Source organism: Galleria mellonella, unplaced genomic scaffold (genome assembly GCF_026898425.1).
Source record: "Galleria mellonella isolate WM207_F2 unplaced genomic scaffold, CSIRO_AGI_GalMel_v1 utg146, whole genome shotgun sequence".
NCBI classification, from domain to species: Eukaryota; Metazoa; Arthropoda; class Insecta; order Lepidoptera; family Pyralidae; genus Galleria; species Galleria mellonella.
Window position 1 is genome coordinate 3,741,052 of NW_026441999.1, and position 288,358 is coordinate 4,029,409.

Here is a 288,358-nt window from a genome sequence, read left to right on the forward strand (position 1 = left end):
CTATCAAGTTCTCCCTGGAAACTATCCTCGCTGATTTTTGTTAAATACATCACGGTGAACCAACTATTGGTGGGCTATTATTCCATTTTCACCGATTTATAAAAATGCTCTTGGTGTAGGCGTCGATAACTGCTTAGTCTTCAGACTTCTGTAATATTAAAGAAATAAAATTGTTATTCCACAATCGTTCATTAATATTGACTTATAACAATTTGTGTACATTAATTATAGAAGGTACTTTAAAGAAATTAATCGTGTAGAAGATAATGGGTTTTAAATTTGCCTCTAAATTTATGCTCAAAAGATTTGAAACTGTTTAGAAGAAAAAGTGATATTTATACAACGCTCCACAGTTGGAAGTTGCTTGGAAATGCTCGGGGCGGTGTTTAGTGGTTTTAATTTTGAGCTTCTCGAAGATTCCTTTGTGGGAGGATTCCAGTAATTACTCACCAATTCAATCTCTTGTCTTTTGATTTATTTTGTAACGAAGTTGTACGAAATGTTCATAAATCACACTCGGTTCCTTAAACTGATGTTGTAGACAGATATTTTACTACTGGAAGAAAATTATTGTTAATTTATTAGATTGTGCCACTTTTTAATGCTCGATATGTACGTTTATATATGTATGTATGAGTAGTTTCTTTTAGCACAGTTTCTATGTAAAGGTGATATATTACCGTTCGTATATCCCTCGAATGTTTTAATATGGAAGGCGGGAGGAGATGAGAGAATTTATAGTAATGGTAATATTCATAACTTTACCTAAATAAGTATTGCTTCGTAAAAGCATCAATCAAGCACAGACTAAACACATATATATGTAACCGCATAAGTACATGCACACACACACGCGCGCGCGCACACGCGCACACACGCATGCACGCACGCACGTACGCACGTACGCACGTACGCACGCATACACATACGCATACACAAGTAAACATACAAATACATACACAGAAATACAAATATCAATGAACGACGAGATGATTGAAAACTCTTTAATTTAGTACGCAGAATAGTGTCTATGAATAAATAGTTTGAAAAATAGGTTCAGAATACTTCTATCTTGGAAGCAGAGACATAACAGCGCTACATTAAACTACTCATGATTACAGCCAGTGTAATCTAACGAAATGTTTAGATAATTCAAATAAACTATTACAGTATATCTTAAAAATATAAAACATACAGCGTGAAAGTATAACAGCTAAAAAGGTTTACAATTGGCGAAGTGTTGAGAATCTGAAGGAGGTTCGGAAACTCCCTTACAATTACTTAGGCTTAGTAATTAATCTAAATGAATTCTGTTTTACAAAAATGAAGTTAAGCTAACGACAGACAGATGTTCTATACCTGTATGACTCATTTCATTTGCTTATATGTGAACAAATGAAAATCTATTATATTTATTATCAACAGAATTTAGTATATAACATTTGAAATAAACATTATTCCGATGATCTACACCGAGTGTTTTTTTTTTACTACTACTAGTACTATGATGGCAAACAAGCATGCGATTAATAATACTTAATCATTTAGACCGTTTTTTGTCAAACTTTATTTAGATGGACAAAACTTTTAATTATTTTTGTTTAAGAAAGAAAGGAATATTTTAATTCAAGTAAACTTAGATTTAAGTATTTTTTAATTGTCATTTTTTATTATCGCTCATTAAGATAAAGGTAAGATCAATAATTTAGGAATAACACCTTGGGACAGAGGTACCTTTTAGACAACTTTTGTACAAGGTCTCCCTCTGTACCTACATTTTAGTCTTAATATTTTATTGTACTGTGACTTTCATATTACCTGTCTGCCCTTCACATTGCGTTTATGTCTACCTCTAAAGAAATTATCTCAAAATACTGTTCTCATTTACATTAAGTAGCTATTATCATTGTGCTTTTGAAAATAAAACCGAGTCTAGTATGTAATTATAGAGTGGAATTAATTATGAAATTAATATATAAATTTTTTAATGGCGGCGACGAAATGTTTTCATATTTTCTTGTTCAAATTAATTTAGAAAGTTTAGAAGAAACGAAATATCTAAGTGGGAACTAATTTTATATGGGAGAATTTGAAAATCTTTCTCCTTGTTACTTTTATTTATCATCATCATCATCATCATTTCAGCCTTTAATTATCCACTACTGAACATGACCTATATTTTGCAGTAGATAGTTTAGAATAGGTCAGCCATTAATTATATGCTACATGGAGGGAGAGGAGAAGCAAAAAACTTGCTCAGGGACCTTAGACAGGTAAAGGCTGGCCCTTACAGCTTCATTCATATTGGATACCTATAAAACAACATTAAGTATTAAAAAGTCTAATTCCAGCTTCGTCTTGAAAGATTATATATCTCGTTTTTACGACTTTACTCCAAATAAGTGATAAAAAATTTCAATATTAAGTTACAATATTACTCACGCGACGACATATAAGTAGAGATATGGTAACGAACGCAAACATTTCAATAATTCTGTTCCTATCCACTGTTTTTTTAATAGATACGTGTTTACTGGAAGTGGCATCGATTAATATTTGAGTATTTAATATATGACATGAATAATAACTTACTTAAGTAGCAAACAGTGTAGTGCCAAATAGTTACGCTTCACTACGTAGGTTTTTTTTTATACAACTTAGAATGGCAAAAAAGCTGACGGCCCACCTGATGGAAAGTGGTAACCGTCGCCTATAGACATGAGCAGTACTATGGACATAACTGGTAAATGTTAAATCAATTAAAAAGTAAATTAGATCAAAGTTGCTACGAGATAATTTTAGATGAAAGTAAACATTACTTTTACAGAATCTGAAATAAGAACATTCGCAGAAGAATTAAAGTGATCGACAAAGCCCAAAAGATAAGCAAGCTTAAGTAATAATGGTCACGAAAACGACTGAAAAAAATATTTGAGTGGCGACCCCGTACAGGTAAACACAATGTAGACCGATCCCCCACTAGATGGAGCGCAACCTCAAATGTATACAATGGCAGATACAGGTAGATCAGAACTGTTCCTTACGACAGTCTATGGAGGGGCCTATTTTGGAAAAACGAGATTATGGTCTTTATTCTTTTGCTCTATTTAATGCATAGATATACGAGTTTCTGTGAAATATATTTAAATGTCAAGCCAATATGCCAAGCGTGGCAACTACTGGCAAAACCTGCCAATAGGATAATGTTCAAAAGTGGACAGTTGAGACAGACAGAAAGGCTGATATGATGATATTTAAGCGAGTTAAAAACACAAAATCTAGAACTAACAAAATTTTTCATCGTGCCTCCTACCAAATTGTTTATAATTACTCCTCTCCATCCAAAGGTTGCCTGCAAGAGATCGCTCTTAGCGATAAGGTCGCCCATTGTTTTCTCATTGTGATTATTTCTTGTAATTATATTTATAATAAATTTACTATTGTAATCTTTTGGAGGAAACAATAAAGAGTATCTATCTATCTATCTAAAAATCGCACTAGTGAGTTCAGGAAAGGTTAGTAACGGAGAATCGGAATATAAGCACTAGGGAAAAATTTAAATAACTTTGAAACAGCATAGTTATGTTCGTTGAAATACAGTTAAACTGTTTTAATACCATGATTTGTAAAAATGCTTTTCGAATAATATAAATCGTGTTCTATAAAAAAAAAACCGACTTCAGTTGTGTCAACACCATTTATATTGATTTAAAAATTAAATCACTGAATCGTCTTTCATACAATTTCTATGAGACCAATATATAAGTATATTATTTTAGATAAAAAGAATTCCAACCGAATTGAGAATCTCCTTCTTTTTGAAGTCAAATGAAAATGAATTCTGTTACCTGAAAATAAAATATATTTCAATTTGAATAATATACGAAAGAAACAGAAGAAAACCTTTTCAAACAATGTTTATATTGTCTTCTGAGCACTGTCTGTTTTTTTTTTTTCTTAAAAAAAATAATTAAAGGTACTTCCAGCTGGAAGAACCTCTCTATTAATTTACAATGCTATAAACTGGAAGTTTTACGCGGGACGAACCCTAGCAGGCTGTTATGGTCAGACCCGTATATCTAAACCTAATAAAACTGGCATACGAATTGGAGTCTACTTGATAAGTGAATAGAGTTGTCAAAAAGGTATACTTGTAAAATTCGATTGTATTTTTTTGTACGTATATACGATCGCTACAAATTAGGTACTGATTTTAATATTCTTTTACAATCCATAAACTTTATTACAATGTTGATCTTCTAGTAGTTTTGTATCAATTAATGTTAGATTTGTATTGATCTGTAAAACAAAATTTTGTCAGCAAGCAAAATAACGATGTTAAGTTTTTTTTTTAAATATTATTCTTTGCGAGGGCAAGGTGAACATACGAAAACAAGCAATGGATAACAGCAGTATATTATGAAAAATGTGTCATTGAAGAAAAAGAAAAAAAATTAAATCGCTAAAAAGAAATATATAAAAAATATTCATAACTTTTTAATATTAAAATTGTGATAAAATTACTTAATGCTCAGCATGAGTACACATTGAATGTATACCCATTGAATATATACATTGAATGTTGAAGTGAATTATATTCTATAGATTTCCAAAGTAATAATCAAAATCGGCGAAAAAGAATCAACAAAGATATTGCGTAACATATAGACACAAAAAATTAAGATTATGTGAGTCTCTTCTTTTCGTTAAAATGGATATAACGGAATGAAGCGGTAGTTCGACTTATTCAAGTCCCGCCTATTTTGAATTTTTTATTCTAACACAAAACTAGGCGTCAGAACTTATTTTTATATTATAATAGTATTGTCTAATCATAAATGTATTATATTAATTCTACTAATTATATAAATATAACTATTTGAATGTGTGTTAAACAATCACGCTTAAACAGTTACACTAATACGAATGAACATAACATACATATAACATATACATACATAACATAACATATATATACATAACATATAATAGATTAAGTTATAGATAGATAGATAGATAGATAGATATATCGTTCATTTGTTTGTTACTAATCACACACAACATGTACATAAGAATAGATAATACATAAAACAACATAAGATTTATAAAATTGTGTTATTATGTGTGATCTGCAGCAATACAAAAAGGTCGGAGCTCAGCGTGTAGCATTGTTCAAGGAACTAAAGACTGATTTTCAGCTTATATTATTTTTATAGGAACTTTTTATTATTAAAAACTTCGTAAGTATACATTATAATTTAATGTAATAACTGCCAGTTCAACTTACGTGCAATTAAATCGCTCATGACTAAGGATCACGAATTGATTCCGAAACTAGTCGAGCTTTTTCGATCTAATTACACGTAACTTATTTTTTATGCTACTTAGTTGTATGTTACTTACCTGATAGAAAGTGGTAACCGTCGCCTATAGTCATGAGCAGTACCATGCACATAACAGAGTATACTGCTTCGCCCATGATACCTCCCATGCGTTACCATTCCTGAGGAGTCAGGTGTTATTCCTCTGTACCCTGTAAATTCACCGCCATAACCTACCCTTCATACCAAACACAGCCATGCAAACACAACTGATTCACGGTTGAAACACAGAGATGCCCAAACAAACGACTTTTGTACAAAGTCGCCCTCTGTTAAGTAAACTAGTAGTTATTACATTAAAATAGGAAACTTTTTATTCGTAACAGCGTAAACAAAGCGGTGGGTTTTTTTAATTGGATGAAAATGGTATGGTAACCCCGCCTGCGCTAACGGGATGCGCTGGCGGAGCACCAGTGAAGGGTGATAGATGAGGATGAAAACAGGCCAGTTAGCCCATCATGAAAAATTCATCTGGAATTAATCATGATAGTTTCCAGGGGGAACCGCGAGGAGGTCGACCTGGTTGGGTATGTTGCTAGCAATAGGATTCTCAGTGTCCATTACTAACAATCCCTTTCCCCCCCAAAGCCGTGGGTTAGGTATAGTTAGTAACAATTGTTAATATAGTCATTTAATATTTATGAATAGATATGAAAGTAACGACTTCAGACACGGAATTTCAAATTATATTAACAACACTCCAGACATTTAAATTCGCTGGAGTATAAAGTTAAATATACTCTCTGAAACTTCGGCGCGCGGCAACCCTAGCAGTAGTACCTCGAGCGATATTGGCCAGTTTAACACGATCTCTGGGAATTGGTGATGTTAGGGTTGTCACGTTTGCGAGTTCGGTGTATCAAGGTCACGATATGTTGGTTTTGTTATAACAAAAATGGATTACAACACTTCAAGTGAGGTTATTAAATGGTTCTTATTATTATACAGCTTCAACAAGGATATATTAATACACAAAAAAGCGACTACAATCATAAGAGCGTATAAGCGTTAAGGGTTTTGCAAAATTTGTGTTTTTATATGTATTTATTTATATAAAATATTGCCAGTATTGCTGGCAATGGATCAGTTAGACCCATTATTTTACACCTATTTTGAAGAATTCCATGCTGTAGTCTCTTGAAAAAACCTCGACAGGGAGCTTATTCTATAACTTGAGCGATTGTAAGAGAAAATGTGATGTTAAAATCTTTCTGATAATATCCATTAGTAATTCAAATAAAAAAATCGCATAATTAATTGAATTTCTACCGTGAAGCAGTTGTGTTTGCATGGCTGTGTTTCGGTTTGAAGGGTGGGATATGGCGTGAATTTACAGGGTACAGAGGAATAACTCCTGAGTCCTCAGGAATGGCAACGCATGGGGGGTATCATGGTAGAAACAGTAATACTCTGTTATGCCATGGTACTGCTCATGTCTATAGGCGACGGTTATTACTTTCCATCAGGTGGCCGTCAGCTTGTTTGCCATTCTAAGTTATATAAAAAAAAAAGATTATAGTATAATATTACTTCACCTCCATTTCTGTATTGCTATCTTAAGCATTAGGAAAAGAAAACTTTCCAAACATAGACAAACCGTCAACTCTATAATTCTATAATTACATACTGATGATAGTGTAATTAAAATATCGTTACATACTATCTGATAAGTGTTATAACATTCAAGCATTGTTTCCAATAGTAGTTGTAATATTTAAACGCCGCTTAAACGTAGTTGACTATTGGGCCATAGCCACGATAAGTGTTTAAACATTAGTTTGTTTAAATTATAATATATTTTTTTCAAATAATTATAAATATATAAATATAGTATAAAAATGAATAAAAGTTTTAATAAAAAATATTGGATAACACTTATAGTATATCTTATAATATTCGAGAATAGATATCCGACTGATATGGGCGATATCGAAATGGGTGCCGATCTCCTTTTCATCATCGAAGCCCAGATGCACCCAATATATAGATATCGGATCGATATTCATATTACCCATGTTTAGTAGCAATACAATATATTATTTACTTTTTTATAATAATGATTCAGATAATTCACGCATTTGATTTCTACGTTATAGTCACAAAATACGTAAATGTGACATTATTAAAATGCCAGTAAGATAGACAGAACACTTTCCTGTACTAACATCATAAAGAGTTAATATTTTATGTTTGTAATAATAGAATAGAATAGAATTGATAGACATAAAAATTGCTGAATCGATTTTAAAAATGTTTTCATATATAGGAAGCTACAATATCAGCGAATACCGGAATCAGTGTGAAACCGGAACGGATTTTTAGTAATAAATAAATAAAGATTTTGTACAAAAGTCGATTGCTTGGGTACCTCTGTCCCATTCGTGTTTCTACCGTGAAGTAGTTGTGTTTGCATGGCTGTGTTTAGGTTTGAAGGGATATGGCATGAATTTACAGGGTACAGAGGAATAACACCTCAGTGCTCAGGAATGGCAACGCGTGGGAGGTATCATGGGCGAAACAGTATACTCTGTTATGTCCATGGTACTGCTCATGTCTATAGGCGACGGTTACCACTTTCTATCAGGTGGGCCGTCAGCTTCTTTGCAATTTTAAGTAGTATAAAAAAAGACACTTTTAATGTTGGTACTTTTTATATTATTAGTAGATAGCAAAATTTCCTCTGTGTCAATTAAAAATAATTCAATAATCTTGTTGAGTATTTATTTGACAAATTAAATTTGTAAAGAAATATTACAAAATTATACAGGACTTACCATTTACTTAATCTGTGAGGAAGGATTAAAACTTATAATCATTGGTTAAACCATTGGTTTCACGGCCCTAGTTAGTAATAATCCTGGTAGTGATTTGTTAATTATTGAGCAGTTTTGAGTTTGTTGCCAAACGCTATAATTAGTTTCAAATCGAAAGTACAAATTATTCATGTGTTTTAATGTTTATGTATATAGTGTACAACTGTCTCTTTTATGGACCAATAAACAAGTAAGTAGTGGTAACCAATAAATAATTGGTTACCACTTCTATAATGTTGTAAAACATTTGATGTACTTTGCACGCTTAAATAACTTGCCTTTATAATAATAAAAAAAAACTGCTTGAAATGAATGCACACTTTTATTGAAGGACGCCATGACACTTACTTAATTACATTTTCCAATGTTGCCAACCTTAGGAACAATAATTTCCAATATACTACAATACTCTCCCTTTACAAGTTCAAACGTTGAGGTGCTCGCCTCTGTCTTTCAGAACGCCTCAATATTTGACTTGAATGAGAACTTTCAAAAGAATTACTAGCACAAGCTACTTCTTCATTTTGATTAGTAACAATTTCAGAGGCTATATTACTATTATTACAAATGTTATCTGTTACCTCTGAAACTGGATCAATTACAATTGTGTCTGAATTATCATTACCATTTTTATCATAATTATTGTAAATAGATTCATGAGAATCATTAATCACATTATCATTTAATATATTTTTACCAGTTTCACTTACATGTTCCTTCTGATTCTGAGACAAAGAACGTATTATTTGGTCCAAATGACGTTTCCAAATTAAATTCTCTTCTAAAACTTTACATAAATATGTTCTTTGACCCAAAACTTCATCAATTATACACTTAACAAATTTCTTCTTATTAGGATTTCTATAATCTCTACAATAAACATAATCTCCCTCTTTAAATTTTTCCTCTCTTTTCCCTACTGTTATTTTCTGGTTTATTTCCTTTTTAGTAGATAATAAATCTAATCTGGATCTAAGTTTTCTATTAAACATAGCTTCAGCTGGTGAAACATTAGTAAAACAATGTATTGAATTTCTATAATGAAAAAGATATCTACACATTAAAGTTTCAAAAGACACATTTCTATTCTTGACATCACTTAATGACTTGTACATAGAATTCTTAAAATTCTTTACTGCATTTTCTGCAAAGCCATTAGTAGCTGGATGAAAGGGTGGTGATGTCTCATGTTGAATCCCATTTTTAAAAAGAAATTCAGAAAATTCTTTAGAACAAAATGTAGCTGCATTATCTGTTACTACTACTTTCGGTAAACCAAATCTGCTAAAACATTCACGAAATTTTTCTACAGTTGTATTACAATCTAAATTTTTCATAATAAATGCCTCTGGCCACTTAGTATAACAATCTACAATTAATAATATCATTTTACCCTTTATAGGTCCTAGGAAATCAGCATGTACTCTTTCATATGGAAAATTAGTTCTAGGCCATGAAATAATTTTAGACTTTTGAGGTTCTGGTCTTGCAGACATACAAACTTGACAAGACTTAACAAAATTTTCAATACTATTATCTAAATTTGGAAACCAAAAATAAGACCTTGCATTGTTCTTCATTTTAACAATGCCCTCATGTGAAACATGAAGCTCCTTTAATAAATTATTCTGTAATTTCTTAGGTATTACTATGCGATATCCCCACATAATAACTCCACTCTCAATATATAATTCACTTTTACGGTTAATAAATGGTTTAAAAGCTTCATTTTTCATATGTTTAGGAAATCCATACCTTATCATGTTGTAAACACTACTTAAAATTGGATCCTTTCTAGTTTCAGATCGAATTAAATTTATATCTATAATATTCTGATCTTCAATAAAATTAATATAATCACATTCTTGATTATTACTGTTTAACACTGTTGACTGCAATGGCAATCTTGACATACAATCAGCTTTAACATTTTCAATACCTTTAATATGTTTAAATGTATAATCAAAACTTGACAAATACAATGACCATCGTTGCAGACGCCCTACTGCCATTTGTGGTAAGCTTTTATGTTCACCAAACAATGCCAATAATGGTTTATGATCAGATAATAATTCAAACTTTCTACCTATTAAATACTGATATAATTTCTGAACAGCCCAATAAATTGCTAAAGCTTCTTTATGAATCATGGAGTAACCTTTCTCCGCTTTAGTATAAACTCTGGAAATAAAACTGATGGGTCTTTCTGTCCCGTCTGGCAAAATATGACTTAAAACTGCTCCTATTCCATTTTGTGAAGCATCACAAGCTAAACGCAAAGGTAAATCTCTACTATAATTAATTAACACATTATCTGAAATAATATCTTTCTTAATTGTATCAAAACTTTTTTGACATTCTTTTGTCCAATTAAATTTAATATTTTTCTGTAATAAATTATATATAGGCTTTAATTTAATAGATAAATTTTTGATGAATTTACCATAATAATTAACCATCCCTAACCATGCACGAGCTTCTGAAACATTTGTAGGTGCAGGTGCCTTAATTATAGAGTTCACTTTTGACATATCTTTAGATAATCCCTTTTCAGAAATAATATGACCTAAATATTTAATGTCCTTTTGAAAGAAAGTACATTTATCTTTATTGAGCCTAATACCTGCCTCTTTAAAGCGTTTTAAAACTTCCTTTAAATTTTGAAGGTGCTCAAGGTCATTATTTCCAGTGACTACTACATCATCAATGAAATTTACTACTCCTTTGGCTCCTAACAAAATCTTTTCAAGTTTTGCTTGAAATATAGCACTAGCTGGTTTAGTACCATAGGGCAATCTATGTAATTTATATATACCTCTTGGTGTGGACCAAGCTAACAACTTCCCTGTGGCTTCGTTTAATATCAAATGATTAAAAGCATTTCTTAAATCCAATCTACTGAACTTTTCACCTCCTTGTAAAGCTGTAAATATATCCTCAATTCTAGGTATTGGGTGATTAAACTCTTTCAAATATTTATTAACAGTAATTTTATAATTAGCACATAACCTTAATTGACCATTCTCTTTGATAACTGGAACTAAAGGTGTACCCCAATCAGAATTATCCACCTTGGAAATAACGCCTTCTTTTTCTAATTTTGTCAACTCCTGATCTACCTTTTCCTTAAATGAAAATGGAATGGGTCTAGGTTTCATAAAAATCGGCTTAGTGTTTTCTTTTAATTCTAGACAAATCTCTTCACCCTTAATAACACCTAATTCATTTTTAAAAACATCTGAATACTCTTGCAAAATGCTTTCTAAATTTGAAACGCTTACAGAATTCAAACCTATTAACTCTTTCATGTCCATATCAAAGATTCATTAAATCTCTACCAAATAAATTTCTACATCCATTTTCCACTACTAACAAAGAACAATGAACTTCTTTTCCATTTAATTTTAAATTAACTGAAATTTCACCACTTGGCTTCACCAATTGACCACTATATGTTTTTAATTCCAATGCAGTATGGTTTAATTTAACATTACAAAATTTTTCTTTATAAATCTTATAAGGAATGCAAGAAACAGTCGCTCCTGTATCCAATTCCATATCTAATGGTATTGAATTTACATAACATTTTATCATAAAAGGAGAAATATAATTAATGTGTGACTCATGTTTTACTGTAAATATATCCACTGAATTATTTTCAATATTTATATTATTTGTAGGCTTATTTTTACACACTAATGCTAAATGTCCTATTTTATTACAAATTTTACATTTATAAGACTTGTATTTACATCTAGCAAATGAATGATTAGGTTTTCCACAATGAACACATTTTAAAATATTACCTTGGGGACTCTTGTCACATTCCTGTTTATTAAATGTTTTTATTTTTACCTGTGCACTAGATTGTTTACTATTAAATTTATTTGAAATTTTATTCACTGACACTAAATCACTTTGTTGAAATGATGATTCCTTATTTAAAGCTATCTCCAATAAATCTTGAGTATCCTTTGTTACAGGCTCTTCACATAATCTATCTTGTACCGGCCCTGGTAACATTCCCGTAATAAATTTGTCCTTGACATACTCTTCTATTCCTCTTCCAAAATTGCACTCTGTTGCCGCTTCTTTGACACGAGCAAACCACTTGGATGATGACTCACCCTCCGCCTGCCGTAAATTGTAAAACTTTATTCTTTTTCTGAAATGGGCAACTCTTGGCTGAAACCTTAATTTTAAAACTTCTTCAATTTCCCTGTATGATTTTTCTTTCGGTAAAGATGGATGCACCATGCTTTTCAAAATTTTGTATACATCTTGATGTAAGGAAATTAACAGGGTTGGTAGCTGTCTTGCTTCATTTATTTGGTTTGCAGTAAAATGCTGTTCCATCCTTTCCAAAAAACAGTTAATATCATCTCCTTCTTGAAAGGGTTTAAAAGAAATATTTGACGCCATGTCGGTTGTAATTTGTAACTTTTAAACAAATTACAAAAATGAAAAATAGCACTTGCGAATTATAAATACTTTTACTTCGTCGCCATTTTATAATGTTGTAAAACATTTGATGTACTTTGCACGCTTAAATAACTTGCCTTTATAATAATAAAAAAAAACTGCTTGAAATGAATGCACACTTTTATTGAAGGACGCCATGACACTTACTTAATTACATTTTCCAATGTTGCCAACCTTAGGAACAATAATTTCCAATATACTACAACTTCCTTTCCCATGGGTGTCGTAAGAGGCGACTAAGGGAAGGCTACTAAGATTGCTGTTGCCAATCTGCCACCCAATGTAGCAACTACTGCCAAAATCCCCAAGGGGGAGGCTTATGTTCAGCAATGGACGGTTAAAGACTGATATGATCATGATGAAAGGAACTGGGAGAAGGATGAAAGGAAGAAGAGTAGGACCGTGAAGGGAAGCCAAAAGGAAAAAAATAGAGATGCTTGTCAATTATGAATTTGGTAAATAATATTATAAAAATTATAAATAATATATAAGACCTGTACTCCATAATTATTGTTTTCCAAATAACGACTGGTTACGCGAACAATCGCGGTTAAAAGTTAGTCGTTAATCGACTATTATATAACGATTTTTTTACACAACTTAGAATGGCAAACAAGCTGACGGCCCACCTGATGTAAAGTGGTAACCGTCACCTATAGACATGAGCAGTACCATGGACATAACAGAGTATACTGTTTCGCCCATGGTACCCCCTATGCGTTGCTATTCTATAGGACTCAGGTGTTATTCTTGTGTACCCTGTAAATTCACTACCATATCCCACCCTTCAAACCGAAACACAGCCATGCAAACACAACTGCTTCACGGTAGAAACACGAATGGGACAGAGGTACCCAAGCAATCGACTTTTATACAAAGTCTCCCTCTGGTCGCTTCGCTTCGCTCGCTTGCAAAATCGCTTGCTTTTGTTATATCTAAATTTAATTACAAAAGCACTGAACGACGAATGTATTAATATAAATCATTTGTTTTCTTTAATAATAGTTAATTCAGATATTGATTATTGTGCCTTTTGTGTTCTCTAGTATTGATGTCAAGTGAAATGAACCCGGCTGATGATGAAATGGTATTGTTTTCAACGATCGCGTGTTTGCTCATCGGGTTATTATGTTATTTAGATAATATACTAGTCTTTGTTTGCGACTTTGGACACGTGTACGGGTCAATAATTAAAGATTGTGTCTCACAAATAAAGACTTCATTTTGACAAAACTAGTTATTATGATTTTCCTATTTTGATAAATTATTTGTACCAAAGTGTAGGTTAGATTTACATAAAAGAAATACTGCATGGCTATTAAAGTTTACAACCATCTACCAAATTACATTAAAGAAATAACAACTCATACTGTGTTTAAACGTAAACTTAAGGATTGGCTGTTATTTAATAGTTTTTATAATATCAATGAATATTTTACTAAAAAAAAACAAATGTACTTGACAACCTATACTAAAGATGTAATTGGCACGTTTGCTCTTAAATTTTATTTTCTCTTTATTGTAATAAATTATGTATGTATTTGGTTTATATGACTAATGAAAAGAAATATAGCGTAGAATAAATAAATTTCTGACATTGTTAATAATTTGCACGCCGACATAGAGGCAGAATGTATATGGGAAATGTAAACCTCTTTCATCGAAAACTACTTACATTCTAGCAAAATAAATTCATTTCATTCATTTCATTTCATCTCATCTCATTTCATTTCATTTCATTTCATAAATTTTCTGCGAGACCAATCTGTAAGTATATAGTATCAGATAAAGGAATCATCTTACAATTCGTTATGTATATCGTTAATTGACAAACATAAAAAAAAAATCGTATTTACTGATATTGCTCACAACTCAGGTTACATGTAGATTTCTATAACTAAAAACGCAACTGTCAAAATATTTGTAGTCTAGTGTTATTTAATTCATTATAACTGTTACTTCATTTTCTCGCACTGTATAACTATGTTAAAGTAAATGCTGTGAATACCTTTATTAGGCATGTGCATTAATATTGTATTATATTTAATGTTTGTTATATATGTTATAATGCAATATGCTGTTGGTGTTCTTTTAAATAAATAAATAAAATAAAACCGAATTGAAAAGTTTTTTTTTTAAGTCAATTGAAAAGTAGTCTATGCGTACATGCATTCTAAATGCCAGCCACATAGTTGTATCAGCCATTAACTGTCCAATGCTAAACATAGCTACCCCCATAAGGGGAGTTCTGCCATTATTTGCCATGCTTGGCAGGCGGGTTGGCAGTTTGATTTTTGGTGATGTTTTAAGTGGAACGCTGCTGCTCATCACTCCACCTTACGCTCCCTAAATCGCCTCTTACGACACCCACAGGAAAAGAAGGAGTGGCTAATTCTATGCCAAGACTTACAAGTCTAATATTGGGACCTATATGGCTAAAATAGATTTTAATTAATTAGTTTTGGGATATCCTTTCATAGAAATGGCATTTCACAATTTAAAATGTGGTTCAACAAAAAAAAAAAATCAATACAACCGAATTGGGAACCTCCTTCTTTTTGATGATAAATTTTATAAAAGACTAAACTTTGTCGAGTGCAAAAATAGTTATTAAAATAATTTTAGAATTGGCAAAAGTATTATAATCATTCAAAATTGTGCTCCAAAAAAATCTACTTCAATTATGGGAGAACTAGTTTATTTTGATTTAAAAAGTAATTAATAAACCCATGTTCACAAAATTTCTATGGGACTAATCTCTGAAGTATATCCTTTTAGATAAAAAAGAAACTTCCAAAACGGAGACCAATGAAACTGACGGAGTTAAGAGGTAACAACGACAAAAAAAAAATTTAAACGAATCGGGAACCTTCTCGTTGTTTTACGAGTAAGTTGATTGAAATTACTGTAAAAAAAAATCTATTTCCTTTTGAAGTCATTAAAAACGTATTTCAGTAGCCACTATTTTGTATCGAACGATTAAAATTCAATAGTGTAGTAAAAAGGAAAATGGCATTCAGTCCACAAAGTGAAGTTAAAACTTACAAACTTTTCAGAATGAAGTATTTGTATAGATAGAAAATATTTCCATGCCCTGCGTGGAATAATATTTTTATAATACATTTTTACTATACGTTCAAAGGACGGTGACAAATCAAGCGAAAGGAGGTTGTACCTTTTTCACTCTTCTATGTTCAACAACTGTAGCGGAGCATCCCATGAAAAAAGCTTTCAAACATATAGAATGGGCATGAAAAGGGGTCAATAGGGACTTACTTATGGTTTATATCCATGAAAAGGTATTTAATTAAAAAAATCTTTTTACTAGATAAATTTTTATTAAATACTTTTGTATCGGATAAAAAAAAATACAAAACGGTTAGATGGTATTACGAACTTGGAATGTCTAAATCATTTATAATTAAAAAAAAAAAATCTCTTGCTTGTCTTTAGGATAATATAAAATGTTATATTAAGAGAATAGAGAAAGTTTGTTTTTTGTTACTTCTTGAAATAGTGATGATTTATCTAATTATTATGAAGTTTTATGAATACTTATGATGGAGATAGTCTTAAGTTACTTTTATTCTTGTTAATTTATATGTATGTATCCTGAACAGATAAACTTGCGGATTAAAACTGGTTTTTAATATATCTTTTTGAAATGCTATCGCTTGTAAAATATTTATTTTATTACTATTTATATTATAAATAGAAAATTTGTAAGGATTGAATGGATGAATATTTGTTATACTTTCATGTAAAATATTCTGAATGGATTTCAATGAAATTTACTGCCCAGATATGTTACACCTAGAATTTTATATACAGATTTCCGGAAAACAGTTAATAAAATATAACATTGTAAATGGAATACAGCTGTTCTTATAAAGGTGACTATAATCTTTACTTCACTAGGAATTTTCGTTTGCCACATCTGTTACATTAATAGCACTATACGAACTAGAGGCAAATCACGGGCGGGTCGAGTTGAATTATGATAGTTTTTGCGACGTTCGCACGACGTTTATGAGGTGCGAACTCGACCTTACACTGAAATATTCAGCTTCTGGTGGGAGGCGTCACTACTCTACTTTTTACTGGTCTCCAATATGCCCTTTGTTCTAAGGAGTTTTATCGTTATTCTTTATGTTAGTAAGTAGTTTTAGCAACTCACATATCGAGAAATATACGTATGTATATGTATTTATATATGTATTCGTATGTATGTATATATGTATGTGTGTGTATATATATAATATGAATAACTATGATATAATTGGTTATGTACAATCTTAAATTTGTCGAATTCTTTTTGTTTGAAAATTGTCACAATACTGTACACCGCTCTACCCGCTGACATCGATGCTCCTTTCCACTTTGGATGTTGCTGGAAGAGAACTCTTGTAGAGTTAAGCTCGCGTTTGTACATTTGCTTACCTCTGTCATATTTTTTATATATTATTAATTTAATACATTAAAGTTTTACATAAAATAAATTTAAAGAAATTTATGGGAGAGTTTCAGTTTTGCAACAGATTTCATGATATTTGGAATAGCGATCAAGTTAAAAGTTCACTTAATGGAAAGTGGTGATCATTGCGCTTAAATACATACTATATACTCCTCGCGTATTGTTATTTCTAAGAATTATGGTGTTTTTTTTTACAAATGATAATGGAATGGCAACTCCGCCTGCGCTAAGATATAATGATGATGAAACTAAAAATAGAACTATATTTTCAATTGTAAAAAAATATATAGAAAAAAAAATACATGATATTAAAATGAATATCATAGTGACTGTTTATAATTCAGAATAGCAGTCTATCTGGAATATTTATATTAAAAACATTTAAGTTGATTTCTTAAATTAAAATGGAAGTTGGTTCCTCACTTACACAAACGAAAGTTACTACAGAAGTATTATGGATATCTATAGTAATATTATTAAGAGGAAAGATTTGTATTTTAGTATGTTTTTAACGAATAAACTCAAAAACTATTGGATCGACTTCAAACATTTTTTCAGCAATAAATGTAGCATATCCCTGAGTGGTGATTTACCGTGTAGTCCCGGTATAGGCCATAGTATAGGCCACCCTTTCCTTTCCTGTAGGTGTCGTAAGAAGCGACTAAGGGAGGGCGAGGGATTGGCAGCAGCGACCCACTTAAAACATCTCCAAAACCAATGCGGTTGCCAATCCACCTGCCAAGCGTGTTTACTACTGGCAAAACCCCTAAGTCGGGGGCTTATGTTCAGCAGTGGACAGTTGAAGGCTGATGTGACGATGATGATAATCCCTGAGTAAAATAGGCTATATATAGATTATTTTCAATAAACAAATGCAACATATTATCTACAATGTTTCTGGAAAATAAATTTTATTTCGTTTCATTTCAAATTTCATTTTATTTCAAATTTCATTTCATTTCAAATTTCATTTCATTTTAAATTTCATTTCATTTCAAATTTCATTTCATTTCAAACTTCATTTCATTTTAAATTTCATTTCATTTCAAATTTCATTTCATTTCAAATTTCATTCATTCGAAAATGTTATCAAACCGTGTGAAGCCGGTCTGGATCGCTAGTCGTTTGTAAATTACCTAAATTTACTAAGATCAATTGTCAAAACTTAATTTAAGAACTAAAAAGAAACAAACTGAAAAATCAGTTCTAATGTTTACTTGTATAATTATTAGTAAAATCAAAAGTGGCTCTCTGAATATTTCTTTAAAGGCCCCGGGGGAAATCTAACTCTGTTTTGAAACCCTCAACAAATTCAATTATAAGAAAAAGGAGAGGGGGAAAATTTTTCAGTTTACTTTTGAACAAATTCGGATTATTAGCGATGTAAATAAAGTAAACGAAAACAAAGGAAATATTTAAATTGGCTTACAAAGAGTTTACAATAAAAACAAACAAATACTGTCTTACTACAAAAAAAATATGTTACCTGTAGTAACAGGTAACGCGAATATCAATCAAAAGTAGGAAAACCAATTTATAAGTTACATATTCAGGAATGCAACTGTGAAAATCGCATCTTATTTGGTGTAGTAGTTTTTGCGCGAGCGATACCAGAACAAACATAGTTATTACGGAGCGGTGGACTGTGATGAGGTGATGAAATGATGTAGACACGGAATTTAGTAGCGAAATATATGTATTGAACAGCGAGCAAGGAACAATAAATCAATATGTCAAAAAAATATAAAATTACAAATAATAAGAATATTCTAAAAGTAAATGTATATAAAAAAGTACAATAACGTCTAAAGAGTTTGCATCGGCCGGTCGCCAATATACCGGATCCCCAGTGGAACACTAATAACTGGTGGCGGCCGGTCGAGGCTCAGTCTCTAATAAAATTAGTTTGCGGACTGGTCTGCGCAACGTACCGCCTTTGGTGAAGACGTCCGCTACGCGGACCACTCCGTCCTGGCCTGGGTAAACTTTTACTATTCTCCCTAGGGGCCAGAGGCCACGAGGGAGAGTAGAGTCCGCGATAAGCACCACATCACCCTCACATACTTTTAACGCCTCTTTGTTCGATCCTCTTGGTTGGAGCGTGGGTAAATATTCACGCAGCCATCGTGCCCAGAAATGGTCGGCAAGACGCAGCACTCTTTTCCAGTCACATCTTCGTACCAAGTCGGCATCTGTTAACGAGCATGTCCAAGGTTCTGTTGATGAAGTACCCAGTATGAAATGGAATGGCGTTAGTGCTTCTGGTGCGTGTAGTGATGATGGGACGTACGTGAGCGGTCTGGCATTAACGATGGCTTCTGCTTCGAGTAAGAGTGTCGTTAAGGTTTCTTCCTTTAATATTTTACCGTTTAGACAGGCTCTCAGGGCGGTTTTGACAGTACGTATCAGCCTCTCCCAGGCCCCGCCCATAAACGGAGATGCTGGTGGGATGAAGTGCCACTCGATTTTGTGAGTTGTCGCAAATTCTTCTGACTACTGAGTCGTTGTATAATGCTCGTAGCTCACGGGAGGCGCCGACAAAGTTGGTACCATTGTCCGAATGTATGGTAGATGGAGATCCTCGGCGAGCTATGAAACGTCTCAGGCTCATAATGACCACATCAGATGAAAGCGAGGTGACCATTTCTAGATGTACTGCTCTCGTCACTAGGCACGTGTAAAGAGCAACGTACCGTTTCTCGTGGCGTCGATGTATAGTTATGATTATCGGGCCGAAGTAATCGAGGCCGACATGTGTAAAGGGCCTTTTATGGTGATCTAACCGGTGTGATGGTAAGTCGCCGGTTTTTGGGTTGATTGTTTTGCCTTTCCATCGTCGGCACTGCAGACAAGTATTTACTACGCTTCGGATAGTGCTTCTTGCCCTTAGAATCCAAAACTTCTGCCTTAATTCATTTAGGATGAGCTCATTGAATGAGTGTGCTGATTGAATATGCTGATGTAATATTAAGAGTCGTACGCTGTAATTGCGACCGTCCAGGATGATTGGTGATCTTGCGTTCTCGCTTACTCCTGGAGCAGACTTGGTACGGGTATCCACGCGAAGTAAGCCATCTCCGTCGAGTACTGGTGCGAGTGTTGCAATACGGCTATTACTGGGCACGGGCTGCATAGTTTGTATGGCTCTCAGCTCCTCAGGGAAGCTATCCTTTTGAGCTCCCTGAAATAACATCTTTTCGGCTTGTATGATGTCTCTTGCATGTAGCTGGGAGGGCGATGTGATGCTGCCATCTAAAAATAATTTAGAATTTAAAATTATTGGTCGAGACACTTTAAGCCGAAAAAGTCGTGCGCCTTGGAGAACACGGGCAGTGGTGCGTAGTAAACGTAGCCACGAGCTGAATCGCGTAGCGTTAGGTACGGGAACATAGAACATAGAACATAGGGTAGTGGGACATAGGAGAGCAGCCCCACAAGTTCTGATTTTAATTCGGAATCTGGTAAGGTCTCATCCTCGTCTCTGGTAATTTCACACGGCCAAGAGAATGGTGATTCTAAAAGAAATGGTGGGCCAGTAAACCACCTATGAGAAGGAGACAAAAATATTTTCTTTGGTTTAGTAGCATCATCGGCTACGTTGAGAGAGGTAGGAATCCATCTCCAATTGGACGGATTGGTGGTTTCCAGTATCTCTCCCAACCTGTGAGCAACGAAAGGTTTAAATGTGCGAGCGTCGCTTCGGATCCATTTAAGAACGGTGGTGGAGTCTGTCCAATAAATAGTTGCGGAGGGTTTAAGACGGTGAGCGCGTAAAATAGTTTGTGCGAATCGAGAAGCAATAAGCGCCGCTTGTAGCTCCAGGCGGGGAATAGAGAGCGGTTTCAATGGTGCTTTGCTACCTATAAGAGCTGTAGAGACGAAGCCATCATTGTAATTGAAACGCCAGTAAGCTACGCAGGCGTATGCTTGTTCACCACCATCAGCCACTATGTGTAGCTGAATATCCATTGGATCTGATTTAAACATATACCAACGCGGAATTTTGATGCTAGCGGCACTCTGTAATTGAGTGAACCATTCTGTACATTCAGAAACATATTTATTAGGTACTGGGGTATCCCAGTCGATGCCTTCTCGCCATAACTTCTGGAACAAAATACGGCCCGAAATTATAATAGGCGTTAGTAGGCCAAGTGGGTCATAAACTTTCATAACGCTAGATAGTAGGCTACGTTTAGTTAAAATATCAGGCATATGAAGTCCTGTACGAAAGCTGAACGAGTCGTGGAATGGATTCCATTTAACGCCTAGAATACCAACATCATTGTTTGGTGGTAAGTATACGTCTGAGGTTGCTTCACTTCTGAGTTCTTTGGGGACAAGAGAGAGAGCTTGTGAATTATTCGAAGTCCATGCTCGCATTTCGAAACCGCATGCTTTATGCACCATAATTATGTCAGATGCCACCTGCGCGGCATCAGTGACATTAGGGTGGCTACCCAGGTAATCGTCCATATAGTGATCTTCAACTATAGCTTTGCATGCTGCAGGATATCTAGCTTCCGCTATCCTTGCATTTTTATTCTTAATGTAAAGTGCAATGAATGGGCTACACACTGCGCCGAATATCATAGCTTTCATGCGGTACTCAACGAGAATACCGTTTTTGTTACGCCACAAGAAGCGTTGGGCGTCTCTGTCTTTTTTAGCGATTTTTATTTGAGGGAACATTTCTTTAATGTCGGCATTTAGGGCCACAGCGCCCTCTCTGAAACGAAATAAATTGTCTAATAGAGAACCTAATAAATCGGGTCCCTGTAGGAGTAGGCTGTTGAGGCTTACACCTTTTGTCTTTGCTGCCGCATCATGCACCACTCGTAGCTTCTTTTTTTGGGGGTGAAAATACTCCGAAGGTGGGCAGGTACCAACGAATAGTATCGTCCGGGTTAACACATGAAACGTTCGATGGCATTCGTTTATAATACGTATTTGGGTCGCATTCTTCGACGTACCCTTTAGTAACAATGCCATTTATGAAGTCATGATAAGCTGCGGCAAATGATTGGTCTTTAGACATTTGTCGTTCCAAAGCTCTGAAGCGAGATAATGCCTGTGGGTAGCTATCAGGTATGATAGTTGGTAAGTCTTTTTTCCAAGGTAAACCGACTTCGTAATGGTTGTCGTCAAGTTGACGAGCCGAGGTTTCGATGATATCTATCGCTCGTTTATCATCACTGTTGAAGCGTGAGACGCTTTTCATTATACCTAAGGAATCAATTTCGTACTGCTTTCTTATAAGAGAGTCTAGGTGGTCACAGATATGGTTGACAAATTCTATCGGCTGAGATGAAACCGACAGTGCGCCGTGGAGCACCCAGCCCAATAGTGTTTTAGAGGCAACAGGTTCATTCTTCTTTCCACATCTTACCTCGCGGCTTACAGATAGGTACCAGTCGGGCGCTCCAATAAGAACAGTTGGGTTGGTATCAGTGTAGGAAAGTTCATTAGATAGGTCTGATAAGTGCTGGTACTTCATAAAGTTGACGATGTTTTCTTTCCGGACGCGCAGACTTAATGGGCTAATTGCGCGTGCATGCTCCACTAAGTAGCGGTCAGGTAAGTTACGCCCACGTATGTAGAAGTTCACGTAACCAACATCTACATCTTTTGACATGCCGCTAACACCTTCAATACGAAGACGCTCTTGACGGGTGGGCTTGGCGCCGATACGCATCGCTACCTTGTCGTCAATTAGTGTCGCCGTACTACCTTCATCGAGTAGCGCCGTGGTTTCATATTCGCCGTCGGGGCCCTCGAGGATAACCGGTAGTACTTTCAGGAGGCCGCGTGGGCGTGAAGAAGAATCTGCTGCATTGATTAAAATGTCAGACGTATTTGTGATTTTAATCGGTTCATTTTTACATGTCTTATCAGCTATGTTGCTTGGGCCATCTGAATTATCAGTCAGTATTTGGGTGCGTTGGGTGTTGGTCGCTAAGTTAGTTCCAGACTCATTAGGCGTGGTACCGTGAAGAAGCGAATTATGGCGTCTTGTACATCTGTCAACACCACAACGTTTACTACGACAATTAGTCCATTTACGTGGATTTGATTTAAGACAGCGGTAGCATACCTTCGCGTCTCGAACCCAACGCCATCTATCATTTACTGTGAGAGATAAAAATATTTTACAGGATTTTATACTGTGACTACCTTGTTTGCAGTATGTACACTCTGATACTTTATTGCTAGGGGTCATTACGTGTACTGTCTCCTTTTTTATGTTATTATTGTACTTAGAAGGGTACGTTGAATTTTGTGGCTTAATGGTACTGTCCTGTACGAAATTGTACCGTAGTTGCTTATCGGCTTCTACTAGCAAAAACTGCGATAGCAAGTCTAATTTTGCCACGTTTTGTTGCTCACATATATAGGTTGAGGCAAAGTCTGTAAAACGAGCTCTCGTGTATTCGGTTAATTTGAGTAGAATAGTGCGAAATAGCTCTGGTGAATATAGATAATCATTTTGTTTTAATAATTTTAAAGTAACTACAAAGTTACGTAATTTATTTGCTAATGTATTTAATTGTTCAGGGGAACTTAACTTAGGGCTATTGCGTAGCTCGGCGACCTCGCGAGCAACGAGGAGTTCTGGTCGGGCGTACGTTTGCTCCAATGCGTTCATGACGTCTTGTGGGTCACAAGAAGTCCACAGGAGTGACGCCACGGCCTGGTATGCCGGTCCGCGAACCGCATTATTCAGCCGTGTGAGGTTTTCTGCTGCGGAAAAACTAGATTTAGTTCTTTCATAACTACTTTTAAAGGCCATCCATTGACTAATTTCGCCCGAGAAAATGACGAGTTCTGGTTTCTTTGGGCAGTTAGATAAACTAGTAATAGCTTGAGTGAGCTGTACTATAGGATCTGCCGATGGACGATCAGGTTGTAAGCGTTGCAGTGCCACTGTTGCACAGTCTTCGTTGCTAATGACATGTGTGGATTTCGAATGGTTTGCATGGTTGACATATGGTTCATGAGACGGTACCGCGTTGGTAAAGACAGCCGACTGTAGACTGAGTCCCTGGGTATTTTCCAAGGTGACAGTCGGTGGCTTACCAGGTATGTCGACATGTGTTGCCATGGTCATGTTTGCATTTTGTTCTGAAACCCATGTCGCAGTACGTATTTCAGTATCGCGATTAGAAAAACATGAGCTACGAGACTTATCTTTAGCATCCAGTGCAGCGAGTTTGGCTTGCAGCTCTCTCTCCTCCGCCTCAGATTCCAAGCGAGCGAGCTCCTGCTCGCGTTTCGCCTGAAGACGCGCGAGTTCACGCTCACGGGCAACTCGGCACCGTAAGACTTCTGCTTCGACGGCCAACTTCTGTGCACGGACGGTGGCGGACGAACGTGACGATCGTGAATGTTCACTAGTAGATTGTTGGCCGCAACGACTTTGCACGTTTTGGGAAGATGCCCGGGCATCGATTTTTTGAAGTTGGCTAGAGAGGTCACCAGGGCACTTGGTACAGCGAGATAATGCTTTTACCGAACGTGGGGTGCCCACAAGTTGTGTAACCGATCTAGCCGATGATGACGGAACATCCTTGATCGCTGTTGCTGAAGCCGGGCGGGCGGGCGGTAGCGATGATGACTCCGGGCTTTCGCGACCCGACCGCTCGACTTCAGTGGCTGCTAAATTCACAAATGATTTGCTCTTACTGCGTGTCTACATCATTTCATCACCTCATCACAGTCCACCGCTCCGTAATATTTGGTCCATTCGTAGCCATAAGTATAAAGAACCGATATTTTGCTTTTTCATTCTAATTTTTTTTTCCAAAATTTTCATTTTCATCTCACACGACTTCATCGTATATTTTTTTTTCCTAAATCGTGTCATTCTTCGATGATAATGACGATCGTGAATGTTCACTAGTAGATTGTTGGCCGCAACGACTTTGCACGTTTTGGGAAGATGCCCGGGCATCGATTTTTTGAAGTTGGCTAGAGAGGTCACCAGGGCACTTGGTACAGCGAGATAATGCTTTTACCGAACGTGGGGTGCCCACGAGTTGTGTAACCGATCCGGCTCGAAGGACCAAATATTACGGAGCGGTGGACTGTGATGAGGTGATGAAATGATGTAGACACGGAATTTAGTAGCGAAATATATGTATTGAACAGCGAGCAAGGAACAATAAATCAATATGTCAAAAAAATATAAAATTACAAATAATAAGAATATTCTAAAAGTAAATGTATATAAAAAAGTACAATAACGTCTAAAGAGTTTGCATCGGCCGGTCGCCAATAATAGTCGTACACACAAAATTTCTAAAATATATTATTTTTTTGGTATCAGTTAATGTTATTAAGATCTCTCATATTATTTTTTCTTAAATACAGCTTATGTATTGTATATATATATATATATATATATATATATATATATATATATATATATATATATATATGTATATATATATTTATACAATTTAAAATGGCAAACAAGCTGACGGTTCACCTGATGGAAAGTGGTATGTCTCCCGTTAAGATAGACAGAAACAATGGAACGCCAAATACTTCGATTCAAACAAACCTCTTTTTATTTTTATTGTTAAAAGTTTCGTAAGTACACATTATATTTTCATGTAATAACTACCAGTTTAACCTACATGTAATTAGATCGAAAAAGCTCGACTAGATTCGGAATCATTTCGTGATCTTTAGTCATGAGTGACTGTGACGCGAATTATTTAAGTATTTAATAAAACTCTAAGTGAAATATTGTTTACTCAATGTAATAAGATTTATTTGTCTTTTTATATGCCAAAATTTGAAGATTATTATTTAATTATAATAATCTAATTTAATACCAGAGGGAAACTTTGTACAAAACTCGATTGCTTGGGTACCTCTGTCCCATTCGTGTTTCAACCGTGAAGCAATTGTGTTTGCATGGCTGTGTTTCGGTTTGAAGGCTGGGATATGGCGTGAATTTACTGGGTACAGAGGAATAACACCTAAGTCCTCAGGAATAGCAATGCATGGGGATATCATGGACGAAATAGTATACTCTGTTATGTCCATGGTACTGCTCATGTCTATAGGCGACGGTTACCACTTTCCATCAGGTGGGCTGATGGCTTGTTTGCCATTCTAAGTTGTATAAAAAAAAAAATACACGCCGTTTCTTTTTTCTTTTTGTCTTTGCTATAAACAGGTGTTAAACATTCTTATAGTAAAATGTCTTAACAAGTATTGAACGCGGTTTTGTCGCAAGTTTAACTTTTTCGGGGCAACACGGAGTTTTTTACCACTTTTCATCAGGTGGGCCGTCAGCTTGTTTGCTATTGTAAGTTGTATAAAAAAAAAACAATATTAAATTATCCATATAAACTTTGCTCTCGAATCTCTCTATTTATTGATGAAAACTACATTAATATACGCTGCGTAATCTAAAAGATCAGAGCGTACAGACGGCGGGAAGTGACTTCGTTTTATACTATGTAGATATGCTAGTATTTCCTTTAAACATGTCTCGAGCATTCAGTTTGGTGGTAAGATCGTTAAATAATTAAATTACTTCGGGACGAGAGGTCGGAGTATTACTCAGTCGTTACCAGATGTTATGCTAAATTGAATTTGTATCTTCCTTTAGGCCGTAATAATGTTTTGATATAATGATAACGAATTATACAATATACAAATAACTTTGCTATTTTATTTTTATTTGTAGTATGAGGTAGATTTAGATTATATGGATAGAGCCTCGAGCCTCAAAAACGGGTCAACTTTTATCAGCTAATTGTCAACATAGCTGACGCGTATTGTTAGCTAATTGTCAAGTTAGCTGACTCGTTTTGTAAGCTAATTGTCACATTAGCTGACTCGTTTTTTTTTATCAGTATTCTATATACGAGGTCTGTCCGGAAAGTTCGTATAAAAGTGTTCTGGAATGCGAGAAAGAGGAGTGGGGAGGCCAGGTAAGCGCAGGACCCCTTCCTTATGTCCCTAACAATGCTTCAGTTCTGGTCTGACCGCCGTGCGGTGCGAACTGGCTTGTCACGCCATCTGTGAAGTTACCTCTTAACGAAACCCCGTCGGCATGGAGCCCGCTTCCGTTGAAGAGCAGCGCGTCGTAATCAAGTTTCTCTCGAAACTCGGCAAGAATGGCCGTGAAATTTTTGCCGATCTCAGAACAGTTTATGGGGATGATGCTGTGAAAAGATTCAGAGAGGGCCGAGAAAGAGTTCGATGTTCGGGGGATTGTCCATCAAGAATTCGTCCCTCCAGGCCAGACAGTTGATGGAAAATTCTACGTCGATGTGCTCAGACGCCTCAAAGCTCGTGTGGCACGAGTTCGTCCAGAATTGGCGCGAGAGGGGCGTTGGATTCTTCACCACGACAATGCCCCTGCCCACACCTCTCTTGTTGTCCGTGAGTTTTTGAGTAAAAATTCCATTACGGTGACCGAACACCCCCCCTATTCGCCGGATTTGGCCCCGTGTGACTTCTTCTTGTTCCCAAAAACCAAATTGGTACTTCGGGGGCGGCATTTGGGGGACATAAATGAGATAAAAAAAGCTACGACGGGGCAGCTGAGAAACCTACAACCAGAGGACTTTCAAGGAGCCTTCTCACAGTGGAAACGGCGTTGGCACAAGTGCATTATGTCACAGGGGGAGTACTTTGAAGGGGATAAAATTGATTTACCTGAATAATTGTAAAATAAAATTTTTAAAAACTTTTATACGTACTTTCCGGACAAACCTCGTATTAACGCATACAATGTATCTTGACGTATTATTTAATAAAATGAGTATTTACGCATTAAAAAAGATGCAGAATTTATAAGACAAAATAAATATAGAAATTATAAAGGAATCACTCATAACTATTTATCACGCAAAACTTTATAAAAAAGTTGACCCATTATTCTCGAAGCATTTCTTCGGAGATACTATATCTATATAATCTAAGAATGAAGCATAGTCTTAATTGTAAGAAGCGGCTAAGGGAAATTAATGGTCGAGAGATAGACAGCAGCATGTCTCTTTAAAAATCACCAAACAGTAACAGCGGTTCCCAACCCGCCTGCTAAGTGTGGCAGTTATAGGCAAAACCTCTCAAAGGGGAAGTCTACATTCAGCAGTGGACAGTTAACGGCTGATATGATGATGATGATGGCAGCGTAATTATTCTTAGAGAAGTTTAACTATTCACTCCAAAGTTACAAGTCTCTATACTAACTGTGTATTGTTAAGGGTCCAGTTAACAATGATATATTTCAACCGATTAAAAAAAAGTAGCAGGCTTACAATTCCATGGTATTTTTTATTATTGTTACGGCATAACTCCGTTAGTTATAAATCGATTAGTATTTTTTTTTTATTTGATAGGATATACTTTCATATGGGACTACTGTAGAAATTTTATCCAATTCGGTTATGTAATAAAGTATTTAAATCAAAGTATTGATTTTGTCACGATTGGAGTCGATTTTTTTTTATAACACATAGAGTGGCTAACAAGCTGACGGCACACCTGATGGAAAGTGGTAACCGTCGTTTATAGACATGAGCAGTAGTACCATAGACATAACAGAGTATACTATTTCCCAGAAACGAGAAGAGATTTGAACTAAATTTAGTCAATAAAAATGAATATACCTCATAGGTAAAATATAATTAAACAAATCTATTTTCAAACTCCATGAATATAAAGTCATGAGCAAAAACAGATACATTGTTTCGTAAATGAAAAAAAATATCAAGACTACCCGCCAAAAACTATTAAAAAATATTTATACAGATATTTTCACTCGGGATGATCTGGGGATTACATCCAAAACTGTACAGGCATTTAGTTATAGTGGAACAGAGAAACTAGCATAGATAAACCTTCAGGGTTTCTCTTCACATTATACTCCTTTTTTTACAGCAGTCTGTAAACATATTAGTCATGCAGTAGGTACGTGTACACATGTAGGCAAAACAAAGGTTGCGTGTAAAAACCCCATTCACAAGAGATGCACCCCGCTGAACTGATTGAGGTAGAGGTATCCCTTTTCAGTACAGAGGTGGGGGGGGGGGGGTATTAGTTGTGTAAACAAAGGAGCCCTACATATATCTTTGTATTATTATGTACGCGAAAGTTTGTGAGTATTTATGTATACAGATAAATATAAATTTTTGTGAATCTTTCATTTTTAAATCGAGGAACGGATCTGAATGACTTTTAATATATGGATAGGTCATAACTTAACGCAGGTTTTAACTTAGTGTTTACTTGAAACACTTTAGTCTTTACTTATAGTACCTATACTGATTCATATAGGCTAAGTCACGTGAGAACAGGCAGTATATAACACAATATTAGTGCTGATGTTAGTTAGGGATTTTGTATTATAGATATATCTAAGCTTCGCAAATATGTAACTGCAGAGGTTTTCCCAAGAGACTATAACATGGGGTTCTTCCAAAGGGGGGTAAAGAGGTTTCTTCAGGGTCGGTAACGCGCGCGTAATACCTCTGGTATTGCAGAGTTTCATAGGCTACGATAATCACTTACCATCAGGTGGGCCGTATGCTTGTTTGCCACCTCAGTGGTATAAAAAATTTTTCTGTTTACAGAGGTATACATTACGTAATTAATTATATATTTATTTGTGTTAGAAATTTCGTCCTTAAAGCAACTAATATTATGACAATATAGTGAACATTAAATGATAATCAAAATCGTTACGTACTTTTGTATTGCATAAATACATATATAAAAACAAGTGCTTTTAGCTTGACGATAAAAATCGACTTCTCAAATCTTCTCAATTAATAAATACACAAGCCCTTGCAAACACGATCTGCATACGTACACACACACGCACGCACGCACTGCACGCAAACACGCACGCACGCACGCACGCAAGCACGCACGCACACGCGCACGCATGCACGCACGCACACATGCACGCAATCAAACACGCACGCACGCACGCACGCACGCACGCATGCACTCAAGCACGCACGCACGTACGCATGCACGCACAAACACCCTGCACGCACACAGTCGCGCACAAGCACGTACATGGACGCACACATACACACACTGACACACACACGCACACACAAACGTGCACTTGCGCTGTTCATATGAAAGATGTTTTATAAACATATTACATTGAAATTTTTCTCCAAAAAGAAAGCAGCAGCTTTAAGCAGCTTTAAACATCACAAAATTAATATGATATAATATGAGAAACCTTATCGACTGAAGAAGAAGTATTATTCGTTATATTTAAAAAAAATATAGACATTTTTAAATTAATTCATTTGTTATATTATGCATGCAACATGTAATAATCATGTGTCACCCTTGCAAATGTCACTCGACACCGGTATTTTGACCTTTCAGTGTATTTTTTCCTTTAACTAAGAAAAGTGTATGTTATAATGCAAGATGAATAAAAGGGTGGTAGGTTATGGTAACTTTATACTTAGAATGGTATACAAGCTGACGGTTCATTTGATGATAATTGGTAACCGTCGCCTGTAGACATGAGTAGAATCACGGACATAACAGAATACACTGTGACGCCCACGATACCCCTCATGCGTTTTCATTCCTAAAGATTTTTTTTAATGGATGATAGTGGTATGGTAACCCCATCTGTGCTAACGGTATACGCTGGCTGGGCACCAGTGAATGATGATAGATGAGAATAAAAAGGCAGGTCAGTTAGCCAATCGTGATAGATTCACTTGGAATTGAACACAATGGTTTCCAGGGGGAACCGCGTGGAGGTCGACCTGACGGGTGTATTGCTAGTAATCCTATTACTAGTCCCCATTACTAAGAATCCCTTCCCCCCATTACTAAGGATTAAGGTACTATGTTTCTGTACATACTCGTTGTGTCCTATAACTTTGCCCACGTGCCTATGTATTAAGTTAGAATATAACTAACCTTCATACTAAATATACTTGAGGGTGCTCAATAGAGTGAGACGGTATTTTACGCCGGAACACCGCCTGACACTGTATAAAGCTCAAGTCAGGTCACATATGGAATACTGTTCTCACCTGTGGGCAGGAGCGCTATAGTATCAACTCCTTCAAAAGTCGGGCAGCTCGAATTGTTGACGATTGGCGCCTTACTGTCCGGTTCGACCCACTGAAACTGCCTAGAGATGTTGCGTCTCTGTGCATCTTCTATCGAATTTATCAAGGAATTGTTCGGATTGATATCTGCTGCTGATTTTCACCATCGTACAACCCGCCATAAACTAAAATTTCATTCCAACCATCTGGACGAGTGGCGATCCTCCACCGTGCATTTTTCAAGACACTTTCTTCCACGCACAACCACTCTTTTAAATCAACTTCCAGCAGCAGTATTCCCGAACCGATATGACAACATAACCTTCAAGAAAAGAGCATATTCCTTTTTAAAAGGCCGGCAGCACACCTGTAATGCCGTTGGTGTCGTGGGTGATCATGGGCGGCGGTAGTCACCACCAGGTGAGTCGCATGCTCTTTTGCCCTTTGTATTATAAAAAAAAAAACTTCAAATACGTTCAGTGGTTTTTGTCTACTACTGTCTACATGGTACTGCTCATGTCTATAGGCGACGATTACCACTTTCCATCAGGTGGGCTGTCAGCTTGTTTGCCATTCTAAGTTGTATAAAAAAAAAAACTTTACATCAGGTAGACCGTCAGCTTGTTTGCCAATTAGCGTGCTGGTAATATATTAAAACAATGTATTTTATAAATATAATGGACCTTTACCAGTGTCGTGTTTTGTTTTCGTGCTTACATACTTCAAGATTTAAATCAAGTTAATTGTAAAACTTTCAGTTATTTGCGGAGTGAAAAAAAAAAAAATAATTTAGACATTTTAAAGGAGTACAATTTTAAAGTTTGCCAGTAACAGCACAGCACGCAACCCTTCAGACGTCGCCCTTTATTTTACAAGTGGCGGGGGCGTTTTTTTCCCGTAATACGTACTTGATACATGAAGGGTGGGGTTAGGATACTTGAGATCCTGGATCAATCGAGGTCTGCCGGCCGACTTCAAAAAGGAGAGGTTCCTTTATTCACCCGATTTTTTTTATGTATGCGTTACGTAATATCTTTCTCAATGCTGAACTGATTTTGATAATTCTTTTGTTATCGTATCTGCATTTTCCATTCCATTCTCCATACCGTTTGGTCCCGGTATAGAATGGGCTATAGCTTCATTTCTCATGGACATCGTAAGAGGCGACTTAGGGAATCTAATGGTCGAGGAATTGGGAGCAACGTCTCTTTTAAAAATATAAGTAAAGCCTAAAATTGCAACCTGCTTGCAAAGCGTGGTAACTATTAGCAGAATACCCCATATTATAGAGGCCTATGTTCACCAGTGGACAGTTAACGGCTGAGATATGATAATCTGTTGACCTTCATTTCATGATTTAAGCAAAATTGAAATTTTTATTTTTGTTATTTTTTTTTATACAACTCTGATGGAAAGTGGTAACCGTTGCCTATATACATCTATAGTACCATGGACATAACAGAGTATATTGTTTCGCTCATGATACTCCCCATGCGTTGCCATTCCTAAGGACTCAGATGTTATTTCACTGTACCCTGTAAATTCACTGCCAATATTTATATATATATATATATATATATATATATATATATATATATATATATATACATATATATATATGCCAAAATTCAAACAATAATATAATACGTTATGAGGATCTTTGGGTCGACTACGGATTATAAAAAAATACAACTTAGAATGGCAAACAAGCTGACGGCCCACCTGATGGAAAGTGGTAACCGTCGCCGAGCAGTACCATGGACATAACAGAGTATACTGTTTCGTGTGTGTATTATTTATATTATGTTTGACGTATGTTTGACGAGTGGATGTCTATATTATGATAATAAAATTATGGGATAAGGGGGCATCCCACCATAAATAGATATATCTATCTATAATTTATTTGTATTGCTTATAGCATACAAACAACAATAGACATAAATGCACAATGAAAAAATAAAAAAAATAGTTGTTAGGAACAGCACCATGTGACTGGTATTATGGCCGTCACATTATATTCCATACATGGCACTGTTTATGGTTATAGGCGACGGTGTCATAATATACTCGGTAGTGTTCATGGGGTAATTTTTTATACCACAAAGATGGCAAACAAGCATACAGCCCGTCTGATGGTAAACGGTGATTGTAACTTATGGGCACCTGCAATACTAGGGGTGTCACGTGTGCATTGTTAATCCTGAAGAAATCTTAATATACCCTTTTTGATGTTACCGTTACTGGCGCTACTTTCTGTCAGATGGACCACTAGTTCGTTTTTTTATTTTAAATTATAAAAAAAATATCGTACCGTAAAATAGTACAAAAAAGATGCCTATAACAATGTCTACAAAATTTTCTAGCTGTGACCATTTGAAATCGCCTTGAATTACCTTGGATTACTTTGGTCACAGTATAAAAATAAAATAGTAGCGGCCTAGGATGCCCCGTCAAGTGTGTCGGCAACAAAAGGGTATCATTTGATCGACTCGCGGTGGCTCCCAGTTGAAAAACTTGATCCTGACGCAGTTAAGTAGGGTCAGTAACTGTGCAGTATATGTCTAGTTGGAAGATAAAACACGAATAAAAATAAGTTCGGATCAAGATTTGTTATACCTCTTTTATATTGTTTCTTGTGATATGGCTTACATCATAAGAAATACGGTTATAATTTCTGTAATGGATTACAATTATGTATAATTTATTACTAGCTTTTACCTGCGACTTTGTCCGTTTTATCGAGATATGTAGATGTATTGAGGTAAAAAGTAGCCTCTGTTCTTCCCAATCCCATAAAGTATGTGTATGAAAAGTTTCATAGCGATTGGTTATGTCGTTAAGAGATAATAAATTAAGTCACTTTTACATTTATAATAATAGTAAGAATTCATAATGAATTTATGGAACTATAAATAATTACTTCTACTTACTTTTTAGTGTACACTCCATAATAAAATGGTGCATCTAAGTATTAAGTTTATATGGGAGAGATTTCGAAAACAATTTTATTGTTATTTAATCCATATTTCTTTGAGAAAATGATCAGTTCCAGATCTTGATATCAATCGCTATATAAAAGGTTTTTAAATTTGTAGTACTCCTCATTTCTTCTTCTTTACATTTATGAGTTTTAAATTAAAAAAAAAAATACTGAATAAAAAACCCTGAAGCCGCTTAAAAGATAAAAAGAAAACAACGTATACTTATATTTTTTAAATTTTATATATTTATCTGTGCTGAAATGTTTATTTATTAATTTAAAATAATCTGAAACTTGAGGATATACTATATATGCACCTGTATCGAATCAAAAGTTAGATCAGCGGGTGACAAGGTAGAAAGAGATACAGGTAAATTATTTGTAGCGGCCAGAAAGAGACAACTTGATTCTTGTTATTGCAACATTGAAGAATGGATCTTCAAGAAAATAAAAGATTGTCATGGTCTGTTCTTACGTGTCGAGGTGCCGAAGGGTTTCTTACTAATAATAGCTATTTTCCAGCGTTTTTGTCTATTTGGACTATGATTATTGTGCCTTTAAAAATAGTCTGGTTGGGTACCATTGTCCCATATGTTTTCTTGCCTATAAGAGGATGTATTTGCATGGCCGTTTCGGTTTGAAGGGTTTAATATGGTAGTGAATTTTTTAAGGTATATATAAAACAATAATTCCCAGCAACCCGTAAAAAGTGCCATTTGAAAAGAAATAAATAAAATAAAAGTTGAAATGTGCGTCACAGTGTATACTGTGCTGCCCACTATGTTGTTCATAGTTGTATTTATAGGCTCCGGTTACGATTTTCCTTTTTTAATTTTGACATCTTGTTTGCTATTGAAAGTTCCATAAAATACTGTGCTCTATTTTTTTTTCGAAGTTTTTTTTTTAATGTACTTTTAAATGTAAAAAAAAATCATCTTAATTTAAATAAAATAATGTTAAACTTTTTAATATTCTTTATAACTAAATCTTGCCAAATAGAGTGTAATCAACATGGAAGTAATCTCTATATATTTCAAAAAGAAACAAATAAATCGATTAAAATTATGAAGATATCGTGTAAAGCATAAAAATACATCCAACTTTACAAACTCACGTAATGCTTTTTTTTGGATGACAATGGAATGGGAACAGCGTATCCCTTCGCTAACGGGATACGCAGGCGCGGCAATGAAAACAGGCTAGTTAGCCCATCATGATGAATTCATCAGGAATTAACCATGATAGTTTCCAGGGGGAACCGCGAGGAGGTCGACCTGGTTGGCTATATTGCTAGCAATGGGATTCTCAGTCTCCATTACTAACAATTCCTTTCCCCCCCACATAATGCTTGTTACTCGATCATAAAGGAATGAATGGCTTTAAATGTAATTTGCTATATACTGTACCGTTAAGTGTCCATTGCTAAACTTAGGCCTCCCTCTATTGGGGGTTTTACCAGTAGATGCCACGCTTGGCAGGCGGTTTGGCAACCGTAGTTAGGTCTTAAAGACATGTTAAGAAGGACGCTGTCGCTCATCCCTTGACGATTAAGTTCCTTTAGTCGCTTCTTACGACATTCACGGAAGAGGAAGAGGTGGCCTTGTCATTGCCAGGACCACACGGCAAATTTTGCTATATGGATAGACTATATTCTGGATTAAAACTTAGGATTTTTTATTTTAATACAAGCGAGCAAAACCATAGGACACGGCTAGTTTATTGATTTTTTTTATACGACTTAGAATGGCAAACAAGCTGACGGCCCACCTGATGGAAAGTGGTAACCGTCGCCTATAGACATGAGCAGTACCGTGGACATAACAGAGTGTACTGATTCGCCCATGATACCCCCATGCGTTGCCATTCCTGAGGACTCAGGTGTTATTCCTCTGTACCCTGTAAATTCACGCCATATCCCACCCTTCAAACCGAAACACAGCCATGCAAACACAACTGCTTCATGGTTGAAACACGAATGGGACAGAGGTACCCAAGCAAACGACTTTTGTACAAAGTCTCCCTCTGGTAAAATTATTGATATTAATAGGAAGTATATAAATTCATTATTAAGGTCCATTAAAATGTTCCGCGATTGAAGAACGTAAAGCATGTTTCGTATCAAGTGAAATTTTTTTTACTCCAACGTAATTAATCACGGCTAACGAGCTGCGGAGTTTTCCTTAAAATATGGTAAAGAATTTTTATATTACGTTTTAAATACTTTTTAAGAGCCTTCATACAGAAATGTCAACGTTTGCATTGGTTTAATCTGTCTTGCAATCGCGCGGAAGACACGGGATTTTTTCCGTAAGAATTAATATGCAAATGCATACATGGGACTGCATGGAGGTCGACCCGATGAGTATATTGATGATATCAGCCGTTAACTGTCCACTTTTTTGAGTTATGGAGTTTTTCCTGTAGTTGCTATACTTAGCAGGCAGGTTGGCAACCGCAGTTAGGCTTTGGTGATGTTTTAAAACCAATATTGCTGTCTATTTCTCGACTATTTTGATCCGTTAATTGCCTCTTACGCCATTTATGAGGAAGGAAAGGGTGGCCCATTCTATGCCGGACCACACGGCCAATGGAAATATTAATTATCATTATACCAGCTTTTAACTGTCCACTGCTGAATATAAGCCTCCCTTTTGGCGGGTTTTGTCAGTAGTTGCCATGCTTGGCAGGTAGATTGGTATTTGCAATTAGGCTTCGGACCATACCATACCATACCATACAGACAGTATATACAGATATATATAGACATAACATACATATTAATAATCGGAATTAACAGATAAATTCAGTATGAATGTTTATAAGGTAATTTATTTGTTATCAATTATGAAACGTAAGTATTATTAAATAGATTTCATAACCATTTGCTGTCAAATACATTATCTTCTTTGTCTGTTTGTTTGTAACACTTTACTGTGTTTCGTGTTTCAACCGTGAAGCAGTTGTGTTTGCATGGCTGTGTTTCGGTTTGAAGCGTGGGATATGGCGTGAATTTACAGTGTACAGAGGAATAACACCTGAGTCCTCAGGAATGGCAACGCATGGGGGGTATCATGGGCGAAACAGTATACTCTGTTATGTCCATGCTACTGCTCATGTCTATAGGCGACGGTTACCACTTTCCATCAGGTGGGCCGTCAGCTTGTTTGCCATTCTAAGTTGAATAAAAAAAATCTTCTTTTAAAAAGATATACTTATCCTTATTACGTCCCTGGCTATAATCGACTTTTGTACTTAGAATCATTCCCTGGGGGTCATGACAGTATGTCTATCAATGTTTTGACATTTTGTCATTTACGTTTGACAATTGACAAGTTTATCAGCAAATGGACCATTAGGCATCATTATGATTATACGAGGTCTGGTCCGGAAAGTTCGTATAAAAGTGTTCTGGAATGCGAGAAAGAGGAGTGGGGAGGCCAGGTAAGCGCAGGACCCCTTCCTTATGTCCCTAACAATGCTTCAGTTCTGGTCTGACCGCCGTGCGGTGCGAACTGGCTTGTCACGCCATCTGTGAAGTTACCTCTTAACGAAACCCCGTCGGCATGGAGCCCGCTTCCGTTGAAGAGCAGCGCGTCGTAATCAAGTTTCTCTCGAAACTCGGCAAGAATGGCCGTGAAATTTTTGCCGATCTCAGAACAGTTTATGGGGATGATGCTGTGAAGGAACCAACCGTCCACAAGTGGCTAAAAAGATTCAGAGAGGGCCGAGAAAGCGTTCAAGATGACCCACGTTCAGGACGTCCTTCCACTTCACATTCCGACGAAAACGTGGAAAGAATTCGAACTTGTGTTAATGGGGACCGTCGTTTAACGGTCAGACAGGTGGCTGAAGAGCTTAATTTGGGCAAAACCGTGGTCCACGAAATTCTAAGAAACGAACTTCAAATGAAAAAAAAATTTGCGCCAAGATCGTTCCCAAGCTTTTGTCCCCGGATCAAAAATCACGAAGAGTTCCATTACGGTGACCGAACACCCCCTATTCGCCGGATTTGGCCCCGTGTGACTTCTTCTTGTTCCCAAAAACCAAATTGGTACTTCGGGGGCGGCATTTGGGGGACATAAATGAGATAAAAAAAGCTACGACGGGGCAGCTGAGAAACCTACAATCAGAGGACTTTCAAGGAGCCTTCTCACAGTGGAAACGGCGTTGGCACAAGTGCATTATGTCACAGGGGGAGTACTTTGAAGGGGATAAAATTGATTTACCTGAATAATTGTAAAATAAAATTTTTAAAAACTTTTATACGTACTTTCCGGACAAACCTCGTAAGTTCATATCATTCGTATGATATAGCTACGTACATACTTACTGGTGATTACTACGGTACTGGTGACATATTATTTGTTAGTAAAATTTCGAAATTATATATATATATATATATATATATATAAAATCCTTTTATCCTTTATATATAAATAAATATAAATATTAGCAGTGAATTTACTTTTAATTGCTTTCAAGTCTCTCAAAAAAATTAGTAATTTAAAAGATATGAGGGAACAAAAAACATGCATAACTCTCCTTTTTGTTTCGCGATAATCAGGTAAAAATATCTTAAAATTCCTTTTGACAAGTCTGTGATTGACATAAAGGTATTAAAATGACTACTATATTTGGATATTATCGAATTCTACTTTCTACCGTTGGGCGGGAAAATGTGTTCGGCCGACAGTAACCTGCCAGGCTTCACGCCTCGCGGACGACAAACGCGCGCATTCTGATCAATACAATTCAAATATCGAATACCGGGAACGCTCTTCGTAGTTTTTAATTATTTTTTTTTAAATATGACTTTTAGTGCATCGGAATTTTATTGCAAAATAACCTTTGACAAGATTTTTTTTTAATATCGTAAACGTTTTTAGTCATTCGGAAATTGAATTTGAAATAATTTTTTATTTTTTTTTTCGTGAAATAGACATATGTAATTTTTTTTTATTATACTTTAAGCTTAGTGCTGATATTTTAGTGTAACTGAACTTTTTTATATGGATTTTTGCTTAGATTTTTAATGGTGAGTTTCATTTGAAATCAACTATTGTTATTATTTGTGTATTTATAATTACTATATGTATAAGTGTTTTATAACATTTTTTTCTGCTAATCTGAGATATAAAAATATATAAATCGATTTACTATATTCAGCAGCTTCACTAATATGAGTCAGAATCAATATATAAGGTAACCTATATGTTGAGTTTGTTTAATTAACATTTCTAAATATAGTAATCAAACCCTAAGGGTATCCACTGACCCGAAAAAATATATTTCAAGTAGTTTTCTTCTAAATAAAAGTGAAGTAAGTATAAAATATTATGGTTATCTTAAAAATATTATAAAATATTGTATATCTTGTAGTTGGTAATTCACATAAATGAAATACCAAATTCGATTTTCGGTCGAGGAAAATTTGGAGAAAATATTTTTGCAAATTTGGTACTAGTAAGTATTCTATTCTTATCAGCAAAGCCCAATAGTGGGACGTTAATGGATTGCTTATTTAAAGTATTATATATTAGCTTGTAGTATAAGAAGTATAATTTAAAATGTCAAATGACTATTTTAGTACAGACATGTGGTAATGATGTGGAGGAAAGGTAAAAAAAAAAGAATAAAACGGATATAAAACGCGAAAGGAGGGGGGGGGGATACAAGTAGCGGGGGAAGCTAAGATTAACCTATTATACTTAGACGAATTCTGTTCTATCTGAAAAAGAAAACAAGTCTTCGAAATAAATATCATACAGGTCATAAATGTGAATGTATGTAAAAAAAAAGCATAAAAGAATAGGTACACGTTTTTCTCTGCTAACCGGAGATATGAAAATATATTAGGTATATTCTGTATCTTCACCCACTTGAATCCGTATATAAAATATTCTATATGTTGAGTTTGGATATAACTTATTCGTGCACCAAATTTCATACAAATCCGTTCAGTAGTTTTTGCGTGAAAGAGTAACAAACTTCCATCTATATATTCTCCCCCATAGACTACCATATAGAACAATCCTGAGCCAGATGCATCCATTTATTTTCTGCAATAATAATATAATATAATAATAATATATTTATTTATTTATGTCTCCTCACAAACAACTTAAATTTACACATAGGTATTTAGGATAAAATAAAATTATGCAATGCATTTGAGGTCGTTATTCCATAAAGAGGGTCGTCTTACACGGTATTTGCTTATACAAGGTTGCAGTATAGATAGAAATATATAATTTTAACGTGCAATACAATCAAGTTTCGTAACAAGAACACCGTAAAAAGGAACAAAATCCGTACCATTTTTTTATCCAATCGCACCTGTGACCATCAAAAATTGGGAACAAAATAATCATTATCCATCCAACCTGCGGCCCAATTTATTTTTTTGTGGCTTTTTTTTTCTTAAACGGGTTTCGATCAGGGCATGGGAAAGGGCCGCCGGCCAACAGGTGGTAGGGCTACTGTGTTATTTTTTGTTTTTATATAATTTTTATTGATCTTAAACCCTTATTTCGTGGAAGTGTGACGAAATAGGGAATAAGTTATTTTGTAAACAGATTTTGATACCCTTGAATGTTTTACCATTATTGTGTCATGTACCTTATTTTCACATTTTGAGCGTTGCTACTTCGTTTATTTTTAGTTTTCTTTTTCAATATTAAATTTTAGAACTGACGAGTAATTTTTTTTTTTGAATACGTTTTATTTCACTTTTATTAACCCTTATTTCGTGGAAGTGAGAGAAAATAGATAATTAAATAGTCAGTAAATAAATTTTGATAAAGATGAACCTAGAAGTTTATTATTAGAATCTTACACTTTATTTTCTTATTTACAGTATTACAAAATTATTAATTTTCGATTTTTTTAATGTTAAATTGTAATAAATCTTTTACACACATTATATATATATATATATATATATATATATATATATATATATATATATATATATATATATATATATATATATATATATATATATAATATGTAATAATATATAAATATATAATATAATAAATACAGTTAATTTTAATAAGAAGTGATACAAAAAAGGCGTTATCGCTAAGCAATCTCCTCCAGACAACCTTTAAGTAGTAACATTGACAAAAAAAAAAGAAACAAATTATATTATTTTTATAAATTTCTGCTCTTATTTTATATAAGTGTGACGAAATAGGAAATAAATTATTCTATAAACAGATTTCATATCTTTAATAAATATTAAATATAACATAAAAATAATAATAAATTATAATAATAAATTTCCATCTATATTATCTTATTTTACTTTTATTTTTTCATATTTTTTTAATGTACGGTAGAACTCTGACAAGGTAAGAATAATTGATAATTCTGAGAACTACAAAGGGTGCCTGCGTCAGACATTATGGAATTTAAACGTATATACGTAATGAAACGTGAAATAATGTAGATCAGATAACATTTCAATTCTTTTACATGCTCGCTCAATTATATAATATTCCAAAAACAGTATAAAAATTGGCAAACACTTCTCGTAACATACATAAAAATATACAGACAAATTCAGTACCTCCTTCTTTTGATGTGAAGATCCAATTTAAATTACAAATTCATAAAATTACTAATTCTAAAACAGGTATAAAATGGGCGGAGTTCGTACGAATTCGTTATGGGAGCGATGTAAAAGGATGCTCCAATATATAAAAACATAATCACATTTATTTGCTTTTAATTATTCAAAGAACGCCCCTCCATTTTATTTATGTTGGCAACATTTAGTTGAGTTTGGAACATTAACGTTTTAATTATGCGCCACACCTATTCATTTTTTAACTACAATAACTGACACAACACCTAGTAGGAAATTAGCAATAAATGTTATTACGTATTTTTATTTTGTTCATTATAAAAATTATCTTTTTTATTATTCGATGTCACTAACTAAACTAAACTAAACTAAGTATTTTTAATATGTGTACAAAGAAGCAGTTTGCTTTTTTATACAAATATTACTGCTCATGTCTATAGGCGACAGTTATCACTTTCCATCAGGTGGGCCGTCAGCTTATTTGCCATTCTAAGTTACGTAAAAAAAAAGATTGATTTATATACATTTATGTCACGTCATGAACCGAGCTATTGTAATTCAATCTAATAAAGTTTACAAATTTCGTCTATTCATTTCAGTATTTTTTTTTTAAACAATTAATATGGAAAACTGTTGGAAAACGAGATGGTAATTTAGATTTAATTTTTTTTTTAATTTAGAACGTGTTCAGTAGACATGGATAATAACAATACCGCTCTAATATCTATACGAGTATATTGGGTTCGTTTGAACTTTCTGTTTTTATGCAACTTAGAATGGCAAACAAGCTGACGGCCCACCTGATGAAAAGTGGTAACCGTCGCCTATAGATATGAACAGTACCATGGACATAACAGAGTATACTGTTTCGCCCATGATACCCCCCATGCGTTGCCATTCCTGAGGACTCAGGTGTTATTCCTCTGTACCCTGTAAATTTACGTCATATCTCTCCCTTCAAACCGAAACACAGCCATGCAAACACAACTGCTTCACGGTAGAAACACGAATGGGACAGACATACCCAAGCAATTAACTTTTGTACAAAGTCGCCCTCTGGTGAAAATTAATAACATTAGTAACGGACAAATATTCATCACCTATTTCAATATCGTCCATAATAATTAGATATCCACATTTATTTCGATCTGATACTTCATTTCTATATTATATATTGGATAACCATTCTAAGCTGCATAAAAAAAGATTTAGATTTTTGTAAAGGATCATTCGACAATTTAGAAATTTTACATCAAACTATCTTTAATTTAATTACAGAATAATCAACAAAAATTACAAGACTCGTCACCAGCGCCATCTAGTATTTATTGTCTAAGTTTGATTAGTGACTACCTTAAAAATAAAAATGAACACAGGAAATGTGAAAAAATAAATCGTCTACACCGATCTATGAATAAAAGCTATTATTACCTGTGGTTATTTTTCTATCACAAAAGTCATTACTTCAGCCGACATTGGATGAGGTTTTCTCGGAAACCATCGACCAATCTTGACTATGTTGACTACTTGGGACAAGGACAATCATTTTGTCTTCTATTTAGGGTTGACTCTCACTATTTTATTTATTTATTTATTAATAAGTACATGTATTTGTATAAGACGGATTTAATGATAAAATCATTCTCTCCCAGTCAACCTTAGGGAAGTGTTAGAATAATCGAATGCGATTCTAGTAATACATTAAAAGAAAGCTTATGATTTGGGTTTCACTCCTTTCAAGTTCTATTTTCGTGAGAAAAAATATCCTATATCCTTTATTAAGATCTAATCTATATCCATATAAAAATTCATGAAAATTGGTTCAGAGGTTTAGGTGTGAAAAAATATTAGACGGATATACAGTTCTAAAGTAACTGTTTGCTAATCTATTATTTTTTAAATATTTTTGTATGTTATTATACTATATTTATATGTACGTATTAAAAACAATAGAAATTAGAAGAGGTAAAATGCTGGGTCACCTTATACGACATGACGATTTTTAAAGAGCATAGTGGAAGAAAAAATAGAGGGCAAAAGAAGAAGGGAAAACCGATGAATGACTACATGGGACAGATAAAGGAAGCACTAGGTGTCATGTCGTATAGGGAGGTCAAAGATATGGCATGGGATAGAGCTGGCTGGAAAAAATGCATGAATTAGTTGCACCGACAAGAGGAAACTCTTAAAATAAAAAAAGAAAAAAAAATCGAGCCTGTACAGCTGCGGGGAACAGTAATGTATATGTTTAGAACTGCATACAAAACACAATTGTAGGCCACACGCATTCTGTTATGTCAGCAGGTATGACAGAAGTTTGAGATAGCAAAAGTAACTCAATATATCTACAGAAAGTCGTACAGCTGCATTCGATATTTTGCAGTGTAATGCTTTCATGTTTTCGATTACAAGTTATATGCACTCTTCATGATTGCTTACGTCGGGAATAATATTGTTTTTTTTTTATGATACTTAGAATAGCAAACAAGCTGACGGCCCACCTGATGGAAAGTGATAACCGTCGCCTATAAACATGAACCGTTTGCCATGTGCCCGGTAATGAATGGGTCACCTTTTCCTTTCCCGTGAGTGTAAGAGGCGACTATGAGAACTTAAGGAAAGAGGGATGGACAGCAGCGTCCCTCTTTAAACAACACCAAAACCTAACTGCCTTGCTTCGCAATGACATTCGCAAAGGTAGTTTATAAGGAAGACCTTTATTCAGTAGTTGACAGATAACGACTAATAGATGATGATGATGATGATGATAAATATGACAAACATGATGAACATCACAGAATATACTGTGTTACCCATGATATCCCTCATGCATTGCTATTCCTGAGGACTAAGCTGTTATACCTCCATTCTCTGTAATTTCATTACCACATTAATTCTTAAAACTGAAAATATTATAATATTTTTAACTGGCTGTAAAAAATGTATTCTAAATTTTTGTCTTTTACAATGTGTTCCTAAATTAGGCAATATCTTCGCGAATCTTTGACTGATTTTAATAATTCTTTTTATAATTAATGGAATTTATTTTTGTGTCGGCCATTGTGATAATTATCAGTAAAAAATAAGAATATGCGGTTCAATGATAATTGAAACTGCCATTTTACTTTGCAAAACAAAGAACTGTTTTTTTTTTGTTTTTAATCTACATTTAATTTGGAATTTTTGTTTTTTAACATGTCAATCCCATAAAATTTAAATAAGTTATCTACTATTATAATTATAACTAAACAATACTACTTACTAATTCACTTAATCACAAAGCAATTTTGGTAGTAGGAGCATGCATTATGCTCTGAACAATCCCCACATCAAATTTATTAATATTAAATGTTTTATATATATATATATATATATATATATATATATATATATATATATATGTTAATATAGTTACTCCATTTATGATTAAAGTAAAAGGCTAGAAGGGTGTAACGGGTGATCATGGGCGGCGGTAGTCACTTAGCATCAGGCGAGCCACATGTTTGCTGCCTGTGTTATGAAAAAGTCATCTCTTTATTGCAAAGCAATATAGGTACTTATTGTTTGTGACTATATATGAGTTATATATTAGTTGTGACTAATTTAACTATATGTAGCCAATATGTAATATATACAGTTTTTCAACAGAATTTAATGAAAATCTAAGCAAATTTTATAGAAATTATCAAATAAATACTCTATATCTGTAATTGGTAATAAATCGAAACAATCAATTCATCTATTCTATCTGTTCTCCTTTAACCAAAGGTTGTCTGTAAAAGGATTGCCCTAGCAATACGACCGCCCTTTGTAGATACCTTTATGTATATACATATGTATTTTAATCTATACCTTATCTTATTATATTTCACTTAAATTGTTTAATTGTCATTGTATATTTTAACGTTTTTGGTGCAATAAAGAGTTAAATAATTAAATAAATAAATAAACTATTTTAAATCATATAGTATGAATAAAAATAGATCTAACTATATTGTTTTAGTTAAAATTTTCATTAAATAGTTTTTTAATGAGACTTTTATGTATTTTATGTATATATTTTATACTTGTATGTGTGTATATTTTTATTGTTGGCTCGTAGTAGGTACATCTTCCCTCTCCGTGATCAGGATCTAAAATTACAAATAGCTACGTTTCCAGTGAACAGTTATTGTAAACCACATTGTATGCGGTCGACACTGCATTTCTATCTAGTAAACCGTGGTCTGAATATTCAGAGAGTAATGAGGTATGAGTTGGTTTTAAGGAAATATGATTGTATGTTTACTTCAAACCGGCTTTGGAATTGAGGCGGCAATTAATTTCCCTTTTTATCTATTTTCCTTTGTATTTTTCTTTTATGTGTACGTTACGTGATATCTTCACCACTCAAAACCGATTTTAATGAAAAATTTTCTTAGTGAAAGGTTCATTCTCGTGTCAGTTTTTAAATATATTTTTTTATACGTTAATATTACCACAAAATGGTGATTTATGTTTATTTATCAAAATTATAACTGTACCTACCTATATTTGTGCGAATTAATAATTGAATAAAAAAATGAATAAAATACCTGTCATTAATATATATATATATATATATATATATATATATATATATATATATATATATATATATATATATATATATATATTTAGAATTAACAAAATTTTTCATCGTGCCTCCCACCAAATTGTTTATAATTACTACTCTCCATCCAAAGGTTGCCTAGAAGAGATCGCTCTTAGCGATAAGGTCGCCCATTGTTTTCTCATTGTGATTATTTCTTGTAATTACTTATATTTATAATAAGTTTACTATTGTAATCTTTTGGAGGAAACAATAAAGAGTATCTATCTTTTTTTTATACAACTTAGAATGGCAAACAAGCTGACGGCCCACCTGATGGAAAGCGGTAACCGTCGCCTATAGACATGAGCAATAATACCATGGGCATAACAGAGTATACTGTTTCGCCCATGATACCCTCCATGCGTTGCCATTCCTGAGGACTTAGGTGTTATTCCTATCTATCTATCTATCATCATCATCATAATCATCTCAGCCATTATTCGGTCACTACAGAACATAGGCCTCCTCCATAGACTGCCTTAAAACAAATATAAATATTAGTATATAATTTAAACTTTTACTTGCAATTTGGTTCCCGTGATCGAGATATGTATACTGACTGAGGTAAACCTATAACCTTTTCCATCCCACATAGTACGTAAATAGCAAATTTCATAGTAATTGGTTAAGCCGTTAAGGAGCTATAAGATAACAAACAAACAAGGATAGACAAAAAACTTGTTGATGCCCTTCTGAAAATTGCTTAAATGTTTAACCAGTGCAACAATTTAAGATATTCTACCATTAAATACTTGTTTTATATAGTAATATTTTATGTATTTATTTATGTATTTTTTTTTATACAACTTAGAATGGAAAACAAGCTGACGGCCCACCTGATGGAAAGTGGTAACCGTCGCCTATAGACATGAGCAGTACCATAGACATAACAGAGTCTACTATTTCACCCATGATACCCCTATGCGTTGCCATTCTTGAGGACTCAGGTGTCATTCCTCTGTACCCCGTAAATTTCACGCTATATACCTTCAAACCGAAAAACAGCCATGCAAACACAACTGTATGTATTTATTGCATATATTGTATATATTTATTTATTTAATATATTATGTGTATGTTTATATTATATGAATTTATCAAATATTGCTTTATTTTTTTCTCTATTCAAAAATGCACCGCCTACGTTTTTGTCAGTTTGCCCAATGGTTGACTGGTAGAGAATGTTAAGTCCGCCAAATGTACATACAATTTTACTGTGCATTAAAGTTTAAATAAATAAATACTGTTAGGGTTACCGTGTGGAGGAACGGTCATAAGTTTCTATTAAGAAACTTAGGTCTTGCGCAAGGATGTGCTATATGACCCAAGTTGTTTATTAGTTGCCTTCTTTACAACTAGTACTTGTTAATGCACTATAGTATTCTATTTATTTTAACAGAGGGAGACTTTGTACAAAAGTCGATTGCTTGGGTACCTCTGTCCTATTCGTGTTTCTACCTTGAAGCAGTTGTGTTTGCATGGCTGTGTTTCGGTTTGAAGGGTGGGATATGGCAGTGAATTTACAGGGTATAGAGTAATAACACCTAAGTCCTCATGACTTAGGTGTTATTACTCTATACGGTAAGTCATGAGCGACTGTTACGCAAGCACGAGCCGAAAGTGGATATGTTTTTTATTATATTATGTTTTCTTAATCATATCAGCCCTTAGCTGTCCACTGCTGAACATAAGCCTTCCTCTTGGAGGTGTGCCAGTAGTTGCCACGCTTGGCAGTCGAACTGGCAACCGCAGTTAGGATTTGGAGATGTTTTTAAGGGATGCTGTTGCCCATCCCTCGTCCCCACTCAGTCGTCCCTTACCTTTCTCCCCTCCCCTTAGTCACCCAGGGGAAACGAAGGGCCTATTCTATGCCGGGACCAGACGGCCGAGTTTTGTTTTCTGCATTATTAGTTTCAATTATAAATTACAGTTTATTTGATATTAAACGGTCACTGTAGTCTATAAGCGATTGCAACACAGCCATAACAACAAACAATAAATCTTCCCTAATAGTGAGAGGTACTGGAAAAGGACACTAGAATGACCTTTCAATGCTCGTTATCATAGTTGGGCGTGAGATGGGAGTGTCTTTAGTCTAGATCACACGGGTCAACTGGAGGACTCCTTTCTATAGAATAACAGTCAAGGTTTTAGCAAAGGTTAGGTGCTGTGAAGTAAGTTTACTAGATTCGTTCCGCTTATTGGACAAGTGCTATGAAGCATTCATAGCACTTGTCCAATAAGCGGAATAAATTCATTTGAGATACGATTGATGATGAAGGATAAACAAGCTGAACTGGAAAAAGGTTCAATGGTAACCTTTTTTTTTATACTACTGAGGTGGCAAACAAGCATACGGCCCACCTGATGGTAAGAGGTTACCGTAGCCTATGAACACTTGCAATACCAGAGGTATTACGCGCACGTTGCCGACCCTGAAAAAACCTCTTTACCCCTATTTTGAAGAACTCCATGCTGTAGTCTCTTAGGAAAACCTCAGCCTGTACGAACAAACGCAGTGTAGGACGATCCCCACAAGGTGGAGCAATGATCTCGATACATTGCGATGGGTGAGTGGATGCAGGTGACTTGGAACAGTTTATTATGGATATCTGTAAAGGAGGCCAATGTTTATCAGTGGACAGTAAATAGTTGAAATGATGACGGTTAATTGAAAACACTGGCTACAAGTCGCTTAATTATAATAATAAGGTGCTATGTTGATATATTCGCTATGCAGTATGCATTACAATTGAAAAGAAAAAAATGGCGGGAGACACGCACTTGGCGGTGTTGCCGCAAATGAATTATTGCCACATGCAATTCTTAAATTATATTATTTTAATTTTTTATGTTTCCAACACGACTTCTATGTTATTGTACTCGTTTAATTATTACACAATAAAGCAAAGGAAATATGTTTATAAAGCCGTTTATGTTTTAAAGAGAATTTAAGTTGTCTAGTAGGATTTTGCTCACCAAAAAATGAAAGTTACTTCAGTAGTGATAAAAGAGGACAATATAGGGCTAATGAGATAATAAACACTATGCATTATTCGAATATTTATTTATTTATTTTTATTTTCAAATAAATATATTTATATTAATAGGTTCACGATTGGCGCTATTTATTTATTTACTTGTTTTGAAGTAATTTTCAAATATTATCAATTTAACTATTGTGACTAGGAATCATCACAGAATTTATTGTTTTTTTTTTTTTTTTAACTAGGTGTTATTTTCATATCATTAGTTAGTTGATTAGAATTATGTTTTTGTTACAGAACTTATGGTAATAATAATAGCAGTTAATCTTCGAGTGCTGGCAATAGCACGTATAATAGTAGCAGAATTAAATAAAATAATCCCAATAAACTAACTATATTTTAAATAACTTTATATACCGAGGAGATAAAAACATCGCTACAAAAAACGTCTCAAAATCTCTATCATAGAAAGGTAACAGGACACTTCATCAGAAAAACCTGTGACAAGAGGTTTTTTTGCCTGATAAAGCCTGTCTCTCAATAATAATAAAAACTATTTATTGTTATTTTTCTAGAATAGAAGTTTAAGATTTTTTTATCATGTACAGAATGTGACTTCAAGATAAATTAAAAATGGCGGCCGTATCAGGTAACAGCCAGTCTAGAAATAATTTCCACGTTGCAACTATGTCCTGGCAATAACCAGTTGCAACCTGTACGACGTGTTACCAGTAAACGAATGTATAATGACGGTTCTTATTTTTGCAACTCCGAGTCGAATGACGGTAATGAGACAAGAAATTGGTAATAATTATTATGAATTATAGAAATGCTGGTCGCAATTTAATTTTTTTTTTGCACCAAATTGCTTTAGTAAAACATTGTTTGGGTGCAATTTTTTATTACTCATATGTAAGTATAAATATCTATATAATCTGTCTTAACTGAGCTACGGTAACCGCTTACCATCAGGTGGGCCGTATGCTTGTTTGCCTCCTCAGTGGTATAAAAAAAAAATTGTTTTGAGTAGGTAATTTTTTTATAACACGAAGATGCTATATTAGCATATAGCTTTTAAAATGGTAATCGTTACTGTAGTTTATAAGCTCCTGCGATACCAGAGGGCCTACCATTAAATATTTTCCGAAATTTCGGAGCCTAATAAAACCTAAATTTGATGTTATAATTACACAATACTTACCGTTTAAAAACATTAAAAATATTAAAATATTATTCCTTTGATCTTTTATGGTAGGATTTATGACGAACGAAACGTTAAGCTCCATTTACTGGGCCGATTTAGGCATGAACGAAAACACGAAATTGAGTCCGAAACTTCGAAATTTCATTTCATGGTAGGCCCTCTGGAATGTCACGTGCATCTTGCCAACTTTAAAGAAACTTTAATATACACTTTTTGTAAGTCTCTATAATGTAATCTCCAGGGAAAACCCCGGTAGACCACTCCACAGTCTGAGTCTTTGCGGGAGAAAACACATCTGAAACCGTACCGTACATGAGCATTTGGGATCCAGTGTATGAAAATGAGTTCCTGTCGATAGCGAGAGGTGTGATGATAAATATTTGTATGTCTGAAGGTCTAACTTAATTTTTTGTAAGTTTTATCTTTATACGTCATCTACTACTAAAAGCTACTGTCAAAATTTATATGCGTTACCATTCCTGAGGACTCAGGTGTTATTCCTCTGTACCCTGTAAATTCACGCCATATCCCACCCTTCAACCCGAAACACAGCCATGCAAACACAACCGCTTTACGGTTGAAACATGAATGGGGCAGAGATACCCAAACAAACGACTTCTGTACAAAGTCTCCTTCTGGTATATGTCTATCTATATGTACGATGTGGCAGGCAAAAGCAAAAATAAGAAATAAGTAAAATAAAAAACGATAAATTGAAATGCTCCCTGTTAGTAACTGTTTCTTTCTTGAAAAACATGTTAACATTCTTTACTAGTCAATTATTTAAAAACATATTATATATAAGTGTTTTTCCCATTTGATTATTATAATTATATTTAATACATGTACACTTAATAATTAAGGGGATAATTACTACGATTTAATATCTACAAGCATGTAATTACTGTGCCTTACACGATTCTCAACGCCAAGTGCTCTAATTAGGTATCTGCATACTGTATTACTTGTAATAATAACATTTTAAAGCTTTTAAACAAAAGAACAAGCTTATTAAGTCATCTGTATATTTAACTAGCATTATCCCACGGCTTTATCTACTTGAATCAGTACATAAAGTATCTTATTTGCTAATGTAGGGTATAATTTACTCGTGTACCAAATTTATTTATTAATTTAGGATTACTAACATTAGTTAAAGTTATTTTGATAAGGTTGTTACATTACAATACAGGTATGTCACAAACATTGCTTTAATAACTGTTAGTGGGGGAAGGGATAATTAGTAATAAATAGTAATAAATATGTATTAATAAATTTATTTGCATTAAATAGGGTAGGTATCGGTGGTCTTATATTACATAAAGTCTCGTGCCTATTTAGCCATTACAGTATAGCATGCAAATGTCACATTTTAATAGGAACTGTTTACTGATTGTTAGTAATGCGGACTACTAGTCCGATTGCTAGCAATATACCCTGTCAGGTCGACCTCCACATGACCCTCCCTGGAAACCATCGGCTGAATTTCTGGTGTATTCATCACGATGGGCTAACTGACCTGCCTTTTCATCTAACCTATTATAATTCACTGGTGCACTGTCAATGTAAACCGTTAGCGCAGGCGGGGTTACCACTCAAAACACAAAAAATAAAATAATTGTTAGAAAACTCATGGGGCGTTCTTCTTAAAACATCTCCAAAGCTTAACTACGGTTACTCATCTGTCTGCCAAGCGTGGCAACTACTGGTAAAACCCCTATAGGAAGCCACAGGAGGAGATTTATGTTCAGCAGTGGACAGTTAAAAGCTGATTGATAATAATGATTCATCCCATGTATAAAAGAAAAAAATATGCATACAAAAAAACATGAATAAAGTTTAACAACATTTAAATCATAGAATATGATGTTCTTCCATAAGCATCGTCTAGTTACAATTTTATTATATTAATAGGATTAATAAAAAAAAGTTCCACGTATCGTTATCACGTAATTAAAATAAAACCGTTTAAAAAAAAACGATATTTTTATATACCTGATATTTTTTTCTAATTTTGAATCAAATGTTATGGTTCTTTTTGTAACATACTTTTTTTCCTGTATTGGTTCCGTGCTAATTCTGTCTCGGTTGATGTTGGTTGGTGAAACAAAATCCCACATTAGGTATTAATAGAAAGGGATTGCTTCATAAATTTTTAATGGGGTTTACTTTCGTGTTAATACCGTACCTGCTGTATTTATTTGAAAATTAAAATTAAATTCATTTCCTTTTATGGAATAAAATTAATTTATTATTTTTCTCAAAATAACAGAATCAATAATTGGGATAAAAACAATGTAAAATTACAAATTTTTAACTGATTTAAGTAATCATTTGCAAATGACCGGAAATTGCATGATTATTTTTTATATTCAAATTCATTAAAATTTTCTCATTTTCCATTGTTTTTATTATAAATATATTATTTTAATATTAAAATTACATAATATTTTATAAAGTAATACTTTATGTATTTAGTAGTAATTACTACAATATGAATATAACAAACACAAAACAAATTATAATATAAAAAATAATCCTGTATTTTAACTAGTTATTCGCTGACTACCTCTGGGCACAAAATACCCGCCTTCAACATAATGTAATAAGATTGTATTCTACAAAAAAAAAAAAGAAACTGTACAAAAGTCGATTGCTTGGGTACCTCTGTCCCATTCGTGTTTCAACCGTGAAGCAGTCATGTTTGCATAGCTGTGTTTCGGTTTGAAGGGTGGGATATGGCGTGAATTTACAGGGTACAGAGGGATAGCATCTGAGTCCTCAGGAATGGCAACGCATGGGAGGTGTCATGGGCGAAAGAGTATACTTTGTTATGTCCATGCTACTGCTCATATCTATAGGCGACGGTTACAACTTTCCATCAGGTGGGCCGTCAGCTTGTTTGCCATTCTAAGTTGAATAAAAAAAGTGGTTAAAAAAGAAGAATACGAAAAATTGAAAATACTTACAAATTAACGAAAGCCACTTTCATACCATGTTTACATAGAGATTATAAACGGTTTTTATATTAATGAACTGAGAAATAGCGTTACGAACATGCGAAAAAAAAACAGATGTAACACAATGAAATTTCACAATAACCGATTTCATTCACGAAAACCGGTTATTCGTAACAGTTAATTGACCAATTTAGTGCATTATCCGTTTCTTTTAGTGCGTCCGCGGCAACCGTGAACACAATCAAATAAAATTAATTATTTGCCACGGACGATTGGGAACAATTGTCGATTTTATTAATTTAAATACGGTGATTAGTTGTTCCTATTGTTTGTATCGAGGGGAATTGTTGCCAAATATTTTGCTCGTAATTATTGTTTTCTTTTTTTTTTTGTTAATATTTTAAACTCTTCAGGTTTATCGTTTACTTTTCAATCGACATCAAAAAGGAGGTACTAAATTCGATTGTTTTTTTTTATACCATTAAGGTGGTATAGAAACATACGGCCCACCTGATGGTAACTGGCTACCGTAGCCTATGAACGCTTGCAATACCAAGGCTATTACACGCGCGTTGCTGACTCTGAAGAAATCTTTTTACCCCTCTTTTGCAGAACCTTTTGCTGTAGTCTCTTGGGAAAACATCGGCATGGAGCTCATTCTATACCCTAAGTGTTCATTACTCCTTTGGTATATGCTTACGGGGTTCCAATGTGTGATGATAAGTGAGGATGAAGGCATTTGGCATACTCGTATAGTGAGGCATTGACCGGGTATACAAATGATTTCCAGGTTGAATCGCATGACCAATCTTTAGGTCTATCCTTGAATCTAATATCGATCCAATCTTTTGAGAGAATGTTTTTAGCATTAAGTCCGCTATGTACATATATGTACTAATGAATAAATAAATAAAACTCCCCTTATGATGGAAGCCTATGTTTACCAGGAGTAAACATAGGCATCTTAGTTAACGGCTGATATGAAGATAATGATGCCATACTATGTTAATTTGGGCATATAGATCATTTAGCCAGAGGGAGACTTTGTACAAAAGTTGATAGTTTGGGTATCTCTGTCCCATTCGTGTTTCAACCGTAAAGCAGTTGTGTCTGTATGGCTGTGTGCGGTTTGAAGGGTGGGATATGGCGTGAATTTACAGGGTACAGATGAATAACACCAGAGTCCTTAGCAATGGCAACGCATGGGAGGTATTATGGGCGAAACAGTATACTCTGTTATGTCCATGGTATTGCTCGTGTCTATAGGCGACGCTTACTACTTTCCATCAGGTGGGCCATCAGCTTATTTGCCATTCTAAATAGTATAAAAAATAGTATATAAAAAAATCTTATATAGTTGACATAGATTGTATAATAAACAGCGACTCACTCCGGTTTCGCACTGGTAGATACATATTTAAACAGATGAATTAAATAAAGTACTGCTCATGGTACTCATAAGTAATATAGCTTTTTTTTTTTTTTTTTTTTTTTTTTTTTTACAACACAGGGGGCAAACGAGCATGCGGCTCACCTGATGGTAAGTGACTACCGCCGCCCATGATCACCCACAACACCAGCGGCATTGCAGGTGTGCTGCCGGCCTTTTAAAAAGGAATGTACTCTTTTCTTGAAGGTTATGTTGTCGTATCGGTTCGGAAATACTGCTGCTGGAAGTTGATTCCAAAGAATGGTTGTGCGTGGAAGAAAGTGCCTTGAAAAACGCACGGTGGAAGACCGCCACTCGTCCAGATGATTGGGATGAAACTTTAGTTTGTGGCGGGTTGTACGGTGGTGAAAATCAGCAGCAGGTATCAATCCGAACAATTCCTCAGAACACTCCCCATGATAAATTCGGTAGAAGATGCACAGAGATGCAACATCTCTGCGCAGCTTCAGTGGATCAAGTCGGACAGTAAGGCGTTGACTATCGATAATTCGAGCCGCCCGACTTTGAATGCGGTCTAACGGAAGGAGTTGGTACTGTGGCGCTCCTGCCCACAGGTGAGAACAGTATTCCATATGCGGCCTGACTTGGGCTTTATATAATTTCAGGCGGTGTTCTGGCATGAAATATCGTCTCACCCTATTGAGCACTCCTAACTTCTTGGAAGCTATCTTAGCCTTCTCCTCCAGATGACCGCAAAACTGGACGTCGCAAGATATATCAACGCCCAGAATTCCTAGACTCGACTTTTTATCAAGGGAAGTGCCCTGAAAGTGAGGAGATACGACAAACGGCGTCTTTTTTGCGGTAAACGCGCAGACTTGTGTCTTTTTGGGGTTAAATTGGACAAGATTTTGTTCACCCCAGATCGAAACTTGATGGAGTGAAGTTTCGATTTCAGACACAAGTCTATTCCGGCACTCATCGGTATGTGCCCGCGAGATCCTTGCATGACCGGTATATAATGTATCTCCTGTACTGTCGTCTGCATAGCAATGAATATTACTTATCTGTAACATATCATTGATATGCAGAAGAAACAGAGTCGGAGATAGTACACAGCCTTGCGGGACACCAGCATTCAAAGGTTTTAAATCAGAGCATGCTCCGTCGACTACGACCTTAATGCTACGTTCCTTGAGAAAACTGGCGACCCAAATGCACAGTCTCGCAGGCAACCCAAATGAAGGTAGCTTTGAAAGCAGCGCTCTATGCCACACCCGATCAAAGGCCTTCGCGATATCCAGACTAACTGCTAAGGCCTCTCCCTTACTCTCGATAGCCACTGCCCATCGGTGTGTTAAGTAAGCTAAAAGATCACCGGCCGAACGTCCCTGTCGAAAGCCGTACTGGCGATCACAGATCAGCTGGTGTTCTTCTAGGTACCGGAGCAGTTGACGGTTAATGATGGATTCCATAACCTTCGAGAATAAGGAAGTGATAGCTATGGGCCTATAGTTAGCTGGATCTGAGCGATCTCCCTTTTTAGGGATCGGATGCACCAGAGCAGTCTTCCAAAACTTTGGGACTATGCCCGATGAGTAGCTAAGCCGAAAAAGACGCGTAAGAACCGGAGCCAACTCTGGAGCGCACGTCCTAAGCACAATTGGAGGAATACCATCGGGCCCACTCGACTTATGGATTTCGAGGGAGAAAAGTGCTCTACGCACTGAGCTATGCGTGAATTTAATGTCAGGCATAGAGCTCCTACAACACGTGATGGTCGGTGGTGATTTCTCCCCGTCATCCAATGTCGAGTTTAACGCAAAGATGGATCCAAGAAGATCGGCCTTTTCCTTAGCGTTCTGGGCCAACGAGTCATCCTCCCTGCGCAATGGTGGAAAAGATGACTTACAGAAATTCCCTTGTGCAGCTTTGGCAAGAGACCAGAAAGCTCGAGTTCCAGAGGGCAAACTAGCCAATCTCTTGCCAATTCTACTAATATGCTCTGACTTCGCTGTGGCTATAACTCTTTTGAAAGACCTAGAGGCAGAGTTATACTTCTTTTTAAGAGCACTGGTGTTAGGATCTCGCGACGCCACACCTTTAGCCCAGGTTAGGAAGCACTCCTGTTTCAGACGAGATGCTGTTCTACAAGAGGCTCCATACCAGGGCTTTCCGTAGACGAAAGAAATTTTAAAACAGATTAAATATATTTCGAGTTTCTTCATTACAAAAAAAATAATAATAATAATTCCTCTTTATAATATTAGTTTAGATAATTGGTGCGAAATATAAAAAAAATAATATATTTAAAATCAATATATCATTAAAGCTATATTATATGTCATGAAAAATTATTAATTTATTTATTTATTTATACTGTATTGTATACAAAAATTACATTTATATCATTTATTTCAACTAAAGATGTACTTAAGACGAACTTAACTCTGTAAGAGTTCCCCTCCAGCAAACTAGCAAAATGTACATACTTATATATTAAAATGTTAAAAAAATGCAAGGAGCTAATTGCTTGCATTTTTTTTATTTTGTTATGTACCATGTTTACACTAATTGAATTTAAATTATCGGATATGCTTGAAATGTCTAAGTGCTAAGACATACGGCCAACCACAGAGTAAGTACGCTATTACGTTAGTAGACGCAATCTGGTGAAAAAGCGGTATACCCATCCGCTGTGAGTTCTATATATACCCCATAATTCACTACATTCTGTATACAGTTAAAGATCTTCTTATACTGGTACTGGTACTTTCGACCAGTGTAATTTGAACGATGTTGATCAGCGCAATATATGTGGGTGGAGGCCCGTTTATATTGGTATTTGTTCACCTAGGATTTTTTGTCGGGGTCAATAAACTAGAGTGCGAGAGAGACGACCTTATCAATTATCGATAGACGGCGGCGCTAGGTCGCGGTATAGGGTGTTTAAATTTCACACAACTTAGTTTTTATGAAACGTAAAAAAATATCCGGGAACTTTTTGTCTGTCATAGATTTCTATCAATGTAAATGCAGACAATGGTAAATGTAATGTAACATACACACAAAAAATGCAGATGCAAAATATATAATTGTAAGAATATGTTATTTTTCTAAATATATTCTAAACGTTGTTTTTTGTTAAGTGAGGGACTGGCTGAAAACCAGCGCTGTGTAGCTGTATACATTACACTGGGACACTCACAGCATCAGCTGAGCCAGTTTCTTTTGCCTAATATGAAACACTTCTTATATAAGTATATTTATATATTTTACACTTTAATGCACCATTTATAAAATAGTAAATACATTTAATATACAATATCACTATAATTTTCCAGTAATAAATACTTTATGTTCTAATTCTATAATAATAAAAATCTATGGCATTGTTCACGTCCATAGACAGTTATGTCTGGTCTATGTATTAGAAAAAAAAAATTGAGAAGTACTTGGAAAATTCAATGAAATTTAACAGGTATCAATTTGAACGAGTCACCTCTCTGAAGTTAGGGTTTTACGATGTCCTAGTAAGGTAGTGATAGTCCATTTAATGTTCTAATGTAACGCTTTTATGATTGAAATTAAGTAGTAATAACGATGGTTCTTAGTACTTTTTATTACTGGGAACTTTAATTAATAACGCCTACTGAAGTCTCAAGAACTAAAATGTAACTCAGTTATGACGTAATCTAACTATATAAGATGTGAATGTTCATGGAATATATTAAATTATACTTAAAAAATAATAAACAGATTAAATCTTAAATGGACGGAAATATTAAATAATAGGTAAATTTGAATTTTTACGTATCACTAACATCTTTTAATTTAATTTCATTTATTCTACATATAAAATTATCGTCGTATGGTCCCGGCATAGAATATGCCACCCCTTTCTTTCCCGTGAGTGTCTTAAGAAGCGACTAAGGGAAAGCGAGGAATGGGCAGCAGCGTCCCTTTTAAAACATTTCTAAAGCCAAATTGCGGCTACCAATCCGCTTGTCAAGACTTTGTACAAAAGTCGATTGCTTGGGTACTTCTGTCTCATTCGTGTTTCAACCGTGAAGCAGTTGTGTTTGCATGGCTGTGTTTCGGTTTGAAGGGTGGGATATGGCGTGAATTTACAGGGTACAGAGAAATAACATCTGAGTCCTCAGGAATGGCAACGCATGGGGGGTATCATGGGCGAAACAGTATACTCTGTTACGTCCATGGTACTGCTCATGTCTATAGGCGACGGTTACTACTTTACATCAGGTGGGCCGTCAGCTTATTTGCCATTCCAAGATGTTTAAAAAAAAAGAAGCAGTGGACAATTAAAGGCTGATATGATGATGACAAATAAAGAGTATCTATCTATCATGGGTATTACAGGATCTATGGTGTTCAGGATTGATCTTTATGTATTTTCAAATTTTTTTTTTGTTAGGTCTACACGATAAGGTTACTATTTTCAATCAAGTGGGCTGTCGGTTTGGTTGCCATTTAAAATTTTAATAAAAAGAAAAAATAATCAGCCTGTACACACACGCATGACTTAGGAAACTGAGCGGTCCACATCCGCGGGAGCGCGTTACACCTGCTGCTAACAGCCAATAGCCGGCTGTTATACGTTTCTATGATTTTTTTTATTTACATTAAGATCCAATCTTTGGATCGTATGGGAGGTATGTTTTTGAGCTTGTGACTTCTGTTTTTTTTAACATTACAAATAATGTTAAAACATTTTATTTTACTGAAATAGGTGTTAAATACATATCTGTTATGCTTGTCTTTCATTAGGGTTTGTTTCAAGTCACTATAGCATGGGGTTCTTTAAAAGGGTGGTAAAGAGGTTTATTCAGAGTTGGCAACGCGCGCGTAATACTCCTGTTATTGCAGGCGTTCATAGGCTATGGTAATCGCTTACTATCAGGCGGGTCATATGTTTTTTTTTATGGGTGAAAATGGAATGGTAACCCCGCCCGCGTTATCGGTATATACCGACAAGGCACCAGTAAAGGATGATAGGTGAGAATGAATGCAGGTCAGTTGAACCACCATGATGAATTCGACAAGAATTAAACATGATGGTTTTCAGGGAGAACCGCGAGGAGGTCGACCTGGTTGGGTATATTGCTAGCAACGGGATTCTTAGTCTCCATTACTAACAATCCCTTTCCCCCCTCGGCGGATCGTATGTTTGTTTGCCATCTCAGTGGTGTAAAAAAAGGTAAGCAGAAACAATGGAACGCTAAATGCTTCGATTCAAACAAGACAGCTAAGTGTGATTTTGCGGAATTCCATATCATTGGTTATTTGATTAGCAGGCAATCTAATAATTTGCAAAAGGATGTCTTGTTTAGAGGTCAAACATTTGTTGTAAAACGTGCGTGGACGAAATAGTAGTCGAAAAGTGATGGTTAATATTGAAAGTTTTAGAACTTCTGGTGGTGATATTTGTAGTCAAATTTTGAGTGTAAGCAGTCGCATACATATTAATGGCAGCGGAATTAAATAAAATAATTCTAGTCAAATAACCGGTAACATTAAAAGCTTTTATCATCGCACCGCTCGTCATCGACAGGAAATTTATATGGCATAAATGGCCGCGTATAGTGCGATTTTTTTTATACCAGTGAGGTGGCCTACAAGCTTACGGTCCTCTTGTTTGCCGCCTCAGTGGTATAAAAAAAGTCACTCGTCGACAACTTCGACCGTAGTGTTCTCAACTGTAACCTTTATCCATCTTAAGACCATCTTGTTAAGAAGAATCACTGAGGTCATTGAGCATAGTATTCAGATCAAATGATATGTCATCGGAAAATCAAAGGTGAATGATGTATTCGCCATTGATGTTTATACCATATCATTTCCAGTCCAAGAGTTTGAAAACATCTTCCAATGCAGCTGTGAAGTTTCGGGGATATGACGTCACCCTGTCTTACACCTTTCTGCACTGGGATGGGCTTCATACTCTGGTTCTGTACTCAGATAGCCTTACTGAAAATACACTTCAAAACTTCGATATACCTGTAGTCAATCTGACACCGCTGGAGAGATTGTATTAGATAGTACCGCCCATGTCTTGACCGAGTCAAAGGCTTTCTCATAGTCCACAAATGCCAGACATAGTGTTAGATTATACTATTAGGTCTTCTGTATTATCTGCCGTAGCATATATATATATATATATATATATATATATATATATAGTCAATACCTGTTACAAATTGATATTAATTTCAGTCGTTTTCTTCATTGCGATATTACATATTTTCCAATCGACTTCAAAAACAAGGAGTTACTCAATTCGGTTGTTTTTTTTTTTATGTTTGTTACCTCATAACTCTGACAGTTGTAAAACAATTTGGAAATTTCTTTTATATATGAAAGGATATACTTACAGATCGGTCTCATAGAATCTCTATTTTTTTTTATACAACTTAGAATGACAAACAAGTTGACGGCCCACCTAATGGAAAGTGGTAACCGTCGCCTATAGACATGAGCAGTACCATGGACATAACAGAGTATACTGTTTCGCACATGATACCCCCCATGCATTGCCATTCCTGAGGACTCAGGTGTTATTCCTCTGTACCCAGTAAATTCACGCCATATGCCACTCTTCAAACCGAAACACAGCCATGCAAACAACTGCTTCACGGTTGAAACACGAATGGGACAGAGGTACCCAAGCAATCGACTTTTGTACAAAGTCTCAATTGCAATCAATTCTATAGCTTACTAAATTTTAATAAATTTAAATCAAACTAGCCGGTTTTTCCATAATTGAAGTCGGTTATTTCGTAGAACACAATTTAATTGTGTATAAATAAATAGATATTATACTATTTGTTGTTTCCTTCAAACTTTTACAATAGTACATAGATAGTATATATTCGTTATTGGACTAATACATAGATTTATAACTACAATACGTAGATATTTATTTATTACCCATCTTTACTTAAAATGATATTTAATTATATCAAATTCTGTCTATATAATTAAGTACTTACAACTATATAATTATATATATAATTTACTAGTTAAAATACTACGGTTTGGACAAGGGCGGTGCCCTCTGGCTGTACTAAGTACTACTTACAGTACATAACCACTTATTATATTGAATGTCAAGAGTTTAAGGAAGCGATGGAACGAGCGAAATGTGAATTAAATAAAGCATTAATGTATTAACCATTCCTTAACTGTTTTAACCCTTACTCCCTTTAATATTTTAAACTAGCTTTTTTCCCGCTACTTCGTGTATTTCAAAAGAAGGTAAACCAATATGGTAAATCACTTGTAAATGATGTATCAGGATAAAGCAGACACCAAATTTTAAATTAGAGCTTCAGGAACATAACTGTGAAGCAATTTGGTGCTGGTTTCTGCTTGATACCGGAACAAACATACAGATAGACAGAATTTCTAAAAAATATTATTTTGAAAAGTAAAAAAAAAGTAAAATTGTATTTATTATCAAAGTATGTTTTTATAAACACAAGGTTTAACATTGATTCATACACTAGGCCGCGTCTGTAGGAACCGGGAATCGTGTTGCCAAATACATGCTTACAGAAATTAACATAGGCTTTCTAATAGTACAGGTAATTGTTTATCTAGAAGTATATACAAAGCTGTTATTTTTACAATATGATTTTATGACCATTGATTCATGACCATATTTTGGTCTCTAATGCACCCATTATATAATTTTTTTTTAATTAATATATTCCTTGTACAAACTTTGGCACATATAAACTTATTTTCCAGAGGAGACTTGACCCCTTAAATAAAGTACGTTATGTACTCTCAGACCTGTCTTTACTTAAACCTCTAAACTCCGCTCTTTATTTTAGGGTGGGTAACAGACAATTATAAGGTGGGCATGACCCACCCGGCTTCCTGCCTATACATAAATACGCTTATGTGAACATAGATCGTCAAGTTAAATTTTTTGTTCCTTCAATGATGAATGAGCATACGGCCAGAAGTGGAACTCTCTTCCTGCAAATATAATATAATTTAAGGCAAATATGAATGGGCTATTCATGGCCTCGTGAGCTGCAATTTATATCAAATCATTGTTTTTCTTCAGGTAAGATCGTGATCAATCGCGGGATCATTCAATAGTAATACATTTATTCCTAATATATTCAATAGTAACGCATTACCTTATTAAGATAAAGATATGAAAGTAACTCTGTTTGTTTGTTACCTCTTGGCACCTGAATCAATTACGAAATAAAAAAAATGAAACGTATAATATATGTCATTGACTACTTTTTATTTCGTTTACGTGGAAGAAGTCACGGACACACCTAGTATTATAAATATTTATAATCACAACTGTATTCCCTGATGGGGTAGTCACAAGTATTTTTGGCTGTTACCGTTATGATGAAAATCACACTAATTTCGCTTACCATATTTATTTAAATTAAATGTGTATGAACTACACTTACGAAATACAAAAGGCGCTCTTATCGCTATAGCAATCTCTTCCAGATAACCTTTGGGTAGAGGAACAAAGAAAAAAGATGGCGGTTGTTTAGCGAACGAAGTAATATCTAATAAAAAAAAAAGCTCATGTTTACAAAACATATGCAAATCATAATTATAATAGTAAATATTATTATATATTTTAATTTTAAATAATTTAATCGGATCTCTCTTTTTTATTCTTAATTTTTCATAACATAATAAAAAAAAAAATACAAACCACAAAACTTAAATTTCCCACACTGGTCCAGATTAGCTCGGAACATAAATTGTAAGTAGGTAGTCCATAGCACCTGGCATTGTGGAATGCGACCTCTCTCAATACGTGTGTGGTATAAGTTATAAGCGCAAAGATGTGTAGAATAGCGTGAAAGTAGAAGGCGTCAATCATACATTCATAGCAATAATAATTGGCGTAAAAAATATACGCCGGGAGTACTCAGTTGAATGGTATAAAGATTATTAAAATTTAATAAATAAATAATAAATTTAAGAAATAGTAAAATAAACGTATCATAAAAGTACAGGTTATTTGCTAGTAAAATTAGAAAGAATAACAAATCTGTAAATAGCCAAAATTGTAACAAAAATATTTTCTCAAAGTATTTCTACTAATATTTTAACAAAATTGTGACAAGATGTTTGTATGTTTATTTCTCTACTTTAATAATATTTGGGTAAATTCAGAATAAAATTATAAAGAAATTATTTTTTTTAAACTATCCTATCTATACATATCTTCAAGATATCGATTCACAATATGAAAGATTGCTATATTATTTATTTGTCAAATACAATTATACTAAATTAAATTAACCAAAACTTAACAAAAACATAGTAAATCACAGCGAAAGAGATTTATTTGAATCGAACCATTTCATTTTTTTTTAATATTATTTTAAGGGCTTTACCTTCTTCAGGTATATCAGTCCTATTGTACTCTGAACTAATTTCTCAAATGGTGACGTTCCATTGTTTCTGCCTATCCTAATGGGAGACTGGCGTGACAAATGTGTATGTATGTATGTAAATTACTATTATATTATATATTATACCCGCCACCAATATACGAGTAGTTACTTTATTTATAGCTTTTCTCTTATAACTTGGGCCAGCTACCAAACCCTTATGTAGCCGACGTTCTTCATACAATTTAAGACTCTTATTACTTACTGTTCGAAGGGCATAGTTATTTTTATCAAGTACACAGCATTACACAAGTAAGGCATAGATAGAGTCGATTACAACATGTATGCATAGACTCAAGTGTAAGCATATTTGTATTTAGTGGTACTTGTGTACGGTAAACATAACAAATGGAATATAATTAATAGATGATAAGTTATTAATCAATACTGAAATAAGACTGCTTTTTAGTACTTCATCGTTCACTCCACTATTAAACAAAGGTACTTTCTCCATTGTATATTCTCTTAAAATATTTGTAGGGGGGGGGGGGAAGGGATTGTTAGTAATCTGGACTACCTGTCCCATTGCATGCAATATACTCTGTTAGGTCGATCTCCACGTGGTCCGCCCTGGAAACCTTTTTATTTCAACTGACCTGCCTTTTCATTCGCATCTGTCATTCCTCATGGTGCCCTGCCAGCGCGTAATGTTAGCACGGCCCCGGCCGTACCATTTCATTATAATAAAATTAAAAAATATTGTCGGGGGAGAGATTGTTACTAATAGGATCTAATTGAGGTAACTTCTGGTAATAACAACAGTAGTGAATTTTCTAGTGTTGGCGCAGTCGTATATATATATTAATATTACTGAATATTCGATTTTAATCGATTATTTTGTTTAATTACGCTAATGTTAGTGGAATTAAACAAAATAATCGAATAGAATCAAATAATCAGTAATATTAATTTTGGACATAATAAACTCCTCCGGTACTGTTGGTGATCATGGGCAGTGGTGTTTACTTACCATTAAGTGATCAGCAAGCGTTTTCGTCACCCTTTTTCCTACAAAAAAATAATAATAATACAGTAACATCTAATTATTTTTAACTTTGTTACGACAAATATTGCTGTTTTTATTTTGCGGAGTATTTCTGTTTAATCAAACAATTTATTCATTACTGTAAAACACAATCTCTGCTCAATATTCGAGAGTGTTCCACGAAATCTAATAAAATTAAAGCGAATCTATGTATCTATGGATACAATTTTTTTCATAATCAAGGTCACTTAATTTTGCAAAAATATAATATCATCATCATTATTTCAGCCATCGCTTGTCTACTGCTGAATATAAGCTTCCCCTATAGATTGCCATAAGGAATGAAGCCGTTTCTAACGCCAGTTTCTTACTGAAGGGATTTTGGCAGAAATTGCCACGTTTGGCAGGCGGGTTGGCAATGGCAGTTTGCTTTTTGGTAATGTTTTAAAATGGAAGCTGCTCACCCCTGGAATACTAAGTAAAGGGGGTAAAGGATTGTCAGTATTGCTACCAATATACCTTGTCAGGTAGACTCCACGTGGTCGACCCTGGAAACCATTGTGCTGATTTCCAGGCATATTCATCACGATGGGCTAACTGAACTGCCTTTTCATTATTACTTATCATCTCTTAATGGTGTCCCGCCAGCGTATATCGAAGACGGATTCACCATTTCATTGTCATGCATTAAAAAAAAACTAAGTAAAGAAAAATAAACTTTATTATCTGAAAATCTATTATTTTCAGATTATCTACACGATGTATGTGATTTTAGATAATTACTTTATCATTACACCTATCGGCGGAGACACTGTTCATCCAATTTGAATCAAATTTGCTAAAATCGCCTTTGAATTTTGCGTCCATCTAAATTTAGGTACAGTTAATTTTCACACGAGTCACATTCGGGACAGAGCTTTGGAAAAGAACACCTACAAGTACCAACGGAAATTAATAACTTTTTTAATTAAAATTATTTTACAAAGCCATTCAGCCGGGATGGTCGTCTCGTGGATTGTGATAAAAAATTGAATTATTCATGATAATGATATAGGCAACTGTATTTATGGTGTGGCATATATATATAACGTTATATATATTTGAGTTTAGGAATATAAATGAATATAATATACATTTAAAATACATTTAAAAACTGTTCAATATTAATTAAAAAAAAAATAGGTAGTTATTGTAGGATACAGTCGGGAGAATCGAATGTTTACATACACACACATACAATATACACACGCACGTGTACCCACACACACACACACACATACGTACGCACACCCATACAAAATGCAATCGAATTGATGATCTCCTACTTTTGGAAATCGGTTGAAAATAATTAAAATTAATGGCAGGAAAAAGGATTTAAATTTACGTGGTCAATATTTGAAACTGAAAGAGACAAACAAAAAGTCCACCATCAGAATCATACAGTTCATTAGTGGCATTTAATCGATTCACGCTTCGCTAATGACATATCAGGAGCACGGCAAATTTGAGCACGTGAAATAATTCCAAAAGATAATCCCCTAATTCATCCTGCGATAGAATTATTGCATGTGAATGAATTGCTTGGATCGCATCCAAACGCAAAAAGAGAACGGAGCAAATTTGTTTTACAATTTCAAAGAATACCGAACCCTACGCATTTTACACCAGAGTTCACAATCCATTGCAACTATTGATTCAAGAAAAAAATTTTATACTGAAACTAACTTCCAAGTAGATAGAATCTATTTTTAAGAAGCCAGAAAAGGTAGTGCAATTACGCCTAAAAAGATAGACAGCTAGAAAAAAAAACATAGTTTGCTGAAATAAAGCGCTCGGTATTGCAGTGTTATTCCAATTTGTTCCCGTCGTTCTTGTGAATTTTCAAGATTTCTTCAAGTAAAGTATTAACTCTATTTTAGTAATTAAATTTGCACCCGATTTATACTTATATATAATAATATTTATTAATATTATACTCCTATTTCTTGGTTTGGTCGTATTTTCATGCATTTATTTTAAATGACGAATTCTGTAGTCAAGTATTTTAAAAGTGCTTATGTGCTTATGTGGTACTAATATCATAAGTGTGAAAGTGAGTTTGTTTGTTACCTTACAACACCTTAACTGCTTAATCAATCACTATAAAATTTGCTATACAACTACTATATGGAATAGAGAATGATGTAAACATATCCCGGTCACGCGAAGAAAGTCGTTGGAACATGTTAGTAATTTATAAAAATGAAGACGCTAATCTTGTCTTTTTAGAGAATGTGAGGTTAACTTTTATAAAAAAATAGTAACTGCAATCGTGAAATTGTAACATAATTCATATGGGACCATTATTCAGAGAATGGATTCAACTGATGCAACAAAACATCGAAATTGGTTCAAAATTGGAAAAAATATTGCATATTTTACTCACATAAATATTACCGAAATGACACCTTCCTTTAAAAATGCAAGATGTACTAAATTGAAATTATATTTTCGAATTTAAAATCATTTTTTTAAAGCGAAAAACGAATTTACTCTATGTTAATTTTTTAATGTTACAACTTTGCAATCACTTTATGACGACGCCTTTTTTAAAATAAAAGTACCTATACTGCCACATAGAATATTCTGTAATTAAAAAAAAGGCACCCTATCACTGCTATACTTGTAAAGAGTAGAGATGACTAATATCAATATCTATGTTATATATTGAGTGTTCTGGACATTATTGCGATTTCTAGACCTATTGCAATATGGCCCATACCAGTTGAATATCTATGTTTAGGCTTAGAATTTGTGACACATAACGGTTTACGAGCCTCTCGCGCGTTTGATGCTTTGGTTGTTAATTTATTAATTTTATTGTTTTTGGTCGAGTAGCCGCCATCTTGTAGTGACTTCCTTTTGTGCATTGTTATTATTATTATTAATCTTTATTTCACCAATAAATAGTTCCCAATACAACAATTTATATTCATTACGAGCGGGTTCTTCTTTTTCATGTTATATATTGGATAACCGATACTGTAACTGCGATATATAGATATTGTTATATATCACCCACGCTTAGTAAAAAGCATATGGTACTCTCTGAAATAGCTAAACCGAGTGCATTTCTACAAACAAATATAAATAAATCTAAATCGAGCGAAACCAGTAAAGGCATTTAATGTATTTTAAATATAATTTTGGACATTTCAAACTCTATTTACCAAGCATTAGGGCTAATTTACTATGTCATTTGGTATGGGGACAGTTGAAACGCAACCAATAAAAGCTTTGTTTAACAGATGCTACTCGAATAGTGACTATTTATAGATTTGGTTTTATTTTGTCGGATTTTGTCGAACACTCTCGAATATTGGACAAAGTTTAGTTTTTACAGAAATGAATTTAACTAACATGATTTTGCTATTTGTAATTTTATATAATCGTAAATTTAACAAAATGTTGCATACATTTTACATTCTTGATTTATTGTGAGTTTAGAGTAATGAACATATTATGGGTGGAAATGAAATTATTTTATCAAAGCTTACATACATGCATACATATCTGTCACGCCTGTTTCCCATTAGGGTAGGCAGAAACAATGGAACGCCAAATGCTTCGATTCAAACAAACCTCTTTCGCTTCTTCCACATTCATCAATCTTTTCATACACGCTCGCCGGTTACGGGTACTTTTAATTTGGCCCTTCTTCAGCACGTCGCCTATTTGGTCGACATACGTCCATCTAGGGCGGCTCCTACCGACATCTCCATTCATTCTTGCTCGATAAATCTCTTTATCAAAGCTTAATTTATTATTAAAGGAATTATGCAAACAGAAACGAAAAGATAGAAATAAGGGTAAGGATTATAATTACGCATATACAAGTACTAAGGATAAGATTTACCAAAGGAAGACTTTGTACAAAAGTCGATTGTTTGGGTACCTCTGTCCCATTTGTGTTTCAACCGTAAAGCAGTTGTGTTTGCATGGCTGTGTTTCGGTTTGAAGGGTGGGATATGGGGTGAATTTATTGGGCACGGAGGAATAACACCTGAGTCTTCAGGAATGGCAATGCATGGGGGGTATCATGGGCGAAACAGTATACTGTTATGCCCATGGTACTGCTCATGTCTATAAGTGACAATTACCACTTTCAATCAGATGGGCCGTCAGCTTGTTTGCCATTCTAAGTTGTATAAAAAAAGGGAGAAAAGATAAGATTTACCTGTTATGTATCTGTAAAGAAGTATTTCTAACGATTGAGCTTCTTTACTATGTAAAAAAAATATTTTATTATATATAGATTATACTATAATAAACAATACACTATAGATTAAACAGGGAGTAGTCAGAATCATACTTAGACTGCGATTAAACGAGAAACAAGTTCTAGCACAGTATATGGAGTAGTGTTCTAGTCTCCGTGAAAATTAATAAGCGAGCAGCAAGTTGGTATTATGGGAAATTGGAACAATTTCTTCGATGAACAGGTTTTTCTACGAACACACATTGTAAAGTCACAAATTATATTATTAAAGATACTGTATTATTAAGTATTTAGTTTTAAATCACCATCATATCAGCCTTTAACTGTCTACTTTTGAACATAAACCTCCCCCTTGTCAAGTTTTGTCTAGTAGTTGCCACGCTTGGCAGGCGGATTGGCAGCTGCAGTTAGGCTTTGGAGATGTTTTAAGAGGGTCGCAGCTGCCCATCCCTCATGTTCCCTTAGTCGACACTTACAGGAAAGGAAGGGCCTATTCTATGCCGGGACCATACGTTTTTGATTATATACAAAATGAACGAAATTGTTAATCATACGTAAAACTACGAAATTACCTATTATTTAATATTTCCTTCCATTTAAGGTTCCGTTTAATATTATTAAGTATAATTTAATGCATTCGATTAACTTTTACACCTTGTATAGTTAGATTATGCCATAACTGAGTTAGATTTTAATTCTTGAGACTTCAGTAGGCGTTATTAATCAAAGTTACCAGTAATAAAAAGTACTAAGAGCCATCATTATTACTACTTAATTTCAATCATAAAGGCGTTACATTAGAACATTAAATGGACTATCACTACCTTACTAGGGCATCGTAAAATCCTACTGTACTTCGAAGAGGTGACTCGTTCAAATTGACACCTTTTAAATTTAATTGAACTTTCTAAGTACTTCCCAAGATTTTTATTCTATAACATAGACCGTCAAATAAATTGATTGTCTACTTGGTGAAAAATGATAACTATTCTCTATGGATACCATAAATATACAAAATGTATATTATAGTTTACTATGTACTTTATATTTTTTTGCAATATCCGACTATTCAAGTAAAGCAGCCCCCCTTGAAAAGTGACAAGTGAATCTATCGATGGAATCGTTATCGAAATCAAGCCCATAAGTTGGAATGAAACATCCGACCGCGACGTTGCTATCTTATTCTATCTCACGGATTCGCTAGCGATGTCAATTCCATGGATGAATTCGTTTGCCACTTGTTTAGATGGTGATTCACTTGATTGTATTTAGAAACGTGAGAGAGAGACAAGATGTCTATGTAGATTATTTCTGTACAAAGTCTCTGTGTGGTTAAAACTATGTTAAAACTATTTAATAATCTTCCGACTTGATGAGATAGCTTGGGGGTTTTAGTGAACTCGAATGAAGTAAATTCCGACAACACATTGCCTTTAGGGCAGTCTGTTGAATCTTCAATTCTCTAATAATGACTTTAGTAATAGTTACCAGAGAAAGACTTTGTACAAAAGTCGTTAGCTTGCGGACCTCTGTCCCATTCGTATTTCTACCGTGAAGCAGTTGTGTTTACAAGTCTATATTTCGGTTTGAAGAGTGGCATATGGCAGTGAATTTATAGGGTACAGAGAAATAACACCTGAGTCGTCAGAAATGGCAACGCATGGGAGGTATCACGTGCAAAACAGTATATTCTTATGTCTAAGCTACTGCTCATGTCTATATGCGACGGTTACCACATTACATCAGGTGGGCCATCAGGCTAAAAAGGCATCTACATTTTTTTATACCACAAAGATAGTAAACAAGTATATCATTAGAAGTTTTAAAATTAATTCTAAGAAACATGATTTTATGATTTTGATGAGAATATGTAAGAACTAATTTTATTAGGCATTTCTATCTCAAAATTACTAGTTATTATTAGTTATTTTTTAGAAATGGTTTGATCAAATTAATGAATATTCGAAGAGAAAAGTTGTAAAATATTTTAGTTGATCATATTTTGAAAATGTACTATTCAAAACTGGTTCAAACATAGGCGGATAAGATTCTACAAATTAATTTTCTCGTTTCTCAAAACTGTTAGCAAATTTCTTTGATAATCCAAATAATGATAGGCGAGAATGAAGCCAGGTCAGTTGGTTCATAATAGCAAATTCACTAGAAATAAACCAGTGAGGGTAGCGTGGAAGTCTATCTGGCAGCGTTATTCCTTAATGGTAACCCCTAATGTGGTATCGCTATAATATGCTGGCGGGGTACCAGTGAAGGATGATAGGTGAGAATAAAGCAAGTCAATTGACCCATCGTGATGAATTCTTCAAAAATTAATCACAATGGTTTCTGTTATATCTCATTACTAACAATCTCTGTTCCTTCTACCTGGCAGGATATATTAAAAATGTTAATTAATATGGTTCCTTTTTTATTAACATATCATTTTATCAATTTTTTTTGTTAATTTTAAATTCATTTTTAATTAAAAGACAGTGAATTTATTCATTTACCATTACATATGTATATAGATGAATTACATCGTATTCTTAATGAAATATTTATTATTACTTATGTTCTTTTATTCTTTATGTTGTATAATATAAATAATATTATACTCATTCATTTATTCAACATTTGGGATCCAGAAAGACTTAGATACAGGCTACTTTTGATGCCGGTCACGGAAATTTTTTTTTTCATGTAGTAGATAATGGATTCGCAGAAAATCTCTTAAAATATAAAACTTATTAAAGCTTATTATTTTCTCTTATAAGAAAATAGCTTAGATTATATATAAATGTATGTATAGTATCTCTATACAAACGCTTCGCCAAAAACAGGCCAGACCTTTTTATCTATGTGTGTGTAAGTCAGGATTATATAGTTATTAAGTTTCTGGGTGAAATTTATGTCGTATGGTTAAGTTGAAAAACCAAAAAACGATACAAAATATTTACGAATATATTTTAAACAAAACATAATGATTAACAATGATTTTATTTAACTAGATGTTATCTTAGGGAAGTCGATATCACTGGTTAGTTGATTAGAATTATTTTGTTTAATTCCGCTATCATAAATATTGGTAGTAGTAGTAAAAGTAATAGGGTTAGCTATACGCATACTAATGGAAGCGGAATTAAACAAAATAATTCTAGTCAACTAAACAGTAATTCATAATGAAGCTTATCTTTACTGAGGCTTTTGATTTAGGTATATATGATTTAGAATAGATTTTTTGTTGCCAAAATCATTGGACTACCATTTTAATTAATATAAGTGTATTAATTTATAAAAAATATATATATTTATATAACATTAAATAAAATCGGTCTGACTTAGAAAATTTTTAATGAAATTATTTGCAACATTGAAAAAATTACGCGTACTCTTTTGGTTTATAGAATATGTGTCAAACTTCAGTCAGTAAAAATGTAGTTTATCAGACTAAATTTTGGCCCGTTTTTGACATTGGATACTCCAACCATATAATCTAAGGGAAATAGATATAACTACTGGATGGATTAGATAATTAAATAGTTTAATATTTAAGCACATTGGTTGAAACTCCGTTAACTATTGGAATCAAATATTTGATCACAACTGTGATAATATAACTTCACAAAATGAAACGTATTATATGAAATTCAATATTCGACCAGATTAATATAACCCAAGAATTTAAGCTATATGAATAATAAACTGTTCGGTTACAAAGCCCAATAGTAGAATGTTTGAACGGAAATTTTCAATTACATATATATTTTAATTCTTAGATTATATAGATAGAGCATCGAGCTTCAAAAACGGGTCAACGTTTAGACAATTAGCCAACTTGTTTTTTTTATTAATGTTCTATATACATACACGTACATTGCAACTTGATGTATCTATGGTATATTTAATTATTTAATAAATACATTGAGTTTTATGCATTAAAAAAGAGCAAAATTTATAAGATAAAATAAATAAAGAAGTTATAAAGGAATCAATCGGTTATGAGTTAAACATTGATTATATAGATAGAGTGTCTCTATACAAATACTTAGAGAAAAACGAGTCAACTTTTTCATACAATTTAGCGTGATAAATAATCTATATAATCAATGTTTAAATTATTTCGTTAAATATATTGATAGATAACACAGTAAAGGCTATAAAATTTGCTAATATTATAAACTACCTTTGCCCCACAACTTCATCCGTGTAATCGTAATATGTGCAGTAAACAGGATAAAAAGGATAATCTTCTTCATTCTATATATTACGTGTATACCAAATTTCATAATGATTAGTTATGTTAACGTAACAGAAAAACAAAAAACAAACTCGCTTTCACATTTATAATATTAGGAAGTATTATTTTTTAGTAACTTATTAGTTACTCATTTTAATTTACTCAGTTTTCAAGACATAATATAAGACAACATACTCCAAATCTTACTAAAGAAACCTCATTTCATTTATCCTAAATCCTCCAAGTAGTGATAACGTATCTCGTTTCTTTGTGACTCTTTTTAGAATGTTACAAAATAGATTTAAAGATTCTATTTCGAGAACTACAACTGTAAGCTCCAGATTGGATATGCGACACTTTTCTGTCTTTTTCACATCTAAAGTGTCTTGAAGTTAGAAATAAGAGACAGCTAGATATTTTTGTTTAGTTCATCTAACATATATTCATACAATGAGTTTCCAGTTGCCTATAGTATTACGTTGTTAATAGAAAGAAAATGGAATAGTAATTCATTTATTTTTAAGTAATATAGAATAGCAAACAAGGTAATGGTGGAAAATGGGAACGTCGCCTTTACATATGGTCAGCACCATGGATGTCACAAAATACACATATTATATTGTAAAAATACCCTTTGCATTGTTATTCCTGAGGACTATTGTATTATGCCTCACCATCATCATCGATGATGACAATGATCATCCGTTAACTGTCCATTGCTAAAGATAGGCTACCCTCATAGATTGCCATAAAGAACGGCCTTGAGCCAGCTGCATCAATTGATTATTTGCAACGCATTCAAGGTAGTCGTTCCATTTAGTGGAAAACAAACGCAGTGTTGCTTGTAAAAAGCCGCCACTCAAGAACCTTTCTTTCCTATCGGTTGTCGTTTCTTAGAGCTATGTGATACAGTCCATTGCCACTTTAGCTTGCTTGCCTTCGGGTTATTATACTTCAGTATCTTGTAATTTTACTGCCATGACCTATTTAAACGAAAACACAGCTATGCAACGTCCTTCTTTAAAATCTACGTGTTATACAATACGGTTGCCAACGCACCTACTAAACATGACAACAACTGGCAAAACTCCCCAATAGGGAGGGGCCTATATTGTGCAGTAGACAGTAACGGCTGGTATGATGAAGATGATAGATATGCAAGCAGAACTGCTTTTCAATAGAAACACGAGTGGAATAGAGTTGTCCAAGCAGGTGACTTTTGTATAAAGCTTCAAAGCACAGCTGGTTTAAAATAAAAATAAAACCTCACGAAGATCCTTATAGAGCCAAGATACGATCGTTAAGAGCTTTGTGATATGTGTTCTGTTTCCTTCCTGCAACTGTAAAATGGTGCAGTATGAGTTGCCGTCTTTTGCAATACTTCCAACTGATTTATATTCGCGTTAATAATACATTCTGCTTTAGCGGTGTTTACGTTAGCACTGCCAACGGGTTTTCAAAGCTTGCGTTTTGCAGCCTTTATGGACTTTTACAAGTCGTATGACATTCGTATTTATATAAAGTTAGTTTATTGCAGAATATTTTTATGTACTTTATTTTTCTGTAAATCATTGGATGCGATATCTAGAATCTTTTGAATTAAAGATTTTTAAAAATGTTATCAGTTTGTGTGTATGTGTAAAGTTCTCTCATATATGTGGCATTAGTAGTCTGATTTATTTTTTTATTATAATAAATAAAAGTATATGACAATTACATTTAAAGATATTATAAAATTAGGTATAAAAACACCAATGAATCGTTTAGGAGAGAAATTTTGAAATTTATGGATTTTTTCTATACTACGAAAGTGGCAAACAATCGTACAGGCCGTCTGATGGTAAATAGTTACATACGCGTTGCCGACTCTGAAGAAACCATACTATACTCTTTTTAAAGTACCCTGTACTGTAGATTGCGAAGGGAATTTTCACTTACCCAAAGAAAGCGTATCACATTACAAAAAAAATCTACAAAAATTGTACCGAATTTTGAGCTTTAATGCCAAAATAGTATAAACTATATCTCTACTATTTTTGTCAGTCCTTTTTTTTTTTCAACAAAATTTAACGTAGGAACGTTCTACTTGAAATGGAGAGTTCATTAGGCTTTATCGATATTTAGGTTAACTTAAAGCCCAAAAAAAAATTACGAAAATTTGTAAAATCCATTTAAATTATCATTAAATCCATTTATGTGTATATCTCAAACTGAAAAATAATACTTATTTTTAGCAATGAATACCAACACTTATCGTTTTTATTTTGTTTCAGATCTGAAAACATGTGCCACGGATTGGAGAAATAGTTTGTAAAAAATATTGTTTAATGCCATCGACATATGGCTTCAATGAGTTCATTTAACAATACAATATGGAAGATCATGCAAATACGAATACAACTGAACGAGAAGATGTGTATAATATATCAAATGAAATTACAGATAACAAAAATAAAGAAAATGAGATAACAAATGCGAAAGGCATAAAAAAGAAACAAATAATGGGGCCAAATAAAATATTTGGTGATTTAAAGAATAATAGAAGGAATTTAAAACATAGAACAAGAATTACTAGTAGGAATGCTAACACGCTGTTCCTTTTATTAAGGATGGTATTGGACATCAATGTTTTAGTGCAGAAGTGTGTTGTGCTGTGTCTGATGGTGAATTGTGTTAGTGGATTTAAGGAGCAAAAGTTTGCAATCGAACCGCAAGATCAGGTTAGTAGTTCTTTAGTGGTTGATCATTTAATATATTATGGAATTACGATTTGATGGTAATAATGATAAACGTGTAGTCTCAGCATAGAATGACCACCCCTTCTTTTCCCGTGGATATCCTGAGGTGACTAAAGAAATTTAGTAGTCGAGGAATGAGCAGCAGCGTTTATCTTAAATCATTACCAAAGGCTAACTGCGGTTGCTAAATCGCCTGTCAAACGTAAGTTTTTGCCAGTGCAAAACCCCCCAATGTAGGTCTATGTTAAGAAATAGACATTTAATGGATGATATAATGAAGGTGAATAATAAATATTTCTAGTTTCATCTTTATATCGATGAATTTTCAGCCACCTTGAGTCATAAATAATTTATTCTTTGAGTTAATGTTTATAATCAGACACTGCTTTATCAATTAACTACATATGTAAATTATCAATTTAGTATTAGGATTGATTCCAAAGCGTCCTTATACTTGTCCTTGAAATTGAAATTTTAAATAGATATTTTTGTGAAAGTATCGAAAAGCCCGGGTTCTAGGTCTCATTAAAGAAGTTTGTAGGTCATAAAATGTTACAGACTCACCTTGACTGCAGATTTAGCGTAGGTAGTAAATGCTCAGGATGCACCCGGTTTCAGGAAGCCACGCCACGTGAATATCACAATGGCGTCGTTCTATTTTGGTCCAGTCATAAAAACCACACTTTGTATAAGGTATGTAATCACTCGCGATACTTAGAGGCGATCAATAGGGAATGTTTACCAGAGGGAGACTTTGTACAAAAGTCGATTGCTTGGGTACCTCTGTCCCATTCGTGTTTCAACCGTGAAGTAGTTGTGTTTGCATGGCTGTGTTTCGGTTTGAAGGGTGGGATATGGCGTGAATTTACTGGGTACAGAGGAATAACACCTGAGTCCTCAGGAATGGCAACGCATGGGGGGTATCATGGGCGAAACAGTATACTCTGTCATGTCCATGGTACTACTCATGTCTATAGGCGACGGTTACCACTTTCCATCAGGTGGCCCGTTAGCTTGTTTGCCATTTTAAGTTGTATAAAAAAAAAATGTTCAGGGGTTTAGAAGTTCTCCACACAGTAGGTACGTTGCTGATCAAGGTAGGCATAAAAACAGCAACTAGTTGTACAGTGTCTCGCGGTAGACCTTAAACTGAGCCGACCATTTTGTCTGTTCGTCTTAAGTTAGGGAATTTGATAGAATATAACGTGATTGGAGAGTATTACAATATTTATAGGGATGTGACTTTCTTAAACATTTACGTAGAAAACGACCATAATTTTGATTCAAATCTATTTCACATGTAATTTATTTACTTAATTTATATATATGTACAATACATATAATTAATTTACTTTTAATACATTGTAGTTAGTAATGATTTTAGGAGATAAGAATGAGCTGCGAAATCCACCTTACTATTCCAGAATCACAAAATAATGAATGGTTAAGAAAATAATATTATTAGAGTAATTGTTTATGTAATAATTTCTATTATGGCACCACATTTACTTATGTCAGATTACAGAAATAATTCTGATAGAATTGTCGCTGATACCGCTATTTCAAGTAAACTAAATCAAAATGAGACTCGATTCTGTAAATGACGCGTTACTGGTTAGACTGTTTATGGCATTTTGATCGAAGATATTAATAATGTCAAAACAAATTTAACTTAAATTTATTGTTCTTAAATGTTGACTAGAAACTTAAATTTTAATCTCTAACGAATTTACCTGTCTAAATAGACTGTCCTATTAAATAGAAGTGTTTGATAATTGGATTAGAGTTTGAAGCCTAAGCATAGAATATCTTAATACTGCGCTAAGTTTTTTTTTATAAAATAGAACTTTTGTAGATAAAAAATAAAACCGAAATTTCTCTTTCTTATTAACAAAAATTTAACTACGTTATTTTTAGACTGTAATCTACATACATATATACATATGTAATCTATATTTATAAAGTTATACATTTATAATTATTTTATATATATTTATCTATTACATCTGTACTGTGTGATATAAAGTGAATTTTTAAGAACAGAGATAAAATTGGTTTGAAACAAAATGTATTACTATTTATAATATAAAAATATTTAAAATTTATTGACTTTATTAGTCACACAAAAGACTTAGTGCTATTAGCATTCTCTACCAGTCAACCAGTAGGAAGTGCAGAGATACTCGACGGCGAATTAAAAAAGAAAATAAAAAAAAATACTATTTTGAATACTTTTAAACTTCTATAGAAAGAAATCCTTTCAATAAAAAATAAATGTGAAATGAATTACAATTATTTTGTACATACACACAAAAAAAATACAATTGAAAAGGAAACCGTTTTTTAAAGTCGATAAAAAATAAAATAAATAAATAAGTAACTAAGACCCTAATATATCTTTCATATTATTATTTTCTGAACCATCCAAAAGAAAGTTGACACAGAGCGGCTTGTATTGAGAATATCTGACGATATTAAAAATTCCTCGCCCTGGGCAATATACGGTTTACATCAAGCCAACAATACGATACAGTTACTAAATCGTATAAAATACCAATATATAATATATTAGAATTTTATATATTGAGGATATTTGTATAAAAAATTCTGATTTACTAACTTAATACATAATTAAAGCAGTGTCTAAACCGCTCTGGTTGAAATTATGAATACTAAGTTCTTCTTTTAACTTAAACATCTAAAAAAAATTCTAGAAATTCTCACAGGAACAGACTATAACTGGTTTCAGTAGATAAATAGCTATTTATGCAGTAAATAAGTCAGAATCGAAACTACATTTTATTTATTGACTCTAATTTAAATAATTTACTTTACTTTAATAATAATAATTTAAGATAAATTATATGCCAAATAATAATAATAAAGATATAAAGATATTTTGTCTGTTTATCTAACTGTCTATCTGTATATTTGTTCCGGCATCATGTAAAAACTACAGCATCAAATTGAGTGCGGTTTCTGTAGTTACAATTCTGAAGATCTAAATTAAAAACTGGTATGATTTACTTTGATAAGTATTCTAAAAGTCGTCTATTTCAATAGTTTCCTTTCTTCTGGAATACACTGGTACAAAGTAGTGGGTAAAAGACGTTATAGATATACATAATATAATTAATCTGTATATTATGTTTTTGTAAATTAAAATAAAAAGTAATCCATACAAATAATTTTAGGAAAGAATGACATTTAATTTTTAAGTGATTTTTAAAAACAGAAAGCTCGTTTGAAGTTATTTTGTCGCAGATTACGTTGCTAATTTTGAATGGAATTTTGTAATAATTTTTTTAAGTTAATAGTATTTACTGGTTCTATTGGTCCAATTTTATGACGTTTGAAGCTTTTTTGTGGAAAAAAACTACTTTCAAGTACTCAATTTCGCTTACTAAAGAAATATTAATAAAGAAGGGTATTCATAAATAATTTTATCCTTTAGTAGAATATTTGTGTTCATAATTCAATTGGATTTTTGTGAGCAAATTGTCTGTTTTTAGAAGATTGTGGTGCCACACACTGACTTCAAAAATCCCCCAAATTACGTGTATATTTTACACACAGATGAGATAGCGTATTATTAGTAATAATTTTTTCGTCACATCATAGACTTAAAAAAAAACAAAGAACATGACTGGACTAAATACTTGAACTGGAACGTTACTTGTACAGTGTAAACAAAACCAAACAGGCACGGTTGTAGATGACAAAACGTTATTCTTAATGTGGATCCCACTTACGTAACTCTCTAGACATGTGCAATTTTCTTGTACATATGTCCTTGTGTCCTTATTTTGTTCACATGTGTTATTTGTGGATTCTTTCATGTTAAATAGAATTGGATAGACTGTCAGTTTCAAATTCTATTCTATTTTATGCTTCAGAAGTCGCGTTTCGATTTTGTGTATTAGTTTCTATTGGGTCCCACAAACCCATTTTTTCTAATATATTTCGAACTGTTTTAGATATTGGTGAAAAGTAAATAAGCTCTTTTTAGATACTTTATCTAAAAAAAAACCTTAAGTTTTAATATTATTAAACACAAAATGTTAACTTATTTATTTTGGTTAATTGAGTCTACGTGTATTTTGAAGATTTTGGATTAACAGATAAAGGGTAATTAATCCCTAATAATTGGTAATGTTTTAAGAGGGACGCTGCCCATTCCTCGACCATTACATTAAATTCTCGGGAAAAGAAGGGGTGGTTCATTCTATGCTCAGACCATACGGCTACTAGTATATAAAATATCCTACTCCTTGTCCTAAATTTCATTAAAAGCCATTTTAACGTGATTGATTAAAAAACATATAAAGACATAAATACCCAAAAATATAAAAAAAAAATCATAATTATAATATAAGTAGGATAATAGTGATTTTTTTTCCAGAGTGCCGTAGTAGGCTCCAGAGTAATCCTGCCCTGCAGAGTTGTCAGTAAGGCTGGTCAGCTACAGTGGACGAAGGACGACTTTGGCCTCGGCACGCATAGATATTTGACTGGCTATGACCGATACAAGATGATTGGTAGTGATGAAGAAGGTAAATAGAATCAGAAATCGAAATAAAAGTAAAAAAGTACACACTTTCATTGTTAAACTTTCTATCGTATTTTTGTTTTTGTAACTTAAGTCAATTAAAATAATAGAGAATAGAAGAGGCAAAATGCTGGGCCACCTATATACGACATGACGATTTTTTTAAGAGCATAGTAGAAGGTAAAATAGAGGGCAAAAGAGGAAGAGAAAGACCGAGGAATAACTACATGGGACAGATAAAGGAAACACTAGGTGTCATGTCGTAGAGGGAGATCGAGGATATGGCCTGGGATAGAGCTGGCTGGAAGAAGATGCATGAATTAGTTGCACCGACAAGCGGAAACTCCTAAAAACTCGATTATGTTTTACACAGATGGTCGCATACAAAAGCTTCATATTACTTAGCGGCCTTTGGAGAGGACTTCTTTTTTTTAATGGATGATAATGGAATGGTAACCCCACTCGCGCTATCGGTATACACCGGTGGGGCACCAGTGAAGGATGATAGGTGAGGATGAAGATAGGTGGTAGAGCCACGCTGTAATACCATATGGTATTGCAGCATGAATGGGCCGGCTCGACCGGGGAAGTACCACACCCTCACAGAATACCGACGCTAAGTGGCCGCACTTTTAGTGCGACCACATTCCGTATGGTGAGTGAGGGAGTCCGGAGGCCCATCCTATACCCATCCCCTTCCTTATCCTAAAATCCTCCCCCAACTCCGTCCCCCCATCTTTCAATACCATGGCAGTGGAATTTAAAAAAAATAACGTACCCCAGGGAGGTACCAGCAGCCATGTTGCTGGAGAATCCTCCCTCGAGCAACCACGCTCGGGCTGCCCTGCGTATTCTGGGGGGCAAAATTCCGCTCTATGGGACCAAGGGCAAACAGAGCAAGACTTCTGCGGCATCCCCTTTGCTCAATGTGAGCCTCTGTAATATTAGGGGAATTCATTCAAACCTGAACGCTGTCCACCACCACCTAGAAACGGCGCGGCCGGCATTGCTCTTCCTCACGGAGACACAGATATCCCCTCCTAACGAAACATCATACCTGACCTACCCGGGGTATAAGCTTGAACATTGTTTTGTTTCGCGTGCCGGTGTATGTGCGTATGTCAGAGAGGATATCTGCTGTCGACGCCTTGGGACTCTTGAAGGTACGGACCTGTCCATTCTATGGCTGCGCGTAGATTGCAATGACCATCCCCGCATCTATGCGTGCCTATACAGGTCCCACAGCGGTAACACTGAAACCGACCAACTAATTGAGCACGTCCAAATGGCTACAGATTCCCTGCTTGAGCAGATTCCTTCCGCTGAAGTCGTGATTGTTGGCGACTTTAATGCCCACCATGCCGAATGGCTTGGTTCGCGTACAACCGACTATGCGGGAAGATCTGTTCATGACTTTGCTTTGGCTTATGGTCTGACACAGCTTGTTTCCTCGCCTACGCGAATCCCTGATGTGTTGGACCATTCACCTTCACTGCTGGACCTTCTGCTGACCACCCACCCAGACAACTATGTGATCTCCGTCGAAGCCCCGCTTGGATCGTCGGATCACTGTTTGGTGCGGAGCGAAGTGCCTCTTACGAGTCCGACTCCACCTCGTTCTACGGGTAGACGTCGCATTTGGCACTACAGGTCGGCAGATTGGGATGAGATGCGGATTTTTTTCGCATCTTACCCATGGAGGCAGGTTTGCTTCACACTGGATGATCCCGACGCCATTGCCGATTCCATTGCTGATGTGGTGCTTCAGGGAATGGAATTATTTATTCCTAACTCTGTGGTGCCCGTCGGCGGGAAATCCCAGCCCTGGTATGGAGCCTCCTGTAGAACAGCATCTCGTCTGAAACAGGAGTGCTTCCTAACCTGGGCTAAAGGTGTGGCGTCGCGAGATCCTAACACCAGTGCTCTTAAAAAGAAGTATAACTCTGCCTCTAGGTCTTTCAAAAGAGTTATAGCCACAGCGAAGTCAGAGCATATTAGTAGAATTGGCAAGAGACTGGCTAGTTTGCCCTCTGGGACTCGAGCTTTCTGGTCTCTTGCCAAAGCTGCACAAGGGAATTTCTGTAAGTCATCTTTTCCACCTTTGCGCAGGGAGGATGACTCGTTGGCCCAGAACGCTAAAGAAAAGGCCGATCTTCTTGGATCCATCTTTGCGTCAAACTCGACATTGGATGACGGGGAGAAACTACCACCGACCATCACGTGTTGTAGGAGCTCTATGCCTGACATTAAATTCACGCATAGCTCAGTGCGTAGAGCACTTTTCTCCCTCGAAATCCATAAGTCGAGTGGGCCTGATGGTATTCCTCCAATTGTGCTTAGGACGTGCGCACCAGAGTTGGCTCCGGTTCTTACGCGTCTTTTTCGGCTTAGCTACTCATCGGGCATAGTCCCAAAGTTTTGGAAGACTGCTCTGGTGCATCCGATCCCTAAAAAGGGAGATCGCTCAGATCCAGCTAACTATAGGCCCATAGCTATCACTTCCTTATTCTCGAAGGTTATGGAATCCATCATTAACCGTCAACTGCTCCGGTACCTAGAAGAGCACCGGCTGATCTGTGATCGCCAGTATGGCTTTCGACAGGGACGTTCGGCCGGTGATCTTTTAGCTTACTTAACACACCGATGGGCAGTGGCAATCGAGAGTAAGGGAGAGGCCTTAGCAGTTAGTCTGGATATTGCGAAGGCCTTTGATCGGGTGTGGCATAGAGCGCTGCTTTCAAAGCTACCTTCATTTGGGTTGCCTGCGAGACTGTGCATTTGGGTCGCCAGTTTTCTCAAGGAACGTAGCATTAAGGTCGTAGTCGACGGTGCATGCTCTGATTTAAAACCTTTGAATGCTGGTGTCCCGCAAGGCTGTGTACTATCTCCGACTCTGTTTCTTCTGCATATCAATGATATGTTACAGATAAGTAATATTCATTGCTATGCGGACGACAGTACAGGAGATACATTATATACCGGTCATGCAAAGATCTCGCGGGCACATACCGATGAGTGCCGGAATAGACTTGTGTCTGAAATCGAAACTTCACTCCATCAAGTTTCGATCTGGGGTGAACAAAATCTTGTCCAATTTAACCCTAAAAAGACACAAGTCTGCGCGTTTACCGCAAAAAAGACGCCGTTTGTCGTATCTCCTCACTTTCAGGGCACTTCCCTTGATAAAAAGTCAAGTCTAGGAATTCTGGGCGTTGATATATCTTGCGACGTCCAGTTTTGCGGTCATCTGGAGGAGAAGGCTAAGATAGCTTCCAAAAAGTTAGGAGTGCTCAATAGGGTGAGACGATATTTCATGCCAGAACACCGCCTGAAATTATATAAAGCCCAAGTCAGGCCGCATATGGAATACTGTTCTCACCTGTGGGCAGGAGCGCCACAGTACCAACTCCTTCCGTTAGACCGCATTCAAAGTCGGGCGGCTCGAATTATCGATAGTCAACGCCTTACTGTCCGACTTGACCCATTGAAACTGCGCAGAGATGTTGCGTCTCTGTGCATCTTCTACCGAATTTATCATGGGGAGTGTTCTGAGGAATTGTTCGGATTGATACCTGCTGCTGATTTTCACCACCGTACAACCCGCCACAAACTAAAGTTTCATCCCAATCATCTGGACGAGTGGCGGTCTTCCACCGTGCGTTTTTCAAGGCACTTTCTTCCACGCACAACCATTCTTTGGAATCAACTTCCAGCAGCAGTATTTCCGAACCGATACGACAACATAACCTTCAAGAAAAGAGTATATTCCTTTTTAAAAGGCCGGCAGCACACCTGCAATGCCGCTGGTGTTGTGGGTGATCATGGGCGGCGGTAGTCACTTACCATCAGGTGAGCCGCATGCTCGTTTGCCCCCTGTGTTGTAAAAAAAAAAAAAAAAAAAAAAAAAAGTAGGTCAGTTAGCCCATCATGACGAATTTAACAAGAATTGTTCACGATGGTTTCCAGGGGAACCACGTGAAGGTCGACCTAATAAGGCATATTTTAGCAATGGGGCTGTCAAACTCCATTCCTTTCCTCCCTTTGGAGAGGACTATGTTCGGTGTTTCTTTGCATGATAGAATACGAAATGTGGATATTCACAGAAGAACTAAATTGACAGACATAGCTCGAAGGATACGCAAACTGAAGAGATAGTGGGCTGGTCACATAGCTCGAAGAACCGACAATCTATGGGACTGAAAAGTTCTTAAGTGACGACCCCATAAATGCAGTATAGGACGACTCCTCAATAGATGGAGTGACGACCTCAAATGGATTGTAGAGGATCAGTGGATGCAGGTGGCTCGGGATCGTTACGTTTTTTTTATACAACTTAAAATGGAAAACAAGCTGACGGCCCACCTGATGGAAAGTGGTAACCGTGCCATGACACATGAGCAGTACCATGGACATAACAGAGTATACTGTTTCGCCCATGATACCTCCCATGCGTTGCCATTCCTGAGGACTCAGGTGTTATTCCTCTGTACCCTGTAAATTCACGTCATATCCCACCCTTCAAACCGAACATGCCAGCCATGCAAACACAACTGCTTCACGGTAGAAACAAGAATAGGACAGATGTACTCAAGCAAAATGACTTTTGTATAAAGTCTCCCTCTGGTACTTATGGCAGTTTATAGGAGAAGCCTATGTTCGGCACTGGACAGTTCACAGCTGATATTATGATGACGATGATGATTCGATTGTGTAATATACTATGACTTCCATTATTCTTACATTGCTATCCCTGAGAATTATTACACCATCAAATCATTGCCATATCTTAAAATTATAATTTTTTTTTAAATATACAGCCTTGCAACATAGCTTCATGACTGGTACACGAATAGGTCAGAAATAACCAAGTAGACATAATTTAAAAACTAGAAATAATATTTTTGAATATCATTGCAGGGGACTATTCCTTGGACATAAGAGAAGTGGCTTTGGAAGACGACGCATTATATCAGTGTCAAGTTAGCTCAGGACCTAGAGGTGAGTTAACTTTTAAAATTTCGCGTTGCCTGGTTTATCGTTTATAAGAGACGGGAAGTAACGCAATCATTTAAGTAAACCATGGCCGTGTAGTTCCGACATAGAAATGGTCACCCCTTCCTTTCCCATGGGTGTCGTAAGAGGTATCTAAGGGAGAGCGAGATATAGGCAGCGGCCTCCCTCTTAAAATATATCTAAAGCGTAACTGCGGTTTTTTTTTAATGCATGATAATGGAATAGTAACGCCTAACTACTCGCCTGCACTGACGATATATGCTGGCGGGTCACTAGTGAAGGATAATAGGTGAGAATGAAAAGGCAGGTCAGTTAGCCCATTGTGATGAATACACTTGGAATTCATTACAATGGTTTCCAGGGGGGACCACGGGGAGGTCGGCCCGTTAGGGTATATTGTTAGCAATGGGACTGACAATCCACATTACTAACAATCCTTCCCGCCTAACTGCGGTTGTCAATCCGCCTGCCAAACATGGCAACTACTGGCAAAATCCCCCAAGATGGAAGCTTATGTTCAGCAGTAGACTGTTAAGGGCTAATATGATGACGATAATAATTTACATGGGTTATCTCGACGTATCGACTATGTTATACCGGCCGTGGTCACGAGCAGACTGATGTAGCGCTGTCATGCCTTCGTTTGTAAAGTTTTTTCTTCTACTCACTCTTTATTTCACATCACATAAATTGTTTCTTTATACTGAGTGTATCTGCAAACAATAAAAAAGGTAATTCAAATTAATTATTTTAGTTTATTTAAATGAATGCGTTAATTTTCATTTCTTGTAATCGAGAAATTTAATTATATTTAACATTGATAAATGATAAATAGAATATAGACATTATAAATCTAAATTAAATACAAAATCTTTCATACATGTACTTATATTACTTGCATACACCCACTCTCGCCTACCTCGCTCTGAAATTATAATTTTTGTTTGTATAAATAAAATCCATTATTGGCTGTATTCATAAGAGACTTAGCATGTAAGTTGTTTTTAAGAGTTGTGGATTTTTGTATAAAATAAAATATAAATAAAAAAATAAAATAAAAAATCTTACTGCGGCTAAATTTCGAATAGGTTTTACTACATAAAATTTATTTTATAAATCTTGAGAATTGAGAATTCCAAATGGTATATTCAGAAGCGTTTAGTATGAAAGGAGATTTACTATCAATAACTTTTATAACATCAAAGTGCTTTTCATATAATTTGAGGCACTTACACCATCTATCGCTATTTATATCTGTGGTTAGATCGACATATAAACGAAGAGAACAACTTAGACTTTATGATTACCAACATAAATCCTATATTTGCATTACCAATTATCGCATACATCTTGTCTCAGCATGTACCAGGACCGCATAAAAACCTCGGCAATATTACACTATCCACTAGACAACACCGTTACCGCTAACGTGTAAAGGAAGTCTATATCCTGCATTAGAAATACTTAATAATAAAATGCCAGCGATTTATTCTCATAGCGCGGAATTAAACGAAGATTAGTCAATGATTATGTACAGTCAATATCAAAATTTAATGAACAACTAGAGATTTTTAGAAATTTAGTGTTCTGAGGAACTTTTCGGATTGATACCTGCTGCTGATTTTCACCACCGTACAACCCACCACAAACTAAAGTTTCATCCCAATCATCTGGACGAGTGGCGGTCTTCCACCGTGCGTTATTCAAGGCACTTTCTTCCACGCACAACCATTCTTTGGAATCAACTTCCAGCAGCAGTATTTCCGAACCGATACGACAACATAACCTTCAAGAAAAGAGTATATTCCTTTTTAAAAGGCCGGCAGCACACCTGCAAAGGTGTTGCGATCATGGGCGGCGGTAGTCATTTACCATCAAGTGAGCCACATGCTCGTTTGCTCCCTGTGTTGTAAAAAAAATATCCCACAAGACCGTTTCGTATACCATTAGTTTTTAACAAAGTAAGGTAGTGCCAAATTGTCTTACACCCCAAAATTGTTAAAAAAAAATATGAAACTAGGATTTATTTCGAGGAAGTCCATATCATTAGTTAGTTGATGAGAATAATTGGTTATTAATTATTGCGGTAAGCGGTTACCGTAGCCTATGAACGCCTGCAATACCATGTCGCGTGCGTCGCCGACCCTGAAGAAACCTCTTTACTCCCCTTTTGAAGAACCCCATGCTGTAGTCTCTTGGGAAAACCTCGTTTTTAAATCATAGTAACTGGTCGCAATTGAAGTCAGAATTTTTAGGGCACATCTAATTATTCTCTAAACAAAATGTATCTATTTTCAAACAGAAATATCATTGAAAGCAAATAATAACAAAAAAAAAAACACAATCTCTTAGAAATCTCTCCTCCTACAGTGTAATTTATATTTATTACTAAGTTAGTGCCTTAGAAGATAATATATTTTCTTTGTTTTGCTTCTATAAATATCTTAGACAACGTTACTTGGGGAATTTTTTTATAATAATATAAGTACTTTTCGTTAATGCGTAGGAGGAGAAACTTAGGTCTTAAAATTCAGATTTTTAGTCGTAAAATAATACGTTTCTCGTCTACCATCATCATATTGGCTATTTATTGTCCAATGCTGAATATAGGTCTTTCTCTTAGATTACCACAAGGTATATAGTTTAAGGCCTATATTTAAGGCCATTTAAGGTCATCGCTCCATCTAGTAAGGAGTCACAATACACTCCATTTGCCTGTACTGCGTCACCACTTAAGAACTTTGTCCCATCGGTTATCGATTCTTTTATACAACAAATATTTATTGATTTTCATTGTCAGGTAGTTTTGGTTCAGAAAATATAAAAAAAATAAGTCCTGGGTGGATGTCCAGGGACATTTAATAGTGGTGAACGTAACACCGTACGTAATATTTATCTTATCTTACTAATATGATAAAATTATAACTAGATAATGTCTGTAGATATACATCTATATGTATACGCAATATAAATAAATAACGTAAATATAAAAATTAACATGAGCAGTTTTAATAAAACCAATAAATGACAAAATAATATAACATTTACAGAAATTTTGTTTGTTCGTCTGTCTGTCTGCCTATTTGTATGTTTATCACACAATCATGTAGAAACTATTACAACTAGGTTTTGGTGATGTTTTAAGAGGGACGCTACTGCTCAACGCTCGACTACATCTATGAGAAAGGAATCTGTGGTCCAATCTATGCTGTGTTAATTCGGCTATTATGTATAATCATGTGACTTGCATTTACATGTCATTTACAAGTAATACATTCCTTCTACAAGGCCTAACTGCGGTTGCCAATCTGCCTGCCAAGCGTGGCAACTACTGGCTAAACCCCCTTTATGGGAGAGGCTTTGTTCAGCAGTGGGCAATTAATAGCTAATACGACAACATTTCTTCTACAGAGCAGCACTTGTAATATAGACTGCAAGCTAAATTTAGTTTATTACCGTCTTGGAACTAAAACGCATCTAAAAATAAAACAACAGAAACAAAACAATCATATGGTGCTTCAAATTGTTTCCAGTCTACATCAAATGAGTGTTTTTGTTTGGTTATATTTAGAATCGATGCGGGGACGCGATCATTGCCAGGTGTACCCCAAGGATGTTACATTGGGCCCGAACAGACTATCTCACCTCTATAGCGTCCAGACAACAAGATTATCAATAGTACGTTGACTGTAAAGCTGTCATTCGATTAATACACTTTCTAATTGATTTTATAGATGAATAGGTATTCGTTAATTTCAATTCGATTCAAATTTAATTGGGCGTTCATTCGTAAAGATAATCCTATTATTGGAATTTTAACGCGTACTAGATTTTCAAAAGGTTAGTACTTATTATTATTAACTTGTATTAATGGAGAATGATTAAATACTAATGTTTTAATTAATTTAATTGGCCGTATGGTCCCTGCATAGAATAGTTTGTAATAAAGGAACTCGAGGGATGGGCACCAGTGTCTCTCTTAAAATATAACTAAACGCTAACTACGATTGTGAACTCATCTACTAAACATGGCAACTACTAGAAAACTTCTCTTATAGTGGAGGTCTATGTTCAGTGATAGACTGTTAACGGCTGATATGCTAATGATGAATGCTTTAACAAAAATAATGTTAGAATATGGCAAAATGTTTTCATTAATTTGTCAGTGTAATGATTATAATGTTTGAGGTTTCCTTCTCTTGCTTTATAAGTATTTTTTTCCCTTAGCAGCTTGTAATGAACTGAGAATGGAAAGAAAAAGTGGTATATATTTTTTTAACTTCGATAACAAATTCAATTAAAAGAATGTAAAACCATAAAAATTCTAAATTCCTTTTCTAATAACTAAAAAATCACCCATATAAGCTATGATTCACCATCAGCAAGGGGCGTGGAAGCCATGGGAATACTTACATCATTATACAATTTATTCCATTGAAACCCTAGTACTGTAACTGAAATAGCGTTACAAAGAAAAGAAATGGTCTGCAGTACAGCGAAATTGTATAAGCGACAGCGAAGCGGATTGGAACCTAGCCAAAATTGTTATTATATTTAAATTAAATGATAAATATTTAATCATTAATGAGGTGTAACCTCAGAAGTAGTAAAATGCACTGATACACAAAATCTTTTTCTTCGTCTTAGATTTTAGAGAAATAACTTTTTAATTTTTACGAAATATCTGATAATTTTTCTTTCTATAAATTTTGTTGTAATTAAAATTACGGTTTTGTTTCGAAGTAAAAGCAATTTTACGCTTTCTTTCTTTGGGTAATTTAATATAGAATTAAATAGATATTTTACTTAGTATTCATTGAGTGAACTTGACTCTAACTTTGTCGATTCTTCGAATTAACCGTTTCGTTAAATAATTAATTTCTTTATTCGTTGAACTACCTTAACGAAAATGTTTAAACCGTATTTAAGTTTATTTGTTTTCTATTTATATTTAGGCGTAGGGTGTTCATTATTTCATATCTACTTTGAAAGAATAGAATGGAAGTCATAAATAATTTTGTTTACCTATCTGTCGCAGTAGATTTTTTATAACAATCCTAAAAATAGAATATTTAAACTAGATTTTATAATAGCTACCTAGACTTTGTAATGTCTTAAAATAGGCAACAAGTGGCTGCTATTTAGAGTATTGTTTTTATTCATACAGATAAGTTTAATTGCCAAATATCAAACAAATTCCTCATTATGATCACGCGATTGTACAAAAGACGAAGGAAGAAGGCTACTTTCTACCATCGTACAACTCGCCATTAACAAAGAGTTCACTTCTATTCCTTAGAACCTAGATAGTGGCATACAGTGCGGTTTAAGAGATGTTTTCTACCACAAACGCTCAGGTCGTGGAACTAGTTCCCTGTTGAGATTTTTCTAAGAACCTACAGCATGGGGTTCTTTTAAAAAGGCATAAAGAAGTATTTTCAGGATCGCCAACGCGTGCGTAATGCCCATGGTAATTCAAGGCTTTCATAGGCTACGATAACTGCTTACCATCAGGTGGACTCTATGCTTGTTAGCCGTTTTAATAAAGAAGTTTTTTTTTCAAAAGTTTTTTTCAAATAGGTTTAAATATGGCGGAGTTCTAAGATAACAAAAAAAAAGGTTCTCCATTTTTTAAGTCAGTCGAAAATAACATTCGTACAATTATCTCTTTTCCGCTATATTACAAACTCCAACTTAAAATAGGGTAAGGCGATGTCATATCATTTGAAACGAGATAGCACCACGCTCCTGGCTCGTTATCATTTTGAATTATTCAAAAGTCAATTGTAGGGATGGATATAACAAGAAGTGTTAAATAGATTCGTGATTAGAATTTATAAAGCTACGTTTTTGGGCAATTTAATGTCATTTTGTTGGGTGTTATTTGAAAGCTATTGTCGTTTATAGTCCACGATATTTATAGTATACTAACTTTTACCGGCGACTTCGTCCGCATGACTGGAATATGTTTATTGACCGAAACATATAGCCTATATCTTTGTCTATACACGTAATATCCCGTATTACGTGTATACCAAATTTCATAGTGATTGGTTAAACGGTTAAGGCGGTATAAGGTAACAAACAAACTCACTTTCACATTTATAATATTAGTAAGAATTATAGCTATATCTTTATTATTCTAAATTCTTGTATCATGAACCATTGAAAAAAGTAAATTCAAAATTATATTTGCCGTCTCTCTGTACGTATCGTACGTATCTGTACGTATCGTACATATCCTTTTTAAAAGACCGGCAGCACACCCGTAATGCCGTTGGTGTTGTGGATGATCATAGGCGGCGATAGTCACTTACCAGAGGAAGACTTTGTACAAAAGTCGTTTGCTTGGGTACCTATGTCCCATTCGTGTTTCTACCGTGAAGCAGTTGTGTTTCGGTTTGAAGGGTGGGATATGGCGTAAATTTACAGGGTACAGAGGAATAACACCTGAGTCTTCAAGAATGGCAATGCATGGGGGTATCATGGGCGAAACAGTATACTCTGTTATGTCCATGGTACTGCTCATGTCTATAGGCGACGGTTACCACTTTCCATCAGGTGGGCCGTCAGCTTGTTTGCCATTCTAAGTTGTATAAAGAAAAAAAATATAAAGAAGACTATCAGGTGAGCCGCATGCTCGTTTACCCCCCTGTGCTGTAAAAAAAAGATATGGTTATATAAATATGGTTTATTTTGTACATTTTCCTATGTTTAAAATTGACGCGTTCGATGATGATGATTAAAAAAAAAAGAATGCGCAAATTACGAACTTTGTTTCCTAATACAACATGTATTTGCTAGAAACTGCTCCCAGCAGAGTTCTTTATCGCATCCGGTCATCTCGGCGTGTTCTTTCTCTAGCGAGATTTCCTTACATTCGGCACGTTATGCTTCTCCAAATTATACCATTGGGAATACATAATATTCTTGAATAAACCAATGGCTTTTACGTGCCAAATCCTGTGTCGTTTGATTTGATGTATCTAGTAGTTTTGTTTTTTTTTTTAAACTAAGAATTTCTATTTAATATAGGGGTCAGTAATATATAGCTATAATAATAATAGCTAGCTAATATAATAAAGAATATTAATAATGTTCTATTAGTGAAACTTGATTTAACAGTTGGATTCGAAACATTAATATCACATTAATGGTTTCTATACCTCTTTGTATTATGGTTATAATGTAGAAAATCGCTATTGCTCTGGTCTTAAATACCTCTATTGTCTGTAGTAGTTAATTACCATCAGGTTTTGTAATAACATCATAAAACTTAATATAAAATAGACTACAGCTTCTTCATTAATATGACGGCCTTTTGCCAAGTCTATATACCCAGCCATGTCTTTAGAAATTTTAAATTATCCTTTAATTTTGTCTATCTCTCATAGCGCTACAGAGAGAGTTTTTTTTGCATAAAAAACTTACATGTAGTAAGCTTTTTTATGCAACTTAGAATAGCAAAAAAAGCTGACGGCCCACCTGATGGAAATTGGTAACTGTCGCCTATAGACATGAGCAGTACCATGGACATAATAGAGTATACTGTTTCGCCTATGATACTCCCTATGCGTTGCCAATCCTGAGGATTCAGGTGTTTTTCCTCTGTACCTTGTAAATTCACTGCCATATCCCACCCTTCAAACCAAAACACAGTTATGCAAACACGACTGCTTCACGGTATAAACATGAATGGGACAGAGGTGTCCAAGCAAACGACCTTTGTACAAAGTCTGCATCTGGTAAACACCATCGTTAGGTTTACACACACATATTAATTATAAAATAAACACTATGACATTTGTAATATTCTATACAAAACTTTAATTTTTAGGGTGTCTGTTTATATTCGTATATGGACTAACTAGCACTCATCATGGGGCCAGTTAAGAAGAAATAAAATAGACATTCACTGCTGGACAACCGAAAGCTAACATGCCACAAATTGTCGGCCCGCAACAGCTTTGTTCGGGTCAGTGATGGGTCTAAGTCATTAGCTATTGAAAAAAAAAAGAAATTGATCAGGAAAATCAGAACAGGGAAATATTATGAGCATTTAGAACTTTTTTAATAGGTTAAATTAAGCTGGCTTGCAAATTGGCGCTTAAGGCACAGAAAAAATAGGCCGGATTGTAATCATGTGATCTAAACCTGTTAACTCTTTAAAATTTTGTAATTTTCTTTAGCTTATTTATTTTTAAGTTTATACTTTTAAACTAGTATTAATTGGAAAAGAAAAAATCTATTTCTTTATTTCTAATAGCTAAAGTTTAAAATAGTAACCAAATTTAAATTGCTGAATAGTTTTTATCGTGAGTCATGTTGAATTGTAATTATTTATTGCTATATACATATAGTGACATAGTCGTGAACCGCGCTTATGAATAAGGGTTTTGAGTTTAAAATTAGCTGCTAATATAAATAATTACATTTTAAAATTTTTGTTAGCTGTAGAAAGTTATATTATCAGAGAGTATCATGGGCTATATTTTGTCTGATTTATCTTTTTTTACCTATTTACCCGTAAAAAGCCGCTTTGGTTCACTGTGTTTGGTAAATAGATATTTTTGGGATACAAAATTATATATATTTTATTTATAAGAAATACTAATAGATTACATGCGTATAACTTTTTACTTCCTGATGAGGTTTTCCCTAAAGACTACAGCTTAAGGTTTCTTAAGAATCGGCAATGCATGCATGATATTCTTGGTGTTATAGGCGTCCATTAATTACGGTAACCCCGTTTACAATAGACGGGCCGTTTGCTTGTGTGCAAAAAAAACCATTCAAATATTGGGTTTAGCATGCAACTTATTTACTGGTGAAAACAATATTTAAAACTGTATAACATATTACACTGTATGTATGTATGTCGGGTATATAAATAATAATTTACCAATTATCCGTTATCTTCTTTGCCTTGTCCCTTCCTGAACTAAAGTAAATTTAAACAACAGCGCGGAGCAACGAAAGTTTATACCATTTCGTAGCGGCGACACAGGCGATGTGCTTGTTTATTCGCGCTTGCCTGCAGTTAGTGCATTTTATCACAGTTTAAATACTGTTATATACTTCATGGATGACTTTATAACGTGAAAAGTAGGTAGGCACAACTATAGCTACATTGGTTTGCGTAAATTAGGTCCTGGTTTCGATTCTAGATCGAGCAAATTTTATTGTTAAAAGTTTCGTAAGCACACATTATATTTTATTGTAATAACTACTGGCTAAATTTTCGTGTAATTAGATCGAGAAAGCTCGACTAGTTTTGGGCTCAATTCGTGATCCTTAATCATGAGCGACTGTGACGTGGGCGGGAACCTAACTGCGCGCTTCGGTCCGCTGAGCGAGAACTGTAAACGCTCGTGTTACTGTCACAGTAAGAAAGGTCGAGTAAATTTTGAGAAACGAACTTATAAATTGGTTCAAGTGTGGGCACTCTTGATTTATAAACCAGGCAACGAATATCTCTGGATTACCCCTCGTTCTCATAATATAGGATACTGTAGCACACTTATCTATTAATATTTATTAACTGCCTCGACTATAAAACTCTAAATTCCACTACTTCCGTTCCTGCTTATATTATAACTGTAGTGATACGCTAGCGAGTTGGTTAAACACTAATTTATTCATTGAAAGAATAAATAGAACAAATTATTACCGGCCAGTATTTACAAACTTATTAGTGGCCAGTACGTGAACATAGTATTTGCATCTCTTTTCCTTAGAAAGAAAAAAATAATAAACTAACGACTTATACAAATAAAGAAAAAAAAAGTATTACTTTTTTTTTTAAAGAACAACAAATATTTCGATATCTATGTATAGAAGTTTATAACATGACTAGTTATTAACATAAAAAGAACTTAACATCATCAAATATAATAACTAAAAATAAAAATAAAAACACTCCAGATTAATAATAAATCATAAAATAAAATATGAAACTAAGCCTACTGTTTTATTTTTTATTTTGTTTAACAAATAAGTCTGTCAGTATTTACAAAATTATTAGTGGCCAGTACGTGAACATAATATACGAGTACTACTCGTACTGTGAATTATTAATATATTAAATGAAGTATTTTACTGAACTAGGTGTTATCTTGCGGAAGTCCATATCACTGGTTATTTGATTAGAATTGATTTGTTTAATTCCACTACTTTTATAATATACCATACCATATCATTATACACACGCATACTAATGATAGCGGAATTAAACAAAATAATTCTAATTAAATGAGCAGTGAAGTAAATCTTTAATAATCATTATCTTCCTACCCTTATCCCAATCATTTGGGGTCGGCGTAATATGATTTTATCCATATTACAAAAAGATTTGATTTTTAGTTTTACGACCGGCCACCTGCCTGCTAGACGATTAAGGGAACTTAATGGTTTAATAAGTTCCTTCTTAAAACATCATCAAAAGCTTAACTGCGTTCGTCAACCTACTTAACAAGCGTGGTAACTACTGACTAAACCTCTTTTCAGCAGCGTCCATCTTAAAACATCTCTTAAAGCCTAACTGCGGTTGCCAATCCGCCTGTCAAGCGTGGCAACTACTGGCAAATCTCCCCTTATAGGGAAGGCCTATGTTCAGCAGTGGAAAGTAATTGGTTAATATAAAAATAATGATTTATCAGTACCGTGATTATCCATACCGCGGAATCTAAAGTGAGCGTCTTTAATACGGCATACTTTACAAATATCCCATTCGTGTTTCTACCGTGAAACAGTTGTGTTAGCATGGCTGTGTTTCGGTTTGAAGGGTGGGATATGGCAGTGAATTTACATGGTACAGAGGAATAATACCTGAGTCCTCAGGAATGGCAATGCATGGGGATATCATAGGCGAAACAGTATACTCTGTTATATCCATGGCTCTGCTCTTAATAGGCGACGGTTACCACTTTCCATCAGGTAGGCCGTCAGCTTGTTTGCCATTCTAAGTTGCACAAAAAAAAAACAGTCGGCCAATTTTGTATTCCACTACAAAAAAAAATTATCAAAGCGAAATAATAGACTGAAAAATGCAATTAAAACGCCGCACAAAGTCAAACTAAAACCCATTTGGTCACGCAAAAGTTCCGGTACCGGGTGCCCGCATAAACTTGTGAATGGAGTCGTTAAACCCTATTATATTATACGTATAGTTATAGCGCAAACTTGTTCTGATTTATTCTAATAGTTTGCAATTGCAGAATTAATGGTTTACACAGGATGTTCCGCTTTTCACAGACTGCTGGTAGTGAATTAGGTTACTTTGTTGTCTTTTGATAATTGTTGACAATCCAATTTCGCAAATGGATATTTGGGATATTACTAAATGTTAAAATTCTCCATACAAAATTATTCGAAGTTACGAGTTAACAAATTATGCTATTACTAGCTACAGTTGGGAGGAAGGGATTGATCGTAATGTGGACGACCAGTCCTATTGATAGCAATATACTCTGTCAGATCGACATCCACGTGGTTTCCCCTGGAAACCATCTATAGCGGATAACCAGAAGTGACAGCGGTTAGTAAGTTTGAGTCCTAAGAAATCGGATAGAGAAGGAAGGGATTTTTATTAATGCGTATATTGCTAGCAATGGACTACGAGTCCCATTGCTATTATATATCCTGTCAATATATCAATATGTCCTGTCAGGTCGACCTCCACATGGTATTCCCTGAAAGCCATCGTGCTGAATTCTAGGTGTATTCATCACGATGGGCTAACTAACCTGTCTGTTTATTCTCACCTATCATCCTTCACATGTGCCCCGCCAGCGTATACCGTTATCACAGGCAGGGTTACCATTCTATTATGATCTATTAAAAAAAAAGGATTGGATCGAAGTAGAATTGTTTAAATTTTTTTTCATACCTGATATGTAGCTGAGTATATACCTGATAGGCCTGGATTCGCATGGCTGTAATTTGTACGTACAAATTTTCTATAAAAAAATATATTAATTTTAGTGAAACCCTTATGTAGTTTAGAAATAGTAAGAGTACAATCAAATAGTCAAACAGTGAATTTGTTTTATATTAAATTTTTAAATTCTCTCTAAATTAAACTATTTTGTTTGCAGGTGAACAAGCAATTCGATCCAGATACGCCAGGCTGATTGTTCTAATGCCACCTGAACCACCGAAGATCCTCCAAGGTCCAATTCTACAAGCAATAGAAGATAGAGAAGTCAATTTGGAATGCGTATCAGTAGGGGGAAAGCCTGCTGCTGAGGTATGTCAAAGTTCTTTTTTTTTATTCAAATTAAAATGGCAAACAAAACTTTGTACCATTCTTATTAACAAATATAAAAATGAGTTTGTTTGTTACAAATTGGTGTTTTAACGGCTTGATCAATATGAAATTTAGTATAGAGATGTATATTATATGGTACGGAAATGGACATAGTAACATATTCCAGTTACGTCGTACAGTTTCTTACCAGAGGGAGACTTTGTACAAAAGTCGATTGCATGGGTACCTCTGTCCCATTCGTGTTTCAACCGTGAAGCAGTTGTGTTTGCATGGCTGTGTTTCGGTTTGAAAGGTGGGATATGACGTGCATTTACTGGGTATGAAGGAATAACACCTGAGTCCTCAGGAATGGCAACGCACGGGGGGTATGATGGGCGAAACAGTATACTCTGTTATGTATATGGTACTGCTCATGTTTATAGGCGACGGTTACCACTTTCCATCAGGTGGGCTGTCAGCTTGTTTACCATTCTAAGTTGTATGTAAAAAAAAAGTCGATGAAGTCGCCGGTAAAACTAGTAATATTATTAAGAGAAAATATTTAATTTTTAGTATATGAATTTTTTTATAATAGTTTATCTATTGTAGTTTATCTGTTGAAAATTATTCAAACCATTTTAAATTTGTTTCACATATTTATATTTACATAGGCTCTATATTATATTAAAAAAATTAGATTTGCCAGTAGTTGCCTCGCTTGGCAACCGCAGTTAGTTTTCGGTGATATTTTAAGAGGGATGCTGCTGTCCATCCCTCGATTAATAATTTCCCTTAGTCGCCTCTTACGACACCATGGGAAAGGAAGGGGTGGCCCATTCTATGGTGGAACCACACAGCAATTTATATCTATAGATAACAGTTATCTACTTTTACGGTTATTATTTATCATAAAATGGACCATTAGGTTCCTTGCCAATCCCAGAAGTATAGAAAAAATCAATAAAAATGTCGTGAAAGCACAAGTTTTATAATACTGTATTTTTCCTTTTTCTTCTTAGATCACATGGGTGGACAACGAAGGTGGCGTTTTGACTCAGGGTGTTACTTACACCACAGAACCGATGTCTGACGGCAGGAGGAACACTGCAAGGTAAGTTCTATTATTATATATATATATATATATATATATATATATATATATATATATATATATATATATATATATATATATATATATATATATATCTGTCATGCCTGTCTCCTATTAGGGTAGGTAGAAACAATGGAACGCCAAATGCTTCAATTCAAACAAACCTCTTTCGCTTCTTCCACATTCATCAATCTTTTTAATATATTAATATATCTTTCTTGTTTATCTTTTTTATATATTCGTTCAGTATTAATATTACTCATATTAAGAGAAAAGATTTTTTTTTAATGACTACCGCTGCCCATGATCACCCACAACACCAACGGCATTGCAAGCGTGCTGCCGGCCTTTTAAAAAGAAATATACTCTTTTCTTGAAGGTTATGTTGTCGTATTGGTTCGGAAATATTGCTACTGGAAGTTGATTCCAAAGAGTGGTTGTGCGTGGAAAAAAGTGCCTTGAAAAACGCACGGTGGAGGACCGCCACTCGTTTAGATTACATTTTTGGTATGTTTGTAATGAAGTTAAAAATTACTCAACCGATTTTAAACATACTTTCACCTATAGAAAGCTACAACATAATAAGCAAGTAACGTAGTTTATTTTCAATTAATAATTATAATATATTTTAATACATATTATTTTTAAAAAAGTTATAGATCCTTACAAAGATTATGATATTCTGACAAATATTTGCCTGTTATAACTAATTATTATTTCAACCGTTAACTGTCCACTGCTGGACATAGGCTTTCCCCATAAAGTTTTGTATCAGTAGTTGCCACGCTTGATAGGCGGATTGGCAACCACAGTTAGCCTTTAAGAGATGTTTTAAAAGTGACGCTGCTGCCCATTCCTCGCCCTTCTTTAGTCGCCTCTCACGACACCCATGGGAAAGAAAGGCCATTCTATGCCGAGGATAAAAATTGGTTTAGTGGTTTAGTTTTTAAATCACTATAACTGGTTTTGTCAGAACTGATGTCGGTTATTTTGTGGAACACAATCTTAATTATACAAGAAAAAGTAATAAATATTAACACGATACGTCCAGCCGTAAGCTCGTATCTAAATGAGACAATGTTTTAATGATCGATTCATGTCTCTTTGGTAAAGATGTTTTTCATTTTTTTGCAAGGATACAAAAAACATATTGATTTAACTCAGTAGATCAAAATGTTACCATCCTGTATAATGATAATCGTTTTCCCAGGTCCGTCCTTCATTTTCGTCCACGGCGACATCACCATAATCAAACGATCACATGCCAAGCCCAGAACACAGCTGATAGGGCGTATAGAGCTGCCACAATAAGACTACAGGTAAGTTCTATGCATTTTTTAACGATCTTCAGAAGAATGAGTTTCTCAATTTATCTTATTTTTAACCGACTTCAAAAAATAAGAGGTTCCTAATTCGGTTGTATTTAGTTTTTGGAAAATTATTTTTTTTATCTATAATAATATATTTTCAAATTGGTTCCAGAGAAATTTTATAATTATCGATCCAGTACTTTACTTTTTTATCGTACTTTAGTTTTAAAATTAAAATAATTATGCTTTTTTTATACCACTGAGGTGGCAAACAAGCATACGGCCCACCTGATGGTAAGCGGTTACCGTAGTCTGCTATAACTGAAGTCAGTTTTAATGTACATAATCTTAAACTATCAGTTAGGTTATAATTTAATTAATTATTAGTCATGTTACGCAATAACTCTGTCAATTTTATAAAGTTAAGGTTTTATATTTTTATCCACGTGTTGGTTTTATATTATATCTGTGACGATTAAGTTTTCATTTTAAAAGTAAAAAAAAAACTGCTTAGCCCAAACAAAATCTATCCTTGATATAAGGTTTTATATTTTAGTTCTAATATTTTTTTAAGTCGAGCAAAAATCAAGATTTTTTTGGAAATCGTTTAAAAATAGATAGTTAAGAAGTACTTTTATTGTTTATCTATGTACGTGTTGCTAAAAATATATTTTTACGCATTCCGGAAGTCTTCTTCAGGTTAAGCACGGTGCTTTACGCCACTGCGTCTCGCCTCGCGCTTATTTTACGCTTCCGTGATTCTTGGCTTCCGGATGAAGTCGAAACAGTTGTCGGAAACAACAAACATACTAAAGTTATTATATTCCCGTTATATATATATGTATATACAAATAGACGCTGTTAAAAAATGAATATGAGTTTTCAAAATAACATGAGGATATTTTTGTTATAAAACTATTTATTGTAACTAAAAATTATCTCGTATACCTTATCTTTTTTTTAATAGATGATAATAGAATGGTAACTTCGCTTGCGCTAATGGTATATGCTGGCGGGGCACCAGTGATGGATGATAGGTGAAAATGAAAAGGCAGGTCAGTTAGCCCATCATGACGAATTCAACAATAACTTAGTCACAATGGTTTACAGGGGAAACCGAGTGGAGGTCGACCTAATAGGGTATAAGAATAAGATATAATATATAATATAATAGATAAGAAGAAGATAATTTATTTGCTCGACATGTGGTACAAAGGTCTTAAATGGTAACTGAGCTACACATTTCGCCTTATCTAAAGGCATGCAAATTTTGTCTTAGCACATGTTAAGTAAAAATTTATTAATTACGTATGTCCAAATAATTATTCTAAATACATCTTAATTGTTACATTGATATTGATAGCAATGGGGACTAACCTCCCTATTACTAACAATCGCTTCCCCCTGTATACCTGATTAGAAACTATATAATTAACTGGCAGCATTAAATATCATTTAATAGCTAAATTACGGATCACAAATTTAGCAATCTATTTAAGACCGGAACCTATAATAATTTCCAATGTACTATCAAAGTTCCTGGTCTAACTGGCACTTTATTTCCATAAGGAACATTTTAGCCTCGCGAAAAATGAGATAATTTGATACGACGATTAAACCGACGTTATTTAAGATTTTATGGGGAAAGTTCCCCTGGGTGCCTATTTGGCTTGCATAATTTTAGTATTAAAGGTAGGTTGCCGGGAAAAAGTGTCGAGCTCTCAGAGCCTTAGGTATATAATTGCCTATTAAATACTCGAACGATGCAAACCGGGAATGCAAATGCTGGAAGAGGGGTACTTTTGTTCTGGTGTATGTTACGCGAGATTTTTGCTAATTCAGCGCTGATTTTAATTTTTTTTTTACATGAATTCACTTATATTTACTCCTACGAACACTCAGGTTGTGGAATGAGCTCCTTGCCGAGGCTTTCCCAAGAGACTACAGCATGGGGTTCTTCCAAAGGGGGGTAAAGAGGTTTCCTCAGGGTCGGCAACGCACGCGTAATACCTCTGGTATTGCAGGTGTTCATAGGCTACGGTAACCACTTGCCATCAGGTGGGCCGCATGCTTGTTTGCCACTTCAGTGGTATAAAAAAAAATATTAAGATCTCATATGAATTTAGGCTTGATAGAAAAAATATTTTATTAATATCCAGTTTTTAATAGCAACTGTTAAGTAGTACAGTTAATAAAAGGTTAAATTTTCAATAGTTATATTTAAATCTGCGAAATTCTTGTGCATATATAAAATTACGTTAAATGAGAATATAGTATGATAGCAACTACTTGGTACAGTAGTTAATAGGTGAGACATAGATTCTTACTAACTATCCTGCGGCTATACCTGCGTCCATCGTCCAGCACTTTTTTTTTACAACACAGGGGGCAAATGAGCTTGCGGCTCACCTGATGGTAAGTGACTATCGCCGCCCATAATCACCCACAACACCAGCGGCATTGCAGGTGTTCTGCCGGCCTTTTAAAAAGGAATATACTCTTTTCTTGAAGGTTATGTTGTCGTATCGGTTCGGAAATACTGTTGCTGGAAGTTGATTCCAAAGAATGGTTGTGCGTGGAAGAAAGTGCCTTGAATAATGCACGGTGGAAGACCGCCACTCGTCCAGATGATTGAGATAAAACTTTAGTTTGTGGCGGGTTGTACGGTGGTGAAAATCAGCAGCAGGTATCAATCCGAACAAGAAAGTTTTTGCGTGAAAGAGTAACAAATGTTTATCCATTCATCCACTGTTACAAACTTTAGCATTTATTATGTCAATAGGATTACCTAATTTGAAGAGTAATTGAAACTAGATACGAGTTTTATTATTTTTAGTGGCACATAAAAAAGTTAAATATTTCTTATGCAACCCTAAATGATAAACTAACTGACAGCTAACCAAGCAGTAATCGTTGTCTATTGATATGAACAGCACGATGGATAATATAGAACAAACTGTATTGTCCGTAGTGCCTCCCATGTGTTGCCATTCCTGAGGACTTAAATGCTATATCTTTATTATATCGTAATATATGTATATACACCTATAAGAATAATATTAAAAATAAAAAATAATAAGAATTTCCGTTAAGAGTTGTGTAATACGTGGTCTTTATTTAATAAAATTTCTGAATTAAATTTTTTCTCAGAAATGTCCACGGAAATAAAAGAATTTTCTTCTTGGACTATTCAAAAGATTTTGGTCCTTCGAGCCGGATATGAATCAGCGACCTGTGAATGTATCCACTTCGTACACTGTAATTTCACTATAATTTTCTTCTATCTTTCAAACTGAAACAATTATGAAAACAAAACCACGACCGAAATACATGAAAATTGATGCAGACTAGTAGACTTTTGTAAAAAGTTTTCCTCTAGTAACCTTAAATTCACTTTATACACCATAATATAATAATCTTATTCTATAAAACAATGTAGGCACATAAACTAAAACAAAGTGAAAGCTATTTTCCTTATTAATTCCGAATATAGAACCGGGGGAACTGTGGGACGTCATTGGTCACCCTACTGAGGATTTCTTTTTATGATAACGATATTATTCGCCGACGAGACACGAATACCAACTATATTACAGTGAAACCAATGCAATGAGAAGGTTGAAGCGTACAGATGAATCAAAGAACTGAATATTTTACAGCCAGCCGCCGATAGAAAATCTCGTTTGCTGAATTTATTAGTTTCTACTCAGTGACTTCGTTTCGAGTTAGTGTACGCTTTTTTATGGGGCATGCTTTTTTTGGTGGATGCTGATGGGAAGTGGTAACCGTCGTCTATAGGCATGAACAATACCATTAATATCACAAAATGCACTGTGATGCACGTGAATACATGTGAACCTAGAGGGAAGGTATTGTTAGTGATGCGGACTACCAGTCCCATTGCTAGCAATATACCTTGTCGGGTTGACCTCCACGTGGCACGCCTGGAAACTATCGTGCTGGATACTACGATAATACATACGGAATGTATTCATCACGATGGGTTAACTGACCTGCTTTTTTATTCTCACCTATCATCCCTCACTGGTCTCACTGGTGTCCCGCCAGCGTTAGCCTGTGCGGGGTTACCATTTCATTATCATCCATTATAAATACATGTGAACCTTGCTAGTATACACTCAACTAGCGACCCGCCCCGGCTTCGCATGGGTTCACATTACATCACATCACATTAGAAACCTCTAAAATTATCAGTGTTTCTGTACTATATTATGCATATATTACACACATAAACCTTCCTCTTGAGTCACTCTATCTATCGTGCCACCTACCAATTTATTCTTTAATTATTTCTACCCAAAGGTTGTCTGGAAGAGATTGCTTAGCAATAAGACCGCCTTTTGTACTACACTACACTTATTGAAAATTGTTCTACAAATCCTGTAATATTGGTGCAATAAAGTGTTAAATAAATATATAAAAATAAATATAGGTTGGGACAAAAGATGAGAAACTATATCTTAGTTTACGATCTATAGTTACTATCATAGTTTTATTAAAGTTGTAAAAACCTTTCGAACATTCCTATGATACACAGGTTTCGCTGATACGAGCGTCGAGTGACGTCACAAAATTAGTGCCCTACACTGCCCTTATTTTCACTTACACCCCGGTATAAGACAATGGCCAAATAACAATGGCCCCTCGTGGCCTTCACAATGTATAGAAATAAGACGAGCCTTACCAACTTCCGTAGTTCAACCTATATTTGACGCGTTAGTGAGCCGAATCGACGAATTTTCTAAAGGAAGAACAGAATTGCGGTTCGGATTTTTTTCTACCGTCTGCTTCTTTATTTCGTTACGTTTTCTATATCCGTTTATTGGTGGCTCAGCTTATATGTAGAGTAATTTATGTGTATGCCATCTTGAGCGTTTAGGAATAAGTATTTTTTTTTCTCTATACTTTCACATATAGTATGTTATAGTAATATACATAACATAGTTACTTAATAGTTACTGTATCTCATAATGCTTATAATTTTTTTTTATATGTGTATAAAATTTATATATATTAAGTAATGTATTATATATGTATTTATTTTAGGTTTATTGTGCAATAAAGAATAAAATATTTTTTTTTTTATACAACATAGAATGGCAAACAAGTTGACGGCCCACCTGATGGAAAGTGGTAACCATCGCCTATAGACATGAGCAGTATCATGGACATAACAGAGTATACTGTTTCGCCCATGATACCCCCATGCGTTGACATTCCTGAGGACTCAGGTGTTATTCCTCTGTACCCAGTAAATTCACGCAATATCCCACCCTTCAAACCGAAACACAGTCATGCACATACAACTGCTTTACGGTTGAAACACGAATGGGACAGAGGTACCCAAGCAATCGACTTTTGTACATGTCCCTCTGGTAAGTAAATAAATATTTGTTTATTTAACATGTTATGTGTATGTTTACATTAGTCTAATTATATGTTTTAATATATTAGGTATTACTATATATTTCCTCAATTCAATAATGCACCGCCTACTTATTTTTCTGTTTGTCCAATAGTTGACTGATAGAGAACATCGTCCGGTGTTAAGTACGCAAAATGTATATACAATTTCACTGTGCATTAAAGTTTAAATATAATAATATATATATAATAAAAAATATATTTATTTATATATTAGTTAATAAATTTTCCGATTGCTGTAATGTCTAAGATTGATACATTTGGTAGTTAAACTAGAATTCAGTAGGACCTCTTAAGTATTGAAATTCATTAAGAAGCACTATTAAATTTGGCTATCAACAAATTTTGAAAGAGAAGCCTAGTATTTTACTTAATTATTATATATATTTTAATGACAAAGACAGGCTTATCACAGTTAGTTGAATAAATTAGATTTAGTAGCGGTATCTACTGTAATTTGCATGTTATAATTTAAAATATTACTAGCGACTTGCCCCGGCTTCGCATGGGCAGAGAGGTAGAAAGAGAAATTAGTATTTTATATCAGTTTAATAAAAAACAATTTATTACTTTGGGTAAATAAAGTATATTGTAATTCTCTTAGCAATCTCTAATTTAAAGAGAGAATAATTAAAATCGATTGAATAGTTCTTGAGGTTATCCATTACAAATATGATTTTTTTTATATCACACTGATGACAAACAAACATTCAGCCCGTCTGATCGTAAACGGTCACTGTAGCCTATGTGTACCTGTAACACTAGTGGTGTCACGTACACGTTGCCGACCCTGAAGAAACCGGTCAGTAATGGAGACTGAGAATCCCATTGCTAGCAATATACCCAACCAGATCGAACCCCTCGCGGTTCTCCCTGGAAACTATCATGGTTAATTCCTGATGAATTCATCATGATGGGCTAACTGGCCTGTTTTCATTCTCATCTATCATCCTTCACTGGTGCTCCGCCAGCGTATCCCGTTAGCGCAGGCGGGGTTACCATGCTATTTTCACCCATCAAAAAAAAGAAACCCTGAAGAAATCTAATATACCTTTTTTGAAGAACCCCATACTGTAGTCTGGGGAAAACTTCGGTAGGGAACTCATTTCATAAGCTGAGCGTTCACGGAAGAAAATTTGTCTGAAACCGCATCGTATGTGACCTTTAGGTTTATGCATGTAAGGATGAATTCTCTGTCTATGACGAGCATTGAGATGATACAGGGTAGCTGTAGGCATCTTTTCAAACAATTCCTCAGAATGAATCGGTTAAGGCGTTAAGAGGCATTAAACACACTTCTATATTTATAATATTAATATTTATATAAAATATAAATATACTAATATTAAAATCTGAATCCTTTATCGTTTGAACTCGTCACAAAACATGTACTAAGGAAAGTTTAAATAAATTCTCTGCGCGTAATAAGCTTGTATGAAGAGTTTATAGCGCATTTCACAATAGGAAGTCTGAAAGAGGTTTATCTTCACTCAAAGGCTTTGCTACTAATAGTATATGTAAGGCTTCGTCTAGACTCAAAGCTTAAACGAGACATACAAAATCTTCTAATAATGTAGTGATTAGAGATTAGATATTCAGGATTCAATTCCAATAATATTCTTGGAAGTCTAATGATATAATTGTTTTTACTTATATCTTATATCAGGGATGGCCAACCGGTCGAACGCGACTAATAGTCCAGTTGATCATGGCAAGAGGGAGGGTTTGTACAAAAGTCGATTGCTTGGGTACCTCTGTCCCATTCGTGTTTCTACCGTGAAGCAGTTGTGTTTGCATGGCTGTGTTTCGGTTTGAATACGGTGGGATATGGCGTGAATTTACTGGGTACAGAGGAATAACCGATGAGTCCTCAGGAATGGCAACGCATGGGGGGTATCATGGGTGAAACAGTATACTCTGTTATGCCCATAGTACTGCTCATGTCTATAGGCGACGGTTACCACTTTCCATCAGGTGGGCCGTTAGCTTGTTTGACATTCTAAGATGTATAAAAAAAGACAAAAATAATAAATTACTCTACGCTGCAATATATTTTTAAAAGCAACGTATTTCTTAGGGTCTTGATTTCGGGTCATTGGTATCTAACGAGAAATATCTTAATTTGAAGAAATGTGTTGAACAACTGAATTCTTGTTTTGATTCAACATATTTATGTGAGTCAGCATTTTCCTACTTAAAATAAACAAAAAATAAACATTCATATGTACATTGGATTCTTTAATATTGGCAATTTACAACTACAAACCTGATTTTGCTAATCGGATGATGCTCAGACGCAATGCTCACACTAATATAAATTAGTTGGCATAAGAATAATTTTCAGTTTTATGTTTTCCCTCTTAATAAAATAAAAAATACTACAATATTATATAATTGTGTACTGAACTATGTTGTTCCACGTGAGATTTCAAAAAGTATGTAATTGGTAGAACGCAGAGGGTTTCGTCAGTAAACAGTAGATCTTGGGTCTAGTCAAGTTGGCCACGTCTGTTTTATATGTTACTTAATCATATGCTGTGTTGTCCTGGCATAGAATAGGCCAATCCTTCCTTTCACATGGATGTCGTAAGAGGCGACTAAGGGAACTTAATAGCCGAAGAATGGGCAGCAGCGTTTCTCTTAAAACATCACTAAGGCCTAACTGCGGTAGTCAACCTGTCTGCCAAGCGTGGCAACTACTGGCAAAACCACCCAAATAGTATATATGTAGCGTTAGTTTCTGTCCTCTGAATAAATAGTAGCTTTAAAAATAAGCAATGGCCTTCTACACCCCATATACTACGGGTATACGAAATTTCATGACGATCAGTTGAGCTTTTAAGGTGTTAAGAAGTAACAATAAAACAAACAAACCGACTTTCTTTCACATTTATAATATTATTTAGGATTGTATTATTTGTACTCAGGTGTACAAAAGTTTATGCTCCTCGCAGAAAACAATCAGGAAAAGATTAGAGAGATTGGTAAAGCAAAAAGGCGGTTGCTATCGAAGTTTCTAGCCAGACAGAAACTGTCTCGCGGTTTCTTGGCTGTTTATTTTTCTAGGATTGTGGCTCTCGGCTTGTGTTGGAAAAATACGACGCCGGTTTCAATGGTGGTTTTATCTCGAGTTTCCAGTTTGATAAATAAGTGTTGAGAATTTCTCGGATTGGTTTGGGATTTGCTTGTGTTTTCTTTAGTTCTAATGTCACATCTGATAGTTGACACCGGAAACGAGGATGGAAAATATATAAAGGTCTATAACAATTTGTGCTTTAAAATGCTAAGAGATTTGCGGTTGAGTGATAAACTTATAAATTACAGAGATCCTGGATTCTATTTTAGCCGATGTCTAAAACTTGTTTCGAGTAATTCTCTGATATCTGTAAATTTAACCCTAGTAACAGGAGCAGGCCAATAGGTAGGAGTCGATTTTTTTTAAACACAGGAGACAAGCGAGCATTCAACTCACCTGATGGTAAAAGATTACCATTGTTTATTGATACCTCCAATATGAAAGAAATGGCAGGTGTTTTGCTGGCCCTTGTTTTTAAAAAGGAATTTCTTATGTAAAAGTACAAAACCACATCTGGTATCTTTTTGCTCAAAATGAAGTGTTTTTGGAATTCAAAGACTGGTGATTACTGATACAATTAAGGAACTTTAATATAAAAATAAAATATTAAATAACTTATAAGAGTTAAAGTCTCAAGAAAAAAAAAAAAACTATCAAGCTATTCATAAATTTATTACAAATAGTATAAACATTATTCAATTTTATGAAGACCTTATAAAAATGTATTGATCTATTCATAAATTCAGTTACAATTGAAAACATAAAAAGGCTCTAAAAGGCAAGAACTCAGTGCCGTAAAAATTATTACAAAAAAAAAATTAATGTGGGTTTGTCGATACCTTCACTACAACAATATTGAAAAATGTCGCTGACTTCTAAAAGAGACTATAGTAACGAGTATATTAATTTGAATTTTTTAAACATTGCGTATTATAACACACACATACACAATCGTACGTTTATATTTCACTGGGCAAGCAGTCAACCATGAGGCGAGTTATAAAAGGTTCTTTCTGGCTATCCTGCAAGAGTATCGCCGTGGGGTCCGCTGTCTCGAAGGAAGCCAGTTGCAGTACTAAGCTGGTCTAAAATTGCACTATTTTGGGTGGAAAAAAATAGATCACGGAAGTACACATTCATACATGCGCAAATAAAAAAGAATAGATAAAAATATTTACAAAAATAATATGTTATTTATTCCGAGAAGTGTTCTAATTTTTGAATGAGCCTTTGACAGCCGTTTTCTTTTTTCGAAATAATGCCGATCAGAAGTAAATATTTCGTTTGATACGATTACGTCGTTTTCCGTTAAAAATTCTAATGAATATTAAAGAGCTATTACAGTTTTTGATGAAACCTCCCACACTTGGGTGTTTAATTTTTATTTTTTAATTTGAATATCATATTTCTGGGAGACTTATTTCGTCATTTCTTAAAGAGATAGTAGTAATTGCCAGCAATAATAATATGCCTACTCGAGTTTCTTTATATTTATTAACCGACTTCAAATAAGAAGGAGGTTATATGTTCAATTATATATATATATATATATATATATATATATATATATATATATATATATCCATACCCACCGTTTTCTCCGTCAATTGTGGATTGATTTTTAAAATTTCTTTTTTTATTGAAAGAACATACTCTTGAGGTGTCCCCATTGTACCAAGTCAGGTTCTGATGATGGAATTACAAGGACATCAAAGGAAACATGGTTTATGTTGTTTCATATTTTTTGAAAGGTTATTTAGTTATGTAATAATAATTGTACGAAAGGCGAGCTTGAGAAAAACTCAGGTGGAGAAAGCTTGACTGTGTTCAGGGATGCTAAGATGGTATCCCAGCTTAAAATTTTGTTTTTCAAATTTATAATTTATTTAGTAGATGTTGACTCTGTCTATGCTATTGGTATATGCTAGCGGCGCACCACTGAAGGATTAAAGTGAAAATTAGGGTGAGGATGAAAGCAATTCAATTAGTGTATTCTGACGTATTCTCCAAAGAATTAACCACGATGGTTTACAAAGGAATTCGAGTGAAGGTCGATCTGTGTGTATACAAACAAACAAACATTATATTTGTTTGTATAAGCTTTATTACGTATTCATATTCAATATATATATTAGGTTATAAAGAAAATGACAAGTTACACTTATGCCATAAAGGGATTTCTTTTAGCCAAATTTGAGAACCCGAAAGGAGAAAGTATCTATAGGGTTTGTATGTAAAAGGTTATAAATATGGTATATGGTTTTTAAAGGGGCTGTTTGACCCCATTACTAACAATATCTTTCACCCTAAAGATTCCTTCGAGCAGTCAATTTCATGTTTGGATCATGGTAAAATGATCGTCACTTACTCCGAGTGCATGTAAAGTTGTAAATGTAAGAGGCCTTCGTGTAAAAAGACGGTAGCCTAGAAATTTGTGTCACCAAATAGCAACACCCTCATATAAGTAAAGATTATTAAATTAAGATTAATTTAAGACACCACGCCGGCATACACAGACCATCAGTGTAGAAGCCGGGGTAACGGGGTACGCCCCGAGGCCCCTACCTCGCCCGCCCGCACATCATCCGGCGGGCAAGAGAAGACCGTGTTGTTGTTAGATTTATTTATTTATTACAAAATCCACAGCTCTTAAAAACTATAGTATTATAGTATTATTTTTAGTAATTATAGCCAATTACTGATTTATAATATTTAATATAGTTAATATTCATTATGATATTAACTAACTGTCCACCGCTAAAGATAGGAGCTTCCAAAAAGACAGATTTGGTAGTAGTTGCCACGCTTTGCAGGTGGGCCAGCAATCACTGTTCGGCTTTTGGTGATGTTTTGACACAGCCGCTGATGCTCATCTCTCGACATTTAAGTTCTCTTAGTCGCCTCTTACGACACCCATAGAAAAAGAGTGAATAACTCATTCTATTCTGGGACTATACGGCTATATTAATAATAATTAATATTATTTTTCAATGAATAATTTAATATTACTAATATTAAATTATTCATTGACAAATATTTTTAATATTACCATAGAGAAAATTAGAAAAAAAAAAATTAAATATCTTATCAAATAATTTATTGCTACGTGTAGCAGTAATTTATTGTCACTTTGGTATTGTCATTTCCATTTGGCAACAAGAGTTTAAAGGTGACCTCATTATATAGATATATATTTTTTAGAAATATACTTAATAACTAAGAAAAATAAGATGCAAAGAAGAGCTGTTTAGAATGTATTCTTTTTGTTGCAGGTACAATATGCACCAAAAGTCCGAATGTTCATAAAATCTGGAAACATAAAGGGTCAAATACAGGAAGGAGACACATTGATTATGGGTAAGTGTACAAAGTGTAATTTTTTTTTATACAACTTAAAATGGAAAACAAGCTGACGGCCCACCTGATGGAAAATGGTAACCGTCGCCTATAGACATGAGCAGTACCATGGACATAACAGAGTATACTGTTTCGCCCATAATACCCCCTATGCGTTGCCATTCCTGAGGAGTCAGGTGTTTCTGTACAAAAATGATACATGTTAATTACATTGATGTATAAATAACCTAGACATATAATTGAAGATAAGTAATTAAAAAATAAAAAATAAATATTTAAAGATAAAAAATTTCTTTGAGATCACTGCCAGCTGGTAGGGTGCTTAGGATACTTGCTGCATGGGTATGTTAAATTACATTCGTTATCAGTTTTTAAAATTCCATTACAAAAAAATTATAAACACATTAAAATGATTTATAATATAAGAAACATATTATATAGAAAACAATTACTATAAACGAAATAAAATTAAGAAAATACTATTTTTTATTAATAATTAGCTTGCAACTTTTCCAAAATAGAGGTATCTACAAGTTTCATAACAACCATAAGACCAATAAATAAAAATAAGTATGTGGACTTCTGTAGTAGGATTTTTCTTTTTATTTTATTTAGGTACAAACAGCTATTACAGAAAAAATATAGTTATATTTTTTATGTTATATAAAAATAGACAACAAGTACCGAAATATATACAATAGTAGAAATCTATGTAGTTAATTGTCAAAATTGAACCACACGCGTACAAAGTAAGTATATAGAGTGATGAAATGATATAGTGATGAAATGATTATATAGAAAAATAGTTTGTCCAGATTGTCGGACTGTCGTTGAGCAATATGACCGAAGTATCCAAGAATCCTCCGATAGCAGACTGTCGAGAGCCTATTCTCTTATGCGGAGTCGCGTCAGGATATATATATATATATATATATATATATATATATATATATATATATATATATATATATATATATATATATATATATATATATATATATATATATATATATATATATATATATATATATATATATATATATATATATATATATATATATTCGTGCGCTTTACTGTCCAGGGAATTCTCAGCATCCGTCGCCAGCACCACAAATATATATTAATGAAAATAAATTCAACACCTTAGCTAGTACACAAAAATTAAATTCCTATTTCAAGTTTTACGAAAAAATAAAATCTCTCTTGTATCTTTTATTGCAGCAACTATATTTCACACCTCACGGTAAAGTACAGACGATTTATTTTTATATTCTAGCAAGAACATACATCATATTAGTCTGCAGCAAGGATTCCACATATGCGAGTTTGGAATAATGAAGCTTGTAGAATTTCTAGACTTCAAGATATACAGACCGTTCGTTATGTTAAAACACAGCTGAACTCTCTACACAACAAATCTTACTTTAATTTTAATGAGATTACTTAGATATATATGGTATAAATTTATTAGGATACTTTACGTATTCTGTTAACTGCATACAGTTTTTATGTTATGATTATGGAAACATGAAAGTTAAATAAATAAATAAGATACATTATGGCTTGTCTTTATAGTTCATTTGCAAATATTACGGTAGTAAATTCAGCGAAATGTTTATATATATATACTAGCCAACTCAGTAAATGTTGTTTTACCAAATACATTATCGAGAATTGTACATGAAAATGTATCGTACTACAATTATTATATTCGATTGCCATCTTGCAACTCCATTGCGGTATATAAAAATCGCGATTAAAAAACAGGGTTTGATCGTAAAATCGTGAAAATTTGAATTTGTATGTATTTTTCAATGATAAATCATAATAAAATAAACATAAAAAAATTTGACAAAAACATAAAAAAAAATATTTAGGGGTAGGTCACTCTTATCATTGAGGGATATGAAAAATAGATATTGGCCGATTCTCAGACCTACCCGATATGCACACAAAATTTCATATAAATCTGTAAAGCCGTTTCGGAGGAGTTTGGTAACAAACACCGCGACACAAGAGTTTTATATATTAGATATATAGGCAATATGAGATTAAATAGTATACTTACACAATGGTCCGCTTCCTCTCAAATAGGGGTTTCCATATGTAGCCGCGTATCTGACATCAACACCACCAGACATGCTCACACCAAGAGTCGGCATAGGTATGACTGTTGAAAATTAAAAAAGTTTTATATTCTTTTTCTATTCTTAGACACCCCTACTGGTACCTTTTTTGATGGGTGAAAATGGTATGATAACCCCGCCTGCGCTAACGGGATACGCTGGCGGGGCACCAGTGAAGGGTGATAGATGAGAATGAAAACAGGCCAGTTAGCCCATCATGATGAATTCATCAGGAATTAACCATGATAGTTTCTAGGAGGAACCACGAGGAGGTCGACCTGGTTGGGTATATTGCTAGCAATGGAATTCTCAGTCTCCATTACTAACAATCCGTTTCCTCCTCCCCTACTGGTACCCTAATAGAGTAAATCAGTAGCGTGGCAAATTTCATATAAATCTGTAAAGCCGTTTCGGAGGAGTTTGGTAACAAACACCGCGACACGAGAATTTTTTATATATATATATATATAAGAGGAAGTTGACTGATTGACTGAGACAGAGGGAGACTTTGTACAAAAGTCGTTTGCTTGGGCACCTCTGTACCATTTGTGTTTCTACCGTGAGACAGTTGTATTTGCATGGCTGTGTTTCAGTTTGAAGGGTTCCCCACCCTTCAAACCGAATGGCAATGAATTTACAGGGTACATGGGCGAAACATCTGTTATGTCCATGGTACTGTTCATGTCTATAGGCGACGGTTACCACTTTCCATTAGATGAGCCGTCAACTTATTTGCCGTTCTAAGTACCATAAAAAAAGTAGCATAAATACATATATCAACGCATAGTCGAAAGCGCTAAATCTAGAATCTTGAAATTTTACAGTTAGATTTTTTAAACAGCGTAAGTGAATAATAAGAAAGTAATTTAGAAATTTATATCCCTAAGGACAGAAATTAAAATCCACGCGTAAGATCTCTTTCTGGTAACCTTGATAGATAGATTTTCGATGAACACGACAAGTTGCGACAGATCGATTCGAAAGGATTCGAACCCGGATCTCTCGGGTATCCGAACCTGTATGCGATTCCGGTTACATTACGAGAGAAACTATATTTGATGGCAAATTTCTCAGGCTCTTTGATACCTGACGCCTTACCTGATAGTAGTCCTTAGTAGCTCCGCTATGTTAGGTACTAGATAACTGTATGTGATTTGTGCAGGGTTATTTATTTATCATTTGTTTTGTAACCGTGACTTCCTCTGTGAGATATCAAGATCGGGATAAATATGACATTATGTGACATCATCAGCCATTAACTGTCCACTGCTGAACATAAGCCAACCCTCTTAGTGGCTTTTGCCAGTAGTTACTACTCTTGGCAGGCGGATTGGCAACCGCAGTTAGGCTTTAGAGATATTTTAAAAGGGACGCTGCTGCCCATCCATCGCCCTCTTTTAGTCACCTTTTACGATATCTACGGGAAAGGAAGAGGTAGCCTATTCTATGCTGGAACCACACGGCACGTAGTATTTGTAGAAAGTATATGTTCTTCAAATACTACGTATATACTAAATTTCTTGACTGTGTGTTCAGTTGTTAGCGCGCTAGGAGATAGATAATTTATTTACATTACTTACAGCACATAAATTACAATAAAAAAACATACATATAATAAACAGTAAAAGAGATAAAAGAATGAAATAAAAAAAGCAATAAAACAAAAAAAAAAAAACAAAATATATAAACTAACAATTTTCTCATTTATAATACACTGGTTGTAGACAGTGAATTTACTTCTATAAATAAGTATATAAAGTATCGTATAAAAATTTCAAAAAGTGAACAGAATTTCGTGTCTCCGGTCTATTTATAATTACACTTCTACATCCAAAGGTTGCCTGGAAGAGATCACTCTTCGTGACAAGGCCGACTATTGTTTTCTCAGTGTAATCTTTTCTTGTAATTGTTTATATTTATAATAAGTTTACTAATGTACTCTTTCGGTGGAAACAATAAAGAGTATCTATCTATCTATATGCTATCTTAGAATGTCTGTGTATCATATTTCATTGAAATCCTTTCTACAGTTATTATGTGAAATAGTTACAAACATGCAGCCATACATTGTCACACAATTTTCATGCGTGAATTTACTGGGTACAGAGGAATAACACCTGAGTCCTCAGGAGTGGCAACGCATGGGGAGTATCATGGGCGAAACAGTATACTCTTTTATGTCCATGGTACTGCTCATGTCTATAGGCAACGGTTACCACTTTCCATCAGGTGGGCCGTCAGCTTGTTTGCCATTCTAAGTTGCATAAAAAAAAAAAAAAAAAAAAAATGTTTATACATGTTTTTTTTTATACAACTTAGAATGGCAAACAAGCTGACGGCCCACCTGATGGAAAGTGGTAACCGTCGCCTATAGACATGAGCAGTACCATGTAATAATAATAATTATTATTACGAGTATTACATACATAAATGTGAAAATAATAGGATTACATATTAATATGTATAAATTTAATTACGTAAATACCTTCACAGGTTGCCAAGGAAGTGCGAATCCCACCAACCTCACCTACAAGTGGTACATCAACAATAATCAGATTGTGGGCACAGTCAACAACGAACTGGTAAGTTGAAAATATGCAAAAAAAATAACCAACCCCAAATATCAAAAAAATATTATTAAAACTAAATAAGTAGATTTTGATGCCTTGCTTACATTATTTATTATTATTTTCCTACGGAATCTCTATTTTTTTTTTAATAATGTATATCCTACGTTACATATATATATATATATACATTCCATTTATATGGAATGTATATATGCATATTGAATCTATGGAGAAAATATACGAGTATATTAATATATGTATATTACAAGTTAATATCCCTCCACCCGGTTTCTTATATTGCAGCAAAATTCTTAAATACGCAGACGTAGGTTATCACAATAAAGTTGGAATGTCCCACCGCTGGGGAAAATATTGCTACATTTGCTATACAACTTGGCAGTTTGGCACATCAGGGGTTTAATTCAAGTTGTCATCTTGCTGTGTATGTTATTTTGTTTTAGTTTGGAGAGAAAAGAAGGTGACAGGTCAGTGTTGCCAGATTGAGTATTTTTTTCGTAATTTTTGGGTAAAAAAATTTTTATTCGCTAAATTTTGGAGACTTTTTCGGAAATTTTGGGTACTCTTAAGTTTTATTTAGGTAATAAGAATAAAGTATACGACTAAAGATGAGATGATGGGAGAATAGAAGAAGAGAGAGAAGTCTAAAAACAGAATACGGATTACTTTTTTCGTCGTTCACTTTGTGGCACATTGCAAAATGTAATGAAATAATGGGTAAAAACCTGGGAATAGTATCATTTTGGAGAAAAAATATTTAATGTTTGGGTAAAAATCCAAATTCGCATCTGGCAATCCTGTGATAAGTTGAACTTTTACTCCGTCATCGCGCTATACGTACCTAATCTGCGAATCGAATTTTTTCTGCAAACTTAAAATCAAATTTTGCCTGCACAGCGTACTCTGAACTCGGATGGTAGTTTGTTGGAATCTTGTTTACTTTAACTAGATTTCTAAATCCACGTATGATGAAGTTCATACAGCGATATATGAGTACTTACTTGAACTGAACGTCATTTGCTTGGCTTATTACAGTAATTGATTGGATTTACTGCGTTTAAAGTACATAAGTTTCTAATTGGATAAGTAAATTATATCCGTTAAAAGCAGATATAGTACTTATAATATAAATAATTACACGTATTAATTTCTATTTAGTATGTTTCTATGTTGTATATATATCTTCCATTCCGTTATTTTAGTTAGTGTGTAGCACCAAAGCTGGAAAAAGGAAGCACCTATTCAACTTTGTTACAAATTGTTATTAATCAATTACCTATCAACTTTTCTAATTATCTTTATTTCTACAATACAACTTGGCAATTGCAAGAAGACCAAATCTGTGCGTTCACAGCAAAAACATACGCCGTTTGTCGTATCTTCTCACTTTTAAAGCACTTCCCTAGGTAATAAGTCGAGTCTAGGGGTCCATGGCGTTGATATATCTCGTTAGATATATCAACGCCATGATCTGTTTAAATAGGCCACATTTTGCTTACTCAGGGCTCTCTTTCTTATCGGGACCCCGTACAAGGCCATCGACCGCATTCGGATTTATACCTGCAGCTGATTTTTACCACCGTACAACTCGCCATAAACAAAAATTTCGTTCCAACCATCTTGACGAGTGGCGGTCTTTCACCGTGCATTTTTCAAAGCACTTCCTTCCACGCACTACCACTCTTTGGAATCAACTTCCAGCAGTAGTATTTCCGAACCGATATGACATCATAACCTTCAAGAAAATAGCATATTCCTTTTTAAAAATCGGCTGCGCACCTGCATTGCTTTTGGTGTTGTGGGTGATTATGGGCGACGGTAGGCACTTGCCATCAGGTGAGCCGCATACTCGTTCTACCCCTGTGATAATAAGAAAATAGATTATTCTTTTATAATTATGGTATCGTTTGGTTATAGCTGTGCTCCACTTGGCAAGAATACTGCTGCGCCTTCTGCCAATAATACAAATTTTATCAAAAGTATGAATAAATGTAACAGATGAAAATTTAAAGCACCATTTCAAATGGATTTTAATCACCTGCAAGGTTTTTACTTTCGCTTCCTTTTCATGTAGCGTTATAAAACACTTCGTGTAATTCTAAGAATGTATTAATTTTGCAATTCGTATTTGCATCTGTTCTTCCAGAAAGTATGGGTACTATAATATTTCGTGGAATGTACAAATTTCTTGGCACACCTACCGTCTGCAATATGCATTTTTCATTAGTCGTATATATGTCGTAAACTTATACTTTTGTAAACTTAACAAAGTCCATACTCATGTTTACATTTTCTTGGGAAATTTATGTGTGGGTTATATATCTGAGTTGCTATAATTTTGAATATTTAAGATGGTTTCTCTACCTTTTGTATATTATGTTCTACAAGGTATAGAGTAGATATTAAAGTTTAAATCATGTATGTATTATGAAATAAATATAATTTCCACCATTTTATTTTCTTTTTTTTAAAATATATAATTATTAGGCATATAGACTTTATTCCGAGTACGTAAATAATTTATGCGCAAATTTATAAAATTAACTAGTTAAATTCTGATAATCAATCATTATATAATTGAGATAAAGGTAGTAAGACAATGAAGATGACTAGACAGTAGAAAACAAAAAAATAAGTTATATGTATCTTATTTTTAAACCATCGTTTTAATTTAGTATTGTTCATTACGTTGCACCGTCAAATACCAGAGGGAGATTTTGTACAAAAGTCGATTGCTTGGGTACCTCTGTCCCATTCGTGTTTCAACCGTAAAGCAGTTGTGTTTGCATAGCTGTGTTTCGGTTTGAAGGGTGGGATATGTCGTGAATTTACTAGGTACAGAGGAATAACACCTGAGTCCTCAGGAATGACAACGCATGGAGGGTATCATGGGCGAAATAGTATACTCGACACTGCTCATGTCTATAGACGACGGTTACCACTTTCCATCAGGTGGGCCATCAGCTTGTTTGCCATTCTAAGTTGCATAAAAAAAATACATTTTGTATTATTTCTGTCTATGGTCAACTGGATAACGCCATATGGTGTTAAATCCGTCAGCTTGTTTGCCATTCTAAGTTCTATAAAAAAAAAAAAAAAAAAAAAAAAAAAAAAAAAAAAAAAAAAAAAAATCCGCCATTTACACTTTCTTGGTGTAATAAATAAATTAATAAACAGCTCAATTCTGAAGTCTCCTTTTTTACAGATACTAAAGAATATTTCCCGCAAGTACAATGACGCTACAATCAGATGTGAAGTGTTCAATGCGGTGGGAAAGAGTGCTGAAACGAAAACCATAGAAGTGGCATGTGAGTATCATAGTATAAAGCACAGTGTAGAACATTCGATGGTCCAATATCTTTGGCATGTTCGTAATTATTTCATAATAACTTAGAACTTTAGAATACTTACCAGAGGAAGAGTTTGTACAAAAGTCGATTGCTTGGGTACCTCTGTTCCATTCGTGTTTCTACCGTGAAGCAGTTATATTTGCACGGCTGTTTCGGTTTGAAGGGTGGGATATGGAGTGAATTTATAGGGTACAGAGGAATAATATATATATATATATATATATATATATATATATATATATATATATATATATATATATTCTTTATTGCACTAAAACATACAGTAATAACAATGTTAGCAAAGGTGAACTTATCTCTAAACATGTGAAAGGCGAGGCAATATATGCAAAAAGCAGCCAGCTTTCTAGCACACTGATACCTAAAAATAAAAATTTGCATTGTAAATTAATAATAAATAAATAAATAACTAACTAGACGATATTTGTAAATGGGAGATATTGAAGAAATAATGATAGGGAGAGTAAGAATACGAATAGCGTGTCGCCGTTACTTCTCGTCTTCAAAATCTTTAATCTTTATGGGAATAAAGGACAATATACTAGACCAATACTAAATGTGACATTTTTATGCGACTTGAAATGGCAAACCAGCTGATCGAAAGTCACCGCGTCGCTTAGGAATTAACAACACCATGGACATATCAACACCGTTCGCTTATGGGGAGAGTGTAAAACGATGAAATGGTGTTATTTTATTTTTGGGAAAGTCTTTGGTAATTTGTTCACTCTGTCTGCCTCGCTAAAAATTAGGTCTGAAGATAGATGGTTTAGCAAATAAATTAGAATGTTTTGATTGCTTATCTATTTGCTAATTCATAAATATATGTCACGCAGCCAAATTCTTAAGTATCAAATCAATTTTTTCATCTATTTTAATGGAAGAGTATCAAGATGTAATAACAACAAAGCCTCGATTAGAAATATACGAAAGCAACTCTTATGGCTTACATAAAATGAACTACTTTCGTTTTACGAGCACCGACCATAAAATGACTCGCTCGTTTGGGACTCTCATTTTCTCTTACTTGTCTTTTAGGAACGTAGGCTTTGATCGTATAATTGATTGTAGAAATAACTTTGGCTTAAGTAACGAGTACTTATGATAATGTTTCGGTATTATTCGAAGAGTTTTATGATTTAAAAGCATGGAATAAGTGATTCGGTGATCTGACATTATTTAATATATACTTACCACGTCTATCTTCCTTTGAGGTAGGCAGCAACAATTTATAGTCATAATATTCTGTTTTAAAGTAATCATTTTTAAAATTTTTTATTCTACGAGGATCATTTGAAAAGTTCTTAGCCTAACATGGTTAAAGTCATTGGTTTTTTTTTATAACTACCCTCATTTTGTAGTTACATTATTTAGCATCAAGTATGCACAGTTTAGTTTATTCACAGTAACTCATTGTTCGTTTACACGTAATACCGTAAGTCAAGTCAGAGCTATTTTTGAAAATGGATAAAATTGAACATCGTGCAGTGATAAAATACTCGTATCCATACAATCTCTTCACTTGCGAGTAGTTTTCAATCAACTTCAAAGAAAGAATTCGTTTGAATTTTGTTTTATGTTTGTAACCTCAAATCTCCGTCATTTATGAACAGATTTGGAAAATTCATTTTTTATCTAAAAGAAAATACATTCAAATTACTTGTACAGAAATTTCATTAAAATTAGTTTAGTAGTTTGGTTTTTGAATCAAAATAACACCATAACTGTTGTTAGTGGTTTTGATAAATATAGTTTTGATATTTTACAATGATTCTTTTTATTGTAATAACTATCGGTTTAACTTATGCATAATTGAGTCTTGACTTGAGCTTGATTGTGCGGCTCGGTTCGCTGAGTGCGAGCTCACGCTTGCTTCGCAGCCGTTCATGATTAAGGATTACGTGTTGATCACAAAACTAGTCAAGCTTTCTCGATATAATTACATGTAACTTCAACTGGTAGTAATTACATATTACGAAACTTTTAACAATAAAATGATTCCTTTCACCACAACAACTAACCTAACATTTATACGTTCTCGGATAGAATCATTTTTAAAGCGTATTCGTCCATTTAATCTACCCTAATAACAACCGTATTCAGATTTGTTCAAAGCTCATTTTTCTCTTAACCTTTAACCCTCAACACAATAATAAACTGAGCAATAATTACAACGGGTGCAAGAATTACTACTAAATCGTTAACAAGAGCAGTAATTGTGGAATTAACGTTAAATACCTTTTATTGTGTTGTGGCCAAATGTGGGTTAGTAATACTTGTTTTGCTCTCCCAATCTTACTTTGGGAGAATGTTAATTAAATTTAATTAGCACAATGCATTTAATATTTGTTAACTTGGTTTACAGAATTTCTCTAATTAAATAACTTTAATTAATAATCTGTTTTAAATAGATGTTTGTTAAGTATTTTTAATATTTTATACATATTTATGTTTATTACCAGAGGGAGACTTTGTTCAAAAGTCGATTGTTTGGGTACCTCTGTCCCATTCATGTTTTATCCGTGAAGCAGTTGTGTTTGCATGGCTGTGTTTTGGTTTGAAGGATGGGATATGGCGTGAACTTACTGGGTACAGAGGAATAACACCTGAGTCCTCAGGAATGGCAACGCATGGGGGGTATCATGGGCGAAACAGTATACTTTGTTATGTCCATGGTACTGCTGATGTCTATAGGCAACGGTTACCACTTTCCATAAGGTGGGCCGTCAGCTTGTTTGCCATTCTAAGTTGTATAAAAAAAATATTAGTAGATACCTTCTGTCTTTACTGTTTTTGGTAAGTTTTTTACCTTTTTCTTTGAACTTGGCTAGATACACTGCCACGTGTTTACATTTTTCTGTCTATAGATTAAGTAAGTCAATAATAATAAAATTATTTCTATTTGTCTATTTTTATGTAACATGGAAGGTAACTATATATAATATATATGTATAGACGTGATAGCACCAGCATTCTGTGTTGATGAAAGATGTCAGTTAGTAAAGACTCTATGATATTCCCTATTAGTGATCAATTTTCAGTAGGTATATAATTAGTTGTTTCATTTCTATACGAGACATCATCACGTCATCAATATCATCATCATCATCACTATCAACATTATCGCTGACCACTCCAAGCTATTTTTAAATCATTTAATAATTATTCGAACATTATTAGTATTTCTAATATATTTATTTCTTGTAGATGGACCATCTTTCAAAATAAGACCACAGAACGTAGAAGGCGAGTCTGGATCGACAGCGACACTCACTTGTATGGTAGACGGTCATCCACCAGCCAAAATATTATGGTTACGATATGACAATGAACATGTTATTGTAAGTCGCACTATATCTGTAATGAAATTTCAATCGAATTTAGAATAAAAAAAAATTGTCAATATAGTATTGACTATATAGGTGTAAACAATTCATTATTATTGTAATAGAAGTATAGAATAGTATGTTTAATTTTAACTATATTATGTTTGAATGTTGTGTCAGTGAATTTACAGGATACAGAGAAATAACAGTTGAGTCCTCAAGAATGGCAACGCATGGGAGGTACGAGTATTATAGGCAAAACAGTATACTCTGTTATGTCCATGGTACTGCTCATGTCTATAGGCGACGGTTACCACTTTCCATCAGGTGGGCCGTCAGCTTGTTTGCCATTCTGAGTTGAAAAAAAAACTAGGTTTTATTAAGTTTTATGTGTGTAAATTCACTTAGATGTTAATAATAATGTAAGTGTGAATTAAGAAGGAACATTTAAAAATTAATTCTTTGAACAGAGTATAAAAATGTAAGGACATTTGCAATGAAAAAATTCATAGGACATAAAGGCTATTTTGGTTTTTTTTAATAATCATCCAGTATTTGTGAATTTTAAAATATTAAATACCGTCGAGTCAAACTGTCATAAGGTTACATTTTTCATCTTAATGTAGTATAATTAATCTAATTCTATGTTAAAATTAAACATATTTATTGGTACATGAATTAAATTATTAACTTATTTATTTCTTCATTCAGAGGGTGGGGAAATCTTCAAATTTGACTGTAAAGATAACGAAAGAAACCGCCGGCCAGTATTGGTGTCGAGCTAGCGTCGACCATTACCAAGATATCGAGGCTTCCGCCATGGTGTATGTAAGAGGTATGAAAATTTATACCAACCGGTTATACTAAGAATACCATAGTTGAAATAGTATTATTCCGTTAACTTCATTAACTTATATTTTAACTAACGATCTGCCCCGACTTCGCACAGGTAGATAGAAAGATAAATTATTATTTGATATTAGCTTTAATAGACAATTTTTTGATACTTCGGATTACATTCTTGTAATATTCATAGAGATCTCTACTTTTTTAAAAAAACATATAGCCTATGCTACTTGTTAATATTGATAATTTTATTTATGTTTGATATAATGAAGCATGAGCACTTGCGCCAAGCAATAAAAAACACGTATTGAAATACACTTATACTTTTATTATATTTATCTATTACAATTTCCTCAGCCATATATATTACTTGTTACAAACACCCCAGAGAGAATCATGCAGCGCCCTCTCGCTTCCTCTCCCGTAACTTCTCTCTCGTTGTCTATGTGTAATGTTGCAATTGTTAAAATAATAATTGTGGAGGCTGGAGATACCAAACAATTAAACTCAACAGTTAAAAATAAAAATAGTTGTATATTAGCTTTCTATAGGCGTAGTAATTTAAAAAATCGAGTAAGTAATTTTGAAATTTATCCATTTTAAACAAACATACAAACGAATCCTTATTCTTCACAATATTAAATGTAAGGATAACCGGATTTAATTGATCGATTGACGGAGTTGAAACTCTGGGTCCGTGGGGCTCCGAGGCCATGAATCTTTTCAAAGAGATTTCACGCCGGCTGGTGGAAAGCTCTGGTGACCAGAAGGCTGGCCTATACTTTGGTCAACGCATTTCCATTGCTATTCAGCGTAGAAATGCAGCAAGTATCCTAGGCACTACTACCTGGCAGCTGGTTGGCAGTGATATCAAAGAATTTTTTTATCTTTATATATATATATATATATATATATATATATATATATATATATATATATATATATATATATATATATATATATATATTTTTTTTTTTTTTTAATTAATTAACACAAATTATTTATTATGGTAATTGTTATTATTAAAAATTGATTGATTGAATTTTTTTTTGTTCTGGTCACGAATGATCCAAGTTTTAGGATTTAAGTATTCTCTAAACAAAATGCACGTAAGTCCGGTTATTCTTACATTAAATTAGAAGAAAATTAATTACTTAATTACTTACGAAACTTTTATCAATAAAATTTACCAACTTGCAAATAAATAAACTACTTTGATATTATCATTAACACATTCTTTAACAAAATGTGACCCTGTCTTACAAGCAGTTTACAAATATCGGCTAAAAGTATACTTTAAATATGTTGTTGATTTTTTTTTACTTCTGTAATTCGGTCCTCTTTATTGGATTAGTATATTTGTGGAATGAAATTGCGAAAGAGGTTTGATACGAAGCATTTGTCGTTCCATTGTTTCTGCCTACCTTAATGGGAGACGGGCGTGACAGATATGCATGTGTGTATGTACGGAATGAAATTAAATAATTATTGGTGTCTAAGATACAGACTAGGCCCAATTTAGGCACGAATGCGCTGGACATAATATTTTATAAATATTTACATATTAAACTTTGTAATTACTTAATTGTATTTTTATAATTGTATATTTTTATGCCCAATGGCTGTTTATTATTGTTATTTAATTAAGTAATTAAATAAATTATTCTTTTAGGTGCACCAAAAATAACTTCCAATGAAACACAATATGGGGTAGAGGGGGACAGTGTAAGAGTGGAATGTGTCTCATTCTCTATTCCTAAACCAGACTACATTATGTGGACGTTTGCCGGTGGCGAGATTAATACATTCCATAATCAAGTGAGTAATTATATGTACATATATAGATTATAAACATAAAAAATCGAAGTAAGAAAGGAATATCTTTTATAGTAACGTAATATAGTACCATAGATAATATAATACTATACTAAGAAAATACAATATATAAAAAATATATTAACTGTACTAAAATGTATAACTTCTCTATATTAAACGAATTGCTATGTTTTGACTATAAAAAGGTTATAAAAAAAACTCAGCATTTTAAAGAATTATCAATACTTTCCTAATTCTAATTACAAAATTGGCTTACAGATACTTCTTTTCAATTAATTAAGTTAATAGTAAAATAAATATTAATATTGTTGAATCTAATTGTACCTACTAATACATACTTATATTTACTTACAATATTAAATGAAGTCTAATGAAGTATTTTATTTACATTAAATTGTATATGATATACTTTTTATTGTTTAATACTTATTTCTATTAACATTTATACCTACTATATATTTTTTTAATTTTGCATGACTTATTATGGCGTAATACATGGACTTATGCCTATTATTAATAGCTATTATATTATATCTATATTTAGTATGTTTCTTGTAAATAAATATTAATTAATAAATTAATTTATCGTAACATTTCTTGTCAATAATTTTATTATATACATATCCGCAAAATTCTCAAAATATTTATACGCATTGGAAATTTATAGGAATATGCGTTCCTAGAAGAAACATTAGCTGATAGTCTTACAAAATCAACATTGATTATAAGGAAAAGCGAAGCGAAGCATTTTGGAAAATATAATTGTACGGTTACCAACGAGTACGGGATGGACAGTATAGAAATAAATTTAGTACCAGATAGTAAGTATTTAGGATAAGAATTAAAAATATATTTTTAAAACTAGCAACCCGCCCCGGTTTCGCACGGGTGGGGTCATTTTTTAGATTGATATAACTTTTTTATTTATAACCAATATACCCAATTGAAATAAAACAAACACTATATGTTAAGTGGAGTAAACCGCAACGCATAAGTGAAAACCGTATTCGAATCGGTTAAGCCGTTTCTGGAATTAGCGTGCACAAACGTACAGACACACAGATACACAGGCAAAAATTCTAAAAATCATTGTTTTGGATTCTATTGCGTTCATAAAGCTAGCCCCTATCTATAATTGTTTTTTCTTATATATCTTCCATGTACAGACAGCGACCAGTTACGATTTTATTATATGTATTGATAATATTAAATGTACTGTTACAATTACGTAGTGGTGAAGAAATTGTTTTCATCACCATCTTGTAACAGTTCATCAATTTAGTTTATCCAATGCTGAATAAAGGCCTTTCCCAATGTCTTTCCCAACTCCTTCCAATATGTGCAATCCTTCGCTTTTCGTATTGGGTGCCACATATTTGTGATGTTCTTTATTGGAAAGTTTATGTCCATAAGTCACCATGGCTGTGCTTCGGCTTGAAGGGTGGGATATGGCGTGAATTTACTGGGTACAAAGGAATAACACCTGAGTCCTCAGGAATGGCAACGCATGGGGGGTATCATGGGCGAAATAGTAAACTCTGTTATGTCCATGGTACTGCTCATGTCTATAGGCGACGGTTACCACTTTCCATCAAGTGGGCCGTCAGCTTGTTTGCCATTCTAAGTTGTATAAAAAAAATGCTGGGAAACTATCTATCTTTACATAATAACAAATTTGCTTTCAGAATCTCTGCCAATATTCCTTATCATAACAGCATGTGCCACTGTTCTAACAGTTGTTCTCATAATAATGCTCATTGTAATGCTGTGTCATCGAAGAACAAGTAAGTCAGATGAAAAGAAACCAGATATCACTGACATAGGGAAGACTTGCGCCGATCAGTTCAAGGACAGCGATAGAAATTCGAATATCAGCGATCTGAAGCTAGAATTGAGGCAGGTGGAAGGTAGCTGTGGTTTGGTAAGATTTTTATCACGTTCTATCATGCCAGTAGACTCATGTATAACTTTAATATTATGTTTTGGTGGAATACGTCTAAAAGGCATTTTTTATGGCAAACCAGTATACAGTCTGCGTGACAGAAATCGGTCATTGTAACATTATACTTATGGACAATTGCAACACTAGGGATGTTAAATGCATTGCCGATCTTGAATAAAACTTTAATACGCTCTTTTTGAATTACCCCATACGGTAGTCAGTAGTCTTTAAAAAAGGAAAAGAGTTCAATTCGGAGCTTGAATGATCTCGGGAGGATATATATATATATATATATATATATATATATATATATATATATATATATATATATATATATATATATATATATATATATATGTATGTATGTATAGAATAGGATACTCTATTTCAAGTCTCTTTTTTCATTAAATTAAGAATTAGTATTTATTCATTTATTATAACTTATCTATCGTCCACTTGTGAACATTTCCATATAAAGATCCTATTTGTATCAAGCAACTCTACAATACTCTTGAGACTGTTACTCCATCTTGCAGGAGGTCGAAACTCGAGAACTTTTCTATCTCATTGATTATCGGCTACTCAAGCTATATGACCAATCTATTGCCATTTCAGCTTACAGATTTTTCGGACCATTTCAGCCGCTTTAGTTCTTCTGTGGATTTCTGTTATTCGGCTGGCTAAATATGTGAATATAATTATAGGATAATTCAAATAACGGCTCCGAGACCGACCTCCATCCGAGTCTTCATCTGACTTCGAACCTTGGACTGCCGTTAGCTGGACCCGTGTCATTACCTGATAATGGATATGACAATGAGCTTATGAAACAGTATCAGAGATATAGCGGGGATTTTAACCAACCTATAAGCAACTTACATTGTAAGGTTAGTACCAACGAAGTTAATGGATTTTTGGATGACTACATTGTAATTTTTTTAGTAAATGTATTAGCATTCATAAGGAAACCAGCAAGGGGTCCTCTACTTTCTGCCACGCACAACCACTCTTTGGAATCAACTTCCAGCAGCAGTATTTCCGAACTGATACGATAACATAACCTTCAAGAAAGGAGCATATTCCTTTTTAAAAGGCCGGCAGCACATCTGCAATACCGTTGGTGTTGTGGGTGACCATAGGCGGCGGTAGTCACTTACCATCAGGTGAGCTGCATGCTCGTTTGCCCCCTGTGTTGTAAAAAAAAAAGTTCTATGAAGTACTTTAAGTTTTACAGTCAACTGTTCACTGTTGGACAGTAATGGACAGTCCCAAGTTACCTGCACTTACTGACTTCCTGCAATGCATTTGAGATCGTCACTCCATCTAATGGAGGGTCTTCCAATGTGTTTGCCTATACGTGGTCACTACTCTAGAACCTTTCTTCTCCATCAGTCATTGGTTCTTCGAGCTATGTGACCAGCGTATTGCCACTCTTATTTTCATTCACAATGTTATCTTTATCCTTCAAATTCACAATATTGAATTACAATTCTACATGTCTTATGAACGTTGTTAAATGTTAATCTAAATATATTACAAAGGGTTAACAGTTATTTGCCATAATGCTGACGTCCTATGTTATGCATGTTAATTTATTTTCTTGGTCACGATTTTACAATTGCTAACTTCAATATTAATAGTGTATTCAAAATGTCATCCAAGGTCTATTTGCAATATCAGATATATTTCATCTTTTACTAACATACAGACTGACTACGCTTTTGACACAATTTTGAGATCAAAACCGAAAAGTATTCGAATAAATGAGTAATCATTAAAATCGGCCTACATTTCTCCTTCTATTGACATTTTTCTATTTTGTAAATTTATTATATTAGTTGTTATGTGTAGATATATGTATAAATGACATAATGTACTATAATCTAGACTTTTAACATGTAGGGTCAATTTAAATAATGTAATTGAATTATAATTTTGTTTACCGATTTTTTTTTTATATAAAATGTAAAATATTTGCATGCCTATATCTTTTAAAGCAATTAAACAGGTGCCAAAATAATACCACGTGACTTGTAATAATTTTAAACTGTTAAATGCAAATAAACTAATTTCATTTCATTTCAATTAACCAGGATGTCGCATAATCTATACAACATACACAAGTAAAAAATAATTTTAATGCATTTCGACAGCGGACATTTAATGAAATTACTATGTAATCATTTAAGATTTTGTTCTACAAAAATAGCCGACTTCAATCTTGGCAAATACTACTTCTTTTGACTTTAAAACTAAATTACTAAACCAATTTTGATAAAATTTCTAAGGAATCAATATAGAAGTATATCCTTTCATATATAAAATGAATTTTATAAATCAATTTATAAATAACAGAGTTCTGAGGTAACTAACATAAAAAATACAACCGAATTGAGACACCTCATTCTTTGAAGTCTAGTAGTAATAAAAAGTAACATCTTTTCATAGTGAGATATAATTTAATAATAAATAATAAATCTGAGTGCTGGCCACGTTGGCAATAATAAAAATACAGTTTTTTTTTGCTATTGATAATTTATGTAACTTTTTTTGTTGTTGGCAACAAATGTTTTCTATCTTTCTTCTTTCTTTCTTTCTAATAAAACGTGCACGGATATATTTCACGCAATATTGAAATATTGAACGTAGACCATTCCCGTGCACTCGATCCCTCTGGACTATTTTAAAATGCATGATACCATTTGAAACTTGAGTACTGCAAGCTATTCTTAGTTCACTTGAGAAATGCCTGCTTCTACGATTCACATTTAAAAGAAAAATATCGAGATTTACTGTAGTTTATTTCTGTAATCCAATATACAATTCAATATACAATGTACTTGCGTAAGTAGCTTTGGTATATATACATACGTAGATTTTTTTTTATACAACTTTAATGGCAAACAAGCTGACTGCCCACCTGATGGAAAGTGGTAACTGTCGCCTATAGACATAAGCAGTACCATAGACATAACAGAGTATACGTAGATTGTATATAAATTAGCAATTAGCAAATGATATGTGATACGATCACTTCGCGATCAATTGCTAATCGTCAAAAATAATGGCATAATAATGTAACGGCAAATCCTGTAATCTCACTGCCATATCCCACTCTATCCCACCCTTCAAACAGAAACACAGCCATACAAGCAATTGCTTTTTGATAGAAACACGAACGAGACAACAGAGGCACTTATGCCCTTTGGTACATTGTCTTTTTTAGTAAAACAAAAACATACCTTTATTGAATTTTATCTTGTTATTTTTTTGTAAAATTTATGAAGGGGAAACATTTTATCATTTTACCCATCATTCTTCGAAAATCAGGTTAAAAGTGACTCTGTAAACGTTATTTTACAAATTGGTCTAATAAGATTTCTATTGACCCGTGTTCTTATCATGCAGCATTGTTTGCGTGGCTTTGTTTTACTTTGAAGGGGGGGGGGGTTGTCTGCTAAATTACAGCGTACAAAGATTTAACCTTATTTATTTGTTTAACACTTTATTGCACCAATTTTCATTTAATTAAATAATTTTACTGACCAGAATAAAATAAGGCGGATTTAATTCTTGTAGCATTCTCTACCAGTCAACCTTTGGCATGAACAATGAATCATGAAATTATATATAGTATTTATTAAATTACTACTTACTTTCAGTAATTCAGTACTTCATTATTGGAATAGGTAAAGAAGATAACAACTAAAAATATATATCTATACAAAATAAATAATACATACATAAAAATAAAGGAATGTGCATATATTTATTAAATATAAAGGGGGATTTATTGATGAGCAATCTATTTCAACCGGGGGGAAAGGGATTGTTAGCAATGGAGTTTGACAGCCCCATTGCTAGCAATATGCCTTATTAGGTCGACCTCCACGTGGTTCCCCCTGGAAAACATCGTGAACAATTCTTGTTGAATTCGTCACGATGGGCGATAACTGACCTACTTCATCTTCACCTATCATCCTTCACTGGTGCCCCGCCTGTGTATACTGATAGCGCGGGTGGGGTTACCATTCCATTATCATCCATTAAAAAAAATCTATTTCAACCTTTGGATACACCTTAGTCCTCAAATATAGCAATAACAAACATCTATGTCAGTGTGTCTTCATATCTATGATACTGTTCATATCTATAGGCGACGGTTTTCACATACTATCAGGTGGGCCGTCTTATTATCTCCCATTTTAAGTATCATGAAAAAAACCTATAATTGTATTTTTTTAATTTGGAACTATCCGACTTCTGGCCCAGTACGTTCAACCTAATTTATGTTGGAACTTTAAATTTTACACGCGTTTTCCTTATGTAATATAGTATTCACAAAGAAAAGATCTTCGGGTGGTCCCACGGGATCGGGCCGGATACGCACGAGCGATGCCGGAAAGTTTTGTTTTACTCTTAGTATTGGATATAATGAATAATAATGGTATATAGATCTAAAACATTAAGAGCTTAATGCAGTGATTTATTATTTATTTTATTTTATTTGTAACCTCCATAGTGCAGCGGTTACATTGTGTTTTTTTTAACGATCGCGGATTCAATTCCCGAATAATGCAAACGTTTTTCATTGTTGGGTATGGTCTATTTGTATTAGTCTAGGTATATTATATATAGGGATTTACAAAAAAATTAAAGATTTAAGTATATTTGTCACTGATCTAGTATTTTGTACTTAATTTTGAACTAGATGGCGCTGTGTAACATGGCGTGTGTTATTTATTTATTTATTATTATTGTTTTAACATAAGAAAGTTTCTTGAGTGTCGACCCTGTATGCGCAAACGCAGTGTGGGATGACTTCTCATTGGATGATATGACGACTTCAAATATATTGCAAGGAGTCAGTAGATACAGGGTTCAAGGCTATAGTCTATGAGGGATGACTATGTTCAGCAGTGAACAGATAATGGCTGACTTGATGATAATGATTGGTTTTGCCAAATTTATTACTGCAATCTTTTGGAGAGATTACTACAAAGAGTATTTATCTACATATCTCATTAATCGTTGATATATCTATAAAAAAAGGTACTAAAAGCGACTCTAAAAAAGTGCATTCGAATTATGCACTCACAGTGACATTTGATTATTAATTACCACATTATATTTTTACAGAAAAAATACTTTAATATTTTTTTTTTTTACTTTTATACTTTTTTTCTATAAATCACGCGATTTATAGATGAGGAAAAAATTTGTATTATATTTATTTATTTATTTATATATATTTTTATATGTAAACTTTTGTTGTTAGAAATAAAGATATTATTATTGTGACAAAGGGAAAAGTGAGGATTCACATTACGTAACATTTAATGGTACACAGTGTACATTATGTTCAGTAGGTACATACGAATGGACCTTTCTAAAAAGCAACCTAGTGGGAAATCATTTGCTACGTGACTGCAATATTAGTTGATTTACCGTAAACAATAGGTACAGGCACATAGGGTTGTCGACTGTGCATTTGTAAAAACTGTAATAAGTAATGCACAATTGTAATAAGTAGAACTTATAGATATGTTATTAAACTTATAAAAACATTTTAATGTGTCGTTTCATCCCTTATTATATTTTTTTATTATTATTATTACTCTCGTTTTAATAGAACTTGTCACTTCATATGCTGGAGTTGAAAAGTTAAAATATTATTATGACTCTAAAATATTTTTTATAAGTTTAAAATATTTGTTGATTTATATTCTTATATGGCTTTATTATTATTATTATTATTTTATACAACTTAGAATGGCAAACAAGCTGATGGCCCATTTGATGAAAAGTGGTAACCGTCGCCTATAGACATGAGCAGTACCATGGACATAACAGAGTATTCTGTTTCGCCCATGATACCACCCATGCGTTGCCATTCCTGAGGACTCAGCTGTTATTCCTCTGTACCCAGTAAATTCACACCAAATTACAGTTAATTACTGAAAGATGGACTTCTTAGACAGAAAGACCCGTAACACTGCGACTTCAATGATATTTTGTGCTTGCCTTTTTTTCGTTTACTGCTAATTCACAGGACAGGAATTTCAAAATGTTCTTTATCTCCGATATTTTTTATCTCTTTAGGATATAAGGAGTATTTCCCATAGCAGATATATCGTTTATGTATGAATGGGCTACAGCCACAAATTATGTTGCGGCGTTTCTTCCTCATTGGGTAATGTGCTTATTTATTTTAATTTATTTGGCGCACATAACAGTAGTTTACAAATACAAACTTCAAATATAACATACAAGTACAGTGGGGGAAAGGGATTGTTAGTAATGGAGACTGAGAATCCTATTGCTAGCAATATACCCAACCAGGTCGACCTCCTCGCGGTTCCCCCTGGAAACTATCATGGTTAATTCCTGATGAATTCATCATGATGGGCTAACTGGCCTGTTTTCATTCTCATCTACCACCCTTCACTGGTGCTCCGCCAGCGTATCCCGTTAGCGCAGGCGAGGTTACCATACTATTTTCACTCATCAAAAAAAAATACAAGTACATTAAAGTATTGATCAGGTAAACTTGCCACAACATGTACACACAGCATGATCCAATAATAAATGCGAGGGGGAAAGGGATTGTTAGTAACGGAGTCTAGCTGACCCATTGTCAGCAATACACCCTATCAGGTCGACCTCCACGCGGTTCGCCCTGAAAACCATCGTGGTTAATTCTAATGAAATTCGTCACGATGCGATGGGCTAACTGACCTGCCTTTTCATCCTTACCTATCATCCCTCACTGGTGCTTCGCTAGCGTATACTGATGGCGCAGGCATTACCATTCCATTAGAAAAAATAATAATAAATGCGACAAAGCCGTTCGGTTACAACAATTAATGATTTAAATTAAATATAAAAAAAGTTAAATAAAATACTAAGCTACTTGATAACACACACACATTTTTATTTAAGTGAGTTAACATGTATGACTTAACGTGCTACTATGTTTATTTTATGAGATGCTATATTAAAAAAAATGTCAGTTGAAACGAAATAAAGCCAACGGTAGGCTCGAATCTATTAAAAAACTTTATCGAAAGGGGTAATAGCGCGGCAACGAGCCAAGAATGTTGCCAAGAATGTATATTCCTGGATTACAATGCTTATCCTATAAACTAGGAGTACGCCAATCGTCTTGTCTCTCGAAATAAGAGCAATCGGGTAAAAATTTGATGAAAATTTTATTTCTATCTGTTAATAAATTCACGTTTCCATTTACTATTATTTATTTATTACGATTTATTTCAAATCTACTAAAAGGTAGACAAATACCGATTACCGATTGCTAACGACCTTTTTCCCTACACGCATGTCTTACTTTCTGCATATTTTTTCTTGTTCTTCTCAGCTGAAATTGCATTCCAAAGAAAGATATATGATAGAATCACAAATTACTGTTTAAAAATATTTGAGTTTTTTTTCCTCCTTCTTTTTGTTATTCTTTTATATTTTGTTCCATTTTTAAAAATCTTTTTAGATTATTACCGTCTCTCTTACATCGTACGCAATGGAGATTTTTCAACAATTAAATTGCATATTTTTTTAAATCGACAACCCTATTAGAGAACAAGAAACAACAGAATCACGTTACGACTTCTTTATAAGTCTAATATTTCTTGTTCATGTTCCTTAGTAGAATTTTGATAACGATGGTACGGTTAGCAAAAATCACAAATACCTATAATTATGTAATTTATTTCAGTTACATAATATTTTTCTTGGTATCCATCATTTGGAGAAATCAGAAAAACGTATTGGTCGCCCATAATTAAGCATACGTAAACTTTAAACTATAGTTTTGCTTTGAATAGGTAACAAAATATCATCAATTCGAAGCGAATAAGGCGTTCTATTCTATTCTATACTTGAGTTTATTTTAATATTAGATAGATAGAGTGTTTAAAGATTTTGTCACTTGATTAATTACTTAATTTTGTCTACCGCGTTAATAACTTAAAAGTAGATAAAAAAATATCAAATTCAATGTATTATGTATATTGTTTATTACCTATGGTACCAGTTATATCTATAAGTGATAGATACCACAGGGAGACTGTACAAAAATCATTTGCTTAGGCATCTCTGTCCCATTTGTGTATCTACCGTGAAGCAGTTGTGTTTGCATGGCTATGTTTTGGTTTGAAGAGTTCCTATCCTGTAAATTCACTGTTGTATCCTATAAAAGTAAATTTACAGGGTACAGAGTTATAATAACTTAGTCCTCAGGAATGTCAATGTATGGGGGTATCATGAACGAAACAGTACTCTGTTATGTCCATGGTATTATTCATATCATCTGGTGGGCTGTCGGCTTGCTTACCATTCTAAGTTGCATAAAAAATAGAGGGTTTTAGGGTTTTGTCACTTGAAATATTTTGTTAAGAATTTGGTGGGAAAGTAAATAAAAAATATGAAATTAAATGTATTCTGTGATATATTATATCTATAGTACAAGTTTTATATAAATAATGTAAGTATCAGATGCCACTTTCGATTAAGTAGGCCATCAATTTCTTTGCCATTTGAACAACATAAAAATATTTTTTTTTATTTATTTGAAATAGGCACACCGACAGTACCTATACATACTATAAATAGATTAAATAACATTTTTTGTATAATAATCCGATATACCTACATACCTATAGCAGGTGTCCACAACATTGATTACAGATTTTTTTTTATTATTATTTAAGGGCTTTTACCTTCTTTAGGTATCTAGGTCCTATCGTACCTGGAACTGATTTCTCAAATAAAACTTTATCTACTTTCCCTAGACGCGGAAAGAGAAGAATTAATGGGCATTAATAATTTACAGAGATGTTAAAAAAATTCTGGACATGCACATTAATATTAGATTGTAATTGAATAAATTAAATTTACACTAATTACGTATTTATTGTTTAGACCCAAGGCCAGAGCAACGGTTATGTACCTTACGTGGATTATTCAAGAGATTACGCCCCTCCAATGCCATCGGAGTCCCAGAGTGGATCATTGTCCAGGAGCATGGACGGATCTATATATATGAATAACTGTGGGTCTCTTACCCACCAGACAAGCAGTGGACTCGCTGGAATAATTGGACCTGATGGTAGGTTTTGTAGGAATAAATTATATTTATTTATTTACACTTTATTTTACCGTTTATAAAAAAAAAAAACAATAAATATAATAGAAGTGATACAAAAAGAGGCATTATCTATATATATATATATATATATATATATATATATATATATATATATATATATATATATATATATATATAAAAAGATCTTATAAAACACGAGACAATGTCCAATAATATGGAGCCAGTTGAAAGCCATCGGGAACAGCTGGCGGGCAGAGTTCAATCGGCCGGTATCAGCGGACGTACGAACTTGCTCGTTCTAATTTGCCAATCGACGGAAAAATTCACTTTGATCACACTCATGATATATATATATATAGTATATAATGAAAAACGTATATGGTGGCTATATAATTTAAGATATATATACATTTAAATAAATACATATAATTTTAACAGAAATTTTCATATCTTTGTTAAAATTATGTAATTGCTCAATCATATAAATTTTTAAGTGTTTCTGCGGGTTTTCTCCAGCAGATAACAACATTTAAAAATGAAAATTTAAAAATGCTTGTAAATAGGTATATATCAATAAATATGATTTAAATTTTAATTTAATTGATAAAATTATCAGCGAATTTCGTCTGTAATAACAAAATGTATCTAGTATTTGATTTTTGTTAATAAATAAAGATGAAGTGGTAACTTTGCCACGCTACTGATTTACTCTATTAGGGTACCAGTAGGGGAGGGGGAAACGGATTGTTAGTAATGGAGACTGAGAATTCCATTGCTAGCAAAATACCCAACCAGGACGACCTCCTCGTGGTTCCTCCTAGAAACTATCATGGTTAATTCCTGATGAATTCATCATAATGGGCTAACTGGCCTGTTTTCATTCTCATCTATCACCCTTCACTGGTGCCCCGCCAGCGTATCCCGTTAGCGCAGGCGGGGTTACCATACCATTTTCACCCATCAAGAAAGGTACCAGTAGGGGTGTCTAAGAATAGAAAAAGAATATAAAACTTTCTTAATTTTCAAAATAAAATTGGCATTTTGTTTTCAACAGTCATACCTATGCCGACTCTTGGTGTGAGCATGTCTGGTGGTGTTGATGTCAGATACGCGGCTACATATGGAAACCCTTATTTGAGAGGAAGCGGACCATTGTGTAAGTATACTATTTAATCTCATATTGCCTTTATATCTAATATATAAAACTCTTGTGTCGCGGTGTTTGTTACCAAACTCTTCCGAAACGACTTTACCGATTTTTTAGAAATTTTGTGTGTATATCGAGTAGGTCTGAAAATCGGCCAACATCTATTTTTCATACCCCTCAATCATAAGGGTGACCCACCCCTAAATATTTTTTTTTTATTTTTTTGACAAAACTTTTTAATTTAATTATGTTATGATTTAGTATTGAAAAATATATACAAATTCAAATTGTCACGCTTTTACGATCAACCCGTTTTTTAATCGCGATTTTTATATGCCGCAATAGGGTTGCAAGGTGACAATCGAATATAACAATTATAGTACAAGAAATTATCATGCATAGTTCTCGAAATAATGTATATGGTAAAACAAAGTTTGCCGAGTCAGCTAGTATTTCTATAAATATTGGAAGAGAAAGTGCTAGTAAACTAGTTCAACATTTTAATTGTCAAGTGTATTTGTTATTGCAATATAACAAGTATTTAACCCGTTCACTTGCAACTTAAATATATAGTCATTCCATTATATTTAACTACTTAAAATAAAAAAATAAATCTTGTAATAGTTTTTATTTATTTATTAGTTTACTATTAATATTATATCTATATATCTACTATACTACTACTGTATTTAATATTTAAAAAAAAACATTCAAAATCGTTGCAAAAAGAATTATTCAGATTTAAAACCAAGCTGCTGAACTGACTCTAATGAAATTTATATGAGAAGAATCTGAAAGTATATATTTTCAAACAAATAATAATTTTTGTAAAAAAATCCATAATTAATAATTTTTAATTCGTCGTGCGTTAAAAATCGGTATATAAATGATGACATTCTGAGGTGACAAAAATAAAAAAAAATCAACCCAAATTGAAATCCCACTCCTTTTTTTAAAGTCGGTTTATTATAATAATACTATTACTAGACAACTTTAAAATTGTCGCAATCGAAATCACTATTTCAAGTAACAAAATCCTCTTGTAAATTTAAAAGAAACTTTATGTTATGCATGAAATATTTGTAGCGAGAATGCCAATATATATTTTCTAATACTAGTAAATATATTCTTAGCGTACGTGCAACAAGTGAATACCAATCCATCAGCTAAGCCGGCGCCACCGCCCTACTACACCGCTAGAAACCAGAACATCCACCCGAATGGTATGTTAAAAATATATTCCGCGTCACTAGATCAAAACCCGACTAATACAAGATAAATGGATTCCCAACAAGCGTTTTATCAATGTTATATGCCCAATATTTGTTAGGAAACTCTTTTAGAGAAAACTGAGTAAATTGCGTTGCGTTGGTTTGGTCATTTGGAGAGGATGGATGAAAGAAGAATTACGAAAGAGATTTATCGAGCAAGAATGAATGGAGATGTCGGTAGGGGCCGCCCTAGACGGACGTATGTCGACCAAATAGGCGACGTGCTGAAGAAGGGCCAAATTAAAAGTACCCGTAACCGGCGAGCGTGTATGACAAGATTGATGAATGTGGAAGAAGCGAAAGAGGTTTGTTTGAATCGAAGCATTTGGCGTTCCATTGTTTCTGCCTACCCTAATGGGAGACAGGCGTGACAGATATGTATGTATGTATGTATGAGTAAATTGATATATATTTGGACGGTATGTTTAAATGTGTGGATAATGATAATACTGTTACTAAATAAGGTTAAATATTAATCATAAAAATGTAGAACTTAATGATGCTTTACGTAAATAAGGTCCCGAGTTCGATTTTCGGTCGGGCCAATTTAGGTTAAGACATGAACTTTTCTGAATTGTCTCGGATCTGGGTATTCTTGGTCTGGGTATTCTGGGTCTGAGTATTGTGAATGTAAGTATTCTGGTGTGTGCTCAAAGAAATTTGCTGTTTGGTTTCCATAACACAGTATATTCAAGCTTGGAGATTAGACAATTGGTATATTTGCGTGCCATGCAAATGCAAAAGGCAAATTTGAAAATTTCTATATTTTTATGATTTGAGCGCATTGAGATATAAAATGGTTTTAGTAATTAGGCATTCTTATTGAGATGAAGCTGTCGTATTTATTACATGAACTATGAAAGTGGATTTGATGACTTAATTCTCTTCGTGTGTACGCACACAATAGTAATGGTCTACCATTAAATTGACCAATTACGCTTCTCTTTTAACTTCTTTCATATGTTCCGCATACGTATAATTTGTTTAATTTTATAAATCAGTTGCAACAACGTCTCCATCGTCATCATCATCTTCTCGGCCTGTCACCAGTCCTTTGGCATCATCGTCATCTACTAGTAGCGCTCAACCCCAAGTAAGTTCTGTTATTACTATTTTTTTTACTTACAATCATTTCAACTTTTCGCTGTTAAGTAAATCTCTATTGTACAGCAAAAATCCCGAGTACTGGAGTGCCACTTTTTTCCGACATTTCATTTAGCAGCTACTTTTACTTTGTTTATTCACATTCTTAATATTTATTCAATTAGGTGCCTAAACTATCTCCGTTATCTTCGGGGGCCCTATATATACTACCGCCGTCCAGCCATGGAAATCTCCAGTCCAAACAAATTACTGCCAAAGGTAAAGTCTCATCATTGAAGTTATTTTCCTCAAAGAGTACCTTTCTTTAGATTTACAAAAAGCTCATACGATACTGCCTTTATTGTTTATAAAAAATTCATTCAAATAGATTCACATGAATATATATCGTAAGTCATATTGTATTGTAATTATTTATTTAATATAGTCTACTGGCGATACAGCCGTGAACCGTGCTCATGAATAAGGGTCTTTTGAGTTTCTAACTAGTCGGGCATCCCCGAATTTCAAATATGAGTAAAGCCGACATAAATAATTGCAAATTTAGATTAATCGTATTATGTGCTTGCAGGGCTATGTTTTGGTTTGAAGAGATATATGACAGTAAACTTATAGAGTACGGAGGCATATATCTTTGTCCTCAGGAATGGTAAAGCATATGGTGGATTTTGTGATACCTATATATGGTATTGTTTATGTTTATAGGCGATGGTTACTACTTTTCATGAAGCAGTATATTAGATTGTCTGCTATTTCTATGTTTTTTTTTTTTAATCTAGTTAGCTGCTGCTCGCTACTTCAGAAGTTAGAAAACTAATGAAGTAGATCGCTTCTAAATGGTGTACCGTATTAGATTTTTAGGAATATAACTGTAAAGGATGTATCTAATTTGGTGCAATATTTTTGTGTAATATCCGAACAAACATACAGACAGACAAAATTTCTAAAAATTTTTTTCGGATTTCGTTTCTCTCATTAAGATCCCACATACCATTTTTCCGAAATATCTCCCATGTGTAAAAATTGTGAAGTTACAATATTATTATATTAGTAAGATGTAAAGAACATAAGATTTTTTTATATTATTAGTAAATGTAATCAAATTAAAATGGCATACAAGTATAACGTCATATTGCACAATACTTCACCGATCAGTTTATTTGCTTTAATCGAAAGCTCGCCTAGTTGCAACAACGCCAAATTAACGGACTCCATTATCTTTAATTAACTGTTTGAATCGCTAACTGCATACGATTATTTCATATTCACAGGTAACGGATCCCAGTTAACAAATGGTACGCACGTGTAAATTTATATGTAGACTTAATTGTAACTAGTTAGAAAAAAATTGTGAATTAATTATACTTTAAGATGCTAAGTATGAATTCATTTAGACTCATCTGTACGAAAATTTAATGTCATTTGTCAATTAGATTATGCTTGGTAACATTTGTATGAAGGCTTTGTTTATATATTAATTTCTTATTTTGTTGTAAGGAAGAATGTAAGAAACAAAATATATTATTTGTATTATTTTACTTGCCGTCGATTCGAAAGTATTGTTTGGAGCAAAAGAGCAGCTCAGAATTTTTTTATTTGTATTTCATGGACAATTTCAGAAAAAATAGGCTTTATCAACCTTTTAAGGCTGTTAAAAACTACAGTATTAAGGACACAGAAGTAAGTATAGAAAAAAGGATTAGCACTATCTTTCCATATTTATACAAAAACTTCATTAACCCATGAAAATATGCTTGAATGAAAATGACTTGTAGTGCTTGAATTTTTGGAGGCAATACTTTATCTATGTAATTTTGTGTACTGTCTGGAATCCTAGCCTGTTTTTGAATGGCATTTACTTTGATTTCCCTATAGCAGTCTATTCATGATATTTAAATATAATTGGACAATACAAAATAATTACGTTTAAGAATATCAGATAATTTAAAATGGTACATTTAATCTACTACGAAAGTAGAAAAGATACGAGAGTCTTATTAATTTGAAAGACCACTTGCTTCTTACACAATTTATTTTTACGAATACTTTACCGGTGTCTCAAAGGATATACTATAAACGGGCGAAACTCATTATAAATGAGTGTTATTATCCTTTGAGAATAGCACAAAGATAAAACCAGTCAGATATTATAATATTAAATTGAAATTTAAATCGTTTAAAAGTAAAAGTATTCTTAAAGGGAAATTATTCATTTAAATATTTAACTATAATATCATAAAAAATAATATCAAAAAATGAATTTATTTAATAATTAAATTAATTTTAAATATACCTTATATTCTAAAAAATTCCTCATAATTGATAATTTTTATTCAGAATAATCTAAATATCGATCAGCCTATTCATAGTACAGATATGAATGATTTCCAATTATATCGATTATAATCGATCGTAACGTGCAATATTACAGATCGTATCGATTATATCGTTAGTGAGCACGGAACAATACTATCGATTAAATTGTCTAATATTTTTCTTAAGAAAAATAATTGTTTATTTTCTTTAAAATGTTTATAATTCTGTAATATAACGATTAGGTTATAAAAATATTACTCAAACTTATTTCCTAAAGTTATATTTAAGCCAATATGTCTATTTGAAATGTGATTTGCCTTATAAAGACAAATTATTGAATGTTATATTAAGTGACGATCAATAAAATAAATTGCTATTAAATTATATGAAATAAATTTATACAGGTGAAGTAAAAAATATTAGCAATTTCTAAGGGTGTTCTGTATTAATGAAATTTAACATTTTATCCAAAGAAACATGAGTTATAAATAAAAAAAAAATGCAAGATATCCCATAGTGCGGATAGTGGAGAAGCAGCGGATGAGATTAGCACAGGATTGTTGCAAATGGGTCAATATGGGCAAATTAGATACTAATTATTGCACATCTGTAATTACATAAATGTTGTAAGTGCTCATGAGCAACGATAGTCACTTACCATCAGGTGAGTCGCCCATAGTGGCTTAATAGCTTGACATGCCACGTTGGTATGAGAGTTTTTTTTTTTTTATAATTTATGTGGATTTGAAAAATGTTCAGTTACATTAATAGAACATCGTCTTAAAATAATGTTAATAATTTTGAATTCACCCAGTAGTATATAATACATTATTGTATATACATAAGTTATTGTTACATACATTTATATTAAGACTTTTAAAATTATTAATATAAAATTTACTTGCCAATTTTGATAAATGTTTAAAAGGATTTACTAAATATTGATCTTAAAATTGAAAATTCATTATTGCTTTAAATTAATTAAAATAATAAATTCGACGTCCATGATACGTCCATTTAATGTCTACTCGACGTCAATTTAATTTGATCCCAATTCTATTGCGTCTAAACTCACCACAATGTTTCTCGAATCGTTATTAATAAGTAGGTGTATAGTTGAAATGTTTTTGTTAATGTACTGTAAGTAAATATTTCTGATAAGTAGATTTATGTGTCTGGTATTTACAAACTGCTGTCCTCATGGCGATATTGTCGTTATATTGTCCTTTGGGAATTAGATGCTTTCCCGCGGTATAAAATATCCTATATATTGACCTACATCTCAAGTTTACACCTTTCCAAATTACTTAAAAAACCAGTTAAGTAGTTTTTGCGTGATATATACATAGCCATGGCCTAGTTACAGTATTGTAACAACCTGTTTTATTCATGTGTATGAATGTATGTAAGGGCATTCATCATTTATCAGGGAAAACAATGCTTGTTTCTGTAACATACACTTTTTTTGAGAATTTTATGGAATTGTTAATTATAACAATATGAAGCCATTTCATTATGTATGAATTAATAATAAATTGAGCCTAAAATGTTGAAGCTTTAAGCGTGAAGTCAAAGAATACTAATTTTAAGTAGATTTTCCATTAAGATAATTATGTACATAACATTTGTTCGTTAATTGTAAGTATCTTTAATGAATTGTTTTTTATAATTGTGTATTTTAAATTTAGAACATATTTTATACTTTTAAGTAGTATTTAAAAAAAATAATATAAAGTCATACTCATAATGACAGTAAACAAAGATTGTGGCCAAAAAAAACAGGCTTCAATTGTGACAGAACAAAATTTGAGTTTAAAAATTAAATTACTTAACCGATTTTGTTAAAATATCTACAGAACTAATCTGTAAGTATATCCTTTAAAAATATTTTAAATTGTTTTAGAGCTGACAGAGTTATGAGGTAACAAACAAAAAAAAAAATACAATCGAATTGACAAATTCCTTCTTTTTAAAGTCGATTGAAAAGATGGAAGAGATGCGTCTGTTTTGAATGTGGGTTAGTTGCAATAAATTCGTTTTTTACTAGTAGAGGATGGCTATGTTATACATCTTTATTTACTCTGTTATACATACTAAGGTAGATACAAACATATGGCGATTATAGCATTAACAGTTGTAATATTTTTTCCTGCTTTCTAGATAGATTTGAACCTACTTTAATGGTGTTATTTCATGTTTTCAGCCACTGTTAGTCCATCTGTTTAATGTCCATTATCAATAGTAATTACAGTAGAATGGCAACGCATGAAGTGTCATTGACGACACAGTATATTCTGTTATGTCCACAGTGCTGTTTATATCTATAGGCGACGATTACCACTTTCCATCAGGTGGGCTGTCAGCTTATTTGCCATTCTAAGTTGCATAAAAAAAGAAAAATATACTTGAAAGTATAAAAAATGTATTGATATAAACGAGTCTAGACATAGATAAAAATTCGTATTCGTTTACTTCTTTATCTGAGACTGAAATTGTAAAAATGTTTTAGATGGTAATCAGGCTGTTGATTGCGTGTAATTAACACGTTCGCTGCTAATATACGTAGTACAGTGTCGCCCTCTGCCGTGAAGAGATTTTATACCATCTTCGTTACACACAATACACGAAAAACCTTTAACGTCGCTTACTGGATCATCGTTTTACGTGTCCACGTGTCCACAGAAGTACGGAGTGAATCGATAATAATTTTTAAATTTGTAAATTCACAGGTTTTGGTTAGAGATTCTATTTAGAGCTAGTCAATTGAGGTTTTCCCTAAACACTGCAGTGTGGGGTTCTTAAAAAAATAGTGTATTATAGTTTCTTCAAGTTCAGCAATACGCACGTGACACCCTTAGTGTTATAAACCATATGCTACAATGATCGTTCACCATCAGTCGAGCTGTAAGCTTGTTTGCCAGCCTCGTGGTATAAAAAAGCGTCGTCCAGCTAAGCTGTTGTCCACACTGTTGTTTTCTGATTATTATAAATAATGTATTTTTTATTACAATTACAATAATTAAATATAATGCCATGAGTTTACTTCAAGTTGCCAGCGAACGGTTTAATTACTTGTTATATTGTAATAATAATTATAATAGGAATAATCTGATATAAAAAATAAACTTTTAAATAATAACAGTTGTTTTATTTCATAATATCATTTTTAAATAGATAGATAATTTATTTATTGACCATTATAAATACATAATTTATAAATTTATAAGTGAAACAAAAATTTGTAGGTGGTCGGTATTTTGATATCAAAGTATTTAGTTCCTTTTTAAGCAATTTAAAAAAAAAAATCTTATCTTTATATTACATACTCTTGGCCAAACTTGTTTTTGAGAAAATGTCTTATTATGTTACAATTGAAATGGGTTTTATGAAAGTGTTCAAATATTAAGTGCAGCGCAAAATTGCTAAAAGAAGGACAATTAAAAATGCGTTTTACAAAAAAATTTAATACACTAGCGGGGCATCAGTGAGAGATGATTGGTGAGGATGAAAAGGCAGGTCAGTTAGCCCATCGTGACGAATTCAACGTTAAATTGGACTGCGCGGAGGTCGACCTGATAAGGTATTTTGATAGTGATGGGGACTAACCTCTCCATTACTAACAATCTCTTCCTCCCCATTAAGTGTATTGTAGTCAATAGATGTAGGTAACTCTTGACTGTTACATATTAAGACAGTGGATAAATAATGGTTTTTATGATGACAATGATGATTATAATATTAGAAGAAATATTGTATATTTTCAAAGTGTGTCTATCTTTTTAACCAACTTCAAAAAAGAGGTTTCTTAAGGAGGTTGTATTTTCAATCGATTTCATTTTTTATATACCACAGTTAGGTATAAACTTATTTAAAAAAATCTTCATTTATCTTAAAGGTACAGTAATTTAGTTTTGAAATCAAAATAACAGATTTTAGCACAATTGAAATCGGTTTTTTTCATGTGACACACAATGTTTCCTTCTCGTTGTTTCCTGCTTTACTCGCGTAGATATGTAAAATATTCTACGTTAAAATATAACCTACCTGGGTACCAAATTTGATTCAAATCTAACCAGCCTTTTAAGCATGATTTAGCATGATAAATACACAAACAAACAATACAAATAATACAATACAATACATTTCACATGAATCATAAAATTACAAGCGATCACTATATCATGATTCCATCGAATAACTATACAAAAAAAAATATAATTTATTAGAGTAAGAGAAACAACGTACAATAACAAATTAGATTAAATTCTATGTCAACTATATATAAGGTTAATATTACAATAACTAACATATATATAATATAAGGATGTTACGAAGAAAAACTTTCATTGGATGGTTTTTTCTCACATGAAAGCGGTTACAATAAAGCGCTATATATGCTGAGTTGACATTGTGCCATTCCCAGTAACTCTGCGTATATTGCCATATATATCTCAAGGCTACTTGCCAGAGGTTAGGTTTATAGCTAGCAGTAAGCGGGTTTATTGTTTTGCTCTGCCGTATTGTGGGGCACTTACCCGACTGCGGCGAATATGAATGGGGCATAATGTTATTTGCAAGGGTACAGAGGTGAGTGAACTAGTCCTTATTGAGGTTACACTATTCCTAGCAATATTAATTTATACTGTACATTTCCTGGGTACTTCTTACGACACCCACGGGAAAGGAAAGGGTGGCCCATTCTATGCCAGAATTACACGGTTAAAATAAGAAAAAATTAAATAAATTATCAATCAGAAATATTGAGAATTATTCAATTGTTTTTGAAAACTGACAGGTAATTCCGAAGTTGTCACATTTTGGTAAGTTTCGGTATGAACGCTTCTAAAAGTGACACCATTATCAGACGGTCTGTCTTTATCATGAAAAGGGGAGATGAAAGAGACAAGAACAATAGAGAGGTGCCAGTCCAGTAGGCACTTGTACACTTTGTGATCACAAGTGCTCTTCTACGAGTTGGGCCACGAAAATTACGAGTGATTAAACTTTGAGACGATTTGTCGGACGGGTGGATTTTGTTCAGTAATAAAAACTAATTTTAATTGTGGAAAAACTAGTTATTTTGAATTGAAAATTAGACTACTGGATCGATTTTCGAAAAAAATTTATGGTACTAATGTAAAAATATACCCTTTCAGATGAAGAAAAAAATCCATATCGGTTTACAAATTACAGAGTTCTGAGGTAACAACTTAAAAAAAGATACAACTAAATTCATAACATCTTCATTTTTGAAGTCGGTTCAAAATTAAGTAAGCACTCTTAGGTGCTTCTTTCCGACATTTAGGTTATAAAGTGAACTCCATGCAGAGGTTTCCATGAGAGACTACAGGGTTCTTCAAAAAAGTTATAAAGTGGTTTCTTTAGAGTAAAAAATACGCATGTGATGCCTCTGATATTGCAGGCATTCATAGGCTAAGGTAACTACTTATTATCAGGTGGTCCGTAGGCAAAATGCTAAACATTTAAAATAACAATATAATAAAAATGGTAAAATAACGTTTATGTCCTTTGTTTCGGATATATATGGTATATATTTTCAGTCTCAGATTATATAGATAGTGTCTCCAAACAAATACTTCGAGAAAAGTAGGTCAACTTTTTCATAAAATTTTGGGTGATAAATAGCTATGAATGATATAACTTTTATATTTATTTTGTCTTATAAATTCTGCACTTTTTTAATGCGCAACTCATTTTATTTCTTAAATAACTAAATACAAATATCTCACGATACATTAATAAGCGTGTGCGTAAGTATATAGAACATTAATAAAAAAAACGAGTCGGCTAATTTGACAATTAGCTGACAAAAAGTTGATCCGTTTTTGAGGCTCGAGACTCTATCTATATGATCTAAGATCCTAGTATACATTATTACGCCCATGGTATTGTTCATGTCTATAAGCGACGATTTATACTTTTCATCAGCTGGGCCATCAGCTTCTTGGGCAATATTAGGTACAAAAAATAACTTTAAGAAGAAATGCATAAATTATTATGAAGTCAAATACGCTGGCTTCATAGCCAAAACTTGAAACAGTAGCAAAGAGGTGCGAGATAAGTATTTCAAGCCCTCCTCAGCTTCGTCTTATCGCTTCGATGTCAGATACAATAAGATCTCGTAACGTCTACCAAGTGAGTATACGAGTATGCAGCTAATTCCGTTTTTAAATCGTATCGAGAATGTGAATTCGAAAGATACGTCCATTATGGATGTCAATAAATTAATTTTTAATTTAAACTTAAATTGAATAAATAGAAAAGATTTGATTGATTGATTGATGTTTCTTTGTAATAGATAAACTCAAAAACTATATTATCAACAAGTAACGTAAACTTATTTACTTATTTATTAAAATATCGCACGAAATCTAATATTAAATCTGAGATGGGAAGTTTTCGGGCTAATTAGAACAAAAATATCGTAATAAATTATATGTATACGCTTCAATAAGCAACGATATTGATTGGTGAGATGTTTTGTAGACACATTAGTCAGGAAATATTTGAATTTAGAATGCAGAAGAAAGCATGTGTCTACAAGCAGATATTGCTCCGTAACAAGGTGCATTTTTTTCCGCAAATAAAAGTGATTGCAATATATTAGTTTTGAGAATGTCGTTATTGCTGTTTGATTCTGCGTTCTAAATTCAAATAGAATAGATTGAAGATTGAAGTCACTTTATTAACCGACTTCTATAAAAGAGGTGGTTATCATTCGGTTTATTTATTTATTCATTAGTACAAGTATGTGTACATGGCGGGCTTAATTCTAAAAGCATTCTCTGTCAGATAGATTGTTGGAGAGTTTCAAACAGGTACTGGAATTTGTTGCTTAAATAATTAGAAGACTGGGTTTTTCGAAGAAGAGTAAAGAGTGTACAAAGAGTCCTAAGATTTCTGCGTTGACGAATGGGAAGTTATTTGAGCTGAGACCGATAGAGAGAAATGAGACCGAACTTCCGAAGGTTGTGAATAAAGCGTATGGCTTGATTGAGGAGACCGTCCAGCTTATCGAGAAGATCTTCATTGAGATCTGGATAACACACATCAGCATAATTAATAATAGAAAAAATTAGGGCGTGAACAAGATTGATCTTTGTAGCGATAGGCAAAAAGTTTTTAAAGCGGTATAAAGAGCGTAGAGTAGGAACAACTGAGCGATTCACCTCCGCAACTTGATATGACCAGCTGAGTGCTGAGTCTATGTAAAGGCGAAGATCTTTAACGCAAGCTTTCAGATCTGTAACTGAATTGTTAAATGTGATTGGAACCATTGTGTTAACATTAAGTTTAGCTAATTGTCTAGAACTGTTAATCCAATCACAATAGCCTGACACTTAGAAGGGTTAACAGCTAATCCATAGTTAGACGACCATGCCAGAATGTTATTCAGATCGTTATTAATATTCGCTATAGCCTGATTGATATGATCTACAGGATTATGATGTATATTCAGTTGTTTTTTTTAAGAATTTTCATATACATTTCAACAACCGATATGGTTTAATAGTTTATTTTTTAATAGAAAATTACAGGTTTCTGGTTGTGATTATGCTTAAATCAGTTTTGCCACTATCGAAGTTCGGATTTTTTTTCTGGCCATATCCTACTGATTACAGTGTACTTTTTTACGGTTGAAAACGGAATGGTAACTCCGCCTGCGCTACCGGTATATACCGACGAAGCACCAGTGAAAGATGATAGGTGAGAATGAATGCAGGTCAGTTGGTCCACCATGATCAATTCGACAAGAATTAACTATGATGGTTTTCAGGAGGAACCGTGTGGAGATCGAGCTGAGAGGGTATATTGCCAGCAATGAGACTATTAGACCTCATTACTAACAATCTCTGCCCTCTCGAGTTACAGTGTACTCAGCGGAAGAGACTTATTCAGTTTACGTCGAAACCTCCAAAGACAATATTTGGCCTGTCCACTATCATACACAGGCAATTTCCATACACAACGAGGTTCCTAGAATGTATAACAAAACTGAGGGCGAGGCAATCTAGTGCGATGTTTATATTCAATCTCAAAGGATGTTATACCAAAGGGATGGCTATGTAAACTAAGTCACCGTTTGACTCGCTTCTGATTCACATTGCGTATAATAAGATTAAATTCTGTCTAAAGTACACCTAACCAAATTATTTCACTTGATGTAAACACATAGTATTGTATGCATGAATTAAAAACTAAGTAAACTTAAAAACAAAAAGATTTATTTAATGCAACTTTGAATGGCAAACAAGCCGATAGCCTACCTGATGGAAAGTGGTAACTGTCACCTATAGACATGAGCAGTGCCATGGACATAACAGAGTATATTGGTTCGCTCATAATATCTCCCATGCATCACCATTCCTGAGGACTTAGGTGTTATGCCTTTGTGCCTTGTGTCAACTGCTTATATCCCACCCTTCAAACCGAAACACTGCCATGCAAACACAACTGTTTCACGGTAGAAATACGAATGGGACAAAGATGCCCAAGCAAACGACTTTTGTACAAAGTCTCTCTCTAGTAAAAGATGAAACAAAAACCAGAAAATGTACTCTTAATTTAAAGGACAAAATCTGTTAGAAGTTGGTGTCAGTTGATGCGTTATATTATTGTGAATAAATATTTATAATTTGATTACTGCTTACATATTTTTATGGGTAAATCTTTAACCCTTACCTGATTCTAATGAAATACGTAAAATATTTACGTATTTAAGAATAAGAATAAGAATAAGAATATCTTTATTTCCTTTAACAAATTTCATAAGAATCATGTTTTTTCATTAATTTAAGCTGTATATACTATAATTATTGTTCTAGTTCTCTTTAAGCTAGGCCCCCTTTGAAGTCGGTTAATAAAGAATAACACAGTGCATGTGTGAACAAACAGTAGTAAAACGTTTTTTACCACTTTCAATTTGACCGTCACTTATTTTCCATACGAAGTATTATAGAAAAAACATCTTTCATTTATTTTTTTCTTTCCATTTAAGCTATTAAGCTATTATTTAAGGTATAGGTAGGTTTAAAAACAGAATAAAATGTTTATCTTGAATTGTGCTACAAGTGTTTAAGTCGAGAATATTAAATATGTAGCACCATGATTTTGCTTCACATAAAAATTGGTATTGAAAAATATATTTTGAAAACATTGAAATTTTATGAGCGCAAACAATTGCAAGAGGTAATTGAGTGCACACATTGTTATGTTTATGCGCCATTCTTTTATGGGAATGCATATGGAATATTTTATAGTCCCTAACTTGAGAGCCATCTCTTACATATTTTATTTCACAACTTAGTTTTACCACAACTAAGTCTTGCTACGATGGAGACAAATTCTCAATTTTGAATAACTTTATAAAGAAAAGTAGGTTTAAATTAGATTTGTGTATATCATAGTATTTTTAATAATGCTTTTTTCAATACTCTTTTATCGATTCCATTTCAATTTAGTATTTTTTTTTAAATGAAGTTAGGTTTTTTTATAGAATAAAAAACTTAATTTATTCTGTAATAATCACGAGATAGAATGCATTAATTTGTCAGTGGTAACTGTTAAACTTAACGATTTATTTATTATTACTCTTTTTATAATTACTCTTCTCCATCCAAAAGTTGCCTGGAAGAGATCGCTCTTAGCGATACATAATGACGTGTGGTCTCGGCATAGAATAGGCTACCCCTTCCTTTCCTGTAGGTGTTGTAGTAGTAACTAAGAGAACTTAATGGTCAAGAGATACTTAGCAGCGTCCCTTTTAAAATACACCACCATAAGCTATGGTTGGCAATCTGCCTGCCAAATGTAGCAATTACTGGCAAAGTCCTTCCAGGACTTTGCCCATCCATAATAAACTGCCACATGGAAAGATAAGTTAGTACTTTATATTATTTTTAATAGGTACATTTTTGACACTTTGGGTTACATTATTGTAATTTTCATAGGGACTACTACTTTTTTTTTTTTAATAATATATAGCCTATGTTACTCGCTGATAATGTAGATGAAATATTAAAAAAAAGTGAATAATTTTTGAGTTTATTCATAACAAACAAATTTACAAAAAAATATAATCTTTCCTCTTTATATTATACATATATATATATATATATATATATATACAAAGTAAAGATAATGTTGTTGTATTCATCAAGAAAATACAAAAAAAAATTACACTAATACAGGTGAAAATTCTAGTAGTGTAAATTGGATTTATTATGCAACTTAGAATGGCAAACAACATAAGGACCTACCTGATTGAACCGTCGTCTATAAACATGAAAAGTACCATGGACATAACATAGTATGTAGTATACTATGTTAAGTCCACGGTACGGGTGGTAACCCGTAATACCCCTCATGCGTTACCATTCCTAAGGGCTAAGGTGTTATGCTTCTGTAAATTCTAATTTCAACGCCAACACAACTATTTTATAGCAAAAACCCGAATGGTATATTACATGAATATTAACACCTACATACGAGAATTCAACTTGAAAATTGAAATAGGAACTTGATTATCAGGGAACGGAAACACAAGTCGTGTCTGCGGTTAGCTTGGTGTGTGACATATCTATCGCATTACCCAAAATTGACGTATTAATAAATAAACCTCAAACGTTAATTCGCTACGCAGCGGAAACGTAACGTTAACGCGGCGGAAACGTCTCGGTCATTTCCCATCATTTGGCCGCATTGTTAGTGTAAACGGAATATTTGTGATTGAGCGGTTTACCGTTTATTACTAAATATTATATAGTTTAAACAACAATGCAAGAGATAATTGGTAATGGTAACGATTATTAATCAAAAAGATTTTACAATACAATTGACTGTTGAGTTACTTATATGTATAATATTGTTGTATGTGGGCTATTAAATAGTACTGTATATATATATATATATATATATATATATATATATATATATATATATATATATATATATATATGTGTGTGTATGTGTGTGTGTATGTATGTTTATATACAGTACTATCTACAATATATAATGGTGCGTCACCTACCCTTTGTCTTTTTCTCAATGTCCTCTACCCAAAGGTTGTCTGGAAGAGATTGCTTAGCGATATGTCCACCTTTTATATCACTTTTCATTAATATTAACTGATTAAGTCCGTAATATCTTTGTGATAATTATCACACTAGGTCCTCCTTCCTTTTTCGTCGGTGTCATAAGAGGCATGAGTATGGTTGAGAAATGAGCAGCAGCGTGCCTCTTTAAATATGACCAAAGCCTAACCGCGGTTGCCAACCCGCCTGCCAAGCGTGGCAACTACTGACAAAATTATGAGGAGGCCTATGTTTAATAGTAGATAGTTAACGACTGATATAATGATGAATTACACTAATAAAAAGTTAAACCAAAAAGTAATTACGATTTAAAAGAGCTTGTAAACAAGTCTTTTTGACTGAATATTATTTCTATTCTTAATCCATTCCATTGACAAAAATTCTAAAATTGTTTTTTTTGTTTGAAATGAGCATCCAGCTGAACGTCTAGACTATTAATCTTGGTTGAAAATACTTTGTGAATAAAATCCTAAAAACATGACTAATGAAAAGTTTATTATTTAAATCCTATTAAAATGCGAAAATTCGTGCAGATAGATGGATGTTTTTTGCTCTTTCACGCAAAAACTACTGAAAAAGTTCGAATGAAATTTGGTACACCAAGTTAGAATATACCCTACTATATTCTAACTTAGCAAATGACATTTGTTAATTTCATATTTTTTGGACAATTGTGAATTATTTAATTCCTTCATACTTTTTCTGTTTACAGTATAATTCTTTTACAACATCTTCTGATAACTGAGAAGAAATATTCAACACGATATAATACTGTTATAAATAAATTGGATTAAATAGCACATAGGGCACTTTATATACTGATTCACGCGAGTACTGCCGCGGGAATACAGCTAGTTTGATTATTTGTGGGACAAAATCAAAGTCGTTGATCATTCGTAAAAGAAAAAAACTAGACCCACTGTAGAATATATTAAAACAGATATTTTAAGAATCAACAAATAAATTTAGCTACATCAAAAAAAAAACGGACTTGTTTTACCACGATTGGCAAAACCAGTTGTATTGATTTTAAACAAACCTTCCGAATCAATTTGTTTTAAAAAATCTATGAGACCTAACTGAAAGTGTATCTGTTCAAATTAAAAAAAAAATTTAAATGTATTCAAAAACAAACAAAAAATACAACTCAATTGAGAACTTCATCTTTATTTTTGGAGTCGGTTAAAGATTTAGATTAAATCTACACTAGTAACAAATTTCATTCAAATCTATTCAGTAGTTTTTGTATGAAAGGGTACCATCAGAAAGGGTACCATCAGAAAGGGTACCATCAGGAAGGGTACCATCATACACTCATCCATCAATCGTTACAAACTTTCATGTTCATTATACTCGTATTAATAGAATTTATCCATGTTTCATATTTAATGAACTCTCAGTTAAAATATTCTAACATAAAATCCCTATATCATGTCCGGCATACTTCAGGCAATTAACGTGAACCCCTCATTTGAAAATCATTCCAGCACGATGGATCCAAAATAATTAAAACCCTTAATTTTTATTACACAACTTTATGCCCACCAAATTTTGTTTTAAAACTTTCCATCAACATAATTAAAAAAAATACCTGCATGATCAACTTTACTGTAGTCTGTCTATAATTAAATTAAAATTCAAATCATTTTTATTTAAATAAACTTGTTTACAAACGCTTTTAAATTGCCATTTTTTTTTAAATCTACTACAAGAGTCAGAAAATTGTTATCTATTGAGAAGAGTCCGTAACTCAACACTTACTCTTTTAAATTTCAGCTAACATTGTGTGTATTTATTTAAATGTACTATGTCTAAAATTACACGTTAAATTCCCGTGCATGATCGACTATTACCATGCACATTTGTCATTCAAGTAATCCTTTAGAGTATTTATATAGGCTTTGTTCAATAACCATTTTTAATAACAATTTTAAATTTATTAAAAGGTAGATTCAAAATATTCTTCGGTATCTTATTATTAATATTTAATGCCCATTCCCATACACCCGTGCGAAGCCGGGGCAGGTAGCTAGTTTGTAATAAAAACTTCACCTCTCAAGCCATTGTTACATACACAATACCTTAATTTCCTTCTAGAGAGAAAGTAAAACTAAACAAAGTATTTTATAGCTTCACAATGATTATATAAGTAGAGTGAAAATATGTACTTCATATAATATTAGAAATATTACTGCAACATAACACTATACTTTTTCGTTACAAGACAGTACAAGTTGTAGAAAGGAATAACACTTGAGTCCTTATGAATAGCAACGCATGGGGGGGTATCATGGGTGAAGCAGTATACTCTGTTATGTCCATGGTACTGCTCATGTCTATAGGCGACGGTTACCACTTTTCATCAGGTGGGCCGTTAACTTATTTGCAATTCTAAGTTGTATAAAAAAAAAGAATCAGCTTTAATATAATAAAAAAAAGAGAATGATTAATAAAGAAAAATAGTGTCCCTACATTGGTTTAATACTTTTACATTGTTATGCTAGATAGTATTTTTTTATGTACTGTATGTTCTAATTTTAAATGTACCTACAACATTCACTATCATCATACAGCCGCATATAACATAAGCCATAGCTCCATAAAGACCGTTTGGTCAGCAGTTACTATGTTTGACAAGTAGGTTGGCAACCGCAGTTTGATTTTTGATGAAGTTTTAAGAGAGATGCTGCTGCCCATTCTTCGACTATTAAGTTCCTTATATATATAATATATATATATATATATATATATATATATATATATATATATATATATATATATATATATATATAATATAAATATATATATATATATATATATTTATATATATATAATTTCAAATTAAGTACAAAATGGATTTTAAAGGTTCTTGTATATAGGTAGAAAATTTCCACCACAGACTAGTAGCGTACCCAGGATTATTCTGTAATATGGCTGCATTATCCCGCTAGAGATTGTAGAAATGCGTTGATCAAAATACGGCTAGCCTTCTGATTGACACAGGTTTTTACTAGATATACCTAAATTTTTTGTTGATCCGATACTGTTTTGTAGTTTAAATACAAACAAATTCATGACTAGTAAAATTAAACTTTTTGAATTAAACATTACTTGTTTCTTACCCATTTTTCTTAACTAAAATAGCTTTTGGGTAATCATCATATCAGCCACTAACTGTCCACTGCTGAACATAGGCTCGCATAGCACGAATTTGCATATTCCTCTTTAAAAGGCCGCCATCACATTTGCAATTTCTCCGGTGTTGCGAGTGCTCGTGGGCGGTGGCGGACACTTGCCATCAGGTGTGTCGCATTCTCGTTTGCAGTGTTGCTATATTGGGTATTTTTCCCCTAATTTTGAGTAAAACATTTTCTATTTGCGAAATTTTGGAGTAATAAAATTCTGACAGAAAATTTCGGAAAAATGAGAAATTGGCTTGAAGGAATTTGTGTAATTTTTTATATAAATTTTAGGTAATAGTGTTAGTACTTGTAAACTATGCATACATATACATATATCAGGTCCTTAATTAGAGTAAAATATATTACTGCAGAAGTTACATAACGAAAAGTAGAGGGAAAACTAGAAATAGAATGACCTTTTTTATTCGTCGCTCATTTTGTAGCACATGGCAAAATGAAGTGAAAAATGATACAACTTTATCATCATTATCATCATTTCAGTAATTATCCGTCCACTATTGGACATAAGCCTCCCCCATAGATTGTCATAAGGAACGGCCCTGAGCTACTTACATTCACTGATTCTCTGCAATGCATTTAAGATCGGCACTCCACCTAGGGTCGTCCTACACTACGTTTGCTTGTACGGGGTCACCACTCAAGAAACTTTCTTCTCCATGGGTTGTCGGTTTTTCGAACTTTATAACTTAATGTTAGTGTAAAAATCCAGAAAATCATATCGAATTGTTGGAAAAATATAATAAGTGGAGTGCAGGTAAAAATCAAAATTCGCATCTGGTAATACTGCTCGTTTGCGTCAGCTGATCAAAAAAAAAAAAAACGCTAACAAAATCGCCGGTATAGCTAGTTATCTATAAACTTACACTAAAAAGCCGAAATCTATGGCAAACGCCAGATTGTCTGCCAACTAATTCCTATTGCTAGTTTCGTTATAAGCAGCCGTTGTTCGCTTTACCAGTAGATTTACGGTTCGGATAGTTTAATTTACGGCTAGAGTTTAGCAGTTTGTTACGATTTACTACCGATCAATGGACGTAACGAATGACACTTCATGTTTTTATACGACAAATGTTCTGTATTTTAATGATAATAGGGTCGATTCTGCGGCGTCATTTTTCAAAATTTATATCTAAAATTAAAATTTGATATCGCATTAAAATACGAGTATTTATTCTAAAGACCAATATGAACTAAAATTCAAATAAATTGAAGTTGAAAATATTGCAAAATATTACAATTAGTGTATTATGTTTTATAAAACACTAATTTTGCGGAATATTTTTTTTTTTATACAACTTAGAATGGCAAACAAGCTGACGGCCCACCTGATGGAAAGTGGTAATCGTCGCCTATAGACATGAGCAGTACCATGGACATAACAGAGTATACCGTTTCGCCCATGATACCTCCCATGCGTTGCCATTCCTGAGGACTCAGGTGTTATTCCTCTGTACCCAGAGGATTGTATTGAATTAAGAGATAGGCGCTTCAGAATCGATCCCATAGCCAGGACCAATGTAAACTTAATTTCTAATATAGTATAACATATTGTAAGGAAACTTTGTAATTAACTTTGTAAAGATATATAAATATATATTTGTTACTTTTTCAAGCAAAAACTTCTGAACGGATTTGTATGAAATTTAGTACACGAATAGCTTTTTTTTTTTTTTTTTTTTTTTTTTTATACAACTTAGAATGGCAAACAAGCTGACGGCCCACCTGATGGAAAGTGGTAACCGTCGCCTATAGACATGAGCAGTACCATGGACATAACAGAGTATACTGTTTCGCCCATGATACCCCCCATGCGTTGCCATTCCTGAGGACTCAGGTGTTATTCCTCTGTACCCAGTAAAATGTAATATCCTAGCGCTTACATACTGATTCACGTGGGAAAAGCAATAAGATATAGCTAGTTTATAATATTAATCTGTATATGAAAACTTAATGCATAAACCCGACCCGATGCAACTCTCTAATCAATGCCGTTTGTAGAATTGCATACGTAGCTTTACGATCAATGATAGTGCACACCTAGTCACATTCCCTTCACTCGTGATCGAATCGAAACTTGCATTAGTTTTAAATAATTAGTAACACTTGGTAATTTATTAATTAAAATTGGTTATAGAAATATTATAATTATCTTGCCCTTTCAATTTATTCAATCATTTAATAATTATAGGAATATATTTTGTCCTATTTTAATAAATAGATATTAAACATAATTTTATTAAGGATAATATTACATAAGGACAAGCAAGCTGAAGTGGCAATGGGCTGGTCACAGAGCACGGAGAGCCGACAACCGATGGGGATGAAAAGTTCTTGAGTAGCAACCGCGCACAGGCAAACGCAGTGTAGGACGACCCCCCACTAGATGGAGTGATGATCTGAAATGCATTGCAGGTGGCTCAGGACCATTCTTTATGGCAGTCTATGGGGGAGGCCTATGTCCAGCAGTGGACGGATAGTGGCTGAAATGATGATGATGAAACATATTTTTTAAAGTAAACTTAATTTTAAGCAATTATAGAATAGTCATACTTTTATGGACCTACGAAGTTCGGAATGCAATTTCAGTTGAAAAGAACCGGCAAGAAACACAGCTGTTATTTCTTAAAACAAAAGTCGAGTTTAAAAAAAAAAATAACGTAAATATATAACATGACTATCAGAAAATTCATATCAGAAAATAATATAGGTAATCTACTCGTATATAAATAAAAGAATGCTATAATCATAGTATTCTTGAATTCTATTCTAGTTGCTACTAGGAGCACCAGTTCACGAGTATTTTTTTTATGCAACATAGAATGGCAACCAGGTGGCGCCAAACCTGATGGAAAGTGGTAACCGTCGCCTATAGACATGAGCAGTATCATGGACATAACAGAGTATACTGTTTGGCCCATGATACTTCCATACGTTGCCATTCCTGAGGACTCAGGTGTTATTCCTCTGTACCATGTAAACCGAACTGCTTCATGGTTAAAATACGAATGGGACAGAGGTACTCAAGCAAATGACTTTTGCACAGTCTTCCTCTGATAAATGGTATGACGGATTAACTAGCGATTGTAGACTTTACATATATGATACATATAGGAAATTTGCGAGCCTAAAGTCGGGATCTTTATTAAAAAGAAAAACATAACATAAAAAAGGAAATCAAATAATTTGTATTACTTGCTGAAGTTTTTTTCATTTGTTGTTTACTTCAGTTCGCTAAAAGGGTGTTAATTAAATGCTTCAACAATTTACGAGTGAAAGTTTCAAAGTTTAAGAAATAAAAAGTTGTAACAATTATACATATATATGTATATATATATATATATATATATATATATATATATATATATATATATATATATATATATATATACAAATAATAAATTAATAATAATAAAAATTTCAGTGAAAAAACAAGTAACAATGTATACCTGCAACTCACAATTAATATATTTCTAAAATTAATTTATTTTATAAATACATTTTTCTAGAACAGAAAAGCATGGAGTTTGATTTTTAATATTCTCCAATTTTCGATAGTTTTCAGAGAAATTAGTTATCTGTTATACAACTTCCTTCCCTGAAATTGCGCTCCATGTATAACTACGTTTAATCTTGGTTGCACCAGTGTGTCACTCATAATGTCTTTACGTCTAGAACTTGTACGCAATTCCCTTTCTTGTGTCGTTTCATATCTGGGTAGATTTTTAACAAAAGTTACAACGACAATTATTTATTCATTAGTACAAATATGTGTACATGGCGGACTTAATGCTGAAAGCATTCTCTCCCAGTCAACCATAGGGAAGTGTCAGAATACTCGAATGCGGTACTACTAATTATTGATTATATATTATGTATGTAACATACTAAAATTACATATATAAACGAATAAATATATATAAATAACAAATATACTTACACATATATGATATATATTATATTATACACGAAATTAAGAATAATATAATTCCTTCCCTATGGTTGACTGGGAGAGAATGCTTTTAGCATTAAGTCCGCCATGTACACATATTTGTACTAATGAATAAATAAATAAATAAATAAATATAAAGCACTTAATACATATAGACTGGGCATTGTGAGTATGCGATACTTTTTAAAAAAGTCCCTACAAGACTCCCATTGCGGAATACGAGCGATTATATTTATTGCCTTTTTTTATAGATTATTAGTAGTAATTAAGTATAAGGACTAAATTATTAGTAGTTATTAAGTATTAACTATCCCATGTGGTCCCGGCAAAGAATAGGCCTCCTCTTCTTGTCCCGTGGATGTCGTAAGAGGTGACTAAGGGAGGGCGAGGGATAGGCACCAGCGTCCTTCTTAAAATATTACCAAAGCCTAAGTGCGATTGTCAACCCACCTGCCAAGCATGACAAGTAATGGCAAAACCCCCTTTATGGAGAGACTAGGTTCAGCAATGGACAGTTAACGACTGATTCAAAAATTAAAAATTAAATAGAGAAATATAAAATTTTATACTAAATAAATATCTTTAATTTACTAGTAACATCTATGTCATATGTCTCTTTGTATCTGGATTAAAATGCAATTCGACACAAATTTGCAAACATACATTATCATAGTAACTGCAAGCAACACAATTGCGTCTCGTGCGTGTAAATAGAAATTACATTGGCACAACAAATATTAATTGCATTAAGTCGTTTGCAAACACGTGGTGCACGACGGTGCTATGCGATTTTAACCAACACGTAGAGTGCATTGTCAATACGCGAGAGTAATAGTAAATTGGTTTGCGTTTGAGGAAATTTTAAACGAATCTGAATTTAATTTTTATGTACATTTGGCTTTTATTTGTCTATGTTATCACACCATTTTCCTTGGTCAGCAATATATGTATAGGTACACAGAGACGACATTGAAAATTCATGGAATGAATATGAAACGATTTTGTAATAGTTAAAAGAATTGAGCGATCTCTAAGCATACACTTAGAGATCGCTGCTATACAGCAGAATATAATTGCAATCAATGTTTAGTGAAACAGAACGTTTTACTGAAAAAATAAAAGATACAAGTCACAAATAAACATAAAAATGAGTTATTGTTATCATTTAACAAGGAATGCGGAAATTCAATTTTGTGGCATTTTTCTTTTTTTATAGCAATTTGAGAAAAATGTTTAGCTAGAATACTCTCTTAAAAGTATACTAATGATTAGATTTTATGTAAATAAACAATGAGATCGGTTGAACAGCGTTCGATAAACGACGACACATCGAGGGGAAGGGATTGTTAGCAATGAAGTTCGACATTGCTAGCAATATGCCCTATCAGGTCGACCTCCACGTGGTTCCCCCTGGAAACCATCGTGAACAATTCTTGTTGAATTCGTCACGATGGGCTAATAGACCTGGTTCATCCTCACCTATCATCCTTCACTGGGGCCCCGCCGGTGTATACCAATAGCGCAGGTGGTACCTTTCCATCACCCATTAAAAAAAAAAATCTACGTCACATCTCATCAAAAATAACTTAAAATTTGAAAATAGAAATATGAATGTTATCTAGTGTGGTGAAGTGTGCTCATGTTTGTGCACGCGTGCGGGAGTGCTTGCAAGTGTGCGTGCATGCGTGGTGCGTGCATGTGTGGTGCGCGCGTGTGTGTGTGTGTGTGTGTGTGTGTGTGTGTGTGTGTGTGTGTGTGTGTGTGTGTGTGTGTGTGTGTGTGTGTGTGTGTGTGTGTGTGTGTGTGTGTGAGCGTGCTTGCGTGTTCGCACCCATACGTGCGTGCGTGCGATGCGTGTATACGATCATGACGTATCTGCCTTTATTACCAAGCATCCCATATTATCTCGTTCCACGATTAGACAAAAATATCTCGAGCCTATATTATAAAGGCAGCAGGTACGAATATTATGGACCGTTTTCCCTTGCAATTCAATTATTTTTTACGATCAGGTAGGACAAAATGGCGGACAGATAAAACGGCGTGTAACGTCCGAGAATAACCTTGTTATATATAATACTGTTACTATCACATTTTTTTAAAGTTCAGCTCAGTTTTAAAATGGTATTCAAAGAAAGAAGATTCTTAATTAGCTTGTATTTTTGTATCTATTTTACGTAATTATAGTTGTCTTCACTAATATAATAAAACCAAAAATTCTGTTTACTAAAAACGCATTAATCACTAGAAAAGCTAGTTGGATTTGAAATAATATTTTTGCATTTGATAGCTAATTTTTTTTAGGGAAATATTAACGATGTAAGAACGAATGATACAGCGGGATAGAACTAGTATCAGCTAATTCTGATTCAACCTATAGAGTAGACTCTTGTGTTGCATTATTATACCTGTATTGAAGTCACTAATTACTTTGCACAGCAAAATCGAATTATGCAGGTAGAATCGCAGAATAGAGCTAATATTTTCTAAAGGTACTCTTAAAGTAAGTGAAAGAGAAATGCGTAAGCAAAACAAAATATACCTACATAGTATATAAACAACTTCAGGTAACTTTCACAATTAGTCACATTTTCTATGGTAAAGTTATTTGAGTAATAGTACCAACGTCCTTGTACAAAGAGAGGTCACAATTCTCTGTGACAGCTCGAAAACTAAGTTTTTATCGGCAACTGCCAAAGTTTCTTATTTGTGAGAAACTTGCATAACTTGATAGTGAACTGGTTCAAGTTACAAGCGATGTTACGTAGTATTTTTTAAACACCTTGCGCGAAATAGACGTCAATTTTTTTTACAACTATAGTGGGATACTTAGTAGTAGTTTTTATACACCAGCTTAGAATAATTGTTAGTAGTTTTTTTGTATGACTAACATAAGATTGTTTTTAGTAGTATTTTTTTATATAACTAGCATAGAATATTTACTGCTAGTTTTTATACACTAGCTTAGAATAATTGTTAATAATTTTTTATACGTCTAACGTAAGATTGTTGTTAGTAGTTTTTTTTATATAACTAGCATAGAATATTTACTGGTAGTTTTTATATACCAGCTTAGAATAGTTGTTAGTAGTTTTTTTTTATATAACTAGGATAGGATATTTACTAGTAGTTTTAAACAACTAACGTGGTATACTTACAAGTACTTATTTTGTTATACAACTAGTAAGAAAGTATCAGCAGCTCTTATATATAACTAGCACGGAATATTTGTTAGTAGTTTTTTGCATGCCTTGCATAATATACATTAGTAGTATGTTTTATACAAATGTAACTAACTTGAAATAATTATTGAGTGTTTTATACAATTATTGTTAAACAGTTATTACCTGCTTTTTTATACAACTAACATTACAATCTTATACTGATATTATAAATGTGAAAGTGGGTTTATTTGTTTGCTTATAACGCCCTAATAGCTTAACAATTATTGTGAAATTTGGTATATAAGTAATAAATTGGATGGAGAAAGATATAAAAGTTAATTAATCTTATATATGCGAAAGTTTGATGAATAGGTAAATGAATGAATTTTTGTTACTCTTTCACGCAAAAACTACTAAATGGTTTTTAATTAAATTTAGTGCACAAGTAGATTATATCATGACTTAGCACATAGGATACTTATGTATTTACTGATAAACGTAAGCGTAGCCGCGAGATATAGATAGACAAGAATAAGACAGACTATATACCTAATTTACATACTAATAATAAATAATAAAATGAATAATGTAAAAAATATTATTATTATGTTATTTTAGTGTTTCGTCTACATAATGTACCACCTCCTAATAATAAAGTAGGCGCAAAACACGCAAAAGGTCGCTTCGTCAGAGCGCCCACAATTACCTAGCTTACAAGAAAAGTCACTCCCGCCGATTTCCTTGGCGTCGGCATTTACTTCAATTAGGTGATTTAATAACAAGTTATGGTAAAACAGCGCTCGAAATATCTGTTATGTGTTGCATTATGTACGTTACGTTATTCAATATTAATGTATTACTAAGAGCTGCTTTTGTTTTTTTTTTTCAACAGACTTAAACAAAGAAGGACGTCCTCAATGTGGTTGTATTTTTTTTTCTATGCTTGTTATGTTACTCAGCCAGTTATAAACCGACTTGAAAATTTCTTTTTTTATCTAAATAGGAATAATACATATAAATGGGACTACTATAGATATAATATCAATTTCGAATAGTTTAGTTTTAAAATATAAACAAGTGATTTTGCTACAATTGAAGTTTATTTTTTATTTGGGTTTTTTTTTATCTTAAATTTTGAACATTAGCCTGCCGCTTTTTGCCAGTAGTTGCCACATTTGGCAAGCGAATTGGCAACCGCAGTAAGTCCGTGGATAAAACGTCCCTTATTTATGCCGGCAATCAAACAAATTTACTTTCACTTGTGTAATAAATATTAGGTTGTTATTTAATATAAAACGCACCAAACATATTTGAATAGAAAATAGTTTTATCTCATATTTTATATCATCATCATCATCATCTCAGCCGTTATCTGTCCACAGCTGAACTTAGGTCTCCCCTATAGAGTGCCTATAAGGAACGGTCCTGAAATACCTGCATCCATTGACTTCCTGCAATGCCTTTTAGGTCATCAATCCATCTAGTAAGAGGTAGTACTTAAATATGCGTCTTATATATATAACAAAAATTTAGATATATGTATGTATATTATGTAGATTATTTCTTGTAATTGTTTATATTTATAATAAGTTTACTATTGTAATCTTGGAGGAAACAATAATCAGTATCTATCTATATATATATATATAAATTATAGTTTATTTTATATACGGGATCCACGATCTATGATCCAACTCGGACTTGACCAGCTTTTTTAACTAAGACAGCCCGTAAGCTCTGTGCCTCGAAGGAAATTAATGTTTGTACTGCGAAATTAAAAACGGTGAACCAACACATACAGCGTGTTTCATGTTACAGGAGACTTATTTTTGTTTACTTTAAGGGATTAGATTGAGAATGGAACGGTATTTTATCTTGGAAAATCATTTTGTGGTGCAAAATCTTATGTACATTATAAATCGTGCCTACAAAGATGGTGGATCGATCAGTCGATTAAAATTTAATACACAAATATTGCAATATCATTGATATAAAACATAGATCATTGCTGTGTGGTCCCAGCATAGAGTGAGCCATTCTTTCTTTTATTTTGGGTGTCGTAAGAGGCGACTAAGAGAACTAAATGGTAAAGGGATGGGCAGCAGCGTCCTTAATCGAACATCACCAGAGCCTAACTGTAGTTATCAATACGTCTGTCAAGCAACTGCTGGTAAAACTCTCCCTAATGGGGAAGGCTTATGTTCAGCAGTAGACAGTTGATGGCTGATATGATGCCAATGATGATGATGAGATCATACATATTTGTATTTTACTCTTTTGAGGGCAAAGCAATAAACTGAGTTGTGACCATTTTGTGTTACTATGGTACGCACATGAAGGAAAAAAAGGAAATTGTTGTTTTATATATTTTGTTTTTTTTTTTGTTACTTTTTTTATTTTCATCCTTTTATCTCTTTTGCCGTGTATTATGTGCATGTTTGTATTGTAATTTGTGTGCTGTAAGTAATGTAAATAAATTATCTATCTATCTATTACTTACTAACTTTTAGCCTACTACATTTCATGTAGTAGGCTAAAAGTTAGTAAGTAATAGTAGTAGAAAAATACCAATGAAATAATGTAACTTCTAGTTAACATATTAAGATAAAATTTACATCAATTTTTAAAATAGACCTTCGGAAATACAACAGTGAAAACTGCATTTATCTCGGTGTAGTTGTTAGACAGATAAAGTTTCTAAAAAACATTGTTTTGGCTTCTATTGCCATAACTTTATGGACACTCATGGTTTATTTCATACTTGTGCTTCTATTACTTGCATACTCCCACTCTAACTTACCTACCTCGCTTTGGAATCATAATTTTTGTTTGTATAAATAAAATCCGTTATTGGCTGTATTCATAAGAGACTTAGCATGTAAGTTATTTTTTAAGAGCTGTGGATTCTTGTATAAAATATAATAAAAATAAAAAAAAAGAAATCGAGAGCACTTATAGTATTTTTTTCTTAAATATCTTCCATATACAAACATAGTCTATTAGTAAACTTATAAAGTTACATTTATATTACGAAACTTTTCGTACTAAACTTTTCTTTACGTATCTATAAATTTTTAAATGACAACACAGGACAACTTGTACCAAAATAACAAAGACAAAATAAGCGTAATTAAAATACCTCATAATTAAAAAAACCTACGCAAAATGTGAAACATTCTCAATTTCTCAAATTCATATTTGGATATGAAATTATTTGTCACTTGCTTCGCATTTTCGATGGCACAAACCATATTCATCATCATCATCATCTCAGCCGTTATCTGTCCACTGCTGGACATAGGCTTCCCCCATAGACTGCCATAAGGAATGGTCCTGAGCCACCTGCATCCACTGACTCCCTAATCGAAACCATATTAATACACTATATACTATAATTAAATTAAATAAATCTTTCTCACCGTAACAATTTTTATACCATTTTAAAATTAGTATATATGTGCAGTTCGTTGCATTAACAGAACTCTTATTATATTTTTTTTCTTTGTAATTATTCAGTTATAATCGACAGTTGCTGTAGAAAATTTGAAAGAAAGGCAGTTTTGAGACTCTTTAAGATTTGAGTGCCACCCTCACAGGATTAATACCTGGCATTAACCTCTCCACAACACTTTCCATATTTCCCATTTTTTTTTCTAGAAAGTGAGGAAGGAAGAATTGGTATTTTCTTTTTTCGTTCTCAAATTAAAAGTTGTAAAATGCCACTAGTGGAATAAATTAATTCAGAATAAATAATTACTTCAGAAATAATAATAATGAAAGCGTGACTGAGAAAGAAAACAAGATAATCCAATTCTTTTTTTTTGGAAAATTAACAATATTTAAATTTATTTTGTTCAGATGCAATTATTTTATTAATTATATTATTTTGTATATATATATCTATATATATATATATATATATATATATATATATATATATATATATATATATATATATATATATATATATATATATATAAATTACAGCATACGTAAATATTTTAGAAGACTAATATGCTTATGGGGGAAACCCTATGATAAGAAGAGAAAAGTTACTGGCTTATAAGTATTTATTGCCTTGCCGTGTAGTCTCGGCATAGGATAGGCTACCCATTTCTTTCCTCTGAGTGTAGTAAGAGTCAACTAAGAAAACTTAATGAACGAGGGATGGACAGCAATATCCCTCTTAAAAAAAAGTCTAACTACGGTAGCTGAGCTGCCTGCCAAGCGTGGTAATTACTGGTAAAATCCCTCTCTTGGGAAAGGCCAACAGTGGACAGTTGATGTCTGATATGATGGTGATGGTGATGAAGCTTTTTTTTTATTTTTCATAACAGAACTAAGATTAAATTATACATAACGTCGCCATCGGCAGAGAGAAATGAGAGCTCACAATTACCTAAGTTTCGTAGCAAAAGTAAGAAAACAAAGTTCCCAAAGGTAATTTATTGGGTCGCTCGGAAGTTTCACATCAAAAAGGCTTGGGAATTTAACAAACGACGTTGCTTTTAGAGAAAAAAAAAATATGTCAAGCATTATATTTTATCTGCTTAACTCTGATTTTAAATATTTTCCGAAGTTTAAAAAAATAACATCCTGTACATAGATTTTTTTTTTTTTTTATAGAACTTAGAATGGCAAACAAGCTGACGGCCCACCTGATGGAAAGTGGTAACCGTCGCCTATAGACATGAGCAGTACCATGGACATAACAGAGTATACTGTTTCGCCCATGATACCCCCCATGCGTTGCCATTCCTGAGGACTCAGGTGTTATTCCTCTGTACCCAGTAAATTCACTTATTTTTACATTCTGTACATAGATGTTCTGTGAGAGATAAAATTTGTCACTGGTGTTATTATAAAAATATAGTTGTTTTTACATCTCGACGTCGGGTCTGTTGCATATCTAGTTAATAATCTATTTGTTGGCACAAATATATATCTAAACATAATATTATAAGTTACAGTTAATGAACTAACTAATTCCCATGGATTCGTCCTTAATATTCTGATAAGAATTTCTAACGTATTGCATGCTAGGTCTACCATGAAAATGGATGAGGATAGGTTTACCATTGATGAAGATTATTTTTTTTTGCAACTTAAAATGGCAAACAAGCAGCAGTACCATAGACATAACACAGTATTTTATTCGTGTTTCAACCGTGAAGCAGTTGTGTTTGAATGGCTGTGTTTCGGTTTGAAGGGTGGGATATGGCGTGAATTTACTGGGTACAGAGGAATAACACCTGAGTCCTCAGGAAAGGCAACGCATGGGGGGTATCATGGGCGAAACAGTATACTCTGTTATGTCCATGGTACTGCTCATGTTTATAGGCGACGGTTACCACTTTCCATCAGGTGGGTCGTCAGCTTGTTTGCCATTCTAAGTTCTATAAAAAAAACTGTTTGTTTTATTTAATTACATAAATTTCATTACATAAAAACAAGATAAAGAGACAACAATGGGTGGCCTTATCGCTAAATAACGATCTCTTCCAGGCAACCTTAGGATGGAGAGGCATAATAATATAATAATCATAATTTATAATAATGCTAGTTTTTATTACTTTTATTTGAACTATTACTTCTGTCGCTATGTTTTAATGCGACTACCTTCATATTTTTGTAATATTAACTATATTATACATTTACTGTAGGTTTATGTTTTATTTCTGATGTTAGTTAGTCACATTTACATGTAATATTAGTTAACACTATATATATATATATATATATTATTTATTCACCACTTTATTCCAACGATCTCATCACATATCTTTCCTAATGCAACAACGTTCCACATTTATAAATAGCACAATACACTTGGAAAAAAAAATCCGAGTAAAAACCGTGCGTAATTTTGTTTAGCTAACAAAAGATAAACCGGGGAAAACGTTTAAGATCAAATTTACAATCTCCTCGGATCCTTTTTAATGGTTCCTTTATAAAAAAAATCCGTACGATAATTGCCTTATCCGCATAAATGGATGAACCGTATCGAATACAATGATAATTCTCAATTCGTAATTGGAATCTTCTATTGTGATAGCTCAGAATATTTGAAAGAAGAATGTTAGAATGTTAAAATTCTTTGTTCAAATTTTTTGGATGTATAACGTGAGGCCTTATTATGCGTATTTTTTTTTCTATTCTAACATGACACATTGAATCTATAGCTGGCTGATGGTAAGCGATTATGACCTCAATCTATCACAAGATTTCGCGTTCTAAATTCAAATATGTATTTTAAACTTTTGGTTTTTTTAGGGATTTTCAATATATTGTTTCTACTGAAGATCCCATATCTCACCCTTAAACCGAAACACAGCCATGCAAACACAACTGCTTCACGGTAGAAACACGAAGACAGAGGTGTCCAAACAAACGACTTTTGACCAAAGTCTCCCTCTGGTAGACTTTGGTAGTAGACATGTACTATGGTAACACTGTAATTATGATCTAACTACAACAGTTTAAGACACAAAATTGCTTTAGAAACGCGTACAGAAATACGTAGTTACATTAATATAAGTCATATATCTAGTAGTAACGAGTATTCCATTAAAATACTGTTTTATTACAAGCAAATTTGTATTTAAACACAACGTTTAACATTACCTGGAAGTAAATAAATTTACCCAACAACAATGTAAATATTTCATCTCATAAATATACATTTATTTCATGAATTATTCATTATGATAAATATTTACACGCTTAATCAAATTTTGTTACCATACAACGCAACTGTTGACTATGATCATAGTTCTGTATTTAAGAAATATTTTTATACTCTTATATTTGCATGGGATTCTTTAGAGAAGGGGTAAATAATAATAATAATATTTATTTAATTAGACAACACGAGACCAATTTTGTTAGTTATACATTTACTTAACCTAAAGTAAATGTGCGGTCATAACGCTCTTGCATTGATAACCTGTCCCACCTAATATTTTAGGATGGGACAGTCCATTTTATCGGATATTGTCTTCAGGACACTATTTAAGCTAACACAACAGGGAAACAATTCGTGAAGAGGTTTCTTCAGGGTCAGCAACGTACGCGTAATGCCCCTGGTATTGCAGGCGTTCATAGGCTACGGTAACCGCTAACCCTTAGGTAGGGCGTAAGTTTGTTTGACCATTGTGTTATAAAAAAAATCTCTTAATATAAAAAAATATATATATAAGGTATTGCCACTAGAAAAATTTAAGAAAGCAGACAAAATCTCAGCGCGAGACCACATTGTCATTAATTATATAATTTAACACGGAAACGTCCACAGTGAACCTCCAGCTCATTTTGTTATTCGTAATCTACATAATTCGACCCTTTGCAACTCGGGGGAGGCATCGGAATTGAAAGATTCTTCCATTTTAATAACACGAAAAATTGTTAAGACTTCACAGAGATTTCTACCCTCCACTCCGTTATTGAAATACAGGAGGGATGCAGAATTGAGAAAGAGCCTAAAGTGTATTACTCAATTATTATAACTTTTAAGTTCAGTTATTTATTTATATATTTATATATACTTTATTGGCTATTTTATAAAACAAAAAAAAATGTTACAAAAAGCGATTTTAATGTACATAGTTTCCATTCCATTCTCTCCCCGTCAATCTTTAGCAAAACAGAAATATAATAAGGCGGTAAACAATATTGAAAACTATTTTGTGTTAATATTTACAGATGTATGTATATTGGCACACAAATTATAAAATATATAAACAAATACCAGTACAAATATAATAAAGAATATGTCAAATAGGCGCAACCGTTCCGAAATGATGCGCTTACATACATACGAAAAATATATATATTTATAATAATAAATTTCGTTACTACAAAACTAAACAGACAATATTAATATCATATCTTTACCCGAGCAGTATATTTATATTATTCTCAATTTCGTATATAATATAGTATATGTCATATATGTGTAAGTATATTTGTTATTTATATATATTTATTCGTTTATATATGTAATTTTAGTATGTATGTATATCAATAATTACTAGTACCGTATTCGAGTATTCCGACACTTTCCTATGGTTGACTGGGAGAGAATGCTTTTAGTATCAAGTCCGCCATGTACACATATATGTACAAATGAATAAATAAAATATGAAAGTGTGTTTGTTTGTTACCTTACAGTGCTTTAACGGCATAACCAATCACTATGAAATATTGGATAGAGCAGGATGTAGACTACTTTTTATATCTGTTTAATACATTAATTTACATACATACATACATATCTGTCACGCCTGTCTCTCATTAGGGTAGGCAGAAACAATGGAACGCCAAATGCTTCGGTTCAATATAAAATTTACTATACATATAGTGAAATATATATTAAATAATAACATATAATCAATTAATGGATTATGTCTAAAAATATCATATAATATATCGATGTCGGTAAATTCAAAAATTAAGAGTCTCCGCGGAAAGTACGTGAGGAGCAGATTTTTCATGCAGTCCTCTTCTCTACGTCGAGGGCCCTTGAAACCGCCAGGGTGCTCGCCGAGAGTAGTTCATTGTTCTATGGCATAATAGGCGACGCCATTTTGTGTGGCGCTTTATACCACCCCTGGGTAGGGTGGCCACGGTTCCCAATTTTGGCGAGACTTCGTATTAATTTAATTAATTTTGCATGAAAAGTATCTAAAATAATAGATAAATAAATATGTTGTATTTTTTTTTAATTAGAAAAGAGGTAGATAATCTATATTTATTTTTTTATTAATTTATTTACACTTTATTGCACCAATTAACAAGAGAAATAACAAATACAGTAAATATTAATGAGAAGTGATACAAAAGGCGGCCTTATCGCTAAGCAATCTCTTCCAGACAACCTTTGGATAGAGGACATTGAGAAAAAGACAAAGAGATATATATACTATATAGATATTTTTTTTTTTTTTTTTTTACAACACAGGGGGCAAACGAGCATGCGGCTCACCTGATGGTAAGTGACTACCGCCGCCCATGATCACCCACAACACCAGCGGCATTGCAGGTGTGCTGCCGGCCTTTTAAAAAGGAATATACTCTTTTCTTGAAGGTTATGTTGTCGTATCGGTTCGGAAATACTGCTGCTGGAAGTTGATTCCAAAGAATGGTTGTGCGTGGAAGAAAGTGCCTTGAAAAACGCACGGTGGAAGACCGCCACTCGTCCAGATGATTGGGATGAAACTTTAGTTTGTGGCGGGTTGTACGGTGGTGAAAATCAGCAGCAGGTATCAATCCGAACAATTCCTCAGAACACTCCCCATGATAAATTCGGTAGAAGATGCACAGAGATGCAACATCTCTGCGCAGTTTCAGTGGATCAAGCCGGACAGTAAGGCGTTGACTATCGATAATTCGAGCCGCCCGACTCTGAATGCGGTCTAACGGAAGGAGTTGGTACTGTGGCGCTCCTGCCCACAGGTGAGAACAGTATTCCATATGCGGCCTGACTTGGGCTTTATATAATTTCAGGCGGTGTTCTGGCATGAAATATCGTCTCACCCTATTGAGCACTCCTAACTTTTTGGAAGCTATCTTAGCCTTCTCCTCCAGATGACCGCAAAACTGGACGTCGCAAGATATATCAACGCCCAGAATTCCTAGACTCGACTTTTTATCAAGGGAAGTGCCCTGAAAGTGAGGAGATACGACAAACGGCGTCTTTTTTGCGGTAAACGCGCAGACTTGTGTCTTTTTGGGGTTAAATTGGACAAGATTTTGTTCACCCCAGATCGAAACTTGATGGAGTGAAGTTTCGATTTCAGACACAAGTCTATTCCGGCACTCATCGGTATGTGCCCGCGAGATCTTTGCATGACCGGTATATAATGTATCTCCTGTACTGTCGTCTGCATAGCAATGAATATTACTTATCTGTAACATATCATTGATATGCAGAAGAAACAGAGTCGGAGATAGTACACAGCCTTGCGGGACACCAGCATTCAAAGGTTTTAAATCAGAGCATGCTCCGTCGACTACGACCTTAATGCTACGTTCCTTGAGAAAACTGGCGACCCAAATGCACAGTCTCGCAGGCAACCCAAATGAAGGTAGCTTTGAAAGCAGCGCTCTATGCCACACCCGATCAAAGGCCTTCGCGATATCTAGACTAACTGCTAAGGCCTCTCCCTTACTCTCGATTGCCACTGCCCATCGGTGTGTTAAGTAAGCTAAAAGATCACCAGCCGAACGTCCCTGTCGAAAGCCGTACTGGCGATCACAGATCAGCTGGTGCTCTTCTAGGTACCGGAGCAGTTGACGGTTAATGATGGATTCCATAACCTTCGAGAATAAGGAAGTGATAGCTATGGGCCTATAGTTAGCTGGATCTGAGCGATCTCCCTTTTTAGGGATCGGATGCACCAGAGCAGTCTTCCAAAACTTTGGGACTATGCCCGATGAGTAGCTAAGCCGGAAAAGACGCGTAAGAACCGGAGCCAACTCTGGTGCGCACGTCCTAAGCACAATTGGAGGAATACCATCGGGCCCACTCGACTTATGGATTTCGAGGGAGAAAAGTGCTCTACGCACTGAGCTATGCGTGAATTTAATGTCAGGCATAGAGCTCCTACAACACGTGATGGTCGGTGATGATTTCTCCCCGTCATCCAATGTCGAGTTTGACGCAAAGATGGATCCAAGAAGATCGGCCTTTTCCTTAGCGTTCTGGGCCAACGAGTCATCCTCCCTGCGCAATGGTGGAAAAAATGACTTACAGAAATTCCCTTGTGCAGCTTTGGCAAGAGACCAGAAAGCTCGAGTTCCAGAGGGCAAAGATATATTATCTGCGCCCGAGATTTCGTTCATATAATTGAGTTAAAACGTAGCCCATATCCTTTTCAGTTCCAAATACTACGTATGTACATATGTACATATATAATAATAATAATAGCCTTTATTAACAATCTTACAATATAGTTATAATAATTTAATTAATTGTTTGACACCGGTACGTGAAGATTATCTTGCTGTCCAGCATAGACCTCCCCTAGAGTTCGCCACTGAATGCGATTCTGCGCTTGTCTTTTCCATCTACGACGCTGTCTCTCTTTATTTCTCTTATATTGTCTCGGACACCACTCTGTAATATCCTTAGACCATTTTTCTTTATACACACACACACACACACACACACACACACACACACACACACACACACACATACACACACACACACGCACACACGCACGCACGCACGCACACATAGTCTGTATTTTTATATACTAGAAATAAGTTTTAATGTTAAGTTTATTCTTGCACTCTATATCTTATTATTGTTATCTTTGTATTATAACACTAATTGGTTGCCTTGTATTTGTGTAGTCCATGGAGATGGGGCACTGGCGACTTGTAACACAGATTCTTCTAAACCTACCGCAAGCACCAGTCTCTCACAAAATTGGTCTTCATATCAAATTGTATCTCATGTTGTCACTTTATTCTACCTTTTGTGAAGAGAAAATAAACCATTCATTCATTCATTCATTCATTTATTTTAACCATATGTCCTGCCCACCTCCATTTTAGTTTCTTGATACAGTAAGTAACATCCGTGAATCCAGTTTTCTTCCTTATAGTGTCCAGTTTTACTTTATCTTTTAATTTGACGTTCAGTATACTTCGTTCCATACTGTGTTGGTAAGTTTCTAATTTATGTATGTTATGATTAGTTAAGCTCTAGGTTTGGCATCCATATGTATATATACATATACTTAAATATGTATATACTTTGAAAAATGTATGAATTTATATACATGTTTTCCTCTCAATAGAAGAGCAGTGAAGAAACTATGTATATACATATCAAATAATTTGTAGTCTTTCCGAAATTTGTAATTAGGGTAAATAAAAAATTAATAGGCAATTTTACAATTCATAATTCCTTATTTGTCGTCATTATATCTTATTATTTAAAAAATATTAATAAGAAATATGTCTAGTAAAAATGTTCATTCTGTAAAAAAAGAACACAGAAAACGATTTAAAAAAAAAATTTGAAACGAAACATATTCTTAACGTATATCAGGAATACAATAGGCATAAAATTAATTTAATAAACATAATCTATAACAGAACCAAAAGCAGATAACGCTGAGCGAAAACACAAATAGAAAATATCCGAATATTGCAGAAGATATGGTAACTGCACGTTGGTAGGTTTTTGTTTCATAATACAGTTTTTATGAGCTAGTTCCGTCAGATTAACGGTTTATGGACGGTGTTTCGGAAGTATAATATTTTGTGCAATACGGTTTTGTATATAGCGTTCAATTTTTGTACACTTAACGCGACTGTAGCGAAGTGAGAGTCGCAAAAAAAGAACGGCCCATTATCTAATAATATTTAGATTGATTGAATTAGAATTAGGATTTATTTATACTATTTACACCTAACTATTTATATATATAATATATTTATACACAAGTACCCATTTTTTTTTTGAAGGGTGAAAATGGTATGGTAACCCCGCCTGCGCTAACGGGATACGCTGGCGGAGCACCAGTGAAGGGTGATAGATGAGAATGAAAACAGGCCAGTTAGCCCATCATAATGAATTCATCAGGAATTAATCATGATAGTTTCCAGGGAGAACTGCGAGGAGGTCGACCTGGTTGAGTATATTGCTAGCAATGGGATTCTCAGTCTCCATTACTAACAATCCCTTTCCCCCCACAAGTACCCATTATACATGTGCAAATATATAGAATGCCTAGTTTTTAAATTTATATAATATCTAAATTATATTTATTATTCATGTAGTTCCGGCATAGAATAGGCCACCATTTCCTTTCGCGTAGGTGTAATAAGAGACGATTAAGGGAGTACGAGAAATGGGCAGCAGCGTCCCTTGTAAAATATTTTCAGAGCCTGACTGCGGTTGCCAACCCGCCTGCCAAGCGTGGCAACTACTGGCAAAACACCCCAAGGGAGAGGCTTACGTTGGACAGTGGACAGTTAAAGGCTGGTGTGGTGATAATTTTAATTCTTATTCACAGGAAAGAAGTATTTTTTTTAGTGGGTGATAATGGAATGGTAACCCCGCCTGCGCTATCAGTATACGCTGGCGGGGCACCAGTGAGGGATAATAGGTAACAATGAAATCAGGTCAGTTAGCCCATCGTGACGAATCCCACTAGAATTAACCACATTGGTTTCCAGGGGGAACCGCGTGGAGGTCGACCTGACAGGGTGTATTGCTAGCAATAAGTCAATTAGACCCCATTACCAACAATCCCTTTCCCCCTGGAAAGAAGTATTAGGTTACATCAAGTTATGTACGTATGTAATTATTTTATATTATTTACATGTCATTGTAACGCGCGTAAACAAAGCAACAGAGTAACATAAAGTAATGGAATCCCGTAACAATGTAACAGTTATAAATCACGTTCCCCACTCATCTGATACCAGGTATGACACTCGCGAAATTAAATCTGAACTAGGTTATAAAAAATATTTCAAATTGTTCCCAGTAATGTTTCTCGTTTTTGTTACATTGTACGACGAGAAATATAATTATTACATATTACTGTGTGCTTGAGGCGACTATGGGAACTTAATTTTCGCGGGATGGGCAGCAGCGTCCCTATTCATCACCAAATTCTAAATGTGGTCGTCAACTCACCTGCCAAGCATGACAATTATGTTCAAAACCTCCCCAAGGGATCTATGATCTATCGAGACAGACGATATATATATATATATATATATATATATATATATATATATATATATATATATATATATATATATATATATATATAAAATTCTTGTGTCGCGGTGTTTGTTTCCAAACTCCTCCGAAATGGCATTACCGATTTTTATGAAATTTTGTGTGCATATTGGGTAGGTCTAGGCTATTTTTATACCCCTCAATGATAAGGGTGACCTCCCCCTAATTTTTTCATTTTTTTAACATTTTTTATATTTAATTTTATTATTATTTAGCATTGAAAAATACAAACAAATTCAAATTTTCACGCTTTTACCATTAACTCCTGTTTTTTAATCGCGATTTTTATATAGCAATAGAGTTGCAAGATGGCAATCGAATATAATAATTGTAGTACGATAAATTTTCATGTATAATTCCCGAAATAACGTATATGGTAAAACAACGTTTGCCGAGTCAGCTAGTATATAATATATATACATACATCGTCATACTCTTACGACACCCACTGGAAAGTAAGGAGTGGCTTATTCTATGCTGGTACTATAATGCATAGTAATATATACTAGCATTCTACTAATATTATAAATGCAAAAGTTTTTAAAGAACTTTGGATGTTTGTAAATTTCTTACTTAATATTACTTAAACAGCTATACGAATTTGAATGTACATAATTTACATTTAAAAATAAATCGTTAGAAAAAATAAAAATGGCAATACCATCATAGTTAATAAAACCTCATTTTACAGTCTCGCCGAGGCATAAAAATAAGTCTTATCACACGAAATCTGTTCTAGTTGCTCTAATGAAATATTTATATCAGCGATGTAGGGGGCGTCTTTTAAAGGCAACGGCGGAGTTTTTATCCGGTTTTTTTTTATTTGACTCGACGTGAAAGAAGCCTTATTTCTAACCGACTTCAAAAAAGGAGTACGCTATCGAAACGATTCCGTTTTTGAATTGGTTTGGAAAGTTCTTTTTTTATTTAAAAATATATGTTCACGCATAAACATCTAACTCCTCCATACTTCCTAAAACAACAACTAAAACAACTAATTGCAGTTGCCAACGTTCCTGCCAAGCTTGGCAACTACTGGCAAACCTATAGGGGAAGGCTTATGTTCAGCAGTGGACAGTTAAAGGCTGATATGTTGATATGATGACGATATGCCCACGCAAATAGTATATAAAAAAAATATGGTAAATATGGGCACACATGGTTTTGATGGCTTGGTAAATTGAAGGGAAAATTACTGAATTCATTTTCTGACTTTATTTCTTGTAACACTGATAAGTATTCGGATTGCACAATATCAAAATTAATTTGATCTTTATAGTTTACTGAATAACAGATATGTAATCGCATAGACACACTTGCTTGATCAAGCGCCGAACGGAAGAGATAATCATAGACAATCCTAGTTACATTTTTTACTAGACCATAGACTATAAGAAATCGAGTTCCTGCCTATTAGAAATAATTTATGATTAATTGAAATGAATATAAAAAATATATTTAGACATATCGAAGCATATAATATTATATGAAATATAAACTTTTCGATTAGTCCAATAGATATTTCAATAAAATCGGTTTACTAGTTTGGGTTTTGAATAAAAATAACTTATTTTGTCGTGATTGAAGTTGGTCTTTTTCTGTAAAGCAAAATTTGCTTGTTACAGTAGTAACTTTTGACCCCAAATTTGTAAGCGTGAATTTTGGAAATAAAAAAATAAATTAAATAGATTACATTTAGATAGAGATTTTAAGTTTCACCTTCAGGAATACTACTTTCAATGACACACTCAATTAGATGCAACGGTTTTTGGGTAATACCGGAATAAACAAACAGACAAAAATTGTAAACAATATTCTTTTGGCTACTTATGCTATAATTCCTTGTATAAATTTTTCTTAAACATTTCCTATGTACAGACATTGCCTAGTTACAATTTTATTAAATACGAGAGACAGGTCGAAAGTGCATTTAAAAATTGTGATTCGTTTGCGTAAAATTAAATTTTATGGATTCGACTTAGGGTTCAGTTCGGTAAAATTTTATATATATATATATATATATATATTCTTTATTGCACTAAAACATACAGTAACAACAATAAGTTAATAACAATATTAGCAAAGGCGAATTTATCTCTAAAAGAGGTTTCTTCCAGTCAACTTAACACAGTGGCATAGGAAGTAGTGAGTGGGCAGTAGTGGTGCAAGACAGAAATTTAAATAAATATTTATAAATTATAAATCATTATATATATATATATATATACATACATACGTATATACACACATACATATATACACACACACATATTCACATACATACATATATATATGTTCGAGGTTTATATTCATCATTTCACGGCTATCAAGAGCACACGTCAGCGAGACAGACATATTGAGGTACGGTTATCTCTGTCTTGTTCATTTGTCTGTCGCCAGGAAGATGTTTTTTTTTTAATAGATGATAATGGAATAATGGTAACCCTGCCTGCGCTATTGGTATACACCGGCGGGGTACTAGTGAGGGATAATAAGTGAGGATGAAAAGGCAGGTCAGTTAGCCCATCGTGATATATAAACCAGCACGATGGTTCCCAAGGGGGACCACATGGAGGTCGACCTGATAAAGTATATTGCTATCAATGGGGTTGACAGTCCATATTACTAACAATCCCCCTCTCCCCCAAGAAGATGTGCTTAGACTGTATGTTTTGGTTTAAAGGATGGAATAGGTATACCAGTGAAATTATTTACGAAAGCATAACATGTTACATATCAGGAAATAGCCGTATCCCGTGGCTTTACCTGCGAGAATTAGTACATAAAGTATCCTATGTACTAAGTTGGGATATAATCTAACCGTATACCAAATTTCATTCAAATCTGTTTAGTAGTTTTTACTTGATGGCTTTTGAGGCATAGGTGATGGTAATCTTATTCTATCAGGTAAGCTGTCAGCATGCCTTTCCAAGTTGTACGAAAAGCTACCTTAGTACGCACTGAATAGATATGATAATTGCTTACCAGTCTTTCATATTATATAGTTAAATTAGCAGAACATAATATACCAAATGTGTATGTTATCACCAATTTTGTATGTTAACATACACTGTATCTCTGTTTTAACCAAAGTGACTTTCCTTGTTGTGCAAAATTTGCCGACTGAAGTAATATTTTTGCACCCTAATACCCGCCCCCTAACTGCATAGGGTTGAAATTACATGGATTTATGCGGCGCGTTGCGGAGGGCAATGCCCTTTGCTGTCTATATAGGGTTGTCACGCATACGTACGATATTACACTGCACACGTAAATAAAATCGTTAGCCTAATCCTAACTAATCCTTCTGCCACTAATTTGCTCCGACTTCAATGTTCTTAACCTTTTTAATTCCCTACACTACAACATGAGTTGTTACTCCATAACTTCGTCGTTGTAAACCGATTTGGATAATTCTTTTTTAGCTAAAAGAATTAGGAATAAGGACTTTCAGCTGAGCAAGTTGGCATATTTGTAATTTGTGTCTGATTGGCATACTCATATTCATTTTTTATTTTTGTAACTTTTTTTGTATTTTTTTTATTTTGAATTCGTATATGTATGAATTATATTTTATATGCACATATATATTTATTTAAGTATGTATCAATAATTTAAATTGTACATTTATATATTCACGTTATCGTTTGTATTATTGTATTCTATTTAAAATAACAAACAGAGTTCCGTGCCACCAATCACAGTTTACTCTTCTCCATCCAAAAGTTGCCTGGATGAGATCTCTCTTAGAGATAAGGCCGCCCATTGTTTTCTCATTGTGATTATTTATTGTAAATTTACTATTGTAATATTATGGAGGAAACAATAAAGAGTATCTATCTGTCTGTTTGCCGTACCACTGCTATTAAATTTTTTTGCTTCGACTTCCACGAGACAGGCTTTGTCTAGTGTGGGGTTATAGCTGTATTGTATCAAAGGCGTCTCTTGTACAATGAAATAAAGTTATTCGTAATCTTATTTCCCAAGTTATCTCAAACGACCGATATAACAAAACAGTATGGTACAATTTTTATCAAAATTGTACCTGCATTTTACGAACACAGAATGATAGATAACTTGTAAACAAACTAAAATCTTTTACATTGTTTAAGTACGATTTTTTTTTGTTTATTTAGAGATAATTTTTACCCGCAATATCATCCAAGTGAATTATGTTTTGACGGGTGAAAATGGTATGGTAACCTCGCCTGCGCTAACGGGATACGCTGGCGGAGCACCAGTGAAGGGTGATAGATGAGAATGAAAACAGGCCAGTTAGCCCATCACGATGAATTCATCAGGAATTAACCATGATAGTTTCCAGGGGGATCCGCGAGGAGGTCAATCTGGTTGGGTATATTGCTTTTTTTTTTATACAACTTAGAATGGCAAACAAGCTGACGGCCCACCTGATGGAAAGTGGTAACCATCGCCTATAGACATGAGCAGTACCATGAACGTAACAGAGTGTACTGTTTCGCCCATGATACCCCCCATGCGTTGCCATTCTTGAGGACTAAGGTGTTATTCCTCTGTATTCTGTAAATTCACGCCATATTCCACCTTTCAAACCGAAACACAGCCATGCAAACACAATTTCTTTACGGTAGAAACACGAATGGGACAGAGGTACCCAAGCCATCGACTTTTGTACAAAGTCTCCCTCTGGTAAATGGGATTCTCAGTCTCCATTACTAACAATCCCTTTCCCCCCAGTGAATTGTGTTTGCTCACTGACCGCGATAAGAAGTAGATATTTATTATTTGATTTCACGGAAATCGGTTTAGCCGTTAATTCCCAGAGAGTTAACAAATAAACAAAGTCATATATAATATTAGTAAAAATATTTAAAATAGGGTTTTAGTCTAATTTTACATTGATTTTTTAGTTTTTTAATTTTTAATTTCTGTCTATCCGAGGCAACCCTATATTAAACGCCACAATCTGATATAGGCTTGATTAAAATAGACTCCACAGTCTGGTAATAACAGAAATAGACAAAAGCACTTCCGTCTGGATAGTTGAAATTAATTTATTTTAGAATTCATTGTCATTATAAAGTAAAACATTTTTTTATACAACTTAGAATGGCAAACAAGCTGACGGCCCACCTAATGGAAAGTGGTAACCGTCGCCTATATATAAGAGCAGTATCATGGACATAACAGAGTATACTGTTTCGCCCATGATACCCCCCATGCGTTGCCATTCCTGAGGAATTTAACAAATTTTATTATTAAACGTATCCTACTCGTTGTTTGAGGACCTGGTGGTTAATATGTTAAATGAGTGAAAGTCTGTCATCATCATCATCATCAAATATAAATTAAAATCATTTTATTCAAACAGACTTGTTTACAAGCACTTTTAAATCGTATTTTTTTTTAATAAACTGCAGAGTTCAGAAAGTTGTTATCTGTTGAGAAGAGCCCGCAAGAAACTCAGCAGTTACTCTTTGAAATCTCTGTTAACATTATGTGTATTTATTTAAATGTACTATGTCTAAAATTACACGGTCGTTAAACGCCCGCGCATAATAGACTAGCCCCATGCACATTTGTCATTCAGGTAATCGTTTAGTGTGTAATAGGCTTTGTTCAATAAGTGTAGTAGTTTTAAACTTATTAAAAGGTAAATCCAAAATAACCTTCGGTGTCCTAAATATATCGGTATATTTAATACTAATTCCCATAAAAGACCTATTAACTTTTTCTAAACGATTCTTTGGAACAGTAAGTTTGAATTTGTATCTGGTGTTGAGATTATTAAGATCGCTGTTTTGGAGAAACAGTTAAAGATACTTGCGTATATACAAAATATTTGCGTATATGTATTGTGAAGCTACGGTCAGAATATCTGTTTCCTTAAATTTCTCGTTTGATGTTACTGTATTTCACTTGAATTATTCAATTGTCATTGTATTTATGTGTGCAATAAAAAGTTAAATAAATAAGTAAGTGAATAAAGTGTTTTTAGTCTGAGACTAAACGGCCCTGTATGGTTTTATTTTAAAAAATAGCTTTAGACACTAATATTATATGTAAGAAAGTGAGTTTGTTTTTTACTTATCGACACTTTAACAACCTAACCAATCGCTTAGTACATACACATTGTATTTTAAACGGAGACGTAAATAGGCGTTTTAGTAAAAAACTAATTACATATATTATAAACGACTTACTTGTAAAGGCATACAGTAGAAAATTGTATGATGCTATATAATTTTCAAATAGTACAAGCGCTAATATCAGAAAATGACCTTCAACATTTCAATAGTCCTTTGTTAGCATCTGAGAGAAAATTTATAAAAGAAATGCCTTTATTGTCGTATCTTTGAAAAATTGCATCGTTCTACAAGGCATTCAGGGCGTTATAATTAATTGAATGGAAGTACTAGCTGATGGATTATGTGTCGTCTTGATAAAGCACCTCCGTTATATACAGGGTGTTGATAGTGGAAACCTAAATTCGAGGAGTGATTTATATTGTTGCGCAATAACTTTGGTATTTTGGGTTAGCAAATAAGAAGCTACTAGAGAACATACTGTATACTAGATGCGTAACCGTATAGTACCTTTTTTATGGGGTGAAAATTAAATAGTGACTCCATCTGTTATATCGGTATTTAGTGACAAAGTCCCAGTGAGGGATAAATGAGGATGAAGCAGATCAGCTGGCCTATTGCGAGGAATTCAACAATGATTAACTACGATAGTTTCCAGAAGAAACTGTATGGAGGTCGACTTAATACTGCTAACAATTCCTTTTTCCTGGGGGGAAAGGGATTGTTAGCGATAGGGTCTAACAGCCCCAATGCTGGCAATGCTACTAATCAGGTCGACCTCCACGTGGTTCCCCCTGGAAACCATCGTGGTTACTTCTCGTGGAATTCTTCACGATGGGCTAACAGACCTGCTTTTATCGTCATTTATTATCTATCACTGGTGCCCCGTCAGCGTATACCGTTAGCGTAGGCAGGGTTACTATTGCATTATCACTCATTAAAAAAGAAATCCTTTTTCCTCACCGTATAATACTACTCATCTAAAAGTGGCTCTTTGTGATATAGTTTATCGGTGGCCTTTACTGTGTACGATGGTCTCTGACGTGGCCTAATGACGTGACGCGACGTGGCCCTTTGGAGTATGAAGCGATGTGACAATCATTTTATTTTCTACCTACCAACCTACCATCATACCTGAATTTATCTGTGTTTTATATAGCAGAAGACGATACTCCAGTTTAAAGTATACCATCGTTTTCTATTGAGAACTTAGAGTTTCGTAGATTCAGTTTTAGTCACACTCTGAATGTATGAAATCCCTGTAGCTTAGAGAGAACTCATTATTTTTACAAGATATCCATCTTCTACAGACACTTATCTTCTGGTAAACCACTTCATGGTTTTTTTTTTCACAATTATTCACACAATTCACACCACCTTCGTGTTTATGTATGCATTTTGAGAGGGACACTGCTGCCCATCCCAAGACCATTAAGTTTTATTATATATGTAATAAAACTTATAATATTTTTATTAATGTCGTTCCAAAAGCTTGACTCTAGAGGGCAGCACCCATATTTGAATAATAGTAGTAATATTTGGTTTAATTAAAACACTAAAATCTCATACAAATACACTACGAATATAAATTAAGAAATGAGAATTCGATACCCACAAAATAAACACTTATTAATCGTTGTTTTAGTTAAGGGGATGTTTCATTTAATTACTTTCAATTTTGCCGATAATCAGAAGGTTGCGTAAATCAATCTGATTGGAATGAATGGATCTATTAAACGACATACAGGCCTTTGATTTGGTGAACATTACATATCTAGTGAATTTATTATTAGAATTTCAAAAAATGGGTTATGTTTTTGTTAGGTTTGTGACTATGTTCCGTGATATCGTCTTTTTCATTGTTTTTGCTAGTTGTAAAGTCCATACGTACGAAGACGCGGGTAAAAAGCTAGCTTTTAATATAGGTTATTGAAACATCGATTATTTGTGTTTGTGATAACTGACTAAGACTATTAGTAGAAAAATATGAAAAAAATAAATAAAAGGGTTGTATATTAAAAAGATTTAATATACAACTGTGTACTTATCCCATAGTGCCTCTATGGGATGTTATACAATTAATAAGGAATTCTCAATAAAATAGGAGTTTGAGAATAACATTTTATGATTCATATTGAAAAAGAATTTTAATGATTGTGCCATCTTCAAGTAACAGCAATAATCCTTACTTATAATATTATGAGAAAGTGGATTTGTTTGTTTGTAGCTTTATAGCGTCTTAACAGCTTAATCAGTCATCTCTGAAATTTGTAACTATCCATAAAATTTGGTATATACATGCCTATGGAATAGAAAAGCATATAGGCTACTTTTTATTCCAGTCAGTGAGCATATCCCGGACGAGCGGAAGAAGTCGTAGTTAAAAGCTTGTCTAATATATAAAATTCTCGTGTCGCGGTGTTTGTTACCAAACTCCTCCGAAACGGCTTTACCGATTTTTATGAAATTTTGTGTGCATATCGGGTAGGTTTGAGAATCGGCCAACATCTATTTTTTATACCCCTCAATCATAAGGGTGACCTACCCCTAAATATATTTTTTTTTATTCTTTTGACAAAATTGTTTTATTTTTATTTTATTATAATTTAGCATTGAAAAATACATACAAATTCAAATTTTTTTATATACCGCAATAGGGTTGCAAGATGGCAATCTAATATAATAATTGTAGTAGGATAAATTTTCATGTAAAGTTCTCGAAATAATATATATGGTAAAACAACGTTTGCCGAGTCAGCTAGTAATCTATAATTGTATGAGGACGTCCACTTTTTACGTTAACTAAATTATGTAGATACCGAAATTAATAATATATATATAATTCATGAAAGTCTAAAGTTATATTTTCAAATTTTCACCGCAAAAAAGACACCGTTTGTCGTATCTCCTTACTTTCGGGGCACTTCCCTCGATAATAAGTCGAGTCTGGGGATTCTTGGCGTCAATATATCTAGCGACGTCCAGTTTTGCGGTCATCTGGAGGAAAAAGCTAAGATAGCTTCCAAAAAGTTGGGGGTGCTCAATAGGGTGAGACGGTATTTCACGCCAGAAAACCGCCTGAAACTATATAAGGCTCAAGTGAGGCCACACATGGAATACTGTTCTCACCTGTGGGCAGGAGCGCCACAGTACCAACTCCTTCCGTTAGACCGCATTCAAAGTCGGGCAGCTCGAATTGTTGACGATCGGCGTCTTACTATCCGGCTCGACCCACTGGAACTGCGTAGAGATGTTGCATCTCTGTGCATTTTCTACCGAATTTATCATGGGGAGTGTTCTGAAGAATTGTTCGGATTGATACCTGCTGCAGATTTTCACTATCGTACAACCCGCCATAAACTAAAATTTCATCCCAACCATCTGGACAAGTGGCGGTCCTCCACCGTGCGTTTTTCAAGGCATTTTCTCCCACGCACAACCACTCTTTGGAATCAACTTCCAGCAGCAGTATTTCCGAACCGATACGACAACATAACCTTCAAGAAAAGAGCATATTCCTTTTTAAAAGGCCGGCAGCACACCTGCAATGCCGTAGGTGTTGTGGGTGATCATGGGCGGCGGTAGTCACTTACCATCAGGAGAGCCGCATGCTCGTTTGCCTCCTGTGTTGTAAAAAAAAAAAAAATATACAGACTGGTAATCACGGAAAAAATAGCGAGATGTACTAAAAAAATGATTTTTTACACAACTAAAAACACTTAGGCAAAGGAAACTCGAAGAAGCGAGATTCGAGGGTTCAATAAATCCGAAATTTAAACAGCAGGCTGGGTGGATGCTAACGAAAAAATAAAAAATAAGGTCGAAAACCTGCTGAAGGCTTTTTTTCTGAACGCGCTAACCTATAAAAGTATCATGATTTCGGTCATTAAGCAAAGAGCCTATTTGCAGAACATTTCATCGAGGTAAAAGTTTTACAATAGAATAAGTAATTTAGGGGAGTTTTTCCTCCGTCGCCATTATACTAGCACACGAGTGAATTTTATCGCCGTAAAAGCTTTACGAGCGAAATTTATAATTGGATAATAAAAAATAAAAAAAAAAATAAAAAGAAAATATGTCTTCTACATGTCGGAATTAAATTTTTATGTTACATCTATTTTAAATGAATTTAAAATTTCATAGTGCTTAAATCAAGTTATTTTAACAAGATAATATAGTAAGAAATAGAGTACTTTTATTTGTTATACTTACTTTTCCATGAGGAGAGTTTTATCAGTAGTTGCCAGGTTTGGCAGGCGGATTAGCAATCGCAGTTAGCTTCTGTTAATGTTCCTAAAGGAATACTGTTACCCATCTTTGGATCATTATGTTTCCTTAGTCCCTTCTTACGACTTACACGGAAAAGGAAGGGGTCGCCCATTTAACCAGAGCAAAATTGATCACAGCTGGTCTTCGGCGAAGACGGGGAATGGAGGGGCTGCTTAAAAAAGGCATATCTGAACAGGTTGTTCACGATAAAAAGACACGCCCCTCTGTCACGTCTTTGAGAAGTTTCGTTCGCATCCTAGGGTTGGTAACAGCCAATTATGCGGTGGGCTCGATCCACCTAACTGCGGCAATACACCTGCCAAGCGTGGCAACTACTGGCAAAACCTCCCCCTATGGAAGAAACCTATGTTCAGAAATGGACAGTTAATGGCCGTTTTTACTCATATTATTCATAAAACACTTTTAGTCTTCCAGAAATGGTTATAATAAGTACTTGATCAGATTCGATATTCAAGGGATTTTATTTACTTATTTTTTATTTATTTATTTATTTAACACTTTATTGCACCAACATTACAGGATTTGTTGAAAAATTTTCAATACGTATAGTGTAGTACAAAAGGCGGTCTTATCTTACATCCAAATATATATATATATACTCGCACATACATACACATACACATATAAATATATATACATACATATACATATATACACATAAATACATACAAATATCACCACTACAAATAATACCACTAATACATATATATATATAACACACATAAAGCTGGAAATACGTAGGACTAAGTGATAGCGATTTTTAACCAATTTCATAAAGGAGGAGGTCCTCAATTTGGGTATATTTCATTTTTTATGTTTGTTACCTCAGAACTTCGTTACTTATAAATCGATTTGGATTTTTCTTTTATTTAAAAGCATATACTATCAGACAAGCGACTTTTGTACAAAGTCTCCCTCTGGTAAATAATAATCAACTTGTTATGTTTGTTTGTCTGTCAGTTTGTGTGTAAAAAGTGGAGACATCATTACGTTGAATATAGAAAGGATTGCTTCATTAATTATAAAGGTATTCATTTGTACACGTATAGGTATAGTCTGCAAACGGATAACCTCAAATTCATAGAATTAACACATAACGATACTTTGAAGTGCGCACTTAGGCTTTGGATTAATGTAATAGATAGTGGTTTAGAAGGATTTTAGGACCCTTTTAGGACGAGTTTTGTACTCAATAAATAGTTATTGAAGATGGTTTGTAGAACGGCTTAATTTCTAGTATAGAAAGATAGGTGAATTATATGAAGATTACGTTTCAATAATTATTAATATTGTAAATGTGAAAGTAAGTTTGTATGTTACGTTATAGCGTATTAACTGCTCGATAAATGATTATGAAATTTGGTATATAAGGTATTACTGCCTGCATCTTGAAAATTCGTCATTATCCTACCATGAAATGTTTTCCGAAATTTGGGGAATGAATGAAACATAGGGAGACTTTGTACAAAAGTCGATTGCTTGGGTACCTCTGTTCCATTCGTGTTTCAACCGTGAAGCAGTTGTGTTTGCATGGCTGTGTTTCGGTTTGAAGGGTGGGATATGGCGTGAATTTACTGGGTACAGAGGAATAACACCTGAGTCCTCAGGAATGGCAACGCATGGGGGGTATCATGAGCAAAACAGTATACTCTGTAATGTCCATAGTACTGCTCATGTCTATAGGCGACGGCTACCACTTTCCATCAGGTGGGCCGTCAGCTTGTTTGCCATTCTAAGTTGCATAAAAAAAAAATACATAAATTTCATGTTAAAATTACATAATACAAACCGTTTAAAAATGTTAAAATAGAACTTTTATGGCTTCATTTATGACGAAATGTTAAACTCCATTTAATAGATCGATTTCAGTATGAATGAAAACACGAAATTGAATTTGAAAATTCGGAATTTCATTTCATGGTAGTCCCCCATACTAAATCATAACCTATCGTCCTTCGCTAATACTCTCACATCGTAAACCAATAGAACAGACGGTTATAAATCAATTTTAATTCATTACAAATGTATGAACTGATATTTTGTAACTGTTAATAAATATAGTTTCTACATAAAAAAAAAAATTCTAAAATAAAAGTTACAATTTAAAAAAAAATCCTAGACAGAGTATTTAAAAATTAAAAAAGTATCCAGTAATTAAGAGTAAAAGGCTGAATAATCTAACAATCTGCCGACAGCCCACAAGTTCAAAGACAACCCGAATACAAGCTTAGGGGCAATAAAACTGTGAGCACAAAGAATGGATTAAACATGTAACTCCCTTTACGCACCAACTCTAAATTTTACTTAGCCTATTTAATGGCAGAAATGAAGATGTTTAGATTATGGAAGCGACATACAGTTTTCACCAGAACATCATGGAATTACTAAATATTAAAAAAAAAATTATCCGCGATTCGTAGTTGAGACCTATTAACTGACATATATATTATTATAAAAAAAAAAAATTGCTTCTCCATCTATTACGTGTATACCAAATACTACGATTCGTTGAATAGTGGAATTACTAAGGCGTCACAAAAAACTTTCATATTTATGTTTATACTAACTTTTACCCGTTATTTCATTCTCGTGACTGCATTAAGCAGTAGCCTATATTCTTCTCCATCCTTTATAGTCCTTGATCATTTGATTTCATAATGCTAGATTGATACATTAAGGCAATAAGAGTTAATAAACAAACTCACTATCACATTTATAAAGCCACTAGCTTCTATCTGCGACTTTGTACATTTGACCAGAACATGTTAACTGGCTGAAAAGTAGCCTATATTTTTTCCATTTCATATAGTACATCTACTAAATTTGATTTAGTAGATGTTAAGTTAAGTAGTTAAGGTGCCATAAGATAACAAACAAACAAAACAAATTCATTTTCACATTGACAATATTTGCAAGGATAGTCCCATTCGTGTTTCTACCGTAAAGCAGTTGTGTTTGCATGGCTGTGTTTCGGTTTGAAGGGTGGGATATAGCGTGAATTCACAGGGTACAGAGGAATAACACCTGAGTTTTCAGGAATGGCAACGCATGAGGAGTATCATGGACGAAACAGTATACTCTGTTATGTCCATGGTACTGCTCATGTCTATGGGCGACGGTTACCACTTTCCATCAGGTGGGCCGTCAGCTTGTTTGCCATTCTAAGTTGTATATAAAAAAAAATCCACAGAGACCTTTGCATATAGGGGGGGGGGGGAAGCTTGTAAAGTTCATACAAAAGAGTAACACTGTGTATATAATCGTCGTGTGTGACCCAGCATAGAATGGCCCACCCTTACTTTCCCGTGGGCGTCGTAAGAGGCGACTAAGGAAGGGTAAGCGATGGGCAGCAGCGACCTTCTTAAAATATCTCTAAAAGCCTAACTGCGGTTGCTGATCCGCCTGACAAGTGTGACAACTACTGGCAAAATTTCTCTTATACGGAAGGCTTATTTCCAGCAGTGGACAGTTAACGGTTGAAATAATAATAAATATATATAATAAAAAATTAGGATAAGATAATTATCTTATATTCGCATATGGGGTCAGCTAAGCCGATGCACGTGGACCCATTGGGATCTTTTGTGCTTCCCCCTGCCTTATACCATCATTTCATAGATCCTTTGTGTTACCTTAACGATATCTCGCGGTTTAAGATATCTGTAGTCCCCTGGTTCAATTATGATCCTATTATGTCTGTCGTTTCCAACAATTGTTTCTAAATTTATCCGAAAATTTTCTTTTGGGGGCATACAGCGCTTTCTATCACAGCGTCTCGTTTCGCACTGCGGGCTGCAGCTCGAAATTCCTTACATTTTGTCACATCTAGTCAGATCCTTACATCCTGGATCCTTGATAATGTTGCCATGTCAGTTGTTTTATGTTAAAGGAAAAGTTTGTTTTGGAAAACACACCCCTAGGCTTGTAGTAAATTAGTCCATCCCTTGTAACACAACCCCAAGGTAATGGGGATAATGATATATTTGAGCATGTCTCTCATTTCTCTGTTATGTCCTTGGTTTTATTCGACATTTCTTTTATTTCCTAGAAAAATTTAATTGTAAAGCTATTTCATTACTTAATACAATATTCGATATATTCGAATTTTCAACCGACTTTAAAAAAAAGAAATTCTCAATTTGGCTGTATTTTTGTTTGTTTACTCATAACTCCGTCACTTCCACACGTTAGTCCCATCTTTCTGGTGAATTAATGTCCTATGAGTCAGGGCGGATCGTTTATTTTATTAGTTAGTGTTTGTTTTATGTGGTTTACTCTTTTGAGGGCAAAGTAATGAACTGAGTTGTCAGCATTTTGTGCTTTTTTTTTGTATATTCTTTTTATTGTACACAAACATAATGTTAAGAACAATTAATTTAAACGCAATGTACTAAGGCGAGCTTATCCCTAATAAGAGATTTCTTTCAGCAAACCTTTTCAATTTTGTGTATGTATTTTTATCTATTTTTACTGCGTTTGTTTGTTTGGTCCTTTTGCTAATTGCAAAAGAACCCAAGTAACAGATGTAGCCTAAAGGATAAGCAAGCTGAGCTGGCAATGGGCTGGTCATATAGCTTGAAGGATCAACTACCTCTGGCAAGAAAAGTTCTTGAGTCGTGACCCCTTACAGGCAAACGCAGTGTAGGATGACCCCCCACTAGATGGGGTAACGATCTCAAATGCATTTCATGGAGTCAATGGAAGCAGGTGGCTCGGGATCGTTCTTTATGACAGTCTATGGGGGAGGCCTATTCCCAGCAGTGGACGGATAATGGCTGAATTGATCATGATAATAATGGACACCTTTACAAATTATCACATTTACAATTTTTTTTTATGGATGAAAATGGTATGGTAACCCCGCTTGCGCTAATGGGACACGTTGACGGGGCACCAGTGAATGGTGATCGATGAGGATGAAAACAGGCCAGTTAGCCCATCATGATGAATTCATCAGGAATTAACCATGATAGTTTCCAGGGGGAACCGCGAGGAGGTCGACCTGGTTGGGTATATTGCTAGCAATGGGATGCTTAGTTCCCATTACTAACAATCCCTTTTCCCCTATTCACAATATTAACAAGATTAGTAAGATTACAGAAGTTTGTAGTGTCTAAGTAAAAGTGAAGCGTATTATTGAATTTGCATAGTCTAGTCTAGGCTTAATTGGATCGCGTATAAGGGTAGTAATACACTGAGGGGCTACAGAGCTTAGAGCGCGCTCGATACTCTGCGCTCTTTGTAGGGTTGTCACAAAACTATTAGATTAGATTGCGTTTCGACTTGAAGACTACGACTAGATAACTCTTGTAATTGTTCTTTGAATATGAGATTAGTTAGTGTATTAGTTTATAGATTTTTTTTATGGCTCCGTATATAATTAGTATATTTAAAGATAATTCGTAAGAAATTTAGTAGTAGGTAGGCTTTAACTAGCTTACTACCAAAATCGGACTACGATTAGCTGAAGTAATTTACGAAGAAGTCTCGTAATATAAAAGTAACGACAGCTCAGTTGTTAGAAATGGTAACATATAATGTGTTCTGTCTTACTGGAATATTATTAATATGAAAGTGAGTTTTTTCTTGTGCAACCTAAAATGCTATATCTGGTGAAGAGGGACACAGATTACTTTTTATCTTGGACAATGAATATATCACGATCACGCGGACAAAGTCGCGGGTAAAAGCTATTACATTACTTACATAGAAGTGATGAATGATGCATGTCATACTTTTTGATATAATTTTGACAATATATATATATATATATATATATATAAAGTCGATTGCTTGGGTACCTCTGTCCCATTCGTGTTTCAATGTCTGTGTTTTGGTTTGAAGGGTGGGATATGGCAGTAAATTTACAGGGTACAGAGGAATAACATGGGAGGTATCATGGGCAAAACAGTGTACTCTGTTATGTCCATGGTACTGCTCATGTCTATATGCGACGGTTACCACTTTCCATTAGGTGGGCCGTCAGCTTGTTTGCCATTCTAAGTTGTTTAAAAAAAAACTACTCAGTGTTTGCTGGAAGCGAACTCTTACAGAGTTATGCTCGCCTGTTGTACATCTTTATTTAATATAAATTATAAGAATGTAAGTTTTTTATAAAGTAAAGTATAAATTAATTAATATTTTGTATACTAATATAGTTTTATTATTATACGGTGAAGTTAAATATAAACTATGAATGCTATTGTATTTACTAAAATATATATTAAAATTAATGGTTATCAACTAAGTGCCAGCCCTAACACTCGACTGAACGTCTCACACGGGGCATTAATTTGCATTATACTCGCGGTGCATACCCTTATAAAATGTGGTAATGGACAAGCTTATGCGCCATAAAGTGTTATTTCGCATGAACTCGGGAGCAGTCCCTGTTATTCTGTTTGATGAAACAATTAGTTTGTACGCAGGCGGTTTTCGACTTTATTGCTTTGTTGAATTTCAGTAATGCGGTTGTGTTGTTTAATAATAAAATTAAACGACTCGTATGATAAACAACTAATTAGTTTTTAATATTAAATTTAAATTAGTTGAATTTAATTAGTAGCATTCATTAAATTTTCATTTGAATGCGGTTGGTTCACCCATGTTATTATGAAGAGAGATTTATATAGCTTTAATTAAATAAAGTCCACTATTGTTATTTGTATTCAAAAAGAGATTTAGTGTTAATTTATCACTTTATCTGTTTGTTTATTAAATGTGTTTAACTATTAACCGTAACATAATATAATAAATAAATAAGTAGTAAATAAAACTGAATACTATTACACAACGCCATCTAGTTTTAAATAAAGCTAAATTTATATATATATATATATATATTTACCTGGAAGAAAAAAGACGAGGCTCGACGTAAATATCACTAGCAAGAAGAACAAGAAAACTCTTAAAAAGAAACTCTTTAAAAAGAAGAAAAAAAAATCTTGGACTCTATCGCGACTACCCCCGGGTCACCGAGTCCAAAAACATTTTGATTTTATATTAACTTGTTGCATGTTAATTGCTGGAGGGATGGACAGCAGCGTCCCTCTTAAAACATCTCTAAAGCCTGACTGTGGTTGCCAATCCGTCTGCCAAGCATGGCAACTATTGGCAAAATACCCCAAAGGGGAGGCTTATGTTCAGCATTGGATGGTTAAGAGCTGATATGATGATGATGATGATATCAGTGCTAATATATGATAGATGGCTTCTAATGCAAAGGTTTGGAAGGATGGATGGATGTATGTTTGTTACTCTTTCACGCAAAAACTACTAAACGGATTTGAATGAAATTTGGTTTATGGGTAGGTTATATCTTAACTTAGCATGTAGGATAAGTTATGTACTGATTCACATGAGCAAAGCCACGGGATACAGCTAGAATATAATATGAAGTAAAAGGTTACTCAATATTATGTTACATATTAGCGGCCCGTCCCGGCGTCGCACGGATGGATATTTTTACATTTTAAAAAGTGCCCATTAAGGCTGCACACGCGACGGAAGCCTAAAAATGGAGTAACTTCTCCCGTTTTCCCAACATTTCCCTTCACTGCTCTGCTCCTATTGATCGTAGCGTGATGAAAAATATACAATAACCTGTCCAGAAGTATAAAGAATAATTATACCAAGTTTCGTTAAAATCCATCGAATAGTTTTTGTTTCTATAACGAACATACAGACAGACAGACAAAAATTTTACTGATTACTTTTTTGGCATCAGTATCGATCACTAATCACCGCCTGATAGTTATTTTGGAAATATATTTAATGTACAGAGTTGACCTCTCTACAGATTTATAATAAGTATAGATTATATCATATTATATATGTTGTTATGAAACAACATATAAACATAACACTACGCTGAAGTTACGATCTTATGTTAATCTACTATAGTAACACTCACAACAGAGTAAAATGAAATAATAGTAGAACACTCAGGCTGTGGAATGAGCTCTCGGTCGAGATTCCCCTAGAGAGTAAGTATAGGGACCTTAAAAAAGAACGAATGAAGCTTTTTTCAGAGTTGGAAACGCACTTGTGACACCCCTGATGATGCAGGTGTCAGGTGTAATGTTTTTAAATATACTTATCTATTGTAATTTTTACTGATTTTTTTTATCCTTTACCTTCCTATCGAGATAAAAATATCCCAATTATTAAGTAAACAAAGGTGAAAATATCTTATTTTAATAAGAACATAGGTCTCCATAAGAGGGGTTTGCCAGTAGTTGTCACGCTTGGCGAGCGGGATGGCAACCGAAGTTAGGCTTATGGTGTTATTTTAAGAAGGATCCTGTTGATTTAAAGATTACCTTATAATGCTCCCATTGTAAGGTACTTACGAATTTTTCTCAGGTTCAGTGACGTATAACCCAATACCGATAAAAATCGATATCGATAAAAAATTAAATTAAGATAAAAAAAAAATTAAAACAAAAGATTATTTTAATTTTTTATTACTAATTATGCTAAACTAGCGAGTAAGCATTAGAAAATTAAATATTAATACAATATGTAAATCATATTGCATTAATTATTATGAATTTTTAACAGATGAATCGTCAAATTATTTGTCATTCGATGTTGCTAAAAAATAAGTATTTTATATGTAAAAACACTTTATAGTAAGCAGGATTTGAATCCGCACCTTCTAATAAATACAAATTCTAACTTATTATAACATCACATTGATGTATGTATGGGATGATTTTGTATGAGTTGTAACATTAAATAGAAGTATTAACACTAAGTACTGACCACTCTTCAGTTATCACTTTACTAGATACCTAACTCGAATTTACTTACCATAACAATTCATTGGGTTTTTATTATCTTCAACTCCTACGCTGCGTATATTTTAAAGGTAATAAAAAACCCAATGAACTAGAGAGTATTGGGTTCTACAAATTACCTCAGTATTAATATAATTTATAACAGTAATTTTATATAAATTGAATTAAATATTTTTACGGTACATTTCAGTTTAATCGCTTAATAATTAAAAGCAAACATTAATTGTTATTATTGAGAACTAAATTGTTCTACCTGTATGATATTAAAAATTGTAATAAAATTTGATTAATAGTAAACCAATAAAAGTTTATTATGATTTTGTTTCCTTTATTAAATTGCTCAATAAATTAAATATGAAAAAAATTAAAATTTATTTATATAAATAATTATTTGTATCCCTATTGGTACATTAAAGATTTGAATTAGATTTTTCATTTTCTTTATAAATTAACAGGATTATATTTATAGCTGCAATAGACAAAAGAGTCATATTAAATATATTTTGCTTTACATAAAAGCGACTTCGACAGTAAAGATATACATAACTTCGAGATATGTAGTAGATGAATTACATTTCAAATTTAGAACGTAGAACATATTTGAAGTACAGAATATTGCTTTATAACAAGAAGTTTTTTGCTTCCCAAAGAAAACCAGCAGCTTAAGTCATTTCAAAGTTAATATAGATTTAATACTACAGTAAACCGTATTGGTTACGAAATAATAATAATAATAATCTCTTCACAACTGGCGATGTAATAAACAAACAGTGTAACAAAACAAAAAAGAAATATTTAATTACTTTTATTGATTTAATTTAATTAAAATTCTTTCGAAAGTTACTTAACAAGAAATTGTTAAATAAAATAAATATTTTGTTAGTTTCTCCTATCGACATCATCGATAAATGATTCCATACACTATTCTAAGGTACCAGTGTCTATCACATCTGCGAACAATTGAGGCATTGTGGGCATTGTGCTTTATGTGAACAACGCAACAAGTAAGCATGGATTTTTCTAGATATTTCATTAAGTATACATAAGCTCTTTTTATGCATTTATGTTTTAAACAACATTATTGTGATTTAAACCTATTAAAATGCAATGAGAATGGTGAACTTCTTTCCGTTTACATTTTATTGTTTTTTCCGCACAACAATTGTAAATTTTGATTATTTAAAATGATATATATTACAGTATCGCGTAGGTATCGTAAGAGGTGACTGAGAGAATTTAATGGTCAAAAAATGGGCAGTAGACTTTATGTACTGACTCAATCGGGTGTACTGCGGGAAATAGCTAAACTAATAGGTAATCATTACTAGTTAAAATACAATCCTCATCATCATCATATCAGCCATTAATTGATCACTGCTGAATATAGGTCTGGGGATAAAGGACTTTCCCAGTAGTTGCCACGCTTGGCAGGCGGATTGGTAACCGCAGTTAGCTTTGGTGACATTTTAAGAGGGACGCTGCTGCCAATCCCTCGATTATTGTTTCCTTAATCGCCTCTTACGACATCCACGGGAAAGGAAGGGGTGGCCCATTCTATGGGGGGACCATACCGGATAGAAAGGGCAAAATACTATCATAATAGTATACAAAAGTATATTACGTACTTGTTATTACGTACGTACGTACGTATTATTAAGTACATATTACAAAACACAAATTTCCAAAATACATTTATATATATATACTCCCTGCTTATTGTACAAGTTAAGAGTACAAGTTTTTTTTTTTTTTTTATATCTAGATACTATATCGCTATTGAAGTAAAACTTTTAAGTCAGCATAAGAACTTCACAAAGCCAGAGTACTTGATAGAACATGCAACAGTCAAAAATTTGAAAGCTCTTAGAAATTGCTACAATTTTGACTCAGACAAAGCGTAGTCACGTGCTGGCTATGACGTGGTTTGCATTTTTCTACACTACAGCTTGTGTTTCACAATAGATTTTTGTTCGTTTATCTTCTGCTCAGCCTTTGAAGCTGTTTCGAAAGTTGATATAAAAGGCTTTGTGGAAAACTATTTTTAAGCGATATTAAAAAAAAAGTAAATTCTCTATTCACTTGTTTTTATTATATGGACGTTAAGTAATATCCTCGACTTTAGAAATAATATTATTAATATTTTTTTTTGGTAAAAAAAATTATTTTAGCCATTATCTTTCCACTGCTGGGTTTAAGCCTTCCCCATAGACGGCCATAAAGAACGGTCCTGAGCCATCTGCAACCACTGACTCCCTGCAATGTACTTCAGGTCGTTACTCCATATAGTGGATGGTCGTCCTACACTGCATTTATCCGTACGCGGTCATAATATAACCTTTTATTCACGTTCGTATTACAATTACATAAAAAAAACCATACATGGAAAACTCAAATACAATGTAAACCTTAATCTAATCTTTTATTCGAATTTTAAAGTCGGCAAAGGTCTTCTCTAACCTTTTCTATTCACTTCTTTCCCGAGCCACTCTGTTCCATGTGACGCCTGCCACTTGTCAAATGTCGTCATCCCACCTTTTTTGTGGTCTACCTTTTTTCCTTTTACTTTCTCTTGGATAGAGGTAAATGTATCTACTAATAATACGTATGGAGACTTAATAGAAAGTTTCCCTCTACTATAGGACCTGTACTGAATTCTACGAATTAATTTCGATATAACATTATAAGCAAACGATTCATGAATACTCGGCCAGTGCAGACATAATAATCGATTGTGTAAAATCGATTTCAGAAATGCTGTGTCAGTACAGTGCTGTTGACATGTTATTTACGGCGTCGCGCTCTGGAATCAGTTCTATAATTCAACGAGCTTCCGAACTATAGTGGACTATTATTAAAATATAGATAAATTTCGAACACTTGAAAAACAAGTCTGAATGAAATGAAATGCAACGAACCGGAATGTAACGGTATGGAATGTAATGAAACAGAATAGAATGGAATGTCTATAAATTTACTCGTAACTTATTTGAATAGAATGAAACGACATGAAATGTAATGGAACGGAATGGGTATGAAATGTCTATAATTATGGAACGCTTACAAAATATGTCCATAAATAGAACGAAATGGAACTTACCGGAATAGAATGGAACGGCATGAAATGTAATGGAACGAAATGAAAAGAAACGTAACGGAATGGAATGTAATTAAATAGACTAGACCGTAATATAATAAAAATATAACATTGTATGCTATTTGTATAATAGCTTAATGGATAACTATTGTGCAATAATAATTATATCTAACTTTAAGCAAGCGAAATCTAGATATCATATAGACATGCATTTTAAATCTAAATGTCAACTAGTTTTTTTCTTCTACTTCGTTCGCGTGGATTTCTGAAGCAGAAAACCAAATTAAAATAAACCATTTCAAAAATACATACCAGATTTTAAGTTAAACCTTTAAGAATACAACCTTTACAAAACCGCATCCTATTTAATGCAATAGTTTTTGCGTAATACTGGCATAAATATACAGATAGATGGACAAAATTGTTAAAAAAAATTGATTTGGCTTCTAATACCTTTATATAATTTTTTTTCTTAAATATATTTCGTCTATAGACGACGTATAGTTACAATTTTATTAGTAAGATAAGATTTAATATGTCTACGAAATATATTACTTTTCACCGGTGTATATAATTATGTATGTTTAGGTATATTGACGATTAAATTAGTTTTTTGCAGAATAAGTTATTTATTTATTGATATGCATTTGTACATTCACTTATAGTATAGATATTATTGTTATAACAAAAATGTATATAGGCGGACTTAACCCTTAAAGGGATTTCTTCCAGTCAACCTTGAAAACCCGAAAGAAGAGAGTGTCTATAAAGAATAAATTATTAATAGCTATGTGGTTAGTAACAGAATGTATATATATATATATATATATATATATATATATATATATATATATATATATATAACACTTTATAGCACCAAAGATGTAAAAATATACAATGACACTTAATCTATAAAGTCTTAATCTAAATCTTAAATTATAAAGTTCAAATTAAAATATACCTTAAGGTCCAAAAGACGGTCTTATCACTAAGCTAATTTTTATATATTTACGTTTGTCAGAATATTATAACAAGGATAAAGAATTTCCAATCGTACTTACCCTTCATAAGAATTCTTTTCAATACGTACGTATGTTTGATCTCTTTGTAACTTTTTTTTTTAATAACTTCGTACCATTTAATATTAATAGAACGTCAGTGAGAAGGAAATCGATGGATCGTGTCATTTTTTACGATATCGCGATGTAGGTAGCTAATGAAAGTATTTTCAGGTGATTTTTCATCGACAACGCCCAGTGAGATCTTCTGTCCTTCCGTCACACCGTTAGACAACATTTAATTTGGATAATCATTTATCATCGTTCATATCGGCCATTCACTGTCCACTGCTGAACATAAGCCTCCGAGGTGGGAGTGGGGGGAAGGAATTGTTAGTAATGTGGACTACCAGTCAATTGCTAGCAATACTGGCTCTATTAGGTCGATCTCCAGATGGTCGTCTCTGATAACCATAGTGTTAAATTTCAGGTATATTCATCACGATTGGTTAACTGATTTGCCTTTTCATTCTCACCTATCATCCCTCACTGATGCTCAATGGGTAGAGGCTTCCCTCTTAAAACATCGCCAAAACCTAACTGCGATTGCCAACCCGCATACCAAGCATGGCAACTACTGGCAAAATGCCCCAATTGGTGGAGCCCTATGTTTTACAGTGAACAGTTAAAAGCCGATATAATAATAATAATAATACTTATAAATTTGTCTTATTACTTGACTTTGAAATCGATTGTTTTTTGTAAAACACAATCTTAAAGTATTTTAAATATTGTTTTACTAAGAAATAAAATGTGTTAGAATCTTACTAGCTGCGCGTATGACAAACGACCTTTTATAATAGTGTATATGGACAAGTTGACCTTTCCGACCCAGTGGGACGAAGGGTTTCGTGAGTACGGTAATAATATTCACGCGTGACGTCGAACACAGTTTTTCATGATGTTCTGACGTATTCATTATTGTGTCAAAGGGTTTGCTGTCATATCGAGACAGTATAAGAAATATCTGAAATATTTATTTATAATTTAACTAGTTGTACCATTTGGTTTAGTCCATAATTATTTAGGATAAACAGTAACTACTGTGTACGAGAATGCATCTTTGGGTGTGAACAAATCTTGAAACCGATCACGTGTATGAATATAAATATAAAACATTTTAATAGGATAAAGTACAAGTATTTTAAATCTATACTTCTATACTCATATTATAAAGAGGAAATATTTATTTATTTGTTCTTTTGTAATGGATAAACTCCAAAACTATTTCATAGATTTCAAAAATTTCTTTTACTCAATCATAAGGAACGCTCCTAAGCCACCTGCATTCACAGACTCTTTGCAATGCATTTGAGGTTGTCACTCTATCTATTGAGGGGCGTCTTTAACTGCGTTTGCTCTTTCTTCTCCATCAATGTCGCTTTCTACTTCATCGGTTGTCGGTTATATAAACTATATAAACGGCCCATTACCACATACTGTATACATATTATATATTAGCGTTTTTAAATTGTTATAACTCTGTTTCGTGGCCATGATACGGTACAGTGTAATTAAGGAATACTGACTTTAATATTTCAACGACTTTTGTAAGTCATTGCTGATAATGACTATGTAAAATTGAACGTCCACGAAATACTAGATCACTCAACGGGTAGATATAATATCTAATATTAGGGTATGTTCATATTATTATCATTAGGGTGCGTTTATATGATGATTATAATCAGGGTACATACGGTAAACGGCGTGTGATAGCGGAGTATGGAAAGAAATTCTTATTTGCGCTAGTTTTTTCTTTGTAACACGTGGTAAACCAGCATGCGACTTACCTGAAGCTAAGAGTCACCTATAGACATTAGCAGTACCATGGACATAACAGAGTGTACTGTTTCGCCCATGATACTCCCCGTGCGTTGCCATTCCTGAGGACTCAGGTGTTATTCCTCTGTACCCTGTAAATTCACGCCATATCCCACCCTTCAAACCGAAACACAGCCATGCAAACACAACTGCTTCACGGTTAAAACACGAATGGGACAGAGGTACCCAAGCAAACGACTTTTGTACAGAGTCTCCCTCTGGTAAATTGGATAACAGACTTTTAAAATATTTGTTATAAAACGAATATACAGATATTGTAACTAAAATATATATATAGATTACCTACCCCTATAAGAAAGTATAATTAACCCAATTTCATAATATTCGTGCCTTATTACGCCTTTTCTTAACACAGCAATGTTCTGAGTCAAACAGAAATTGATTTTAAATTAACAATTCTGTTTCAATTTCAATCATCAAACATTGTAAATTACGTAGTAGGTATAATAAGTTTCCATCACAGACTCTAAGTGTACTAGATGTCGCATTTACGAGTACAATTATGTATTTATTAACTTCATGTATATAAAAAAGATACACATATCAGATATGTGTTCTAAAGGTGTTCTCTACCAGTCAACCATAGCATAAATAGATATGTTTGATGGTGGTACTTCGAAATTAGAAAGAAACCATACAAAATTACAAGCACAAGATTAAATTTATATTCAAATAAGCACATAAAGCTTTATAGTTATTGGTCGGAGGACGGGCAGCGGTATCTCTCTTAAAACACTACCAAAAACTAATCTGCGGTTGTCAGTCCGCCTGCCAAACATGGCAACTATTAGCAAAACTCCCCTTATGGGGTGTTCTATATTCAACAGTGGACAGTCAACGGCTGATATGATAATGACGATAGAAAACATAAAGCTGATGATGAATAATTGATTGATTTTAATGATTGTGTTTCATAAAAAAAAACCAACTTCGATTGTGGCAAAGCCAGTTATTTTGATTTAAAAACTAAATTACTGAACCGATTTTGATAAAATTTCTATAGTCTATATTATAGTAGGCTAGTATATCCTAAAAAGGAATTTTCCGAATTGATTTACAACTGATGGAACTATAAGGTAACATATAAAACAAAAAAATACAAAATTGAGAACCTCCTTCTTTTTAAAGTCGGTTGAAAATATCAATAGTTTAAATGGCAAAAGAAAAAAAAACCGAATGGAGTATTCTCCATTAGGTTTTTATTTATTAGTTAGTAGAGAATTAGGCTTGGAGGAAACTGAGATATTGGGTACATAGTGTTTGTTTGAAAGCGAATTTATTTGTACTTATACTGATATATGACTTACATTATGTCTAAAGTTTTGAATGAGAACACCAAAACTTCATTTATATTAATTTTTATTCGCAATGTGTCTTTGTATTTGTAATTTTTTTTAGAAAATTACCGAAAACAGCAGCTTTAACTAACTGTTCGTATTATTGTAAACAATTTGCTAGCAAAATCAAGATGTATCCGGTAAGAAATTAATAAATTGCTTTTATAGTAAGTATATAAAGAAAATGTGCAAGTTTATACGTTTTCATTTTATTACGTCTAAACTATAAAACAGACTTTAATAATTGATTCCTTTTAATTATAAAAAATCAAACCTAATTTAACTTTTGAACTATTTTGGCTTTTTCTTTTATACAATATTTACAATTTATAAGAAAGTATATAAATCTTCGGACTTAATGTCCTTAAGGTCCGTCATGTACACATATATGTACTAATAAATAAATAAATCGACCATAACCTACCTACCTATTAAGGAAAGTCTCAACTACTTTTAAAATAAATTGCTGCACTTGCGTCATCTATCTTTGTAATGTGTCAGTGGTTTGGATATTTCCTAGCTAAGGACGTTCGCATATATCGGTCAGTCTTACTAACGAATTGGTTATTAGTTTCTGTTGAGGGTCTGTGAATTATGATTGGATGTAAACTTCTTGGAAATCACAAACGAAATTATAAAGTGTAATATTTATGTAATATTAAGGTTTATAGAATTTATATCATTGTAAATATATAGATAAAACATAATATATGTATTTGTTATAACAATTATCATCATCATCATATCAACCGTTAACTGCCCACTGCTGGACATAGGTCTCCTCCATACTCACTTATGGATTTTACCAGTAGTTGCCATGCTTGGCAACCACAGTTATGCTTTGGAGATGTTTAAAGGGAGACGCTGCTGTACATCCGTATGGAAAAATACGACAATTTTTATTACGAGAAGATAAATTGTCATTTTAAAATCATTCGAAAGATATATATCTTTTAGAAAAAAAATTTCAATTCGACTTGTAAAATGCTTGTAAATGATGCTCTGTCCCGCTTGTGTTTTTGTTCCAAAACAGCCGTCCTTGCATGGCTATTATTCAGCTTGAAGGGTGCGGATATGGTAAGGAAATTGAAAGGTACGGAGAATTAAAGGGAATAACAACGTATGAGGGGCACCATGGTAAGGCCTTTCATGCCATTGTTGTCTGTAGACGACGAAAGAAATAAATAAAGAAATCTTTTTATTCAAGTAAACTTAGATTGCAATTTCAGCCAAGAATAACGGGCAAGAAATTTAGCTTTTTTATTTTTTTTATGCAACTTAGAATGACAAACAAGCAGACGACCCACCTGATGGTAAATGGTAACCGTCGCCTATAGACATGAGCAGTACCATGAACGTAACAGAGTATACTGTTTAGCCCATGATACTCTCAAGCGTTGCCATTCCTGAGGACTAAGGTGTTATTCATCTGTACCCTGTAAATTCACTGCCATATCCCACAACTTCTTCACGGTAGAAACACGAATGGGACAGAGGTACCCAAGCAAATATACATTTAACTTTCTGATACTGTTTATTGTATCATTTGGGTGAAAATGAATGTATAATTGCATGCCATCCGCATAAAGACGATATTTGCAATGTTGCAAACAATCGACAATATCAGAAGTACAGAGAATAAAGAGTGTCGGCCCAAGGATTGATCCCTGAGGGACGCCTCTGGATGTTGATCTGGGCTCTGAGTAAATTTTTGTGTCGCATCCCGTTTGAATCTCTATATATATCCGTTTATATATTTATTCGTTTATATATGTAATTTTAGTATGTATGTATATCAATAATTACTAGTATCGCATTAGAGTATTCTGACACATCCTTATGGTTAACTAAGAGAGAATACTTTTAGCATTAAGTCCGCCATGTACACAAATATGTACTAATGAATAAATAAATAAATAAATCTTTACAATCTGTGTTCTTTTTTTATATAATTTGGAATAGCAAACAAGCTGACGGCCTATAGACATGAGCAGTACCATGGACATAACAGAGTATACTGTTTCGTCCATGATACCCCCATGCGTTGCCATTCCTGAAGACTCAAGTCTCATCTCAGGACTCAGGTCATGTTTCTTACAGTAAAATAACTATAAAACCATGAAGTAATATGTCAAATGCATAATGTAAGAGCTTAGATAACAATAATGACGTATTTATTGTTTAAAAAGCACAAGAGTAATAATAATACTTACCTGTATACTTTTTGTTGTGTATTCACACGTATTGTTATGTTAACAGGTTATATTACATTTAGGTCTTCTCTAATGAAGTTTACAACTTCAGAAGACCCAACCGTCGGGAACATTTGGGTACGTTATATTGTAAACCACACAGTACATTCACAATACTAAAGTTTTATCCGATTAAAGTATGGAAGACCCTCACGTATCTAATTTAAATAATTGCATCACGTACACGTATAAATTTTATCTACGTGCCACGTTTGCTTAAATAAATAATAATAAATAAGGAGATAATAATTTTTAATAGCCCAACGTTGGGGTGTTTTGGATTAAAGGGACTTTTGATACAATAATTATCAATTTACTTCATATCGTGTATACTTATATATATTTTTATATAATATATAATTTGCCCAAGATACTTTCTTAATTATACAATTCTATCAAAAATACTTGTACAACAATTAGTCCATTACCTTACGGTTGTCTTGAAAAGATTGCTCTCAGAAATAAGACCACCTTACTGTACTTATACAATTTTATTTATTTATTTATTAAAAATAATTATAACATTATAACAGCGAAAGTCAAATCAATGTTATAAATCTAGTGTGCTAACATACAAAATTAATTGTATAGTTATGTTTGTAAATTATCTTGCTTATTTCCTATTTTGTATAATGCAAATAAAGTATTTTATTTATACTACTTAGAATGGCAAACAAGCTGACGGCCCACCTGATGGAAAGTGGTAACCGTCGCCTATAAACATGAACAGTACCATGGACATAACAGAGTGTACTGTTTCGCTCATGATACCCCCCATGCGTTGCTAGTCCTGAGGACTCGGGTGTTATACCTCTGTACCCAGTAAATTCACGCCATATCCCACCCTTCAAACCGAAACACAACTATGCAAACACAACTGCTTTACGGTAGAAACACGAATGAGATAAAAGTACCCAAGCAATAGACTTTTGTACAAAGTCTCCTTCTGCTTATATATTCATTCATCATGCTATAGATTAGTATAAAAATGGCATAACTGCATTTGTTTGTTTATTTATTGGATAAGCCAACAAATAAACAAACAAATGCAGTTATAAGAACACCCTAACAACTTGACCAATCATTATAAAATTTGGTATAGATGTGCTATGTAAGATAGAAGGTTACATGCTTTATTTTGGTCAGTAAAATATCCAGGTCACACAGACTAAGTTGCGGGTAAAAACTAGTATTATATACATAGTATCTAATATTAATAACATTACCGTATGGTCCTGGCATAGTATAGACCACTTCTCGTGGGTGTCGTAACAATAATTTTTAAAGTTTTATCTGTTTGTCAGTCAATCTATATGTTTGTTCCGGTATCACGCAAAAACTACTGGACCGATTTGGATACAATTTTCATAGTTATATTCCTGAAAGATTATCTTAAAATTTTGTGTATGTTCTCTCTTTGTTTTGTTTTTGTTACGCCAATTAAAACTGGTCTATTTCATTGCTCTTCCTATTTCTGAAATCCACACATACGAAGTACCGGGACTTTCGCTAAAATTTATAATATAATATTAATAATACATTTTCGAAGCAAATCTTTGGTATTAATTTTTTTAGCCAGAACGTGATTTTTTTATATTTCTTGAACTTACATTGCTTTTATTTTTCTTTTAGATTCAAATCTTTCATAAATACAATTTCCTCATTTATGGAGGCTGTAATTTTAAGTCATATTTTAATTATATTTAAATGTAACAAGGAACTGTTATATTGAAATATTATTTTCCTTTTTAGATGTCATTTATAAAAGAAGTCATAAAATGGTGTGTATATTAAAATAATTTATCAAATAAATAAATACTTGCCGTGTGGTCCCGGTATAGAATGGGCCACCCCTTCCTTTCCCGTGGGTGTCGTAAGAGGTAACTAAGGGAACTTAATGGTTGAGAGATAGGCAACAGTGTCTCTGTTAAAGCATCACCAAAGGTCAATGGCGGTTGCCAATCCGCCTGCCAATCATAGCTACTACTAACAAACCTTTCGTTATAGGGAAGGCCCATGCCCACCAATCATTACTTAATATTATAAATTTGAAAGTGAGTTTATTTTTTTGGCACTGTTTAGCGCTTTAGCGGTTTAATCATTCACTATAAAATTTTATATGATGATGATGATCATTTGATGCCTTGATGATGATCATTGATGATGATCATGATACCTTTAACTGTCCACTGCTAAATATAAGCCTCATCCTAGAGGTAGTTTTTCTAGTAGTTGCCACGATTGGCAGGCGGATTGGCAACCGCAGTTAGGCGTTAGAGATGTTTTCAGAGAGACGTGGCTGGCCATGTCTCGTTCTCCTTTAGTCGCCTCTTACGGCTCCCACGGACTAGGAAGGGATAACCTATTCTATGCCGAAACCATAAGGGAATATACTTTATGGTACATACATACAGGTAACATATTATATGGGATGGAAAAACACATAGGCTACTTTTTATCCGGGTCAATAAAGTTATTCCCATGCGGCTGAAGTTGCGGGTAAAAGCTAGTAACTACATGATACGTCTAATCTGATATCCCAGCCTATCTGGCAATGGTAACTTCACAGCACCTCTCATTAATACAAACATTGCAACCACTATTGTAACGCTGGTTCTAACTTCTTCAATTAAATTGAATGGTATCGGAGTCTAGCCATGCCATAAGATAAAGTCAGTTTGATTAAGTTAAGGAATAAACCGCTTCTAAGCATGTACAGTTACTATTTAGCTGTACTTTGGACGAATGTTTGTTAAATAAATTAATATTGTTGTATAATATGAATCAATCATATAAATATTTAGTTAAAAACGTTGAGGTATATATTGCTTCGAAAACGTGTGTAGTTATTATTTATCGGCACTGTGGTTCAATTTTTATTAAATTAATTAACGTTTTTATCTGATTCATATAAATATATGTTACTTTATGCCAGGTTGTCTGTAAGAGATTGCTTTTAGCGATAATGCCGCCTTTTGTATTTGCACATTCTGTATAAATACTCCTTGTATACATCTCTACTGTGCGCAATAAAAAGTTTATTGTTATTATTATTTATCACGTGAATTTAGCTTATAATAAAATGTATATACGTCAAAATGTTGAGGAACACACTGCTTCGGTAACGTATGTAGTTACTATTTATCTGTACTGCGGGCCATTGTTTATTAAATTATTTATTATTATTGTCTGATATGTAAATGTTTATACATGTTACTTTACATACATTACAACATGTATCTTAAAATATTATATAATAAAATACCATAAAATTTGCACAAAAACCCGCCTGCCATCATTCTATCAAAACTTATCAGACTGTCGTAGTCCATCTAGGAACAGTTTGTATAGGTTAAACAAAAGTGGGCGGAATTTTTAAGCGTTTCTGGGAATTATTTCTAATTTTGCTTATCATTTAAACCTCCGACTTTAGCGAACATTAAAAAAATAAAATAGCTAAATAAGTCCAGTCATTCCCGACTTTTGTGCTTAACATTTAGTTTTTATATTATTATTTATTTATATAAATTTATTTAAAATGTAAGAAGAGAGTTGTTTTTATACTACTGAGGTGGAAAACAAGCATACAGTTCACCTGATGGTAAGCGGTTACCGTAGTCTATGAACGCCTGCAATACCAGGAGTATTACGCGCGCGTTACCGACCCTGTAGAAACCTCTTTAAAAGAGGTTTTTTGAAGAACCCCATGCTGTAATCTCTTGGGAAAACCTCGGCAGGGAGCTTATTCCATAACCTGAGTGTTTGAGGAAGTAAACATTTTTGAAACCACATTGTACGCGACCATCTAGGCTGTAGGGTATGAGAATAAACTCCCTGTCGATAGCGAGCCGTACGATGGTAGAAATTGGCCGTGGGCATCATATTGAACAATTCCTCTGAGCACAATCCATTGTACAAGCGATAGAATATGATTTTTAAATTATTCCTTAATTATTATCATTTCTGCCATTATCTGTCCACTGCTAAACATGAGCTTCTCCATAGAGTGCTGTAGAAACGCTCCAGAGGCACCTGCATCCAATAACTCTCTGCAATGCATTTGAAGTTGTCACTGCATCTAGTGAGGGTCGTCCTACAATACGAATGCCCATACGGAGTGGTCATTAAAGAACCTTATTCCCCATTGATTGTAGATTCTTCAAGTCATGTGACTAACCCACTGCCATTTCACCAGAGGGAGACTTTGTACAAAAGTCGATTGCTTGGGTACCTCTGTCCCATTCGTGTTTCAACCGTGAAGCAGTTGTGTTTGCATGGCTGTGTTTCGGTTTGAAGTGTGGAATATGGCATGAATTTACTGGGTACAGAGGAATAACACCCAAGTCCTTAGGAATGGCATTGCATGGGGGGTATCATGGGCAAAATAGTATACTCTGTTATGTCCATGGTACTGCTTATGTCTACAGGCGACGGTTACCACTTTCTATCAGGTGGGCCGTCAGCTTGTTTGCCATTCAAAGTTGAATAAAAAAAAATTTCAGCTTGCTTGTTTGTAATTTGTTGCTTGGAGAAAGTTATTTAGTTGTATAAGTTGTATGGTTTTGGTTTTGTTTTTTAAATTCTGTCCAGCTAACCCTGTTTAGGTGGAGGCAAAGGGATTGTTAGTAACGCGGACTATCAATCCTATTGCTAGCAATATAACCTGTCAGGTATGTAGTCTATCTGGAAACCATCGTACTGAATTCCAAGTTTTTTTTTTATACAACTTAGATTGGCAAACAAGCTGACGGCCCATCTGATGGAAAGTAGTGACCGTCGCCTATAGACAAGAGCAGTACCATGGACATAACAGAGTATACTGATTCGCCATGCGTTGCCATTCCTGAGGACTCAGGTGTTATTCCTCTGTACCCAGTAAATTCACGCCATATCCCACCCTTCAAACTGAAACACAGCCATGCAAACACAACTGCTTCACGGTTGAAATACGAATGGGACAGAGGTATACAAGCAATCGACTTTTGTACAAAGTCTCCCTCTGGTGTATTCATCACGATGGTCTAACTGACTTGCCCTTTCACTCTCACCTATCATCCTTCACTGGTGATCAGCCAGTGTATACCGTTAGCACAGGCGGGGTTACTATTTCGTTATCACCCATTAAAAAAATCCTGTGTAGGTATATTTACACAACTTCATGTCTCATTTTAGGCCAGACTGTGCCACTTCAGACTTTATTGGGGTGGGTTTTATATGGCTTCGCGTCTAATAAATTCACCTCGCAGACGTTGCAAGCCATACAAATTTTCACGAACATCATTACTGATAACGACACAAAATCCTTGGATAATCTTATTAAAGAAAATTTTAAATAAAATCCTATTGGCATATCAGAAATGGAATTCCAATTTGATATCGCAAAAAAAAAGTTTTTATTTCGTAATATAATATTTATGCTATTTCCTGTTCTCGAGATAAAAAAAAAATATAACTTCATAATACCCATTTATGGGTACTTATAAGGAACGTGATACTACGTACTTGTAAGGAAAGTGAGAAATTTTACAATTCATTTTTTATGCAACTTAGAATGGCTAACAAGCTGATGGCCCACCTGATGAAAAGTGGTAACAGTATATAGTAAATAGCCTTTAAATAAATAATATTTTATACATATTTAAAACTTAAGTTGACCGTGCATGGGTACCTTTGTGACATTCATGTATCTGCCATGAAGCTGCTGTGCTTGTTTGTATTTCAAATTATTATAGAGATATTGATATTTAAAGTATAGAGTATAGAAACAAAACATTATCATCATATCTGCCCTTTACTGTCCACTGCTGGACAAAGGCTTCCCCCATAGACTGCCATAAGAAACGGTCCCGAACAACCTGCATCCACTGACTACCTGCAATGCATTTCAAATCGTTGCTCCATCTAATAGGTATTGTACTACACTGCGTTTGATCTATAAAAATGCGTTAAATCTATTGGAATATAGATTAATTCAGTTTATGGGAAAGGTCTGTGCTCAGCATTGGACAAAAAATAGCTGAGATAAAAGATTATTTCTATTCCATTCTATAGACGACGGTCATTCATTCTACGTTGTACAAAAAAAAAACAAAATATTAAAGTTATCTATTGAATATTCTTTATGAAGCTCCTATATTTATAGATAAACAGGATCAAGTGACCTTAATTGTGGTCAATCAATGATTCAATCGAATGTAACACACACCTGCATAATACAAGCTTGTTAAAGGCAGTTTTTTTAATGGGTAATAATGGAATGGTAACCCTACCTACGCTATCGGTATACACCGGCGGGGCACCACTGAAGGATGATAGGTGAGGGTGAAGCAGGTCAGTTAGCCCATAGTGACGAATTCAACAAGAATTGTTCACGATGGTTTCCAGGGGGAACCACGTACAGGTCGATTTAATAGGGCATATTGCTAGCAATGGGGCTGTCAAACGCCATTGCTAACAATCCCTTTCTCCCCTATTACAGGCAGTTAAGACACGCCCAATTGTTTAGTTTATACAACAGTTCATTCCGAAAAGTGCTTTCAAATTAATTTGTTTATTTAAACATACGAATATATAATGTATTTACATTTGTTTGAACATTAATATTGTATTGTTGCCTTGTTTTTGTTTCATTAGTATTATTTTCTTGTTTTTTTTTTTTTGTTGTTCTTTGTAACCTGTTTAATATTGTAATAATTTGTAAAAAAAAACTGTGTGGGTTTTGGGTTTAAAAGTACTATTATATTATATTATTATTAATATCTATACTTCCATGTGGTCCTGGCATAGAATAAGTCCCATTCTTTCCCATGGGCGTTGTAAGACGCGACTAAATGAACTTAATGATAGAAAGATAGTTAGCAATGCCCTTCTTAAAATATTACTGAAAGCCTAACTGCGGTTGCCAGCCCGCCTGCCAAGCGTGGCAACTACTGGCAAACCTGGAAAGCTTAAGTTCAGCAGTGAACAATTAACGGCTGTTATAATGATGATGATGATTAATATTTTATAAGTCAACATATGCCGTAACTGATCTTTACCTTTAGAGTCGGAAATGCAGGTAGCTTAGGCCCCTTCCTTCTTGAAGTCTATGGGAGCGGCCTAGGTGTTTAGAGGTCGGCAGATGATGCCTGAAATGATGATATTAAAGTAAAAATTAAAACAACTTTATTTAGTCTAGTCAAATAGTCTTCATAAAGCAGACCAGTACATTATCGAAATAGGTAATGGTTTTTCCCACCATAAATATACAGAGGAATCTAATATATATGTACTAAAAATTATTATTTATATGCGTATTTGTACTAAAAATGGCGATTTTATTAATGCAGATACCACTTTGATTTTAGGTTTAACAAAGACCTCGCCCAAATAAACATAAACCCAACTATATGATTAAGGGCTATGTAATAAAGAACTGTCTATGGCATACGAGGAATCCATTGTACGAAATAAGCTCACCGGATCTCCTATCTGTATATTATCGTAGCATCCTAAATCCAACCAATAAAATTAGTCCGTTCCACTGTGGGAGTTTTAGTGATGGGAACTCTTGAATATATCGATAACTACAAATATTTTTTTAATGTATGATAATGGAATGATTAACACGCTATCGCAATCGGTATACACTGGCGGTGTAGTAGTAGTACGTAATAAGGAATGATGATGACGAAGCAAGTCAATTGGTTCATCGTGACGAATTCAACAATAAATTAATCACGATGGTTTCCAGCGTAAATTACGTGGAGGTCGACCTAATAGATATTTTATTCATATTATATATTATAACCTATTGCTAGCAATGGGATTGCTAAATAAAATGAAATAAATTGAATTTATCAAAAACTACTCTACCGATTTTAAAAATTCTTTTACCTTTGAAAAGCTACATTATCAACGATAAATAGTCTATATATATTTAAAAAAAAAAAAAGGAACTTATGACAATGATATCAATTTAATCCATAGTATCAAAAAAAATCTTATTAAATCATATAAAATACTAATTTATCTTTCCTATCTATCAACTCTGAAGATAGGACGTATCGCTAGTATTAACTTAATATGGAACATAATAACATATTATGACCTGTGACAGAAGAAAACCTATAGAAAGAGTGTTACTAAAGTTCAATAATTTACTTGTTGAAGATTTTACTTAACATACTCAAAACAAAAGGGAATAAAAAATAAAAACTTCATTCTTTTGAAAATCTTAAAAATCCCAAAACAGATAGTGATTATTTCTAATCATTAAATTCCTATTAACTGAGACCTCTAATATTTTTTTAATTTAACATTTTTATTTTTATTTTCTTTATTTTATTTATTACAGTATATATTTATTTCTTAATATTCATCGATATCGATACTAGACGTAATTGAAAGAACATCACTAGTGCTTTATCGGGGAGCAGCCAATCGGCACGACGTCCCTGTACTGACGTATTGCTTTACATTCTTCTAGCTCAAGTCTGAATACCTATTTATTTTCAAAGCCGAAATCTAGTGGATTGAGAGAATGCGGTTTCCTTAATTTGAGTGCCTTTATGTTGTGAGAGGTGTTTGCGGTAGACTTAATGTTGGGGTTCTGTGTCTTTATTGAAAGTTATGGAACATGAAAGAATGTTAGGAGTTTTTTTTTATGATAAAAATAAAACGATAGTTTTGTCTATGCTATTGCTATACGTTGGTGGGTTAACAATGAGAGACGATATTTGATGCGATTATGAAGTCAGCTCTGCTGGCGTATCACTATGAATTTACCAAGAACTGCAAGATGTATATTGCTAGCAATACTAGGCTATCGAACCCTGTTATTAGTAATATTAAAAGGCCAATAAGTGATGAAGATTTTTTACATTCAAAATATTATAAAAGGTAATACAATTGTACGAAGGCAGCGGGGCATTGTTAGTCAATACTCTTCTTGATGGAATGATAACCTCAAATAAATTTTAGTAAGGAGAGAATGTGTACTGGGAATCTACCTGATAGGTTATTATTAGCAATGAACCTGTTAGAGCCGATTCGAAATATAAATAATTTGGGTAGGCATAATAGAGTTAGCTTGGTATGGGTTTCTGGATACATAGAGATTAAAGATAATGAAAAGGTGGCTGAGTTTAAGAAAAAGTTGCGAAAAGGGGATTAGAATCAAAAAGAGGTCCTGAACCATATGTTGTACTAGCATCAAGTGTCGTTTTACCTTTAAGAAATATGTGGAAATAAAACAACAAAAGGAAAAGGGAGCAAAAGGAGAAAATTAAAGAGTCTCAGGCATTTTAAAAACTTTTTAAACGACAAGGCTGGGATAAACTCATCTATAGTGATGGCAGACAACAGATAAGACATAATGGGTGCCTTGACAGGACACATACATATAAAACATATACTATACAAGATGGGTCTATCTTCAGAGACACTGTGCAGATTCTAAAGTAAGTAATCGGAATCCATGTAAAAACTGATGTACAACTGTGATTCGTTGAAAAGTATGCGTATGAGTCTACTGGGAATGGTTTAACCAGAGCCAGAAAACTATAAATATCTTAAATCGCAGGATATCGCGAAGTATAGGATATTTAGAATGACGGCATACGGTTGGGGGAAGCACAAAAGATCCCAATGGCGTCCTATTCGACGTGCCACGACTTAGATGATCCCATACACAAATAAAAGATAAGAACCCTTTCTCCTCACATTAGTACATACAATAAACGATAAAAACTAGAATCATTGTATGTTATAATATAATTAATGATTGCCAGATTAAACTACGTTCAATCCCAGGAAAGGTAAAGTAATAAACTTCGCTGTTCCGTATTTTGTTGTAAAATATTCATTGTTTTGCTCCACTATATTGCGGTGTAGTCCTGAATACGTAAGATTGTAATTCTCTCACTCGGAAGTATGAAATTCTACTAATAATAAATGGTCAGATCCAGCGCTCGGGTTTATTGTACGTATTGGCTTTATTTAGCTGTTAACTGGAGAACTGCTGGCCTTAGTTCCTGCATAGAATAGGCTACCCCTTCCTTTTCCGTGGGTGTCGTAAGAAGTAACTACAGAAGGGCGCAGGATGAACCACAGTACCTCTTTTAAAATATCTCTAAATCCTGACTGCGGTTACTAATCCGCTTGCTAGGCGTGGCAAAACTCCTCAAGGGGGAGACTTATGTTCAGCAACGGATAGTTAAAAGCTGATATGATGATGATGGAGAATTTATTTATTTTATCTATCAAGATATGCCCGGTAAAAGTTGAAATCTAGTATATTAATTTACACAAAAGATACAAAACATTTTAAAGCAATATGGGCGGAAATTGAACGAACAGGTTCTATCTTTAGCAGTCGCATTGATAGTATCATTTATTCACAACTAGTGATCTGCCCCGACTTCGCCCGGGTGCAATGCTGATACTTAATAGCACCGCCGGCCCCTCATTACATTACGACATTACATTAGAAACCTCAAAAATTATCAGTGTTTCTCCACTATATTATGTATGTATTATACATATAAATCTTCCTCTTGAATCACTATTGAAAAAGTCGCATCAAAATCCGTTGCATAGTTTTAAAGATACATACATAGGGACAGACAGACGAGAAGCGACTTTGTTTTATACTATATAGTGGTTTCTTTTCCCATAAGCTAAGTTATGAATTATCATCTAATATGTCACTAGTTTATTAACCTTTCTGAACAACAACTAAAAAAGTCAAAATTTATTATGTTTTCAGGAAAGAAAAATCAACAAAATTGCCAACCCTTTACGCATCGCGGCAAATTAATGTTCGAGCCATTTGGTGAAACGCCATCCAATCGCAGCGCCATTACGGCTGACCGTCAAATCTACATCTAAATCTAAGGCATATATCCAATGTCAATGGTCGGTCACAGCCAATTGATCGGAGTCCAGTTGTCGCCAAACTTTCCGCACAAAAATATTGCGGCAATTTATTTAGGCGGCGGTCTAAGCGATAGACTGGTAGCGGATGACGCATTTAGTACTAGAAATTAATTTGGGTTAAATTTATAGGATTTTTTAGCAACATCAGTATTTTAACATTTAATTACTTGCCTGGCTGTGCATATAAGATAAAAAGTATTTTTATTTGTAATATATATCTAGGTTATGTGTACATGTTCAGCCCTTTTTGTGTGATTGAGTCATAGACATTCTCTACATTAATTTCATAATTTCTAGTGATGAATGTTAAGTATTTTATAATTACTAAAATTTTATCCTAATTATAACATTTTACTAACTTTATATCTAATACAAACAAGTATTTGTATATATCTCAGAGACAAAAAAATTATATTTTTTGCAAAAAAGTGGATTGTTATTACTTTGTCTTTTCAACTGACTTAAAAAAGAATAAGGTTTTCAACTCTATTGTATTTTTTATGTTTGTTAACTCATAACCCTGTCAGTTGTAAACTGATTTGTAAAATTCTTGTTTTATCTAAAAGTATACTTGCTGATTGGTCTCAATAGAAATTTCGGTATTATTTGTGGGATACAATCTTTGTATTAAATAAAGAAAGGACGATGTGTGGTACTAGGTTCAGCGTGAATATTTACGCACTCCATCTCTTATTACTTGAGCCGAACGTCCAAAAAAGGGTTCTATGTAATCTTGCAAGGTCGAACGGTGTATTTTATTAGATTGCTCGTCACTTGACTGTATTATGGCTTATGTTTTACAAACATTGCTGTCAGAAGTGAGACCCTAGTGATGCAGTATATTTTTTCAGTTGATAGTTTCGATGGGTTATCGTATTTGGAGCCTTCTTATATTCTTATATTTTTGTATTCAAATATCAAACAAGCTTTGTGGGTCTTCGATTGGAAATTAATAAAGTTTTCTCGGGAAAGGCGCTTTAATTAAAATAATTGAGTATAATTTTAGGTACCTGTTGAAATCACAGGAATATGTGGTTCGAACTGAATAGGTATGGGTTAACAAGAACACAAACAAGTTTAAAAATAGAACGAGGAAAACGCCGGTTATTTTACACTTTGCATATATCTCGTACTTACTTCTTACTAATATAATGAAATTGTAACTAGACGATGTCTGTACATGGGAGATTTAGAAATAATAATAATAATTTAACAAGTCTTAATAAGAATATAAGCGTCTAACAAAACAATTACGAATTTTGTCTATCTGTCTGTCTGAATTTCTGTTTCGGCATCTTATAAAAATTATTACTCCAAATGAAATATGGTTTTCGCAGTTGTATTTCTGGAGATATATCTTTAAATTCAGTTATATGTTTTATCTTAAAACGTCATTTAAAATTTATCTACTACGCATCATTTTAGGAGTAGGAAAACCAATAAGGTTTTTCTACTCCTACAATAATGCGTATGAAGTAACAAGCAAAAAGCTAGCATAAAATCTAGTATATTTTTAGTAGTTAAAATAAATAGAATTTAACTCCGCCTGCGCTTATGTTTTAAGCTGAAGAAGTACCAATCAGAGATAATGTAGTTGAAAATAAAATCGGGTTATTTGGTCCATTGTGACTTTTTCTTACTAGAAATTGACCATAATAGTTTCCAGATTAATTTGATATAATGTTAATCTTAGCAATGGTCTGCTAGTTCTCACTACTTGTTGTTTCTTTGGACTGCGGTGTAGATGTGTCTTTTCCTTCTGTTCATTAAAGGTCCATGACAAGTTTGCTCCATACTCTCTTATTTCCAAATATACCACAACTGATATATAAGGAATAAACAAAGATCATATAAACAATAGCCGTGTGGTCCCGGTATAGAATAGGTCACTCCTTCCTTTCCCGTGGGTATCGTAAGAACCGACTAAGAGAAGACAAAGGATGGGTAGCAGCGTCCCTCTTAAATCATCTCACTAAGCATGGTACCTACAGACAAAACCTCCCCAAGGGGGAGACTTATGTTTAGCAGAGACCAGTTAAAGGCTGATATCGTCATAGTCGTAGAATACTGACGGATCTGACAAATATTACATATAAAGATCCGTCAGTATTCTACGACTATGACGATTTGATAATGATACAAACAATTAAAAAAGAAGTATTCGCTCGAAAATCAATTAAGAATTAGTGACGATAATCACATACAAAGAAAATTGTGAAATGAGCTCCCTGCCGAGGTTTTCCCAAGAGACTACAGCATGGGGTTCTTCAAAAGTACAGATGTTTCTTCAGGGTCGGCAACGCACGCGTAATACCTCTGGTATTGCAAGTGTTCATAGGCTACGGTAACCACTTACCATCAGGTGGGCCGTATGCTTGTTAGTCACCTCAGTGGTATAAAAAGAAATTGTGGCTAATTTTAGAACCTTATTTCTAAAGTTAAAAATGTTTGTAATGGTCTATGTAATTCTCTTTGTAAAGCGAAATGTAACCTAAAAAGGTTAAAAAATTAAACTAAAAAATTTACTATTTAAAATATTAATATAGATAATATATAAAAATATATCTATACTAATATTATAAAGAGTGATTTTTTTTTGTATATTGGTTCTTAAAGGAAAAACACCGAAACTTATTAATCGAATTTAAAACATATCTCACCAATAGAAAGCTACATTACATGCCAGTAATATACATAAGTTACATACATACATATCTGTCACGCCTGTCTCCCATTAGGGTAGGCAGAAACATAAGTTATATATTATTAAAAAAAATTATACCCTACAAACACAAGTATATAATCAAAAGTATAAACAAATGCTCATATAAAAATCGCATATTAAAGATAATACAAAATACTACCAGAGGGAGACTTTGTACAAAAGTCGATTGCTTGGGTACCTCTGTCCCATTCGTGTTTCTACCGTGAAGCAGTTGTGTTTGCATGGCTGTGTTTCAATTTGAAGGGTGAGATATGGCGTGAATTTACAGGGTACAGAGGAATAACATCTGAGTCCTCAGGAATGGCAACGCATGGGGGGTATCATGGGCGAAACAGCATACTCTGTTATGTCCATGGTACTGCTCATGTCTATAGGCGACGGTTACCACTTTCCATCAGGTGTGCCCTCAGCTTGTTTGCCATTCTAAGCTGTATAAAAAAAATACTAATTTATCTTTCTATCTATCTACTCATGCGAAGATGGGACAGATCACTAGTTTTTTTTCTATTTACACAATTGTATTCTTGTAAATAAAATAGCACATTTGTTTTTTGTTTCACGCATCGTTCGGAAGTGATTTATCATCGTAACATGACGTATCTTCCTTCTGTGATATCGAGACCATATCCCAACATATTCCCATTGAGATTTCTATATTCTAGTATCTGTATTACATTATAATAAGAGATAAAGCTGTATAGTCCTTGGGGAGTGTAAAGCTGCCTTAGAAATTACATAACGAATTCAAACAGCCAAAAATAGTTTTTCTTAGATTGATATAGTATTTGTTATTATAAAAGGCATCGAAATAGAATGACAGAAAGCAGTTACATTTTTATATATATTATATTTACAATATAATAGTGGTTGTAAAAATTGTTTATGAGAATTCAAATGTTTGTATGAATGAGTGTCTGTTACTCAATTACACTTAAACGACTGAACACACACACGAGTAAAACTTTAATATCTACTATTAATATAATAAATGCGTAAGTTTGCATTGATGAATGGATGGGTGGACCTCTTGGTCGAAATTGGACTTACACATTAGGACAACTTGTTCCAGGTATTCATCTTAAGACCTACCTGTTAAGAAACACCTTTGAGGTCATTAAGCATACTATCCAGGGGGTCTACCATGAAATGAAATTCCGAATTTTCGGGCTCAATTTCGTGTTTTTGTTCATACTGAAATGGACCCTGTAAATGGAGCTTAACATTTCGTTTGTCATAAATCCTACCATAAAAGTTCAAAGGAACGATATTTTAGCATTTTTAATATTTTTAAACGATACGTATCATGTAATTTTAGCATCAAATTTTTGTTTCGTTCGGATCCGAAATTTCGGAAAACATTTCATGGTAGGCCCTCAGATTCTCCAGAGATTCCGCCAAAATTACTATGTCGTCGACAAATCGAAGGTTCAATCCAATCCAAGAGTTTGAAAAAACATCTTCAAATGCAACTGTAAAGAGGTTCGGAGATATAACGTCACCCTGTCTTTCTGCATCACCTTTCTGCATTGAGATGCACACTGCATCTGATACATATTAATTCACTGACCGGGATAAAAAATAGCCTACTGTCTTTCTCCCAGTTTTCATAATGATCAGCAAAGTCATTTAGGCGTAAAGATGTAATTAACAGATTTTTTTACCTTTATTATACTAAGTAAATATTAATAGATACATTCGAATACAGACTTTTTATATGAAACAAATTGATAAATGATTGCTACAAGCAAATCTTTTATCCATTTGAAACCCTGATGAAATTATAGGCGTACCTGAACCCCTCGTTGTAGAATCGAATATAGCCTCACAAGACCCTATCCAATCAACAGAGGCTCACGGATTACGTTTCTTCCTAATTGGTCACGCGTCGACTCTTATTTCAAGCATCATTCGTATGAGTATCAAATATTTTGATATATATCTTTGAATGGGATTATATTTAGAACATACTAGCTAAAACTTGTGGTCTTGCCTGCATCAATCTAGTAAAATTTGTTTAAACATCTTCGTGGTACAGTCGTAGGTATGTTGCTTTGCGTAAATAACAATCGGAATCGATACTTGGTTGGGCAATAACAAACAATGGTAGCTAATCGAAAGTGGTAATTGTCATCTATAGGTGTAGATATCACATAATATACTGTGACGCCCAAGGGACCGTACTCTGCAATTTCAATATCATATCTTATATAATATAATACAAAAAATAATTACCTTTACATACGTAAATTTTGAAATTTGACAAAAAAAAATTTGCAGAAAAAAATTCACAATAATGTGAAAGATTAATGATTTAACAATAATTAATATTGTTTTAAAGTCATTAACTATTTTTAAAGTGAAAAGGTTAGTACTTCTCTCTTCTACTTGCTGCATCCAACAGAGTTCATAATTAGACCTGTTTGAATATTTAATACAATACATAATATGGATATTTGTTTCGCCGTTTCCGACAGTTGCTTCGACTTCATCCGAAAGGCTTCTTCAGAGGACGTTTGGCGCCGGTCATTGTCTTCGATCACCGCTGTCTCCGCCCCCGCCGCTGCCCGCACCGATGTCATCACGGTATGCGAGCGCCAGCCCGCAGTGCGAGGCAAGACGCTGTAACGCAAAGCACCAAACGCTTCATAAAGAAGACATTCGAATGAAGTCGAAGCAATTGTCGGAAACGGCAAAGCATAGTGAGCTTGTTAATTTCCCGTTATATATGTATATAGACATTGGATACAGAAAGAATATAAGTTTAAAAGATAATATGAAATGCGATAAGAAATAAATAAATAAATAAACATAGCTCTCCATGAATGAACATGAAGCAGCTTAAAAAAAATACAGGTGGGACAAAAGTATCCGTCTATGTACTTCTGTAGCAAATCTCCCCGATTTCTAACCACTAGTCACGTCGTCACAAATATAGGATTTCACCCCGACTTCAATCGCTAATTGGTCACGTGTCAGCACTCAAATTAAGGGTTACCAGGGGCGCCTTGTGTGCGTGTTTGCTAATAAATTCACGTAGTTATAGGTTATTTATGGGAGTACGATTTATATGCCTAAATCAACGCTTGGGTGAAATCTGTTATACAAATTAATAGAGAAGAGAAATTATTTTGGGAACGCTATTAAAATTGAAATATTAAAATATATATATCACCAAAACCTAACTGCGGTTGTCAACCTGCCTGCCAAGCGAGGCAACTACTGGCAAAACCCACCAAGAGGTAGGTCTATATTCAATAGTGGACAGTTAACGACTGATCTGATGACGATGATTATTTGATATAAGAATAAAAAACTCAGTTGCAAGTTGAACTCACACGCGGAGGGTTCATTGCATAGATATATAAACGAGATGAAATCATTTTTATTACATTTTTTAAAGGATGATAGTGTATTGGTAACCCCACCTGTGCTAATGGTATTCGCTGAAAATGTAGCATTCTACAGGTAAAAAATTTTCTAAATCGGCATAGTAATAAAGTTTAAAAACAACAAACTAACAATCAAATCTTTCCACTTTATAATGTTAATATATTATACGCTGTCCTATTGTAGGAAGCAAATATTAGGGATGTGACGGTTCGCCTATAGTACAATAGGTTTAATACCATATAAGTACATGGAAAAGAAACAGGGGTTCCTATGGGTGGCTGCTGCGAAAGCTGAGCTATTTAATATAAACAAACTTTAAAGTCAAGGTTCACAATAGCGTACAGAGAAGACGTTACCATATATGAAATATTGACACAGAAGGGAAACTCCTTTGATGTGTTTCCAAAGTGTAGTGGATGTCACAAGAAAATTAAATAAATTAAACAAAAATATATTATATTTTATATATAACCAAATTATAGTTTACCCTTTTATCATCAGGTGTAAAAAAGATACATACAACACAGTTTAATAAGGTTTATGAGAGCCTTTAAAGTTTTATAAATTCGATAATCAATTTAATATAAAATACCAAAATACGTTAACATATAATTAAATTGAATTTAAAGAAAAGTTCAGTTCGAATAATAGGCTAAATCTGATTATTGAAATATCTACCCTTCGGTGACATAATCTATGACGTTATTAGAGAAAGAATAGAAAAAAAAAAAGAAAAAAAGAGAGACGACAGATCGGCGGGCGCGCGGGGGTCGCTTTTTAGGAATTGCGCAATAGAAAGAAAAAAAAAAAAGAAAAAAAAAGAAAAAAAAATGGCGCGGGAGTCGTGTTTTAAGGAACTGCGCAATAAAATAAAAAAAATAACTAGGATATAGATCTAGGAGGGACTGGTTCGATGAAGGGGGTTTGAGATCTTAGTGTATCACTATGGATTAAGTGTGTGAAATTAATCAATAGAAGACTGGAGTATCCGGTGAGCTTGTTCCATTTATTACTACGTAGTTAGATTTTTGACTGTGATCACAGGCAAAGTCTATACTTAATATTTTTCCCAACAACTATTAAAATACGTATTTAGTCGAGTCCATATACCTTTAGGTAATGCGTATATCGTTAAATGCAATCACATTTGAACAAAGTTTACATCAATATAATTTACGTACTTACGTTATTCTACTCATATACAAAATCCAATTATATGGTCGTTTGATAGAACTTCATCAATTTGATTCAATGTTCTAATTGTCCAGTTTTGGAAAATACTTATTGAATCAACTATTGAACTATTACAATACTAATTAGTTTCATATCTAGTTATTATAAAGTATTTATTTATTGAGGATAATAGACTAAAGTGACTATGGTCTGGTCTCATTGCTGGGGAAACAACCATTGATGAGAGAGAGGGGTTATTGAGTGGCGACCCTGTGAATGCAATTGCGGTGTGGGCTACCTCCATTGTTTGGAGTGACTGTTTTATGTGTATTGTGGGGCCGTTCCTTGTGTCAGTCGGTGGAAATCGCCTGTGTTCAGTCGTGGGTTGGTGATGGTTAAAACGATGATGATGATGAAATATTTGTATTTATTACACTATTACAGTGTTGGTTTGGAATATCTGTTCATACTTAACGCTTCATGGTGAAGTGTTTTTATACCATTACTCGGTCGACCAGATTAATGATTCTTAGTCTATATTTGATTATCCATGACTACATGTGGGGATTTGTTTTACACCAGATGTACAAAGAGACAGCTTAACTGTTGCAAGTGATATTATGTGAATGTAATACTTTTAATACATTATTAATTGTGTTACTAGATAAATTCATGTGACTGTGGGGTGTTTATGGTAAACAAGCCTGTATTGTTTAAATAGATATTTTGTCTTGATTTATTATAAACTTTAATATTGATTTTGTTGTAGTAAGCAAGCTGATAATAACAATTCTGTGTGTATTACTGATTACTAATAATATTTAATTATGCTGATATTATAGGTGTGGATTTATTTCCTAATGGTAATAAAAGTACTAAAAGATTCTCTGACTATAGTTACTCTTAACTAGGTATGAGGTTCAGTATAAAATTGGTACTGTATGACACTTGTGAGACTATGTATTTTACTCATATATAGAAAGGAAGTTGTCCTGGCGTTAAGGTTTGTATGTGTGTTGTTTGTTCATGTTATATTGACTAGACAAGTTCAGACAGGGTTAATATTAGTGAATATTTATTGGATTTATATTTAATATACATGTTTTGAATATTTTATGGGATTAGTATGGAGATATACAAGTAGTAAAATATAATATTAGTATTTTATAAATTTAATTATTGAGTTATATGTTTATGTCGGACTGTATCCAAGGAGATATTATTCTATTAATATCAAGTTAGGACAATTACTTTAAATATTAATAAAGCAAACACTAACACTGATCATTCACTTCTTTAATAAATTTACATTAGAGGTTAGGAATCAAATAGATAGCATATTGGGAAATCTTCACCACACATGTATTTGAGGAATGTTCTTGATAATTAGTACTGTATGTATATATTATTGTAAGTACAATTGCAATAAGAATGTTAAACTCCTAATCTTCTGTTCATTCTTGAATTTGAAAGTAAGCTTGGCTACTGATATGAATATAAAACTGCAGCATTACTGGATACTATTAATTATTTCTGGTGTAAACCATGATTATTTATGTCACTGATAATTTAGTTGTATATTACGGTTGGTATATGATGATTTTATATTTAATTATATTAAACAAATACAAATAAACAAACTTGCTAGTATTTGTTACGTTGACAGTTGTGATAGATAATCAAAATTCAATTCAATACATCAATACGTCATTCAATACGTCATTAAAGTGACAGATGTCAAACAAAAGGAGATTATACACGTTATGATTCTATATCTAAGTCTATAGAAAATTTATATAATTTTCTGTTATTTTATAATAACTGTAGGGGAAATATTGGAATTATTTATATGAGAAATTTCACTTAAATGATATGATAATTATTTAAAGACCTAATTTCTTAGGGATTTAATCATGATGATTTAAACACTAAAACACTTGTTTATCTGAGAAATCCTCTTAGTAAATAGGTTTATTAAGACACTAAAAGGAAGTAGATATAGTATAACTATAGTACAGCTACAATAATTGTATGGGACTCACTGTCCTTTCTATACAAATATATATTTAATCTATATCTTTCACATTATAATTATGCAATATATTGCCTCTACTACTACAACATACACAAATAGGACTTATTGTCCTTCCTATAAACCTATATATAATAATTGACCTGGCACTTTAATGTGTAATTTATCAGTACATATGACAACAACCAATTAGGACTTATAGTCCTCTCTATAAAGCTACATAATTATTTAATCTGATTATTTCACAATGTGATTAATCAAACCTCTACAAATATTACAAAAGATTTCTATTACTCTCAACACAATAATAGCTTGTTGGACTTAGTGTCCTCAAACTTATAGAAAACCCAACTGGTTATTTCACGAGACGTTGTTAACTTGTGATTAATCAGTGTCTTTTAAAGGACTTATAGTTCCTTTAGATATATCTCTCTGAATAAATAATTGGTTAATTCACAATGTGGTTAATCAACAATAATATTATATATAATTGACTGGACTTATAGTTCATTCAATAGCACTCATTACTTTTAGTAGCTCTCGACCTATGGGTTGGACTACTCGTTTTTAGGCTCCGGCCTAATCAACAGATTTAACTTGAACCTTGAGTATTCTTGGTATTAAGTAAATAATATTAAATTGACAATGCTATGTTATGATATAGCAATTATCAACATTATATGGCTTGGCCAATTCCAGGGTGTGGAAGGTATCCCCTATCACACAAATCTTCATCTCTATCGGACTGTCTTCACAGGTGATCTCTAATGTCACATTATAGGGCCGAAGGGTTATGTCCCATCAAAGTAAGTTCTGGTGTCTGGGTGATCTCGCTTCTTGGTCTGATCTCTTGTGGAGCCGAAGGGAAACCCCCATTGAGTAAGCTCGTAACAGGGTGACGCTGGGAAACAGTTTCGTACTGTTAGTGGGTGATCTCTATGTCGCCATATAGGACTGAAAGGGTCATCGCCCATGAGTAAGCTCTCGTGTCGGAGTGATCCTGGGATTTCAGTTCCGATCCGTTTGCCTCTGGCAAACACTAATTTATACTGGAAGCATCGTGGGGCTGGTGGAGCCACTGTAATGTTGAAGTAAATGTACTTATGTTTGGTTTGGAACTGAGAATACTCATTCCCTTATTACCATCAGAGTGCATTAATAAATACCCTTCCCTACCTTTTAGGAGGAAGAGTTATAGATAGTTGGAAAGTCTTCCACTGGTCCGGGCGTGTGAGGGGCCCGACCGCTCCCCCATTTTTTTTATTATTACAGTTATTCTGTAATTTGCTATTAAATTAATATATTATATTCTAACTTCCTAGTTACATGAATTATGAGTATAATTCATTAATTATTCTTAATCCTTAAATATTTATCAATCATCTTCATTATTTAACTCCTATCATATACCAATTAAAGAACCTTTTGGTTATTACACACACAACGGGTCCTACATTACTAGACGATCACACATTTATTTATCTGGCCAGATGATCAAGTGTTCTACTAAAGATCTGTTCAATATTATGTGTTTATTGAAAGGTTATATGATTCATAGGGTGTTTGGGGTATATAAGGCAATATAGGTATGGGGTTATATTGAGGGTGTTAGGCCATTCTTTAGGGAAAGTTTTCATTATATTTTCATAGATTTCATTAGGTAAAGCCTTCGTAGGCTTTTCTTAGGCTTTGTAGGTTTTCCATGTGTAGCTTAGTTTAGAGGGTAGTTATTATATTATAAAGGGGTACACATAGGCAAAGGGGGGACCATCACAATTGGTGCCGTGACCAGGATATAATTGGTTCATGGCTATTTACATATCAGATCAATAAGAACACTTGGTCACAATTGGAGTTTGTGACTTCAGGGATTGGTTATTAAAATATGAAGGAGTATAAAGTTAAACAGTAATATCTGCTGATAATATAATTCAACTCCAACTTTGAAGATTATGACTAAATAATTATACTGTCATAATTATTATAAAATCAGAGCTTTATAGTGTTTACCTTATGGTAAATAAGCCCATATTAATAATTCTTTTACTCTGAATTATTTTAATTATATATGTAGGTTAGGTATACAGGAGTCCATTCATTTATTCTTATATTTAATATAGATCTAGGATTTGGGCCTAATTTCATGATCTCTATGTCTATAGGTAAATAGCCTATTTTACTGTTATGTTATTAGGATTTAATTTATCAAATTCATTTAATCGTTACCTATTGAAGTCAATTGTACAACAAATTACATAATTTGTTTTTTTTTTCTCATTTACTCTATATCAATTGAATAAATTATATTAAGAACTACACTAATAGGTACATAACAATAGCAGCAAAGATAGCTTGCTACGTTATACTCAGTTCACACTGATCTAATTTTATGCTATAGGACTCATTTATTATTCTTTTGCTTCATTAATTCTCAATTCTTACTGAACTATTAATTTAACATTATATTAATTTTATAAACAATAATTATGCTATAATGACTTATACATAAAATTTATTAAATTCTTTTTATTGTGAAGAAATGATTTAAGATGAATTAATGACATTATTTATTTCTGAGGAAATTATTGACTTTTATTTCATAAACTTTTATGATGCAGTGACATTGATTATATATATAAAAAAAAAAAATATTAAATAATTATGATTTGATTTTGATCATCCTAAGATGTTTAAATAGCTTATATAATGTTTATAGGGGTTTCAAATTGAAAGTTAGACGTTTCATAAAATATCATTAAGGTTAGTTAGGGCCTTTAGTTACTTTATTTGATTACCTAAATTTGAAAATTTAATTAGGTGTTTTCATGTTGTTAAATTTAATTCCAACAATTTATTAGGATGCTATTATAATATTTTATTTATGGTTCTATACATAATTTCTTTATTCCACTTTACAATTATATTTCAGATTTTATTTGATTATTCGCTTATTTTGACTTAGACACTTATTATAAAAAAAAAAAAAACTTTATACTTATATCAGAGGGAGATTTTGTAGGTTATTTATACATATACACTCTTTACATACCTAAGCATTTTACATACTTAGTTAGATGTTGCGCACACTTAGTTTATTTTGCTCTTTGTAATTGCACATAACACAAGACATTTGTATCTTTTTAAATGATAATTTATTGTACGGAATAAATTAATTGATGTATCTAATATAGTTAGTTGTATTTATGTTGGGTTTGCTGTTGTGATCTTTTGGGGGAGGCGATGAGGGGTGTCTATCTACTTATCTAATAGGGTTACATAATATTTTATTATAAAACTTATTGATCATGTTATTTCTGAGAGTATTAAGAAATAGTCATTGGTAATTTAAGTATATTAAAGGAATTTCTTATAATAAGAGTTTTAAAGTATGGGGGCCGTTTGTATTATTTTATGCAACATATTTATAGGAGTCTTAAAATTGGGGGGCCGTGCAAAATTTGTTAGACAGATAAGAGTTTTAAACTATGGGGCCGTTTGTATTATTTTATGCAACATATTTATAGGAGTCTTAAAATTGGGGGGCCGTGCAAAATTTGTCAGACAGGGGGGCCGGTGGTGATAAATTATTATTTATATAAGCTTTACTTCTATGATTAAAATTAATAAATAAAAATTAAATTTATTTGAATTTTGTTAGGGACTATTATTTTTTTTATTCAATGAACACTAGGTTATTTCTTAGATGAAATATGTATTTGTGGTTACTTAGACGCTTCATAAAGTTTTATTCGTATTGTTTAAATTTATTTTAACAAATTTATTTGAACATCTTCATTTTAATATTTAATTAACTTGGGATTTTATCTAATCATTTATTTACACTTAGGCGATTATTTTAGGATTCTTTCTTTTTGCATTTTTTTACATTTTAATGCTTAGATTTTTTCACTTCATTTCGCTTTAGGTTTTCTATTTAGGCTCTTTCGCTTTGTTGATACATTACACTCATACATTTAGGCTTTTATTATGAGCTTCCACTTAGATGTTTAACTTGTATCTTTAAATAGATACTTTATCTAAATTTACTGATACAAATAGAGTATCTATTAGGTTCTTTACTTGAAGCTCTTCACATATTCAGGTTTTATACATTTAGACTCATCACATACTTAGGCTTTTCAAATATTTAGGTTTTATAGATTCCTTTGCACACACTTAGGATTGTATTCATTTATGCTGTTTATGACATTGTAATAACATGCATTGAATTTATTACATATAAAATAAACGAGTATAAAAATTTTAATTATGAAATTTAATGAATTCACTCTATTATTAAAGCGTATGCAGATTAATTATAAATAATTATTTACAAATCTATTCATAAATAAATATTATGCTTAATTATTAATATATTGAGTAGAAATTTTAAGGCTATTCATACACATAACATACAACAACACATAACTTCGGGTTTAAAGATTTTTTTTTTTTTTATATACTTTTATTGTTTTGAGTCTTAAGTATATCAGAGATTTCATCGAGAGAGGGTGAGGCTATATCCATGAATCACTGATGAGGCCAAATTCCGTTAGTTGAGGATGGTCTAGTCATGGCTGTAGGAGACTAGAGGTCACGATCTCCATGGAGTTTCTCACAGATCAACGAGTCTCAATTTTTCTGTTCAATATTCGGTTGTTATGGCCACTTTTATAGACTATTGTTTGTAACGCACCCTAAGCGTCAGTTTATCTGGCATACTTGTGCGTCTGGGTTGATAATACAAGTTATTATTAATTTGGATGCATGTTGTGTTGTATATTCTGACGTTTGGAACACACTATTATAACACATTCACTTCTTCGCATTCGACGAGAGATTCTACTATGACATTCTGGGAGCCTTAAGAATTTTGAATAACATTAGCTTTAGCTATCTGTATCTCTGATTCATATTGTGATAGTATGATTAATATTAGATTAATCAATGAAAATTTAATGATGATCTTAAGCTCTGCAAAGTTAAATTATATACATATATGTAAGGTACATTTTTAGGGTTGAAAAAAAAAAAAAAATTTGTAACAATAAACTTATCTTGTTGTAATTATCACTCCGGTAAACTCCTTGATAATTAGGGGGCCGGATGTGACGGTTCGCCTATAGTACAATAGGTTTAATACCATATAAGTACATGGAAAAGAAACAGGGGTTCCTATGGGTGGCTGCTGCGAAAGCTGAGCTATTTAATATAAACAAACTTTAAAGTCAAGGTTCACAATAGCGTACAGAGAAGACGTTACCATATATGAAATATTGACACAGAAGGGAAACTCCTTTGATGTGTTTCCAAAGTGTAGTGGATGTCACAAGAAAATTAAATAAATTAAACAAAAATATATTATATTTTATATATAACCAAATTATAGTTTACCCTTTTATCATCAGGTGTAAAAAAGATACATACAACACAGTTTAATAAGGTTTATGAGAGCCTTTAAAGTTTTATAAATTCGATAATCAATTTAATATAAAATACCAAAATACGTTAACATATAATTAAATTGAATTTAAAGAAAAGTTCAGTTCGAATAATAGGCTAAATCTGATTATTGAAATATCTACCCTTCGGTGACATAATCTATGACGTTATTAGAGAAAGAATAGAGAGAAAAAAAAAAAAGAGAGACGACAGATCGGCGGGCGCGCGGGGGTCGCTTTTTAGGAATTGCGCAATAAGGAGAAAAAAAAAAAGAAAAAAAAAGATGGCGCGGGAGTCGTGTTTTAAGGAACTGCGCAATAAAATAAAAAAAATAACTAGGATATAGATCTAGGAGGGACTGGTTCGATGAAGGGGTTTGAGATCTTAGTGTATCACTATGGATTAAGTGTGTGAAATTAATCAATAGAAGACTGGAGTATCCGGTGAGCTTGTTCCATTTATTACTACGTAGTTAGATTTTTGACTGTGATCACAGGCAAAGTCTATACTTAATATTTTTCCCAACAACTATTAAAATACGTATTTAGTCGAGTCCATATACCTTTAGGTAATGCGTATATCGTTAAATGCAATCACATTTGAACAAAGTTTACATCAATATAATTTACGTACTTACGTTATTCTACTCATATACAAAATCCAATTATATGGTCGTTTGATAGAACTTCATCAATTTGATTCAATGTTCTAATTGTCCAGTTTTGGAAAATACTTATTGAATCAACTATTGAACTATTACAATACTAATTAGTTTCATATCTAGTTATTATAAAGTATTTATTTATTGAGGATAATAGACTAAAGTGACTATGGTCTGGTCTCATTGCTGGGGAAACAACCATTGATGAGAGAGAGGGGTTATTGAGTGGCGACCCTGTGAATGCAATTGCGGTGTGGGCTACCTCCATTGTTTGGAGTGACTGTTTTATGTGTATTGTGGGGCCGTTCCTTGTGTCAGTCGGTGGAAATCGCCTGTGTTCAGTCGTGGGTTGGTGATGGTTAAAACGATGATGATGATGAAATATTTGTATTTATTACACTATTACAGTGTTGGTTTGGAATATCTGTTCATACTTAACGCTTCATGGTGAAGTGTTTTTATACCATTACTCGGTCGACCAGATTAATGATTCTTAGTCTATATTTGATTATCCATGACTACATGTGGGGATTTGTTTTACACCAGATGTACAAAGAGACAGCTTAACTGTTGCAAGTGATATTATGTGAATGTAATACTTTTAATACATTATTAATTGTGTTACTAGATAAATTCATGTGACTGTGGGGTGTTTATGGTAAACAAGCCTGTATTGTTTAAATAGATATTTTGTCTTGATTTATTATAAACTTTAATATTGATTTTGTTGTAGTAAGCAAGCTGATAATAACAATTCTGTGTGTATTACTGATTACTAATAATATTTAATTATGCTGATATTATAGGTGTGGATTTATTTCCTAATGGTAATAAAAGTACTAAAAGATTCTCTGACTATAGTTACTCTTAACTAGGTATGAGGTTCAGTATAAAATTGGTACTGTATGACACTTGTGAGACTATGTATTTTACTCATATATAGAAAGGAAGTTGTCCTGGCGTTAAGGTTTGTATGTGTGTTGTTTGTTCATGTTATATTGACTAGACAAGTTCAGACAGGGTTAATATTAGTGAATATTTATTGGATTTATATTTAATATACATGTTTTGAATATTTTATGGGATTAGTATGGAGATATACAAGTAGTAAAATATAATATTAGTATTTTATAAATTTAATTATTGAGTTATATGTTTATGTCGGACTGTATCCAAGGAGATATTATTCTATTAATATCAAGTTAGGACAATTACTTTAAATATTAATAAAGCAAACACTAACACTGATCATTCACTTCTTTAATAAATTTACATTAGAGGTTAGGAATCAAATAGATAGCATATTGGGAAATCTTCACCACACATGTATTTGAGGAATGTTCTTGATAATTAGTACTGTATGTATATATTATTGTAAGTACAATTGCAATAAGAATGTTAAACTCCTAATCTTCTGTTCATTCTTGAATTTGAAAGTAAGCTTGGCTACTGATATGAATATAAAACTGCAGCATTACTGGATACTATTAATTATTTCTGGTGTAAACCATGATTATTTATGTCACTGATAATTTAGTTGTATATTACGGTTGGTATATGATGATTTTATATTTAATTATATTAAACAAATACAAATAAACAAACTTGCTAGTATTTGTTACGTTGACAGTTGTGATAGATAATCAAAATTCAATTCAATACATCAATACGTCATTCAATACGTCATTAAAGTGACAGATGTCAAACAAAAGGAGATTATACACGTTATGATTCTATATCTAAGTCTATAGAAAATTTATATAATTTTCTGTTATTTTATAATAACTGTAGGGGAAATATTGGAATTATTTATATGAGAAATTTCACTTAAATGATATGATAATTATTTAAAGACCTAATTTCTTAGGGATTTAATCATGATGATTTAAACACTAAAACACTTGTTTATCTGAGAAATCCTCTTAGTAAATAGGTTTATTAAGACACTAAAAGGAAGTAGATATAGTATAACTATAGTACAGCTACAATAATTGTATGGGACTCACTGTCCTTTCTATACAAATATATATTTAATCTATATCTTTCACATTATAATTATGCAATATATTGCCTCTACTACTACAACATACACAAATAGGACTTATTGTCCTTCCTATAAACCTATATATAATAATTGACCTGGCACTTTAATGTGTAATTTATCAGTACATATGACAACAACCAATTAGGACTTATAGTCCTCTCTATAAAGCTACATAATTATTTAATCTGATTATTTCACAATGTGATTAATCAAACCTCTACAAATATTACAAAAGATTTCTATTACTCTCAACACAATAATAGCTTGTTGGACTTAGTGTCCTCAAACTTATAGAAAACCCAACTGGTTATTTCACGAGACGTTGTTAACTTGTGATTAATCAGTGTCTTTTAAAGGACTTATAGTTCCTTTAGATATATCTCTCTGAATAAATAATTGGTTAATTCACAATGTGGTTAATCAACAATAATATTATATATAATTGACTGGACTTATAGTTCATTCAATAGCACTCATTACTTTTAGTAGCTCTCGACCTATGGGTTGGACTACTCGTTTTTAGGCTCCGGCCTAATCAACAGATTTAACTTGAACCTTGAGTATTCTTGGTATTAAGTAAATAATATTAAATTGACAATGCTATGTTATGATATAGCAATTATCAACATTATATGGCTTGGCCAATTCCAGGGTGTGGAAGGTATCCCCTATCACACAAATCTTCATCTCTATCGGACTGTCTTCACAGGTGATCTCTAATGTCACATTATAGGGCCGAAGGGTTATGTCCCATCAAAGTAAGTTCTGGTGTCTGGGTGATCTCGCTTCTTGGTCTGATCTCTTGTGGAGCCGAAGGGAAACCCCCATTGAGTAAGCTCGTAACAGGGTGACGCTGGGAAACAGTTTCGTACTGTTAGTGGGTGATCTCTATGTCGCCATATAGGACTGAAAGGGTCATCGCCCATGAGTAAGCTCTCGTGTCGGAGTGATCCTGGGATTTCAGTTCCGATCCGTTTGCCTCTGGCAAACACTAATTTATACTGGAAGCATCGTGGGGCTGGTGGAGCCACTGTAATGTTGAAGTAAATGTACTTATGTTTGGTTTGGAACTGAGAATACTCATTCCCTTATTACCATCAGAGTGCATTAATAAATACCCTTCCCTACCTTTTAGGAGGAAGAGTTATAGATAGTTGGAAAGTCTTCCACTGGTCCGGGCGTGTGAGGGGCCCGACCGCTCCCCCATTTTTTTTATTATTACAGTTATTCTGTAATTTGCTATTAAATTAATATATTATATTCTAACTTCCTAGTTACATGAATTATGAGTATAATTCATTAATTATTCTTAATCCTTAAATATTTATCAATCATCTTCATTATTTAACTCCTATCATATACCAATTAAAGAACCTTTTGGTTATTACACACACAACGGGTCCTACATTACTAGACGATCACACATTTATTTATCTGGCCAGATGATCAAGTGTTCTACTAAAGATCTGTTCAATATTATGTGTTTATTGAAAGGTTATATGATTCATAGGGTGTTTGGGGTATATAAGGCAATATAGGTATGGGGTTATATTGAGGGTGTTAGGCCATTCTTTAGGGAAAGTTTTCATTATATTTTCATAGATTTCATTAGGTAAAGCCTTCGTAGGCTTTTCTTAGGCTTTGTAGGTTTTCCATGTGTAGCTTAGTTTAGAGGGTAGTTATTATATTATAAAGGGGTACACATAGGCAAAGGGGGGGACCATCACAGGGAGAAATAGGGATTAGCACAATTCTTAGATTATATTAGATAGAGCCTCGAACTTCAAAAACGGGTCAATTTTTTGTCAACTAATTGTCAAATTAGCTAACTCTTTTTTTTTAATAGTGTTATATATACTTACGCATAAAATCTTGACGTATTATTTTATTTAATAAACAAAACGAGTATTTGTGCATTAAAAAGGTGCACAAATTATAAGATAAAATAAATTTAGAAGTTGTAAAGAATGTATGAAGAAGATGACCCGCTTTTCTCGAAGCATTTGTATGAAGACACTCTATCTATATAATCTTGGTCCAATTATTGTATCTCCAGATGGGACGTACCTACACGTGTAACAAAATAAGAACACGTGACTATGGTAATTTCATATTATTATATGTTATATTCCTATTTTAAATATATAATAATAATTCAATGTATGTAGCATACATCTCGGAGGAGGCCTAGTATTACCACGCTGTGCAGGCGTTTTCGTTGCTTGTATCAATCATACTTTGTCCTTCTTGTCGCCTCTTGCTACCTGAGAATTAAAATCAGCGAATAATGGTGATGATCGTTATTGAGTTACAAACAGTGCCATGTATAAAATAATATATACTGTGTCGCCTATGATAACTATATACAAGAGTTACACGAAACTACTATATAATTTGTTTCAGTAGAAATTATAATTATTTATAATTTACTCGAAAAAGTAAGGTTCTTGAATGGCAACCCTGTACGGGCAAACGCAGGGTAGGATGACTCCCCACTAGATGGAGAGAAAATCTCCCTGTGTTTTAGGGAGTCAGTGAATGCAGGTAAATCAAAACCGTTCCTTATGGCAGTCTATAGGAAAAGTCTATGTTCAACAGTGAAATGACTATCTCAGTCATTTCATCCGATAACCGTCTATTGCCGAACATAAGCTTTCCCAAAAGGAAATTTTGGCAAAACTTTCCGTAGTTGCTTGGCTTGACAGGCGAGTTGGCAACCGCAGTTTTTTTTTGATGGGTGAAAATGGTATGGTAATCCCGCCTGCGCTAACGGGATACGCTGGCGGAGCACCAGTTAAGAGTGATAGATGAGAATGAAAACAGGCCAGTTAGCCCATCATGATGAATTCATCAGGAATTAACCATAATAGTTTCCAGGGAGAACCGCGAGGAGGTCGACCTGGTTGGGTATATTGCTAGCAATGGGATTCTCAGTCTCCATTACTAACAATCCCTTTCCCCCTGGCAACCACAGTTAGGTTTTTAGAAATATTTCAAGAGGGACGCTGCTGCCCATCCCTCTACCATTATGTTCCTTTAGTCGCCTCTTACGACACCCACAAGAAAGAAAGAGGCGGCCTCTTCTATGCCGGGATCACACAGCATTTAGTTTTGATTTGTACTAATATTAGACATCTATAGGGTCCCCCCTAGATAGTTCAAAAAGTAATATAAGTTTTAAAAATGATACATAGTATTACTCTGTGATAACACTAACAAGCTGGGGGGAAGGGATTGTTAGTAATGCGTATTATCAGTCTCATTGCTAGCAATATACCCTATCAGGTCGACCTCTACGTGGTCCCCCCTGAAAACCATCGTGCTGGATTCCAGGTGATTCATCACGAAAGGCTAACTGACCTGACCTGACCTTTACCAGAGGGAGACTTTGTACAAAAGTCGATTGCTTGGGTACCTTTGTCCTATTCGTGTTTCAACCGTGAAGCAGCTGTTTTTGCATGACTGTGTTCGGTTTGAAGAGTGGGATATGACGTGAATTTACTGGGTACAGAGGAATAAATAAATAAATAAATATAAATAAATATATACGGACAAATCACACAGATTGAGCTAGCCCCAAAGTAAGTTCGAGACTTGTGTTATGGGATACTAACTCAACGGTACTATATTTATAATAGATACATATATAGATAAACATCCAAGACCCAGACCAATCAGGAAAAGATCGTTTTCCATCATAACCTGGCCGGGGATCGAACCCGGGGCCTCCACGTCGCAGGCAAGCGTGTTGACCGCTGCGCCACGGAGGACGACAAAACGGAATAACACCTGAGTCCTCAGCAATGACAACGCATGGGGGCTATCATGGGCGAAACAGTATACTCTGTTATGTCCATGGTACCGCTCATCATAGGCGACTGTTACCACTTTCCATCAGGTGGACCGTCAGCTTGTTTGCTGTTCTAAGTTGTATAAAAAAAAACCTGCCTTTTCATTCTCACCTATCATCCCTCACTGGTGTCCTGCCAGTGTATACCGTTAGCGCAGACGGGGTTACAATTCCATTATCATCCATTGAAAAAAAAAATATTAGACATCGATTGTCTTATGGTGGGGTCGATTTTTCGTTTGTTTACATTTTTATTAATTTCTATTGAAATAAACTATACTACTATATCAAAGTAAAATATTTATTTCCTCTTTACTGCACCAAAAATATATATCAAAAACGTTTTGTTTAACGTTCAGAAATTTAATTATTTCGTGACCACAATCACGTCGCGTCATTAACAGATTTAAATTAACCCGTTCCCTGCAGCTGGGACAAAGTGCAGTTTGGACCTTTTGCTGTTTAGTGACGTAAATTGTCATCTATAGGTAGTTTTCCACTATGAACATCTGTTTGTAACGATCATTACGTTTGTGGAAAAACAAAGTTTCAGTTCGCACATATTTTATACCGTTTCCGTAAAGTTTTACCTTCCGTGAAGCAATTATTTTTGACCAACTTCAAAAAGAAGAAGTTTTTGATAATAAGAGTGTTTGCGCTAAGTATTAGAGGAATATAAATAATAGGAATCGAGTGATTTTTTCAGTGGCAAGACAGTTTTAATAAGTTAATTTAGTAACAAAAAAAAACACGAATTATCAATAAGTTTTTTTTTTATGAGTGAAAATGGTATGTTAACCCCGCTGGCGCTAACGGGATATGCTGACGGAGCACCAGTGAAGGGTGATAGATGAGAATGAAAACAGGCCAGTTAGCCCATCATGATGAATTCATCAGGAATTAACCATGATAGTTTCCAGGGGGGAACCGCGAGGAGGTCGACCTGGTTGGGTATATTGCTAGCTCAATAAGTATTTACACCATAAGAAGATGATTCTCTTTAGTGGTCTAAATTAGTGGTCGCCCCGTGGTCGAAATTCGACCATAACGTATATTGTAATAAATGAATTTATTATGGTTATGTTTAACATTTAGTAACAATATAGTCAAATAAAATTAATCAGAAGGAGACTTTGTACAAAAGTCGTTTGCTTGAGCACCTCTGTCCCATTCGTGTTTCTACCGTAAAGCAGTTGTAATTGCATGACTGTGTTTTGGTTTGACGAGTGGGATGTGGCAGTGAATTTACAAGGTACAGAGGAATAACACCTGAGTCCTCAGGAATGGCAACGCATGGGGGTATCATGGGCGAAACAGTATACTCTGTTATGCCCATGGTACTGCTCATATCTATAAGCGATGGTTACCACTTTCCATCAGGTGTTCCGTCAGCTTGTTTGCTATTCTAAGTTGTATAAAAAAAATGTGTGTTTGAGTGGGTCTGTGGATAGTTTAAGTACACATTTAGACCCGATAGGTTTCAAGTCCAACAGCATAGTTGGATTCATTAAAATATAAAATATAAACATTCTAACTGATGACTTGTAACGCAGGTCTTTTCAAAAACTACAGCAGGCATCACTCTCTCATAAAATTGGTTTCACACATTCAATTGTACCTCAAGTTATTATTTTTTACTACCTTTTGTGAAGAGAAAATAAACCATTTATTTATTCTAATAAAAAAAAATATTTGCTTGTCTGTTAGATTCGCTTTTAAAGCATAAAATGTAGTCCAATTTATTTTGCTCTATTATTTGCGATATCAAATTATTGTTTCACATGAACGCGATCGCTTTCTGTTTAATATTACTGTAGGTAGTAGGAAGTGAAGTGCATAATGCTTACATGACAACAGTCTGTTCCCACTATTGTGATCATACAATAGCATTTTTTCCGTTGCGTTTACTCTGAATTGATGTCATCGCATCCCGGAATGAAGTGACGTAGACACGAGAGTTAATAAAGGAATGATTGAAATGAGGATAGAATTTTATTGTTAAAAGTTTCTAAAGAAGTTAAAGTTCGCGCGCGCGCACACACACACACACACGCATACACATACATGCATACACATACACGCATATACATACACGCACATAGAGAACACACATTATATTTTAATGTAATAACTAATGATTTAACTTATCTGTAATTAGATCGAGAAAGCTCGACTAGTTTCGGGATCAATTCATGATCCTTAATCATGAGCGGCTCTGAGAGAGAGTATAATTGCACCTTAATTATTTAAATGGTACCGATTTCTTCTTCTGTAAAATTAACAGTGTATTATAATAATACTAGATTTTTTTCGCAATTTCGTCCTCGAGATCGGGATATATTGATTGATTGGAGTAAAAAGTAGCATAAGCTCTTATCCATCCCATATAACACTTATGAAATAAGTTTCATCGTAATTAGTTAAGCCGACAAAGCGCTAAGAGGTAACAAACAAACTCACTTTCATATTTACAATATTAGTGAGTTAAAAATTTAATTTAGATTTTGTTAGACGTCATTCAGAATTTTATAAACAGCCATAAAGAATTAATTTTTAGTAATATTTAAATTGTGTTACACAAAAAGAACTATTTCAATTGTGGTAAAACTACTTAATTTGGTTTATAACCGATTTGAAAAAAAAAAGATCAATCTGTAAATATATATGTTATATTCTTTCAGATAAAAAAATATTTTTATATCGATTTACATCTGACAGAGTTATGAGGTGACAAACTTGAAGAAACATAACCGAATTGAGTAACTTCTTCTTTTTGAAGTCGGTTGAAAATTAGTCGGATTGGAAACCTTCTTTGTAGAAGTCAAATATAATCAACACTGCAACTGCTGCCACACCTGCTAAACACAACTGCCATACATCTACCTGTTAACAAATTTCGATACGAAACGGCACTTGGTAAATTAAAAAATTTAATTTAACCCGTACATCGCTGCCAGGCTGGCTTTGTGTTAAATTCACGTATTTATTAGAGAACGGCCAACGCGGTCCGCTGTAATTGCGACCGGGTCATTCTGACGAGCGCTAAAGGGTTAATTTAACGCTCGCTGCTTTGCAGAAGTTGTACAGTTAGCAAAAAAAACTCATTTCAAACTGAGATACATATCGTCATAGTCGTAGAATAGTGACGGATCTTTATATGTAATCTTCGTCAGATCCGTCAGTATTCTGCGACTATGACGATATGTTTGTAGGAGCTATGAATTACGTTCCTTTCTCCTGTAAACGTTTTTTTTTTTTTATATTAGTTTAACAACTAACAGCCTACCTTTTTGGGAGACAGGCGTGACAGATATGTATGTATATAAGCTATATCCACGTGGTTACTAAGAAACCGTCGTTAAATCTTGTTGGTTTCGAGTTCGATCTCTGTCCATTTCAAATAGCAGTATTTAAAAGTATATATGTCCAACAGTTCATTCGAAGTTGTTGATGAGTATGTACACCTAGAACAACTTGAAGACTGGGTAAATCCAATTTGAATAGAGTGGTCAGTCGACAAATCCAAATCGGCTAGATAACGTTCGGAAAACTACGCCAAATCTGAGAGTGTTGCCAGTGATAACTTATGGGAATGAAACCAGCAAGCCAAAACCTATCAAACCTTCTCCAATGATGATGTTTATTAGATGTGTCGTTAATACCTTAAATTTGGGGGAAAGGGATTGTTAGTATCGAATAGTATAGGATCAAATAGCTCCATTGCTATCAATATCATATCGACCTCTACGCAGTTTCCCCTGAAAACCATCGTAATTAATTATTATAGAATTCGTCATGATGGTATAACTGAATTGCTTTCATTCTCATTTATTATCTCTCAGTGATGTCCCGTCAGCAAACTGGTTACTATTCCATTCTCATCCATTAGAAACAAATATCTTAGGCTTTTCTCAATTTAATACTAGATGGCGCTGTCCGATATTACGACCACTGATATTTTATTTGTTTTTCTAACTGTACATAGTTGGTAAGGTTTTCACGGTAGAGACGGTGAAACATAACTGTTAGTGACACGCCTGAAAGATCGGATACGGTCAGTTTGATCATTAGCCAAAAAGCGAAAATATATTTACTTCATGGTGAAGGGCTTATTTATATAAATAGTAGGCATGGGTAATATCAGTATCGATTTGATATCTATATATTGAGTTTCTTTGGATATTGATGGCGAAAAAAAATTTCCTTCGGATAGCGATTCCAATTTTAATATTTTCCATGTCAGTCGGATGTCTGTATTAATGTCGATCGTATTTTTCATTTCGTTATTATGACCAATAACATTCTATATTCATTTTTGGATTAATATATAGATTGTATTTACAATATATATTGCTATATATTAGCCATCTCATATATATATAAATAATAATATAAATAAGAAAATAGGCTTTTAGAAAATAATTGTCTATCTGTATATTAAATTTCACAGTAATTAATTAATTAAGCCGATAAGACACCAATAGGGAATAAATTATCTCACTTTCAAATTTAAGTTTTCATTTAAAATTTAATTGTAAAAATGAATTTGGCTTACAAGTATATAGGCAACGGTTGCTACATTTCATTAGACGAGTCATCAACTTATCATTTCAAGTTACTAAAAGTACTTTCTTTTTTTATACAACTTAGAATGACAAACAACGGCGGCCCATCTGATGGAAAGTGGTAACCGTCGCCTATAGACATGAGCAGTACCATGGACATAACAGATTTCTTATATACAAGCATGTAATCATCTGGCAGTAAAGACTAGTCAATTCAGGAAATAAACTTTCTTAGCTGAGAATTAGGTTAGGGAGGGTCTAAAAGTTCCTGCCGTTGCTCATACTTTGTGTTACTAAAAGTATATCGGGTCTTAGTTTTAGAACTTGGTAATGAATGTCTTTGGTTCGATTAACGAGAAACCGTTCGAAGTCTTACTGGCCAAGATAAGAGCACATGACAAGTGGGGCAAGTTTTAAACCGATTTCAAAAGGGACAAAATTCTCAATCAAATTTATGTGAGGGGAAGGAAGTGTTTGTAAAGCGGACTACCAGTTCCATTGCTAATAATATACTCTATCAGGTCGACCTCCACTTGGTCTCCCTCTTGGAAACCATCGTGCTGATTTCCAGGTATATTTATCATAATGTGCTAACTGACCTGTTTTCATTCTCACCTATCATCCCTCACTGGTGCCTCGCTAGGGTATATCGTTAGCGTACAGTTATCATCCATTAACTCAATTTATATAATTGTTTTTATATTTTTTTTATGTACAAAGGCGGTCATTGACCGCCCTTCCGTGAATGATGGTAAGTAATCACTACAACCCATAGATATGAACGACACCAGAGGAGTAGCCAATACTTTATAATCATCATCATCATCATATCAGCCCTTAACTGTCCACTGTTGAACATAAGCTTTCCCCAGAAAGACTTTTGCCAGTAGTTTCTACGCTTGGCAGGCGGGTTGGCAACCGCAGTTAGACTTTTATGTGATGTTTTAACAGGGACGCTGCTGTCTATCCCTTGCCCTTCCTTAGTCGCCACTTATAACACTCCTGGGAAAGGAAGGGGTGGTCCATTCTACGCCGGGACCGACACGGCGATACGTCATAATGTATCTTACTAATATAATAGAACTGTAACCAATTGATATCTGTACATGGAGAAATTATTTAAGAAAAATTTATATAAGGGACTTTAATGAGGCCAATAGAAGTTAAAACAATAGTTTTTAGAAATTTTGTCTGTTTGTCTATCTGTATGTTTATGTAGGTATCATGCAAAAGTATTGCACCAAATCTAAAGCGGTTATTATATTTTTGTTTCTGAATATGCAACTTAAAATTTAGAAGTGACCTATTTGATTAGAAAAAAACTGAAAATACAATAATTTGAAAGGATCCAATAAAGAAAATGGTATGAAAAGTTATACATAAATTTTTAATGATAACAGTGACGTAGTAATCTTTATGTAAATGTAGAATTAATATCTAATACTTTTGGACTGGGCCGCTCGTTAAACTGATCCTATTGCTGTCAATTCTGGCAAGATTAATGCACGTTTTGTCAGTTCTAATGAAACTTTTGAAGTATCCAAAACATTTCGAGATTATTTGTTGAGTCCGGATTTGAAATTCTTGAAAACGAAGTGACGTTTGACTTAAAACTTTTGGGCAGAGGATGCTGCCTTAATGGAATTTGTTTTGTTTCAAATATACAAATTATACTAACAAATACTGAGAATATTATACAACGCCATCTATTGTCAAATTAGTCAGAGACTATAATATCAGTTGAAGTGACAAGATGCCACGCCATACACAGACCACGCGTGTATGTCGGCTTAAAATCAAGTAACTCGGAGGTAGTAGCCTCCGGAGTTGAAGCTGGGGCAATGGAGTAAGCCCCGAGGCCCCTACTTCGCCAGCCTTACCAACTGGCGGGTTAAGAGAAGGCCTGATTAATTAACAGTTGTAAATACCATAATCCGGTATAGGCTTTACTTATTAAAAAGAAAGAAAAGAAAAAAATTCGCAAGACAGAAGAGAGGTCCTACTTCCATACAACCTACAGGCAATAATGAAGATCACGCCTCACCATCAGGAGAGAGCTTGGAGCCAATGACTCGGAGGTAATTAACCCCGGAATTGAAGCTGGGGCACAGGGGCTCATCCCGAGGCCTCCACCTAACCCTCCTAGGAGGGTCAAGAAGATTTTAATTAATTCATTTGTAAATACATTATGGCATACGTGTCGTGGCCAGATCTTAGAATTACTGCATGATATGGCCGACCATTTCCTAAAATTATTGTATTTTATAATAATGAATATAAATGTTCATATTATGCAAGGAACGATCCTGTAGACATCGGTAGATATCGTATTGTGTATTACTACGCTACTAAGGTCATCATCTTAACCATTTTTTCGATGGTGATGATGATGAAACATTCCTATGTACATATATAACGGGAAATTAACGAAACTCACCGTGTTTGCCGTTTCTCGCGACAGTTTCGACTTCATGGGGAAGTCTTCGTCAGGGAGCGTCAGGACGCCTCACACTGTGGCCCGCAGCTTTCATCTAATCATCATGAAAATCATCAAGTTTATTTTTTTTTGTATAATAACTACAAATTTACTGTTTTTGGATTGTTTTTCCTTTGTCTATGTTACATGGTATTGCTTCTTGCTAAATTTTATTATTCTAGGTCAACGGGAAGTATTCTATAGGTTTGGATTCTCTTTGCGAATGTCAAAATATGCGATATAAATGAAACATAAACTGCCGTATCTTTTGATTACATAGATTTAGAAGATTGATTTTTTCACAGCTTTAAGAGATTGCAGACCTGAGTATATGATATTAATTTCAACTTGATACCTCTACGCGTTTCTAAGAAAAAGGGTCTTGACAGACGGACGATGGATAGACAACGAAGTGATCCTATAAAGTTTTGTTTCCGTTTTCTCCTTTGGAGGTACGGGACATAAGTTTTAAAAATATTGACGAAATATATAATATTGAAGTATGTTATTTCCATTCACCATTGTAGTCATCTTAGTATACATTTCTTTTCTGGCCATATCTTTATTATATTTAACGCAATAACAGAATACAAATAATATTGGATGAAAGATGTCAATGTAAAGATATTTTATAACATAAATAAGATCACTCAAATCCGTGCGGGATTCATGCACTGATCTGTTTACAATTCTTTGTTTTTGTGTTTCAATCATTTTCGATCAGAAATCCAAGAAATGATGTTTGTGACATATAGATAGATACATTTAGGAACGGTTTCGATATCCGTGAGGGCTTGAAGCATATCATCAGGGTTGCCAGATGCAAATTTCTTTCTTCAAAACGTTATAATTTTTTTTCGAATCACCCTATCACAAAGTTGTTTCGTTTCTCACTACGTTTTTAGCTTACATCACAAAATTAACGACGAAAAAAGGAAAAGGCCTTTTTCTCTTTTTTTCTCTTTCCGTTTTTTACCTTCAGTCATATATTTTACTGTGATTACCTTATATATCTGTACAGAGTTTATAACTACTGAAACTACTACCCAAAAATCCCCAAAAAAAAGAATTATTAAAATATATCTATACCAGTAATTTTTTTATTATACACTATAAATTTTTAGCGATTTTTCAATAAGTATACACGCTCATTTCATGTTAAACATACACATACAAAAAATCTATAGACGAATTAAGAATCCCTTCTATTTAGTTGTTTCCTTAATGATACAGTCTCTTCTATTTTCTCAATTAAAAATACACAAAGACTCAAAGTTTCCTCATCAGAATGTTATGCCTTATACGTCTTAGAGGAACACTTTTTACATTGTCCATTAAACTTTATCCTTTCTTTGGACTTTTTCCATTTTAATAAAGCGGCTTAGCGGAAAGCTTCTTAAAAACATCAATTTTTTACTTTATTATAATAAAACGATTACCGTTTCAACCCCGACGCTGAAAGAGATTGAACGGAGGCGTCCTGTTCCCAGCACAAGCAATTATGTAAATTGTGAATAATTTGGCGTATCATTTGATATTCGCCACGTTTCTTATTGTAATTGATACTAGTGTTATTTTTTGGGAGAAAGGGATTGTTAGTAATGTGAACTACCAGTTCCGTTGCTAGTAGTATACCTTGTCAGGGCGACCTCCACGTGGTCCCCCCTGGAAACTATCGTGCTGAATTCCAGGTGCATTCATCACGATGGGCTAACTGACTTGCCTTTTTATTCTCACTTATCATCCCTCTGTGATGCCCCGCCAGTGTATACCGTTAGCGCGCGCGAGGTTGCCATTTCATTGTCATGCATTAAAAAAAAGTTATTTTTAAATAAATATTAATTTAGTTTAACGTTAATTCAGTTTACCTTTAGCTTGACAAAGTGAAGGTAATTGTGTGGCTTTTTTTAATAATATCTAGTCTTGTATCTGGATCTCATTCTAATATTTTTTTTTTATGTAATTTAGAATGTCAAACAAGGTGAAAGCCTACCTGCTGGAAAATTGTAACTGTCGCCTATAGACATAAACGTATCGTAGACATAACAGAATATACTGTGTCGCCCTTGAAACCTAATAATAATATATACAAAATGTTGTATACAAGTTTTTATTTTTGTTCTTTTTCTTAAAAAAAGATAAGCTAAATGGCGACTTATCTAACACGCATAAAATTTTCGAAGATTTTCTCTGTAGGTTAAGAATGTAAAAAAATATATCTTAATTTGGTAATAATAAATAAAAAACAAAAGTGTCGCTGCGTCACAATTATTTATCAATTTTCAAAAACAATTTGACATTTTTCAAAATTCTTGATTGATTGATTTAAAAAGTGCTAAAAAAACTTAAGTAGTACTAAATAACTGAAATATTACCTAATCAAAGAATACGTTAAATAATATTGATATCCAGAGAGAGACTTTATAAAGTCGTTTGCTTGGGCACCTCTGTCCCATTCGTGTTTCTACCGTGAAACAGTTGTGTTTATATGGCTGTGTTTCGGTTAGAAAGGTGGAATAAGGCAGTGTATTTACAGGGTGTAGAGGAATAATACCTGAGTCCTCGGGAATGGTAACGCATGGGGAGTAATATGAGCGAAACAGTATACTCTGTTATGTCCATGGTACTGCTCATGTCTATAGGCGACCGTTACCACTTTCCAGCAGGTAGGCTGTCACCTTGTTTGTCATTCTAAATTACATAAAAAAAAAAATTAATGAGATCCAGATACAAGACTAGATATTATTAAAAAAAGCCACACAAGTACCTTCACTTAGTCAAGCTAAAGGTAAACTAAATTAACGTTAAACTAAATTAATATTTCTTTAAAAATAACTTTTTTTTATAGGTGGGCCGTCAGCTTGTTTGTCATTCTAAGTTGCATAAAAAAAAATGTTTTTATACCATGAAAGGAGCGAATGACCAAGCAATGCGAAAAACATATAAGGATGCATGGATGGATATATGGATATTTGTTACCCTTTCACGTAAAAACTATTGAATGGATTTGAATGAAATTTAGTACACAGGTAAATTATATCCCAACTGATCACATAAGATAGTTTCTTAACTGATTCACGCAAGTAAAACCACGAGATATAGCTAGCCTTTAATATTATAGAATTCAGTGGCGTAACAATAGGGTGGCAGGGCTGGCAAAATGCCATTGGCCCCCGACCCAAAAGGGCCCCGGCTCAAGAGGACGCGAGCTCAGATTTTTTTTTTACTTTGTATCAGAGTATTTTATTTTACTTGAAAAGTTTTTTTTTACTGATAGGTCCTATCAATTATATATGTGTCAAAAGAATTTGCCACAGGCCCCAAATGGTATAGTTACGCTACTGATAGAATTGTAGACCAATTTAATCTATATTTTTTCTAAGAAATGACAAACAAACTGACGGCGCGTCTGAGTTATCTCTCAAGTTCAATAATGTCTTATTATTTCTCTATTATTTTAAGCTATAGACAAATTGTGAATTTGATAACAATGCTTTCTTATATACAATAGTTCAATGTAATATAGGTATTGCGAAACAAAGTGGGCGGCTGAATGGGAAAACAATTGCCTGATATAAAATCACTAACAATTAGATTTATCTCTGTATGTAATAATAAATAAATCGAGTTAAATATAGAATACAGTTCGGTGGGCGAAAGGACTGTAAACTGGTATGGAAATACGGATAATATTTTATTTAACAAAATTAAAAAATAAATTAAAAATGTGCGTCGTGCACTAGCTTTAAATACTGAAAATTCTAAATTAGCTTAATCTAAATAAGATTTTTTTAACATCTTTATAAAAGATGCTGGAGAAGGATGGAGAAAATTAGCTGGAGGGCTCGAATTAGCAATGAGGAGGTCCTACTTAGGGTTAAGGAAAAAAGACAAATTATTAGAACTATTGAGGATAGAAGGGGAAAAATGTTGGGACACTTGATACGACACGACGAACTTATGAACATTATAATAGATAGAAGATAGAATGTAAGATAGAAGGAAGAAGGGGAATAGGGAGGCCGAGACATAGTTACATCAGGCAGATCAAGGAAGGAGTTGGTGTCGGATCATATCAAGAGGTGAAGAGACTCGCTGAAAATCGTAGTGAGTGGCAAGAGCTCCACCGACAAGAGCGCAGCTCGTAAATAGGACAGATAGATAAAATATTGATTGCCACTAATTTCTCTCTTTTCGTGAGCAGGATAAGTAGATAAAATCTTATTGGAGAGGTAAAAGTCCTTAAGAATAAAAAAAAAATGTTAAATATTTTTAAATAGTAAAACTATTGTTTTACTTAGTAATACATATTGTTTAAGAAAATTTATTCTACAGGTGAACTTTCTAGATATTTTTTGTACACTTTTGTAAAAAGATTAATTATATGGGCATATTTTTTTGGCACAAAGTACTCAACCTTACAAATTTTTCAAAATAAATGTATAATTGCAGTGCAAAATAATACAGAATATTTAAACGTCATTTTGGTAGCATCGTTTGTTTGTTCTTTTTGTATGCAACTTAGAATGGGAAACAAAATGAATGAATGAATGATGGAAAGTGGTAACTTTCATGTACAAGCTTTATTTTACATTCATATTCGAACCAAAAAACAGTTTAGTTCACATTTTTTTTTAATTTTTGGCGTGAATAAAAACTGCTTTAACCTTTACTGCTAAATTATCTCCATATAGGAATATATGATTTAGAATTACATTTAATATTTAATATTTAAAATATTTGTAGTTATTATGTTTTAGAAAAAATAAAGCACTACCAATCCGCCCCGGCATCGTATGTGTAAATGGATAAAAAGATAAATTTGTGTCTTATTTTGAAATAAATATTTACCGTAGTAGGCAAATGTTTTCATGTCTTTCAATCTTTCATTATTATTCTGAGGATTCTTTAATTTTTTGAAAGTAATATATAGCCTATGTTACTCACTGATCATGTAGATTTCTTATAGATAAAACAATAATTAAAATCGGTCAAGTAATTTATTTACTTCATCCATAAGAAGCAAAATATCAAATCTTTACACTTATCGGTTTAAATATTCGAAGACAACGAATCTAATATAAATATGTCTTATAAAGCTAGAACTATTGGTACTTCGGAACGCAATACTCAATGGAACTTAAGATTTATTGCAGTCCCAAAATCATCTCTGAACCACATTGCTATTTGTCATGCAACATCTGGTTCGGGGCAGTTCCCACCGGTTCGAAGCGGTTACGGCCGGAGGTGTTACAACAAAATGGCGGATATTTCGACGTGAACTAGTTAGAATGAGCCAGGTCGTTCGTTTTTATTCTTTGTAAGCACTTGTAAGTGATATTTAATGGCTTGTTTTATAAAAAAGGTGTTTTATATTTTTTTTATGTTTTCTAATAATTTATGTGAATTTTTTTATGACATCAAATATTATTAATTACTATTAATTATAACTGGCTCTCTGGGACTGGGGATTTTAATCAGAACTTTTTTGAAACATTACATATCTATATATAGCTACAGATAACTAGATATCTACAGGTAATTTAATTTGTTACGTAATAAATCTGAGTAAGACTCCGTAAATGCAAACACAGTGAACACACACAAAGAATTTATAAATAGATCTGGAGCATTTCTTATTACAGTCTATAGGTAAGACCTATGTTCATTCTCTCTCTCTCTTCGTCCTCTTCATTACTGAAGGTCGTGTCCTTGAAAGGTGTCCGTTGCCTCTCTTATGATGTTATTCCATTGTGCACGGTCTTCAGCTTCACGCAGGGCAGCTGCAATTGACAGTTCCGTGACGGCAGTTATTTGGTCCGACCATCGACTAGGCGATCGTCCGCGTGGTCTTTTTCCCTCTATCTTGCCTACAACCATTAGTTTGTCCAGATTGTCGGACTGTCGTCGAGCAACATGGCCGAAGTATCTATGTTCATTAGTGGACTATTAATAACTGAAAAAAAATCATCTAACTGGTTCAGTAATTCCGGAGAATATGGAACTCTTCAAATTGGTAGTGAAAAAGTATCTTCTCGGTAATTGTGGTTCATTCCAGATCTTATCGTCTTTTACCATCAGATGAGGCAAGATCAAGCGAAAACTCATTTTGTAATTAAAAAATTTAGATAATGTTTCATCAGTTGATCATTGCATGAACATAAATATTTTTGTTTATTTATCGTTCAGTTTTTGTTTTATCATTATTATATCAGCCGTTAACAGTCCACTGCTGAACGTATTTCTTTCTCAATAATGGGAGTTTTGCCAATAGTTGTCAAGCTTGGCAGGCAGGTCGACAACCATAGTTAGGCCTTAAAGATGCTTTGAGAGAAACGCTGATGCCCTTATCTCAATTATTAAGGTTCCTTAGTCGCCTCTTACAACACCCAATATAGGAGATAGCCCATTCTATGCCGAAACCACACGACATGAAATTCTTGTCTTACTTGTACTTTTCTAATACAATAAATATTTAACTAGATGATACAATATATGACATTGGAGTTATTAAAGAAAAAAATATATAAGTAGTTTTAATATGGGCGATAGAAGTAAAAATGATATATTTTAGCACCTTTGTTTGTCTGTCTATATAAGATCTGTCTGCATAATATGGGATGATGACATCAGGGAAGTGGCTGGAAAAATGTAAGACAGAGTGGCTCAGGATAGGCGAGAGTGGAAACGGTTGGAGGAGGCCTTTGCCAAGTGGCAAACAGATCTTCAAAAAATAAGCAAAAAGCAATTATTAGAATAAGTTATTTTAAGTTTTTTTAATTTTATGTTTGTTTTTAATGTACTAAGTTGATCTTAATAAAGGCTATATTATTATTGTCTGTCTATATATCGATCACGACATCTTGATAAAACTATTAATCTAAATTGAAAGTGTTCACAAGTTGGAAGGTTTAACCTAAAATTTACTTTACTTGATATCTTAAAACGCTATACAAGTTGTACTACTTCCAAAGTCCACTAAAATAACTATATTACTAGAAATATAATTATTTTAACCAACAAATTTGCATTACGCAAATACTGTGACTAATCTATAAATAAATCTCTGATTTGACCAAAAGATTTCGATCAACTAAAATACACTGAACATCTTATTTAAAGACTATTTTTTGTAAATAAATAGAAAATGAATTACAATGCTACAACTACGTAAACCCACCTATAATTTGGTTCACGGTTTCATTGTTGTTTCCAGATCCTAATTTTATTGATAGACTTTAGAGCCAACATCCAATCTATCTCCCTTTCAATCTTGAACGCTATTTTGTCATTGTCAGTACAGAAATATACGGCCGAGTGCCGCAGATTTGCCCGCTGTTACAGATTTAGAAGTAGGTATAAGGATTTTATCTTAATCGTATTAAAACAACATTGTGCGATTGAAATGTTAGATACTGGATATATCTTGTGGTTTCACCGGATTTGTATGTGTATTATGTGTTTGTAGGATGCGATGTATCTGTTTTCTAAAGTTAATTAAAATATGTTTGTAAATAATTTTATTAGTTAATGTAGGATACGAAGTATATGTATATTAAATTTAAAAAAAGTAGATTTTTATATGTAAATTAGTATATAAAGTACTTGCGAATGTGTACGGTATGTGTATGGTCTAAATTTATTTTATTAAAGCATATGAATGTTTAACTAAAGTACTCTGTGTAAATCCTAGATTTACACAGAGTACTTTGATACGCATATGAAATATGCGTTTCAATTTACTTAAATTATATATACACAATGTGTGTGTATGTGCGCGTGGGTGTGTGGATGTGTGCGCTTGAATGAGTGTGTACGCGTGTGCACGTGTATTTGTGTGCGTGCATGTGTATATGTGTCCAATTTATATGCGCAAATGTAATATATTATATTGCATTTACACATATGAATCAAAAGATAGAAGATGCTATTATTTTACCATTTACTATTATTTGCCATTATTTTACGAAGACAATCACTTATATAAATATTACTTTCTATTCTTCAGTTGAGTAGAAATTATGATAACTAAGAACTGCGGTTGGAGAAATCAAAATTGGGTCGTAAGACTCACGTGTTACTTCACATAAATTGTTATCCATTTTGAACATAAATTATTCGTAAGGCGTTTGACATGTTGTTATAAATTCTGAAGTTTTGTTCATTGTAATTATTGATTTATATAGGTGTCATATTGCTGGTAAGTTGATTTAATTAGATATCTTAAATTATAAACAAGTTAGATAATAAAAAGAATATTTACATACACACTACATTATAATAATACCTAGTATAGTATTATATTATCTGTGATAATACATAGTCATGATATCAGCCTTTGTTCACTGTTAAACATAAGCCTACCCCTTGGAGAGTTTTGTCAGTAGTTGTCACGCTTGGCAGTAGAATTGGCAACCGCAGTCAGGCTATAAAGATGTTTTAAGAGGGAAGCTGCTGCCTATGCCGGGACCACACGGCTATACATATATAGTACATAATAGATAAGTTACGTTATTTTTATTTAGAATCCATAGAATCGTTATATATTTTAAACACTGCTTTGTCTGACGCTCGTGTTTCCTTTGTATCTGAGTAATTTTTTGTCCTATATTTATGTATATATATATATATATATATATATATATACATATATATATATATATATATATATATATATATATATATATATATATATATATATATATATATATATATATATACACCTATAAATAAAAATCAATAATACATAATACAAATTATGAGTTGTGTATTATACAAAATGTAAAATACATAACTCTATTTCAGCTGCGTTGGATTCTAATATGCAATTGTTTACTTCGTTATGTTCATAATATAATAATATTATAAATTTAACAAGTAAACATAAATCGCCCCTATAAGCCACCATAAAGAAACATTCACCTTTGCATCCAATGACTAAGCACTAAATATGGCTTAACCATTTTTTTCCTTTGGAAATCCAATAAAAAACAAAATACCTGTAAATTGGCAACAATACGAAAAGACGTATAAGTGTTTCACTCGCCAATGATCTAGATCCATTTGCTGTAAACTCGTATCGTTTAAAACTAAACCTTAACGTATTGAGGCAAGGTGAAAATTCGTATACCATTAGCCGCCTATAAAATCATTTCGACCGGTAATTTAACTGGGCCGATTTAAATTTCAAATATCCAGTTATCCAGATAGAGGTTAGGAATGAATGGAGAAGCATTAACCACCCCATTTTCACCCCTCAACCCTTACTTCACCCTTTAGACTAAGGGACTAGGTCCAATAGGTTATAAATAAAAAATCCACTATTGACGGAGAAATCAGTAGATACATAAAAAACTATACAATTAAACATAAAACCTCCTTCTTTATTGCACTATATTAAAAATATTTTTAATTTTTTTAAACGAGTGCAAATAGGAAAGAGTTGTGTCATTTTAAAAATTTCCATTTTAAATTTGCTGTTATAAAGGATTAGAAAGAAAGAAGATTAGCTAAACGATTATGTCTATTTTATTGAATAATGTGTTATTTTACGTAAAACTAGCTATATTAGTAAAATAATGGCAGCGTCCTTATTGGATCACTTTGTTGTCTGTTTGTTCATCTGTCAAGACTGTTATCCTCAAAAAATGCATGGAGGTATCAAGCTGAAATTAATATCAATTACTTAAATCTAAAACCTCTTGCAGTTATGAAGAAATTAAACATCTAAGTCAACGCATTTGAAATATATGGTCTTTTTTTTTATACAACTTAGAATGGCAAACAAGCTGGCCCACCTGATGGAAAGTGGTAATCGTCGCCTATAGACATGAGCAGTACCATGGACATAACAGAGTATACTGTTTCGTACATGATACCCCCCATGTGTTGCCATTCCTGAGTATTCAGGTGTTATTCCTCTGTACCCAATAAATTCACGCCATATCCCACCCTTCAAACCGAAACAAAGCTATGCAAACACAATTGCTTCACGGTTGAAACACGAATGGGACAGAGGTATCCAACCAATCGACTTTTGTACAAAGTCTCCCTCTGGTAAGCATTATAGCAACATTATAGCATATATTTTAACATATTCAAGAGAATCAAAAGCTCTAAAAGTTCTACCTCCCGTTGACTTAGAATCATGATTGGCAAGAAACAATGTTGTATACCGCAAGTACGGGGGAAATCCGAAACTGAAGGTACATTTTTAGTTACATTGCAAAAAAAGTTTTTTTTTGCATTCTTTTTTAATTATAATTTGTACAAAACTCTAAGTGTTTTTACACTAGTCAGACTCTCACATGACGGGTTTATATAAATACTTAATAACTAAAAATACCTTTTTCATAAATACTAGCTTATTTTCTTAGTTTCGCTTGTAAGACCTCATGGGATTTGAAAAATAACTTTAGAGTCCTACTTTTTTATATATGTAAATTGCACTTATATTTATGTAAAATTTAATGTTGGAAACAGATTTTAAAACAAACAGGTTGTAAAATTTAATGGAGAAATTCAGATTTTTTTGAAACAAATGATCAGAAGTTTAGATCAAGTATCAAGAAAAATATCCAAAGATACCGAAAAAAATATATTTAAATAACTTATTTTCAGTAGCAATAACGGCAGTAGAATATGGTAGGATAAGAATACATATGTTAAGGCTCAGGAATAGAAACGCGCAACGGAATTATGTCACAGATTCATTGATGTTCATGTAGTTCTTTCTATCAATAAGAGATGATCCATCAGCTTAATTACGATATTATACTGTATAAAAAAGCGATGTAAAACCATGACAACGAAATGAACACTATCCCCTGTACTATAAACTCATTTTAATTGTAGATTCATATTATTTTAAACAGACCAAGCTGTAACTGTACACGATAAGTTTTGCGTTGTAATTACACAGAGTTTGTTCCAATTATTGTTAAAATATTTTCCTTACAAATACCTTTAAGTGAGATAATTCAATATATTTTACAAGAAAAGGACTTAATGTCAAAATTTCTGTGGAAAATCCTTAAAAGTTAACAATGTCGATGAAATAAATTACTTTATTCATTTAATTAAAGCCTAACCGAGGTTTCCAAGCCGCTTGCCAAGCGTGGCAACTACTGGCAAAACCCCTCAAGGAAAAGGTTTTTCTATGACAGTGACAAGGATGGGATATGGCAGTGAATTTAAAAGGTACAGAAGAATAATACCTGAGTCCTCAAAAATGGCAACATGGGCGAAACAGTATACTCTGTTATGTCTATAGTACAGCTCATGTCTATAGGTGACGGTTACCACTTTCCATAAGGAGGGACGTCAGCTTGTTTGCTTTTCTGATTATCATAGAAAAATAGTCAATAAGCAATATTTTTATTAGTTGGGCCCTGTTGGTTCCAGCAAGAATAAGTTACCCCTTCCTTTTCCGTATGTATCATAAGAGCCGACTAAGAGAGGGCGAGAGATGGGCAACAGCGTCCCTCTTAAAACATCTCTAATACCCAACTGCGTTTGCCAATTTTCCTACCAAGCGCAGCAACTACTGGCAAACCCCCCCAGTGGGGAAATTTATCTTCAGCAGTGAACAGTTAAATACTGATATGATGATGATGATAGTTTAATGTACGTCTAGAAAATAAGTACATAAATAAAAAAAAAAGAATTACTAAAATCATCATGTTTCTGCCTACCCTAATGGGAGACAGGCGTGACAGATACGTATGTATGTATGTAAAATCATCGAAAATTTCTTGTAATATACAAAAAAAATATAATTCTATGTCGGGACCACACGACCAACGTTAAATTAAATAAATATTAAATTTGAAAATTTTATTGTGCAAAATAAATTTTATAAATCCCAAGTATATTATTTTTAAATCAATAAATTAATGTTTATTACAATATGATCACTATTGAATGAATGAATGAAAATTTATTTCAATATTTCGTTTCGTATTAGGAAATTATCATACATCGAAAATTCAATAGAATTTATTAAATTAGCTATATTTTAATCAATAATGAAGTTGACATATAAGAGATATATTAAAAAAAAAATCGACAATACACTTATTAGGTACATAGTAACACATCTCTAAAAAACCAACATTTCTGTGTCGTAGGATTTCAAGTAAGGATGTGTTCACAAAAGAACGAAATTTAATGCCAATTTCCGACTGTGACTTGCCACTGGAATATCTTGTTACCGTTACATGTATGGTGGATTTTTCGATATATTTTGTGGTTTACTATGCATGAATTTTGTTTGTGGTATTCAGGTCAGAGCCTATAGTATTTGGTGTAGATGTTGCTGGTACATTTTGTTCAATAAAAACAGAATTATTTTAGAAACAATGTGGAAGTATACAATTTTTTTTAATGAATGAATTAATTAATGAATGAATAAATTAATGAATGAATAATTGAAATAATAAATAAATAAATGAATGAATGAGTGTTATGGTTTATTAAAATAAATTTTCATTCATTCATTCATTCATTTTTTGACTATTTTTGTTCAAAATATTATTATTATTTGTTTATTTACACAATATTATTTACCAGAGGAAGACGTTATACAAAAGTCATTTGCTTGGGCTCCTCTGTCCCTTACATGTTTCTACCGTGATGTAATTGTGTGTGCATGGCTATGTTTCGATTTGAAAGGTGGTATTTGGCAGTGAATTTACAGGGTACAGAGAAATAACACCCGAGTCCTCAGGAATGGCAACGCATGGGGGGTATCATGGGCGAAACAGTATACTCTGTTATGCCCATGGTACTGCTTATATCTATAGGTGACGGTTACCACTTTCCATCAGGTGGGCCGTCAACTTGTTTACCATTCTAAGTTGCATAAATAAAATTATATCTCTCAATCACAATCGAAATAATTGATATCCTATTAAAAAAGTGATTAATAAATGAAACTATACACCAAAGTGTACAGTTTCGACATTTGGTAAAACAAACACGTGTCGAAAAGTAGCAAAAAAAAAATTGAGCTTAAAAACATTAATTTAATAACTGGCTGCGTTGTTTACCAACATGTTTGTAAATAAAAAAAAAAAATATCAACCTTTCGTAATATATAGTTTTTCTTGTAGAACACTCACTTAAAAGGATAATAATGATATTGGATATAAACTGCAGACTGCGTATTCATGGAACGTTTTCGAAGCGTGCCCGCCGCAGTTTTGAAACCAATCAAATTTGATACGTACAACGAAGAACATGAGTGTACCATAGAAAAAATAGTATTACTACGTACATGTGTCCTTTCTTACGTCCTCTTAAATTTCCATAGGATCGACAATATTCTTGCAATTCATCTAGTGTTTCGAATTTTTATGGGCAGTAATAAACCCCTACCATAGTGTTAGATTGTACAATACTTAAGTCTTCACTAATTGTGTTATTGTTACTTTAGTCTGTAAGAGCTGTGTACGCCTGTAATTGATATGTTAATCTATCCTAAAGCTTAGAAAGAAAGAAAGAAATATTTTTATTCAAGTAAACTTAGGTTTAAGCATTTTTGTATAATAATTTTTTTGTTATAATATTGTACTTAGGCTGTTTAATTTTTGTGAATAAATTGTTGGTGTATCTTTTATAAATAAATAAATCATCAGGTGTTCAGAGTTGGAGTTAGTACAATTGAAAGATGGTATATTTGATGATTGATTCTGTAATATAAGAAAATATACAGACTAGAGTATACGCATAATTTGTATGCGAAGGTAATTCAATTATATTAAGCGCATTGCTTCCCCGTACCGCCAATGCATCTACTTGATGCATAAACATCAAGCAAATCGCATGCTGTTTGTTTCATATGTTAAGTTGGTAGTGCACTATTACACAATAGTATAATATTCCAACATAACTCCAATCTGTCTCAATTAACAATATATTAAAAAAGACTATGTATTAAGAAAGTTATGACTCAACATCAGAGGGAGACTTTGTACAAAAGTCGATTGCTTGGGTACCTCTGTCCCATTCGTGTTTCAACCGTGAAGCAGTTGTGTTTGCATGGCTGTGTTTCGGTTTGAAGGGTGGGATATGGCGTGAATTTATTGGGTACAGAGGAACAACACCTGAGTCCTCAGGAATGGCAACGCATGGGGGGTATCACGGGCGAAAGAGTATACTCTGTTATGTCCATGGTACTGCACATATTTATAGGCGACGGTTACCACTTTCCATTAGGTGTACCGTCAGCTTGTTTGCCATTCTAATTTGTATAAAAAAAAAAGAACTTGTTCTCCACACGTGGAGGGTGTTGAACTATTAGACTATGATATGGTGCCGGTTTTATAAAATAACTTCTTTACCATAAACTCTCCTTGCCGTTTTTAGTGATATTTAATATCGTCAGACTTATTCAGAGGTTATGAATTCGTTGGCGTTTTATAACCGCGTCCGCTGACGAGACTGTTCAACGAAACAAGAGAATGTAATTTTCACAACACTATCTGTACCAGTAGGGCGGACAATTTTTTTTTATACAACTTGAAATGGCAAACAAGCTGACAACCCACCTGATGGAAAGTAGTAACCGTCGCCTATAGACATGACCATAGACATAACAGAGTATACTGTTTCGTCCATGATACCCCCCATGCGTTGCCATTCCTGAGGACCAGGTGTTATTCCTCTGTACCCTGTAAATTCACGCCATATTCCACCCTTCAAATTGAAACACAGCCATGCAAACACAACTGCTTCACGGTTGAAATACGAATGGGACAGAGGTGCCCAAGCAATCGACTTTTGTACAAAGTCTCCCTTTGGTAAGTTGAATATAACAATTGTATGTATTTCAGTCGCTCTTGTATTTTTATTTCCCTATACTGTTCAATTCAAAAATAATTAAAATCTAATTACATCTTACCTCACCATAAAAAAAATTTAGATTTGTCTTGTTCAATACTGACTTTCAATTTTTTACGGACATATCAGGCGGGCGTTCAAAACACTTGGCATACAGAACTTTGTAACGATTGACTAAAGATTTTCGATTTAGTGAACATTTCATTTAAACATTTCGTCATTTATTTGAATTAATTTTTAATGCGGTGGTAAAGAAATGGTAAGATCGCCTGCGCTATCAGTATACACTGCCGAGGTACCAGATAATATATGATACGACGTAAGATGAATTCAGATTAGTTAGAATCAACTATGATAGTGTCCAGGAGGACCAGGGCAATTTGATAGAGTTTATTGGCAATGGGATTGAGACCCCATCACTAATAACCCTTTATGATAAACGCTAAAGTACAGTCTCGAGTTTTTTAAAAACCGCAGCAGGTAGAACAGAATATCGATATGTGTGTTATTAAGAAATCGCTATCACGAAAAGTACGATTATATTTGTATCTTGTCTAAGACAAAGGCTCAGATTTGGATGCGTTGAGGTAAGTTTTAGCCATATTTCTAAATATTGCACTAATTTCCGGAACAAAGATATAAAATTCTCTGATTCATTTGAAAAATTACACGCGTGAAAAATTATTATTGTTCGTTATTCGTCATTGAACTTAAAAAGTAAAATTGTGTTTTTGATTTCCGCGCATTGTTTGAGAAAAGCCTTGGCCAGAACTAGGCATTGATGGACTCATGTATGTGTGCCTCGGCTGCGCCTTGGCCCACAGTTGCACTTTCATCCATCAATGCCTCAGTTGCTGGCCGTTGCAGTAATGTACTAAATAAGACTTACGAAAGAGACCTTTAAAAGTAAGATATGGTTCTTATAATATTTTTTATATATAATAATTAATATGAAACAAACAGTATCCTACCACAAAGCGTCATTCTTCGTAGGCCGCGTCATTTTCAGAGTTGGTAATTAACCTTTGACTTGGTGAACAAAGCGTTCTATATTTAATATCTTAAGTGTAAATTCAATTCTTATTCCATAAGAGATACAAAGCGCTGTATTATGTTATCATTGTACTTGTATTTACAATTAATATTGCTTAAAGGGATGAATTAATGAAATTCGCTAGTTTGTCGTGTCACTCTATGCATTTTTTTTTATTGGATGCAAACTAGAATCATAACCTGGACACGCTAGTTAGTATATAGTTAGTTAGTTATTAGTTGATCCATTAAAATATGACAAATAAACAAATAAAGTCCTTTTCCCATTTAATAAAATATATATATATATATACAAATATATATATACAATAAAATATACAAATATATATATATATATATATATATTTATATATATATACATATATATGTATATATACCATATTCTGTATTGCACTTGTAAGTTACATATAAAATAATGTAATAATAAATGTTGGAAGCACGGATGGACTTATCTCTGACAGAGACCTCTTCCAGTCAACCCAATACAGTCAGAAAGCAATTCGTTAGCGGGCAGCTGAAGTGCTACAAGTATTAATACATAAACAAAAAGAACAGTTAAATAAATATTAAAATATATAATAAAATATTACATTAATACATACACTATAGATACATATAATACCTACCTACTTATATAATAAATGTTAAAATAAATGAATATACTATTTACATTAGAATATAATTATCAGTAAGGATTTGTAAGTATTGTTGTAACTCACTGGTAGACCGATTGATCTGTCAACGGATAGTCTAAAATAATGGTTTTTTATTGGATGAAAATGGAATGGTAATCCTGCCTGTGCAATTGGTTTATGTTGACGAGATAACAGTGAACGATGGTAGGGAATACGGGGTAGGCAAGGATGAAATCGGTATACCATGATGATTTCCAAAAAGAATGCCCCATTAGAGATTATAGTCGTGAATATATACCTCTTTTGTCCTACCCACTCGTCTACTTTTTATGTGAAGTGTGAATGTGTATATATATATATATATATATATATATATATATATATATATATATATATATATATATATATATATATATATATATATATATATATATATATATATATATATATACATATACACAAACTCAAGGACATCTATTTTACTTGCTCTATAAAGGTAGGAGTATACAAGTTAATAAATGAAATTAGAATAATTTTATAAACTACGTGTATGTACTAGTATGGGTGAGAGGACAATCGAAAGGTGAGCAAGTGCGTGTGAGTAGGTGCATGAATGCATATGTGTGTGAGTGCGTGTGTCCGTGTATGTGTTTATGTATACCTAATCCAGTTATTTTATCACCACAATAAGATTTATAATTGTCTTTGTTTTTTTCTTTATATACTTCATCACGTTGCACCGTCAATTACATTTTTTGTTATCTTGTTTATGGTCAATTGGTAAATAAAGTCTTGTAGAATTGAATCCGCCGTTTACACTATCTAGATGTATTAAAGTTTAAGAAATAAATAAAAAAATTTTCAAACATTTTCTTTCGTATAAATATTATTCTAACAGTTAGAAATACAACAAAAAAACAAGGATTAGATACAGATATTCTGAAGTGATGCGTTTACATATATTTAGGATTTGATTTACATTTTTATATAGATGTAGGGTGTCTATGAAACATCTCGTCGACTGTCAGCATACGCCCATTCACAGATAAAGTTGCTTTTCCAGAGCAAATCGACATCACAATAGAAATTAGATTAATATAAAAACGACTACATAGAAACGAATAAATCTTCATACTGATCTTAACAAATAATCATCAAAGTTGATAGAAACGAGAAGAAAGTTTCGTCACGAAGTTTAATACATCGTCATATCCGGGAAGTGAGGAGTTCACGCGTAATTACAATCCCACAAACGAACCTCCATCCGACTAAGTACATACGCTCAGACAGTTTGTCTCGTTGACATAGCGGTGTGGAACAATGCAAGAATGGAGTCTACATACACAAGTTTTTCCCTAATTTGATATCTTTTTTTTTAAATAGCACGATATGTGACCAAACTTTCTTGCGTGAATATAGAGGCAAGAGTGGTTTTTTTTTTAATGGGTGAAAATGGTATGGTAATCCCGCCTGCGCTAACGGTATACGCTGGCGGAGCACCAGTGAAGGGTGATAGATAAGAAAGAAAACAGGCCAGTTAGCCCATCATGATGAATTCATCAGAAATTAACCATGATAGTTTCCAGGGAAAACCTTGAGGAGGTCGACCTGGTTGGGTATATTGCTAGCAATAGGATTCTCAGTCTCCATTACTAACGATCCCTTTCCCCCCGGCAAGAGTGGTTTAGGAATACGATCAACTGAAAAGACAATGATTTACTCTCAATGGCTGATTATGCTGGCTCACTAAGTGTTTTTTCACGTTAAGTTTTACAAGGATCCTATATTATAGGTCATTTGTTACGTAGATGTTTGTTGGTTTATCACATCATCATCATATCAGACCTTAACTGTCCACTGCCTCCCTCATATAAGTGGTTTTTCCAGTAGTTACCACGCTTGACAACCGGATTTGTGGGGGGGGAAGGGGATTGTTAGCAATGGAGTTTGATAGCCCCATTGCTAGCAATATGCCCTATTAGGTCGAACTCCACGTGGTTCCCCCTGGAAACCACCGTGAACAATTCTTGTTGAATTCGTCATGATAGGCTAATTGACCTATTTCATCCTCATCTATCATCCATCACTGGTATCCCGCCGGTGTATACCGATAGCGCGGGTGGAGTTACCATTCCATTATGACCCATAAAAAAAAACCGGATTGGTGACCACTGTTAGGCTTGGTGATATTTTAAGAGAAATGCTGCTACTTATCCCTTGACTGGTAAGTTCCATTCGTCGCTTCTTACAACACCCATGGGAAAGGAAGGAGTAGCCCATTTGTTTTGGATCAAGTCTTGAATGCTGAGAACCAGTTCTTCTCAACAGAGTTTGTTAAAATTTTGCATTCATCTTAAGATCGGGTGTTAATATAATGTGCAAAAATTAATATTATAGAAGAAGCTATAAAATAACTGCTATCACAAGATGGCGGATTACATTCTAAAAGTTTACTTCCAAAAACATGTTCAAACAGACTTAATACGTTTTTAAACGAACTTGCATTTATTGGGTTACTATGCATATTGGAGTTCCATGAGTATTAGATCGTGAAAATCCCGGCATAAAATAGGCCACCCATTACTTTCCCGTGGGTGTCGTATGAGCTGACTAAGGGAACTTATGGTAGAAGGATGGGCAGCAGCAAAGCCAAACTGCAGTTGCTACCCCGCCTGGCAAGCGTGGCAACTACTGGCAAAATCCCTCTTATAAGAAGGCTATGTTCAGCATTGGACAGTTAATTGGCTGATATAACATGCATCAACATGCATGTTGTGTATAATATATTGTTGTATATAGTAACATTGGGTCATACTCCAATGAGTATGACCCAGTGTTACTCCATATCATTTTATGTGCTGGGAAACATTAACATTCACAAATCCTAGTTCACATCGCCCACTGCAATCGTTTGCATAATATATTTAGTTAATTGTTACCCTGTACTGTGTTCTGCGTCATATTTGACCCACTATTCAGGGTTTAAGGGAACGCTTCTGGAAACTTAGCTCATATATTGAACCTTTATTATATTAAACTTTTGTTAACACATACCTTTGCTTCCTTTGTATTAACTATCGCTTGAATAATAGTTTGTTCTGAAGAATCATTTAACTCGATGCTCAAAATGACGTTACACAACAAAATCGTTCAAATTATCTTTATTCAAAAAGACTTGGGCACAAGCTCTTTTAAATTATAAATTTTTTTATGATTCTACTGCTTGGGTCGGAATTTTGTTATTTGCTGAGAAGAACACGCAAGAAACTTAAAGAGTACTCTTTTAAATTAATTTAAATTTCCTATATTTAACATTAAATGATCATTTAAAAGTCATACATGATCGACTAACACCATGCACATTTGGCACTAAAATAAATGTTTGGTGCTTAATAAGCTTTGCTTATAAATAGATTAAAATATATTAAAAGGTAGATTCAAAATATTCTTTGGTATTTTATTACATGTAATGTTCATTCCCACAAAAGACCTATAAATGTTTTCAAAACGATTTCTTCTTTAGAACAACAAGTTTGTATTTGTATCGAGTATTAAATTTATTGAGCTGTTACTGTTTCAGGAAACAGTTGAAAATTTCTGAGTATATTCCAACTAATATTATAAATATACAAGTGTTTCTAGCAAACTAATATAACTGTATTTTTAGATAACTAGATTAGTAGAGCACAGAAAACGATATGGCGTAACATCGGGTACACCAGGAGACTTTGTAAAAAAGTCGATTGCTTGGGTACCTCTATCCCATTCGTGTTTCAACCGTAAAGCAGTTGTGTTTGCATGGCTGTATTTCGGTTGGAAGGGTGGGATATGGCGTGAATTTACTGGGTACGGAGGAATAATAGCTGAGTCCTCAGAAATGGCAATGCATGGGGTATCATGAGCGAAACAGTTTACTCTGTTATGTCCATGGTACTGCTAATGTTTATAGGCGAAAGTTACCACTTTCCATCAGGTGGGCCGTCTGCTTGTTTGTCATTCTAAATTGTATGAAAAAAAAGGGTATATATACTACAATATCGATGATAACCCAACAAATGCAAGTTCATAATCGTATGGTCCCGGCATAGAATGTGTTAGAATAAGTAATCTATATCCTATATAATATTTAATATGTATTCAACAAGGGGAAAGGGATTATTAGTAATGGAAACTGAGAATCCCATTGCTAGCAATATATCCAACCAGGTCGACCTCCTCGCGGTTCTCCCTGGAAACTATCATGGTTAATTCCTGATGAATTCATCATGATGGGTTACCTGGCCTGCCATTTTCACCCATCAAAAAAAATCTGTATTCAACACTGGCCTTTCTTACCTGTGCCGCCCACTCTCTCTCTTCTCTGCAAACTATGGTGGCTTCCGTATGTACTTATAATATCATTAATAAATTATTAATTTGTATATGACTGTTATTATTGAACTTCTGGGCTCCTCCTACTGTTAAATTCAATAGAATAAGCCACCCTTTTTGCTCGTGGTTGTCATAATAGGCGACAAAGTGAGGGCGAAGGATGGACAGCAGCGTCCCTCTTAAAACATCTTTAAAGCCTAATTGCGGTTGCCAATCCGCCGGCCAAGCGTGGCAACTACTGGCAAAACACTTCAAGCGGGAGGCTTATGTTCAGCAGTGGACAGTTAAAGGCTGATATGATGATGATGATGGTAATAGATTAGTATATTACTAGAGATATTAGAGAGCTATTTATATGAGATTAGTAGATAAAGGTATATATTCGTGTTTCAACCGTGAAGCAGTTGTGTTTGCATGGCTGTGTTTCGGTTTGAGGGGTGGGATATGGCGTGAATTTTCAGGGTACAGAGGAATAACACCTGAGTCCGGGGGGAAAGGGATTGTTAGTAATGGAGACTGAGAATCCCATTGCTAACAATATACCCAACCAGGTCGACCTCCACGCGGTTCCCCCTGGAAACTATCATGGTTAATTCCTGATGAATTCATCATGATGGGCTAACTGGCCTGTTTTCATTCTTATCTATCACCCTTCACTGGTACTCCGCCAGTATATCCCGTTAGCGCAGGCGGGGTTACCATACCATTTTCACTCATCAAAAAAAAACACCTGAGTCCTCAGGAATGGCAACGCATGGGGGGTATCATGGGTGAAACAGTATACTCTGTTGTGTCCATGGTACTGCTCATGTCTATAGGCGACGGTTATCACTTTCCATCAGGTGGGCCGTCAGCTTGTTTGCCATTCCTTAGAATGTATAATAAGTTGTATAAAAAAAATATCATAAAAATCAGTTTAAATACGCTAAACACTATGTATTAAACATTAATACACCTGTAATTTTTTTTAATGTTGCAGGCTCTTTTGGGCGATAGTAATCACTTACCATCAGGTGAGTTGTATATTCGTTTGCTCCCTGTGTTATAAAAAAAAATACTGAAGTAGGTGTTACTTTGCAGAAGTCCATATTTCTGGTTATTTAATTAGAATTATTATTATTATTTAATGGTTAATGTGGAAGGTTGTTTAAGACTTAGCAATGGTAATGGCAATCAGTCTTCGAGTGTTAGCAGTCACACACATACTGATGGTAGAGGAATTAAATAAAATTAAACAAGATGAATCAAATAACCACAAAAAAAAAACTTATCATAGAAGAAATCCTGCTTAAGTCTGTAAATCTGGAATTTTACAAGCATTTTCCGAGTTTTTCCCAAAGGAACGATTACTGCGGGGTTTCTTGTTAACATTACGTTACTCAGCGGTATTAGCATATCAGGTAGATAAATGTCGAAGTGCCAGTTTAATTCCAAATCGGCATATAAAAGAAGAATATGCAGAAAAATTAATCCACGTTCAATATATTCCATTTTATATATATATATATATATATATATTTCTTGTTACTTAGCAAAGATTTATTTGCCATTCTAAGTTGCACAAAATGTATACCCTTTAACTCTCCGCTGCTGAACATATGCCTCCCCTTAGGGGGTTTTGTCAGTTACAGTTACTACGCTTGGCAAGCTGATTGGCAACTTCAGTTAAGCTTTAGACATGTTTTAAAAGAAACCCTGCTGCCTATTCCTCTCCCTCACTTAGTCGTCTCTTGTGACACTCACAGGAAAGAAATGTGTGGCCTATTCTATGCCCGGACCACACGGCCACAAAGAGTATAGAATGAAGGGAAAAAGTTGCTTAAAATCTCCGCATCTGAAAGTGTACTGTATGCAATGTATGTACTCGTATGTCGTGGTCCCCCTGGAAACCTTCGCGGTTGATTCCTGGTGAATTCGTCGCAATAGGCCTGATTTCATCTATGATGCTTCACTAAACCGCCTTTTTTGTAATCTGATGAATATATCGTACAGATTTATTGTAATGATAGAAAAACCCGATAGACATATGTGTATTTTATTTTATTTTATATAATATTTATTTACAAAACTTTTAACAATAAAATCATAGAGGTAACAGCATAATCTTAGTATTTGGGTAAAAGTATTCATTTTTGTATTAATTTAAAATTTGTGTACAAGAAATCCCACTTGACTGTCTCGTAACCATTCAAACCATAACTAAACAAAGGCATAAGACTGTTAGAGCAATGGGGACTATAGTCCCCACTGTTAGTATTATACCCTGTAAAATCATCTCTATCATCCGTGGAAGCGGACATCCCTAGAGACCACTGTGGTTTATGGCATTATGATACACCATTTAACATCGCAGCGTAAGGCAATTTGCTTACGTTACGGCTGTTCTATAGGAAACCATGGCGCTTTGTACAAAGGCTTTGGTGCCCCTTAATAAATTACACTCGAAGGTTGTCTACAATATACTAGCACTTTCAATTAAGGTTGTGATAAATTATGAAGTTCCATTTATAATAATAATGTTACTTTAAATTTCCCTTTGAGTATAAAAAGGTTCTTGTTTCACTGGAAAATGCGTGGAAATAAAATGGAAAAGAAGTAAGTGAGTAATTAATTAATACGTTAAATAGCATTAAAATTTTAATGGCGCTTCTAAATATATATATATATGTTTTTTATACAACTTAGAATGGCAAACAAGCTGACAGCCCACCTGATGGAAAGTGGTAACCGTCACCTATAGACATGAGCAGTACCATGGACATAACAGAGTATACTCTTTCGCCCATGATACCCCCCATGCGTTGCCATTCCTGAGGACTCAGGTGTTATTCCTGTGTACCCAGTAAATTCACGCCATATCCCACCCTTCAAACCGAAACACAGCCATGCAAACACAACTGCTTCACGGCTGAAACACGAATGGGACAGAGATACCCAAGCAATCGACTTTTGTACAAAGTCTCCCTCAAATATATATCTAAATATATAACTGTATTAGATACCATGTATAGTACTATGATTTTCATGATGCTTTCCATGGATATAGACGTGGGTTACCATTTGCCATCAGGCAGACCATCAGTTTGTTTGCCATTATTTTTAAAATAAAGTTACATAGATTTTTGAGATTGTCGTTTTTCAATATTAACAAAAATAAGAATGAAAACTGTTTCGAAACGGAACAGTTGTAATATTTTTTTTGTTTTTTTTTTTATTATTTATCGTAAAAGTAGTCATAGTATGCCATTATTTCGCCATCAGTAAGACATATAACTTACTTTATCGTCCCAAGGACTTTATATGCATATTATTTATATGGCTTGTTAGATAATCGATTATTATATAAAGGATGGATACTATTGAAAAGGATGCAGTTTTGTTTCCTTAAAATTACGACACGATTTATAATCATCATCACACCAGCTTTTAACCCTTAAAAGCCTGATTTTTTAAATCAAATTAAAAAATATATAAGGATACACTTATACTTTACTGTGTTTACTAATGAGGAAAAATTGTAAAAAAAAAATCAAAACGATATTTTTATATATTTATTTTGAAAAAAAAAACATTTGGTAACATGTAAACAGCCAAATATTAAAATAAAATCGATTGTAGGCGCCCAATGAGATTTATAACCCCGGTATCTTCTTATTCTTCTTATTATTATCTTAATTTGAAACTTCAGGTATTTAAGGGTTAACTGTCCACTGCTGGACATAAGCCTTCTCCATGGAAGGTTTTGCCAGTAGCTGCTACGCTTGGCAGGCGGATTGGCAACCGCAGTTAGGCTTTTCGAGATGTTTTACGAGGGACGCTGCTGCCCATCCCTCGTCCTCTCTTAGTCATCTTTTACGACACCCACGAGCAAGGAAGCGGTGGCCCATCCTATGTCGGGGCACACGCAGCGAGTTTCACCGCCGTATCTCCTTTAAATCGATACACAGCTATGCAAGAATAACAGCTTCACGGTAGTATCAGTGGAACAGGGGAGAAAAGGGATTGTTAGTAATGGAGACTAAGAATCCCATTGCTAGCAATATATCCAACCAGGTCGACCTCCTCGCGGTTCCCCCTGGAAACTATCATGGTTAATTCCTGATGAGTTCATCATGATGGGTTAACTGGCCTGTTTTCATCCTCATCGATCACCCTTCACTGGTGCCCCGCCAGCGTATCCCATTAGCGCAGGCGGGGTTACCACTCCATTTTCATCCAATAAAAAAAAAAAGTATCAGTGGAACAGTCGTACCCAAACGAACAAACGAACAACTTCACTTGACGATGAAATTATTAAGAATTAGTTTTTTTTATTTATAATTTTTTTTCAAAAATAAGTAGATTCTATTTTTCAAAATATTTTGTTGTAATTGCCGGGTGGTCCTGGCATAGAATAGGCCATCCTTTTCTTTCCCGTGGGTGTCGTAAGAGGCGACTAAGAGAGGGGGAGGGACAGACAGGAGCTTCTCATTTAAAACATCTCCAATTTAGCAGTGGACAGTTAACGGCTGAAATAATTATAATAATGGCAGTGAAATTACAGGGTTCAGAGATACTGTAGTACTTAGCGTGTAGCAGAGTGTATTCTGTAACGTCCATGGTGCTGGTCATGTCTATAGGTGACGGTTACCAGTTACCTGATGTGAGCTATTATTTCATTTCTTATTTAAAATTGCATAAAAAGATATAAAAGATTTTGTCTACACCCTGTGTATAATATAAAACACCAACGCTAGCACTATAAATTGCTTCTTTGCACCTCAATTTATAGTGCAACTACGCCATGGAGAACTTTGTAACGTATGTTCAACGCGATCCGGATGAAATTCGAGGTACTTTTCTATTAGTTTAGATTTTTTTTTTCATATTTATATTTATATACTAGTTTTTTCCCGTTACTATGTGTGGACTTCAGTCGTAAAACTAAAAGAAATAGGTGACTTCTAAACAGCTACAAAACATAAAGGTCTAAATAAAGCAAATTTAAATTTAGACCTCTAGGAATACAATTATGAAAATGGTATGCAATTTGGTGCAGTAGTTTTTACGTGATATATATTCTATATTAAGGACTATGTTCTTATACCTTGTATTTTATTATATTTGTCACGTAGATTGAAGATGCAGAAAGAAAAACTGTATTTTTCATTTAATTGAATTCTACGTTTGAGATATAGTCCCGACATGGAATGGATCATAATTTCCTTTCTCGTGGGTGTTGTAGGAGACGACTAAAGGAATTTAAGGGTCTAGAAATGGGTAGCAGTTTCCCTCTTAAACCGTCACCGAAGCCTAACTTCAGTTGCCAATCCACCTGCCAAGCGTGGCAACTACTAGCAAAACCTTCTTTATGATTGAGGTCTATATTCAGCAGTGGACAGTTACCGGTAATATGATGATAATGATGATGATATCATTTCAAAATTCTATTTTCCTTGCCGCAGAACCGCGAAAACCAATCAAGTCATTCGAAGAAATTTACCGGTGGACAACCGTGATGATGGTATTTGGAATGTTTTATCCTGATCCTGCCACTGATAGAAAGCGGCTATGGGCCATCTGTAAGATTTTATTAATTTATTTATAACTAGTATTCACCCGCGACTTCAAAGGGTACTGAGGAATAACATCTGAGTCCTCAGGAATGGCAACGCATTGGGGGTATCATGGGCGAAACATGTTATGTCTATAGTACTGCTCACGTCTATAGGCGACGGTTACCACTTTCCATCAGGTGGGCCGTCAACTTGTTTGCTATTCTAAGTTGTATAAAAAAAAGACTTCGTTTGCATGTCTGGTATAAATTCAATAGCCGGAATAAAAAGTAGCTTCTAAGAGAGTAAAGAGTTTTTTTTATTTATTTTATACAACTTAGAATGTCAAACAAGCTGACGGCCCACCTGATGGAAAGTAGCAGCCGTCGCCTATAGACATGAGCAGTACCATGGACATAACAGAGTATACTGTTTCGCCCATGATACTCCCCATGCGTTGCCATTCCTGAGAACTCAGGTGTTATTCCTCCGTACCCAGTAAATTAATGCTTAAAGGTAACAAACTCATTTTCATGTTTATAATGTATATAACTAAGTAAGGACGTATTTATCCACGACTTTGTCCGTATGACTGGGATTTATTGATTGAAAGGGATAAAAATAAAAAGTAAAAAATGCGGGTATACCAAATTTCACAGTGATTGGCTAAGCCGTTAAGGCGATAAAAGATAACGAACAAACGAACTCACTTCACATTTTGTAATATTAGTAATAGTAAGTATATATCCAAAATAAAAAGCAGTATGTAATACATTCTACATTTAAAATAATCATTATTCTCTCTCTCTCTTCGTCCACTTCATTACTGAAGGTCGTGTCCTTGAAAGGTGTCTGTTGCCTCTCTTATGATGTTATTACATTGTGCACGGTCTTCAGCTTCTCGCAGGGCAGCTGCAATTCACAGTCCCGTAACGGCGGTTATTTGGTCCGACCATCGACTAGGCGATCGTCCGCGTGGTCTTTTTCTCTCTATCTTGCTTACAACCATTAGTTTGTCCAAATTATCGGACTGTCGTCGTGCAACATGACCGAAGTATCCAAGAATCCTCCGATAGGAGACTGTCGAGAGCCTATCTTTTATGCGGAGTTATCATTATTGAAAGGAGGAGTAATAATTATTAAAAATACATTAATTTCTTTATGAGCTTGTTCAAAAAAAAATAACGGACTAAAATAATTGTTTATTTTCACAGCAATTGTCACAGTTGCATTCATTCCGTTACTCTTGATCAGCTTCTACGACACAGCTTGGTACTGGATGGAAGGTGACATAGGAAATATGATTCGTGTACTCATTATAACTGGACCATTTGCAGGCAGTTTCTTCAAGGTATACAAAATGTGTGTCATTCTAAGAATTAAAAAAAAAATATTCAGTACAAGAAATCATAATAAAATATATATGTATAATGTAAGTAATATGAGTATTATACGTATGTTATTTTTGAATTACTGTTTTAATTAAAAATTACGTTGCATCGTCAATTATATTTTCTCTTATTCCTGTCTACGGTCAACTGGATAACGCCATATGGTGTTAAGTGCGCCATTTACACTTTCTAGGTGTATTAAAGTTTTATAATAAATAAAATTACTAATATTAATTACTATCTAACCCGACAGATGTCGTTCTATCGAAACCTAATAATTTTAATCAATATTAGATTAAAATGTTAGAATTGATAGCTAGTAATAATTTGCATGGAAAAAAGAAAAAAGGTGCTTTTATATTTTTCTCGGAATTTATCTAATTACAAATATGCTTACTATATTTTATAAATGCAGTTTAAACCTGTTATATGTGTCCATTTAATCGGCGATCAATGAGGGAAGAACATTCTCGAATTGTTATCACATGGTATATGTAGTAAAAAAATATTCTTTAATGATTTGATTTAGTCTTACATACGATCATATTGCTCAAATGTTGCCGTTTCTTATGAAAGTCAAGGGAGAACCCATGTTTAGCAGTAAAAAAAATTACGAGAGAGAGAAAGGGTGAGAAAGAAAGAAGGAAAAATAATGTATAAAGATATTAGTATCAAAACAGAGATACCTATTCTCTGATAACAATATGATGCTGAAATGTTATTTTTATACCATTGAGGTGGCAAACAAGCATACGGCTCACCTGATGGTAAGTGGTTACCGTAGCCTATGAACACCTGCAATACCAGAGGTATTACGCGTGCATTGCCGACCCTGAAGAAACCTCTTTACCCCCCTTTTGAAGAACCCCATGTTGTAGTCTCTTGAGGAAACCTCGGCAGGGAGCTCATTCCACAACCTGAGTGTTCGTGGGAGGAAACATCTCTGAAACCGCGCAGTGCGCGACCATTGAGATAATTAAAAATTCCAATTTAGTAGCAGACCGTACAACTAAATTAATAAAATTTGTCAACAGATGGGTCTGTGCTACATGAAAAGACGAGAAGCGAAACACGTGCTTGACGAAATCAATCGAGACTACACCATTTGCAATAATCTGCCTCCGCGATACAGCGATCTGATTACGGAGTCCATAGCTGAAGCTAAAACTTTTGAGTTTCGCTGGAGTATTCTGTTATTAATTCCTTCTTTCATATTTATAACAAGAGCTGCCTATTTGACTGCATATAATTATATCGTGAATGGAGTAAGTAATATCTCAAGTCCATACATTTGTTTTAATCTGATATTGGCATAGTTCGAAGAAGAAGTAAGCTGATCACATTGCTCGAAGAATTAATAACCGATAGAGAAGAAGGTTTATTGTGTGGCGATCCTGTATAAGCAAGCGTAGTATAGATTGATATTTCACTGGACGACATCAAATGCATAGCAGTGAGTCAGTGAATGCAGGTTGCTCAGGATCGTTCCTTATGGCAATCTATGGAGGAGATCTTCGTTCAGCAGTGGACAGTAAATGACTGAAATGATGATGATTATATTTAAAAGGTGGTAAATTAGTATCAATATCAGATATTGAAACCATAATAACATTCAAATGAGTTGAACCACCGACAGAATCATAATTTTCTTGTGTAACTTATTTTGTTCAACTTTGATTACTATATATCGCAGATTTGTTAACACTATGTCATAATCGGTATTATCCAAAACTGTACCCTAAGATTAATCAAAAATTTTACACAGTTAGTACTTGGCCATGTTGTCTCGGTATAGAGTAGGTTACCCTTTTATTTCCCGTGGATGTCGTTAGAACTGACTAAGGGTGGACGAGGGATGGACAGCAGCGTCAGTCTTAAAACATCTCTAAAGCCTGACTACGGTTACCAACCTAGCTGCTTAGCGTGGCAACTACTGGCAGAAGTCCCAAGGTGGAGGCTTAAATTCAGCAGTGGGCAGTTTAAGGTTGATATGATCATGATGATGATTATGAATATAAATTATCTGTATAGGTACACCTATCCTACTTATGTTCCTGTCACTAATCAGCTGTGATTAATGGATATATTTCAATTTAAAGGGTGAAATATGGTAGTGAAATTACAAGGTACACAAGTGTACAACCTTAGTCTACATAAACAGCAATGCATGAGGATTATAACGGGCGTTACTTCAGTGATCTCCATAGTTCTGTTCATATCTTGATGGTAGTTCTTTTAGGTTGAACCGCCGATTTGCTTGCTTGAAAAAAGTAGGCTTGTTTTTTGCATTATTTAAGGAACTCTAATATGTTTTATGATTTCTCTAATTTGATTATGTTTCTAGAAGTAATCATTTTAGTTATATGTTGAACGTAACAGTTTACTCAAATTGGATTTAATAACATTTATTATGTTTATCATTGTTAAGGTACAGCAGAGATACATGTTCAACGATTTGCCAAATCCTTTTCGCCCACTTGAAGAAAGGTTTAACTCCCCATATTTCGAATTCATAGTAGCTTATACAGGACTCAGTGGTATTATGTATATACTACAGTTCATGGGATATGAAGGTTTAATGGCAATTAGTATGAGCCACGCATGTGTCAAGATGCGACTCTTTTGTGCAGCGTTGGAAGATGCGTGCCGTACAGAAGATCCAAAAACGAGGATGCGGTTGGTAAAAAGCAAATAAGAACATTCTCGTAAGATTCTAATTTTTTCTTGATCATAACTTTAATTGTGTTTATAAATAAATAAAGTTAGATCAATTTTTATGCCGACTTTCCTTCGAATGTCAAAAGTTTTTAGGTAATCATCGTTATACATGAACACCTTTGACGTGATTTACATATCCTCTGAAACACGAAGCGAATGGCAAAAAATATTATATATAAGTTTTTTAAAATGCACGATGTTGTATTGCTACAACATAGTGCATTTCAAAAAACATTCCTTCAAACAATTAAAAGACTGGCAACGTACAAGCAACCCCCCTCGTGTTGCAAGTGTTTACGGAGTACGGTAATCGTTTCCTAACAGGTTGATAATGAATGATAATGGTTTCCAGGGGGAACCACGTGGAGGTCGATCTGACAGGGTATATTGCTAGCAATGAGATTGGTAGTCCGCACTACTAACAATCTCTTCCCAGCGCTTCCGATCAGGTGGACTGCCTGATGCTTTGCTTTCTTAACAATAAGAAAATGTATAAACCAAACAGGAATTTGAAAATTTAGATTTTGGTTGATTCGATCTTAAAATCCTCGAACATTTTCAAACATTTTCAAAAAAATACTATTAATCCAATTTCATTTACTCCAATTTACGAGAGAGCATTTAACCACCATATCTTTGAACTTAGATGATTGCATACGATGTGGTGTCAGTATTGCTTCCTCCCACGGATGCTTAGGTATAAAATAAACTCCCTATTGAAGTTTTCCCAAAAGGCTACAAATTGGGGTTCTTCAAAAAGGTATGAAGAGGTTTCTTCAAGATCAGCAACGTGCGTGTGATGCTCCTAGTATTATAGGTGTTCATAGGTAGAGTAACCGCATACCATTAGATGGACTATATGCTTATTTGCCACTTTATTAGTGTTATATAAAAAAATGCATACATATTCCAGATACATAGATGCAGTTCGGCAGACCTTCGAAATATGGATGAGTTTGATAAGTTCAGCTTCAATTATGGAAATGTGCATTTGTATGTACTATGTCACGCAGGTATGTGGTTCTCATAGCAGCTTTTACTTCTGATCATTTTCCAAATATTGTTTAAGATCCTCTGTGACAGTAGAAAAAAAAAAAATAGATTAATTTTGTTTTTTTTTCTTCATGGCATAGAAATATAATGATAATTCTGCCCTATAGGTTGGCGAGATATAGCCATAACGAGATGTATTTTTTGTCAACCCCTTTAATATGCATATCAAATTAATTAGCTTGAAGAGTGGATTATGATACAATAAACGATGTCATATTAAAATGACCGCAACTATAAGATGGCGGGGAAAAGGGATTGTTAGTAAAGAGAAAGAGGTTCATTACTAGCAATATAGGGTATATTGTAAGAGGTCGACCTCCACGCGGCTCCCTCTGAAAACCATCGTGGTAAATTTTGATGAATTTATCACAACGGGATAACTGACCTGTTTTCATCCTCACCTATACCTCATTAGTGCCCCGCCAGCGTATACCGGTAACGCAGGTGGAGTTTACCATTCTATTATCATTAATAAAAAAAAAAAAACATAAAATGACCGATTACATCATATGAGTTTTTTATGACTAGTTAAATTATTGCATAGAATTTTATTTTATTTATACAAAAATATTACATTATTACATGTAAATACGTAATTAAATTCTTAAATAAATTTATTATTAATAAATTCTAAAAGTAATAGGCGAGAAATATAACTCGCCTATGATTGGTCATTTCATTCAGATGCTGATCTAGTCGGCTGGGTCACATCTGGGTGAATTGCTTAATTAAATCAATTTGTTTTTCTTTTTTTTTTTTACTAACATAGTTTGTAAGAAAATTGTTACTAACAAAATTGGACCGCATTGTAGTCTGGATAATAAAGTATTATTATTATTATTAAAATTAATTAAAAATTTTTAACAGGGCTTTGGATTTGACGCAAGATACGTTTCATACTCGCTTGCTATCGTTCTTTACATGTTTACGTTATGCCATTATGCTGGTAAAATCAAGAATATGGTAAGTCATTATAATCAGAGTTCTTAACTCACTGACTGCCTTAAGAAACAGTCCTGAGCTACTTGCATTTACTGACTCCCTGTAACGCATTTGAAGTCGTTGTTCCATACAGTATGGGGTCATCCTCATGCATTTGTCTGTACGGGGTCACTATTCGAGATCTTATCTGTCCTGTTGATAATTGGTACTTTAAACTATATATTAGGCCCAATGGCATTATATAATACCTATATTATGATAAGCTAAAATAGGAACCTTTTATACGCAGCACGTCATGGCATGTTATGATTTTATCGTAACAATTATATATATATATATATATATATATATATATGAAATAAACAACAATTGTTTTTTGTTTAATTTTTTTTATTGGCTTTACCGATTTTTATGAAATTTTGTGTACATATCGGGTAGGTTTTTCATACCCGTCAATGATAATGGTGACCCACCCCAAAATATACTTTTTTTATTTTTTTGACAATTTTTTTTATTTTTATTTTATTATAATTTAGCATTGAAAAATACATACAACTTTAAATTTTCATCGTTTTATGATCAAGCCCTGTATTTTAATCGCGATTTTTATATTTCGCAATAAGTGAATAAGTGAAGTGGTAAAACAACGTTTACGGTGTCAGCTATATATATATATATATATATATATATATATATATATATATATATATATATATATATATATATATATATATATATACATATATATAGTATAATTAAAAGTCTCTTGCTTTTTGGAATCGATTGTAAAAAAATATTATCTATAAAAAAAATGTGTTTTAAAATCTAAATAAACAAGTTTATTTATACTTGAGACTTACTATGAGAATTATAATTTTCCACTGAGCAAAAGTATCTTTATGAAAAGTTCTTTAATACCTCTTTTTAAATTAAAAGCCAGTAAAGCAAAGTTCAAATAACTCTTAATGAAATAAGTTCATAAAAAGTTCGAAAAAATATTATTGAAAATATTACGAGGAAAAGATATTTTTGAACCGTGTCTGGAACCTACGTAGTAACTTTTCTGAAATTACTTTATTTTAGAATCGAAAAGCAGTAACACGCTCAATTTATCTATTGTACGGAGATTGTTAAGGCTGAATTTTTAACCACTTGTAAATTCTACGTTCTAAATTCAAATGTTTCCAAACACTTGTACATTCCGCGTTCTAAATTCAAATATTTTCAAAAAGACTTATCTTAATCAAAGCTAGGACTTTAGTCATATATAATTTCTCTAAATCTTTCAGGCTGCTGATGTCCCAACATTAATCTATAGCTGTGGATGGGAGAAGATTTATGACAAATCTGTTAGGAACATTATTGTTTTCATGATAGCAAGATGGCAATTTCCCGTTAATATGACTATATTTAATGTAATGGACTTCGATATGGAATTATTTGTTTTCGTGAGTACAATAAAGTTACTCCTATCTATCTATCCATTTAAGAGCTGCGCTCTTGTCGGTGGAGCTCTTGCCAGTAAAGTTACTCCATTGCATACAAAATGAGCCTGACATATATTAGTCATATCCCTCGTTGCCAGATTGGGCAATTTTCCACCGCATCATTGTATCTGCCTTTACTGTCCACTGCTAAACATAAATCTCCCCATTGGGCGATTTTGCCCGTAGTTCACTTGGCAGGTGGATTGGTAACCGCAGTTAGGCTTTGGAGATGTTTTAAGAGGGACGCTGCTGTCCGTCCCTCGCTCCCTTAGACGCCCAGGGGCGTCGTAAGGGGCGACTACAACTTGTCATTAATTCTATTCTAATTAATGCAAGTAAAGACAGGATACAGCTATTAAAAATAAAATATTATTTGTTTGCAGATTGTCAAGACCGCGTACTCGTTCTTCACACTACTTATTAATAATAAATAAATAGATTTTATCACTTATTTTATAATTAGTCCTACATTTTTAAAACTATTTAAAAAGTGCACCTATATTAGAATTTATGTTAAAAATAATTTATAAAAATTATATACATGTTCAAATTCTATATATTTTAATTCATAATTCACATTTATGTAACAATTTAAGCATCACATAATTTTATATACTTATAAGTAATATACTTACAAGCACGCTTGAAGTGCTTGTATTTTTATATGTATTGTAATTTATAAATTTAAATAAATTAGTTTCATAGTTAAATTTCATTTGTTTTAATTCTTAATTCGAATTTAAAACAAATATTAAATAATATTAAATCTACTACAGAAGTTGAAAAATAGTTAGAAATAAACAGAACAGGGAAGAAATTCGACTGTTGTTTTTTTTTAATATTTTTTTGTAACTTATAAATAAATAAATAAATAAAACTTACAATTTACAAGTTTTTTAAGCAACTAGGAACAGCTATTAAAAAGCTAAGTAAAATTAAGTTTAGTAATAAGATCTAGCAAGCTCATTCCTAACAATGTACCCCATCAGATCAATCATCAATCAATCCAGGCGCCCATGGAAACCATTGTGGCTAAATTCATTACGATAGTCTAATTGACCTTACATCATCCTTCACTCATAAACGGCCAACAAGACGGAGTTACCATTCTATTTTCATCGCTGTTATAATATAAATCATTTTTATTTAAATAGACTTGATTTTAAATAGTCTTTTAAATAGTCGTTTTATTATGTATAATTCCACTGCCGGTAGCGTAGTTGCTTTGCTTTGTCTGCTGAGAAGAATCAATAAGAAACTCAGCAGTTTCTCTTTTCAATTTAATTAAATGTAATTTAATTTTGCATTTATATGAAATTTCTATTAAGAAAGTAAACATTCAACAAACAACAACAAAAACGTATAAATGTATTATGGATAAATGTGTGTGTGTGTAAAAAAAAAATATACCGTGTTGGTACCGGCATAGAATGGGCTAACTCTTCCTTTCCTGTGGGTGTCGTAAGAGACGACTAAGGGAGGACGAGGGCTAGCAGCAACGCCCCTCTTAAAATATTATTATAAGTCTAACTGCCTACCAAACGTGGAAACTACTGGAAAAATTCCCCTTTTGAGGAAGACTTATGTTCAACAGTGGACAGTTAAGTGCTAGTATGATGATAAAATGATGATATCTAAACTGACATGATCTTCGTACATTTAAAAGCCTGTACACGATCTAGTAACACCATACACTTTTGTCATGTAAGTAATGGTTTAGTGTAACTTTGCTTAATGACGGTTTAAAAAAAAATAAAGTAAGGTACTGTTGTTACCAAGCCCAGTGTTGAATTAAAACCTTTAAAAGTATAAATCTTTACTGCTTTTGTATCCGAAAAACCACGCTACCAAACAATAAGGGCTTGGAAACAATAGCGATGGAGTGTACTCGAGGGCACTTGGTGACTAACTTACTTACTAGGAAAACTCACAAAGGTGCCACTAGTTTTTGTCGTCGCCGCCTATAGAAAAGTTGAATAGGCCACCAGACAGCTACATACTCTGTATATGCAAATATAACCACCTTAGGGTGGTGCCATAGACATCACAGATATAGATAGACCAGCAGATCTACTTTTGAATTTAATATTGATATTAATTCAATCTATTGCCAATGACAACTTTATACTGCACTCACGAAATTATACTGCACGAATAAATAAAAACCATCAGAGGGAGTTGTTGTACAAAAGTTGTTTGCTTGGGCACCTCTATCCTATTCGTGTTTCAACCGTGAAGCAGTTGTGTTTGCATGGTGTTTCGGTGTGAAGGGTCGGATATATCAGTGAATAGGAACGGCGACGCATGGGGAGTATCATGTGCGAAACAGTATGCTCTGTTATGTTCATAGTACTGCTCATGTTTATAGGCGACGATTACCACTTTCCATCAGATGGACCGTCAGCTTGTTTGTCATTCTATGTTTAAAAAAAATATATAAACTATGGTTTTATTTGCTCAACGGATGCTTATGTATTACGCAATGGATAATTGTAATTGACTAGCATTTAGTAAATGTGTAATAATAATAAATAATCTTTTTTTCTACTCACATATTTTACATTGTATGACTATTTATCTCCAAAATATATTTAACGATGTAAAACGCTATTGTTATCCCAAATGAAATACATATATATATATATATATATATATATATATATATATATATATATATATATATATATATGTGTGTATATATGTATAAAAAGATCTTATAAGACACGAGACAATGTCCAATATGGAGCCAGTTGAAAGCCATCGGGAACAGCTGGCGGGCAGAGTTCAATCGGCCGGTATCAGCGGACGTACGAACTTGCTCGTTCTAATTTGCCAATCGACGGAAAAATTCACTTTGATCACACTCATTCGGTACGGAACCAAAAGTAGTTTGATGAAATTAAAAAGAAAATCTATTTTCCTGTTTGAATAGTCCAGTTGAGAATGTTTGCAAACTATTAGCTAACTAATAATATGTGAAAATTCGTAAAGATTGTTTGTAATTCAATTACGCTTAAACGGCTCAATGGATTTGATTAAAATTTGGTAGACATATTGGTTGAATCTTAGTTTATCATAATATTAAAGAGAGTATTTATTACAGTATAATTTATCCTATCAAAAATATAATTATTTCAGCAGTTAACTGTCCGCTGTTGAACTTATGTTCAACCTTGTACCTTCCCTATGAGAGGAGTTTTGCTAGTAGTTCCCACGCTTGGCAGGCGGGTTGGCAACCGCAGTTAGGCTTTTAGAGATGTTTTAATAGGGACGCTGCTGTCCATCCCTCGTCCTCCTTAAGTCGACTCTTACGACTATCAAAAACATATTTTCATTCAATTCATTTTTATGTGATTATTGTGATATTTTAAATTATTTTTCATTTATTTAATGTAAATCGAGATCACTGTAAGGCAAATCTATGTAAAAACGAGCAATTATATGTAAAATAATTAAATTTAATCTAATATCTACATTGACATAAATGCATGTATATTAGCAACCTATCAATATAATTTTGCTACACTCTAACAGGGTTCGTCTACTTACTCTACATAAGAACTAATGAACGAAATATGTACATGAATGCATTATAATAAAAAACCAGAGGGAGACTTTGTATAAAAGTCGATTACTTGGGTACCTCTGTCCTATTCGTGTTTCAACCGTGAAGCAGTTGTGTTTGCATGGCTGTGTTTTGGTTTGAAGGGTGGGATATGGCGTGAATTTACAGGGTACAGAGGAATAACACCTGAGTCCTCAGGAATAGCAACGCATGGGGGATATCATGGGCGAAACAGTATACTCTGTTATGTCCATGGTACTACCCATGTCTATAGGCGACGGTTATCACTTTCCATCAGGTGGGCCGTCAGCTTGTTTGTCAATCTAAGTTGTATAAAAAAAAAAATAAACATACAATGTAAAAAAAAATGCCAAGTCTCGTAATATAGTTCTATTGAAACAAAAAGTTTTGAGATCTCATGTAAGACGAGGTTAGTTCGTTTAGTTAGTACCTATAGAAGAACTTTCCTACAACTTTGTTATAAATTGTTATTCATTTATTTATTTATATAATCAATTTCCTGTCAACCTGTATAGATTGTCTCAATACTAGGTTTGTTTAAATCCTAATGTTATAAATGTGAAAGTAAGTTTGTTTGTTACCTTATAACGCCTTAATAGTTTAAATAATCACTATTACATATGATATACACGTAGGTACTATATTAAAAAATAACAGAATTTTCATCTTGCTACCGATCAAACTGTTTATAATTACTACTTTCCATCCAAAGGTTGCCTGGAAGAGATCGCTTTTAACGGTAACGCTGGCCATTGTTTTCTCACTGTGATTATTGCTTGTAATTGTTTGTATCTATAATAAGTTTACTATTATAATTTTTTGGAGGAAACAATAAAAAGTTTCAATCTCTCTATCTGTAGGGTATAAAGAAAGATATAGACTATGTTTTATCTCGACCAGTATTATATATTAGTATATTCCAGTCCCATGTACAAAGTCACAGGCAGAAGCTAGCGTGTTTTAAGTATTTTGTTTGTTAACTTTGTTTGTAATTATATTTTTTAAATTCGAATTAATAAAAGTAAACAGAGGGCCTACCATGAAGTGTTTTCCGAAATTTCGGAGCCAAACGAAACAGAAATTTGATGTTAAAATTACATAATACATGCCGTTTGGAAATATAAAAAATGTTAAAATATTGTTCCTTTGGACTTTTATTATAGGATGTATGATAAACGAAATGTTAAACTCCATTTATTGATCCGATTTTGGTATAAACAAAAACACGAAATTGAGTTCGTAATTTCGAAATTTCATTTCATGGTAGACCCGCAGATAGTCTAATCTGAAATTAGTATATTGGCAACTTTTTAAACTATAAAGCTATAGCCAGTTTTATTTTATCATATCCATAGTCCAGCATAGTCCGGAATGGGCAGCAGCTTCTTAAAACATCTCTAAAGCCTGACTGCGGTTACTAACCTACCTGCCAAGTGTGGCAACTACTGGAAAAACCACTCACAGGGGAGGCTTATGTTCAGCAGTAGACACAATTAAGTGCTGATTTTTTTTTTACAACACAGGGGGCAAACGAGCTTGCGGCTCACTCATGATGGTAAGTGACTATCGCTGCCCATGATCACCCACAACACCAGCGGCATTGCAAGTGTGCTGCCGGCTTTTTAAAAAGGAATATACTCTTTTCTTGAAGGTTATGTTGTCGTATCGGTTCGGAAATACAGCTGCTGGAAGTTGATTCCAAAGAATGGTTGTGCGCGGACGAAAGTGCTTTGAAAAACGCACGGTGGAAGACCGCCACTCGTCCAGATGATTGGGATGAAACTTTAGTTTGTGGCTGATAGTGAGGATAGTCCTAGTCCATAGTTCTCAACTCAAGATGGCTACCGTAAGCATTACGGTGTATTCTGCGAGGTGTATGGTGACGGTTACCACTTTCTACCAGGGCCGGTTAATTGTTTATCATAAAAAAGGCACTAAAACAATCATGCAACTCGTTTGATGGTAAATTCTCGCCCTTAATATTAGGAGTAACTGTCAAAGATAAAATTACTAATGTAATATTTTCACAGCTTTTTGAGAAAATGGGATCCATTCCCTTCTTAGAAATTTCTCAACAAAACGTTTAATAGCTCGAGAAATTTGGTTATTGTTACCTATTTGAACAAATATAACATTTGCATAAATACATTCTAGTAAAGGTTCGAAGGGTTTCGCAGAAAAACAAATATGTTTGTTTGTTGTTGGTTTTTTTTGTTACGGACGCCATCTTGCTTTTTGCGTTACGTCCCATAGTCTGAAATTCTTCCAGTAACATGTACCATCAATTGTAGCTTATTTATCAAAATTCAAAAGACTGTTGTTATAATTTACTAGCGATTTTTCGCGGCTTTGTCTCCATGGATTACCCTATATATTTAGTGGGGATATGACCTGCTTGTGTACCACATTTCATTCAAATACGTTCAGACGTTTAATCGACATTGATTAATAAATGAATATCTATATAAACTTCAACACTTATAAAATTATTAATAAACATACTTTCCCTTGCTGTGGGTGTTGGTAGAGTGATGGGCAAAGTCACAAGTAGAAGCTAGCGTGTTTTAAATATCTTTAGCTTTTTTGTAATTACATTTTTTAAAATTGAATTAATTAAAGTAAACTCTTTATGCAAATAAATTCACTCAAATTCAAGTTATCTTTGTTTAAACATTTGTTTACGAGCACTTTTAAATCGTCATAAAAGAGTTTATCTATCTATCCATCTACTTAATAGAGAAATCCACGAGCAAACCCACATAACAAATATTATTTCAGCAATACGTATTTTATTTAAAAATTCATTTGTATCAATTATTTCGCTTGACGTATAGAAAAATCTTTTATATTTCAACCACACAAAGAAAATATATGATAAGATAGATTTATTTTACTCGTGTCATTCTATATTATATTGAAAGCGGTCACACTCAGATAATCTACTTTGACATTTCTAATATTAACAATAACATTGTGTTAGTGAAATCCATTTCTATAAATGTTCTATCTATATACAATAATATCATTGTCCATTGATAGATTTTTATTATTATTTTTTTTTAAACGGCAAAGGTGGCAAATAACTATGATCGGATTGATACCTGCTGCTGACTTTCACCACCGTACAACCCGCCATAAACTAAAGTTTCATCCCAACTATCTTGACGAGTGACGGTCTTCCACCGTGCATTTTTCAAGGCACTTTCTTCCACGCACAATCACTCTTTGGAATCAACTTCCAGCAGCAGTATTTCCAAACCGATACGACATCATAACCTTCAAGAAAAGAGCATATTCCTTTTTAAAAGGCAGACAGCACACCTGCATAGCCTTTGGTGTTGTGGGTGATCATAGGCAGCGATATTCACTTACCATCAGGTGAACCGCATGTTCGTTTGCCGTCAGTGTTGTAAAAAAATATATACAGTCAGTCTGATGGTAAACGGTCACTGTAGTCTATGAACACCTTCAACAATAGAAGTGTCATACTTTATCGACTCTGAAGAAATATTAATACACTCTTTTTGAAGAACCCCATACTGTAGTCTCTTGGTAAAAAGCTCATTTCACAGCCTAAGATTTCGCGGGAGAAAATTACTCTAAAACCGCACTGTACTCTACCATTTAAGTTCCAGCGTTTGAGAATGTCGATGTTATTTTTAATGATTTAGATCTTCTATTAAAAGAAGCTATATTATTTTTACTCTGCTTGTTAGAAAATATTACCCCTGATAAGATATCATAGTTATATGGTAAGGAAGGGACAATTTTTTTAACAGATGATAAGTCA

General features: G+C 33.7%; 4 protein-coding genes and 1 long non-coding RNA gene across 5 annotated transcripts; 3 read left to right on the forward strand and 2 right to left on the reverse strand.

Moving 5' to 3' along the window:
- Nucleotides 1-19,007: 19,007 nt before the first annotated feature.
- LOC128200047 (uncharacterized) lies at nucleotides 19,008-20,343 on the reverse strand. The gene is made up of 2 exons (XM_052892030.1): nucleotides 19,677-20,343; nucleotides 19,008-19,591 (listed from the first exon to the last, which is right to left on the reverse strand). The coding sequence occupies exons 1-2, from the start codon at nucleotides 20,341-20,343 to the stop codon at nucleotides 19,008-19,010; spliced, it is 1,251 nt and encodes a 416-aa protein (XP_052747990.1).
- An 83-nt stretch (nucleotides 20,344-20,426) lies between these two features.
- LOC113519231 (uncharacterized) lies at nucleotides 20,427-24,984 on the reverse strand. Its single transcript, XM_052892031.1, has 3 exons — nucleotides 24,975-24,984; nucleotides 22,041-24,803; nucleotides 20,427-21,967 (listed from the first exon to the last, which is right to left on the reverse strand). Exons 1-3 carry the CDS (start codon nucleotides 24,982-24,984, stop codon nucleotides 20,427-20,429), a joined length of 4,314 nt encoding a protein of 1,437 aa, XP_052747991.1.
- A 13,811-nt stretch (nucleotides 24,985-38,795) lies between these two features.
- Nucleotides 38,796-146,881, forward strand: LOC113523202 (irregular chiasm C-roughest protein-like). Its single transcript, XM_052891805.1, has 22 exons — nucleotides 38,796-39,231; nucleotides 76,179-76,625; nucleotides 81,046-81,196; nucleotides 86,110-86,190; nucleotides 98,301-98,452; nucleotides 99,472-99,563; nucleotides 100,774-100,882; nucleotides 112,667-112,751; nucleotides 117,371-117,459; nucleotides 120,671-120,773; nucleotides 124,041-124,174; nucleotides 124,871-124,994; nucleotides 126,678-126,823; nucleotides 127,509-127,662; nucleotides 128,527-128,762; nucleotides 129,488-129,670; nucleotides 137,721-137,907; nucleotides 138,962-139,063; nucleotides 140,188-140,277; nucleotides 141,327-141,418; nucleotides 141,594-141,687; nucleotides 142,698-146,881. Exons 2-22 carry the CDS (start codon nucleotides 76,278-76,280, stop codon nucleotides 142,733-142,735), a joined length of 2,790 nt encoding a protein of 929 aa, XP_052747765.1. The 5' UTR covers nucleotides 38,796-39,231; nucleotides 76,179-76,277; the 3' UTR covers nucleotides 142,736-146,881.
- Nucleotides 146,882-189,958: 43,077 nt separating this feature from the next.
- Nucleotides 189,959-201,497, forward strand: LOC128200030 (uncharacterized). The gene is made up of 2 exons (XR_008252510.1): nucleotides 189,959-190,092; nucleotides 200,846-201,497. It is a non-coding gene; the product is annotated as an uncharacterized LOC128200030 (long non-coding RNA).
- A 73,019-nt stretch (nucleotides 201,498-274,516) lies between these two features.
- On the forward strand, nucleotides 274,517-281,476 carry LOC113523203 (odorant receptor 46a-like). The gene is made up of 7 exons (XM_052892032.1): nucleotides 274,517-274,742; nucleotides 275,817-276,047; nucleotides 277,211-277,458; nucleotides 278,414-278,513; nucleotides 279,421-279,516; nucleotides 280,785-280,943; nucleotides 281,366-281,476. Exons 1-7 carry the CDS (start codon nucleotides 274,671-274,673, stop codon nucleotides 281,414-281,416), a joined length of 957 nt encoding a protein of 318 aa, XP_052747992.1. The 5' UTR covers nucleotides 274,517-274,670; the 3' UTR covers nucleotides 281,417-281,476.
- Nucleotides 281,477-288,358: the final 6,882 nt, after the last annotated feature.

Excerpts from the sequence above, each read along its gene's own strand:
- LOC128200047 (XM_052892030.1), bottom strand. The coding sequence starts at position 20,343 with ATGTTATTTCAGGGAGCTCAAAAGGATAGCTTCCCTGAGGAGCTGAGA. Across the intron at positions 19,592-19,676 it reads CAACTTTGTCGGCGCCTCCC|CATCTCCGTTTATGGGCGGG; the intron begins GTGAGCTACGAG and ends TCATCCCACCAG.
- LOC113519231 (XM_052892031.1), bottom strand. Across the intron at positions 21,968-22,040 it reads TAACCCGGACGATACTATTC|CAAAGACAAAAGGTGTAAGC; the intron begins GTTGGTACCTGC and ends ATGATGCGGCAG.
- LOC113523202 (XM_052891805.1), top strand. The coding sequence starts at position 76,278 with ATGGAAGATCATGCAAATACGAATACAACTGAACGAGAAGATGTGTAT. Across the intron at positions 81,197-86,109 it reads GATTGGTAGTGATGAAGAAG|GGGACTATTCCTTGGACATA; the intron begins GTAAATAGAATC and ends ATATCATTGCAG. Across the intron at positions 120,774-124,040 it reads GAAAACCATAGAAGTGGCAT|ATGGACCATCTTTCAAAATA; the intron begins GTGAGTATCATA and ends TATTTCTTGTAG.
- LOC113523203 (XM_052892032.1), top strand. The coding sequence starts at position 274,671 with ATGGAAGGTGACATAGGAAATATGATTCGTGTACTCATTATAACTGGA. Across the intron at positions 276,048-277,210 it reads ATAATTATATCGTGAATGGA|GTACAGCAGAGATACATGTT; the intron begins GTAAGTAATATC and ends ATCATTGTTAAG. Across the intron at positions 277,459-278,413 it reads GATCCAAAAACGAGGATGCG|ATACATAGATGCAGTTCGGC; the intron begins GTTGGTAAAAAG and ends TACATATTCCAG.